The sequence below is a fragment of the Dromiciops gliroides genome, chromosome 1, assembly GCF_019393635.1.
Source record: "Dromiciops gliroides isolate mDroGli1 chromosome 1, mDroGli1.pri, whole genome shotgun sequence".
Classification (NCBI taxonomy): domain Eukaryota; kingdom Metazoa; phylum Chordata; class Mammalia; order Microbiotheria; family Microbiotheriidae; genus Dromiciops; species Dromiciops gliroides.
The window spans coordinates 173857203-174145560 of NC_057861.1; the positions used below are offsets into that span (position 1 = coordinate 173857203).

A 288358-nucleotide genomic window follows, 5' to 3' on the forward strand; every position below is an offset into this window, starting at 1 on the left:
GTTCTAACACTAATTGTTGCTCTAATTTTGCATGCCTGGAGGCAATGACCCACCCTCTAGAAGCTTTTAATCCCCTAGCACCTGGAGGCAAAGTGGGGGAAGAGGAATCCAGGCCTGAGTTCAAAATCAAGTCTGATTCAAATTGCGCTGGTCCCTCCCCTCCTCTCCAGACCCCACCCTCTACTCCTCCCATGGCCAAGCCCATTGCTTCCCCAGCCCGGGAAGTCCAAAGATCTAATGCTCATGCGCAACTTTCTCTAACTACATTTGCAGCTTCAGGCTCAGCCCTTCCCCAGCCTGGCTGTGCTTTTGAGACAATCTTAGAAAACTCTTTAAATTCCAGATATGCTCGTTTTGTTCATAATTTTGCTAACCTGCTTTTGTCTTTAATTAGTAATCTTATAAAGCGTTTGTATGGTGAAAAGCCCGACAGACAATATAGAGGGGTTAAAGAAGAAAAACTTAAGCTGAATAAGAATGACAATCATCACCATAGTTCAAGACTCCGCTTCTTTTGCCATGGAAGGGTACATATTTTACAGAAATGTAGAAGTAAGCAGCAAGGTATTGATATGAGTATTGGGGATTTTAGATATCGGAATCAAAAGTGTTCTGAATTCACTCAGATTATTAATGTCAGTTCAGAGGTTACATAGGATTTCTATGCTATTACATCTACATTTTGAAATTAATGGTATGGGTTTATTTTCATAGAGATTTTCATGCTTTTGAGATTGTGTTTTATACTTAGTTTTTAAAACAAGGAGAATATTTGTAAAAGCTTTTTATAGTCATGTGATCAAGTTTATATTTTATAATACTCTTATTGATATTAAGTTCATATTCATTTAGACTTCCTTAGTTTGAATTTCATTGTCTTTTATTGTTCCATGTGTATTTTCTTCTATTCATTTGTCTATCTAATTTTGAAACATTGCAAGATGGTTTTGATTTTATTATACAATGTTAATTCTGGGAGTATTGTGCTCCCATATTCTGAGTTGTTTGTTTTTGTTATTTTTTCTCAACTGATTATTTGATCAAACTCTTTAAAGCATTTCCGTGGCAAATTGGTTGCCATGGCAAGTGTAAATTGATTCTAGAAGTATTATTTTTGATAAGCATATTCCCAAAAAAAAAAAAAAAGAGGGGAACATTTGTAAAAGTTTTCTATTTTCAAAAAAAAAAAGTTCTTTGAGATTCTGTTGTGCTTTAACTTATATTTAAATATGTTCAGATTTTTCACAAAAGTAATTGTATACTAAGTAAAAAAGGGTATTATTTGAAATTGTTGCATAATTATATATTGTGTTCTGAGTCAAGATGTATTCACATTTTTTGCAATCATTTATTATCCTCAATTTTTAAATCCATATGAGACTTGGATTATGGGAACTTATCATTTAAGACACTAATTACCTTTATTCTGAGTTATCAGATGCCAGTTGGCCAAGGTGCCATCCAATCACAAGAGGAATACATGCAAGAGCAGACACTGAACTGTCACATGAGGGGAGACATGCATGAAGTCAAGGTATGGCCGAGGGAACGGCTTTTGACAAATGTTGAGGTTGGATTCTCTTGGTTTAATATTTTATTTTATTTTTCCCCACAATATTGTACAGATGGCTGGAAGTATTCATCCCACCCATCTCACTTCTACACCTGGCTTCCATGCTCCCTCCTATATGCCTGATGCCATGGACATCTCAGTCCCATGCATCTGATTAAGTCTGACTCAGTTTCTTCCAATATGTTCGGTGGCATGGACATATATTCCATCCACCTATTTTAAGCCTGGCATACTGTATGGGCAGTACATATTGCTCAAGTGTGGGAATGCTCATATCCCATCATTTCTCTGTTCTTTTATGGTAACCCCCATAATTATCTCAGGTGTCATGATAAATACAGTGTTGAATTTGGCCTTGACACCTGTTACCAATTATATTAGATTTTTTAATTTCTCATAATGGCATGAGGATAATTAGGCAGATGATGCAAAAAGTGATGAAACAAAGATAAAAATTATTTTTAAAAATTAATATCGCAGCAATTGTCTTCTCAAATACCCTCCATAAGGGGGGACTATAGTAATATTATAATTTTAAAGAATGTTTCAATTTTTGTTTTATTATATGTTTCATGTGTAACAACTAAGATTCTGTATTCCCTTAGACATGTTTTTGAGAACTTTCATTGTTTGATTTGATTATTGACAAAGCTATTTTAAAGTTGTGTTAAGCTCAATTTTGTAGGAAGTTTTCCTGGCTGATTACCAGCATCCACACATCAACCCCTGAAAAGACTTCCATTCCACGACTACACCTAGAGGACATCTGAGAAAAGACTTTCAGAGACTTTAAATGAACAGTTTTGATTTGTTGTTTTTGTTGTGTTTTTTTTTCTCTTTCTGTTATAATATACACCATCTGTAACATGTATTCTCTGCAGAGGCCCTCCCTTTGCAAGACCAATGTCAAAGCGTCGGTTCATGAGGACAAAAAAAAAAATCACCCCTCTGGACAAAACTTTCCTCTCTTCCTTTTCTATATTGTTGTTCACATATTATTAGTTAGCAATAGTTATTATATTCTTTTTACTGTTCCGTCAAGGAAACATTTTCTTGAGGAACAACAGGGGGGACTGTAACGATTGGAATAACGCCACCTGCTGGATACTTACTGTAGAAGAGTTCTGCCCATGAAGCGAAGGTCTTTGAGGGCAAGACCAGGAGTCTTTTCTTTGGCGGGGAGGAAGTGACGCAGACTAGTGGGAGGAGGAAGGAAGAGACTGGCGCTGAGTCTCGGGCTCTTTCCTTTGGACTCTGGTGGAGAGCGGAGCTAGAAATGTGCTCTCCCTTTAATAGCTAGGAATTTAGGCCTTTTTCTCTCTCTTTACCAAATTCTTATTCTCCTTAATAAATGCTTAAAAGTCTAACTCTTGCTAAAGCTTATAATTTATTGGCGACCACTCATTAGATATTTTAGACAGTTTAGCTAGAATTTTAGCCCTTAACAAAGAAGTGAACCCAGATGAATAAGCAGACAAACAAATATGCTTTTGTTTTCTGTCCTCTTCAAGAGTCTGTCTCAAGTTCTTGCTGTCTGGTTTTGTTTTCTTCATTCATTCCTTCATTCGTTCCTTCCTTCCTACCTTCCTTCCTTTCTACCACTCTCTTCCTCCTTTCTCCCTCCCTACCTCTCCCTCTTCTTCCCTCCCTCTCTCTCTTCACTCCTCCCTCCCTCCATTCCTTCTCTCCTTCCTCTTTCCCTCCTTTCATTCTGTCAAAGGGGGGTTTGTGGTGGTCCTTAGGTATTCCCCAATAATTATACTCTTGTACACAGTCCAGTTAGAATTTTTTTTTAATTTTTTTATTTTTTAGGTGAGGCAATTGGGGTTAAGCAGTTAGAATTTAAGTGATCTTTTATTTGGTTCTAGGAAAGTGACTGAGTGGGAAGTCAAAGACTTCACCCCTCAGTGAGGAAGGCTTAGAAACATTCTCCTCCTCAAACAGAGGGAAGGCAAAAGCTTTTATAGAGGATAGATGGGGTGTCCAATTGAAAACTAGAAAGTTCCCTTTTGGGGTGGGATGGGAAAAGATTGGATGCTTTTGATATTCCTGAGAGTCCAGGGGGATTTTTTTGAAATGATGGTCGTGACCTTTGGGGTTATGTCTGTCTCCTGGCTCCAGTCTGGTAATAGCCATACCTAATTGACTTTCCTGCTATAGAATTTTATCTCCCCTTACTTCTTACATCTGTTCTGATATCTAGTTGGTCAATCTAAGGTCTAATAGTCCCTTGATTCCTAGATATGTCTCTCTTGTTATCTGGTCATCTTTGGTTTTGCTTCTCACAGGAGAAACTTTTGATTTATCCTAAGCCCCAGGTCAATCCCTTCCTTTTTTCTTTCTTTTTTTCTTCCTTTCCCCCTCTTTACTTCCTTTCTTCTTTTTTTCTCTTCCCTATTATAATCAATGTACATGCAGATGTGGTTCTATTAATCTCACATTGCATAATTTCATATAGTGTTTTTTTAAAAGATGTTTCATTGATTAGTTTTTACATCACTAGCATTTCATTCAAATTAGTATATTGGCCAAGTCTGGCCATAGATACATCATTCTGAAGCTATAAGAAATAACAGTACACTACCTCTTTTCAAAGAGGACAAAGACATATTTCAATATCAGTCCTCTGGAATCAAGATTGGACATAAATAAATATTCATATGTCTTTCTATGTTTTTTTAATGTTATCATGGCCATTACATAAATTATTCTCTTGGTTTTTACTTTACTTGCTTTGCTCTACATCTGTTCAGACAAGTCTTCCCAAGTTTCCCCAAACTCTTCATGTTTCTCATTTCTTACAGTGTAATGAAGTTCCATTATTTATTGACCATACTTTATTTAGCCATTTACTAATTGATGGGTACCTACTTGTTTTCAGTTATTTGCTACAGCAAAAAAAAAGTGTTATTATACATATTTTCATATATAATGGACCTTTCTTTGTCTTTGATCTCTTTGGGGGGAAATAGCAGTAGTGATACTGCTGGGCCAAAGGTATGAGTAGTTTAGTGGCTTTCCTAGTATTTTAGTTCCAAATTATTTGACAGAACCATAAGACCAATTCACAGTTCCATCAGTGTTGCATTAGTATACTTACCCATTGATTCTCCAACAATTATCCTTCTCATCTTTTGTCATCTTTGGCAATCTAATGAAAGTAAGCTGCAATCTTGCATGTTGTTTTTCTATTTTGAAAATGTCCCTTTAGCAACTTTGGGAAAATTGTTTGATGTTAATATGTTTCAGTTACTGGATCTATTACCTAAGGATATCTTGAGAATTATTATGTGGATTAATACAGATTTTTTTAAATAGAAGAAAGGTATAACAACAACGATAATGATTTAGATGATACATAAAACTTGATACTTTAAAGCATTTTCAAGTACATTATTTCATTTGGTCCTATCTGTGAGTGGGAAAACCATTACCATCTCTAATTTAGAAATGAAGGAACTATAAATGAGAGGTTGTGACATATATAAAATCACACAGTTGTCTACATGTTGTAAAGATTTGCTATGCTATTTCAAGCATAGAGAATCTAGTTTGGTAGGTAGAGGAGAGATAGTTAATATATTTAAATGATAAAAACAAGTTTAACTTTAAGAACAAGGGCTGGGGGCAGCTACGTAGCACAGTGGATGAAGCACTGGTCCTGGATTCAGGAGGACCTGAGTTCAAATCTGTCCTGAGACACTTGACACTTACTAGCTGTGTGACCCTGGGCAAGTCACTTAACCCTCATTGCTCCACCAGAGAGACAGAGAGAACAAGTGCTGAATGAACCCAGAGGGCTAGAAGATTACACCAGTTTCCTTTCTACTAACCATACTCCTCCTGTCTGAATCTAGGCCTTAGGGTCCTTCTATGAATCCTCGATAGTTAGGTTGGACAGATCATACAGTTGTTTCAAACCCCTCACAAGTGATACCTCAGGGAGGAACAGGTGAAAGAATTGGGGCATGTGATTAAACCATTTTAAAATCTGTTTTAAAGGGAGAATAGTATTTGGAATGTAACTAGCAGGACTTAGAAGAAAACATTACCTGTTCCAGGGCAGGAGGCAAAGACAAATGATCAAATACATTTGCAAGTAGGAAGGAAGTTCTTTTAGACAAAATTGCAGAAACTCATCCAATCACAGCAAGTAGTTGTTTCAACAGTGGATTAGACCATCTGCTTTACTATGTCCTTGCATAGTTTGTTATATTTTATTTCTTTTTCAATAGGGATTGGGGAACTTTCCAATATTAGGCCACCAGGTGGTTGGGGATTATTCCACCAAGATGTTGCAAAATAACTGTGGTTCCTATTTCCCCAAAAAATTATGTTCCAGGAGGCTGATATTTAAAACCTCATGAGAAAAGAAAGTCTTTTTCTGGACTACAGATAACGTATTTTACATTTTACCTTGGCTCTGCATAGCCTCTTTCTCTCTCTCTCTCTCTCTCTCTCTCTCTCTCTCTCTCTCTCTTTCTTTCTTTCTTTCTTTCTTTCCTTTTTTTTGGTGAGGCAGTTGGGGTTAAGTGACTTGCCCAGGGTCATACAGCTAGTAAGCGTCAAGTGTCTGAGGTTGGATTTGAACTCAGGTCCTCCTGACTCCAGGGCTGGTGTTCTATCCACTGTGCCACCTAGCTGCCCCAAACTTTTTCTTTTCTTTTTTTTGTAGGGCAATGAGGGTTAAGTGGATTGCCCAGGGTCACACAGCTAGTAAGTGTCAAGTGTCTCAGGACAGATTTGAACTCAGGTCCTCCTGAGTCCAGGGCCAGTGCTTTATCCACTGCACCACCTAGCTGCCCACATAGCCTCTATCAAAGCAGGTTTCCCCTAGTAAGCCATGCCAACATCTAAGATCATCCTCTTGTTGGTGGTTGACTTCTCCAAGAGCAATGGAGGAATTACCGAGCCCTCCTCGTTAGGTTTCCAGTCATCTCTGACAATTGGACCGAGAACATCCAGAACTCTCAAACTCACAAGGTTGCTTCCAAGCCTGGATATATCCATTTAGGGGTATATATTTATTCAACTAGAGATCAGGAAAGAACAAGCAAAAAAGAGATAGACAGACTTGAGCACCATGTTTGTCTGAATATAAGGTAATAGAGATAGAAAAAAAAAGGTTGAAAAAAAATTTAACACATCACCTTATATTCATAGTCATGGGACATAGAGAATAAAGTCTTAAAGACCTATGAGTCCTTCTTGGCTAGGATGGACAGACTCTTGCCAGTTGTTTCAAACCCCTTACAAATTATATCTCACGGAAAGACAGGTACAAGAACTGGGATGTGTGATTGAACTATTTTTAAATCTGATATACATGCATACACACACATATATATATATATATATATATATATATAAATACACATATGCATACAAATATATCTTCACTAAATAGATATATGTGTGTATATATACACAAACACACACACGCTTGAGATATATAATTGTGAGAAAAATTCTTGCATCAATCTACAGCTCTGACATGATTTCTGTTCAGTATAACCTACAGTCTTAGTTGAGAGATGACCCAGGCACAGTGGATAAAGGACTGGTCCTAGAGTCAACAGGACCTGAGTTCAAATTTTACCTCAGACACTTACTAGTTGTGTGACCCTGGTCAAGTCACTTAACCCCAATTGCCTTAAACATCCGGGCCCATCTACAGTCCTCCTGCCACTGGACCCAGATGGCTCTGGAAGAAAGAGTGAGGTTGGTGGACCTTGCACAACTCTCCCTCACTTAAATCCAATTAAAGTGCAAGTCATGACTATCATCCCAATGTCATGGTCCTCTTTGGGAGCATATATAGATGGGAATCAAGGAATATTACAATCTGAAAAGAATAAACATTTCAAGTGATTCAAAAGGTGTGATATGTTAAATAAGTTGTATTCTAACATCAACAATTACTTGCATGTGAAGAGTCAGAAAAGACCTCATCAAGGGGGTATCTGTCCAGAAAAGGAGGTGGGCCAATTATGAAGGAAGAGTGGGAGAAAATAAACCAAAGTAAACAAACAAGGTAACCTAAGACCTACATTGCTATTTACAAAATGCAAAAAGACCTAGAGGTTGGCTCCCAATGGAGTCTATGGAATATTTATGGAAAGACATAAATAAGAATCATACAATATGAGAAGGCATTGATGGGTTATCACCTGTGTACCAGGGAGAAAGCTACCCTCCTGGGTGAGATCCCTGATACAATGAAATACTGAAGCATAATTAGATATTTTTATCTTTAATATCTTTTCTGCCAGTTTTTAAATTGGATGCCAATTTTTTGAAATAAGTGATAGAGCATGGAGCTTTTTGCCCCTGTATGATTTACCTTAATCATCACATACTTACTTTAGTATTTCAGAAGATTCATGGCATCATTATTCCCTCCACTGGAATAATCTAATCTATGCCTTCTCATCCTTTATGATTTTTGTCCATATTCTTTAAAAAATAAACACTCATACAAAGCAATGGAAAGCATTGATGGGGTGAAAAGTCTGCAGAAAGCTTTGTTCCAGTTTCCAGGAACATTTAAAGATGTAAGTGGAAGGAGAACCACATATATAAGTGAAATGGAATAATCTGTCAATTTTTCCATAATGATCTATTATTATCAGTTACAGTGAAAACATCACATTTGTGCTGTTACCACGTCAGTAACAAGCCATAGGATCATAGCATTAGAGCTAAAGGAGATCTTAGAGTTAGACTCCTCATCTTTCAGGTGAGGAAACTGAGGCTCAAAGAGAAGAAGGAACTTGACTCAGGTCACAGAGACAGTAAGTATCAGAGGTAAGATTTGAATCCGGGTCCCTTGACTCCAAATCCAGCACACCAAAAGCACTATATGAAGAAGAAGGAAGATCACTCAAAAAATGAGTTGGAGAAAGCATTCAAAGGAAACTTGCACTGGAAACACACTCACCAAGTAGGCTCACCTGCTTAGATATATGAAGGCCTGTCTTAAGATACATAAAAGCATTTGTGTCAATTTTCAAAATATCTAAAGGAAAAAAAATTCTAAAGAAGGGAAAAAAGCCACAGATGGTATTAATATTAAACAAGTTTATGAAGAAGTTATCATGCTTACTGATTCATGTTTACTTTCTCATCTCTACATAGATCTTTATGAGAATATTATATGTTATATCATAATATAATATATTATATGAATATGAATAGATATTTTTATCTAGGGCATCTTTATTGAAAACATGTGAAGAAAGCAGGTAAGACTGTAGACAATAGACCTTGTTGTCACATTGATAAAATTGACGATGAAGTGCAGAAAATGCAAGATTTTAAGTGTTTATTATTTGTTAATTACCAAAGCGGGGGGAACGGATAAAAGCATCTCAGGAGAATAATATATAGCCTTCAAGGCTCTCCTCTCCCACAAAGTCTCTCCTGTGACTATGCTGTGATCATAAATATGCCTTGATAGGTATGATCACAGAAATAATTTTGATCAATGATCTTCTGATTATAAATACACTGGACATAAGAAAAGAAGATGAATACTTGCCAAAAGTATATGATCCTGTCATAAAGGATACCCCTATGGAAGGCTTCCTTATATGTGGTGGTCTTTAATATGCTTATATGTGTGGATGACATTATACTGATTGCATCAGGTCTCAGAACAACATATAGCCTGAAGTGAATAAATATTTCTTTATGCTTACTTCAAGTTTTAGATTTGCATTTCATTGATTTATTGGTTAACTCTTTTATCTAGAAAATTAGAAGACAGAAAGCTAAAAAGTTTACATTTAAAAAATTTCAATAGTACTTTTTTGTCTGTGTATCATAAAAGTTTACTGTCAGTCATCAATTAAACATTCATTTCTCTAAGAAAAATAAAAGGTAAGAAGGGATTATTTTGCCTACTATTCAAATGAAGTATGAAAAATGCATAAAGACACAATACATTGTTTTGGTTTTTTGTTTTTCGTTTTACCAAAATGAGAAATTTAGTCATTTATATGAAATGACAGTCACAACCAACGAGGACAGCATCCTTAGGACCATGTGAAATGTGAGATTTGGGGATCCTGAAACTAGAAATTCATGATGATGAAAAATGGAGAGGTCAGCTCCTATGCTTCAGAGCATACACAGGTATTCTGTGTCTATTTCCTGTCAGCTTACTGCTATGGTGGTGAAAAAAATGTTTTCATTGGTTGCTGATCCAGAACTGAGTGTACACAGAAAAGATTCTACTGCAGGAATTCTATGACCCTCTCTCAGGAAGCTTTTGAGTGGGAAAGTAGAAATAATGGCCTTGTACACATGGAGATTTTCTTTCTTCTGTCTTTTTTTAGTTTCTATTTCCCTGATCCTAGGTGAATGGGTATCAGAGCTACCTTGTGAGTTTGCAAGATAGGAAATGAAAGCAGAGGTCTACTAAGACTGCCTAGCAGAGTATGCAATAACTATAGCATCTGAGCCCAGTGAAGTGGCAGAGACCTAAGGAAAAAGCTGCTTGACCCAGCCCAGCAGTGGTCTGCCCTTTTCACTGAGATGTAGTATACTACAAGTACAGGAATAACTCATCCATCAGCTGTGCTGCACCCAGAAGTAAACTGACTGTAAAAAATGCTTTCTCGCTGCCATTTTAAGCTTGAATCCACTCCTCCCAGGGACCAATCAAGATGGTAGAGGAGAGCGCTTCACATTTAAGGGGGAATGTTTTATAGCATCTACTTTGAGTTTACTCTTCCAGGGATCCTGGTACACTCTGGGTGAGGGAAGAGCACTCTGTATTTCAGTTCTTACTCTAATTTTTCATTAAATATACTTTAATAAGAGCTAATTATTACTAATTGGATATCAGGGAGACTATCAGCTAATCAAAATGATACTGGGATGCCAATCATAAGTCAGAAATATACCCTAACCCCTCAGGGATACTCCAGAACCAGGACGGGAAATGTAGCATTGCTCTAGGAACCCAATCTGTCAGTGAGAGTGGGAGTTAAGAAAGTAAATTCAGAATGTATGAGTATGTATATATACTCACACATGAATATATATGTGTGTGTACACATATATACATTCATATATATGTAGGCATATTCTGTATATTTTTCAATAGACAATTTACAGAAATACAATTGTACTATATATAACATGTTATATGTAGTATGTGATAACATATAATAATATAATATAAAATAAATATAATTGTACTATAAACATACAATCAAATGAGAGAATATTTATAAAGTGCTTGGCTCATGGTAGGTACTTGATAAATGTTTGTTCACTTCTCTTTCCTCTCCTCTTTTCATCAGTAATAAAGAAATCATGCTAGGATTCAAAGAACCTAGCATATAAATATTTACACTTAATAGTTGGGAATATTTACAGATTTTCTCAAACCTATAATTCTGATTACCAAACCTTAAGAAATAACAAAGCAAGGAAAGTTTCAGAGAAAGACAATTATAATAATCAAGGAAACAAAGGAGCTTCTATGTTAGAGTATGCTTTTAAAAATGTCTACGAAGTCTAAGGTAAAGAAAGATTATCTCAATGTATAAAATCATGAAGTATTGTGAGGAAAAAGATTGTTGTTGATTTGGAGGATGAAATATTTATCAAAACAAATTTTCCTTTTTTTCTGGATGTTGGGAAAAACTGAAATAATATCTATTGTAAAGTATCTTTCTTCTCCTCTTCTTTGGTCAGAAGATTACTTAGTGATTAAGCAGTAATATACAGTTAGAGAAAGTAAGCCTGCCATTAACCAGAAGGCTTTCTGATTAGTTGAAATTGTAGAACACATTCTGTCTGTAACACACAGCTAGACCAATCCCAAATCATTGAGCAGTGTTCTGGGAAAAGACCGTCCCTTCTCATTTCTGGTCAAGTGCAAAAAGAATGCACCAAGCCTTACAACACTATAACATCATAAGGACCAGAGATTTGGCTAGGAATTTATAGGTTAGTTCAGATTATAGTAAGGTTGATTCTATGCTGGATAGGTTCTTTTCACATGGACTTTTGATTGCCTTTAACTCATGTTGGTCAGCAAGCTTTTATTACATACCCCCTATATGCCAAGTACTATGATAAGAGCTAAGAGATATAAAGAAAAGAGGAAGATAGTCCCTGATCTCAAGGAACCCCCAATCTAATGCATAGACTTCTGAATGGATACATTCTCTTTTCCTTTGAAAGAAATTCATAGAAAAATAGGCACTGAATATTGATGATATATTGGTTGAGAGGAAGAAGGGAAAAATGATAGGCTAATGGTACACTTGTGCCCAGGTTCAGTGGCAGAAAAGGGTGACTAAGTGAAACAGATTTCTAAACTCAAGAAGTTTAGAGACCGCATGGACCAAGAATTTCAGGGACTTAGTACCATGAACTAAGAGTTAGAAACCAGAAAGTTTTAGATTAAAATAAGATAACTCACTAGGCCAACAACAACTCCCTGGGTCAGTTCCTCAAAGACCTAAATCCTCAGGAAACTAAAATTGAGGTTTGTCAACTTTAGGCAATTTTGCATGAAAGAATGGAAAGAGATATCAATGATGTCACCAAATCTTGAAACAGAATCCATGAATCTTAGAATCTTGAATGAGGAGGTAACCTAAAAGGAAAAAATACTTTAAACATGGAGTCATAAACTTATTTCAGAATTCCTCCCCCCCCAAAATGAATATTTAGATGTATGGGTCTATAATAGATTATTAGTCATTCATCAGCTCTGTATTCAGCAATGTGGATTACAAAGACAAAAAGGAAAATAAGCCATAGTCATGTTTTTAAGCACCTTTAGTATCCAATTAGGGAGACAATAATAATATTTAACATTTATATTGTACTATAAAGCTTGCTTTGATAAATTCCTAATCTAATGTTGTATTGTGACATGGTGGTGACTCCAGTAGAGTCTCCAAAATTATATCAGAAGAGTACAAGCTCTGGAAATTTCTCCCATCTTGGAACAGACTCTATTGACTTTCTTTTTTCTCTTCAAATTAATTTTTTTAAAAAGGCTTCTTAATGCTTCTTTAAAGATATATCTATGACATAATTAAGCCCACTAAACCATTACCTCTGACCCCACTAGAAGAAGCCATCCTTTGTAACAAATATGTTATAAAGGAAAAGAAAGTGAAGTCATAGCTAAGTGGCTCAAAGGGGTTTCCCCAAAGATGCAGAGGATTTGGTACAATTAGTTTTAGCTTGAATTAAAGACAATAAGAAATATCTTTTCATGGTACATTTTTTCCATTTCATATTGTAGCATAAACCAAAGGTTTAGTTGACAAGACTACCATGAAAATAATGATAGTTTATGTACCAGCATCTGGTCTAAAGGATGAAAAGATAGAGGAATTATAGGAAAAAATCATTAAGACCCTCAAATTACATTAAAATATACTTTAATATTCAGTGATTTCAATGCACAAGTAAGCTTAGAGAGGATGGTAAAAAATGTTGAAAAATATGGTTCAGGAATAAGAAATGATAGAGTAAAAAGGCTTATAGATTATGCAAAAGTCTTATGGCTATATATTATGAATATTTTCTTCCATAAAAGAAACAGGAGGTACTGAACATGACAAAGAACAAATAGTATACAAAAAAAAGAAATTGATTATATTTGAACCGACAGAAAATGACTCATTATTAATGTGGGAGTCATGCCAGAATTAGCTCTCTATGCGGTCAGACCACAGACTTATTAGGGCAAAGATCAAAGTTAATACAAAACTAAAAGAAAGAATATATATGAAAAATATATATTCCATAGACATGTGATATCATTAATTTGGAATTTCCTTCCAATTATGCAGATTTCAATTCATCCATACCTGTTCATTTTGTGAGACAATTGTCTATGTCCTCCCATAAATTTGTCATAGGAGGTCCAACTAATGTTGGGGAGACCTTCCTTGCTTCCATCAAACATTGCAAGGGTCCCATTGTAGCACTTTGGCTGCACACATGTCAACATTACCTTGGAACTCTTCTTAGCATACAATTCCTTGATAACATCTTCCACTCTTCTTTTGTGTTCAGAATTGGTAATATGTTGCAAACTGAATACATCTGCCTTCCATTACCCCCGTTTGATATTTGTAATTGTTCAGAGAATATTTTGTTTCATGCCTGGATGTCATAAAGAAAGAGCAACAAAATCTTGATATTAAAAAGATGGACCTTTGTTTTTTATGAGTAAAATAATTCAGCAATTACCTGAAGGCAATCCATCTCATTCTGCCTCCTCCTCAACTTAAGGCCTAACTATCCATCTGCATTGCATATATACATATTGATGGGCAAGCTATATAGGGTGCCCATACAAATGCATTTTGTTAATTCAGACAAGAGACATTCTTTATCCATCTGGCCTTTCTGTGTAAACAAGATAAAGATAAACTCCATTAAGAAACTACAGATCGGGGGCAGCTAGATGGTACAGTGGTTAAAGCACCGGCCCTGGATTCAGGAGTACCTGAGTTCAAATCCGGCCTCAGACACTTGACACTTACTAGCTGTGTGACCCTGGGCAAGTCACTTAACCCTAATTGCCACACCAAAAAAAAAAAAAGAAGAAGAAGAAGAAAAGAAACTACAGATCTCTTCCAGGAGGCTCTACAATGTTCTTAGGTTTAATGCAATAAACACAATGTAATCTACAAACAGCAACATATAGAGGATTTCATCATCCATAGGAACTCCCACTTCAACTTGGACTTTGTGCTAGATGTCCTCCCTCACCGTGATAAGCATCTTGTTTTATGTTTCTTCTAATATTCATGATTATAGATTCATTGAAGAGCTTGATTTCTGCTGTTATATTTTTCAAGGAATCTTGAATAGCTGTGACATATAGATAGATGGGTGACAATAAATCGTAAAAGTGTATGTAACACAGCATTTTATTAAACAAAATGAGTGCAATCTTATATTTTCTAAACCTTTTAGTTAATTGTGAAACGGTAAAGATTGTTAAATATCACTTGTGAAAGCCTGCTTGTTTCCTATTAATACCCTCATTAAGGATATTCTCAACACACACACGTGTGTGCATGTATAACATATACACATAAATTACACATATGTATACCTGTATATATATGTATGTACATATCCTAAAGGTTTTATATAAATGGGAGAGTAGGTATACAGGTTAATAATTATGGATGTTTGTGGGCAGCTAGGTGGTGCAGTGGATAAAGCACTGCCCTTGGATTCAGGAGGACCTGAGTTCAAATCCAGTCTCAGACACTTGACACTTAACTAGCTGTGTGACCCTGGGCAAGTCGCTTAACCCTCATTGCCCTGCAAAAACAAAAACAAAACAAAAAAAAATAATTATGGATGTTCTCTTGGTACCTTTATTATCTTCCCTTGCTTAAGATATGTTGTATTTTGGGGGCAGCTAGGTGGCGCAGTGGATAGAGCACTGGCCCTGGAGTCAGGAGTACCTGAGTTCAAATCCGGCCTCAGACACTTAACACACACTTACTAGCTGTGTGACCCTGGGCAAGTCACTTAACCCCCATTGCCTCACTAAAAAAAAAAAATTAAAAATTAAAAGATATGTTGTATTTTGGTAGCTCAATGCCCTCATAATTTCATTACCTCCACAATGACCTCCTCTACATATACAGTCCTTAGCTGTATATTAGTTTACTATACACACACACACACACACACACACACAAACAAACTGACTGCTTTGACTGCTTTTCCATCTTTGCTCTTTTTAGTGCCATTTCTCTCTCTTTTATAAGCACATTGGAAACTATGATGTTAGGGTCTAAGTGTTGTGGTTCCACTCTTCTAGATGGAGAAAGCAGTTTGTTTCTATGATTTTGACAAATCTTCCATTTTTTTTTGTCCTCTTAGTTTTCCTTTTGTTTTAATCCTTAATGTCCTGGGTATGACTTTTCTTATTTGGGTATCTTTCTATACTTTCTTTAAAATGGTTTTAGCCTCTACTAGATCTCTTTGCTTTATGAGATGATACTCTTCATAATCATTTGTCATCCTATTCATAAAATTTTATAAATGAGTTTATAGTCTACCTCAGTATGGCCTTTGACAGCTATTTCCATTTGGCATGTTAAGTCAGATAGTTCCTGCCCAATGCACTTTCTGGTATAATTTTTTTCTTTTGTGAAAAAGATATGGCTTTTTTAGTCTTAAAAAAACACATATTAGCATTCAAATGTGTTCCAGTCTTACCTTCCCTCTCTCTCTTCCTTTTTACCTTGTAGCTGTCAGAAAGACAGGTGGGGTGTTTTGATTTTATTGTTTCATTTGTCCTCGGTTTCAGCTGCAATTTAAATATAATGTGACCAGTTTCACCTGGTGATACTCACCAACCAAGAATCAAGACATGGCAACTTTGGAACCAGGATGTTCCAGTTAGTCTTTCTAACAGGGAAGCCCTGGTAAGGCAGAGTACATGAGACTTGAGCCCAAGAGGGTTTTGGACTTGGAACTGGGACTGACCTATATAGGAACTGAGCTAAGCTATAACCCAATTCTCTTCCACTCCCCAGAGACTACAAATGATGTAGTATGGAACAGGGATTAAGCCAACTACACTGTAGTAGATATCCATATATTCATTATTATATCTCTGATGTAAATAATCTTGTGTAAAAGCTAATATGATTGTTATTAATGAAATGTGAATGGGGTGCAGGAGATCCAATCCCTCTACTTAAGGGAACACTATGCCAGGGAATAGAGCCAATGGCAGAATCTATATACCCCCAAACCTCCCCTAAGATTACCAGAAAATAACTGAGGGAGAGGTGATACATAACATACCCAGAGTTCATATTACATACATAGATATAGATATATAGATGAGATAGAGTATATATACATATATACACACCTATGTAACAGTTGCATATACATATAAGTACAATAGTTATCATTGCCCAGAACTAATCAATGATATGGACAATAAATGTTGGGAGTTCAGAGGAAGCAGAGATTACTTAAAGATTGGGTGATCAGAGAAGAAAGGTTTCATAGAGATGGAATTTTATCTGGCTTTTGAAAGATAGGTAGAACTTGAATAAGAGAAGAAAATAATGGAGAAATTCAAGATGGAGATTGTGATGATACTAAAAATGTTGAGGTAGGAAAGTGCAAGGTTGTGTTAGACACAACTATACTAGTTTAATTGGGGTGGGAGGTGTGTGTTTGAGATGGGGGAGATAAGGTTATGAAAAGGTTAGGTTGAGAATGGATTGTAAAGGGCCTTTTAAATGACAGTCTAAGGAGTTGAGACTTTATCCTGTAGGCAGTGGGAAGTCACTGTTGATGTTTGCATCAGGGAGTGACCTGATCAAAGTGGTATTTAAGGAAGATTAATTTGGTGGTAGTGTGCCAGATCAAGAGAAGATAGGAATATTTGTGTTATAATACCTTTTGAAGTTGATGCTACAGAAGATAGTCATACTCTCCTATATGTCCCTTGTTATTACTGTCAGAAAGAGAATATTTGGGCTCCAAACATCCTTAATCTGACCCAGAATAGCATAATATAGGGGCAGTATATTGTGAAATGGGTTTCCATTTTCAGGAAGCTTTTAAATACAAAGAAAAGTGACTCACTAATCCATAACATTTAGGGCCAGGGTTGTTAATCTTTTTTTGTCATGGACCCCTTGGACTGTCTGGTGATTCCTATAGCCTCCTCAGAATAATGTTTTCTTTTTTTTTTTAAATGCATACAATAAGATAATAAGCTTACAAAGAAAACCAGTCATTTTGAAAAAAATCAATTATCATTTTATTTTATTTCATGGATTCCAGATTAAGAATCCCTTAATTTAGGGCTTTTGAATCTTAAGGAACTAAAAACTCAAATGTTGCAAGTGAGACAAAGTAATGAGAAAAGAAACTTTAAAGAGATATTTAGGTGGACTTGATATCATAAATATGCGTTGGGTTACTGATATCTTTGGAGATGACAAATATAAATTGAATCTGCCAGAAAAGAAACAATACCAATGTTAAATGAGCAAAGTGGCACAGACAGAACAGACTAGGGGAAAGATGTTTGGTGCTTTCCATCCAAAGAATTCAAAGCTCTTGTAAATATTAATAGTAGCAGGCAATTTTAATGGAATTCAAGGGGCAAATATCCAAATTGCATAGCTTCAGAGAAAGTAGGAGAAAATAGTCCTGGGAGTAAGAATTGCCATTAACAAGAAGTTTAAAGGCAAAGGAGGAAAAGAAAGTAGGGCAGAAGAAAAGCAAGTAGGTACAAGCCAAGAGTTTTCAAGATGAAGGAAATGAATGCTCATTTAAAATGGAATCTAATTACTGTATAAGTGAAGAAAGAAATGAGGGTACCAGTAAAGAAGCATGTGAGACTAGAGTAAAGGAGACTGGTTATGGATAATGGAAGGAAGGAAGGAGAAAAGGATTGGTATTTAGTCCTTTTATAGCAACTGTTATTTGTAGACAGCTTAATAAATATTAATTAGTTATTTCTTAAAACATCCCTTTGAGGTACATTAGTAGTATGATTCCTTATTTTATAGATGAAGAAACTTAAATGCTTGGCTCTTTGCTCTACACAATTGCTTATGTTCTCTATCCCTACTTAAGAACACTAAAACTACAATTTGAGAGCTTATAATAAATTTGTAATTTTAACACAGGAAAATTTAAACTATATTCTTATTTCCTATGAACTTGTTCTCTAATATAATTTGACATAAAGGTTTCACAAATGTATGAATTAGAGGACTTTTTACTGGTTCATCTTCCCTTTCTAATGTCACCAGATAGTTTCAGCCTTGCTTACATCTATATAATGTTCCTACTCCATGTCTACAACTGTTACTGGAAAATTGTAATTAAAGCCCACAGAGGAACCCTATAATAGTGAAAATGCAGGGCTAGGATAAAGAGGACTGGCTTTAGCTGTCAGTTGGAAGAGGTTAGTTCTCAAAGGCCAAGTTTCTTAAAAGTGAAATCTAAGGCTATCTTGGCAAAGCTCCACAGAGATTATTCAAGCCTTCTACCCCAACTCCTGTTGCTTGGTATAACACTGCACAAGTTTGAGTGTATACATGTCTCATAAACACAAAGTGAACATTTTATTTCCTACTTAAAATTTTAAAATAAAATGACAGCTTGTTAGGATAATATGTAATCACAGACAATTGTCATGAAATAATTTACTTATGGAACTGCTTCATATAAGAATGTTTTAGGTATAAGAATTTTAAGAGAAATAAGAAAAGAATCAAGCTCAAAGAGCAAAGAGGTACACAGAAAAATAAATTTAAACTAGAAATTTAAATAGTAAAAAAATCCATCATTTAAAAGATACCCTTAAGCAAGAGAGAATCATCAGGGACTGAGTTTGCAGCTATCTAAAAGGCCTGATTACAGACTTCACAAAATGTTTTTAAAAGAAAGTGAAAAAGTCAAAACCTTAGTAAGGAATTTAGACAATTAGAAAATACCATATTTTTGTAATGAAGAAAAGAGACTAACACTTTTGCTTATCAGAAGTTTTCATCTTTTTTTTAACCTTCAGGAAATATTTTATTTTGTGTAAAGGAGCAGACTATGGAACTTTTTGAGGGAACATAGTTATGAAACAGTTTTGTGATCAGACCTCAGGAGGGAGGGACTGTTTTGACTCTCTTGTTACTAAGGATGGAATTTTGCAAGCAGAAGTTCCATAACAGTTGGGAATGACAGTTGTGTGAGTAGCTAACAGAAGACAAATGTGTGTCCTGTTACTCCTGTCTCTAAGTACTACATATCATGATTAGGCTTTCCTATTTCTATCAGTAATTTAAAAACAAAACAAAACAAATAAACCTTACATTTGTAACTCGACAGAATTTGCATACAGAAATAGCTGAAAGTCTTATAAATGATGGTTATGTACTTTTAAGATAGAAAGCCATCTGGATATCTCATACATGCATGTATCCCCTAGCTTAGATGCCTCATAACTTTTATTTCGGCTCTAAAATTTTCTAGTATAAGCCAAGTTCAATGTCCCGTTGCTGACATTAGATTTCTTCAGTGTGATTCCATCTTTATTATTGTTTTTCTCTGTAATGGTTTCCCTTTCTCACCCTTGCTCATCTGTTCTTACCCACCTATTAATGTTATTTTTCCTTTTCCCACTACTTGTGTTACTTCATTCTCCTTGTTTCTTTCCCCAGTTTTTTCCAGGTGGTAGTCATCAGTTCATCAGTTTTTTTCCTTAGTATTTCATCTCTCATGACTTTTATTATTCCTATTATTTTGTTTTGTGGGGCAATGAGGGTTAAGTGACTTGCCCTGGGTCACACAAGTAGTAAGTGTCAAGTTCCTGAGGCCAGATTTGAACTCAGGTACTCCTGAATCCAGGGCCAGTGCTTTATCCACTGCACCATCTAGCTGCTCCCTCTCATGACTTATATACTTGTCACTTTTTAGTTCTGAGGTCCCACTGTTTCAATAGTACATAATACAATACATGCATACACACACTATGCAAAAATACATACATACATATGTGTGTATACACACATATAATGGGCAGCAGCTGTATCCAGATGTCTTTTACTTTTCAGGGTCTTCCAAAATAAAATCAAAGCTATGAATTTATCCAGGGACGTCACGAAACAGAAAATCCAGGGACAGTATAGAGGAAAGAAAGCTCCTGGAACCAGGAAGCAATGGCATATCAAGATGATTTGTAAAACTTGCCACAGTGAGCAAGCACCTGGACCGTCTTAGAAGCCAACAGAATTACAAAGGCAGAGCCTGGTAAGTTTTGGACATGGTAAGGGATAGGGTAGACATAAGTTGTGGATGTGTTTCTTTAAGGGATTCCTTATAGAAATAGGTATTGGAAATGGGTTTATAGAAGTGATATTTTATTTTTAGAGACAAATAGGGGAAGGTGGTAGGATTTTAGGATCAGAGATCTGGCATTAGAAATATTTTGTTGATGTCCCACATCTTGATTTTAAGTGACAGGAAAGATCCTCTTGGCCTCTAATATGCTTCCCATTTGTTTATGATTCCTGAAATTCTACAATTAGAAATGTTACTTTAGCCTCTTTTAAAATATAAATAGGTAGCTCAGGGAGATGATATCATAGTATAACTTTTCATATATAGGTTAATATGAATAAATTAATGAAGTCCTTTCTAGGTAGTAAGTGTAATTTGGGATATGATAGTAGGGCATAACTAAAGTTGCAAAGGACTCCCCAAAGAGGAGGTGGGGACTGTAAAATAAAATCTTTCTATTTAATACTTTTGCTTAGATTTCATTCTGCCTCTATTAGATGAGGACTGCCCTTAAGCACTAGAGTTCAGTAGAGGCCAATTTGATCTCCTTGAGCTCCTCAGGCTGTGGATTTTGACTCTGTTAAAGTATATAATTCAAGATCAGCAATATACTTGAAAAAATCATTTTTGGTTTCTTCAAACCTAAGCCAACTGGGCACAGAATTAACATAGTTGAGTACCCACTAGTTAAATCAATAAGCATTTATTAAGTGATTATCCTGTCTTACACCATGCCAGGATCATAGGACTTAGAGCTGCAAGGAACCTTAGATATCATTTGGTTACAGGCTCATAGATCCAAAGACCACTGACTCCAATCCTTCATGCGTTCTGGATAAGAAACTGAAGGATGACCAAGTAGGTTGAAGCAACATTTGAAACCATGTCCCCCATAAGTCTCCTTTCTTTTCCACTACTACACAGCCTTCTCATTTTTTTGGATGAGGAACCCGAGGGCAGGAGAAATCTTTGCCCAAGGTATAAGAGGTAGAAAGTGGCAGAACTGGAATTTGAACCCATTTATAATTATTATTAAAGAATTCTCATCTACAGTAATTTGCTGCAAATAAAACCTTCTTCCCTGTCCTCATCAACTTCGGCCAGGCCACAATTTTTGGGGGGGTGGGGCGGGGGGGTTGTTCCAAATATACATTCACAAACTCTGAGGGATCTAGGCCTATGAAAGGAAAATTAACTGATATAGGAGGATAGAAGAAATCCTGGCATCTGGGATAACCCAGGGTGAAGAACAAGCAAAAGGCAAATGAGAAGCAGGTGGGAAAATGATAAAAGAGAGGTGGCTGGCTATGTAAATGGAGGAAAGGGTATTTGATAGCTTGGAGAAGGGATTTGATAGAGTTGAGGGAGGGAAGATGCCAGGCACAGGGAGAAACCAAGCAAAGGGCCACTGTCACATGGGAAGAATAGCATGTAGGCCAGTAGGGTTGATTCAGAATGTGATGAGAGAGGAGTAGAATGTAAGAAAATTGGAATGGTAGGAAGATCCCAGGCTGTGAAGAGGTATAAATGGCAAACAAAGGAATTTATATTTGATCCTAGAGGTTCCAGTCCTAGAAATCGTAAAGATCGAGTCCTAGAGATTCTAGAGATCCAGTCAGTCAACAAGAATTTATATAAAGGACTTACTACTGGACATACAAAGAAAGGCAAAAACACAGAACTTGCCCTGAAGGGGTCACATTCTTATGGGATAAACAATATATAAATAAGTCTGCACAAGATGTATACAGAATTGATGGAAAGTAATCTGAGAGAGAAGGACCTAGAAAAACATTTTACAGAAGGTGAGAGTTGAGCTGAGACTTGAACAAAACCAGGAAAAACAGGACAGAGAATTCGAGAAGCCAGAACATTGCAGAAATGGAGGACAGCCTGTGTAAATTCATAAAGTTGAGATGTTGTGTTTGAGGAATTGCAAGTAAAAAGCCTGGGTAGCTGGATGGCAGAGCACTTGGATGGAAATAAGAGTGTAGGGATCATGTACAGATGATTACAGAGGTAGGAAGGATTCATGTTGTGAAGAGCCTTAAATAAAAAACAAAGGAACCAATGCAAACAAGATTAGAAGGAAAGCAGAAAGATGGGAAACAATTTTTACAGAAAGTATTTCTGATAAAGGCCTCATATCTCAAATATATAGAGAAATGAATCAAATATAAAAGAATACAAGTCATTCCCCAATTGAGAAATGGTCGAAGGATATGAACAGGCAGTTTTCAGATGATGAAATTAAAGTTATATACAGCCATATGGGAAAAATGTTCTTAATCACTACTGACTAGAGAAATGCAAATTAAAACTCAGAGGTACCACCTCACACCCATCCAAATGGCTAATATGACAAAAAAAGGAAATGATAGATGTTGGAGAAGATGTGGGAAAATTGGAACACTAATGCACAGCTGGTGGAGCTGTGAACTGATTCAACCATTCTGGAGAGCAGTTTGGAACTTTGCCCAAAAGGCTAAAAATCTGTGCATACCCTTTGACCCAGCAATACCACTACTAGGTCTATATCCTAAGGAGATAATAAAAAAGGGAAAAGGACCCACATGTACAAAAATATTTATAGCTTCTCTTTCTGTGGTAATAAAGAATTGGAAATTGAGGGAATGCCCATCAATTGGTTAATGGATAAACAAATTGTAGTATATGAATGTAATGGAATACTATTGTGCTGTAAGAAACAATAAACAAATGGATTTCAGAAAAACCTGGACTTACATGAATTGATGCTGAGTGAAATGAGCAGAAATGAGCAGAACCAACAGAATATCATACACAGTATCAACAACATTGTGTGATGATCAACTGTGATAGACTTAACCCTTCAAGAACAGCAATGCAATGATCCAAGACAATGCCAAAAGACTTATGGTGGAAAATGTTCTTCACATTCAGAAAAAGAACTATGGAGTCTGAATACAGATTGAAGCATACTATTTTCACTTTTGTTGTTACTCTTTTGTTATTGTTCTTGTTTATTCTTTCTTGCAGATTCTTTTTTCTTTTGTTCTGATTCTTCTCTTACAACATGACTAATGTGGAAATATGTTTAACATGATTGCAATGTATAACCTATATCAAATTGCTTGCTGTCCTCAGGAGGGGGTAAGGAAGAGAGGATGGGAGAAAAATCTAGAACTCAAAATCATATCTTTACATGTAATTGGAAAAATAATTAAAATAAATAAATTTTATACACACACACACACACACACACACACACACAGGGCTGTAGTTTTGATCCTGGAGGTAACAGAGAACTACTGGTTTTTATTGACTCTTAGGTATAAGAGTTCCTAGTTACCACTGTAGATAAATCTCTGAATAAAGCAGGATCAAGGAGTATCTTGGCACTATTTAGAGGTGAATTGTAGTTGCTTATTCTGTTCATGGTCAGACTGAAAACACATCAAATACTATAGCCTGTTAAGCAAAAATTGTTTATGTAAATGGAACCAGTGAGATGTCATCATAGGATTTAGAGTTGGAAGGGACCTTGGAAATCATCTTAGTCCATCACTTAGTGACTCTGGTTTCCTGGGTGTTTCAGAAACAAGACCCTCTACCTCTTTTCTCTAAATATTTTTTTTTGGCTGTTCCCCATGGCTGAAATGCTTTCCCTCATTTCTACCTACTGGCTCCCCCAAAGACTCAACTAAAATCCTATATCCCACAGGAAAGCCTTTCCCAACCTCTCTTAATTCTAGTGCCTTCCCTCTTTTATTTCCTATTTGTTCTGCATACAGTTTGCTTAATACATGTTTGTTCGTTCATTTTCTTCCTTATTAGATTGTGAGCTCTTTGAGGGCAGGGACTCTCTTTTGTCCCTTTTTGTAGCCCCATTGGGTGTTTAGTTATTATTAAATGCGTATTGATTATATATGGATAAGGAAACTGTGTTCCAATTATACAGATAGTAAGTAGCAGCATCAAGACTTATACCTTGGACTTTTGGTGACAAGTCCAATGCTTTTCTAGTTGTGAGATGGGAATACTCTATATGTAAAGATCTCTTTTTTGGCACATTTCAAATTTTAAAAGTAGGTAGCTATCTGTCTGGAGTGTCTTAGATGGAATTCTGCCTGAAAACAAATGGATGGACTAGAACAAAGTTCCTCTCAGTCCCATGATTTAATGATATGATTATAAAATTAAGGGTGACAAGGCAAAGATGAAAATTCAGGATTAGAAAAGCTAATTCAGACTCATTCAGACCTATGAAATTTGGAATTATGTCAGACCTCCATCAGTATTGGTGAAAAGCAAGTTAAGAAACAAATCCTTTGCAAGTATCTGACATGCCCTACTCCAGTATCTTTAGATCAGGGTGCCATCTTGTATCTCAAAAGTACTATTAATGTTTGGGATTTGTGCACTTGATTTCCAAACTGTTGATTTTCAATGATAGCATTATAGTGGACTAGCTGTTTGAAATTCTTCCCTTTTTTTCTGGCGTGTTACTTCTGGGTATTGCTGGTGAGGAATAGTTGGGCTGCCATGTAGGTTATCACATGTAGTCTTTCTCTTAATTACCCATTAGTACATGTTAAATATTTATTTGTACATGGCACCAAAATGATAGGCTCATAACATTTAGAGACAGAAAGGACCTTAGTCCAAACTCCCCTCATTACAGATGAGGAAAGAGAGGTCCAAAGAGGTGAAATATCTTGAAGGCAGGCCCTCAACTCCAAATCCAGTGTACTCAGAAAGGTACTAGGGAAGGAAAGATACACAATGGAGTGAATGATTTTCTTTATGCATCAGTTTGATCATATCATTCCCTGGACCAGATTAGAAACCCAGAGTAACTTTCAGTAGCTCCTCCTAATCAAGTTATCAAGTTTTTTTTGTTTTTGTTTTTGTTTTTGCCTATTGAGGAGGTACGTAGTAGAAATGAAAGCCTTCCTCTTACCTTACTGGCTTTATAATCCATTACACACTGGCTTGGATGTTCTGCTCTTGCCAGGAAAACCTACACATAATTCACTTGCTCCCACCTTCCAAACTTACTTAGTCCAGGCCATTTCTCTTGTCTGAAATGCCATACCTACCTTTCTGCTAAATCAAAAACTTTCTGTCCTTCAAAACCTTGAAGAGGTTTTGCCTTGAAGAGTTTTCCCAGAGCACTTAGGTGACTACAACCATATAAGAAATCTTGCAACACTCAAACTATGTAGTGTATAATTTGACATATTCATCTGTGTATTTTAATGTATTTTTCTATGCATTTTCATATTTCCCTCATTAAATTGTAAGCTCCCTAAAAGCAGGGACTGTGTTATGTTGTCTTTTCATCCTTCCTAGTGCTTTGCATGGTGTCTGGCGCATGGGGGGATGCTCAGTGTTAACTGTAGGCCTTGAGATACTGTTAAGAAAAACATAAGTTATTGCTGTTGACAGTACTTACTGAAAGCAATCTGTCTAAAAAACACATCCAGGTTTTGCCGACCCTGAGATTTAGCAAGGACTAATCTTAAAAAAAAAAAGTAGGAACTCCATATAAGATTGGTGCCACAGGTCAAAGACCACATTAGGACACAGAATGAGAGGATAGGAGATTTCAAGTGGGGAGGAAGCTTAGAGGCTATCCAGGCCAATCCCCTAATTTTAAAGATGAGCAGCTGAGGCCTGGATGATTTGACCTTCGATGTAACTGAGTCAATAATAAATATTTAAAACATTTTACAATGAGGTTTTATTGTATTCAAAAGAACACTCTTAAAGTTACATCTTTTAGACTGCAAAATTGCCTCTAAGGAGAAATGATAGATATCTTCCTGTTTGAGATGTGAAAAACCAAACAAAACTTTGGAGAATATGTGTTAGGGTGTTCAGATCTGGGGACGGAGATGGAACATATTTATGATTTAATATGTCTTTCCTGTGTCTAAATTTTAAAAAATCTTGATCTAACTATCCTATACTATAAAGGGGGGGGATTTAAATTCATTTCTCTCTACCTAGACAACAAAGACAGAATGTTAACGCTTCTCTCTCTGCTGCTTCTGGATTCCTTTACCACTACCCACCTGCTTCTTTCAGTATGAAAGCACATAAATTAATAAATATATGTGCAGCATTCAGAGACACAGAGCTGAAGTTATACAATGTAGGCGGTGCGATAGATAGCATCAAAGTCCCAGGCTTGAGCCAGAAAAGGGGAGCTCTGGCAGCAGAAGGAAAAAAGCACCTCCCCTTTGCATTTCCTCTCACGCCCACTTTCAACCTACTAGGCTTTTGGTTTCTGCATTTGTTGTTTTTAAAATTAAAAGTTAAATCCAGGAAGCTTTGGCAATGACTTTTGAATTGCACTTTGGGTAAGTTTTTTCTTTATTCTTTTTCTGACATTTTGCTTTGAAAAAGCTGTAATATAGGGAAGAGTTAGCATGTGTATTGAAGGTTTGGTCAGTGAGTGGCGGAGAGGAGGAGGGGATTAGGCTGATGAACGGGAAAACCCAGAGCCGGGGGAAGGAGGAGGGGACACGGCGTGTGTGACCCGCCAGCGGCTTCGAGCAGGAACCTCCGGGATCTCCGTGTCAGCAGCCCTACATGCCCTAGCTTCGCACTGTGGGCTGAGAGCATCTGAGCTGGAGGGGCCGCTGCAGGGGAAATGCGAGTCTCCTTTTTTTAAGTTAAATTCCGAGATCCCTAGTTAGGGTGGCGAGTAGGGGGAGGGTTTAGGAGGACGCAGTTTAAAGAGAAAGATGGGGTCATCTCTAGGACTGGGGGTTGCAGACTATTCTGTTTCACTTTTCTTGCGGAAAGTAAATTACACAGGTTATAACTTCATTTATAACCTCATGCCTCCCTCTTCTCCGCTCCTCACCCCCCCCCCTCCCCTGGGGCTTTTGATTACTTTGCTTTTAGGAATGGTGGTGAATTAGCTAACTTGTTCCTTAAGGCGGGGGCTGGGGGGAAGGGAGGGGTATGAACTGTAAGAACATTCTCCCCCTTCCCAGCCTTCCAACATTGTATCTGGTTCTGATGGTGAAATGTCGTCGTTAAGGAGGCCAACCGAACCTTCCCTTCCAGTCCCTTAATGAAAAATTAAGAAAATTTCCATGTTTGGTCGGTATGGTGTAAAGTTTGAGGAAAATGTTTGGCTCATTTTATGGCCAAAAAAAAGGGGGGTGGTGTTAATGCTTATTTAACTGGATTTTCTTGCTCAGATTACTGGAAAATTAAACATGAAATTGACTTTTTTTTTCCACACGAAAGTATACCTGAGAAAGTAAACTCAAATCATATTTTAAATAGATATTAAATCTATGAGCCACTAACTAGAACAATAAATTGTGCAGTACCTTAAAAAATGCGTGCTGCTCTAAGAGAATTGTAGTTATTGTAAGCAGTCGAAGACTTGAATGTTAATTTTTAGTGCAATTTAAAATTGCAAGTTTGAATCTTTGAATGACTGAAAATTTTCATAGGAATTCGAAATGACCCACTGAGTAGTCCTACTGAATGTATATATTTAATGTCTCTGATGGATATCGTTATTTTAAACTTACGTGTTTAAAATGTGATGACACAAAGCAGAATCAATTGTTAACATGAGAATTTAAAATTTTTTCTGATTTGGTTTTCGTAAATTGTATCCATAATTTAAAAGTATGCTTTTTGGAACTTTCAGATTATTAATTTTTGGTAGGTATGTGCCTTTGTTACTGTATCTTGCTCAACTCCATTTTGTTTCATTAAAAAAGATGGATTCACACATATGTGTGAATGAGATATATAGCTTCCAGAGACAAATACAATTACAAAGAAACTCCTCACTAGTTTGTATCACTTAAAATGTATATAATTGTTGAAATGAGCTTTGGTTTTTACCTACTTCTAAATTCTTGTTTAAAAATAGGTGTTTTCCCCTCCCCTTATGCATTGTTATTTATGCCTACACACTTACTTTTCTAGTTTATGTAATCTTTTGGTTTCTTGTGCTTTTTGGTCTCTGCAGCATTTTTAGGTTAGGGAGTCCACCTTTGGCAGGAAAAAAAAAAGTCTGACCTGTGAAAGCTGCAGGGTACAAAATAATCTAGGCAAGTGTCCATGGATGGCATGCTTTAGAATTAAGTAATGGATGTCCTAACCCTTTTCATTTGGTTAATCTTGGATTTACTTTTTAAGAGCAAATAAGACTCATCCAGCTCTTTGGTACCTCAGGCTGCTCATTTTTCTCTTGTTAAGTTTGTGGTGGCGGTATCTCTAAATCCCAAACCTTTCATCCATACTTCGCTACTATCCCTGCCTCCTTGTATAATCGTGAAACATACTGAGAAATCTTTGAAAATGATCCTTTAGATCTCCCTCGATTGCCCATTTTAGTTTTATAAATACTGCTCAGTGTTTTCCTGTCTACAATCTTGCACTACCTGTTTTTTTCCCTTTGTTTTTACTACTTTTCTTACAGAACTGGGTTCAAACTATGACTTGTTATTCTCTTCCGCCTTCCTTGCCTCGTACCCAAGATTGGATTTATTGCCCAGTCTAGCTTTGGTCCTTAGAGGGTAGTTGTGACAGAGAAGCAGGCAGGTAGGAGTTAATCCCTCTTGAAGCTTTAGCCCTTGGGAACCACCAGCCAGCGCTTGGAGCGGGTCTCTGGAATAACCTTGGCTTTCCTCCCTTTTAATAGGAACATCCGCCACCACCAAAACTGTGGTTTCATGGTTAATAATAATTCCCCTACGTCCCTTTCACCCTCCTCTCCAGGTTTTTTTTTTAAGTTGTTTTTCAAAGTTAATGAGTTTCAAGTTTCACAATGACTTTTCCCTTCCCTCTCCACGTTGCTGAGGAAACCCCCTTGGGGTACCCCCTACTCCCTCCCTCCCCACCCCACCCCACGCTGCTCCGCTCTACTCTTATGCTCCTGCCCTTCACCATCCCCCACTCTCTACCCCTCCCTCATTCAACCCGGGAAAGGGGCGGGGCCGGGAGACCCCGTGACGTCACCGGCCCGGCCCACATCCTGCAATAGAAAGTAAAAAGACCTGGCAGCCCATACTGTCCCCGCCCCTTTTCCCTGAACCAACCGCCCTCAAACCCGCGCGACCCTCTCGCCCTTCCCCCGTAGCTGCCGTCGCCGCGTGACTTCACTCTGCTCCACCCCTTACCCCTCCCCCCGGTCCCACGGGATAGCCGGGGTCGCCCGGCGACCTCCCTTTCCCTTTCCCCCTTCCCCCAACTCCCGCTTCCGCGGCGTCCCTCGCCTCTCCCCTTCTCTTCCCCCCCCCCCCGCTGAACTACGTGTTTCGTAGCCAGCGAGGGGAGTCACTGTCTCCTTCCGCCTCCCCCCCCCTCCGGCCCCAGAGCGGAGAGGGGGCGGCGCTACTTCCTGATTCCCTCTGGAAGGAGTGGGGGAGAGACCCTGTCCTCAAAGTCCCCCTAGCCCCTTGACTGGGATGGGGCGCGGCTGGCTAGCTTCAGCTTCCTCCGTTTTCCCCAATACCATGCTTTCTGTGTATAGAGCTGACACATAAAGATCCTCTTTCCTCGCGGGGCTCACAGCCCCTTCAGTCGGGACCCTCCCGGAGGGAGACTCCACTTCCCCCCTCCCCTCCCCCTCCTGGCCCCACCCCCGGGCAAGTGTTAGCCAATCACCGCATCCTTTCTTGCCCCTGGGGGAACCCCTGCCCGGGCGCCCCGCCCCACCCCGCCCCGCCGCGGGAAAGCCTCCGGACCTTCCCCGCCCCCGCCCCCGCCGGGCCGGCCCCGGGAGCCGGCTCTCCTCCTTTGGCCCCTGAGGACATTGAGTGTGTCCTCCCTCCCTGCCTCCGTGGAGAGAGGAGGTAACCTCTTCCCTTGGAGAGTTCGCCCGCCCCGCCCCCATTCTCTTCACCACTACCCCCCGCCCCACCTTCCTTCTTGGGGTGGGGGAAAATCTACCCCCAGCCCCTTCAAGGCTTCCCTTGGGGGAAAGCGAGTGGCACTCTCTCTGCGCTGTCCTCCCCTTCACCCTGAGCCGTGTCCGTCGGTCAGTCCGTCCCTGGATCACTTCCTGTGCAGCCAGTCCCTCCAGGATGGACAGCACCCTCTCCCCTCCCCCCAGCGCTTTGGTCCATCCTCTCGTCTGCTATCTCGCCCCCACCCTCGTCCCCCCCAGCCTGATCCCCGCTACGATCCTGTTTAGTGTTGAGAAAAGAGAGGAGAAAAATGTTACGCGCAGGCCCCCTCTGCGGTCCTGCCCTCCTCCAGTCCCCTCCCCTCTCCTCCCCTCCACACTGAGCCGGCTCCCCCCGTTTAATATTTCAGTGCGGGGTTGTTTTAGTGTCAGTCGCCAGCGTTGAGAGTGCTTGCTGCTGGGGCGGCGGCGGCGGCGGTGCTGGAGGAGGGGGAGAGCAAAGGAGAGAGGAAGGGGGAGGGACAGGGGGAGGGGGAGGTCATGTTTGTGTTTGAGGTTGTCAAGTGAAGGAGGGATCCCAGGCGCCGCTGCCGCCGCCGCCGCCGCCGCGCAGGGGTCGCGGTGGTTCCGAGCTGCTGCTGCTGCTTCTGCTGCCGCCGGAGCTGCTGCTGTGGCTGCGGCTGCTGCTGCTGCTGCCTTCCCCAGCGGCGGCGGCGGCCGCCGCCGCCATCAGCAGCTCCAAAGCGGGGGCCGGGGCCGGCTTCGGCGGCGGCGGCGGCGGCGGCTCCGCAGCTGCCGGTTTGAAGTGGGCTCCGCAGCGGCAGTAACGCCGCAGCCAGCCCGAGGAGGAGGCGGAGCGAGGGGCGAGGCGAGGGAGGACCCGCGGATAACGCGATCCCCGGGCTGGGGGTGCGGGCAGGGAGGAGGGAGTGTGGGTCCCCTGCGACCTGCCGGGAGAGGAGCCGAGCGGAGCGAGCGGGGAGGGGAGGGGATGGCGGGGTGGGGGGAGACACTTCCTACTAGTGCGCGCCTCAGCCCTGCTGCAACCGCCGGAGCTCCGGTCTCGTAGCCTGACCAGGTAAAAAAGAAATCTCACCTCCCCGCAAACCTTGTTAGAGCCGCAGACGCATTTTGGGGGATGGGGGGCTGGATTCCAGGAGGAAAGAAAAGGGGGGGGGGTCGTGAGGAAGACCAGGCCTCAGCTTTCCCACCCCACGGCTTTGTGGGTTTCTCTTTCTCCCCTTTTCTTCTCCTCCCCCCTCCTTCTTTAAAGTCCCTGTTTACTCTCGTCTTTCCCCTCTGGATTGTAGATAAGCGCATGCAGTAGTTGTGATTGGAAAGATGGGCTTGTAGTTGTGTTGGTTAGGGGCTTGCATCTCGGTGGTGCTTGCTAATGAGTTATTGGCTGTGAAAGGGAGAGTGAAGAGAGGCGTGTGTGTGTGTGTGTGTGTGTGTGTGTGTGTGTGTGTGTGTGTCTGAGAGAGAGAGAGAGAGAGAGAGAGAGAGAGAGAGAGAGAGAGAGAGAGAGCGCGAGCGAGCGAGCGCGAGCTCGAGGTGGGGAGGCTTGGATGCCGCCGCTGCTCTCCTCTCCTCCTCCTCCCGGCTCCATCGCTTTCTCTTTTTCCTCCTCTTCCTCCTCCTCCACATCCACTCTCGGGTCTGTCCTGGGTTTGCAGTTCCATCCCCCCTCGTCCTGGCATGTGAAGCGCTTTGTTCAGTGCAGCGTTGCAGAGGGGTTTTCCCAGGCTCCGCCCTCCACATTCATTCATGTTTTTCCCTTTGCAACTGTCTTTACGCTTTTGATCATGTCATGTTTTTGCTGTATGTAGTAATTTTTTTTTCCATAAAGGAATGATCGTACTAAGCTAGTGTAAGGCTGCAGGCTTAAAAATGTCCATCTTCTCCCATAAAGGTTTTAATATGGAATGGTGAGCTAGGAAGGGTGGGTAGGCAGTGTAGGGGTAGAAGGAAGAGATATTGATAGACCGAAATTTTACACATTTGAAATTTTATAGTCCAAATCGTTTTGAATTATATAATTGTTTTAGATTAAAATTGAAGTTCACACTTTTCGAAGTCTTAGGTATTATGACTATTTTCGGCACCGTGTGTATAAAAAGAAATGTAGTTCAAGGATCTGATGATTATTTAGCACTAATTATACTTAATTCTGTATTGGATAAATGAGCAAACAAGGTTCCCCGGTTGTGGCTTATTAGCTATTACAATACAGAGAGCCTGACCATATCCTATGCCTGACAAATCACTTAGAATACATCATGCCATGCACTTTATTATCATCCATTATTATGTTTTACATTCTTCCAAATATTCTTTTTCCAAGAGATTTATAAATATTTTAGGATGGCCATTAATGACTGAGCCAGAGGAAGGGAAAAGACATTTAATAACAATAGGTAGCTTTTGCCTTCTTTCTCTTTCAGAGATTTCCAAGCACCAATCCATGGCATTTCTAAAAGCTTGTGTTACTGTATCAGTGTTCCAAGACTTGTCTCTTTTCCTACAAATGCCAACTGACTTTCACTATTAGAATTATTTCTTAGCTACATGGTACTTGACTGTTTCAAATAATGAATTCCTAGTGACTAGCTCACTAGGAATTAAAAACATTTTAATTCCCCTGTTTCTGGCTTTGGGGCCTTTGTATAGTGATCATGCTGTCCTATTAGAAACAGAGAAAATAATAGTACTTGGTGTTTGTTTACCAACTGTCTTTCAAAGGAGCTTAATGAAAAAAGAAAAACCTGCTTTTTAACTGTGGTGTTTATTACAAGCTCCATCTGAGTGATTGGGAGAAGTGATGGATTTTTGTAGTTAATTTGGGGAGGGAGAGTTGACATTTTTTTTTCCTAATGCTTCCTGGTCGTATGAAAGTGACTGGGTTCTCCATGGATATCTTAAGGAGTTCCTGGTAGCTCCCATCCCTGGAAAGTCATATTAGAGGCCAGAGATGGACTGACTCTATGTCTCTTCTGAGGAGCATCCTAAAAAAAAAGAAAAAAAGAAAAGCCTCATCATTTAATAGTTGGCCATTAGAGGATTTTATGTGTGTGTATATGACATACACACACACATTCATGAAATCCTTAGCTAAGGCATAGATGGAAAGAGTACAAATACTCATGAAATCACAGATCTTTAAAGTATTCTTGGAGGTGAAGATTACTGTATATAATAAATACATTTTATTGTTCTATTCAATAGTTGATATTTATAGTAATACATACTTTAAGGATCCAGGATTTCATTAGTGTGGATGTACCTCCCAACTGATGCAGATTGCAACTGTTGAATTCCCTAGTTGACCATAGTGGTGAGTTGCTGTGGTTGTAATAATTCTCTATTGATGAATGTCTATTAACTTACCTAATTGGATTCTTCTTTGGGCTAGAAGCCCAAAGTTTTAATGCATTTCATCAAGAGAGGACCTGTTAGGGGGCAGCTAGGTGGCATAGTAGGTAAAGCACCAGTCCTGCATTCAGGAGGATATGAGTTCAAATTCGGCCTCAGACACTTGACACTAGCTGTGTGACTGTGGACAAGTCACTTAACCCTTTTATTGCCCTTCACCCCCCAAAAATGATAGGACCTATTAGAACTTGTGCTCTTACTGGTGGAGTCTTAGAGAACCCTCCATGGCAAGATGAAGCATTGGAGGACTTAATTGAAGTGTAGTAGTGTTTTTATGATTAGTAGAAATCATTGAAAACTGAGGTGGGGCTGTTTTCCAGTTTTACTGTTAAGGAATCTCAGATGTAAAAAACTGGACTTAATCATTGCATTCAAATCCTGCTCCTGACATGTTACTAGCTGTGTGACTGTGGGCAAGTTACTCAGCCTCTCTGAATTTCTGACCTTCAAGTCAGGAAGACCTGGCTTCAAGGCCTACCACTGATATAATGTCTTTGTAACCTTTGGAAAAATCACTTAACACCTCAGTATGCTAGACAGCTCTCTAAGGTATAAATTGCACAACAAATGTCAATTTGTAGCAAATTGGTAGAGGGAGCTTCCTCAAGAGCAGTGACTTAGACCTCTGAAATCATGGGTCCTGACTAATGCCTTCACCTGCCCCACCAGACCACCTCCAGAGGACGAAATAAAATAGTGAATGCAAAGTCCCTTTTAAACTTCAGATCTTGAGACAAACATGTCTAGTCTTACTGCTGCCATCCTTACTAAAGGCCAAGCCTGGATGGCAGATCAGTGAGCCTTGAAGAGAGAGCTTTCCTTCTTTGATGCCTGTTTTTGAATTTTGACTCCTATGCTGACACAGGAGTCTCAGTATTTGTACCAATTTATCATTGAGTAGTTTTGCTTTCATTTCCACAGTACATGGACTAGCTGACACATTTTGTGGGTTTATGGAGCTACCCTTCCTTGACCTGGTTATACCACCATTTCTAAGAGGAAAGAGTTGCCTGTGACTAAGAGAAGATGCCTCGAACTAAACAAATTCATCCCAGAAATCTGAGAGGTAAGAGGCTATGCGTTTTTTTCCTTCTAAAAAAGAATATCATGTTTGGAGTATGAAACTTGCCATAAATCTTGCAAGGAGATATCTTGAGTAATGAGAATCAGCAAGATTTGTGGAATATAAAATCGAGGATCAAACAGTTTTGAGTGGCACAATGACTATGCTGCCATTGATAGACTGGTTAAAGGTCTAAATAGAAGCATCTCTCAGCAGTCAGTGGGATTGCTTTTCCTTTGAGCGATCTATCTCCAAAAAAAGGGCTTTAGTCAAAAGTTTTTTTTTTTCCCTAATCTAGGAGTTCCATCAGTTTCTGTTGTTTCTCAGGAAATGCTTAATGAATAATTTATTTGCATTGATATTTGTCTCCATTATTAGTTTACAAGTCAGAATACCTGGTTTAGAGGTAAAGAACAACTAGTACAGGTTTTTTGTTGTTGTTGTTGTTTTTTGCGGGGCAGTGGGGGTTAAGTGACTTGCCCAGGGTCACACAGCTAGTAAGTGTCAAGTGTATGAGGCCGGATTTGAACTCAGGTACTCCTGAATCCAGGGCTGGTGCTTTATCCACTGTGCCACCTAGCTGCCCCACTAGTACCAGTTTTTAAGAATTAATTTTGACATCTATTGGATCTATTACTTGCAGAACTTGAAAGCAGGAAATTTGACCTGTTTTCCATCAGGAAATAGAAGGTCAGCCAGTAGTGGATGGTATATAATTCACATAAAGAATGGAAGTGTGTTTTTTTTCTCTTGTAGGAGAAGCATTATTTTAATACCAGTTAAGTAAGTTCTTCCAGCCCTTATGATTTCTTTTTCTTTTCTTTTCTTTTTTTTTTTGGTGAGGCAATGGGGGTTAAGTGACTTGCCCAGGGTCACACAGCTAGTAAGTGTCAAGTGTCTGAGGCTGGATTTGAACTCAGGTCCTCCTGACTCCAGGGCTGGTGCTTTATCCACTGCGCCACCTAGCTGCCCCCCAGGAAAACTGTTTCATTAGCCCAAGCAAAAGTGATATACCAATTCATGCATGAGGTTTGTTGTTGTTGTTGTTGTTTTTAAAGAGTGAGTATCTGAGTATGAGATTTAACAGACTTATGAAATTCATTTTCAAAAGGAATCAGATAATACTGTAAATTATATTTGCTCAATCTGCATTTCAAAAAAGTTTTGAAATTGGTAGAAATTTTGGTAAATTATTTTACTTAAAAAGATTTATGATACTCAGGTGCTAGTTGCTTTTTTTTTGGTGGTTATTTGTTGTTTTTTTGTGGGGGGGGGGGTATTGGGGGTTAAGTGACTTGCCCAGGGTCACACAGCTTGTGTCAAGTGTCTGAGGTCAGATTTGAACTCAGGTCCTCCTGAATCTAAGGCAGGTGCTTTATCCACTGCTCCACCTAGCTGCCAGCCAGGTGCTAATTATTTAAGACTAACCTGGAGAGTACAGGTCATAGGTTTTTTTTTTTTTTGTTGTTGTTGTTTGTTTGTTTTTATATCAAACGTACTTTACAATTCAGAGTTTAAAAAGGAAAAAAAAATGCAGTGCAGAAATTATCAATAGTTTTGAAGCTAAAGAAGGTGGAAAATGAAATTGTCATCCTACCAGTGAGAAGCTACCCTATTCCTTAACTTGAATGGTTAATTGTATTCACTGTTTGAGGCACAGGAGAGCAATTTACAGTAAATTAATGTATTGAATAATATTGATGGCCTTCAGTAGGTTAATGACCTGCCCAAAGCTAAAGTTCCTATTCATGAATAGGATCTGATTCAATAACTCAGTTCCTTCCTGATAAATACATAATAACAACATCAGAAATGCTATTGGAAAAGTAACATTTTATATTAATGAAATTTTAAAAATCATCTCTCTACTGGCTGAATTTCTATAAGCTACTGTGGTCTGCAATACAAAGAAAATGAAAACTCTCTGCTCTTCTGGACCTTATATTTCTAGTGGGAATATACAATGTATACATAGATACATAATAATTTTCTTACTTTCCTCAAATTCCTAGAAACAAGAAGGGAAACATTATGAATATTTTGTGACACCTTGATAAAATCTCTCATCATAATTTTATGGACAAAATGGAGAGATGTGGACCAGATGTTAGTACAGTTAGATGAGGTCCTAACTACTTGAAAGCCTGGGCCCCAATGAATGGTGATAAATAGATAAATGTCAATCTGGAGGGACCTCTTGAGTGGTATACCAAAAGACTCTGTTCTTAATGCTGTTCTGTTTAATGTTATGACATGGATGACATCCTTAACAAATTTCTTTAATGCTTTGAAGCTCAAGGCAGCTGATATCTTAGATAATAGAAATGGATCCGAAAAGATTATAGTGGAATGAAATAGTGTTTTGAGATGATTAAGATGAAACTATATACCAATAGGAAATTTTAAAAAGCTAGAAATGCAGGCTCAGGCTGACAGTAAGCATATTTCTTCATAGGTCTAAGTAACAATATTTATAGCTATTAAATTGTGTTTTAGGAACTGAAGGATTTCTAGTTTCTAAAGCTGTTCTTCTGCTTATATATTAATAAATGGAAGTTACAACAATTATTATTTTGGTTTAGTGATAATAACTTATATGTTTAGACTAAAAAGTATGTGTTGAGACAAACAATCCTTGGGGTATGATTTTGCATCATTAGTATTTAATGTGGTGGCTGGTTTGGACCAAATGACTCAGAATTCATACTTGAGTTCTATTATTGAATCCACAAGAAATCACTCACCTTCATTGCCAAATGTAGAGATTATTTCACACCAAACTAACTAAAAAAGTTGAATAAGTATCTCAGTGAACCACTTTGAATACAGAAGAAAGTCACTGTAAAATTTTTGGCTCCCAATGCAAAAAGAGAATCCGAATTAAATTCACAGAAAGCCTGCTGAGAGTCATTAAGGAGTCTCAGAAAAATAAATATAGAATTGGGCATGGATCTTTTCTTGGGAAATTAAAGGAACATTTCCGTAGTTAAATTGTAGCTGAAGTAAATATGGTGATGGTGGGTATCCCTTCCTACCAGGAGTATTGAAGTAATGATTCATCAGAGGGGTCAGAGTGAGCAGATGTCCCAGTGGTATGCTTAAAGCTTAATCAACTATTTTGATTATGAATTGCATCATTTAAAAAGTTATATTGTCTTAGTTTTCTTTTAGGCCGTCTAGCCTTGTTACTATAGAATTTATGATCACCCCAAGAAATGACTGAAAGGTATTAATATTTTATAAAAATAGTATACTTAAACAATTAAGTTTAGCCAGCTTTTTTTTTTAATAGTTGGTCATATGTGGCTTTTTAAAAATTTGCGACTAAATTTTCATACTGGGATATCTCTGTTTTCCTTTGTGTTATTTTTGGGGGCACTCAAGAGCTATGATTTAATCTAGTATAGAAACTTTTATTCTTTCAGTACCTCTCCAGCTATGCAGATCATCAACCTCCCTGTAACTTAAAGTCTTAGAGTGTTGCCTGAGGCTCTGAGAAGTTAGTGAGTTGCTGAGAAACCTGGAAAGTTTTCTAAAAGAAATTAGGTTTAGGCATAGTATCTTGAAAGTTCCCAATGGATATAGTGGACTATACCAAAAAGGTCATATCATAAGCATATTAGTATAAATGATCTGGAACTGCCTTTCAGTCACTCAAAAATGAAAAAAGCAATCCATATTTTCAAGGAGCTCACAGTCTAATAGGGAAAACAACATGTACAAATGGGACAAAGACAGGATAAGTTGGAGATACTCAACAGACAGAAGTGGGATCAGGAGAGGTTTCTCATAGAGGGTGATTACTTGTGATTTAAAGAAATCCAATAGATAGACATGAGGAGGGAGATAATTTCAAGTATGGAGGACTGTTAATGAAAATGCTGGCAATCTGGAGATGGAGTGCATTGAGTAACAGAAAGGAAGCCAGTGTCACTAGATCGAAGAGAATGTAGGGAAAAATGGTAGTAAGGTATAAGAAGACTGGAAATGTAGGAGGAGGCCTGGTTGTAAAGTGCTTAAAATGTCAAAAAAGAGGATTTTATATTTAGTCCCAAAGGTAATTTTCACAACTTTGGATAAGGAAAGAGTTCTTTGACTAAACAAAGAATAGATATTATTATCAAAGATGAAATGGACACTTTTGATGACATAAAGTTGAAAAACTCTCCCACAAACTCAGTATAGATTGAAATAGAAGGAAAATGATTAACTGGGGGAAAAAATCTTTGCAGAAATTTCTCTGATAGTTGTCTGATACCCAGGTTATACAGGGTATCCCAAAAGTCAATTAACAGGTTACAGCTGCAACAAGACTCTTGGGATAGCTTATATAAGGACTTGGTGCAAATCTATAAGAACAACACTCCATCTTCAAATGATCAAAAGGTTTAAACATGCAGTTTTCAAAAGGAGAAATGCAAGTTATCAACAACCCCATGAAAATATTTTAAATTACTTAATAAGATGAATGAAAATCAAAACAGCTCCAAGTTTCCACCTCACACCCATTAGGATGGCAAAAGGTTGTTTTTTGTTTTTGTTTTTTTCAAAAGCAAAATGGCAGTTGTTGGAGGGGCTCTAGGAGGATAGGCACATTGATGCATTGGTGGTAGAGCTTTGTTGCAGTCAAAGCATTCTGTAAAGTAATTTGGAACTATACATTGAGGGTCTCCCATCTATTTGAACCAGTGACACTACAACAAAGTACAAATCCAAAGGAGAATTCAAAGAAAGAGTTCTTATCTGAGTTTTGTACATATGCATGGTTATAGGTACAAAAATATTTATAGCAGCACTTTCTGTTGTAACAAAGAATTGGGAACAAAGTAGATGCTCATCACTTGGAAAGTGGCTGAACAAATTATGGTGTATGAATATTATTGTACTGTATGAAATGACAATAAGGACAGGTTCAGAGAAAGCTAGGAAGACTTGTACAAGATATAGAATGTATCGGGGACAGCTAGGTGGCTCAGTGGATAAAGTACCAGCCCTGGATTCAGGAGGACATGAGTTCAAATCCGACCTCAGAGACTTGACACTACCTGTGTGACTATGGGCAAGTCACTTAACCCTCATTGCCCTGCCCCCCCCAAAACATATAGAATGTATCTTCTACTTGATATAAATTTGAGCAGAACCCAGAGAACAACTTCTATAATGCCTACAACAATGTAAAGGAAAACCACTGAAAGATTTAAAACTCCGATACAACAAGCAGTAATATCTTCAGAAAACTGATGATAAGGAAACATTTTTTAAAAAGACAGGTGATAGAAAATGAGATATGTTTTCCAGACCGAACTATTGTGTAGATTTGTTTTTCTTGTAATTATTTCAAGGGAAAGCTTCTGTTTGGGAAGGAAGAGTTGTTGGAGGATGATTAATGGGTAGTGATCATGTGGTGTGTTTTTTTGCGTGTGTGTGTGTGTGTGTGTGTGTGTGTGTATGTGTGTGTGTGTGTGGTTTTTTTTAAAGAAGGCTTCATTGAAGAATTTAGGATTATGCAGAAGTGAGCAGAAGGAAGTTCAGAAGGGACACAAATAAGGATGGTTTTGTTGTTATCATGTTAAATTTAATATATACATAAAACCCTAAACTGCACATAGTGAAAGTTAATAGTTTTCTGTTCTTTTGCATGTTGAAATATTACTGTTTAAGTTCATTATTGAAGATCATTTTCTTTTTTGAAATTTTATAAAAGTACTTTATTATTTTCCAGTTACATGTAAGGATAGTTTTCAACATTTGTTTTCATAGGATTTTTAGTTCCAAATTTTTCTCCCGTCCTCCCTTCCCTCCCCCCTCCCCAAGAAGGAAAGCAATCTGATATAGGTTATATATGCATAATCACATTAAACATATTTCTGCATTAGTCATATTGTGAAAGAAGAATCAGAGCACAAGGGAAAAACCTCAAAAAAGAAGGAGGAAAAAAACCAGCCCCAAAGTAGAAACAGTATGGTTCAATTTGCATTCAGAATCCACAGTTCTTTTTTCTGGATGTGGAGAACATTTTCTGTCCCGAGTTCTTTGAAATTGTTTTGGATTATTGCACTTCTGAGAAGAGCCAAGTCTATCACAGTTGATAATCACACAATGTTTCTGTTACGGTGTACAGTGTTCTCCTGGTTCTGCTCCTCTCAGCATCAGTTCATGTAAGTCCTTTAAGGTTTCTTTGAAATCTGCCTGTTCTTCCTTTTTTTTTTTTTTGGTGGGACAGTGAGGGTTAAGTGACTTGCCCAGGGTCACACAGCTAGTAAGTGTTAAGTGTCTGAGGTCAGATTTGAACTCAGGTCCTCCTGAATCCAGGGCTGGTGCTTTATCCACTGTACCACCTAGCTGCCCCCCCTTCATAATTTCTTACAGCACAGTAGTATTCTATTACATTCATATACCACAACTTGTTCTGACATTCCCAATCGATGGGCGTTCCCTTGATTTCCAATTCTTTGCCATCACAAAGAGAGCTTTTATAAATATTTTTGTAAGTGTGGGTCCTTTTCCCTCTTGAAGAAGATCATTTTCACAAAAAAATGAAAAAAAGTTAAATGCCTTGTTTATATTTAGCACACAGCTTGCATGGGTTAGAGGAAAGACTTGAACCCACAGTTTATGGACTCTGACTAATCCTCTAGCCATGACTTTATGCTGCTTTTTGGACTCCGTTTTAGTAAAATTTAAAAAATAGATTTGGCAGAGGTGTTCATATTGTAACATAAATTTGGATCTGGAAGGGATGTTACTGATTATCTGGTGCAGTCCCCTCATTTTACTGATGCAGCAGTTGAGGTCTAGAGTTGAATTTACTTGCCTAGTGGTGATACAGATGTCTAAGTAGCAACTCTGGGGTTGGAATATATAGAGGTCCTGTGACTTGAAATCTACAATAATGAGCATCATATTCTTCCTTAATTTTTTTCTAATACTGTTTAGTTTTCAATAGACTGCACTTCAATAAACTTTTATTGAATACCTGTTGTATACATGGAATTATAGTTGAGATTAGCAACACAGATTAAAATAAAAATCCCTGCCCTCAAAGAATTATAACCTGATATCAGAGGCGGAGGTAGGATCATGCATATACACAGATAAGGAAAAATCTGATAGGGACAGAGGAAAAAATCAAAACAAAGTTCTCTTAAGAAATTTATGGAAGGAAAGATCACTTTCATGGGTGAATGCTGGGAAGATTAGAGAGGGCATCATGGAAGAGTTGGTACTTGAGCTGGTCCTGAAAGCAAGACAGATTTTCAACTGACAGGGTTGGGGGGGAAGAGTGATGTGGTCCATTAAAAAAAAATGAGGGAAATGGTCTATATTAATGAAAGGAAGTAGGAAAAGGCAGGATGAGAATGGAGAACTGACTTTTACTCCTGGCCTTTGACAACTTTCCCCACTTGTTAGTGGGCTCTTGCTTTTCAAATTACTTAATCTGTGTACATGTTGTAAACTATGAGTACTTTGAGACAGGGACTATCTCTCTTTCTCTCCCCCCCTCTTCTTGCATTGTCTCTCCATTGCCTAGCTAATAGTAACAATTTAATGGTTGTTGAATTTAACAACCAGTATTATAGTTGGCTGGGACTCAAGAAAAAGAAGAGGGGAGTAGAGTGAAATAAATTCTGAAAGATAGGTTGGAGCCAGATTTTTACAAGCCTTAAACACAAGGATACTGAGTTAGTATTTTATCCTAAAGGCAGTAGGGAACCATTGAAAGTTTTTTGAGTAGGGATGTGACCTGGGCACGCTGCACATTAGTAAGGTGATTTTGGAAGCTGGGTGAAGAATGGATTGGGGTGGAGATGCTGGAGGGAGGGAGATTAGGTAGGACATTGATTGCAACAGTTTAGAATAGAGATAATGAGGGTCTGGATGAGAGTGTTTGCTGCCTGATTTGAGAGAGGGGACAGATGCAAGAAATACTGGAGACATAAAATCTACAGGATTCCCTGCCCTCACCTGTTAGTGCTCGTTATACTTCATTATTTGTACAAGTATTATATTCATAAAGTAGAATGTAAGCTTCTTGAGAGCAAACTTTTTTTTTGTCTTTCTGTCTATCTCCAGTGCTTAGCATGATGCCTTGTACATAGTGTTTTTAAATGTATATTGAGGTTTGGGTAAACCAGGAAAGCTATATGTGTGTGTGTGTGTGTTTATCTGTCTATATAGAGACACATATATGCATATATACACATACATACATACATACATACATACATACATACGGACAAACAAATGGGAAGCACAACAACAAAACTAAATTAAATGTTGCATATAAAAATTAGATCTTTTCAATGTGTTTTGATTTTTTTCTGAATTTTTGTTTTCTTTTTTTCTTAAAAAAAATCTTTGTTATAAGGGATGGCTGTCAGAGGGTAAGAGGAGTGATGCGAGAGGGAAATCTGGGCAATGTAAAAAACAATGAGTAAAAATCTATAAAAAGATTAATATAGAGTCTCAACAGTCTTATGTGATACAAATCAAATTTCCTTGTTTAATCAACATTCCCATTATAACAACATAGCCTTAAAGTTTGTGATGTTTCATAGAAATCTTTATTAAGAACCTTTTTCCCCTTTTAAGTCATCTTTCACAATTTAAAAATAATTTTGTTTCATATTTTGTGTTATAATATTTTAAAATATACATGGACAGCTTTTTAGTTAACAGGGAAAAATGGAAAAGTGGTTGTTGCTGGTGTTAGTATCAGTTTCATTATAATCATTAAAAGTTATTGTGCACAATAGCTTGTTTTCATAAATCTAATTGAATCAAAGCATTAAAAAGCTTTAGATTTATAACTATCTGATTTTCATATGTTTTATTTTTTAGCTTTTATCTTGAAAGCTTTTAATATCTATTATTTGAATACTTAGCTACTTTAATGCTTTTCTTTTTGAAAGCAAACACAGAACACTGTAATAAAGCAATGATATAAGAAATAAACAGACTAGTAATTTCACTTCAGAGCTAAGTACATACTTAAAAGCTTTAGTTTTCTCTTTCCACATAGCAAAATAGATATAGCATGTAATATATGAAAAATAGTAGCACAGTAATCTAGGTTTGTGGTTGATAGAACCATAACTCATTAATTTATAATTCTTGGTAATTCAGACAGCACTAGGGAAAACTTACCATCATAATGCCTGTGGGGAAGCGGATGTTAAGTACTAAAATTGTGTTAATTTTCATAAGAGATGAATTTGATTTTAAGTACATTAGCAACACCATTTGCATACTGACAGTGGGACGATTAGAATTGATTTTTAGGTATTCAGTTAAACCAGTCTGATAAGACTTAGTAGCATTTTATCAGTTTTGAAAGAAAGCTTTTTGGGGGGTGTGTGCAGTAAGGAGGGTTAAGGGGTTAAGTGACTTGCCCAGGGTCACACAGCTAGTGTCAAATGTCTGAGACTGGATTTAAACACAGGTCTTCCTGAATCCAGGGCCGGTGCTTTATCCACTGTGTTACCTAGCTGCTCCATATATATGTGTGTGTGTGTGTGTGTGTGTGTGTGTGTGTGTGTGTGTGTGTGTGTGTGTGTGTGTGTGTGTGTGTGTGTGTGTATATATATATATATATATATATATATATATATATATATATATATTTTTTTTTTTAAGAAAAATAGAACTGCTTTCCAGATCCAAAGTCATAGTCTTATGCTAAGATGCCCAATTGCCTTATACTTAGTGCATTATAACATTTTATACTTTACTGATCTCTTAGAATTTTCAAACAAAAGAGTTTTCTTTGAAAAGCAAAGACTTTGTAAGAGAATTTTCTACATGGGAGGTGTTAAGGTTGGTCTATAATGCAGATAATAAACTGTCCAACAGGAATCATTGCGGTCAAGTTACTAAATGGAGCCTTCTTGGTCTTTCAAGTGTCAACCAGCATCTATTCAATAAACATCTTTTGAGTTTTCATATATGCAAGAAACTCTGTTAGTTGTGGTAGAGTATATAAAAATGAATGTCAGGGTCCTTGTCTTGAAGGACTTTTATCTTTAAAGACTCTGTCATTATCATACTTAATATTGTTTAGCACATTGTATTTTTAAGTACTCCTATAGTTACTATGTTCTTCTTTGGGAGTTTGGATGGACCTGTGATATTAATGATGCAGGTGTATCCTTCAACTATGTAGAAGTGAATCTATCCACACTTTCTCATTCTATGCAACTCTTACTCTTGTCCTCCTTTGCATTATTCATGTGGGGTCCTTCTTGACATTGGATGGGTACAAATGAACCACACAGGTAGATCATTGGTTGTTCCTTGCTCATATTCTATGACCAGCCCATCTTTTTTTCCAGTCATACATCATTCAGTATTTTTTCATCACTTCTCTGTATCCTACTCATGTTCATCATCTATCTCTCTGTTGTCCTTCCAGTAATCTTCAACATCAGTTCTTTGGGAATTGTGGCATTCTCTGCTTTGTTGCCATATGTAATAGCAATATTAATAATAAGAGTGATGATATGATAACATATATCTATATGGATATGGATATGGATATGGATATGGATATGGATATGGATATAGATATAGATATAGATATAGATATAGATATAGATATAGATATAGAGATAGAGATAGAGATAGAGATAGAGATAGAGATAGAGATAGAGATAGAGATAGAGCCTACTACATGCCAGACTCTATACTAAGCACTTTATAAAATATTTTCTCATTTTATTCTCCCAATAACTCTGGGAGGTGTTTTCCTTATCCTCATTTTACAGATGAGGAAACCAAGGTAAAACAGAGGTCAAGTGACCAGGGTCACACAACTAATAAGGGTCTAAAAGGGTCACACAACTAATAAGGGTCTAAAAGGGTCACACAACTAATAAGGGTCTGAGGTCAAATTTGAACTCAGGTCTTCTCAACTTCAGGACCTGTACTCGAACTACTGAGCCATCCAACTGAAGACTAGTATTTTAAAGAATGGGATTTTGTTCCAGGGAATAGCTTGAGGTCATTAAAAGCACTGTATAGTTTTCTAGAGGCAGTTCTCTGGGAATTAAGCTACTCTCTTTTCCCTCAGGCTGGATTCATTTCATTGTTTGCAGTGTTTGTCCAAGATGTGTGTGCTCATGGACCTGCTCTACTGGCTGTCTATCTAATTGCATATCAGAGTCTAGATGAGAGACATTCTTCATCCATTTGGTTTTTATTCTGTGGTTAGCTTTTGGGTGATTAAAAATCTTTTTTAGGAGATTGCATACCAGTACTTAATTTATCCAGATCAATGCCATCCACGCTAGAACTCATGAGAGCAGCAAATACCTTTATGGAGTTTCTATCTTCTTGTCTAATGTTGTTTTTGACATTTATACTCAGTGTCTTCAAACAAAGTTCTATCTGTTATTTCTTTTAAGGAATTTAAAATAATTTCTGTGTGTATATGTGTTAGAGAGAACTTGTGGAGCAGAGTTATTATGATGACATTTATATTATCTGTGTATTTGTAGGTTAAATATGTAGGTAAGGCATCTTTTGTTGTTTTAAGGAATATTAAATTCATCCCATCCTTTATAGTGGTTTTGATACCGATTTGGCTGGGACCTTTGGTGCTTTTTATCACTGGCAGTATACTAGGTGATTCTGTCTTAATGCAGTTACTTGTTTTTCTAGTTAAACACACTGTGCTAGGAAAGGGGTGGTGGTTTAGGCTATACATTTTTCATAATGAGTACATAGAAAAGTCTACTTGGAACGGTAAGAGTTGGAGGTGTCTTTTTAGTCATTCAAGAAGTGTATTTTGCTAAACCACAGAACAAACAGCTCTTGTTATTTAGGCCAGAATATACAGGATTGATTGCACCTTCTCATTCTCTTCTCCTCCCACCCCCATTTTTAAGCTATCAAAAAGATCGCTTAACATTTTTCATGTTCTAAATTTGCAATACTTTAATTAAACAATAAACACAAATCCCAAGTTCTTAAGGAAAAGTTTTGCTTTCAAAGATTCTTTACATGGTTTCCTTCATCAAATGTAGTTGAAAGAGGGACAAAGGATTCAGTGTTGTTCAGTCATTTCAGTTGAGTCCAATTCTCTGTGATCCCATTTGGGGTTTTCTTGGAGTAGCTTGCCATTTCCTTCTCCAGACTATTTTACAGATGAGGAAGCTTGAGGCAAACAAGGGTAAGTGACTTGCACAGGATCATATAGCTAGTTAGTGTCTGAGTCCAGATTTTAACTCAGGAAGATAGTCTTCCTGACTCCAGGCCTGGCATTCTATCTGCTGGGCCACCCAGCTGCCCAAGTATTAAGAAGGGGAATATGTTTTCAATGTCAGCATTAAATTTTGGACATAAAGGCTTAGAAAACATTTAGCAGTCTTTTGGGCAAACTTTCATTTAAAATGTAAAGGTCTAGAGTAAAAAGTTCTCTTTTTCTTTTTCCCAGCACAGTATAGTATATTTTCCAGTATAACAGAGTATCGAATGTGTGCATTTCATGAAAAATGAACTTGTATTCTGGCTATATATTGGAATGGTTCAGTGAACTGTTATAAATAAAGAAGGAATGGAATCTCTTAAGAGATATAGTTGTATTTCAAGTAATAACATTTTAGTTCAGAGCATTTAATTAACTGCTCCTGTAGGATCCGTAGAAGTAAGACTTTCTGTTCCTTTCAAAAGTTTTCATTTCAATTGGGAATACTCATTATATTTATGGAAAATATTTAAGGACATTAAAAAATGAACCAAGAAAACCAGTGGATGAAGACTGTTTATCCAGTCTTCGATATGCAGTTGGATAGGCAACTTTTAGAGCTCATCCATTTTTGTTGTGCACGTGCATCTGTGTGTGTGTGTGTATGTATGTGTTACATACACATATAGGGCACATTACAAATCAGCAGTGACCTATTACCAGAACTATAACGGAAGAAAAGGGAGGATCAGATTGCCTTTGGAAAATTGTGAAGTTTTTAAAAGTTACTCTAAGTTTCTCCTGGAAACAAACAAAAAAAACTCTTAAACATCAGTAGGCTTCCAGTGATGCTGTTTGTGAATCATGGAACACAACTGTCTCCCATGAAATGAAGTTGAGAGTCATCTAAAGCACAGTGGAGAGGCCCAGGGATGGTGGGTATGAAAAGGCTACAACATATGGTAAAGAAGGAATGATGATAGAAAAGTAGCATAAGGGATGTCATCAAATATGTGTGAATAGAAAAAAGGTGGCAAGAAGGAGGGAAAACTGATAGATAATTGTTCTGTTGGTGTTCCTGGGGCTGTCAAAGAAAACTTAAAGCAGGCAGTGAGCTTATTGTGTGAGGGACTCCTTGTGGTGAGCTGGGGGAGGTCATGGGGGAGGATTGTACAGGGTGACCAGGCACACCTGGGCTGTCATCTTCAATCCTGGAGGGAGTCCTCACCTATATGAGATCAGATCTGTGAAGCACTAGAGTACAAAATCATTAGTCAAAATTTAATTTCTTAGTAAGCTGATTTCATTGTTCCTGCCAGGGGAGAATAGCAACATACATTTATATAGCACTTTAATGTCGACAAAGTGCTCTTAACACAATCCTGTCAGGTAGGCAATGCAAATGTTATTGTCCCCATTTTGCAGTAGAGGAAAATGAAACTAGAGATGAAGTGACTTGTCCAAAATTATACACCTAGTAAATGTTCCTGGATCTGAGAGTTGCCTGGGAAATAGGAAGATTAAATGTCTTGCCTATAGTCCTCCTGAATGTATCAGAATTGGGACTGAAACCTAGGTTTTCCTGCCTTGCCAGACTGGGTTGCCACTCTGCTATGTTGCCTCTCTGGTATTCTTTTTTAATTTTGACTATATCATTTTTAGTTTTGATACATACTTTTCAGTTGACTAAAGAAGAATTTTCATAAATAATGCTCTGGGATTAAAACAAATTAATTTTTGTAATCCACTGTGTACACTTTAGTTGGTGTTATCCTGAACTGTTGGCTTCAGACAGTGAAAAAGAGCATATTGGGTAACAAGGTAAACGAATTAGATTGTTTTTCCATATAGTGAACTCTGTAATTTGGGTAAATTTACTGGGTGAAGTTTGGAAGTTTCAAGAAATATAGAGACAGATAAGATGTTATGGTCATTTTTATTGGCTCCTTTACCACTTTGGAAAAATGGTTGAGCTTTTCTTTCCTGTTGTAAAGAATTAAGATTTCCTTATTATTGTTGGAGAAATGATGCTTTCAGATATCACTAAGTAAGCCTAAAGCATGTTGACTGCAGACTACCTTTTTCTCTTGTGGTGCTATTCCCCACTGCTGCCCCTCTCCCCTGTTTTTTAAACATTAGCTAAAGTAGGGAGTCGGAGTTATATTTCTGTCAGAAAACCAAGAATTGTTCTAGCCTCTTTGAGGAAGAAGTGACAGGTTCCTACCCCGCCCCCTTCTATGTGTGTGTATCTGTCCATCTGTCTATCTCTCTCATTTATCTTCTTTCCACCCATATAACATTACTCTTCTTGTTTGGCCCCTTATTATCTCTCACCTGATGGATTATAATAGCCTTTAAGTGGTCTCCCTGCCTCAAATCTCTCTACTCTCCATGAACAATGATCAATCATTTTTGCTATTGTTCACTTGTTCTACTCCTAGGTGGCCCTACTCACCATCCTAAAGTGCCCTCTCTGATCACCACTCTCCTAGATGTGTTATTTTCTCCAATAGAATGTAAGCTCCTTGAGGGTAGGGGCTGTCTTTGTTTTTGTTCTTCTCAAGCATAGATCTAACCCCGTCATTCTATTACTCAGTAAACTCTAGTGGTTCTCTATTACCATAGGGGTTCTTAACCTCTTTTGTGTCTTGTACCTCTTTGGAAGTCTACTGAGGCCTATGTATCTCTTCTTAGAATAATGTTTTTAAATGTATAATATAGAATACATAGGATTACGAAGGAAACCAATTATATTGAAATCGTTATCCTAACTGCAACAATTTAAGGAAAAAACCCAGCCGAACAGACAGAGCTTCAGGGACATTAAATTAAGAAGCCTTGCCCTAGGATCAAAGGTACATTTTTTTTTTTTTTGGCCATTTAAAGCCCTTTGTAGCCTATCTCCAGTCTACCTTTCCAGACTTATCACATATAACTCCTTTTCATGCACATTCTGGATCAGCCAAACTGACCCTTTTGCTGTTCATCACACTGAGAATTGCATCTCTTAATTCTATACCTTCACAGAAGCTGTCCCCAATACCTATAATGGACTTCCCCCTCACTGCCACTTCTTCGAATCCTTAGTTTGCTTCAGAGGTCAGCTCATCTGCACCCTCCTACATTCCCAATCCAGTGATAGCTTCTGTACCTGTGCCCATTCCAACCCCCAAATATCCTTGTATTTATTTTGTATATCTATGAGAGGTTTGTGGAATAGTGGCTACAGAGCTGGCTGTAGAATCAGGAAGATTTGGGGTCAAGTCTCATCTCTGAACCCTATGGGGTCATTTGAATTACTTATTTTTCAGTGCTCTAGGCAAATCTCTTAGGACTCTTAAGTAGCAGAGAAGGAACCAACCTGCATAGGTAGTGTGAGAAATACCACTCCAATAACTTCTAGAACTCAGTGATAGTGATGTGTCAAAAGTTCATTTATTGTCATTCTCTCAGAATGGGCCACCCCCTAGTGGAGTGAACAATGATGCAGGATCCAGGCCTGTTGTTGTTGTTGTTGTTGTTGTTTTTTCGTGTGTGTGTGTGTGTGTGTGTGTGTGTGTGTGTGTGAGAATTGGGGTCAAGTGACTTGCCCAGGGTCACACAGCTAGTAAGTGTTAAGTGTCTGAGGTCGGATTTGAACTGAGGTCCTCCTGAATCCAGCTGCTCTATCCACTGTGCCACCTCTCCAGGCCTGTTTTTATCTCTTCCTATCTCTAATGGCTATTGGCCCTCCCTCTAGGGTTACAATCTACAGGAACTGGCTAATCAATCTAAGCTGTTCTTCTCTATTTGAATTAACCCCTTTTGTGGATATTAGCATTTAAGTATCTGCTTCTATTCTCAGAATCTGAATCCACTTTCCCTGACCTAATCTCTCAATCTGAATACCCACTAATGGCCTGTGGGTGTATTCTGAAACGAATCTTCACTGCCTGTGGATAGTGAGAGAAGTCCACTTCTCCCCCATTTTCTTACAAGGAGAGAGAATTTCCTCATGTGGGAGTTCCCTATGTCAGTGAAATCACATATTTAGTTTCTTTACTATTCTCTCCTGCCCTATGTTTTGTATATACTTCTATGTGCCATTTGAAGCCCTTCACAATCTGGCCCCAGCCTATCTTTGTACTCTGCAGTCCAGCCAAACTGGCTTTCACTCTGCTCCTCACTTACCACTTAATGTTCCAAATGTTCCAATTCTCACTCTGAGCCTTAAAGTGGGCTACATCTGATGAAGCCTGGAATTTACTCACCTTTTAACGTGAAGCCTTTTCTGATTTCCCCAACTGCTTAAGTGCTTCTTCCTTAGGTACCATGTATTCACACACACACACACACGTATACATTCATATACATGTATATGTATGTATGTACATATGTATATAAAATATGTACACATACGCCTATTATATGTTCATCTTCCCAATAGAATGTAAGCTCCTTGAGAGCAAGTAATGTAATTTTTTTGTCTTTGTATCTCCAGTGCCTGGCACATAGTAGGTAATTGAATACTTGTTGATTGTTTAAATACCATTAAAAGAATGTTAACTTTCTTGCTTACATCAGGAGAAAAGATTACTAGTTATGTTTATATGTGCTGAGGTCAACACTCATCTCAAGGATAGTATTAAAATCAATATGTATTAATATGTTAACTCAAGAAAAACTCTACTATTTATTGAATCCATTTATTGCGGAAAATGAGATTCATTCCAATCTAGTTCTAGCCCAATCTTTCAGAAGCATTTATTAATGACTAAAAAGGCTTAGTATTACTAGACGCCATACAATGTGAAATACACAGCTATGGATATTGACCTCTTGGAAGTTTTAAATTTAAGATAATACTTACTTGGATTGAAATAAAGGCCATAAATAGCTGAACAAACATTTGATAAGTCAAAAAATGACCAAATACTGTATTAACATGTACAAACAATAGGGAGAGTAAATAGCAAGGGAGATGTGTGGTAAAGATTTATGTGTGTTGGTAGTTGATCTGCGTATTGATGGCATATAGGCCATGTTGGTGATGAATTAATACGTATTCTACAATAACATCTTAGACTAGAGTCAAGTTTTTAGTTAGCAAGTTTGTATTTGGCTGAAATGTTCTTTCATGGAAAGATTCCATAGGTCATTCCTTTAGGCAATTGTTTGACCTTTAAGATCTTTCTGACAATAGTAGATTTCTTTCAAGAACTTGTTTTGATTTCTAACCTTGAAGACTGGCTTAGATTGGATGGAAAAGTCATTCTATTTGTATTTTGGAATGACATACCAGGCACTAATAGTTAAAGCTGAATTAATAAACATGTTTACTCCAGAGATTTGAGTATCAGCTACCGATATTGTTTTAAATCTTTTTTTTTTATAACAGGTTTGCATCTTTTAAAAATTCTTGACCAGTGTCAAGAGTTGTGTTTCTGTTTACAAATAGAGATTTGGGGGAGTCTGCTTGTAGAACAATTTTGCTTCCTTAAAAAATACATGTTTTCATTGTAAAATATATTTTGGTTGATTGTTATTTCTGAAGATATAGAAATACTTAAATAAATTTGGATTGAATATTATTTTGAAAGATATAGGAATATTTCACAGTAGCTTTTTGAATGTTCAGTTTGAACTTCTCAAAGGTTTTGCATGCAAATACATCTGTTTGAATGGCTATATTGGGTTGGGCAAAAAGGACTTTAGCAGAAATTATCAGAGATTATACTTTTATAGATATTCTTTGGCTCCCACTGGCATAAGTCTTGTCTAGCTAACCCCAAGATTTGTGTTTGCTTTTTATTTTTCAGCTCCCCCAGTTTTGAGAGTTGTCTCTCCCTGCCAGCTTTATGAAACATTTGCTACTGTATGAATTCAAGGATAAAACTTTTGTTATCCAGCTTGTACTTTATGTCATTTATATGTTTTAGGCTACAGGACTTCACCTATGATACGTCTGAATCCACATAATAATGAGTTGTGTTTTAATGGGATTCTATGGTTGAGGTATAATAAAAATTAATAACCCATTCTTTCCACTGTACTTTTTATTAACTCTGATAGGATACCCTTGTACCAGAATATTTTGCAGTGATTTTTATTGAATATTCAAATGGTGTTTCTTTGCTGGAAGCATTTAATGTTTTTGCTGGATAAATTGTGTACATCATGATGATAAACCTTTAAAATGAAATATTCTGAAGCTGATAAATACTAATAAGCTTTCAATAGTTTATCATAGAATTAATTTAAAAGATTCCTTATTATAGGGTGGAACATAAGTATATTAAAGTTTTATAGTCAGGAACAATGGAATTTAGATTTTCAGAAATGATTAGGGTTCACTAGAGTAGAATCTTGTTTTACTTGTTATGTATCCCAACACAATATTAGTGCGTGGTATTTCTATACTTTCTTTAAACTTTGTAGTAAAACAAAAGATTTTGCAAAGACCAAATTGTCTTTAGCAATTATGGTAATTCATAGTATCATAGATATATAGATGGAAGATAACTTCAAGACCTTTGAATCTAAACCCCTTCGTTTCACAGATTAAAAAACAAACTGATGCACAAAAGTTAAGTAATTTTTTCAATTACAGAACTTGTAAAGTGCTGAGGCAAGGTTCAAACTCAGATCTTCCTAACTTCAAGTCCAGCACTGTACTATGTAGCTACCTCAGTAGATGAGATAGTTTGCAAGGATTAAGGTAAGCACAGAGTTCTATACATGCGGATACATGTCAGTCTGAATCTTGTACTTAGGAAACCACAGTTAAAATGAAGATTACCAATGTTTTGATTTATGTTTTTCACTTTGTTTATGAGTTAAAAATTTTTTTGAATCCATTGGTATAATCATGCGGATTACTGCTCTCCCTTGCATTATTTTAAAGGATGAGGGAAACAATAGCAGTAAAAATTCAGAGGCAAAATACTGGAGGAACTGAGGAAAAATGCCTTTGAGATACCAGGCATTGTGTGATAGATCTTTACATTGGGCTATTCCTGCATCTTCTCTGTCTCTCCCTCCTTCCAGCTCCGTTTTTGATTCCACAATAGCTCAGAGAGGTGGTTTTCAGAAGGTTAGCTAGAGGATGTTGCTTGGGAAGCTTTTGATTTCTTTGTAGCTTAGGTCTGCCCATCATCTGGCACAGACTGTGAAATTCCACTGAGGAAAAAAAAAGCAGTAGATAGATGACTCTTTAAGAAATATAGTAAACTTTGGGGCTGGAATCATGACTTTTTAGATTCAATGAAAACATTACTTAACAATAATGCCTTCAATATTAAATGAAGAACTACTGACACCTCATGGACATATATTATATTTTTAGCTAAAATGCACTTTTTGCATATATTATGTGTACTATGTATATATGTATATGTATGTACACACATATACATGAAAGTAGTAGCTATATGTATACATTTTACCATCTATGTTATCAAGTATAGTTTTTTGGTTAAAAGTATGAATTTTAAAATGTGCTTTTGTATAGGTTATGTAAGTGAAAGATATTAAGCATAAATATATTTATTTGTTTTTATTTAATTCTTTAGCAAATGGGGCAGGGTCCAGATCTGGGAATCAGTAGGGTAATCTGGTGTGGCAATTCTCTCCATTAATACTAACTGGAAACTCTTTTGTGACTTTTAAATTTAGAAAGTTGACTGGGACACTGGGTTAAGTGTCTTATAAGTTGTACAACTAATATTTGTCTGAAACAGGGTTTAAACCTAGGACTTTCAGACTCCTAAGTCTTCATCTACTAGACTACACTCTTCGTTTGAATTGAGTTGTAGTGTGAATCTTCACAATTCAGTCCCAGCTTAGTTCAGTTATTTTCAGAGCAAATTTTGTCTAATTCTGTCTGCTTTGTGACTAAGTTGCACTATATTAATGTCACAGTCACTGCAGAATTCAGCTATTGTATGGAGTGACTTGAAGGGCAAGAAAAAGTGATGTTTTAAACACTGACATTAAATAAATGTAGGATGTATGGTATAGTGGAAGCATATCAGACTGGGAATCAGAGGGTCCAGGTTCTAATTTTTTGTCAAATCTGAGTAAGTCATTTTACTTTTCTGGCTTTAATTTCCTTATCACTTAAGAGGATTTGACCCTAGACCTCTAGATCTCTTCAGCTCAAAAACTGTGAGTATGATTATTGGTTTTTTCAAATTGATTTGTATTATTTGCTGTAAAGAAAGGCTAGTAAAATTGTTTCAGTAGAAATAATAAATAAAACTTATAGATGGACATAAGGCAGTATGTTTTAAAAATAAAAATATTAAAGGTTGAAACTGGTGCATTTAATATTTTAGTAATCCCAATTATCTTTAAAGCATATCTTTGTAAAGTGAATCTTAATTTTTCATTGTGTTCCATAATATTCCAAAAGAGGTGTTCCTATAGACAAAAGTGCCTCGTTAGAGTGTGTTTAAAATTTTAAATTATGAAAAGGGTATGTTAGAAACTCATCTCAAAGAATCCAAGCAGGCAGCAGAGTGTGGTTGAAGGCATCTTTATCCATCTTCGAAGATGGGCACTCTTCTGAATGTGCCAGAGAGTGCACTGAAGTGAGATCCCTCACCTCTATTTATACCCTTCAAGGGGTCCCTCCCGACCAATCACATTAAAGTTTTTTACTATCTCCCTATTTACATTTCAGTTTTTACAGTTATTACAGTTGCTATTTATACAGAATATCAGTAACAGCCTAAGAACCCATCAGGTGATACCAGTTGACCAATCAGATTGCGGCACTAGGCCTTAACCTTATTCTGGGCAAGAATAAGTGCTAGAACAGTGCTGTGTGAACACACATAACCATATATAACTTGGCGAGAACCAAAACTTAAGTCAGGGTTTGAACATTGGGGTCATGTGCGGATCACCTTGGGTACCTTAAAGTGAATTCCCAGCCTAGCCCAACTCCCATAAAACCTAGGCCCCACTCCAGGCCCTGCTTGGGGCCAAAGGCCCAGGAGCCTCACTCAGCTCCCTAGGGCCCCATGTGCCGGGTTGCCCCCTACTGGGAGGTTTGGGCAACAAAGCTGTAGGGCCTGAAACCAGACTCACTCTGCCTTTAGGGCTCTGAGAAGAGTCCAAATATAGTCTTTTTTCTCAGGTATTTTGTTTTTAAGACATTTAAGAACTTTTCAGCTCTTTCTCGGGGCCTACTCAGATCTCTTCTTTGCTATTTTTCCAATGTAATAAGACTCTCCTATGACCGGGGATATCTTTATTCTCAATTTAACAGCTTCTGGATCTTATCTCTTTTTTTTGAATTTGTATTTATATTGATTAACAGAAACATAGGCTCATAGAATTAAAACCAGAAGAGACTTTAGAAATTATACCTTTAATGTTGGGAAATCTGTTAACCTCGACAGATCTCAATTTCCTCATGTGCAAAATGAGGGGATTGGACTAGATTATTAATAAGGCTTGAAGTTTCTATGAGCACTTGCCTTTTGCAGTAGAGGAAGCAGATATCCGGAGAGATTATTTGTATTAAAGCCACACATTTCTCTATTAGTAGACTTGAAATTGAAGCATCGATGTTAACTTACCTAACTTGTCCAGTGCTTCATCCACTACCTTGCAGTAGCACATTTTACCAGTAGATGCTGCTGTGTAACACATGATGCATTCTGTCCTACAAATTACCTAAATTAGAGGCTTTGTTTCTTTCACAAACGTATACTGTTTTTCATCAGTTCTGTCATCTACAATTTTTTAAGCTGAATTTATGGGAAATGTGATATCAGATACTTAAAATTTTAATTATAAAACAATTTTGAATCAAAAATTATTTTATTTTTAATTCATTTAACAATTTTTTATCCTATAAAAGTAGTACTTATTTAAAAGTCAAAGAATGTAGTTTGTTTAAAATTGCAGTAAAATTCTGTTGCTGTGCAAACTAGATCTTATAGGAGGAGGCTGTGACTCACACTTTGTCCAGAGGAGATTTGGGGTTCACACCCTGTGCCTCTATCTCTGGTCCTCTGAGGAAAGAGTTACCATCACATGGATCTATATTGTCTCCTTGTTTTTTTGAGTTACTCTTTTCTTTGAAGCTTAGCAGAAATAAGCGTACCTCTGTAGGCACTTTTTACAAAATGAGCTTTATTATCAGTATGCAGAAGACCCATTGCCAGTTTTTTTCCTCTGGCCTCTTTTTCCCCATTCCCCACATTCCCCCCTTCCATTTTACAGGTGCATTTATGTATTTCCATCTCCTGCCACCCAGTCAGTATCTACTTAGGAAATTGAGACAAATTTTAATATTTAATATTTAGGAAAGCACAGTAATGTAGTTGACAGACGGAGTCAGGAACTATTTATTCAGCTTCTAGCTGTCACAAACTTGAGACCTTGGTAACATCACTTAATGTTGGTTGTTGAATGGAAAGTGCTTCAGGATTGTGAAAGGAAAAAATGGAAAGAATACTTTTCAAAGTCCTTTTGTAAAGTGTAAGGCACTATTAAAAGTTACAATCAATATTAAAATTAAATTAGAATAATAGCTTAATCAGAAGTCATTAGAGATAATTCTAGTTGAAAAAAAAAAATCAAACAAAATGGACATCTGACACTCATTGCAAAGCCACAGAGCCTTCTTGGGCTGTTTCTTTGTGTCTTTACTGCTCTCTTTGTTCTGGACAGTTGAGAGCAGTGTGGAAAGTCAGTGACATATATGTTATAAGTACCATGTGTGCAAAAGACTCAAGGAATGGAAATCACTTAAATTTGAAGCAGAATAGCTTCAGTTTGGACAGAATTTGGACATAATTTCTTGCCTGTAGTGAGAAAACATTGAAGTAGTAGAAATTTGGAGTGAGATATACCTGGGTTTGATTGCTGGTTTTGCTACTTACTTTTCTGTGTGATTTTCTGCATGAGAAACTCTTTTTTTTTTGTTTTTTTGGTGAGGCAACTGGGGCCAAGTGACTTGCCCAAGGTCACACAGCCAGCACGTGTCAAGTGTCTGAGGCCGGACCTGAACCCAGGTACCCTTGAATCCAGGGCCAGCGCTCCATCCACTGTGCCACCTAGCTGCCCCCATGAGAAACTTTTATGTTTGTTAGACCACTTGACCTGTCTGGGTCTTAGTTTTCTAAATTCTAAAATTATGGTCTTGGCCTAGTTGGTTCCTGATATTCCTTCTATGCTGAATCTATAACCTTAAGCAGAGAAAATTTTGGCCAAATCAGATTTTTTTGGGGAAATGATTTAAAATATATCTAAAGTTATTCATTACTGAGATAATTTAGTGTAAAGGGCTCAGAATTTGGAGTCAGATGACCTGGGTTTGAACACTGGAAAAATAAGCATAGTGGGATCTTATTTTTTATATGCCATTTTGACTGTAAAGAATGCTCTGGGGGCAGCTAGATGGCGCAGTGGATAGAGCACCGGCCCTGGAGTCAGGAGTACCTGAGTTCAAATCTGGCCTCAGATACTTAACACTTACTGGCTGTGTGACCATGGGCAAGTCACTTAACCCCAATTGCCTCACCAAAAAAAAAATGCTCTGCTATGTATTGCCTATGTGGTGGAGCAGTGGTATCAGACCCAAGAAGAAATGGGGGCCACTGATTCATATATAATGATCCCTGTGGGCTGTTTTATTGCATTTTAATTTATTTTTCTTAAATATTTCCCAGTTACATTTTAATCTAACTTGGTTGTATATGGGAGGGTTGTGGGCCTGCTTGTAGCCTAAGGATAGTGTGTGACCTCTCAGTGGTAGAGTACTGGACTTTGTCAGGAAGACCTTGGTTCCGATCCTACCTCAGCTTCATGGTGCTTGCAAGTTACTAACCTCCCTTTATCTCTGTTGTTTTTTTTTCATCTATTAAAGAAACATTCAGGTTTGGACTGAATGGCTTGTAAGGCTGCTTCCTACTCTAAATCTTTGCTCCTATGATTATGAGTCACTTCAATTCTGGCCCTTAATTTCCTCATCTGTACAATGACAAGGTTGGACTGCATGGTTTTATAAGATTCCTTTATGCTCTCTCTCTATGATCCTAGGATCTTAAGCGAATGGATAAGTTTCAGTATGTTTGCACCCACATCAGTAAAATTAGATTCATAGTAGCATCAAAATACTGTCTTGGGGAGTTGGAGATCTTAGACGTGAATATACAGTTGCCTTTGTATATTATTTGCCTATTCAAGGCAGTAAAAGAAGTCTTGGGGTCTCAGTCATCTCTGTTATTGTACAAATAGTAACATTTGTTTGCAGAGGTTATGGCCCATTGGCTTTTTGCAGGAGTACGGAGAGATCCTGATTGAGGACAGTCTCTACAATTTTAGTTAGTAGCAAAGTGCTGTCTTATTCCAGTACATCTATAGCAGGGCTTCTTAAACTTTTTCCACTTGCAAACTCTTTTTGCCCTTGAAATTTTTACATGACCTTGGGTATATAGTATATAAAATAGGTATACATAACCTTTTACCGTTGCCAGATTTTTTGTGACCCCCACATTCAGTCATGACCCCATATGAGGTCATGACCCACAGTTTAAGAAGCTTTGCTCTATAGCCAGAAAACTCAGACTTATCTCTTTAGTCCTATCCCAGCCTCTCTCAAGAGTTGTAAAGGCTCTTTTGGCTGTCTGGCTATGCAATAAACAGAAATGAACAAAGAGAATAAAAACAAGGGGCAGCTAGGTGGCGCAGTGGATAAAGCACCGGCCCTGGAGTCAGGAGGACCTGAGTTCAAATTTGGCCTCAGACACTTGACACTTACTAGCTGTGAGACCCTGGACAAGTCACTTAACCCTCATTGCCCCCCCCCCCCCAAAGAGAATAAAAACAAATCTGTTTCTGTTCAGCAGAAGGGCAAATACTATCTGTGTGTGTGTGTGTGTGTGTGTGTGTGTGTGTGTGCGTGCATGCATTTGCTATGATGCTTAGCAAGTTGGAGTCCCTTGAATTTTAATATGATTTTATTGAGTCTATATGATGAGTCATTGGTAACACTTGTTTCTGACTCCTAATCCACAAGACTTTATTGCTATTCACAGTTTACTTCTGGGCTGCAGTTTGCTGCTGAACATAAACATAGTTGTCGGTAATATACTTTTATGTGGTTAGGAAATTTTATTACTTATTTTAAGGAGTAGAATGTTTCTTATATGAAATAAACTATACTAATGTCTTATATTTTGTATTATTAAAAATGCAAAAGTTTAACAGAGAGTCACAAAGAGGAAGTGGGTGAGACACCCCCCCCCTTTATTTTTTAAAGCATTGTGGCTTATAAAAATCTGGGAACAATTTGAATCCTTGTTTGTTATAAAGATTCTCTATATTTTAATGACTTGTTAAAGTAGATTTATTGTATTGTCAATGTAGTAGGATTCTATCTTTTGCTAGAATTCATCCATGCTTCCTGTCCAGTGTGATATTTTTCCACAGAGCCTCCACAATGGATCCATGGAATATACTGGAGCCTTTCCTTTACATTTTTGACATTTTGTGGAATGCATGAACTCTCTACCAGTTAAATATCCATCTTGCTACGTGACCAGCTTTCCACTTTTCCCGAGCATGTTTTCTCAGTGATTACTACTTCTTATATATAGGTCATCTTTTCAAATGAGCCAATCATGCCATTTTTCCATTGTGTGTGTGTGTATATATATATATAATGTGTATATATGTATATATATATAATGTATATATATGTGTGTATATATATATATATATATATATAATGTGTATATATGTATATATATGTATACACACACACACAACCTCAGTGGACTCGCTATCTTACTACATGTCACAGTTTGTACAATAGGATTTTTCATCCATTTAGTTTCTCTACATAAATTATTATTAGACCAAACTCTTTTGAGTAATGATCAGTCTCATTGATTTGACCTTACAATGATTTCACGTTGGATACAGTTAATACATCTATAAGCAAGAATACCTAAAAGACTTTAGTAATTTCTTTTCTATTTGGAACATGTTCAAGACAACCTTCACGATGGTACATTTCCCTTGCTTGAAGTTAATAATTATAGTAATTGAGTAAATAGCTATCTACGTGATTTTATTTATCAAGTACTCTTTTATGATCTTAACATATACACGAGACATTCTCTTGGAAGAGAGCCTTTAAAATTATGTTTACTGTATATTTACTGTACTGAATCAGATTCTTTTTTGTGGTCAAGAAAAAAAATAAAAATAGTAGAATCTTATTATTTCTATGCCATTTTGAGTGTAAAAAATGCTCCACCATAGAGAATCACTTGTGAAAGCCTGCTTTTTTTTATAGGACCATAGGATTATAGATTTGAATGGAAAGAAAACCTAGATATTATCTAGACCAACTCTTGATTCCACAAATCCTGACTGAATTCCTTCAAATCTGATTGGAATTTCCCCCAAATCTGAAATCATATTAACTTAACTGAATCCTCCTAGCCTCTCTGAAATGCTTCTCTTCCTATCCTGATTGAATCTCCTCAGCAGCTACCCTTCTAACCTCACTTCCCCATCATGACTGAACTACCCATTTCCCATATTGACTTTCTCCAAATTATGATTGTACTTTTCTTATTCAAGCTGACATATTACTCCACTGATTTTACCAAAAAAGGATGAAATATTCTCAACTTGCTTCTAAAATCCCTCCATTATGGTAAACTAATATTTACTCTCTACCTCCCAATCATGAGAACTTCCAAACTTTTAAAATTTTCACCAGGGATACCCTTCAATACACATTTAGAACATCCTCATAAAGATAACATGAAGATACACACATAAATGTATGCCCTTATTAATTGATGGTTGCTTGATTACCTTTTCTGGGTATTAATATTGTTTTATGTTATTTTCCCATTCTTTTGGCATCTTCTCCTGAGGTAATTTGCAAAAATATTATACAAATGTTTTCAAAATTTTGTCACTTCCAACATAGATTTCTCACTGTTGGTCTGGTTTAGTCCTCTTTCAGATTTCATTTTCTAATGTTCCTTCTTCATATAGCTTATGTAATATCTTGTAATAAATTGAAGATGTAGCTGTTCCTCTGTCACTAATGGTGAAAACTGATTGTTATGGAAATGACTATTTTTTCCCCATTTTATATTTATTTTTGTCCTGCCAGTTTCAACTCTATTTTTTTGTGATGATGATGATGGGTCTTAGTTGGATTTTAAGACAAACCGACCTGTTTGTATTTTCATTGATTTTGTTATTTTATTAGTCAATACTGTATGTTGTATTTTGTCATACTCCTCTTCTGATTAATTTGTAGAGTTGCTCTTGCTTACCATGTTTCTCTGCTTGGTAAGAAGATGATTCTGCATGCTGTTGGTTTCCCTTTTCTTTTGAATGTTTTGCGTTGGCTAAACTATTTTGTAGGAAATGGTGATAATCAAGGTAAATATCTTTGCCAGTTTCCTATTCCCATTTTTAATTTTGGCAATAATGGTTTGGTTAAACTAAAGCTGTGAAAGTTGTTTGTATAGTTATCTTCTCATCTTTAACCTTTTTTCTAGATTGATGTTGCTTTGCTTGAACTAGTTTATGGATTGACAGCACACTGACAGCTGATTCTCATGTTGCCCTAATATCAATAAAAAGCAATTTTATGCTTTTCCCTTTCATTTTTATTATGTTCTTGTATTTTATAGTCATTGCCATGTCTTGTGCCTTCTGACTTTCTTTTGGAATGAAGTAGACATCTTAAAAGATGTTTCAAACTGAACTCATTAATCTTCCCCCTCCCCAAACCTTACCCTCTTTCAAATTTCCCTATTACTTTTAAGGACACCACCATCCTCCTATTCCCCCAGGCTTGGAATCTAGATGTTATCCTTGACTGCTCATTCTTCCTTACTTCTCTATCCAATCTTTTGCCAATGCCTGCCAGTTTTATCTTCATAATGTCTCTCTAATATGTCCTCTTCTTTCTTTCCACCACACTGATATGGTTCTTTATCATCTCAAACCTGGACTATTGTAATAGCATGCTGGTTGGCTTCTCTGATACAAGTCACATTGGGGTGTTCAGGCAAGACTAGCACCTCTAGCATCAGGGATGCCAGGACCTTTTCAAAAGGACTGCTCATATACCTTTGGTGTCTACCTGCCACCCAGCTCTCACTTGTGGCTCCAAGAAGCTGTAGCTTGCACAGTGGCCACACCCCAGTAAAACTGTCTTGACAAACAGGCTAAACCAGGTTGAGGATAACCAACAGGCCTCAAACCCCCATCAGTGAGTTAGGGGGTATCTCCCCCAAGCATGTGAAGGCTTGCCAGGTAAAATAGGCAGATGTGAACATTTTGTTTCAATTAGCCATGAAGGTGGGGGAAGCAGGTGCTATGGAATGCTTAGAAGACCAGAGATGCCAAGGTCATCCACTGCACCCAGAGCCATGGCCAGTCATCTTGACTTTTGTCTTGCCACTCACTAGACTCTGATGATTCTGGATGAGAGAGTGAGGCTGACGAGTGTAACTCTGCCTCACTTTAATCTATGTGCGAGTCAAAAATCATGATCCATACCTATTGCATTCTTTTTTCATTTTATTATTCAGTACTTTTACAGTGTTATCATTTTATTATTTTACTATTCAACTATTTTATTATTTATTATTTTACTGTTACCAATTTACTATCTTAGTATTTTACCCACTTTGAAGTCCTGTGGTGATGGGCTAGCCATGAGCAGCAGGTGTGGATGCACTGCAGCCTTTAGTCACAATCCTGCACACAGGCCACCCAGCAGGATTGTCTTCACATTGGACTGAAGCAGGAGGGTTATGAGGCAGACTCCTGGGTGTCTGAGGAGCCTTCTTAAGCACTACACTGCTCATCTCCTGGCATGAGGAAGGAGCTAGAAAAGGTCCCTTAAATTTTTCTCCTTCACTTAACCCTAGTCTGCTTACTGTGGCAGGCAGGGATCCCACTCTGCAGTCAAAACACAAAAAAAGGTACAAAAACTTCTGTGAAGAAGATTCCACTCACCATTGGTACGTGAAATGTGGTCACACTTATGGACAGCAAGAAGTCGGGTAGACCTGAAAGACAAACAACTCTTGTCGTGAGAGAACTCAGCAGGTATCCCATTCAGATAGCCTCCCTGTGTGAAACAAGGCTGGCAAATAAGGCCAGCTTTCTGAAGTGGGAGCTGGAGCACGTTCTTCTGGAGTCACTGCAAGTGATGGGGGGAGCTCCATGAAGCTGTTGCAGGTTTCACAGTCAAAACTAATTTAGTCAACAAGCTTGTATGCCTCCCCAAAGGAGTGAAAGACAGACTTATGACACTGTGATTGCCACTTGCAATAAAGTGCCACACCACCATCGTCAGTGCCTATGCTCCCACCATGACAAACCCTGATGAGCCCAAAGAAAAGTTTTATGAAGACCTGGAGACCCTCATGATCAATGTGCCAAAAGAGGACAAGCTTGTCATTCTGGGTGACTTTAATGCCAGAGTAGGCAGACTATCAGACATGACAGGGAGTCCTTGGGAGGAATGGAATCAGAAACAGCAACAGTCACTTACTGTTGAAGACTTGTGCATCTCGTCACCTCATCACCAACATGGTCTTCTGTTTACCTAGATGCAACAAAACTTCATGAATGTACCCTCACAGCAAACATTGGCTTTTAATAGACCATCATCATGCACTGCAAAAGCCATTTACTATTTATCTCAGCTTGAAGTCAGTCCCTCTGTAGCTGAACTTCCAACTGAAGAAGAGGTTTTAAATGCCATTAGACTCCTCTCCTGTGGTGAAACAAGCTTCTGGTGCTGATTCCAGCAGAAATCTACAAGGCAGGGGGTCCACTGCTCATACAAAAGGTGATGAAAATCTTCCAGGTTATATGGCAAAAGGAGGGTTTATCCTCTAGGAGATCAAGGATGCCTCTGTTGTCCATCTACATAAGGGAAAAGAAGATAGGTTGTCCTGTGACAAGCACGGGGATGTTCTTTCTCTTAGTCATTGCCAGCAACATTCTTGCCAGAGTCCCCCTTAATCAGCTGGTCCTTCACCTGGAAGATGGTCATTTACCTGAAAGCCAGAGTGGCTTCAGAAAGGGCTGCGGAATGGTTGACATGGTGTTTACTGCCTGACAATTCCAGGAGAAATACCAGGAATAGAACAGAGGTCTGTACACAATGTTCATTGATCTAACTAAGACCTTTGATACTGTCAGTCATGAGGGCCTTGTGGAAGATCATGGCAAAATTTGGTTGCCCAAAGAAGTTCATTAATATCTTACATCAGTTTCATGATGGTATGCTTTCCTGGGCTTTGGGTAATGGACAATGCTCTGGTACTTTCCCAGTCACCAATAGAGCAAAGCAGAGCTATGTGCTTGCTCTCATGCTTTTTAATATGATGTTTTTAGTGATGTTGGACACCTTTAAGGAGGATAAAAAAAGGCATCAAGGTCAGTTACTACACTGACAGTAAATTATTTAATTTGAAAAAGCTACAAGCCAAGATTAAAGCAGAGAAAGTGTTGGTGCATGGCTTTTTGTTTGCAGATGATTGTGCACCTAACCTCTGCGGATGAGGTGCAAGAAAAAATGGATTGATTCTCTGTTGCTTGTGCTAATTTTGGTCTAAATTAACACCACCAGCCAGTACCACACCATCCATATATGGAACCATCAGTTACAGGAAATGGAGAAATTTTGAATCCTGTGGATAATAAGTTCACTTACCTTGGCATTATACTTTCCAGGGATGTCCACATGATTGATGAGGTTGATGCACACATTGCTAGAGCCAGCTCAGCGTTTAGGAGGCTGTGAAGTAAAGTATGGGAGAGAAGAGGTTTTAGTCTGCCTAACAAACTGGAGGTCTACAGAACCATTGTGCTGAGCTCGTTGTATGCCTGTGAAACCTGGACAGTTCGGTGCCACAAAATTGAACTGCTTCCATTTGAATTGGGAAAGCTTCTTGTAGGAGGTAGAATTTAAGCTGAGCCTTGAAGAGTGGTTGGGGTTCCCAGAGGTGAAAGTAAAGGGGGAGATCTTTCCAGGCATTTAACACAAAGGTACAATATCCTATACCAAAACAGCAGGTACTTGAACTGAGAGGTTGTGATGGAAGTAATGTATAATTAGCATAGAAAAAAAAAAGAGGTTGGAGCCTGATTGCGAAGGGCTTTAAGTGAAAACAGAGAAGCTTATATTTGGCTCCAGAGGAAAGAGGGGATTTGCTGAAGCTTCTGGTCAGAGGAGTTACTGATCAAACCTGTACTTTTGGAATACCAACTGAGCAATTGTGTAGAGGAAGGGTTGGCCAAGGAAGGAGTGGCTGGATGAAAAGAGGAAACCAATTAAGAGTTGGCTGCATTAATTCCTGTAAGAGCTGATGAAAGTCTGAATTAGGGTGCTGGTAATATGAGTAATCACTTACAGTGTTTTATTTGTTAATGAAATAAAGATGGGCAGCGTGTATTTTGGACATGGCTTTGTTAATACCTCAAAAAGTGTATTAACTTGATCTTAATGTTTGTTAAAAGATCGGGGGAGAACAATAGATCATTTATAGTGATGGGAACATTATTTCAGATCTACTTGCTTATGGTAGCATGTTATTCCCAATATATAAATATTTTACCCAGAGTTCATGTTTTAAATAATTTCCATTGCTAATTATTTGAAATACTAATTGATCTAATAAACGCCATAGGACAATTTAGAGCCGGAAGGAATCTCATTGGCTCTCTATTAGAGTTCAACTCTGTCATTTTACAAATGAGGGAACAGTCCCAAGGAAGTTGTGAATTTCCCAGGTTCCCATGGTGGTGGTTATCAGCGGTGGAATCTGAACACAAAGCTTTTTGCTCTAAACTTAGGGTGGGTAAGTAGTGGTGAAAACATTTTGTTTCCTTTTGTATTTCTCCAACTTTTTTCTTTTTCTATTTTGGGTGAGAGGGATGGAGTTCTGACAGGGGCTTAAGTTGGCTATTATTAGCCTTCAAGTCATATAATGCCAAGAATCGACAGTTATAGGTAAAAACCATTTTAGATAACTAACCATCAAATGCTTAATTTTCGGTGATGCTAGAGTTACTTTGAGAGAGAGCGTGAGAGTGAACTGTTTTCTCGACTGAGGAACTTTGACTTTCAATTTCTTAGTGAAGACCTGAATTCTATTATTAACCTTACCACCAATCAATTAGTTAATATATCAGCAACCTTTTATTAGGTGCCTACTTTTTGCCAGGCAAGGTGTTAATCCTTCAGCATACAAAGTCAAAAATGAATCTGTCTGTGGTAATTGAAGTTAGATTTTATTGGGAGAAACAACATATACGTATAAAAAGAAATACATGTACATTAAAATTAAATACAAGGTGATGGGGGAAATCAGGAAAGGTCTCATAGGAATTTGAACTGAACTTTGAAGGATGCTAGAAATTCTAAGAAGTAAAGGTGCGGAGGAGTTTATAACATACCCAGGGGATAGATTTTGTGCAAAGACACAGAGATGGAAGATGGAGTGCTGTGTTCAGGGAACAAGTAAGCCAATTTGGGTGGACTGCAGAATACATGAAAAATGTAGATACGTAATCTGGAATGATTTGGGTTTTTAAATTTTTATTTAAACATTATAATCAATCAGGAAGAATTTATTAAGCACCTACTATCTGGATGAAGTCAGATTATGAAGGGCTTTAAATATCAGACAAGTTTATATTTGATCCTAGTGCTAATAGAAAATGGCTGGTGCTTTTGGATCAAGGGACTGATATAGTCAGACCTTTGCATTGGAAATATTTTGGCAGCCTTAGGGAGGTGAATTAGAGAGGTAAGAAATTTGGGGCAGAGAACCCCAGTTAGAATGCTATTCTAGCAGTGTTGATAAGAGGTTATAAAGGCCTAAATGATGGTGGAGGTGTTAGTGGAAATAAAGGGATACATATGAGGAGATAGAACTGACAAGATTTGGTAACTGTTTGTATATGTGAGATGAAGGTAGAATGAAGAGTCAGGTCTGATTTCATTTCGTTTCATTTCTTTCTTCTTTTTTTTTGGAAGGGCAATGAGGGATAAGTGATTTGCCCAGGGTCACACAGCTAATAAGTGTCAAGTGTCTGAGGCTGGATTTGAACTCAGGTCCTCCTGCATCCAGGGCCGGTGCTTTATCTACTGCGCCACTGAGCTATCCCATGATTTCTTTTCAAAATTGGCACTATCAGATTCACACTATAAGACTTTGCACACTCTCCAAAGCCAGGGCTACTGGTGGTACTCCTGATCATTTCAAACTAAACAACACTCCACTCACTGATTATATAATTTTTGGTTCTTATAATACATGCCTTGATTCAGAGAACTTTATGGTTGCTGTTTTATAGTAGGCATATTAAGTCAGACATTAACTTTTATTCACGTGTATTTTGCCAGTCACCTTTCTTGAAAACATTTGATGTATACCAAAGCAAATGATTACTTGAAAAAAATTATGGGTCTTTCATTAGTTTTTTTTTCCCTTTTAGTGAGGCAATTGGGGTTAAGTGACTTGCCCAGGGTCACACAGCTAGTAAGTGTTAAGTGTCTGTGGCCAGATTTGAACTCAGGTACTCCTGACTCCAGGGCTGGTGCTCTATCCACTGCGCCACCTAGCTGCCCCCTTTCATTTGTTTTTGAACTATTAACTACTTAAACTACTTTTTAAAGGATGGTTTTAGAGTGGTCTTATTGCAGTGGCAACACTAGAAAGCATATTTTTATATTTTGTTATCAGAAATGGGTATAGTTGACCCTTCCCCAAAGACTCTTAAACATTTATTTAATTTCAAGTTAGAACTCATTTAACAGTTGGATTTTCTCCCCTAGAGGTTGGTATTAAAATAATTTAGTTGTTAGAGTCCTTTCTTTCCACTAGGTGGTGCAAAATTTTTTATGATACTACAACTTAGTTTTGTTTTTTTTTTAAAGAAAAAACCCAAAATTTAATTCTTCTTTCAACTATTAAATAGCACTTTTCCTCATATGCTAGCAAAATTTGACTCAGTAGTTTCTAATGGATATATATATTCAATATATGTATTGAATAGCTATCTATATCACATTATATCATATCTATCTATCTATCTAAATATCTAGATAGTTATACATCTATCCAACTGATTAATGTTCTTTCCCAGCATAAGAAGAAATAAATATGTAAATTAGAATCACAGAGTCTCAGATTTGGAAAAGATTTCAGTTGCATCTAATCCAACCTGTACCTGAAAAAGATTTGTCTGTATGCATCCCTGACAGGTGCTTATGCAGTGAACCCAGTATGTTTCAGATAATTTCTTTCCCTTAAAAAGCTTACAACTGCATTGGGGAAACAAAACAGGCCCAGAGAAAGTTATTGCTGCCAGGCAATAATTCGTATGTTTAGTCAGTCAAGTCAGTAAGCATTTATTCAGTGTCTTCTATGAGCCAGGCACTGTGTTAAGAGCTAGGGATACAAAGAAAAGCAAAAATAGCCCCTGCCCTTGAGGAGCTCATAGTCTAATGGGGGGACAACAAACAAAGTATCATATACAAACAAGCTGTATTTGGAATAAATAGGAAATAGTCAACAGAAGGAAGACGCTAGAATTAAGAGGTATTAAGAAAGGTATCATGTAGAAGGTGGGGTTTTCATTAGGGCTCAAAGGAAGCCAGGGAAGCTAGCAGGTGAAGATGAGGAGGAAGAGCATTCCAGGCAAAGAAAATGCCCATAGCCAAGATAGGGAATATCTTGTTTGAGGAATAGGAAGGAGGCCAATGGTACTGTATAGAGGAACATGGGGAGGGTGTCTGTGTGTGTGTGTGTGTGTGTGTGTGTGTGTGTGTGTGTGTGTGTGTGTGTGTGTGTGTGATGAAGAGCTTTGAATCCCAAAGATAACCTTTTATATTTGATCTTGGGGATGATAGGGAGTGACTAGAGAATACAGAGTAGGGGTGATGGTGATGACATAGTTGTACGTACACGTTAGGGAAATCACTTGGCTGGATTTGGTGCTTCCTCTTGGAGTAGGGAGACACTTGCGACAGGCTGACCCGTCAGCAGCAATGGTCCAGGTATGAGGGCCTGTGCCGGGATGATAGTAGCATTAGAGGAGAAGGAAGAGATGTTGCAGAGATTAAATTTACAGGCACTGGCAACAGACTGGATATGAAGGTGTGAGAGCAGTGAGGAATTGAGGATGTTGCCCAGGTTGTGAGCCTGGGGGATGGGAGGACGGCAGACCAGCTAGGTGGCATGGTGGGTAAAATGTTGAATCTGGAGTCAGGCCAACCTGGGTTAAATCCAGCTTTAGACACTTACTAGCTGTGTAAATCTGGTGAGTAAGTTATTTGTCTGGCTGCCTCAATATCCATTTTATATTCCCAATATAAAATGGAGATAATAATAAGAGTACTTATCTCCCAGGATTGTGGTGAGGATCAGCTGACATATTTGTAAAGCACTTAGCACAGTGTCTGGTACATAGTAGTAATTGCTTAATAAATGCTTGTTCCTTTGACGTTAATAGGGAAGTTTGGGAGGAGGAAGATTTTTTTGGGGGGGATAATAATGAATTCAATTCATTATTTATTATGAATTATTATTATTATGAGGTTTTTTATTTTAAATTTATTTTTAGCATTAATTTGTAGAAAAATGTATTTTGAATTCTCTCCCTTCTACCACTCCCCCACCTATTGAAAAGGCAAGAAATATGATATCAATTATGCATTTGAAAAAACATTTCTGTATAAGCCATGTTGCAAAAAAAAAGGCAAGAAAAATAAAAATAAAAATAAAGTGAAAAAAATTATGCTTCAGTCTGTGCTCAGACTCCAGTTCTTTCTCTGGAGGTATATAGTATTTTTCATCATGTCTTTTAGAATTGTCTTGCATCATTGTATTGATCAGAATACTTAAATCATTCACAGTTGGTCATTGTGCAATATTGCTCTTACTATGTATGATATTCTGCTTTTGCTCATTTCATTTTACATGAGTTCATGTGTCTTTTTTTGTGGGGCAATTAGGGTTAAGTGACTTGCCTAGGGTCACACAGCTAGTAAGTGTTAAGTGTCTGAGGCCGGATTTGAACTCAGGTCCTCCTGAATCCAAGGCCAGTGCTCTATCCACTGTGCTCTATCCACTAGCTGCCCCTCATATGTCTTTGTTTTTTTGTTTTTTTGTTTTTATTTTTGCAGGGCAATGAGGGTTAAGTTACTTGCCCAGGGTCACACAGCTAGTTAGGTGTCAAGTGTCTGAGGCTGGATTTGAACTTGGGTACTCTGGGTACTCCTGAATCCAAGGCCAGTGCTTTATCCATTATGCCACCTAGCTGCCCCCTCATATGTCTTTTTATGGAGGGAACACTGTCCCAAGCTTAAGATTTTTGTGTTGCTGTTTTCAGAGCTAGTTCTGGAAGTCTGTAAGTTTTCAGTGTTTCCAAGGTGGTATGATCCAAGCATAGGTGTGGTCACTGCTCTCCTGACCTGTGTTCTGGTCTTTACCCAGGAAACAACCTTGCTCCTCCACAGGAACAAGTGCTAGCACTCCTCTTGTCTCTGAAACTGTGACCAGGCCCCCTGGTCTCCTGTAGTCCCAAGTGCCAATGCTCCATTTTGCATTGGAACTGAGGTGAGGGCCCCTGCACCCTTGTGAGCAACCACAAGTAGTTTTCTCTACCCTGGAACTGCGACCAGGGCCCCTTTTCCCTGGGGCTACAAGTACTAGTGTTCCTCTTCACTCTGGAAATATCTCCTGGAACTACATATGGGCAATGCATCTCAGGGTCCTGCACTCAGTGCTAGCAAGGGGTTCTGTAGGGGCCAAATTTTAATTGGGGAGTATTAGTTAGGCGGCTTGCTGCAATATTCAGGCAAGGAAGGAGACCAACAGCTTCCCTCAAAAACAGAACAGGGTTTATTAACAAGAACAAACTTAAAAACACAAGCAAGATTAGTAGAATTAAGGAAAAGGAAAAAAAAGAATGGGGGAAGAGAAACAATACAACCTGAATCATACCACTGCCCGGGGCTCAGCCGAACACATGTCCTATCTCTTTTTGGCTTCAAGGCCAGAATGGTGAAACTCCTCCCTTCTCCTTCCCAGCAGACCCCAGGCTGTCCACACACAGCACCAAGCTAATTTGTAGGCAGCCCTGACTGAAAGTCACATGACTGCCCTTACTGGGCTTCCAGTCATTATAATTTTGCCAGGCCCATGTAGGTGTTGGTGAGTGGTGATGATGTGAGCTTCCAGTGCTTTGGTGAAGGCAACAACCTGTGGGCCGAGCATCCTGTTGTTGTGGAGGCAGCCCCAGGCCAGTGTGCATGCCCGGGTTTTTTAAATTCTAGCCAAAAAATGAGGTCATAAAAACCTCAAATCATAATTAATTCTTTATAGTTCTCTGCAATCTTCCTGACCAATTCTTTGACCCCTTCCAATGCCACAGACCTCTCTTGCTGACCCCCTAATTTGTCTTGGGCTGAAAAAATCTCTCACCTGCACCTTCTCTTGGCTCTGCCACTATAAAATTTCATTTGGGGTGTTATTGGAAAGTTTTTTGGAGGGAAATATTAGGAGAGTTCAGCTGAGTTGCTGTTGGTTCTCTACTATCTTGGACACAATGTTTTAAGATATATGATAGGATCATCCAGTTCAAGATGTCCTATAAACAGTTGGAGATGTGAGACTGGATGGCTGGGAGTGAGGTTAGGACTGGATAAAGTAGATTTGAGAATTATCATCATAGAGATGAGGAGGAAGAGCATTCCAGGCAAAGAGAACTCCTAGAACGAGAAGATACGGTCTGCTTATCTATGTGAGATTTAAAATTGGATATTAGATCATAAATCTCCCCTACTTAACCCTTCCCTTAATTTATCTCCCAGACTAGTAAATGGAAGAAGCTTCTGGTTTTCTAGATAGAGCCTTTATTGTATATAAGGTGTTGTTGATTAGAAGGATAGGAAAATAGAAATACAGTACAAATCGTCTTAAATCTAGGCTTAGTCTATATTCCTTATAAAAACTCACCAAACCGAAAAAGGCCACCTTTGGAGTGAGGGAGACCGTCTGTGCCGCGCCGCCAGGAGTCCCGCCAACCAGGCAAAAAGGCCTACTCTCCTTCTCTCCACCCCGGAAGTCAAAAAACCCGGCAGGCAGTCTGACATGCGCAGCAGGCGGACTGTTCATCTCCTCCCCAAAAGGGTGGTCCTTGAAAAACTGGCGTCTTTCAGTTATCCTAACCGACTGTTAAAAACTTTCATATTTTACCACATTTCCCCCCTTTGCTTCCTCAAGAAATGGAATGTTTCCTTGATGGAACAGTAAAAAGAATATAATAACTTTTGCTGACTAATAATATGCGAACAACAATACAGAAAAGGAAGAGAGGAAAGTTTTGTCCAGAGGGGTGATTTTTTTTCTTTCCTCATGAACCGACGCTTTGACATTTGTCTTGCAAAGGGAGAGCCTCTGCAGAGAGTACATGTTACAGATAGTATATAACAGAAAGGAGATAGTAAAAGCTAATAAAGCAAAACAGTTCATATAAAGTCTCTGAGTTCTCTTGTCTTCTTGAAGTGGTAAGATGTCATCAGGAGGAAACTGGATTCTGGTCTGGAAAACTGGATTCTGGACTCTGGTCTGGATTCTGGACTCTGGACTCTGGTCTGGAAAGCTGGATTTCTTCTTTAACTGTTTGAATTGCTGTATTTTTTTTTTTTTTTACTAAACCTTGGCATAGCATTTTGCAATCAGTAACACTTTTTACCACCATGTGTCTGGATCAAAGTCAAATTTAGTATGTGTTCATGACACCTGAAAATGTTATGGAAAGGTTATCATACCATATCTCATGGTTCCGAGACAGCCAGTGATTGTGCTAGGCCACAGGTGAATTCAACTGAGTGAGATAAAAAGATAAGTAAGTTCAGTTAAATTAGGTTAAATTAGGAGGGAGAGAGGATGAATACTGGACTGTGCCTAGTAATTGTGCTCTACATAGTCACCATCATAAGCAAACCATGGACTTATGTATACCTGTCTCTCCTTTTGTTGCACATATATTCTCTCCAGGGCCTGCATCAGAGTTCACAGCAAGTTAGTCTCTGAAATGATAAGTTTCCATATTTCTGAAATCTCATTAATTTCACCAAAGACAATATGATGGTAAAAATGTGTGCTATGCTGCATAACTGAGAATATATTAGTGATATATACAATAATTCCAAACCATACCCAGAGTATAATGACATATAAATAATAAACGAATGTAAATAGCTGATTATATTAGACATTGTTACATAATCTTCTTTTAGACATTATTACATAATCTTCTTTTAGCAAGTAGACCACATCATCTTATACATGAATTCTCTAGTATAACAGTAGCAGATACTTAAAGTGGTGATTAATTCATCAAAAAGAAATAAGACTTCAATTAGCAAGATTCAATATTCAATAGCATATACTTAAAATGCCTTTGAAAAGTCACTTAGTTTACAAAATCGGGTTTTTAAAGAAAAGCAAAAGAAACAAAAGTAAAAAAAAAAAACAAAGCAAAACCAAAAACCAAAAATAAAAGGCAAAAGATTCGCTAAGCACCCTTTTGTGCTCTTAAAGAATTTAAAGGTGTGGTGAATTCCAGGTCTTTTCAGTGCCTTTCAAAAGTCAAAACAAAACAAAAAACAAAAAGGATTAAAAAAAAATAGGTATAGGGTAGGGAAAAGGGTGGGAGAAATCTAGGCCATGTGCTTCAGTGCTTTTGCCTGTGGAAGGAAATGCTTGTTAAATTCTAAGGTATTTAAGCTGCTAGAGTTTGGGGTATGCCACATTGTTTTAACTGGTTCCCCAATTCTCTGCATGCCAAAGTGGCAGGGGTTTCTGAATTGTCATTGATCTTTCTAATGCTGTCATAATGTTCTTTATGGTAGAAAATGTGGAGTTCTCTAGCATCAGTTTTGTCTGTGCCACTGATTTTCAATAAAGGCTGATTTAATTGATGAACCACAACATTCAGCTGATGCTGCTTAGCAAATGCTACAATTGTATCATTTCCTCCCCACTTTCCAAATTTCTTTAATTCATCAACATATTCTTCAAAAGGGGAGTCATTTACTATAAAAGACTCAAACTCTTGTCTATGGTTAATCATATAAGAAGCAGCTTCTTGTCTGTGTCTGAGATGATTTCTACAGTGACCTTCTAGCTGGTCTGCTAAAGCCCTAAAAAGGCAATTTCCATCTCCTGATACTTTACGAAGACTGAGTCCCAAAGCATTTAACTGATCAGTGGGATTATTAAATGGGAACTGCCTTTTTTGTATTCCTCCAAAAAGATCTATTTCTATTTTGATTTCGCCTGTAATTAGAATTAGAATTTCTTCTCCAAGTCCTACATTCTCTCAATTCATGCCCCTCCTTACGACAGTAACAACACACCTTAGTGTCCTTGCTCCGGTGTTCACATGGCTGACTAGGAATCGCTGGTGCCAGAATGCTCTGTTTAGGGTGATCTGGATCTTCCTCACGTGAGTCAAAGACATAATTTGCAAGTTCCTTAATTCTATCTACTGTGAGATTTCTCCAGTCTGGACATTGTTTCAGAAAGTATCTGCGTATTTCTGGCAGTGAATTATAAACAAATGTGTTGAGAACGATATAGGAATCTCTTAAATCTACTGGATCCAATCTGGTGTACTGTCTAGCGGCCTCACAAAGTCTATCATAAAATCTGTTTGGTCTTTCATTAGCCTCCTGAGGTAGGCTTAAAAATTTCTGCCAGTTTTCCGGTTTTCTAGAGCAAGATTCCATTCCCTTCAGAAGTGTTTCTCTAGCATCTTTTAATCTTTGGAAATCCCTATCATCATTATAATTCCACTCTGGATCCTTTAGAGGCCATTCCACATCGGCCTTACCTTTCGCAACAAGGGCATTTCCTGCTGAGATAATATCTGTAATCTCAGTTGGGGACAGTAAAGTTTCCAAAAGGCAAGTAACATCAGCCCAACTGGGTTGATATGCATTAAATATAGTCCTTAACTGTGAAATTACAGTGTTTGGATTTTTCTCAAAACTAGGGATGATTGATTTCCATGCGCTCAAGTCACTTGGTCTAAAGGGGCTATATTTTCTGACTTGAGTGGTATTAAAAGGTATTTCAATTGCAGGCATAAAATTTCTACTTATATTAAACGTATTTTCCCAAAGATTCTCACGTATACTATTATACAAAAAACTTTTTGCTGCCTGAATGAGGAAAAAACCAATAATGTTATGAAGGACCATTGAGTAAACTATTCCTCTAAGTCGGGATGTTATGCTGTCCCAATACATTCCGATGAGAAAAATCAAAGGGATAGTAGAATATTCGAGCATCTTGCCCTTTAAACTGGGCTGGCTTTTCTGTTTAAAGCAACACTTTTAGAGGCTTAAAGTCTTTAAGGGAGATTAGACAAAGGGAAAGTCGGGGGGGGGGTATTTGGAAAATCCACCGAATTAGCCGGCTTATGGCCAAACTAGGGAGGGTGGGAGGGTCCTTAAGGTCCCTTCGGGGTCGCCAAACTGTGAGATTTAAAATTGGATATTAGATCATAAATCTCCCCTACTTAACCCTTCCCTTAATTTATCTCCCAGACTAGTAAATGGAAGAAGCTTCTGGTTTTCTAGATAGAGCCTTTATTGTATATAAGGTGTTGTTGATTAGAAGGATAGGAAAATAGAAATACAGTACAAATCGTCTTAAATCTAGGCTTAGTCTATATTCCTTATAAAAACTCACCAAACCGAAAAAGGCCACCTTTGGAGTGAGGGAGACCGTCTGTGCCGTGCCGCCAGGAGTCCCGCCAACCAGGCAAAAAGGCCTACTCTCCTTCTCTCCACCCCGGAAGTCAAAAAACCCGGCAGGCAGTCTGACATGCACAGCAGGCGGACTGTACCCAGCAGGCAGTCTGACATGCGCAGCAGGCGGACTGTACCCGGCAGGCAGTCTGACATGCGCAGCAGGCGGACTGTACCCGGCAGGCAGTCTGACATGCGCAGCAGGCGGACTGTTCATCTCCTCCCCAAAAGGGTGGTCCTTGAAAAACTGGCGTCTTTCAGTTATCCTAACCGACTGTTAAAAACTTTCATATTTTACCACATCTACAAGGGTCCAGGCTGCACAAGCAGTTTCTCAGCCCAGGCCAGACTGACTGGCACCTGTCTTGACTCCCAAGGACACACAGGGAGTCCAGTTTGGGATGCAAACAACAAATTATGTCATTTTTGGGCTGGGGTGGGGGGTTGCCCTTGACACATTTAGGGCCTCCTGCATATTCTGGGTCCAGTGTTCCTGGAAAATATGGTAACTCAAAAAGACAAGTTCAGGGGACCTCAACATTTCTTTTTCTTTTCAATTATAAAAGTATTGTATTATTTTCCAGTTACATGTAGAGATAGTTTTAAACATTTGTTTTTGTAAGATTCCTAGCTTCAAATGTTTTTCCCTCCCTCCCCCTTCCCCAAGACAGCAAGTAATCTGATATAGCTTATATATGTACAATAACATTAAACATATTTCTGCATCAGTCATGTTATAAGAGAAGAATCAGAGCAAAAAGGAAAAACCTCAAAAAAGAAAAACAACAGCACCAAAACCAAAAGAAATAGTATGGTTCAATCTGCATCCAAATTCCACAGTTCTTTTTTTTTATGGATTTGGAGAACCTTTTCCTTCTTGAGTCCTTTGGAACTGTCTTGTACCGTTGTATTGCTGAGAAGAATCAAGTCTATCACAGTTGATCAACACATAATGTTGATGATACTGTGTACAACGTTCTCTTGGTTCTGTTCATCTCACTCATCATCAGTTCATGCACGTCTTTCCAGGTTTCTTTGAAATCTGCCTTCTCATCATTTCTCACAGCACAATAGAATTCCATTACATTCATATGCCACAACTTGTTTAGCCATTCCCCAATTGATGGACAGTCCCTCAATTTCCAATTCCTTGCCACCACAAAAAGAGCAGCTATAAATATTTTTGTACATGTGGGTCCTTTTCCCTTTTTTTAAATGAACTCTTACCTCAACATTTCTTAACACAGACGCAACACTCAGAAGATCAGAGAGAGGGAGAGACAGACAGGCTTGTGTGCTCGCTCACATAACACAAAGACATAAACATCGATGCCAGAGAAATAACTAGGTGTTTCTGTGGTTCTGACAAGAGGGCTAAATGATTTCTGAGCTGTGCTCAGGATAATTACCTGTCCTATTAAGTTATGCTAATGCCTCCCTTTCTTCCAAGTACCTGGCAATTACCAGAGTTTCTGGTAATTTTAGTAGAATCCTAGGATCATCAAATGTTTCCTGATTCCCTGAATTGTTAATCTCCTTTACCCTCCCCCCTCACTGTGTATTTATTTTGTACATATTCTTTATTTGCTTGTGTTAGAACATGTTATATCCTCTTAAAGTCAGAGATTGTCTCACTTTTGTATTTGTAGAAGCAACACTCTGCACTGTATCTCACAAACGATTGGTCCTTAATAAATTCCTGTTTATTGATTAGGCCAATTAGAGTTTGAAAAGTAGATAAAGCATTTATGTGCTAAGCACTGAAGATACAAATAACATCAAGCAAGACAGCTCTTTTTTTTTTTTTTTTGCAGGGCATTGGGGGTTAAGTAACTTGCCCAGGGTCACACAGCTAGTAAGTGTCAAGTGTCTGAGGCCGGATTTGAACTCAGGTATTCCTGAATCCAGGGCCTGTGCTTTATCCACTGTGCCACCTAGCTGCCCTGCAAGACAGTTCTTGTACTCAAGGAGCTTACATTCTAATGGAAAGACAATACATAAAAGGGGAGCTGTCAAGGAAATGCTACGTATGTGAGTGGGAGCAGTGATGTAATAATAAAGGCAAAGTCCCTTTAGATCACTTTTAGGTAAACATAATGAAGCTTAACACTAGAGGAAAGAAATTGAGAGTTCAATAAGTGATAGCTTGCCTAGGATAAAAGGAATTTTCTTATCAAAACAGGCTTTTATTTGTTTTTGACTGTACATATAACTTACTGAAGTCCAAAATACCATTTTTCTTCTTTTCAAGTCAGATGGTCACAGTAATTCTTTGCAGACAACACAGATTAATTTGATGACTCCTAATGACTCCTCAGGCTCTCTCTAACTCCATAAGGCCACTTGCGTGTGGCTGAGCCTTTGGTCACACAATGGTTAGCCACCTTCTAATGATGTTAAGTTTGAGGAACTTCTCACCTCCTAAAGGAGTAAAGAAGTATAAATACTTTTTTATATTTCCTTTACACTGGCTATTAAAAGCTGAAAAGAGGCATTCATATCCTTTCTGGTTTTCTAAAAAGACTCACACTCAAGGATTCATACCCTTTTCAAACGAGTATACCACTCAAAACCTATAATCTGTGAATGCATCATATAGGTTGGGCAGAACTCAGATGATCAGAGATGCCCTGATTAACTCCACCCTCCTACCTTATGGCTAAACATATACAAAGTAAGGGTGGAAGGAGCAATAATGACTGGGGAAACCAAGAAAAACCTCTTTAAGGAGATAGCATTGGAGTTGAACCTTGAGGGAGCCCGGAATTTCAGACGGTAGGGGTGAGGATGAGATAAGGTGCATCAACTTTAATTAGAAAAACACAGAGAGTATTGATAGACCCCTCATGATTATTCCAGAAGTTTGTGTGATAGTGGTTTGCAAGTTATAGAAATTCTAGATATTATAGATAACTTTCATACTAATACATCTATATTTCTGTATATATACATATATATGAAAAAATCTGTTTAGTGAGTATATGCAGAACATTTGCTTATATTATAACAATTCATTTCTATTATACTTTTTTCCTCCAGTACAAAGAATAGTGTCAGGTGTCAAATTGATGCTTTATGATGGTGATGAATGTTTAAATAGTCTAGAAATCCAATATTTATGTCATATATATTTTATGATTCTGGTTGCATTTGACTTTCCACCAAAAGAAGTTAATCAAATATCAATTCATTAACTTGAGTTTTATAAGCTTTGTAATTTGTCTCTTTAGAAAGGAATGTGATTTTAAATCCAATGTTGTACATCTTTCAAAAAACTGTTAAGTGAAAAGAGCAAGTAATTGTACTATAAATTCTACTGAATTCATTATAGAAACCTTTCTATTGAATTGTGAGTGGTTTCAATGAAGTAGAGGCAAGTGAAATTTCACTTCCTTTTAATGTTTGTCATCTAATTGTATAAGAGCCCCATTAATAGGGTTTATAGGCTACAATTTTGCGTTAAACATGTTTTTTAATTATCTGAAAAGATATTGCCATCTTGAATGGATACAATGCTAGTCTAATTACTTGGGAAAGTCGTAGTTTTGTATCAAATACATACATAAATACTTGTGTATATAATTAGATATTCAAGTGGATCTGTTGATATCATTATGTAGATATTACCTACAACAATGCAAATTGTAGCCCATCCATAGCTGCTCACAAGTCTTTAAATTTGCCACAAGTATTCCCCCCAGTGTGCTGGGAGTTTTCCTCACTCAGTCCTAGATATTGATCAGCCTTGTCTTTCTATGTGAACAGCCCATCATCTTTTTTATTCATATATAATGATTCTTTTATTCCGTTCATAAGTATCAGTGGAGGCAAAAGACAGAGAAACATTGGTCTTCCCAAAGGTGTTTCCCACTGCAATGGAGAACACCTAGCACAGTCTAATTTGAAGAAGTATTTACTACAGATAATGAGGACCTAAAGATACTACTGTTTACATGACATTATTTTGGTTGTGTCAGTTATAACAATGGAAGGCCTCCTGAAAGACCATCTACAAGCACACAAAGTTTGGTTGACCTTGTTCACAGTAAAACCTTTATCTATTAACATAGATAGACTTCTAGTTGTATGATACCTGTGACAGAGGTTGTCTGTTAGTATAGGTATTAGATAAATAGTACACATGGTCAGTGATTTTAGTACAGAATTAAACAGGAGATGGAGAGAGCCATAGGAAATTGCAAAGCTCTTTGAATGATACCCAAGTTCTCCAGAAACAAAGTTCTGTGTTTTTAATACTAACTTTCTACTGATATATCTCTCTGGCTGCAAGACATAGTATATCATGGTAGTCTCAGAAGAATTGACTGTCCTTCTTGAGAGAAATATAGAGGCATCTAAATCTTTGTGTATTACAGCTTATAGCATTAATCAATCAGACACTTTTTGAAAAGCTTATTATGTGTTAGTCATTTTTCTGTCAGGCTTCTCAAATAGTGGTAAGTATTAGGGGCAAATATTAATCTGAAATAATGTAACAGTACCTATAAAATGTACACAGCTTTCAAAAATACGATTTTGAAGTTATACTAATATGGCTTTTGGATCTATTTCTAAAGTGTAAAGCATATTTGAGGGGTGTGTGTGTGCGTGTGTGTGTATGTGTGTGTACACTGTAAGCAGCTAGTTAGTGCAGTGGATAGAGTTCTGGACCTGGAGTCAGGAATATTTGAGTACATATGTGGTCTGAGACACTTAGTAGCTGTGTGACCCTGGGCAAGTCACTTCACCCTGTTTGCCTCAGTTTCCTCATCTGTTAAATGAGCTGGAGAAGGAAATGGAAAACTAGTATGTGTTTGCCAAGAAAATTCCAAATGAGGTGTCACAAAGAGTCTGATACAACTGAACAACAACAAAATCTGTTTTCATACAATGTGCAAACTTATGTGATTAAGTAATTACAATGATAGGCATCAGTTGGGTATAAATTTGGACAACTTTGGCATTTATTTTTTTTAACTTTTAAAGAAGAGGGACAACTAGTACAAGGAATAATTTTGGTCTGACCTATGCAGACTGCATTGTTGTATTATGAATATTGACTTTTCTCAGTTTGCTGTAATGTAGAGCAATCTCAAAGTATCATTTTATTCTGGGTTATTCTTTAAAGCCTTTTTGTGTTTAAATATACATTATGCATCTCCACTTGTGTACTTTAAAGCAAGCAGTTTCACTGGTAGGATCTAAATATTTTCGCTATTATATTTTGTGATTAGTATTTCTATTTTATAAGTGATAAAATATAGTAATGGAAGGGGTTCAGTTATCTCAGAGAGCTAATAATACACATAGAAATAATATAAGAATCTTCCCTCCCAGTGCCCGACACATCTTAGTACAGAATCAGCAACCTTTTGCTTTTTCTTTGTTTGGTATCTTTTACAGTTTTCTTATAGTTTTAAAGTTTCTCTCCCTACTTTAGTCCACAGCTACCAAAGCAATTTTCCTAAAGTGTAGGTGTGCCAATATCATAAGAATCAAATATAAAGTCCTCTTAGTGGCCTTTAAAGCACTTCTTAACTTGGCCCCTTACTTGCTTTCCAGTGTTCTTTTACTTTCTTACCATTGATGTCTGAACAAGCTTGTTTCAGTGCCTTTATGGTCATCAGAACAAAATGTTCTCATCTGCCCATTCTGCCAGGGGAAGTCTTTACTCACTTGGGGTAGAAATCCCCCTAACTCATCAATGGGTTTGACACTTATCCACTGTGGAGTGCTTAGAACTTTTTCAGGTATTGAAGACACCAAGGTGATCCTTTGCATTCTGGGCCGTCATGAGTCATACTGACTTTTGTTTTGTAATTGGACTGATGATTCTGGAAGAGAGAGTGAGGCAGATGACTTTGTGCAACTGCCTCACTTAAATCCATTTCATGCTCAAGGCAAAACATTGCCTGTGATGCTATCGGTCCTCTTCATAAATGAAGGATGAACAGCTCAGCTCACCTTTACTCACCTCTATTCATTATATATCCAGCTAAATTGACCTACTTGCTGTTTCCCACACACAAGATTCCATGCCTTTGCATTGACTATCACACAACTCTGGAATGGCCACAACTCTACCTCTCGGTGGAGTTGGCTTCCTTCAGGACTCAACTCAAATCCTACTTTCTGCTGGAGTACTTCATCAGTCCCTCTAGCTACTTGTACCTTCCCCTTTTGAATAACTTTCTATCTACTCTTTATCTTGTACGCACCTCAGTATTTATGGTTGTCTCCTCTATTAAAACACGAGCTTCTTGAGGTGCAGGAAAGGTTTTGCTTTTCTTCATATCCCCAGTGTCTTCCACAGTTCTTGGTACCTAAGCACTTAGTAAATGCTTATTGACTGACTGGCTGGAAGATGTAATATTACATGCACATGTAACGTTTTAGATAATTCACTATTTTCCTTTATAGAGTATGGGTATATATGTATATGTGTATGTATGTAATATATATGTATATATATACATACATACATATATATATATAAAATACATTTGTATATAATATACCTGATATAACGGTTAAGTGAAAATGCTTAGTTATGCCACTTGATCTCGCTTTTCTTAGCTATTGTAATATGTAACATCTTCATTTTTATCAGGGTCCTCTTATCACCTGTTGTAGCCATTCTGGGCAGAGTTGAGAAATTTGGTATCCTCCCCTTAATTATTTATGCTAGCTACTTGGTTACCAATAGTCATAGCATCTGGTCCATTACATAGCATCAAATTGGTTGAGTGTGGTAAGAGGCATTAACATTGGTATTAAAGGAACATGGAGTCATAGAGTAGTTTATTTTTGCACCTTTGAAAAAGAGAATTAAAATTTTACTTGAAAAAAGCCTTCTTTTGAGGGGGTAGGAAGAGAAGACGACAGGGAAAGATGAGAGCCTTGGTGGAAAAAGACCACTTAAAGTGGATCCATTAAAACTGGTGACAAATACGTCATAGAAAAAAATAGTTTTAAAAATTATTAGAATTTTATCTTGAAAAATGAAATGAAGATTTCCTGAAAATAAATATTTTATTATATAATTAACAAAATATATTTTATAATTACAAAATATGAATTTATTTTTTAATAACAAAAATGGTTTTGATGTTAAAGTAGGACATACTTCCCTTTGAATTTTAGGAGATCATTGTTGCAGAAATATTTGAAAGTTTTCATCAGTTTCCCCTCAAATCTTCTGTCAGTCCTTTCATATTTAAATCATTGTCTGTTGAACCCTACTTGACTGGAAAAGATTTTGAAGACAATGGGTAGAACCGAGAACCTGGACTCAAATAAAATCTGTTGCTTACTACATTTGTGACCTTGGTCAGATTAATCTCTGAACCACAGTTTCCTCATCTGTATAGATGTATGTATGTGAGGGGTAGGGGTTGAAATGGAAGATTTCTAAGAATTTTTTCAGCTTTAAAGCTATGTCCTTGTGAAAATGTTTTTCCTATTGAGTTCTAGATCTTTTTTATGAATAGAAAAAGAATATATATATATACATTTTTATTCTCTATATATCTGTATAAATATATAGAGTACAGTTTTACTAGGTATTCCTCAAAGAAAAAATATATGTGGATACATATGTATATATGTATTTTTTTTTGAGAGAGTGAGCAAGAACGAGAAAGAGCTAGCGCTGTCTATATGCATGCATTCTTTGAGGAATATCTAGTTAAACTAGACTTTTTATATTTATACATGTGCTTGCTTACCTTTGTCAATTTTCTCCCATATACCTTTCCAGTTATTTGTTTTCCTTTGTTTATGTACAGAGTGTCATAAAGTTTATATTTATATGTCTTAAGTAGGTCTTGGTAGACTGATTTCCAGATATTTTGTGCATCTGGAAGTTCAATGGGATTTCCATTTCTTTCTTGTTATATGAAACTATTAATGGGTTTTATGTATTGTTTTATATTCTGCTTTTCTGAAGCTAGTAATTGTTTAAATTCCCCTTGATGATTCCTTGCAATTTTCTAATTAAAGCATTATATAATCTACAAATAGGTATAAATTTGTTTCTTCCCTGTCAATATTTATGGCTTTAACTTATGTCTCTTGCATTTATTGCTGTTAGTAGCATTTGTTGTCATGTACCATATAATGGTGGATAAAGGGGACATTCTTGTTTTATCCCTGTATTTATTGAAAAGTCTTTTAATGTTTCTACATAACAAAAATTACTAGTTTTTAGAAGTATTCTCTTTATAATGTTACAATATCTCTTCTTTGCCTGTGCTTTTGTTGTTGCTGTTTGTTGATGTTAGCATGAATGAGTGTCAAACTTTGTTATAAGTTTTTATCTGTACTTGTTGATATAAGGGTGTGGTTTGATTTGTTTTGATTTTTGATATAATTAATTGTGCTAATTGTTTTATTGATGTTCATCCATACTTATGTCCATGTAATAAATTTAACTTGGTCATAGTGGGACTTGGGGGATATATTGATGTAGTCCTTTGCTAAAATTATATTGATATTCTTGCATCATTACTCATTGGTGAGATTGGCTTATAGACAGTTCCCTTCTCAGCTCCATGATTTAAGTATTAGGGATCTTTTGGCATGACAGTTTATTTCTCAGTTATTGAAACTACTTTGTGTAACACGGCTATTATTTAAATGTTTGATAGCCTTTTCCTATATTTCCATCTGGAGTAGGATTCTTTCTTCTTCCTCCCACCCCTTCCCCTTTGCTAGATCCTACATGCCTTATAAATTTGGATTAAGGTCTCCTTTTCATGTTATTACTTTTATTATAATTTTGTAAATAATCATAATTTCAGGAGTTTTTCTTATTCTCCATTTTACTTTTTTTCTAATTTTGAAGATTTCTTCTTTAGTGCTTCTTTTGGATTAATTTTTTTATTTAAATATAATAATAAAAAATCAGGAAGAATTTATTAAACACCTACGATGTCCCTGGCACTGTGCCTGGCACTGGAAATAGAAAGACAAAAATGAAACAGTCAAGGGTATGATCTTTCCTTTGAAAGTTTAGCTATATCTTAGACATCTTGATATGATATTCCATCACTTGATTTTTTTTTTTTTTTTGGTGAGGCAATTGGCGTTAGGTAACTTGCCCAGGGTCACACAGCTAATAAGTGTGTAAAGTGTCTGAGGCTGGATTTGAACTCAGATACTCCTGAATCCAGGGCTGGTGCTCCATCCACTGTGCCACCTAGCTGCCCCCAATATTCCATCACTTGTTAGTAATTATTTTTATGTTTTGTTCTTTGACCAACTCATTATTCAGATATAGTTAAGTCTACAGTTAGGTCTATAATTTTGCTATCACTTGTTATTAATCACTTTTTTATTAAGCTATGGTCTTGACATTTAAAAAATATCGCTGACTTTTTAATATTATATATAATTTCTTTGTGCCCCAGGTCAGGGTACCAGTGCCTTAATCTGAGTTCTCTTGTCTTTTTTTTTTTTTTTTTTTGGGTGGGGCAGTGAGGGTTAAGTGACTTGCCCAGGGTCACAATGATCGTTAGTGTCACATGTCTGAGGTTAGATTTGAACTCAGGTCCTTCTGAATCCAGGGCCAGTGCTTTATCCACTGCACCACCCAGCTGCTCCCCAGGGTATATATTTGTAAAGGTGCTGGGTGGTGCTGAGAAATATGTATGATTTTTAAGGATCCTATTCAAAACATGTCCCAAATCTTTAAGATATAACTTCTTCAATAGTTTGTTCAAATGTAACTTCCCCAAAAGTGTGTTCTGTTTTATATTTTCTCATTTATTTTTCTGGATAAATAAAAAAAAGATTTATTAGTGTTAATTTATCAACAATAATATTGTTTTTCATTTTATGTAGCTGATTTTCTATAGTTTTCTAATCAAAGCATTATGTAATTTAGCATTAATAGTAATATTAATAAACAATAATTTATTAGTTATTTATTAATGTTCCTCTTTCAGGGCTGGATAAATCTTTTAGATTTAAGTTTAAGATTGGCTTAAGTTCCTATTACATGTGACAAAACATTATATATGACTTAAACCACTTCATAAAGTGATATAAAAGCAGGTCACCATAAACACTGATTTCATACATCTATGATTATTTTTTCTTTGCTTTACATTCCCAGGTGGCTTCTTGAAGAGAAACTTAGCTTATTTTCTAAAGTGATTTTAATGTATCTTCAAAAATAGAGTCTTGATTTAACATAGAAAAAAACTATGAGAAAGAATTCACATGAAGTTTCATTCTGAGGGTTGTTCGATCTATAAAACTGATTTAAGTTGGAATGATGAACAACAATTCCTAGCCGGATAGTTATATGTGCAGGCTCCCCCAAGGCTGGGTATCCTCAACCTCCTTGAATTGAGGGGTATAGGGACCTGGACTGGATTACTGCCTAGAATAGACTCCCAGAAGAAGAGTGACCTCAACTAGTTTCTCTTTCCCTTTGACTGACCCTGCACTACTATTTTCTACCTCTTGTGAGATAGAGGAAGGGAAGGTTAAAGGAATTAAAAAAGGATTACTACTATAGGAGAATGCAGATTCCTTTATGGTTAGACACTGGAACAGAAGCCTGTGATGTTGCTTGTTCTGGCTTTGCCCATGGACTTAAGTAATAAAGTTCCTCCTGTATTATTTTATGAAGTACTTTATTTGGTAAACTATTTCTGTCTTAATTGTGGCCACATTGCACCTTTTATGATTTCTCCAAATCTTGATTCGGTTATATAATTAGGACGACAGGGGTATATACAAGCATTTCCCCCACCGTGTCTCTCTATATTGTATAATTTTGTTAGCATTTTCTTTTATTTCTTGACCTATATTCTAGTTTTTTGTTTGTTTTGTTTGTTTTTTATTTTTTTGCAGGGCAACTGGGATTAAGTGACTTGCCCAGGGTCACATAGCTAGTAAGTATTATGTGTCTGATGCCGATTTGAACTCAGATTCTCCTAAATCCAGGGCTGGTGCTCAATCCACTGTGCCACCTATTTGCCCTTTGACCTATATTGTAAATTCCATAATTGTACACCAGAGAAGAAAAATTCAGAAAGGTGAAGTGAAGGTTGATCATTAGACATCTTTTAGGGGGCCGGTGGTGGGACCATGGGATAACAGAATTTGACCAGTCAGGGGCCTTAGAGGCCATCTGATGATAGTTTCTCCATTTTATTGATGAGAACTGAGGCCAGGAGAGGTTAAGTAATCTTCCTAAGGCTACACAACTAGTCAGTATCACCCAAGTCCTCTTATTCAAAATCCAGCATAGTTTTTGCCTCTATTTGAATGTTGTTGCCTCTGTCTGGAACAAAATGTTGTATTTTTATGTGATAACTCTAGAATTGTTGGCCCTCTTAATCTAATTATGATCTTTTTATACTTTGAGTTCAGTATTGCATTCTACCTGATAAGGTTATTGAGGATGTAAAACCCTCTTGTATTATGTTTTTTAAAAACATGACAAGGTAACAAATTCTGTAGAATTAGTGAAGAATAGCTTGAGGATGAAGCTAAGAGGAAAATATTTTTTATTCCTGTAGATATTACACTAATCAGAGTACTATATTTAGTTATTTTAGTGGTAGGCACCATACACTATAAATTAACTCATGGCTTTCTTTGTTTTTCCTCTTTTTTTTGTTATTTCAAATATTTTAATAAAAGTTCTCTGCCATACATTTAAAACACCAGTTTGTGAGGATAGACTCCACTGGAGAGAGAGAATACAGAATGCAGGTAGCCATGGAGATGAGTAATCTTCTTGATTTGGGGCAGGGTCTGAGAGTTCACTGCTTTCTGGTCAGCCTTACGCTGTTCTGTAATCTCATATTTCTCTTTTTCTGTGTAAAAAAAATCTCTTCTTCTTGGTGTCTAGGCTTGCAGAGCCTCTTCTTCTTGAAGTAAGCATCAGTAAGATGATTTGGAATTTTACCACCTGAAAGGTTAACCCTGGTAGAGGTGGCAGTGACAAATTTCTGATGGGTTCTTCGCAGAGGAACACCGTTGATGGTCAGAGGTCCAGTCACCAGTAGCAAGCCACTAGCCAGCTGCTTCAGGAAAACTACTCACTTGCCCTCTGTGGCGGCTGTGAGCATGATCAGAACCATGCCCAGGGTGATGCTAGATCGGAGTCTCCTCACATGCTGGCTGAAAGGGCTTTTTGCTGCAACTTGGCAGCTTTCTGGGCACATCCTCAGTAGGGTAATACCTAGGCATTTTGCCAATCTTCATCACTCAGTTTCCTCCATTCTTAACCCCACCAACTGGCTTTGAGATGGTAGCAGGGACCTTCTTTTCTTTTTCCTTTCAATCCGCTATTGGGTGCAGTTTACTTGCGCTTGTACATGGCTGCCAGGAATACATGGCAGACCTGGAGTATCTGCCAATCCCTCTGGCCAGGACCGGGTTGCAGCTGCAATGCTTTTTCACCACCTCAGCCGCATTTTCTTTTTTGGCCTTCTTTTCCTTCTTTTCCTTTTTTTCTTTTTTGACCTTTTTTCCCTTTAGTTCCTTTTGGAGGTTTTTGTCCGCCATCTTTAGAGAAGGGAAAGAGCAACTCATGGCTTTCTAAAGTAAATGAGTAGTTACTCTGAGGCACGGTAATTCTTGTCAGTACTTAACAGTTTAAATGGGGTTATTCTACAGTCAGATTTTACCTTAATAAAGTTTTGACCTAACTGATGAACTTTGAGTGCAAATTGAAGTTTAATCTCATTTCATTTTCCTTGGGGTGCTTTTTTGTGTGCGATGTGGCTAATGTGGAAATTTTGCATGATTTCCCATATTGAATTGATATCATATTGTTTGCTTTCTTACTGGGTGGGAGAGAAAACATTTGGAACTCAGTTTTAAAAAAAGCTAAAAAGAAATATATAATAAATAAACAAAAATAAAAGAATCTGGAATTTAGTAAAGATACAGAAAACGTCTACCAAACAAAGTACAAAGTTCTGTTCTGTGTGCCACTTTTCCTTTCCCAAATTCATTTATATAAAAATATGAGGAAGGTTTTGGGAGTATATTTTTGTTTTTTTGATAACCAACCCTTTTCTATAAACTAGCCCCCGCAGTTATAGGCAGAGCTGGTTTTGCCTGGTTTCAAAATAAGTTCAAATATGGTATTTAGTAAGCACTCTCCAAATGATTACAACATGCCGTCCCGTGTGGCTTGCCAATACTAATTTAACAGTATATAACACTTGTTGTTACCATGTGAAACATATCTTTTTATTAAAAGAAAGTATTTGGAAATCCTATTTTTTATATGTGTAAAAACAGAGCTATTTAACAGACAAATTATTGTAACCATAGCAAAATAATAGTATAACTTCATAGATCAAAGGTTTATTTTTTTTCTCTTCTCTATTCTGGATTATATATGTTTTCCTCAGCAAGGGAGACACATTAAAATAATGTGGGTTTTTCTGGAAACAACAAAAGCAAGCAGATTGAGGTTTTAAGAGCTAACTAGGGAAAGTGTTGTGTTTCAGTGATTTAATTATGGAGGCTCTTGCCCTACCACGTGATAATATATTCTTAAACCATAACATCATTTTTGTCTGCTATTCAAATAAATGCCCCAGATGTGTTGTCTACAATCTGTAAAATAGTTTACTATTATATGACCTAATATGTTAAGTGTAATTGGTTACTTTCTTTAGTATGCAAATTATTTTCAGCTCATTCCCTAAAGAATGGTTGAGGGCTCTACATTTCATGTTAAATGACTATACATGCAGAGATTGAATTTTTGAACTTAATAGTAAATGTTCATGTAGTTTGAAGTTATGTACTAAACATTAAAGGAATTTTCTTTAAAACTTGTAATATACAGAGAGTAAGTAATTTACTTGAAGTAAAATGCCACTACTGGTTTTAAAATAATTTATTTCTTAGTATTGGAAAAGTTATATTTTTTATGGATGAAATGCTTAAAAAACTCTGCAGGTCTTCTTTTGCCCCAATAACTTAAACACTGTTTTATTTAGTTGCTTTTATTTTTAGCAATTCATTTGGGGCCATGTTAAATGTGTTCTCCACTACATTGTCTCTCTTAGTCGGAAGAATCATATTTTCTTTTTGATGTGGAATAAAGGGTGGCAAAAAACAAGGTATAAAGTGAGTTTTACTTTTGTCTAGTGAGTTCTTTTCTATTTTGTAATTTCACAAATTTTTTGGTTTTGTTTTTTAGTTCCTAGAGATCTAAAAGATCACTTTGGCTGATGCCATCATTTCGCACGGGTTAAAGTTGAGTGAGGGCAAATGACTTGTCCAAAGTACCACAAGAATTTAATGTCAAGTACTTAGGTCTCCCACCCAGTTCTGGCTTCTTTTCACTTATCATACTGAATATACTGTCAGTCCCTTTGAAATTCAGTTTGCAGATTGTTGGTAGATAGATCATTGTAACTCCATCAAAGTGTAAAGGCTAAATATTCTAGCTATACTGTCTAAAATATCTAATGAGTAGTCACCAGTAAATTGTAAGCTTTAGCAAGAGATAGACTTTTAAGCATTTATTAAGGAGAATAAGAATTTGGTAAAGAGAGAGAGAAAGGCCTACATTCATCTGTCTATTAAAGGGAGAGCGCATTTCTAGCTCCCTTCTCCACTGGAGTCCTCAGGAAAGAGAGCGAGTCAGAGAGCCAGGCTCCCCCTTCTTCCTCCCACAAGCAAACGTCACTTCCTGATGCCAAAGAAAAGATGCATGTTCTTGCCCTCAGAGACCTTCACCTCATGGCGGAGTTTTTCTACAGTAAGTCTCCAGCAGGTGGCATCATTCCAATTGTTACAAAAGTTAGCAAATCTTTTACTGTTGATTATCTTTTCAGTATTGCTGTTTTTGTGTACATTTTTCACTTGGCTTTGCTCACTTCCCTTTGCTTTAGTTCATATAAGTTTCCCAGCTTTTTCTAACACCATTCCTTTCATTATTTCTTATTTCTTATTATACGGCACAGTTGTATTCTATCACATTCATATTCCATAACTTGTTTAGCCATTCCTCTGGCTGAAGGGCATCCTCTCAGTTTCCATTTTTTTGCCACCACAAAAGAACTGCTATAAATATTTTTGTGAATAAGAATCCTTTTCCTTTTTCTTTGATCTTGGGATTACAGACCTTTTATCAGGAATCCTGGGTCAAAGTGTATGCATAGTTTTTATAGCCCTCAGGACATAGTTCCAAATTGTTGTCCAGAGTGATTGGACTAGTTCATATCTCTACGAGCGGTACATAATAGTCTACCTGTTTTGCCACATACTTTCTAGCATTTGCCATTTTCCTTTTTTGTCATCTTAGTCCACCAGATGGGTATGAGATATTATCTGAGAGTTGTTTTACTTTGAGTTATTCTAGTTATAAGCAATTTAGAGTATTTTTCATATGGTTATTGAAATAAATCTCTTCTGGTCATGATGTATGATCTTTATGATAAAGTGCTATAGTCTCCTGGCTTGTGTTTTATTAAAAAACTATTTTTGTATCAGTGTTTATCAGGGAGGTTGGACTATAGTTTTCTTTTTCGGTTTTTACTCTCCCTGGTTTAGGTATCAAAACCATATTTGTGCCATAGAAGGAATTTTGTAGGACTTTACCTATTTTTCCAGCAGTTTATGTAATATCAGAATTAATTGTTCTCTAACATTTTGTTGAATTCATTTATAAACCATCTGCTTCTGTTTTTTTTTTAAAGGAAGCTCATTTATAGCTTCTTTAATTTCTCTTTCTAAATTGGGTTATTTCAGTATTCTATTTGCTCTTCTTTCAGTCTGGGCAGTTTATATATTTGTAAATATTCATCCATTTCATTTCAATTGTCAGTTTTATTGTCATGTATTTGAGCAAAATAGCTCATAATAATTGCTTTAATTTCATCTTCATTGATTGTACATTCACCCTTTTCATTTTTAAGACTGGTAATTTAGTTTTCTTATTTTTAAAAACCAAATTGGCCAGTGGTTTATCTATTTTATTGTTTTTCCCTATAAAACCAACCTCTGGTTTTATTTATTAGTTTAGTGGGGTTTTTTTATCTTTGAATTTTAATAATCTGCCCTTTCAGGTTTTCTTTTTGGTGTTTAATTAGGGATTATCGATTTTTTCCTAGTTTTTTTTTTTTTTAGTTGCATGCCCAATTCATTGAGCTTTTCTTTCTTTCTTCTATTGATGAAAGTGGTTCAAAACATACATTTTACCCATAGCACTGCTTTGGCTACATCCTACAAATTTTATATGTCTTCCCATTATTGTCATCCTTTTAAGGAAATTATTGATTGTTTCTGTGATTTGGTTTTTGACCCACTTATTCTTTAGGATTAGGTTATTTAGATTCTAACTTTTAAAAATTGTTGCTTTCAAGGCCCTTTATTGAATGCAATTTTCATTGCATTATGTGTCATTGCATTAAATATTTCAGCTTTTCTGTATTTGTGAGGTTTTTATGCCCTAATACATGATCAGTTTTTATGAAGGTGTCATGCACTGCTGAGATATAGGTATACTCTTTTTTATTTCTATTCAGTATTTTTCAAAGGTCTGTCATATCTAAATTGTCTAAATTTCTTTTCATCTCTTTAACTTCTTGTTTTATTTATGTATAGTTTTATGTATAGATATATTATTTATGTATAGGTTTATCTAGGTCTGAGCCTTACAGTGCTTATAAACAAAGCATAGTTCCGATTTCCAGGAGTTTAGATCTTTAAATAGTACAAATATAGTTTAGCATAAGTAAATAATATATAGGCATCAGAGAGGTATCATTATAGAACATAAAACACTGTTAAACCTATGTTTTATAACATAAAAACTTTTTGGTGTTTTATATGCATCTCCTGATGTTGAATTTGAAATGTAAATTGATATTGTCTTCTATTCATAGAATAACATGAATTTTTATGCCAGTTATGCATTATGAGGCAGTAAAAATGTGTTGTTTGGGATGGCAAGCTGGTTTGTCGAGGGCTTATTAATAAGTCATTAGTGGGTCAGCTAGATGGAGTAGTGGATAAAGCACCAGTCCTGGATTCAGGAGTACCTGAGTTCAAATCTGACCTCAGACACTTGTCACTTAATAGCTGTGTGACCCTGGGCAAGTCACTTAACCCCCATTGCCCTGCAAAAAACAAAAACAAACAAACGAAAAACCCCCAAATAAGTCATCAGTTGGCTTGCTCTTATCTGTCATGTGACATTCCAGTTTATGTATGTATGGCTGAGAGATGGTCATGTGTTGAGTCATGAAATGACCATTCATATGTAGCTGACTGTACTTTTCTATAAACATTATTTCTACTCTTAATTTTCTCAAGTGTTTTGTAGTTTGCAGTTGGTATGCATTAAATTTTAGTAAATCTTTGTCTATCTTCTGAATAATTTTTGTTACATGTGTGGTGAATTAACCATTTAGATTTCAGAGAAGAAACTTTATTCTTTTTACAAAGAAAGTATGTGAACTCTATTTTTGGGTATAACAGTGATCAGGATAAGGCTTGGGTCCCTCCCTTTTATTGTGTTACTTTTATCACATTTCTTGGCGAGATAATATAGTTTTCATCATACATTGTGATTCATATAGTTTGTATACAATAAAGAAAAACTAATATCCATTTTTGCTTAACAAATATATTAGGAATTACCTCCAAGCCTGGATAGAATATACAGTATCCAGATTTACTGTTAGTCAAGACTTTTTTTCTAAAATAATGTTTGATAATAAGGCCCTGAATATATTTTATTTAGAGTTTAAAAAAAATGTCCCAAATGTCTATACACAAGAGTAAGTCACTTAAGAAAAATGAATTTAGTTTTAAGATAAACTAAAGAAGGTATTACCGTCTTAAGATATTAGAATTACTGTGAAAGAACAAGCATTTATTGTGATTATATACAAACTTTTCTATAGATACATTGAATATCTGAATACATTTTAGCTCTAATTTTCTCAGATTGTTTTTCTTCTCTATTAACAGGTTAATAAAACTTGAAATGTACCAAAATGAGAATATGGCTGTTGCTTTAAGACTAGAATTAAATGGGAAATAAAAAGAGGGGATGTTTTGACTGCTGACATTTGTGGCCTCCTGGCTGTGTTTCATATTCTTTTCACTTGCTAGAGGTGGACTAGCTTTACTGTAGCTACTGTTGCCATGGAGAGATAGTGGGGGAGGATTCCTAGGATCTTTTAGCTTCTGAGAGATTATGTCTTAGAATTGTATCCTGAATATAACGTGATGTGGCAGGGTAATTCAGGTGTGCCGTGGCACAGATAATGGGGAATGACCTGTCAGCTGGCTGGTAATGTGACTGTTAAAATACCCCTTAGTTATTATACAAGCAGATTTTAGAGGTGCATGTGAACTACCCACATGGATAAAAGGATTATAATTGTTTTATGTATGTAACATCTTGTATTTAAATTTTTGCACTCTCTTGATTGGATAAAGAGAATTTTAACATTGATCCAAATTTTTCATTGATGAGAAATTGACTACTAGGTGAGGATTTGCTCTAAATTTAATCTGAAGATTTGCATATAGATATAAGAGATGTACATAACATAAAGGGAACAATATCATGTGTTTGCAGTGCAAACAGATGTAGTCCCTGAGAAAAAATGTAATTCTGTAGATTGTCACTGTTGTGTCACCAGAAATGATTATGTTGCTGTCTATGTTAGTAAACATTATCTCCCTGCTACATGCATATTATTGAGCCAGCAGAGCTAGTACAAAAGAAAAACAATTCAGCTGAAGAAATTTTCAGTGTAAAGGGTAGAAGAAATCAGTGGCATGTGCTTTTGCAGGTGAATGTGTTTCTTTTGTATAATGTATAAAAATTTATTTTGATACTCTTTGACAGTTGTTATTTCATGGTTTATTAGTAGTTTCATATGAAATAAGTAATTTATTTATAATTATACAAGTATCTTTGTTGTGGTTCTTTAGGGGTTTTTTTTTTCCTAAAAGCAGTTGATAAATTGAGTTTTATATTCTTCTTTTGTTACTTCTTTGTAAAATTTTTTTAATATATATTTAAATATATTATTATTATTGTTATTTATTATCAAAGCTTCTAAATGTAGATTGGCTTTTCCAACTTCAATTCCAGATTACTATTAGGTAAAATATTTCCAAGAAGTATTACTATTTTTAGAATTGAAAACGTCAGTGTATTTTTTCAAATTTACTAGTATTACATAAAGATATTTGTTAGGCTTTTGTGTTTTTCTAAATGAAAACTGAACTATAATATTACTTTATATTAGATGGGAAATGGGTTAGGTGAAATAAAATATCATATTCATGGAATACTATTACATATATTTGCTGCATACGACCATTGTTTTATAAACTTGAAATTAATTGCTAATTAATTTCATGAAAGAATTTGTAGTTTAAGCAGATTTTCTGAAAGATATTTAAATCTAGGTAGCATTTATTCTGATTTCTTAGCAAATTCTTCAAGTACAGAGTTAATCTTTTTTTTTTCTCCCAGAGTTAATCTCTTAAAAGAGTTGAATTCTTGTCATGGATAAGTGACAGTTAATCTGTTATTGCAAAAACACTTCAACAACTACATAAGCACCTAGTGTGTACAAGGCAGTTACCAGTATTAAGTTTTTCTGTAAAATTCTATTTCCATTATACTTAAAGTATTGAATAGAAACCTTTACAATGGCATTTCATAAAGGTAACAAAGGGGACAAATCATTCTTAGATTATATATATTACTGATAAAATTATGTATAATTTAAATTTTGCTTGTTTTTGTTCTTGCCTTTGTTTGCCTTATTTTCTAAAATATGGAAATATTCTTACACCATTTTAGTATCTGCATAATTCCTAATAGAAAGGCTTTAACATAGTGATTGATTTTCATTGCTTTTGCTTTTTTTTAGTAGAAGTTTACAAATTAAGAAAAACCATATACAAAATGCTGTCATTTTATTCTATACTTATTTCCAACTAATTTCCAAAGAAACTTTGATGTTAAAGGTTTTTGTTGTCTTATATCTTCTTGTTAAGTCTATATAGGAAAGTATGATTATGCATATACTATAAAATAGTTCCTAGTAATAAGGACAGCTTGATGACCTGGAATGGAGTATAAACTGTAGCAAAAAATTGTTTTGTTGTGATTTCTTAGTGATGAATAGTAATAGACCTATGTAAAAATTTTAGTATCTTTCTCTTTTTTTCCTGAACATGTCTGCTTTTTGATTTGCTTTTATGTACATCTTTGAACAAATCATTAGAAATTGAGCAGTTTTGTGGTTATGGGTGAGGGGACTTCTGGAGGAATGCAAAGTTCTGGAGGAAGATGCTATTTAATGTTGTACTGAAACCTAATCCTAATCCCTAATGTTCGAAGTATACTTTGCTTTATGAATTAGATATATTCTTGAAAGGTCCTAATGCATAAAATTAACTGCTGCTAAATAGAATCATATTTTAAAGGTACAAGGAAAGTTTAGTATTTAAAAGATTTCTGGGAGTCAGCTAGATGGTGCAGTAGATAAAGCACCAGCCCCGGTGCCTTATCACGAGGACCTGAGTTCAAATGCGGCCTCAAATACTTGACACTTGCTAGCTCTGTGACCCTGGGCAAGTCACTTAACCCTCATTGCCCAGCTAAAAAAAAGATTCCTTCCCTGAATCAATTTTAAGACAGTCCTTTGAGAATATAAATAGTAATCATCTGTTCTGAAAGTAAATTTTCCCAGTGTCAGCCTTCTTGAAGTAGTAGAGGTACTAATATCGCCCCACTTGTTCACATAATATTTTAAGGTCTGTAAAATGTTCTCTCAATAATCCTATGAGGTAAATGGTACAAGTGTTTGTGCTCCCATTTTATGGATGAGGAAACTAAGGCTAAGAGAGGTTCAGTGCCTTACTCAGCTGTGAATTTAGTTCTTTCTTAACTCTAAGTTTAATGCATTTTCCAGTTTATCATGCTGCCTGTCATAAAATTGGAGAGCACTAATATTGGATACTAATAATTTTCACATATCATTTGGTAGGCAAATGGCAAGAGAATTGTGGACTCTTTTTATAGCAAGCATCAGAGAAACCAAGTAGAACTTCTTTTTACAAAGAATCTGTTTCCTGAGACTAGTTCACTGAAAAGTCATCACTAGCAGAACTTAATGATCTTTTAATAACAGCAGTGGGTAAAATCACCAAGAGAGTAATTACAACTTATATGGTAGTAATACAAGGTTCTGATGCCAATTACCTCAGCAGTGGTGCTGAAAACTTTACTATGCAAAATTATATTTGTAAAATGTTGGTTTTATTTATACTTAGCACATTGCACTAAAAATTCATTTCCTGTACTACACATAAGCTTTCAATATGTTTTAGACTCTAATGGAAGGGAGAAAAAAAGAATATTTTTGTCTTCCTCATACTTCTCCGCAAAGTCTTCCCTACCTCCATTAATCCAAAACCATTAACTTTGCAATAGGAGGTGCTTAATAAATGTTTTTAAAATTTCATTTATTGGAAAATCTTCTCTCATCACACTTTTATCATATCCATAGGAATCTGTCTCTCCTATTCTCATGGTGGGCTTTTCAGCCATTCTGCTCTGACTTCTCAGCACAGTGAAACCCTGTGAAGTAATATAGCCATTTCTAGCCTGTTTATTCACTTACACTGTTATTAATTCTGTTCATTTGAACTAGGTAAAGGCAGTGGGAGATACAAAAGAAATATATGACAAATTCTCTGTTCTTCAGGAGCTTTCAGACTTGGGAAAATGGGATTTATATAATGACATGCACCAATTAGAGAATAATTTAGTATGACATATAATAAAGTACCAAATCAAATACAATTGAGTCTTGTACCTGACAGTGTTCAGTGGGTAGACATGGAGGAAGTTACTGAAGGTTTGCATGCGTGTAAGAGACATATAAGAGAGAGGGGGAGAGAGGTGAGGTGGGGAAGAGTACCTTAAGAGCCTTAGTGGCAACCACAAGCCTTGTGCAGCTCTCTGAAATGGGACTTACTGGATTGGTAAGATTATGGAGATCCAAAGGAAGGGAATGGGCATTTTTAGGCAAGGGGAAAATGAGTAAAAGAATGACACTTAGAATAATGTCCTCTGTGTGGGAATGCTATAAGGAGCAAGTGGAAAGTATGTATCAATTCCATGGGATGAAGTTCTATTTATCATATATCCCAGTATGCCTAAGAAGGAATTAAATCTTTACAGACTCAGTCCAAAAGAGGAATTTAACCTATTTTCATTATAATTTACTTCTTTTATACTTTGTAATGGAATTTAGCTAGTACCTAAAGTAAAGTAAAGTATCTGGCAATGGTTAACAAATTACTACAAACCTTTCTTTGACTAAACTAGACCAAATCCATGCGTATAGAATTAGAAGCATAACTACTAGGTTTTTTTGCTATCAAGGCTGAAAGTTTTAGAATAGAGCAATATATTTTTTGGGGTGGCAGGGCAATGGGGGTTAAGTGACTTACCCAGGGTCACACAGCTTGTAAGTGTCAAGTGTCTGAGTCCAGATTTGAGCTCAGGTCCTCCTGAATCTAGGGCCCATGCTTTATCCACTGCACCACCTAGCTGCCCCCAAGCAATTATTTTTTATAAAGATAGTGACACATGACTCTTTTAAAATTATTTGACATATGCCTCTTAAAGCTTTTGAAAACAGTTTGGATTATTAAGATTTATCTTTGAGAATTTATATACCAGAAGATTTAATTATGATTAATATTCACTTTAATTAAATAAGCATTTATTGATCTCCCAACTATGTTCCAGATACTGTGGTGAGCTTCGAAGATACAAAGACAAACATAGCTAAGGTCTCTGCCCTCAAAGAGCTTTCATTTTCCTGAAAAGTATCAGTCCATGCAGAGATAATAAGTAAATATAAAATAAATACAAAATTTATTCTGGCGGGGGGGGGGGGCAAGGGTCCCTAACATTGTAGGATTGAGAGAGGTCTCTGGGAAGAGGTAAGTCTTGAACTGCACCTCTAATGGAGAGAGGGATTCCAGAAGACTAAGGTGAAAAAGCATGTAGTTGAAGGATGGAAAGTTATTACTGGAAACAGAAATTAGACCAAAATATAGCCTTGTAAAGGAGTGCTTTGTTGAATAGCACCACTAAATAAATTTAGAGACTGAAAGTTTTTTAATAATCAATCTTCCATTTGGAGTGTTTATTAAAAAATAATAGCATAGGAGTCACACGTAGAAAAAGTTAAATATGTGTATGTTTTTACACACACACAGACACAACACATATAAATATATAGTTCGATGGTGGGGATATTTAAAACAAGCCAAAAATTGTTGGGGGCATTTTTTGCTATTCAATATAACATGCATACATTTTCATATTTATAAAATATTGATTTGCTTGGCCAAGTTCATGAAAGGGAGCATTAACATATATAATCCAAAACAGTGGATGATTACTCCTAAAGTAATTTGTTTATTTTAAATTTATATTTTTCAACAGACATATTTTTTCCCTTAAACTTTAGTAATAAGAAAATCAGTAAATAGCTTTGAAGTATGTGTTTGTCAGAGGCAAAGGGTGACATAGCTAACAGAACTAACTGCATTTTGAGGTCTGCATTTCTTTCCTACTCACAGTCACACAGAATCACACATTTAGAGCTGGAAGTGAACCTTAGATGCTGTCTGGTTCAAGCCCCTCATTTTACAGATGAGGAAACTGAGGTCCAGAGATGTCAGATGACTTGTCCAAGGTCACTCAGATCTTTGGGAAAGACAGGAGTTGAAGTTAGGTCCTTTCTCTGGCTCCAAATCCAGGACACTTTGTACATGCTATGTTAGCTTTTTCATCACTGCAAATATTCATATTTTAAAATAAATTTAAAGCAATTCAGTAGATATTTATTAAGCATTTATTATATGCAAAATTCACTGGCACAGCTTGTCTTCATAATATTATCTCTAAAAGATTATGAAATAATAATAAACATTATTTCCTGAATTTAAAGTTTTTCAGTTACACAAAAGTACTGTAAATTGTGCTATGAAAATGGTTATCATTAATTTTTTTAAAAGTTATAATCTATAGTATTTTTTTATTCAGACTATCTCATGAGAATTGTCCAAATGATTTAAAATTTTGAACTTAATGTTTCTTTTACTTTTTAGTGGGGCAGTGGAGGTTAAGTGACTTGCCCAGGGTCACACAGTTAGTAAAGAGGAATTTGCGGTCAGTGTTTTTTGCATATTTTTTTTTTGTTTTGGGGGCAGGGCAATGAGGGTTAAGTGACTTGCCCAGGGTAGCATGGCTAGTAAGTGTCTGAGGCTGGATTTGAACTCAGGTCCTCTTGAATCCAGGGCCTATGCTTTATCCACTGTGCCACCTAGCTGCCCCTGATCTTATTTTTTTAATGTGAACTTTTTAATTTACCTGTTACTTAGATTTTATCCCTGCCTTGCATTTGAATAACATTGATAAGTATGGGATGTTCTGTCTCATTCAGTCATTTGTTTAAACTAGAATTCTAAGAAATGCTCTGAAGTGATATTCAGATCAACATAGAAAATTCTTGAAAACATTAATTAGGAAAAAAATACACAGACATTTATATTATAGTACATATTTAAATATAAGCTATTTGTCAGGACTCTGTGTGTGTGTGTGTGTGTGTGTGTGTGTGTTTACTGGTTGAGGTGGAGTATCATGAGGTTTGGAATAACCTCTTGCTTTCATTCTGAGTGCTGAAATATTTGTTGGCAATGAATTGAGTGAGCAAAGTCTAGAAAAGTATAGAGGCAAAGAGCATCATTTGTCTTTTGTCTACAGGTAACATTGCAAAGCACTAAATGTTAAATTGTAGGAAAATATATTAAATAAAATTTTGAAAGAAATAGTCTAATCAATGAGAAACATGGAAAATATATAGAGTTCAAGTTGAAATATTGAAGAAATGATTTTGAGAGAATTAACATTTTATTTTAGCAGAGTAAATGAGCAGTGAATGGTTTTCAATTAGATATGTTATAGAGGGAATTTTTGTTTGAGATTCTGGCTGTACCAAATATGGGGGAAGAAGAAGCAAACATGAAAAGATATCAAGTTAACTTTTCCTTGCAATATCAGAAATGGGTAAAGACATTCATTCAGGAAAGTCTTGTTAGACATTTTATAGGTTTTGAATAATGTACTTTATCCTTTGTATGCAAAGATTATAACATTGACCCATTCTTGATGAACTTGGAATTCTTCTTTATCCTGGTGATGGGACATTTTGAGCTAGCTAACCTTCTTTATCCTGTTTCTCTAGTGATAAATGATGTGAGCTCTGGCAAAAAGATAGTAAATTGTGAAATAGATTTTGTTTTTTTTTTCTGTGCAAAGTTAATTAGTCTTATTCCGAGTTCTAACTTAATAACACTGCCCCTATTAGTGCCATGTTTTATTCTATAAATACTTCCAGAGTAGTAGAATGAACTGAATTTACCTCTCATTTATCTGGTTTAGTAGAGAAGCAGAGCCACAGTTGGTACAAAAGTCATTTTTATTTGCTCTGTGTCTTTCTCATGGCATGCATCTTCTTTTGCATAATGCTTTATGCACTTTTCTTGTCCTTTCTTCATTCCCATTCCCAAACCACTGATTGTGAGTATACCTAAGAGAGTTGAGGGTCAGTAGCAGTGGTCATTTCCAGTTTGTTGTCCAAAGCTCTCTCTCTCTCTCTCTTACACTCTGCTTTTGTTTCCCTACACATTTTAGGCACAAAAATTCTTCTTCCATCATTGCCTCATATGCAGTACAAGGAGCACTGACTCTGGAGTCAGAGACGTGGATTCACCTCCCTTCTCTCCTAATTACTGCATATTAGACCTTGGGCATGTCAAGTCATCAAGTATTTATTAACCACTTAAGATGTACCAGGCACTGTGTGAGGTGTTGGGAATACAAATCCAAGCAAAAAGAAAGACAGTCTTTGTCCTCAAGGAGCTTATATTTGATGGGTTTTTTTTGGGGGGGGTATAGGGAGAGACAAAATATAGAAGGAAGCTGACAAGCTGGTAATGGGGGGTGGGTAAAGGAGGGAGGAGAAAAGCCAATAGAGTACAGTAAAAGCAGGAACCTGGCCTACCTGAGCACTCTGGGCTTCAGTTTCATCATCTGTAAAGTGTGTGGGGGGTATTGGCTCCATAATAAGCTCTTATCTCTATTTTAGAGAAGGAAAAACTGAAGCTCAGAGAGGTTAAATGCCTCACCCCAGGTCACTGGGGCAGTGTGTGGCCAAATTGGGATTCAAAATGACTCTCCATGCTCCCAGTTTATTGCCCTGTTACAGTCTGGCTAGCAAAAGAGTGAGTGGCTTTGAGCCAGAGTTCCAGGACCACCTCTGGAGAAGGTAGGACTTGTAGTATTGGCATGAGAAAAAGCTAGGTGGCAAGTTAACCCATGTCCTTTCTCATTGGAAGTCTGTAAGAGGATAGATAGCCAAGGAACTCAATTTGCCAGGGGACAGCGTAATTGCTTAATAAATACTTCTCATTGTTTTCATATTCCTTTCCCTTCCCAAAATATCCTTCTGTCTCCCTTCCCCTGTTCCAACTATCCCCTATAACAAAAAGGAAAAAGGGAGAAAAGCTCAATAAAATTAACTAGCATATTATGTCTGACATTATCTGCAAGATTCTTCATCCGTCCCCCACCTCTACAGATAAAGAAGGGAAGTGCATTTTCCTATGTCTTCTAAAATGATTTTTTATAACAGATTGTTTGTACATATAGGACAGTGAAAGTACTAAACTTGAACTCCAACATCACAGTCCTGGTTGTGCTTATAGGGCAGGAAAAAATGGCACTGAAGAAAACATAGACAAAAAAAGTTGCTGTATTGGAGCCACGTGTGTATTTATGAAGAAGTGACACATTTGTGAGAGGATGTTGTTGAAGGATCCTGATGTTCAGGAACCAATACCAGATACAGATACAGAAACCATAGATGTGGAAGAACTTAGGAAACGTTATCAATAATGGAAAATAAGTGAGCAAGAAATTGATAGTTATGAACTTTTTGTCTGCTTTCTCTATAAAACCTTTTAGACTCATCTACACACTAATCAAGAGCTTTCTTTTTCTTTTTCTTTATTTCTTTTTTTTTTTTTTTAGCAGAGCAATGAGGGTTAAGTGACTTGCCCAGGGTTACACAGCTAGTAAGTGTCAAGTGTCTGAGGTTGGATTTGAACTCAGGTCTTCCTGAATCCAGGGCCAGTGCTTTATCTACTGCACCACCTAGCTGACCCCAAGAGCTTTCTTAATTAGGGAATTAGGTCAAAGGCAAGCTTTTGAAAGTGATGTTCTACAATGTAGCACATCTTTCCCATCTCTCAGTTATGTAAGAGATGTAGAGAATACAAAATTTGTATAAATAAGAAAGGTGAAGTAGATCAGGTTTGTCCTATAGCTTTTGCCCAGATTATGATATGCAATTAATTGGATGATCTATAGAGCTTGGCCATCAGTACAGAAGATATGAATGGATGATTTGGGCCTAAAAGCAATGAAGAGAGTGGCCTGGATTTCCTTTAGAAAATTATAAGACCAGGGGTAGCTAGGTGGCACAATGGATAAAGCACCAGCCCTGGATTCAAGAGGACCTTATTTCAAATCCGGCCTGATACTTGACACTTACTAGCTGTGTGACCCCGGGCAAATCACTTAGCCCTCATTGCCCCCAACCCCCCCAAAACAAAACAAACAAACAAACAAACAAACAAACAAAATATTTGCTGTGAGCCTGCCAATTCTTTAAAAAAAGAATTCTTCAGAGACTCCAAGCCTCTCCCATGAATAATAACCCTACTTTTGGGGGCAGCTAGGTGGCGAAGTGGATAGAGCACCGGCCCTGGATTCAGGAGGACCTGAGTTCAAATTCGGCCTCAGACACTTTACACACTTACTAGCTGTGTGACCCTGGGCAAGTCACTTAACCCCAATTGCCTCACCAAAATAAAAAAACAAACAAAAAAAACCCTTACTTTTTAAAACAAAATTGCTATTTTAATATTAACTACATATTTATTCCCCTCTCAGAGAGCTAAATAAACAATATGTTGAAAAATTATGAATTTGTATGCATAATTCCATACACATAGGCTTCCACCTCTGCAAAGAAATAGAACATGGTGATAGTACCTTCTCATATCTCTTCCTTGGGACCGACCTTGGTCATTATAATTCTATAGCATCCAGATTCAATTTTTATTTGTTATCTCCCTTGACACTGACATTGTGTATTTTGTTTTCTTGATTCTGCTCACATAATTTTTTTTATCATTTATTGTAAATTTTTCTCTTTTTTCATCATAGTCATTTTCTCCTACAGCATCATAATATTCAATTACATTAATGTACTACAATTTGTTTAGTCATTTTCCATGAATGGAATGTTTTTAACACCAATACATTCTACTGTTGTTGCTCCATGGCTGAGACATGGAACATATGTCTCTGAAGAACTAAAAATGATTATCACTTAGAAAGTAATGGATTAGGTGCATTATGGATGTGAGCAGGTTGTAATATATAATGAGGAACTTTGGAGAGCAGGAATAAAAGATGTTATCAGCTAAATGTATGATAAGAAGAGAGCAGTTGTTCTGCTAATAGGATGAAGGTGAGGGATGACAGCTAAGTGCTCTGTGAGTATCTTCAGGATGTCAGAAGAAACAGGAGAGCCTCCAGGATATCAGATGGACCTCTGGTGAAGTTATGGAAGGACAGGGGTAGGAGTCACACAGTGTGGGAAGATATGAGGAGGGAACAGTCACATCAGTGAGATAAAAGATAAAGGTGATGATTTGAATATGTAATATTTGGTCAAGCTCTGATTTTCATTTCTTTTCTATCTTGGCTCTTTAGTTATTCGGTACCATTGAAGTATCTTCCACCATTCAATCCTTTTTTTTTTTTTTTTTTTTGGTGGGGCATTGAGGGTTAAATGACTTGCCCAGGGTCAAATAGCTAGTAAGTATCAAGTGTCAGAGTCCAGATTTGAATTCAGGTATTCCTGAATCCAGGGCCGGTGCTTTATCTACTGCACCACCTAGCTGCCCCACATTGAATCCTTTTTGACCCTATTGTCTTTAACATCCCACCATTTCTCAATATTGGCTCATGTCTATTGTCCCATTTTTCTGTTACTACTCTTTTTTTTTTTTTTTTTGGTGAGGCAATTGGGGTTACGTGACTTGCCCAGGGTCACACAGCTAGTAAGTGTTAAGTGTCTGAGGTCGGATTTGAACTCAGGTACTCCTGAATCCAGGGCCGGTGCTTTATCCATTTGCTATCTAGCTGCCCCCTCTGTTACTACTCTTGAGCTGCTGAATGATGATGAAGGAATTCACGAAACAAATCCCTTGCCACTAGGTATCCCTACTGATTCACAAAAATGCATTCCTTCTTTCCTGATTGACTCTTTTGTGTCCTTATCACATTAGCTTTTCCAAATCTTCTTTCTTCAAGTCCTCAAAACCTTCCTCTTTCTCTCTCCTAGCTCTGCCCTCTAGCAATTTTACTGAGAAAATTAAAGCCACTTGACCTGATGATCTTACTAATCTCTCTTAACCTATACCTCACAATATATCTTACATTTTCTTCTGTCTTTTCATTCCTTTCAACAAGCTTCAAGGAAGAGATTGTCTTCCTTGCCAAGGTCAACAACTCTACCCTTGGTCATATACTTTCCATCTTGTCTAGCAATTTGCTCCCTTGAATATGCTTTCCCTTCTGTTTCATCTTTAGTCTCTGTTGGCTACTTTCTTGCTTCCTACAAACATACTTATAATTCCTCATCCTTATAAAACCTTCATATGATTATGTCATTCCTTACTCACCCTACATGCATCACACTTACTTTGCTAAACTCCTAGGAAGAGTTGTTGGCTCTCATTGGTTCAACTTCTTCATCATTCACTCTATTCTCAATTCTTTAAAATTAGACTTCTGAACACATCACACTTTACTCAAATTGCTCTAAGGTTACCATCAGTTTGTAATTGTCAAGTCCAATGGCCTTTTGTTCAGTTTTTAAACTCTTTTATGTCTGTAGGTTTTGATACTATTTATCCCCCCTTCCAACTTCATTACTCTTTTTTGATTTCCATGGCCCTGTACCCTCCTGACTTTCAGACTAACCTGAACAGTCTCTCTTATTATCCTTTGATGGGTCATTGTTCATTTCCCTCCCCACCTAATCATGGGTATTCCCCTTGGCTTTTTCTGGGGCTCACTTCTCTTCTGTCTCCATACTCCCCCTTCATCAATTCCTTAGGATTTAATGATCATTTCTATGTAGGTGGCTCCCAAATCTGTATATTTACCCCTAGTCTTTCTTCTGAACTCTGATGCTTAGTTACCAGTTACCTTCTAGACATCTTCAGCTGATAATTTTCATTTAAGTCAAGGCCTTTCTCCCTAGATCACTCTGAATCTTCCATAGCCATTAACTAATTTTTTTCCACTACCATTTCTCCTCTCTCTTAATTTTCTTTAGCCCTCTATAGTCAGATGGTATCTTTTCCTCCTTATCCTTACTCACCTATTCAGTATGACTTCTTTTCTACTCTTAGTATATATAGTTTGGTATAGTGAATATTCGACTGTGAGTTAATGTCCGACATTAAATCATAGAAACTTCCTCTATTATTCACTTATATATATATATATCTTGTTTATTTTTCAGTGCAACAACCATTTACTTTTATTTTTTCCGGTTACATGTAAGGGTAGTTTTCTACATTCATTTTCATAAGATTTAGAGTTCCAAATTATTCTCCCTCCCTTCTTTTCCTCCCTGCTCCATATGACAGCACCCAATATGATATAGGTTTTATATATATATATATACAGTACAGGAGTACCTGTATATATATATATATATATATATATATGTATATACACAAACCAGAAATGCTCTTTTTTTCAGTTCTTTCTATGGGGGTGGATAGTATGCTTCCTCATTAGTTTCTTGGGATTGTCTTGGATCGTTTTATTGCCGAGAGTAGTTAAGTCATTCTCAATTGCTCTTCTAACAATACTGCTTTCACTGTGCATAATGTTTTCCTAGTTCTGCTCACTTCACTATATATCAGTTAATATAAGTCTTTCCAGGTTTTTCTGGTATCATCCTGTTTGTCATTTTCTATAGAACAATACCATTCCACTACAATTATATACCACAGCTTCTTCAGTCATTTCTCAATTAATGGACATTCCCTTGATTCCCAATTCTTAGCTATCACAGAGAGTTGCTATAAATATTTTTTTGTACAATTTTTCCCCCTTTTTTCTTTTTCACGATTATTATTGTTAACTATTTCTCTCCATCCTATTCCCTTCCCCATGATATTTACTCTATTATCTATCTTCTTTCCCCCATCCCTCTTCAAAAGGGATTTGCTTCTGTCTGTCCCCTTCCCCAATCTGCCCTCCCTTCTTTTGCACCTCTCTCTTTGTCCCCTTCCCCTCCTGTTTTCCTGCAGGTTTAGATAGATTACTCTACCTGAGTGTGTATGTTATTCCCTCCTTGAGCCAATTCTTTTGAGTGTTAGGCTCATTTACTACCCAGATTAAATAGATTACTTCAACCAGGTGTGTGTGTGTGTGTGTGTGTGTGTGTGTGTGTGTGTGTGTGTGTGTGTGTTAAGCCCTCCATGAGGCAACTCTGATGAGATTAAGGTCTTTGAGCCTATTCTGATGAATGTAAAGTTCATTTACTGCCTTGTTCCTCCCCCATCTCTCCCCCAACTCCATAATCCCTTTCCTGTTTCTTTCATGTGGGATTTCACCCCATGCTACCTCTGCCCTTCCCCCCTACCACAGTGCATTCCCCTCACCCCTCCTTTTTACCTTAAATATGTCATCATAGGGCAGCTAGGTGATACAGTGGACAAAGCATCCACCCTGGACCCAGGGGGATCCCAGCCAAAACCTGTCCTCAGACACAAGACAGTCACCCACAGCATGACCCCAGGTATGTCAACCAACTACAATTTTTAATGGTTATTTGAAAGTTAAATTTGCCATTCAGCTCAGGTCTTTTCATCATGAATACCAGGAAGTCCTCTTTTTCATTGAAGTCTCATTCAGTTTTGCTGGATACATGATTCTTGGTTGTAATCCCAATTCCTTTGCCCTCTGGAATATCATATTCCATGCCCTCCAGTCCTTTAATGTAGAAGCTGCTAGATCTTGTGCTATCCTGACTGGGGCTCCACAGTACTTGAATTATTTCTTTTTGGCAGTTTGCAATATTTTATCCTTGACCTGAGAGCTCTAGAATTTGGCTATAATATTCCTGGGAGTTTGCCTTTTGGGATCTCTTTCAGAAGGTGATCAATGCATTCTTTCAGTTTCTATTTTACCTTCTGCTTCTAGAATATCAGGGCAATTTTTCCCTGACAATTTCTTGGAAGATGAAGTCTAATCTCTTTCCTAGATCATGGTTTTCAGGTAGACCAATAATTTTCAAATTATCTCTCCTGGACCTATTTTCCAGGTCAGTAGTTTTTCCAAGAAGATATTTCACATTGCCCTCTATTTTTTTATTCATTTGGATTTGCTTTATTGTGTCTTGGTTTCTCATAATGTCACTAGCTTCCATTTGTTCAATCCTAATTCTTAGGCAATTATTTTTGTCAGAGAGCTTTTGAACCTCCTTTTCCATTTGGCCAATTTATCTTTTCATGCTTTTGACTTTTTTCTCATGTCTTTCCTGCATCACCCTCATTCCTCTTTACATTTTTCTCTACCTCTCTAACTTTATCTTCAAAGTCCTTTTTGAGCTCCTCTATGGCCTGAGACCAATTCATATTTTTCTTGGAAGATTTTGATATAGAGGCCCTGATGTTGACATCTTCCTCTGAGGGTGCACCTCAATCTTCCTTGTCACTGAAGAAACTTTCTATGGTCCTCACCTTTCTCTTTCTGCTCATCTTGCCTTTCTTTTACTTGACTTTTAGCTCCTTAAAGTGGGGCACTGTTTCCAGACTACAGTATCCCAAGCCTCTGAAGTCCCAGGTAGTATGATTTAAGGAGGATCAGGTTCTTCACTCAACTGACCTGTTCCCTGGTTTGTAGATGATCCCAGACCAACTTGCTAATAAACCAGCTTTGTGTGTTGTGGTTGTTGACTCCGATGAGCCTGTGCCCCTCCCCTACCTGGGCCACTACTACTCAGACCTACCACCTGCTTCCCAGCAGGGTTGAAAAAACCAAGTTCTGCCTCAGCATCAGCATAGACCCCTGTAATCTCCCCCCTGCCAAGGGCTTAGCCCTTTCACCAGACAGTGAACTTAGTTCCAGACAACACTGGTGCTTCAGCTAATTCAGAGGCTCTGGAGGGGTCTCTTTCTCAGGCGAGGCCTTCCTGGGACTAGATCTGTGTTAGGGTGACTGTGGGGTTGGGCTCCATTCCTGTCTCAGAATAACAGCTCCCTCCTTCCAACCTTCCAAGCCATCCTTGTTTGGAAGATGATTTCAGCACATTCTTCTATGGATTTTGCTGCTCCAGGAATTGTCCTATGGCTTTATTTGGATGTTTTTTGGAGTGATTGTGTCATGAGTTTGAGAGCTCACTGCCTTTCCTCCACCATATTGGCTCTGCCCTGGAAGTCTATTATTCACTTTCAACCATAAAATGTGCTTTTATAATATCATCTTTCTTCATTTTTTTGTTTGTTTTTTTGCAGGGCTATGGGGGTTAAGTGACTTGCCCAGGGTCACACAGCTAGTAAGTGTCAAGTGTTTGAGGCCGGATTTGAACTCAGATCCTCCTGAATCCAGGGCCGGTGCTTTATCCACTGCACCACCAGCTGCCCCCTATAATATTATCTTTCTTAATTGAGCTATAGGTGAAATATAACTCAAGGGAGACCAGTAAAAGAGGGTGAAGGTTCTCCTTCCCTCCTTTTCTGTATTTTAGTTGCAGTTACCATTGGGGACTGACTATATGCTAATTAATTATGCCAGTATTTCATCCCCTTCTCCCTGACAATAATCCAGCAAACCACAGTATCTCCTTCAATTTAAAGCAGAAGAATGAATGTAGTACCCTATTTTTGCTGTATAACAAAATAGCAACTTCTCTTCAGCTAGCTGACAATTCAGTTCAACAATTATAACAAAGCAAGCATTTATAAAATGCCTACTGCGTATAGGGCACTATGTTACACATTGGGGAGGAAAGACAGATGAAACATTGTGCTATCCCTACTCAAGATTAGGCTAGAGAATATAAGACCAGATAAAAATAGCTATAATAATACCAATGATGATATAGATTTCCAGATGTAATAGTAGGAGAAATTCAAGGGAAAAAAAAGGATCAATTTTGCCTGGAGATATCACAGAATGTCTCATGGAAGAGATAAGATGTCTGAGATGAGACGTGAGGGAAAGGAACGATTTCATAGAGTAGAAAAGAAAATTCTTGGCATGTGGAATGGTAGGTTCCAAGATAAAAAGCAGGAGAGTCAGAATAAGATCTAAAATGATTAATGAATGACCTCAAATGTATGTTATATAATATTGGGGAGCAATTTACCATAATGCTTAACAGGTTGGAACCACACTATAATCCAAGGCCTTGTCATGGGTTCATAGAATTGGAGATGGAAGTGACCTTAGATTTAGTTCTACTCTCTGATTTTATAGGCTATAAAACTAAGGGCCTGAGAGATAAATTAACTTGTCCCAAATCATCTAGATCACCAGGACCCAGCTCCTCTGACACTAGGACCAGTGCTCTTTGCATTGTATGATGCTGATCTTTCCTTCCCCTGCCTTCTCTGTATTCCACCAAGTCCCACTTGTGTTTGTTCTTTTCCTCCAGGCCTAATAGCTGATAAAACCCTCATTGCCCTCCCTTGCCTGTCCCCCAGGATTTGGGATGACTTAGATTTCTATTGATTGGACTTTTGTTAATTATAGGGTGTGGCCCTGTGTGTTGGGCATGAAGGCACTGTGGGAGTCAGGTGGAACCTAGAATCCTTGAGCTTTCCTGAAGACCATTAGCGTCTTGACTTATCAAAATAGGGGGAAGGAGGGGAAAAGAGGAACTGTGACAGTGGTCAGTAGCTTTAAGGAATGAGGAGAGATTGGGGGGGGGGGCTGGATACTGTAAAAGCACAGAAATAAGTAGCTCCCTTTATCTCTATTCCTTTTGAGCTCTCACCCATCTGAAGGAAAGTGTACCTCTCTATGTTGGGTTAAAAAGTTTATATTTTATTCTATAAATAATGAGGAGCTACTGAAAATTCTTGAGCAGGGTTATGATTCCTCATTATTGGGAAAACTCATCATCCTGCAAGTTGGAATCATACCTCATCACTACCTTCTTGCTCTGTGATTGGAGGGTGTAGTGATGGACTCCAAAACCTCTATCTAAGGACCTAGCACAGCCATCTCCTTATTTCCCTCCTGGCTACACTTCTTTTGGACTTCTCTGAATTTGCCACCATTCTTCACTTGGGTACCTTCCCCAGGTTCCTTCCACCTTGTCTGTTGTCTTCCCCCTTTAGATTGTAAGGTCCTTGAGGACAAGCACTATCATTTTTGCTTGTATTTGTATTCCCGGTGCTTAGCACAACACTTGGCACATAGTATGTGCATAATAAATGTTTTTTGACTGACCGGATTAGGAAGGATATATACACTATGTGAAGGACAAATTTGAAAAAAAAAGAAAAGACTGGTTGGAGGGGGGGGTTAGAAGGCTATTAAAACAAGCAAAAGGTAATTAATAATTAAGGCCTAAGGGCCTGCACAAGGATGTTGATGGTAGAAAGGAGAGGTGGTGAGGAAAGGTATTGAAAAGATGTAATTGACAGCATTTATCTGCTGATTGGATATGGGGGCAAAGGAAGAAGAAAAAGTCAAAGGTAATCCAGAATTTAGGTATACAGTTCTTGTTCAGTCATATCCAACTAGATACCAGAGTGCTTTTCCAAACAAAAACATAAATCTTATAACTTTACTATCTTCTTTCTACTGATTCAACTGCCCCCTCTATAAACGACATTTATTTTTAAATTAGTTTTATTTCCTTCTCCAGTGTGGCCCCACTTTACAGATGAGGTTCTAAGGCAAATGGGTTTAAGTGACTTGCCCAGAATGAGACACTTATTAAGTGTCTGAAGCTGGATTTGAACTCAGATCTTCCTAACTCCAGACCCAATGCTCTAACCACTGTACCACCTAGCTGCCCCCTAATTATATGATACACAGTAGTAAAATGATCATAATAATCTAATGTTTGATAAACCTAAAGATCCAAGCTTTGGGGATAAGAACTCAACACTGGTTAAAAATTGCTGGGAAAATTGAAAAGCAGTTTGGCAAAAACTAGACTCAGACTAACATCTCACACTGTATACCAAGATAAACTCAAAATTGATAAATGATCTAGATATAAAGGGTGATATAAGTAAATTGGGGGAGCATGGAAAAATGTATATGTCAGATCTATGGATAAGGGAAGATTTTCTGTCTAAACAAAAGGGGATTATAGGAAGTAAATATTTTTGATTACATGAAATTTAAAAGCTTTTGCACAAAAAAAATCAATGCAGTCAAAATTAGAAGGAAAACAGGAAACTGGGGGAAAATATTTGTAGCAAGTTTCTCTGAAAAAGGACTCATTTCTGAAACATATAAAGAATTGAGTCACATATACATATAAGAGCCATTCTTCATTTGGCAAATGGTGAGAACATATGAACAAAGAGTTTTCCAAAGAAGAAATCAGTTATCAATAGTCATATGAAAAAAATGCTCTAAATCACTAGGAGAAATGTAAACTAAAATAACTCTGAGATACTACTTTATACCTTGACAAACATGATAGAAAAGGAAAATGACAAATACTGGAGGGAATGTGGAAAAATTGGGACAGCAATGAACTGCTGGTGGAGTTGTGAGCTAGTCCACCCATTCTGAAGAATAATTTAGAACTCCACCCTAAGAGCTATAAGACTGCACACACTTTGATCCAGCAATATCACTGGTAGGTCTCTATCCCAGAGAGATCAAAGAAAAGGGAAAAGGACCTTTTTGTACAAAAAGATTTATAGCAGCTTTTTTTTGTGGTGGCAAAGAACTGTAAATTGAGGGGATACCCGTCATCAATTGGGGAATGGCTGAACAAATTGTATATGATTGTGATGGGATACTGTTGTACTATAAGAAATGATGAATAGGATAGTTTCAGAAAAACCTGGGAAGACTTCAGTAAACTAATGCGATGTGAAGTGAGCAGAACCAAGAGAACATTGTACTCAGTAACAGCAACACGTGGATGATCCATGTGAAAGACTCAGCTCTTCTGATAAAAAGAATTTAAAGGACACATGATGAAAAATGTTGTCCATATCCAGAGAAAGAACTGATGAAGTCTGAATGCAGGTTGAACTATGCTTTTTAAAACTTACTTTATTTTTTTCTTTTGTTTTGCAACATGGCTAATATGTAAATATGTTTTACATTACCTCATGTGTATAATCAAAATCAAATTGCTTGCTTTCTCAAGGATGGGAGGGTGGAAGAGAATTTGGAAATTTAAATTTAAATTTAAAATTAAAAAAATGGTTGTTAAAATTTTTTGACATGTAATTGGGAAAAATGTAATGAAAGAAATAAAACTAATTTAAAAATAAATATCATTTATAGAGGGGGCAGTTGAATCAGTAGAAGGAAGACAGTAAAGTTATAAGATTTATGTTTTTGTTTGTTTGTTTGTTTGGATTTTTGTGGGGTAGTGACGGTTTAGTGACTTGCCCAGGGTCACACAGCTAGTAAGTGTCAAGTGTCTGAGGCTGGATTTGAACTCGGGTCCTCCTGAATCCAAGACTGGTGCTTTATCCCCCGTGCCACCTAGCTGCCCCCTGAAAGTTATAAGATTTAGAGAGAAAAATATTTCAGTGGTTTCATAGTTACTATTGTTTAATATACTTTTAAACCTTAGCCTGATTAATTTTTATATTTGGGGATTAAGATTCCTGCAAAATCTCAAACTAAGGGCTTTTGGGCTCAAGCTCTATCAAGCTGAATTAATTTGTTTATTAGGTGTATATTTACAAAACAGTGAAATTATAGAAAGTGACCTTTGAAAGTCCATGAAGTGTCCTTATTTCATCTTGTGTTACGTTCTTTTTATTCTGGATATGCACAACTTTCAGACTGATGTAAATCTGTCTTCATAGTACCCTCTAGTGGCAAGAAAGTATACTTAACATAACTTGGGTTTAGCCTTGCTATATTGCCTCTAGTACTATAACTAGCTCTACAATGTGACCCAGTGCAATACTTATATATAAATCCATTTAGCAGTTGTAATGATGTAGCTTATTTGTAATTTTGGTGCTATAATATTATTTCGGGAGTTTGTAGGATTAGAATTATGGGCAGCATAATGTAAGAGAAAGAAGATTGGACTAGGAATCAAGAAACTTAGGGTTCTTATCCTGGATCTACTGTTTGTTTTATGACTGTTAGAAAATATATTTATTTTTCTGAGTCTTAGTTTTTGCAGCTATAAAATATGTAACATACTGTCTCTTGTCTCTTTCAATTCTGTTGGTTCTATGATTATATCACTGCATATGAAAAAATCGCATCGAGATCATAAGTAACAATTTTAAAAAAATTACAATGTAATTGAAACTTTGTTCTTTATTAAGAACTATTTCATGTTTTTCTTGGTGCAACAAATATGATATACTTTACACAAATTAAAACAAAGCACAATATGATTTTATAATAAAGGCTTTATTGTACTATTTTACATTTTAAATTATACAGTTTATAAACCTTTAATTGATGAGGAAAAAACTAAGCAAAGATACTAATATTTTGTTTTAGGAAATGTACTAGTGTATCTTATGAACCAGGTAACTTTCTCATTTGCTATTTTATCTTACTAATTTTATTAACTTGATTTTCTGTTCTCTTTTTAATGATATTAGCTAAGTATTTTTCAGTTTTATTTGTCTTTCCAAAGAACCAGATTTAAGTTTTATTTATCAATTTTGTTTTTTTTTTAAATTCTGACCTATTTCCCCTCTTTTGTCCTCATTTTAGATCTATTTGTTGGTTTTTAACTTTTAAATATTAATTTTATATTCAGTTCTTTAATTTCCCCTTTTTCTATTTTGTTAGTATTTGCTTGTGACTTCTTCATCCCAGAAGTTTTATATAGTTTCTTCATTATTATTTTCTTTTATGTATTTTTAAATTGTTTCTATTATTTGCTCTTTGACCTCCTTATTTAAGATTTCATTTTTAAGTCTCCAATTGAGTTTGCTTATTTTGTTTATGGTCCCTGAACTAATTTCTGTTTTTATCGTATATGCTGTATATAGATCATATATAAAGATAGATTTGCCTTTTTTCATTTATTTTCAGTATCTCCCTTAGTACATGGTTAAATTTTTATAAAAATTCCATGTGGTGCAGAGAAATATATTCTTTTGCTGTCCCATTTAGAAGATGCCATGTCTTTTAACTATTTTTTCCAGCCTTTTTTCAGTTCCATAGTTTCCCTTTTGTTTGTCTTTCTGTTAGATTTATCTAAAACTAAGAGGGATATTGAAGCCTCCTGTCACTATTGTATTACTGCCCATGTCTTCTCAAAGCTCAACTAATGTTACCTTTATGAATTTGGTTAAGGAATTTGGAGTGTATAAGTTTATTACTGGTACTGTTTTTTTGTTTGTGGTTCCTTTCAGCCTAATCTAGTTTTCTTATTTATCTCTTTTTTGTTTTTTGGATGTTTGTTTTTGCTTTGTCAGAAAGCATGATTAAAATTCCTGCTTTTTAAAATTCACTTGATATTCAGTACTTGATACTTTTGTCTATCCTGTCAATTGTATTTAATGTTTGACTTTGTTTTTTAAATATTTGTTGTAAGCAATAGATTGCATGGGTTTTTTTTCTTACCTGGTGTATCACTTTCTTTTTATTGTGTTGTTTAATCCATTCACATTTAAAGTTATGAGAGGTTTATATCTTCCTCTATTTGTTTTTAACATTTTTCCCTTCTTTTTCTGTAAAGACAGTATTTTATTCCTTTCATTACTTTAATATTTCTAGGTGGCCATGTTCCTACTTGCTTTTTCCCCCTCACCCTATGCTTGTTAATAATTTCCCTTTGGGATTTTTGTTTATTCTTTTTTCCCCTCCTGCTTGTATCTAGTTACATTCTTTCCCTCTGCCTTTTTTTCCTCTTCAGTCAAATAGATTTCCCCTTCCTTTCCTGTCCTCTCCTCTCCTCTCTTCTCCTTCAGCTAGTCATGTTCATTTTTTGCAACCCTTTCCAAAAAGTTTCTCACACTATCTTCATTAATCCCCCTCTCTGCCTACACTAGAACTTCATTCTCTTTCATGACCCCCATAGTTCATCTGGTCTTTCTACTTTTTTATATTTCTCATTTAATCAAAGCTTCCAAGGTATCTATTCTAAGCTCTCCTCTCTAGATACTGTCTTCCACTATTTTGTAGGATTGGATTTCCCCCTTTTCTATTGTGTCTTACTCCCAGAACAATGCTGGTTATTGCAGGTGTCTGAGATAATACTGTCCCATGGTAGGGACTTCCCCTGTCATGTCCCTGATTATGGAGCTTTTACTTAGATTTATACTCATGCCAAGTTAGCCCGCCTGCCCCCCCCCCCATTTTTCTTTCCTGTGTCCATGCTCTCCCATTCCCCCAGGTACCAATTACATTTAAGTATTCTAACCCCACCCCACTCCCACACACTCCATTTAGGCTCAGTAGACTTTTCAAGCACCAAATCCCCCCAGGCCCAACATGCGATGTAGGGTCTTCATCCTGTCTTTTCACCTATAGGAGCATTCAGCAGTAGAACCCTCTCCAACCACCAAAGTAAGGTCTCCTTACTTTCTTCTTCTTTTCAGTCTCCCCTCCCCCTCTTTTCTTCACCTGCTTTCCTGTAAGCTCTTTTCCTTCCCTGACCACAGAGGTCACTTCCTCATTGGTAGCCCTTGATTTTATGCCAAGCATATCACATACTTCTTTCTATCCCCCTATTTCCCTCCTCCTAACATAGCTCCACAAAACAAACAAACCGATTCACCTTTAGGCAGGTGTCACCATGTTCTGCCTCAAATGCTGTTTCCCTCTTCTCTCTAACTTCTGCTAGATTTCACTGACACATGTGTCGCCTGGTGTATATATAGAAAGAAGTATCTTACTGGTTTCTTTGTTGTCACTGTGCTGCCATTGTGGTCCTTTGTTGATGCATTTATTCACTACTCCTGCACTTCTCATGTCTGGAGGATTTGAGAACCAAATAATATCTTCAGTTCTCATTTTCTTTCTAGAGCTCTTCTCTGTTCTTCAATGTCCACTCTTTTTTATGTATGGTTAAACTCAGATTTGGATGATATATCATCCTGGGCTTCATCTTGAGCTCCATCCCTTTTTGGAACACATTTTTCCATTTCCTCCTACAGTTTCTAGTGGGTACAGAATTGTCTTGCGTTTTTCAAATTTCCTTTCCTTTGAAGTTGAAGGTCTTTCTCCAGATGACTTACAAAATTTGTTTCTGAATTGAATTAGAGTTTGCAGCCTTAGTTTTTGGTTTTTGGTTTTGTTTTGTTTTTCTGGAGGTTATCTGAATTCTTTCCTTTGGAATTTAGTTTTATGTGTTCAGAAGTTCTGGGCGGTTCTCTTCTATTATTTCCTTCATTAAAGTGTTAAGCCCTTTGTTATATGTTTCTGGGAAACCTATGATGCTTAGATTGTTTCTATACATCCTATATCAAGATCAGTGTGCTTTGCATAGTGAGCATATTTTCTTTTAATATTACTGGTTTTTGCTTCTCTTCTAGATTGCCCTCTCTTGTGACTTGTGCTTTCTCTTTCATTTCTTTGGTGAGGTTTGCCATTGCAGATTTAGGTTTTTCTGTTTCATTCAATGCTGGCTCATTTTCTTTTATTTTATAATATTTATTTGTAGGTACCTAAATTCTTTTTCTAGGTCTGAAGGCCATATTTCTTTCTGTTGTTACTGTTTTTCCTACTGATTTATCTGTTTTTTATTCAAGATCTGAATTTTTCTTCCTGAAATCTTCAATTATTTCAGATGATTTTTTTTTTTTGCAGGGCAGTGGGGGTTAAGTGACTTACCCAGGGTCACACAGCTAGTAAGTGTCAAGTGTCTGAGGCCGGATTTGAACTCAGGTACTCCTGAATCCAGGGCTGGTGCTTAATCCACTGCGCCACCTAGCTGCCCCCAATCTTCAATTATTTCAATCTTTATTTCCCTTAATTTTCCTTTTTGCTTAATTTCTGACTGTCCTTTTTGATTGTTCTTTCCTTGGGCAGTGGATCTGAAAATAGAATTTTCAATGATTTGGTGTAGTGCTAAACAAATCCCCCCCCCCCCCCCCATCATACACAGTGTGTTGTCTTGGTATTCTGTCCTGTTCCTGAGTTTTGTAGTAATGGTACTATAGAATTAATTGTCTGTCCCAGCAGTTGGAATTCAGAGCTTTGCAGTGCTGGTATTTCAGGGGATCATTTGCCATTGAAGGGCATTGCTCACCTGACTACATTTTGTGGCCAGGACAGGTTTCGGCAGCCTGAAGTCAGGATATCAGTGGCACCGGAAAAAGGGAGGGAGGACTGGATTGTAAAGGGTGGGTTTTGCCCTAAGCTTTGTTTGACTAGTTCAGTCTTGCTGCCAGTGGCTTGGGAGGTGGAGAGAGGTATTAATTGAACTCAGGGTCAGTGAGTCTCAGTTTTGGGGTTCTTTTTTAATCTTCTGTTGTATTCTGGGTGAACTAGACTATAGAAATGGCTGAAGTTACTTCTGAGAGGTTGTGGAAAAACATCTAGTGTGTGGCCTGTAAGTCCCTCTTGCATATGTCTTATTTTTATTCAGTTGTTGCTCCATTGACACCCCCATTAGACTGTGGGTTCTTTGAGAGCAGAGATTACTTTTTTACTTTTCTTTGTATCCTGAGCACTTAGCGCATGGCCTGGCAGAAAGTACCTTTTTAATAAATGCTTATTGACTTGATTGGACTTTCTGCTTGTGTACCCTCTGGCAAGTCACTTGACATCTCTGAACCTCAGCTTGACTCTAAGTCTGTGATGCTGTGATCATTAGGTTAAATGAGTTTGTGAAGGCCTTTATGCTGCCTGCACAAATGTAGAAGCAAACTAATTTTGCTTTCAGGAGACTTCTCTTGTTTTCTGGGAGGAAGGAAATGCCATATTCATTTACATATAAGGAAATTTAGGTGGTATATAAATACACAATGATTTGGTATCACCAAAAATTAGTGCAAGCAAGAAAGGTCTCTTGAAGGAGGTGGCCCTTGAACTGAACCTTAAAGCAGAGATAGATTCTAGGAAGTGGATGGAATGAGGGAGAGCATTTTAGCCATGCCAGCCCAAAGGCATGGAGTTGGGGCATGAAATGGTGTGTACCGGGAATGGCAAGTCAGCTGGTTAGGCTGCAGTGTAGTGTAACATCTAATCACTCTGTATAAAACAGTTGGATTGTGAAAGGCTCTGAGTGCTAAAAGGAAGAGTTTCTATTTTATCCTAGAGGTATGGAAGCCACTGAAGTTTCTTGAGCATGGGAGTAACAGGATTAGACCTTCATTTAGGAATGTTAGCTTTGTGCTTACTAGAGGCCAGATTGGAAGGAGTTGAGATTAGTGCATGAGGGTATGATTTTCATTATTGTGGATATAGATGTGTGTAACATCTTCTTTCCCTCAACTGTCTTAAAGTATGTAACTTGTACACAAAGATGCTTCTTATCCGATTTTAAATCAAGATTTAAATTAGTCTTTGAGTCTAAACTTTTAACCTTTCATTGAAAAGATCTATTTGTAACACAAGTAAATGGTTATGTGGATTTAAGCTTTTAAAAATTTTTTGGCATTATGTCATTGTCATACATTTGGTTTTATTGATGATTAAAATAGCTACTAGCAGCTAACATTAAGCTAGAAGGCTCTTGTTCAGATGTATAATGAGTGAAAGTAGGAGTAATGCTTTATTCAGTGGTATAAATAGTACAGTCACATATGGTAACTTGAAAATTCAGATGGTGATTCAATAAACACGAGGCTCCTTTTACAGTTCATTTTAAAAGTAGTTAATAAAAATTTTATTATTGATTTTACATCTTTGTCACTTAAATATTTTTAAGGAAGGAATGAATATGGAAGTACATGAGGTAAAGAACAAGGGAGGTCTTCAGTAATATAGTACAAAAGAATGATGAGGTTATAGATTTCAATTAAGAAATATACAAATGGCATTTCTTTTTGTAAATCACATTTGCTGTAATTCCTTATTTATGTTTTTGTACTTTATTGCCAAATATTTTAATTGCTTCTAATTATAATTTTTAATGAAACATCATAAGATTTATATTTGGAAGGCATCTTAGACATCTATTAGTCATAGAATCTTTTATTTAGATGAGGGAGAAAGCAAGGAATAAGCATTTATATAGCACCAGGTGACTGTTACAAATGTCATTTCATTCAGTCTTCAGAATAACGCTGCAAGGCAGGTGCTTTCTGAGTATCTGTGGCCAGATTTGAACTTGAGTCTTATTGACTGTAGACCCATAACGGTACCTTAGTAGTCATCTAATCTAAACCTCTTATTGAAATATGAGGGAATTGAGACCCAGAGAGCTTATGATTTTCTCCTGGGTCACATAGATATTAAATAAAATAGGTAGGATTCAAACAGACTTTCTGAGGCCAAATTCAATCTTTTCATTATACTACAAGATGTTTGTTTCTAAATAAAATCATGAAACATCATTTTTAACTTATTTCAAGTCATTTGTATGTCTTCATATTATTTTCCCCTATGCAAACCTTTTATTATTATACTCTATTACTTAAAAGATTAGAACATTAGTTTCTCCCTTTGAGAAACAAGTATATTACAAAATCTAATAAATACAGAATATTCAAGTTTGGCAGTAGGCTGAAGTTTAGTTTTGTGATCATTAGGTTAAATGAGTTTGTGAAGAAATTTTTAACATAAACATAATTATAAGTGGTATACATAACATACTACAGTTAGCAAACTATTTTCTGTATAATTTTTGAATGAACTATTGCTGTTTTAATTACCAATAGAGCACTGGACCTGGAGTCAGGAAGATATGAGTTCGAACTTTGCCTCAGACACTCAGTATCTTTGTGCCCCTGGTCAAGGCACTTAACCTCTTTCTGCCTCAGTTTTCTCAACTGTAAAATGCAATGTAAAATAGACCCTACCTACATTTATGTTAATGCTAATTATTATTATTATTATCTACTAAATATTAATGTACATCATTGCCATCATTACGAGTTACTGTATCTATTTAAAGATAAAACTTGATTTTAAAAATATTCTATAACTTATGAGGCTGTGAATGAAACTGTTCTCTCCAACGACATCAGTAATCTCTTTATTCCTAAATCTAATTGCCTTTTATGACCATTCTGTAGCATTTGACATCTTTTTTCTAGATAGGGCCTTCTTGGATTTTTGTTTTTTCTTTTCTTCTTATGTAGCAGGCCCAATTCTTTTTGGTCTCCTTTTCATAATCATTATCCATGTCCTGTACTAATGTATAAGTATACTCGGTGATTTAGACCTGGCCTTCTCTTTCCATACTCTCTCTTCGATCTCCTTATTTCCCATGAATTCAACTATCATCTCCTTAACAAATGATTTCTAAATCTACATGTCCAACCCTTATTACTCTCTTGAGCTCCAGTACTACCTCTCCAACTATCCTGCTGATTATCTCTACCTAAATTTCATAAGTTTAGCATGTCTAATGAGCTTTTGCCTGTTTCTTTTTTTAAGTGATTCAATGGCAGTTTATTCCCTTTAATATGAGATACTTAAACAGAAAATCACAAAAAGTTCTTCCTTTGACAGATGCAGGGAGGCAATGTGGATATATGACTTCTATGGTCCTTACTACTAGTTAAGTGTGTGTGATATTGGGCAAGTCATTTGCCCATTTGTTGAAGTGTTTGACAATGACCTCCAAAGCTCCCTTCCTGCTCTAGATATTCTAATTAACAAGCTTCCATTTCCTTATTCCTCTAGCGTCCTTTCAACTAATTAATTCACTATTCAAGACCTCACTTTATGTTTTTTTCTATTTGACCCATGAACAGAAATCTTTTCTCTAAAGTGTACTTTAGTCCTAACACAACTTAAGAATTAGAACCAAATAAAGCATGGCTTTGTGTGTCAGATTAGTCCAGAACAATGACTCCATTGAACTCCCTATACTAGGCTAATTTTTAAAGAAGAAACTTTGTTAGTTTAATTGAAAGAGTGACTTGATCCAGGAAGATGGGGGACTCCAACCAGAATCTTGGGCTGTTATTCTGGAACTCCACCTAGTGAAGTTGAGAAGACCCTCCATGACCAAAAGCATGGCAATAGTCTGTCCCGAAAATTGTCTCTATATTTCTCACCTTTCTTTCTTTTTTCTATTGAGGCAGTCATTACTGTTGTTCCAAGTTTGAACCCTAGGAGTTGATTCTTTGCTCTTACTTCCTTCACCCCATTTAGCAAATCAATTGTGTCAGGTATTTGTTGTCCCATAGTCCTTATTGTTGATTTATGATAAAAGGCTGGCTTTGTTAGTTTTTTGCTGCCTTAACGGCTCTTTTTCAACAAAATATCTTCCATTCACCGTAAAAAATAATTTAAGATTCATTGAAAATATAACTGACATATCCTTATTTCAAGGAAGCACTGATTAAAAAAAAAACAACCCACAACATCTGGCAAGGCATAAAATAGGAAACTGAATGTTCACCAGAGATGATTACTATTGTGATGCAAAATGATCCAGCCCAGAGTCCAAAATGAAGAGTGAATTCTCTATGAATATTTAGGTTTTTCTGCTGTTACTATTTATGGATCATATTGTGACTGATAGCAATCCTGGGACATGGCAGAAATTCCCGGAAGACATTGTTCATTCACAAATACTTAGCCTGAGCATCAACAAAGGAAAGACCCAAGTGGGATCAGAATGTATTTTGTTAAAGTTATGACAGACATTTGGGTAGAAAATCTACAGAACTTTTTCTCTCAGTATGTCTATCTGAGATATACAGTATAGATGAACAGACATTTGGGTTAGGAGTTGAATAGGAAGGAGAGAGCAAGATTGCCTTCAGGATATTGCAAGGTTCCTTCCACAGTTCCCAAGGAAAGAAAGTCCCATCTTTAATACTGCCATTCTCTTTATATTGCTGTTTAGTAGTCAGACATGGAATATAATAATCCCTGAAGAAATAAAAACATATCACACAGAGGTCATTGAAGAAGCACATGGTGGGGTGTGAGCAGACTGAAATATATAACCATTGCAGATCTTCAAAGAACAGGAGTGAAGGTCTCAAAGACATGTATGATAAGAAGAAAAAGAGCTAGCAGTGGCTAACAGACTGATATTCAATTGCTCCACTGGCACTGTAACAGTGAAAAATAAAAACTGAGGAATACCTTTTCTATATTGATGAAGACCTGGGCAAGCCCTGTTAAGAACTGATTATTGGAGAGAAATTCCAAGTTGATAAAATTGAATATCCCCTCTGCCTAGCATAGTGCTAGGCATGTGGTAGGCATGTAATGCTTGTTGATTGATGGTTAATTTAACATAACTTCTCTTGAATCTTTTCCCTTCTCATACTACAACCATCCTAAACTAGGGGACTATTGTGGTAGTTGCCTAATTAGTCAGTCTCTCCCTCTCTAGCTGGTCTTCAAAAAAGGGTCAAATTGATATTCCTCAAATGCAAGTCTGACCTTGCCACTTCCTTGTTTGAGAAATTTCAGTGGCTCCCCATTGCCTCTTGGGTTAAGATACAAATTCCTCTGTTGGCACTTAAAGACCTTCATTACCTGACCCAATCTCCTTTTCCAGGCTGATTATTCATCTTTCCCTCCCCCAACTTCATAGACTTGTATAATATGAACATAGAACCTTAAATTTTAATTTCTAAACCCTAATTATGTTTATATTACTAATTTTAAAGTATACTAGACATTTCATTCTTTTTTTCCATTAGATTAGGATAATGTACTCTAGCATTTATTATATAATCAGTGTTTAAAGCACTATGCTTGGGTTTTTAACCTGGGGTACATGAACTTGGTATTTTTTTTAATGATAACTGTATTTCGGTATAACTGATTTCCGTTGCAATTCTGTGTATTTTATTTTAATATATTTTAAAACATTCTGAGAAAGTTCCATAGACTTAATCAGCTTTCTAGAGGTCTATGACCTGCAAAAATTTTTTTTAAATGGTTTAAAACTCTTGATACAAGCTAATCTCAGCTTTTGTTTGCTTATTCACCTCTGGTTCTGTTTTATGTAAATATAATGGAGAAAAATGATACCATATCTTTATAATTTATCATTGAACAGATGAAGAAAACTACTCATAAAAATTTATCACAAGAAGTCAAATTCCTAAATTATAAGAGATATGCTATACATTGTAGTTACAAGGAATAGCTCTTCCCCCAACTGAACTAAGAACAAAATGACTTACAGGAAAAGGGATCTTATGGTCCCCTCCCACCCTGCCTCTCCCCCCACCCCCCAGCTCTTAGTATTAGTTAGTGGGAAGACTTTATACTTCTGAAAAGTGCTACAAATTTTGTTATTTAAATAAATTATATAGTGAAAGTCATTCTTACCACACTATTTGATAAAGGCATACCCTTCATGCTTAGTTCTCATTTGATGAAAGAATGTAGGGATTGTAATGCTACCTTTTTTTTTTTTTTATCAAAATGCTTTGCTCTTGGCCTTTGTGTATTATTTCCTTACATAGTCAGCATTTTACAAAAGGGGAAAGGTGAATGGTGTTGTCTCTCCCCAGGGTCACAAATTGGATTAATAGCAGAACAAGGAATATAACTTTAATAACTTAACTCTATTTTTTCCACTAGGTAGTTATGATTCTTAAATAAGATCATACTATAATACATATACTACTGAACTGAGTCCTTCTCAGATAATTGCTACAGACTGAGTACTCTCTATTAAAAATTGATATTGTCCAAAATGGGTAATAAGACCTCACAGATAATTCTCATGAAATGGCTGAGTCTTTTAGTTCCATTGAAATTTAAAATCCCCCAAATTCCTCAGATCCTTTTAATTCCTTGATGTGTTCCTTTGTTATTGTTTGGTATAAATCAATCATTCTCTTCCTTGCCTTTTTTCATGAAAAAAATAATAACCTGTGAATATGAGACAATTGATTCCAGGATTTTGTCTTTTCTTGATAATTGTACTTATTTATCTTTCTTGTTCTTTTATCGGGTATTTGCAAGTCAAATATTCTGCTTTCCTCTCTTTCATTTGTTTATTTGTTTATTTGTTTTTGAAATTACTCAAATACCTTTCTTTTGTTGAATATTCATCTTTGTTCATTGATTATTAGGCTGTTTTGTAAGGTGTTTGATTTGGAGTTGCCCCTTGAGATCTATTGACTTTTGGATTATATTATTCAATCCTGTCTCTGATTTCCTTTAACTACAGCATAATCCTATGTTATTTGATTTGCTCATCTTTCATATTCAAAGGTTTTCGTTTTGATTGCTTACAAAATTTTTTGTTAGTGAAATTGTTCAATTTAACTTCTAACTCTCTCTTTCTCCACATACACACACACACACACACACACACACACACACTCTTTTTCTCTCTCATTTGCACACACACATATACATCTTAGAATTTTTTTATGAAAGGATTTCATTTTTTGATAGTGATCTGTGAATTCTCTCAATTAGTGCCTTGTTATCTGTATTCAGAAATTTTGGAAAGTTTTCTGTTATTGTTTCTTTCCTGTGTTTATAGTGATTAAAGAATGATTTTAAAATATGAAAATGTTTATTTAACAAGCAAATGCTTTTTCCTAACAATTAGGGCATAGAATCATAGCTTTTATTTTTAATTACCAGTGCTTCTCTACTTATGGATGTTGTATTGATTAATATATCTTTTATGCTTTTCTTAGACAAAATTGAAGAAGCACAGAAAGAACTTAACGAGGCAGAAGATTCCCAAAAAGGTGAGTCTAATTCAGGTGAGCGCAGAAGAAAAGATGGATGGATTTCACTGCATGGCTCCTTTAGGCAACTGTTTCATAGTTTGTCATACTGAAAATGGACCTACCTTAAAATCACTTAATGATAACCAAAATTCAGGCTTATGCTTCTGTGTTTTTGGAGGTAGCACAGATTTGAAAATATTCCTATTTAATTTGAAAAATAAGTTTTAGTGATCATCTCCTGTTTGATGGTATCAACAATTTGGAAAACCCTCCCAATGAGAACTGATGCTGATCCTTGAGGGAAGGAGCTGGCTCTCCTTTCACTTGTATATGTATCCCTAGTGCTTGCACTTAGGAAACACTAGATAAATGCTTGTTAGTGGCATAATATTGGGAGAAACATCTGTTATATTCGTTTTCATAATTTGACTACACGACAATCCAATTGTTTTGTTTGGGTTGTTTTTTTTTTTTTTTGGTCATTACATTTCTCTGATGATAGCATTTATCCCACTTTTCTTGCATAATAACTATAGTACAGGGGCAGCTAGGTGGCTCAGTGGATAGAACACCGGCCCTGGAGTCAGGAGTACCTGAGTTCAAATCCGGCCTCAGACACTTGACAGTTACTAGCTATGTGACCCTGGGCAAGTCACTTAACCCCAACTGCCTCACTAAAATAAATAAATAAATAAATAACTATAGTACAGTCTGCTTATGCCTACCCTTACTCTCCCTTCTATTGCCCTTTGGGTGTTCTTTGGAGTAGTCTCTGATGTGTAGCTGTAACATTACCAGAAGAATATTGGTGATAAATAGGTGATTTGTTTCAAGAGAAATTTGAGGCTATTAAAAAGTATGGATTTTTTTCAGAGCTTAGACTGTTCTCTTGTTCCATTCTGAGCCTCATTCATTGTCCACGTATAATGTTTGTACTTATAAATGTATTAATGGGTAGACTCTACACGTTTCCACCCAAGTTCTATCATAATTTGGATAACCAGTATTCTTCAACTTTTTGTTTTTCCCTGCATAAATAATTAGGCCAAATTATTAAAATTATTTTAGATCTCATTTTGGAAGTTCTACATTGTTTCTAGCCTTGATACAATCAGTGTGATGTACTCTGAAGCCAAGGCACATGGAGGACTTTTTCACATTAGGGAATGTTCTTGCATTTGGACACTGTTATGTATTTTCCATTATGGTGGCAAAAATCTTTTGTTTCATGTTTCAGTTGATATTAATAACTAGAGGACTAATAAACAAGCTTATATTTCTTTTTTAATCTATCCAATAATCTTATACTTTTTTTAGTACATGTATGAGACACATTTTGTTGGAGAAGAGCCTTTAAGATTGCATCTTACTCTATTGAAACAAATAATTTTTAATAGACAACAGATACAATGGGATTTGTATTTTGAACTGTCAGTCATTTGTATGACTGTAAATGGTTTCCTATTGAGTATTGTTTGCCCATTCCATTTTCATGTTTCCATCAAGGATTCTTGTATGTTTATCATTCTCATAAAGATTTTGCAGAGATAAGAAAGATTGCCAAAATACATTAGCATCTTAATCAAGCACATATTATATTATACCACTTCTAAATTATCCCTTTCTTTTCTTATTTCTTTTTGTCAAGTCTCCTTAAAAATAGTCACAGAATTGACATAATACTGGGCAAGTTATATTGATTGTAGAATTTATTTTATGATTTATGTGTTCTTTCCATAGAGATCTCAATTTTCTTTTTCTTTTGAAATATTTTTTAACTTTGCACTTAACAAACACCAAATAAAGAACATTTTCAGATATAAAGTAGAACAAAGGTATGATTGTATATAAAACAAAATACTTCTGTTTATAAATATTTTTATAAATATTTGAGAAACAGAAATGCTCAATATTTGTTAAATTATAAATTAAACTTGTTTACAAAGCCGTCTTTACCTCTACTTCCTTTTCAACTTCCTTCTTTTCTTTGCATTTTCCTTTCAATACTTTAATAACCTTTTCTTTTGTTTTGGCAACACTATCTATACCCTTACTCTCTAAATTACACCCTCTCCCTTGAGAAAAAGAAAAACAAAACTTTTGCAATAAATAAGTATGGTCAAGCCAAACATTAGCCATGTTTGAAAATATAGCATTGAGTTTATCACCTTTCCATTAGGAAGGGGATAGCTTGCTGTATCAGTGGTCTTCTGGTCATTGATCATAGTTCTGAAGTCTCTCAAAATTGTCTTGCTCTACAATGTTGTTGTTATTGTATAAATTATTCTCCTGGTTCTGTTCACTTCACGCTGGATCAGATCATATGAATCTTCTCAAGGTTTTCTGAAACTGTTCCTTCTATCATTTCTTGCAATTCATAGACCATAATTTGTTCAGCCATTTCCCAATTGAGAGACAGTTCCTTAGTTTCTAGTTCTTTGCTATAAGAAAAAAGAGCTGCTATAATGTTGTACATTTGGGTTGTTCTTTTTCTTTGATCTCTTAGTGGTTAGAAATTTAATGGTGTGGGGCAGCTAGGTGGCGCAGTGGATAGAGCACCAGCTCTGGAGTCAGGAGTACCTGAGTTCAAATCCAGCCTCAGACACTTAACACTTACTAGCTGTGTGACCCTGGGCAAGTCACTTAACCCCAATTGCCTCACTAAAAAAAAAAAAAAAAAAGAAGAAGAAAAAAAAAGAAATTTAATGGTGATAATACTGGGTCAAGAAAGTATATACAATTTTTTTACCTTTGAGGTATAATTCCAAATTGCTTTCCCCAATATCAGCTCAGCTTTCTTTCTGTCTTTTCTATTGACCTTTGCTTTTTTAAAAGGGTGTGAAATTAGTTCTTTTGTCATGAAACCTATTCTTAAAATTAGTAATAGCAATCTTTTTGCTTTCATTGTTAAGATGAGTCAGATACTAGAAGTTATTTTTCACTTTTGTCTGGATTTCTTTGGTGGGAGAAGACACATAATCAGGATTAAAGTTATCATTAATATAAAGGAAGCAAAATGAGAGAAATCTAGGTCTAGGGAAAAACCAGAGAAGCTCTGGTTCCAGAACCACAGGCCATGGGCCACAGGGCTCATGTTTGTCTAGATCAGTAGGTGAAGGAGGCAATATAAACAGTAATGACATGTGTGCATGCATGTGCATGTGTATCAATTTATATGTATACACATATATACATAAAAATATGCATATATATACATGTGTAGAGATATATATGGTGTGTTTATATATACATGCATGTGTGTACCTACACATACATACATACATACATACACATGCATATATACACACAACCAAAATTTTGGTAGAATTTTGTTTGTGGTGGAGTAGCTAGGTCTGCAGCATTGAAATATACAAAAGGTGAGTGAAGGAAGCAGAAGCACAGTAAGTACAGAAGTACATAAAACTTGGAAGGCCAGAGAGAGAAGGATCTTTCTCATCTAGGAGGCTAGGAAGGGGGGGCATCTGATAGTCCTTGATCAATAAGTCTGAATCAAAAGATACACAGGGCTGAAGATCATGAACAGAGAGTGAGCTGTTGGAACTATAAAAGAAGGCATTGCCCCAGGACCCCAGGTTTGTTATACTTAGGCCTAAATTTGGGGAAACAAATTCTGGAAGGCTGGACACATCAACAGTTTTCCCAAACAAAATCAACGAAAGAGAGCAAATGGGAACTGAAGCAGGATCTGTGGACAAGACATAGTAGAAGGCAGCAGTCAGGAAAGGAGAGCCAAGTTAGATTAAGGCCTAATTAAAAAAAAAAAGATTAAGGCCTAATTCCTTTAAAATGGTAGTTAGTAGGGGCAGCTAGGTGGCACAGTGGATAGAGCACCGGCCCTGGAGTCAGGAGTACCTGAGTTCAAATCTGGCCTCAGACATTTAACACTTACTAGCTGTGTGACTGACCCTGGGCAAGTCACTTAACCCCAATTGCCTCACTAAAATTAATTAATTAATTAATTAATTAATTAATAAAATAAAATGGCAGTTTGTGCCAGCAGTAATGGTTGATCTTATAAACTCTGTTTTTGTTTTTCCTCCACATCATTGTTTAGTTCTCTGTAGTATGTAGTTCAGCATTTATAGTTAACCATAATGTTATCTTGTTTTATAATATTTTATAGCACATTGATGTATATTGTAGGGAAATTATTTCTAGATATCAAAAGCCAAATTTAACCAAAAGCACATATCAGGAATAAAGCAATAGAATATTTCAAGAAGAAAATGGGATTATATCTAGATTAATAAATGATCGGGTCTTTTGTAAATTCCAGGTCTTTCCTTAAGAATCTCTAATTGTAATATTTATTTTGCAAAACCACTTAATTTTCCAAAGTTCTTTTTAAATTATTACTAATACCATAGCATTTTGGTATAAATACCAATATTTATCTTTTATAAAAATCTCCATGTCTTAAGGAAGAAAGAATAACACCACCAGTCCAGGACATTCTCAGCAAGCAGGCTTAGCACAGCACCCTCTGCCAAAAAAAAGACAGGACTCCATCAGGAACTTTGATCCAACACCCCTGCCTTACCTTTTCCCAAGCCACCCTAGAAGACCAGCAGGATCAGTAGACCAGAATTTTCCCACACACAAGGTCCTCTGCCAGGGGAGTAGATTCTAGCTGTAGCACCCCTCCCCTCCTTCCTTTAAGGTAGAATGACTAAGTCCAACATACTTGACTCTCACCCAGCAAAAATACCTCTTGGAGACTGTGTACTTTATTTTTCATCTGTCCTCACTACTATTATATCTAATAATTCCTCTTCACTCATGATAGAATGTATTAGCATCTTTATGTGTGATTTATGTGGAATGGAGGTCATAGGATTTAAGGAAGCAGAGGAAGTGAGAGGTTAGGGAATTTGAGAGAATGTCAACATTGGATGTTGAATTCCCCGGATATAAGGGCAGGGTTTGTGGAGGGGAGGAAAACTTATCTTTCTACAGCCTCTCTCAGAGCCATCACCAGCTCCTAAAGGTTTAATTATTATCTCTATGCTAGTGACTCCCAATTCTATATATCTTGCCCTGTTATCTCTCCTGAGTTTCAATCTAACATCATCAGTTGCCTTTTGGCCATTTCAAATGGGGTATTCTGGAGACATCTCAAACCCAGGCTTGTTTTTTCTTTCCAGACCTATCCTTTTTTTCCCAACCTTCCTATTTCTGTTGAAGGTGCCATCCTTCTTTGAGACTCCTAGGTTGATAAATCACAGTGTTATTCTGAACTCTTCACTTTCTTTCCCTCTACAGATCCAGTTATTTGTACAGTCTTGCTATTTCCAACCCCACACTTCCCTTGAGTTTATCCTTCTGAGTTTTCTGATAGTGGTGTTACCAGTCTTCCATATTAATAATTTTACAGTCATCTTTGATTCTTTTCTCTCTTTAGTCTTACATACCTAATCTATTATTAGGTCCTATCAATTATTCTTGCAATGTCTATCTATCTATATATACATATTCTCTTTTGCCTTTCATTCTCATTTCTTCTTCCCATGACCATTTTAATGACCTCCTAAATGGTTTTTCTTCCTAATTGGTGTTAAAAAATTAATTATTAATAGCTATAACTAACCTGGAAAAATATAATAACTGGACTTATGAAAAATTATGATTATATGAAAAATTATAGGTTTAGAAAAATTATAAGTGGGCCGTAAGTCCCTTCGTGGTCGTCATTAAAACGTTACATTGTAGTGATAGTTTTCAATATTTGTTTTTATAAGATTTCTAGTTTCAAATTTTTCTTCCTCCCTCCCTGCTCCCCAAGACAGCAAGCAATCTGATTTCAGTTTTATATATATGTGTGTATACACACACACACACACACACACACACACACACACACACACAATCACATTAAACATATTTCTGCATTAGTCCTGCTGTGAAAGAAGAATCAGAACAAAAGGGAAAAATCTCAAAAAAGAAAAACAAAAAAAAATGTAGAAATAGTATGGTTCAATCTGCATCTAGATCCCACAGTTCTTTTTTTCTGGATTTGGAGAGCATTTTCCCAATGTCTGCTTCTAGCCTACATTTCCAAATTTATCTCAGACAGATCTTCACGTAGTTCATTTTCCAGTGAAACTGAATCATTCTTTGTCACACACCTTCATGATATCCTCTGACATCTCTGCCATTTGAAGTACCTTCTTCCAAAGCCCAATTTAGTTTCAACATTTCACTCGAGCTTTTCCTTTATCCCTTTGCCCAGTTAAAAATAATTTTTCCCTCCTAAAATTTTCCAGAACATTTTAGAATACTCCTTAATACTTGACTTTCATTCTTAAATCGTATTTGGGTACATGTCTTGTTCATTCTAATTTCAACTGATAGAATCAGAAATAAGTTTTATTTTATTTGTAGGCTGACAGCAGTATCTCTAACAAATTATCCTGGAGATAAAGTGGAATTGGGAGAGGACTCAGATGTGTCATTTCTTTTAGGAAATAAGAACTTGAATTTTTCCTTAAATGTTTCTAGGTCATTGTTTAAATGGCTATTTTTCAGGAAGTACTAAAATTAAGGTATGTCTAATAATAAATAGTACTGCATATTTATAATCTGGGGGAATGGTAAAGAGGCAATTTATTGTTACTTAAGTACCCAATGTGAGTTTAAAAGGTATGCTGTCAAGCTAGGAAATTTTTGTAAGCTTAGAAATATCAGAGGTCCAAAGATCATTGTTTCTTCTTGGGGGAAGTTTCCTTAATTATAATCTGTACCCACATAATAATAACAACAACAGTAATAATAGTTGACATTTATATTGTGCTTTACAATTCACAAAGCATTCGCATACATCATTTCTTATAGTCCTTACAACAACTCTGTGAAGCAGTATTTTACAGATGAGGAAGTAATAGCTGATTTAAATAATTCTTAACTGTAGATTTATCTTTAGAAAATATTATTTGTGGGGCAGCCAGGTGGTGCAGTGGATAAAGCACCAGTCCTGGATTCTGGAGGACCTGAGTTCAAATCCAGTCTCAGACACTTGACACTTACTAGCTGTGTGACCCTGGGCAAGCCACTTAACCCTCATTGCCCCGCAATAAAAGAAAAAGAAAAAGAAAAAATATTATTTGTACAGATGAATGAATCTTTAGCTATTCCATGATCAATTTTTTCAATTTAAATATTTAACTTTATTTCTTTTATTTTTCCTTACCTATTCATATATATCTCTTTTTTAGGTCCCCGTTGCTTCCTCATTCAAGATAATTATTTTTGAACTGAACTTAATTGATGGTGGTGGTCTTAGACTGGAGGAGAAATAGAAATGCTCAATATTTGTTAAATTTTAATGAGTTATTGTGGAACTAAAATGGATTATATAGGATGAGATAGCAAAAAGCAGTTGTTTTTTATGTTATTATTTTTATATTATCCTATTCATGTCCCCAGGTTTATTAAAAAAAGAGAAAGTAGGTGTTGTAATATCTGAGATGGGTAGCTCTAACAATTATTAAAAACAGAGCTAGGAACTTTATTTTGTCAGTTTTCTATTATATTCAAGGATGAATGATAAGAAAGAAAATCAAATAAATTAATTTAATCTCTATTTTTTAAAAGAAATTCACATCAGTGTTATGTATCACTCAGTGATATGACTTAATGGATGAGGAAAGTCCATTGTTTGGGATTTATACTTTCTTTGCTGCTCAGTTCAGTGTTAGCAGTAAAATAAAACCGATCTAACTGGATGTCTATCAAGATGTCTAAAAATTTGGTGCCCCTTCCCCTGATCATTCATAGACCAGAGAAGTCAGTAGATGGATAGAGTAAAAGATGATAAAGCTGAACTAGGGAGGAAATAAGAATGTGCATTTTTAAGTTCCCTTGAAGGTAAAACAACTGGAGTCTAAAAAGGAAGAAGTGAAAGAATAAGGAAGGAAAGAAAAAATTAAGACAGTGACTTTAAACAAGAATCAAGTCTGATATCAACAGATTTTGATACTTGTCATTTCTGCTTCCCAAGTGCATTTTGGTGAGATTTGCATCATAAACAATAACATATCAGGTTTTGAATACTCCCCCAAAAGACCAGTTGTGAGACTATCAGTAACTACTAACTCATTTGCCTATCTTTGTGAGAATGATCCATGTAAATATTAAGGTCATCCTTGTGGAAAATACAGGTGAACTTTTACAAGAAATTTTTTCTGTGGAAAATTTGCCATGAAATTTTCAAAGTGAAGTAAAGAATGCGCAGAGAAATAATCTCTAGAGTAAAGAAGTATGCAAATGTCTTTTCTTCAAAATTCAGTGAATAAAAGAACAAAGCAATTTCCCTGCAGGTAGCTTTCCTAAAAATTCTTTTAAATAAATGTTTTCCTCTTTCTGTTATATCTTTATGGTGCCTTGATGTTTCTTTAGTACTCAGAGTTTTATCAGTTATTTCTGTTTTACTAATTCCAAGTAGGACCATAGCAACATCCATGTCAGTTTTAACCAGTTCTTCTATGTTATTTATATTAAGTTTGAGTATTTCAAGAATTTGTACTACTGAGTTTTGGGACAGAACACTCTTGAGCCTCCAAATTCTTCACCATTAATAAGATACTTATAAACATAATGTTAGGAAATTTTTTCCTCTTAGTGTTCCTTAATGATTGATTTCAACAAATTCCAAGCACTGCCTTCAAAGCTAAATTTCTAATGTTTTATAACAAGATTAGAAATCATGTACAATGAATGCCCTTATGATGTATGATTTCTTATGTGAAAATGTTTAATATTATGAATTACAACCTGATTTATAAATTGAAACTTTGAGGTAATACTTATATATAAGAAGATAATAAAATCCAGATATTTGAATCCCACTTTCTTTGGGTAAACCTGATGTTTTAAGTTAAGCAGTAGAATGATTTTACCATTCTTAATTAAGTCAGTGGATTTTAATGTTTATTTTGCAGAAAGTGAAAGTAGTTACAATGTATGTTCCTTAAGAGCAGGAACTAAGGCTTTTTTGTTTTTTTACTTTGCACTTAGCACAGTGCCTGGCACATTGGAAGCTATGATATAATAAATGGTAGTTGACTAAGTTGATGACTAGAAAGTTTTTTAAAAATTGATGGAACATTCAAGAGAATTTCAAGTGAATCATATGTACCCTTTTAAGCAACATGATTAAACCTAATCATGAATTTACTATATCTGTAATAAATGCAAATAACACTTTTTACATATCCACATATATAAAGGATCACCCTGTCTGCTTAAACCTCAGTATGCTTGCTTACTGGTAGATTTGAGGGCATAACTTGGCAAGAATGCCAGGTTCAATTTCATCAGCTTATACTGGTTCAACAGTGATAACACAAAAATAAAACTGACAGGCATTTATTAAGCATTTAAATATGGAAGGAACTAGTAACTGGGGACAGTGGGAAAGACTTCCTTCAGAAGTTGTGATTTCAGGTGAGTCTTAAAGAAGGAGATTCTAGGATTTGCAAGTAAGGAGAGAACATTAATTCGGGTATTTGGAGACAGACAGTAAAAAGGCTGGAGTGTTGAGCATATATTTTTCATGTATTTTGTTCATTTTATTTGTTCATATATTTTGACCACTTATAAATTGGGGAATGACTCATGTTCTTATAAATTTGACAAAGTTCTTTATATATTTGATAAATTAAATCAGCAAAAGGGATGTACAATTTAGTGAGTTTAGGGGTCTAGTTAGAAATTGCTTTTCAGAATGGTTATACTAATTCACACCTCCACTAGTAGAGTATTAATGTGCCTGTTTTCTCAACAGCTACTCCAGTATTTCATTTTCATTTTTATTGACTTTGCCGGTTGTATGGATCTGAGGTAAAACTGCAGAGTTGCTTTAATTTGCATTTCTCTAATGTGAACACTTATGAAGTGAAGTAAAGTAAGTGGAACAAAAAAACAAAAACAAAAAACAACCCCAAAACAATCTGCAATATACAAAATAACTACCACAATGTAAATAGAGAAAAAAGGGAAGCTGAACATTGTAATGCTCATTTTGTAATGTTAATATTAATGACCAAGAAGTTTGATTCCACAGAAGATTTGAGAAAATGCATCTTCCTCCCTTCATTTCAGTTATGAGGGGAATGACTATGGAATATTGGAAATCCTTTCAGATATGATGTGTTTGTTGGTTTTGCTACACCACTTTTGTTTTCCTTCTTAATCTCTGCTATAAGACATGACTTGCTAGATAGGTGAGGGAAAAAGGATATATTTAGAAATGAATATAAAGCAAAAGATCAATAAAATATTTTTAAAAATGAGACTTAGCAAAGTACTATAGAAAAAAAATCTGAAGAAGGAAAGAGCACTTTGGCATGTCAGAATCAATAAAGAATTCATTTGAATTGGACCTTGAAAGATAAATAGATTGTTAAGTAAATGAGAATAGGGGCTTAATGAGAGAGGAAAATTGAGGGTACAAGAAAAAGATGGGATAATTATTGTTTGGTGGTTCCTGGTCAAGCCAGGAAGGTATAGAATTAAATCTGAGGGAAAGGACTGAACTTTCAAACTGAGGTGGATTATTAGCCTTGGGAAGCAAGAAGGGGATATTTTCTCTGAGATAAGTGAAGGAGGAAAAAGTTGTGATCAGATAGAGATAGAAAAGGAATCTGGGGGAACTCGTGTAAGATGGTTATTGAATTTGTGGAAAAATCGGGACACTTATGTGCTGTTGGTGGAGCTGTGAATTGAGCCAACCATTTTGGAGAGCAATTTGGAACCATGCCCAATAAGCTATAAAACTGTGCATACCCTTTGACCTAATACCACTACTAGGTCTATATCCCAAAGAGATCATAAAAAAGAGAAAAGGACCCACATGTACAAAAATTGAGGGGATGCCCATCAATTGGGGAATGGCTAAACAAGTTGTGGTATATCAGTGTAATGGAATACTATTGTGCTATAAAAAATGATAAGCAGATGGATTTCAGAAAAACCTGGAAAGCCTTACATGAATTGATGCTGAGTGAAATGAGCAGAACCAAGGAGAACATTATACACAATATCAACAGCATTGTGTGATGATCAACTGTGATAGGCTCAACTCTTCTCAACAATATAATGATCCGAGACAATGCCAAAAGACTCATGGTGGAAAATGCTCTTCACATTCAGAAAAAGAACTATAGATTCTGAATGCAGATTGAAGCATACTATTTTCACTCTTAGTTCCTTTTTGTTGTTTTTTATTCTTTCTTGCATTTTTTAATTTTGTTCTGACACTTCTCTTACAACATGACTAATGTGGAAATGTGTTTAACATGATTATACTGTATAAGCTATATCAGATTGCTTGCTGGCTTCAGGAGGGGAGAGGGAAAGGGAAAGGGGGGTGAGAAAAAAGTTGGAACTCAAAAAATATCTTTATGTGTAATTAAATTTTTCTTAACAAAATAAAAGAAAAATACAAAAGAAAAAAGAAAAAAAAAGATGGTATCAAACTTTCAGTGAAATAAGTGAAGTCACCTAATAGGCATGATAGTGTCTCGGATATAGTTGGGAATTTGAGGAGAGTGGGAAAAGATTTTGGAGCTATTGCCTTGGGTAATACAATAAGGAGTTGAACAAAAAGATGGCCAGCAATAAAGATGAATAACAATTTGTTTTTCAATCTTTTTTTTTTTTAAGTGAGGCAGTTGGGGGTTAAGTGACTTGCCCAGGGTCACACAGCTAGTAAGTGTCTGAGGCCAGATTTGAACTCAGGTACTCCTGACTCCAGGGCCGGTGCTCTATCCACTGTGCCACCTAGCTGCCCCTTTCAATCTTAATAGTATTTTTTTCCAGTTACATGTAAAGATATTTTTCAACATTTGCTTTTATAATATTTTGAGTTCTAAATTTTTCTCCTTCTCTCCCTCCTCTGCAAGAAAGCAAGCAGTCTGGTGTAGGTTATATATGTACAATTACATTAAATATATTTCTGCATTAGTCATGATGAATAACCTCAGATTTTAGCAGATCTAGTTAAACATGAATGGATCACTCTGGTGATGATTGATAGTTCTGTGGAGTGAATGGAGAAAACATATGAGCACTTCCGAGGAATGGAAATTTGCAAGATGGTCATAATAACAAATTAAGGGAGCAAGGTTGTGTATTGTGAGCAAAAATATTGTTGAAATGGCTATTACTATGCTGTCTATTTAGATCTGGAGCCAGGTGAAGCTAGACTTCGAGTGATGGAGTAGGAGAATAGGGAAGAGCCAGAGAACTAGAAGTTATAATAAAGGCCATATGATTGAAGGATTGGGACAGGGACATAATTTAGGATTGTGGAGGTAGAAAGCTGTTACTATTTATAGTTCAGGGTCTTAGAGGCAGAGAAATTTGGAGGGATAATTAAGTATGGTCTTGTTGGGTGGTGGTTAGGGAGAAGACTAAGAGATAAGGTCCTTGGAATTGAGAAGCCTCTCTGTGAGGCTAGAGTTTCTTTAGGACATTGAAATCATTGAGTCTATTGCTAAAGAGTTGGGATGGAGTAGAAGACTGTATTCCAGGTGCTGACATTGGGAACAGTGAGACTGTATCAACAGGAGCTCCAAAGATTCAAAAAAGAAGGAAGGAGGGAAGAGTGGTATAAGTGTATGATTTCTCCCTTCCCAAATAATAACAAGCTTCAGGGCTAGGATTCATTTAACCACTTAAATTTATTCCAGGATATCTGGCACATAGATGTTTAATAAATGATTGTTGACTTAATGATTGAACTATATACACCGATAGGAATGATTGAAATCTGCAGATAACTGAAATATTGGATAGATTTCTGAACTTGGAGTCAGGAAGATGAATTCAAATTCTGCTTCTGATACTATCTGGGGCAAGTCACTTGACCTTTTTGGTTGTTTTCTCATCTGTAAAATGGGGATAATAATAGCACCAACCTCCATCTACTATACCCTTGCCTTTACACTGACTTTCCTCTATGCCTGGAATGTTTTTCTATCTCACCTTATTTCTTAATTTCCCTGACTTCAGTAATTTGCCCAAATTTCACTTCAGGTCTCTAATTACTAATACCTTCCTTCTCACATTGCCTTCTACCTACTCTGTATATATCTTATATTATTTCTTCTGAAGTAACCAGTTCCTTCTTGTTGGTCCAGAATTAACAATTCCATCTTCTGCTTCTTCTACCTCTTGAAGGATAATGCTGTCACCAAGGTATGCCACAAATTTAACTGCATTGCTTTTGATACGAAAAAAAAGATTCTCTAGAAGATATTCAGATAATTAGCATCTTCCTTTACTACAGTATCTACTTCCTTTACTACAATATCATATTTTCATGCCAGGTTAATGGCATGAATGAACAAATTAGTTCCTTTTCTCCAAATGACAGTGTGTCCTTAGTTTCTTCCTCTGCTGATCCTCATTTTCTTCTCTACCGTATTTCTTTATAGTTCCCTAGGATTTCAATTCATGTGAATATACCTTGTTTATATGTAGTGATATTTCACATTACTTCTATCTAGTCTCTCCCTTTTTCATTTCTTAACTGGCTACACTGCTTTAGGACTTACCTGACTTACCCACTATGCAGCAAGAAAGCCCTGAAAGATCCTATCAACCTTGGTACTCTACCTTATCACCATTTTTTATCCCTCTAATTGGAGAGTGGAGCCATGAACTCTAGAATCTTCTTTTAAGGAGGGAGGGCTCAGCTGCCCTCATTTTCACCTGACTGTACTACTTTGAGATTTCTCTGACTTTTCTACTATGCCACTGTATTGTGTCTCTCCTCTATGCCCCGCCCCTTCTCAGCTGCCTCTTTGTGTCATCTTCACCCATTAGACTGTAAGTTAAGGGACAGTCTTTGAATTTGTGTCCCTAGCACTTAGCACAGTATCTGGCACATGATTTTTTAAAATAAATACACTCATCCAGAGCCAGGTTCTAGTCATGACTGCTATACTACCAAGTTTTAGTGATACCTGTGAGACCAGATTTTCCTCCTTTCATTGCCAATTCTGTTCATTCCATTTATTTTCCAAACATTTAAAAAATTATATGGCTACGAAATTGGGTTTTATTGCTCTTTCTTCTTGGATAGTATCTTATGTGAATTATTGGTCCCCTTTTCTTATTATGTTTTTGCTATTCTCTGTGGTGCCAAGTTTGGCATTTATATGGAAAATTCTTCCCTTTCCCTTCCATTTCCAGTTTAAGCCCTCTTGATCAGATTCATAAGACACCAGGAAAATAAGTGCCTATCAGCTTTTTTTTAGATGAATTTCTCCTCTGATCAAGAACTCATCATTTCTAGATTTTAAGCAGTACTGTAGAAATCTAAAACATATCAGATGCTATCATATTTACCAGTATGTCACTTCCCAAATCTCCTTCTGACTTCCTACCTTTAAGCAGCAGTAGTGATGAAATCTCTACAGAAGTCTTCAGTTTTTGCTTAAGACCACATATACTTGGCATTATTTTCTGTGTTCTTCAAGGGGCATCATTTATCCCCAAATGAATCATCAAAAATTAGTAGTGATTATCAGGTCTGACTCATTTTAGGAGGGTCTCCACCAAATCCTCATGAAGATATCAGAAGAGACATAAATTTGTTTGCTTGTTTTGTTTTTATCATAAAAGTATTTTTATTGTTTTCCAGTAGTACATGTAAAGATTTGTTTTCAAGAGATTTTAGTTCCAGATTCTGCTCCCTCCCTCCCTTCCCTCGCCCCCTCCCCAAAATAGAAAGCAATCTGATATAGGTTATATATGTACCATCACATTAAACATATTTCTGCATTAGTCATGTTGTGAAAGAAGAACCAGAACAAAAGCGTTTAATCTGCATTGAGAATCCAGAGTTTCTTTTTTTTCTGGATGTGAAAACATTTTCCATCATGAGTCCTTTGGAGTTGGAAGACATGAATTTGTATCCCACCTCTAGTACTTGTTAGATTTGTGTCGATGGGTAAGTCACTTAACCTTTCTGATCCTCAGTCATCTGCTTTGTAAAATGGGCATAATAATGGGGATAGGAACCTCACAAGGCAGTTGTAAGACCTAAATAAGATAATGCATAAACATTTTATCCCCCAACAAAGACAAGAAGTCTTATATTATGGGAACTACACTAGCATTTTTAAAATTACTAACTTAGCAAAAAATGGACTTACCCTGAGTTTAGTAGCTATTCTGACTCAATTGATTAAATAAGCTTTAGAAGGAATTCAAAATCCATTGCTGAATGTAAAAAAAACCCAAACACGTTTTCACATCATTCTCTTGAGATAAGTACTAGATAAGTACATGTTAATTTTTTTTTCCTTTGTAAGTGAATAAAGTCAAGTGTAGAGAGAAAGTTGTCTATACCTTGGAATCCCAGAATCCCTTCCTCCAATGCCCAGGGAAGTTAATTCACTTAACTCTGGAACACAAACTTGAGAGCTCAATCCAGGTGCTACCTAGTACATAATAGCCCATTTAGTAGATACCAGATAATGCTCTACCTTCACATCCCATCTAGCCATCCACCCAAACCACTATACCTTTTTCTAGCCTCTATGGACTCTTGCTCCTTTACCACACCCTTTCTCCTCCTCTGAACTTTCTTATTACTCTTTAAGGCACCTCCAGCCTTCCAGTCATCTAAACTTGTAGCTTCAGTGTCATGTCCAACATTTCACTCTCTCTCACCCTACATCCCTGATGCCAGTCATTTGCCAAATATTACTATTTCTCTCTCCACAAAAATATTTTGCATCTGTCTTTTTCTCTACTTGCACAGCTACCACCTTGCATTATTATATTAGTTTTCTAATTGGTCTCCCTACCGCACATCTCTCTCCATTTCTAATCCATCCTCTATAAAGCTACCAAAATGATATCTAAAGTATAGATCTGATCATTTCACTCCCTCCTTACACAGTAAAATCCTTGGGCTCTCCAGGATCAAATATTTGTCTTTATCCTTTTAAAATTTCAGTTTTTGTGATCATTTTATAACATATAGGATTGTTAGTCTGATGGTAAATGCAAATATATTCATATTAAGGATATGTGTTTAATTTTTTAACTGATAAGTGAGTCCAAAAAGAATATGGTGATCACCACTTCTGTAGCACAGTAGTTCTATTCACAGAGATCATAAGAGAACTGTGAGTGTTAAGAACTGTTAAGAATATTAAGAACTAGTATAATTTGCATTAGACATGAATTTTGTCTTATTTTTCTGCAACTATTATGTTCTTCATTTTTCATTGTTATTATAGGAGGTATTTTAAAGTCATTCCAATTTAATTTTTTTTCCATTTCCCCCCCCACAGAAATTTTAGAGACTGGTGTTAAAGGAACAACAGACACAGTTAAAGGTGTGAAACGGAAAAAGATTGTAACTGAAAACCATCTGAAAAAAATACCAAAATCACCCCTGAGAAATCCTCTTCAAACAAAGCTTAAGGAAAACACAGGAGAACCATCTTTTAATGTGCTTCATAGGACTTTGGAATACCAAAAGGAAGAGAATCACTTTCCAGTAGAAAATGGGAAACCATTTACCAAACAAAATGGGGAAACACCTGTAGTACCAACCAAAGCTTCAAAAGCTGAAACATCCGTGCCCCCAAAGAAGTTGTCTTTATCACAGCATTCCTTGGAATTACGCAAGTGGAGATCAGAAGGCTCTGATTCAGGAGATTTCAGTTTGCCCAATGAACAGTGTATCTCTAGTCATATGTCAAGTATGACTAAAACTGACAACAGTGAATGTATGACTTTTCCTTGTAGTACTTCATCTTCATACACAAGCACTGCATTCGATGTCTTGTTGAAAGCCATGGAGCCAGAACTGAGCACCTTATCCCAAAAGGGCCCTTCTTGTGCTAGAACAGTAGAAAAACTGAGACCAAATCAAGTGGCCCAACCTCCTTCTAAGCTGAAAAGCAGTCAGAGTGCTCCAAATCACTCTTTGTCACCCGAAGAATCTGTTCCTTGTACCTCACAAAATATACACGTCTCTGCTGCTGGCAAGGATGAACAAGCACCACTTCAGTCAGTTTCTCCTTTACATGCTATACATGAACAATTCGTTTCTAAATCTAGCCAACATAATCAGCAGCTTTCAGTATGTCCAGGTTTTACTAGAACGCTTACACATCAGCAAAGTAAAGATAACCCCCAAATCCCACATGGATACAATATAGCGGTAACTTCTATAAATCATACCCCACCTTCTAATGTATCTCAGGTTATTCCTCAAAACCAGCCAGTGAATTCTTCATCACCAATGTCAGTAAGTCCAACCAATTCCACACAGTTACCCATAGCCCCAGTGTATAATTCAGCTCAAGTTGCTTCCATTGTTAATCACAGTGTTGAACAAATGTATAATCTAATTTTGAAAGATCAGAAGCCCAAAAAGCAAGGAAAATACATTTGTGAATATTGCAGTAGAGCTTGTGCAAAACCTAGTGTGCTTCTAAAGCATATCCGCTCCCATACAGGAGAAAGGCCCTATCCTTGTGTGACTTGTGGATTTTCATTTAAGACTAAAAGCAATTTATATAAGCACAAAAAATCTCATGCACATGCTATCAAACTGGGACTTGTTTTACAGCCAGATTCAAGTGGTTTATTCCTATCACATGAATCAGCTAAAGCACTTAATATTCATTCAGATGTTGAAGAAAGTGGTGAAAGTGAGGATGAAGGTACTGCAGATGAAAGACAAGATGACCAAGGTTCCATAGAACTGGAGTCTACACAAATAATGAAGATTATATCAAATTCTGAAACTTTACAGAAATCAAGTTCTATTCCAAGCAATCCAGATCATGTACTAGGTGACTTTTCACTACAGGAAAAATCTTCAGAATCACAAGAAAGAACAGCACTACCTAAAGTAGTAGTTTACCCAGTGAACATTTCCCCTTTAAGAGCCGATAGTCCAAAAGTTATAGATTCCACTCCTGAACTTCCTAATAGACAAAAACCGAGGGACATTCAAGTTACAAACACAAAGCCAAATTTAGATAACATGTCTTCTTTAGAGACTGATGATAAGCCCCACCAGAAAGGGGATGTCACACAGTCAGAAGAAAGGCAAGAATCTCATGTAGGACCAATACATGCACAACTACAAAGGCAACAGGCTACTGATTGTCCCCAAGAGCAACAAGGGAAATATTTGCTGAGCCCTCGAAGTTTAGGAAGCACGGATTCAGGTTACTTTTCACGTTCTGAAAGTACTGATCAGACAATGAGTCCACCTCCTCCCTTTGTAAGAGTATTACCTACCACTGAAAAAGATTCAAATAAAAATAATGCACCCTATACAGTTCCTATCAGTACAGCACCACCTTCTGCTGCACAAACAGCTTCTGGTGAAAAAGCATTGATTTTTTCTGGTCAAATGCGTCCACCACTGGCAACAAAAACACTGGAAGAACGCATATCAAAGTTAATATCAGATAATGAAGCCTTGGTAGATGATAAACAGCTAGATAGTGTGAAACCAAGAAGAACCTCTCTCTCTCGACGAGGTAGTATAGATTCACCAAAATCATATATATTTAAAGATTCTTTCCAGTTTGACCTAAAACCTATAGGAAGGAGAACTAGCTCAAGTTCTGATATACCAAAGTCCCCTTTCACACCTACTGAGAAATCTAAACAAGTTTTTCTTTTGTCTGTACCTTCCCTTGACTGTTTACCTATAACCAGAAGTAATTCTATGCCTACTACAGGTTATTCAGCTGTACCTGCAAATATAATACCACCTCCTCATCCACTAAGAGGAAGTCAATCATTTGATGACAAAATCGGCTCTTTTTATGATGATGTCTTTGTATCAGGACCTAATTCTTCAGTACAACAAAGTGGACATCCTCGTACTCTGGTCAGACAGACAGCTATAGAAGATTCTTCTTCAAATGAAAATCATGTTCTTGGAACAACACAATCTTCAGATGAAGGCTATCTTGGATGTAATGTTTCTAATGAAACTTTATTGCCAAGAAGTAAGTCATTTGCACAAGGTTCAAATTTGGAAAAAAAGAAATCCCATCAAGGCCGAGGAACAATGTTTGAGTGTGAAACCTGTAGAAACAGATATAGGAAATTGGAAAATTTTGAAAATCACAAAAAATTTTACTGTTCAGAATTACATGGACCAAAAACAAAAGTAGCTATACGAGAAGCTGAACACAGTGCAGTGTCTGGTAGTACACAACCTCCAATCCTGCATTATAGAATGGCTGGTTCATCTGGAGTCTGGGAACAGACACCCCAGATAAGAAAAAGAAGGAAAATGAAAAGTGTTGGAGATGATGATGAGCTTCAGCAAAGTGAAAGTGGAATTGCTTCAAAAAGTTTAGAAGGTATTCAGTGTCCGAATATTTCAAGAAGTACTAGTTTGTCTAAACATAATGTTGATACAAGTGGAAAACAGTCCGGATGTATAACATTGCAAAACTCTCAAATTCAGCTTGTTGCTAGGAACATAGAACAGACTACTGAACCCAAACTCTCTCCCATTGTGGAAAAGCAAATAAATTCAGTAACCCAGGAAAAGATAGAGCTGAAAAGACAAGGGACTGGAATTTCAGTAATACAGCATACCAATTCACTAAGCAGACTTACTTCCTTTGAAAAATCTGAAACTTTTGAAAGAAGTTCCCCAATTTCTTTTCAAGAAGGTAATAGATCAGTGAAGCATGGGCCTTTGAAAACAATTAGAATTATTCAAGAGGATGGATGTACTCCTGGGAATGCTGTTTACTGTCCCCAACTTGTGTTTTCAGATTCACCTAGAGTAGAATTTCATGAAAGTACTAGAGTGGTTTCAAATGAAAGAAATCTGCCGATACAGTCAAGACTAGTTCGTCAACATAATATACAAGTCCCTGAAATATTGGTCACAGAAGAACCAGATCGTGACCATGAAACCCAATGTAATGATCAAGAAAAACCAGAAAAATTTAATTGGCCTCAACGGAGTGAAACTTTAGCAAAATTGCCAACAGAGAAATTGCCACCCAAAAAGAAAAGGATCCGTCTAGCTGAGATGGAACACTCTTCTGCTGAATCAAGCTTTGATTCTACCCTTTCTAGGAGCCTAAGTAGGGAGAGCAGTTTATCACATACTTCAAGTTTCTCAGCTTCTTTAGATATAGAGGAAGTTTCTAAAATTGAGAATACCTCCAAAATTGAAAGTATAAATAAATCAGAGCTCCTTATGATTCCTGCTGGTTCACAAACACTGAGCGTGCCAGGAACTCCTTATAGGGAAATGAGACGAGCTGCTTCAGAACAGATTAATTGCACACAACCATCTATGGAGGTCTCTGACTTTAGAAGTAAATCTTTTGATTGTGGAAATGCATCTCCATCCAAATCTATTCCACTTGTGGAGGTACAGACTCTGAAGTCTCCTGTTGGCATCGGAATTACAGGACATGTGCCTCTTTTAGAAAGAAGGAGGGGACCTCTTGTACGTCAAATATCTCTAAACATAGCTCCAGATAGTCATCTGCCTCCTGTAATACCATCATCTTTCCCAAATACTCTTGTATCAGATGTAACCACAGTGACATTTCCTAGATCTCAGATCTCTAATACATCTTTAAATGAGTTTCCCTCAAACTGTTTGCTTTCCCAGATTCAAATTAAGGACTTGGAACCAGTAATCTCAAATTCTGTTTCTACAACCACCCAGCAGCTTTTAGGCATCAATTTAATAAATCCAATTTATCTTACCCCTGAACACCAAAATGTACAACTTTCTTTTGAAGTGACAACACAAGATAAAAAATCAGACACTGTCTCCGCCACATGTTTGTCTTCTGAAAGTGAGGATTGCTTTGCTCCAAAGTACCAACTTCACTTTAAAACTCTGCATTCGAGTCAGTCATGTTCAAATTCCATAAATGCCTTGTCAAATCAAGTTCATCAAAATCTAGTTAGTATGGACCAAAGTGTGACTTCATTAAAAATACCTAGTACATCTAATTCTTGCCCTTTGCCACCTCTAAAACCTGGACATCTGTGCAGTCAAATACAGAAGAGACCACCTTTTGTAGTTCCTGTTCATAGTCACAGTAATGTACCACCTTATAGTCTTGCTACTATCACATCCCTTCCACAAATTTTAGTAACCCAGGATCAATCAAATCAGCCAGCTTGCAAGACAAATATGGTTACAGTGCCAACATCAGAAAGTGCAATTCAGATGCCAAAATCTCACAAGGATCCACAGAATGCTTTGCCAAACTCACAAAAGCAACTTGTTAATGAAAATGTGTTTTCTGAGATAGGCCAAAATTTGTCACTATCAGAATCCTTGACCAAAAGTCCCATCAGTGGTCTTTTTCCTCACCCAGAAGCATCAGCTTCAAGTAAAAGAATGCTTTCCCCAGCCAATAGTTTAGATATTGCCATGGAGAAACAACAGAAGCGAGCGAAAGATGAAAATGGTGCTGTTTGTATAACAGACATTAGATCATTACAACTGTTGAACATGAAAAGTAGTGATTCTAATAAACACAAAAAACCTGTTTTGGTGAGACAAGTTTGTACTACAGAGCCCCTTGAAAGTGTTTTATTGGATCAGGAAATTATTGCACAACCTAGAAGTAGCAGTGACCCTGGCAGCTTGACAGATGGTTTACCAGTCAATACCTCTTCAGGAAATTTGAAATCTGAAATTGCAGAACATATAAAAGAATTGCCAGAATTAGAAACCATTAAATCTTCCATGTGTCTAAATGTTGCAGCTAGAAAACCACCTGCATCTTCTCCAGAAAGGTCTTCAAATTTTCTCCTTTGAAGAGTGGCAAACAGTAATGAAGAAAGAGGTAATTCTCCGGTGGTTAAGAATAAGTGTAACAAAATGAGTATCTGGGAGCTAACCTCTTCATCATTTCATTCAGGAGATCTACAGCAAGCTATCCTTTCCAAGCATAAAGACTACAACAAGTTTTACATGTGTGTTACCTTGTAAAACGGAATCCAATTACATTTGCCTCAAAATGACCAAAAAAAACTTCAGCATATTCGATGTGGAATACTGGTTCTAGTAATCCAAATCCACTTGGTTTGCCTACAAAAGTTGCACTTTCTCTCCTTAATTCAAAACAGAAGTTTGGAAAATCCCTATATAGTCAAGCAATAACTTCTCATTCCAAATCAGATGTACTGGTCTATTCAAGCAAATGGAAAAACAACTTAAGCAAGGTACTTCACATGTAATTCTTTTCTAAAAACTGTTCATATCATTAATTTTTTAAGTTTCTTTGTACTTTTAAAATGTTTAATTGGAAAATGATGTAGTTTTAATTTAAATTACTGAAATCTGTCCTGATTATGCAGGTAATTATTTAAGCAAAAGGATAACATTTGTCATAATACACTATACTAAGTAATTATGGCCCTTTCAATATGTCCATCTTGTTCCATTTTTTAACACTCATAATTAGAAGACGCTATTATCTTAGTCCAATGAGTGACACTAAAAACTTGAACTAGGTCAGTGGCAGTAGAATAGCACAAGTAAGAGATGTTGTGGAGGTAAAATCAGTAGTTTGGTAACTGGATATTTGCGTGTGAAGTTAAGGATGAAGTAAAAGTTGATTCAGGTTTCAGGCCTACTTAAATGATTGATACTATTATTATTAATAGAGTAGCCAAGGGGAGGAATTGATTGGACATAAAGGAGATGGATACCAAGTGACAAATGAGTTCAGGTTTAAATATGTAGAGTTTGGGTGCTGGTTGGTCTTTCAAGTAGAACCTTCCAGCAGGACTTTTTGTAAGTGTGAGTGTGGTTGCTTGGGAAAAGGAAGTCTAGCCTACAGCTAAAGATGTGGGAATTTATCCACATAAAGGATATAGTGTGATCTACGAGAAGGAAAGAAGACAGTCAAGATAAAGAGTGTATAAAGAAAAGAGGACCCAAAGAAAGACAGAACCTTAAGAATGCCTACACTGAACAGGCATAATGAGGAAGAGAAGACATGAAAGATAACTTTCTAGTAGGAGAAGTTTATGAAAATCTTGAATATCAGAGATGTCATAGAATATACTTTAAAAGGACAAGGTGTAAGGGCTCCTCCCTTTAGAAGCAGGTCATTTCCCTTTAGAATTATCCCTTATTTAAGCAGAGTACTTTAAGGATATTCCCTATCAAAGTAAGGCATATTCAAGTTTGTGTTTATGTAGAGTTTTTGTTGTTGCATATTGGACTTTAATCTTGATCTATTGTTGAATAGCTTAGTAAAATTGTGAGGCAATTCAGAAACTGTAGGATGAATACTTTGAAAGAATTTGCACACCTTTTATTCTATGCCTATCTATGAAAATTAAATGAGACACTTTATAAAGCATTTCTCTTGAACTCTGTGTTTTGAGTTGGTATAGTCAGTAGCTGCAAGATTTTAAAAATATATATCTACAGAACTGAATTCTGTCTACACAGAACCTCTTTGATTTTTTTATGTTGGCTTTGTATTTTTAGGGTATTTACTTTATAATCTTTTGTTTTCCAAAACCATAGTGAATTTATCAGATTTGCTTTGTAGGAAAGGGAGTTGTGATAGCATCTAGAAAATTGCTCATCATGAATATACTGCCTTTTTTCTCTTTTTAATACTCCCCCTGTGGAGAGGAGACTGTAGTTGTTTCCTGACTGTCACTCATGCTTAAAGAACAATAGTTTCAACTTTGAAGATATCAGAAATTGAAAGACACTCTATAATAGCCCTGTTTCTTAGACATTTTCAGGTTAAAGGTGTTTATATACCTCTCCTCTTGATATTCAACAATGTAATTCAGTGGGCAGAACTATAGACTAAAGATTAAGAAACTACATTTTCTTTAATTTGAACAAAGAAGATTATGAAGCCCTCATTTAGCTAATTGTTTTTCTTTCAAAAAATTAATTATTTTTCAAAAAAAGAGACAGTGGATAGAGGTGGCTTTGGAGTCTTCCTGGGTTCACACCCTACCTATTAGAATATATCAGTGGTGTGACCCCCTAGGCAAATCACTCTCTCAGTATGCCCCTTCCTTCCCCCCCCCCAATTCTTTGTAGACCTTGAGTTCCAGAGAAATTGATGATCTGCTTGGTACCTCCTTCCCCAACATTCTAATAGATTTTAGTAATTAATATCAGTTGCTTGCTGCAGAATTACTGGTACCAAAGATTAAAACACACACTCTCAAACACTCACAAACACAAGACAAGCAGAGTAGTACATTGGAAAGAACAATGGATTTGTTGTTAGAGGACCTCAGTTCAGATCCCATCTCTAGTCATTTGCTGTGTATGTGATCTTAACTAAATCACGAAATATTTCTGGGCTTCAATTTACTCATCTGGAAAATGAAGAAGGGAAAGTCTGGAGCTTGGTTGAATGGAATGGCCTCTGTGGTATTTCTAAATTGATGATCCTATTATCGGTTGATCATATGTGTACAAATTAACTCTACTATAGTTTGAACAGTTAAAATAAATGTCAAATTTTACCCCATTTTTTTCTTTTTTCTTTTGTGCAAGGAATGGAATGTGTAAACAGTTCATATAATAGACTTGTCCACACTCCCTGGATGTTTTTTTAATGACTCCCCTTCAAATGACATTTCATATTGTGAAACTATTTTCCTAAAATCATCATCCTGCCTTTAAAGGGAATAAGCATTTATTAAGTACCAACTATGTGCCAGACACTAGAGTACTTTATACATATTCTCTCATGTAATCCTCATAATAACTCTGCAATGTAATTGCTATTATGATCCCCACTTTGTAGTTCAGAAAAGTGAGTCAGGCAACAGTTAAGTGACTTGCAAAGGGTCACAACAGCCAAGAAGTATCTGAGGCTGGATTTGACCTCAGGTCTTCCTGACTCCAGGCCCAGTATGCTATCCTATATGCTACCTAGCTGTCTTAACTTTTTTTAAAAAAGAAACTGTTGGGGAGCGGCTAGGTGGCGCAGTGGATAAAGCACCGCCCCTGGATTCAGGAGTTCCTGAGTTCGAATCCAGCCTCAGACACTTGATACCTACTGGCTGTGTGACCCTGGGCAAGTCATTTAACCCCCATTGCCCCACAAAAAAAAAGAAACTGTTGAAATTTATTATTATATTCAAGAAGATAATTCATTATTCAGATTTACGATTATCTGCAGAAGAATTGGTAGCAGAAGTAGTTTCTGGAGAGGGTTTCTTGGGAGGAAGTATTTGGTTGGACTGTTTTCCTAATAAAAGACCTCTTTTCCATTTTTCTTACTGAAGCTCTTTTCCTTATCTACATTACAAAGTCCTTTGATATCATTCCCTATTTTCTTTTTCACTTCAGTCTTTAAGAGGTGTGTGACCGTGGGCAAGTCACTTAACCCCAGTTGCCTCAAACATTCAGGGCCATCTCCTATTGTCCTGATATATATCTTGTCACTGGACCCAGATGGCTCTGGAGGAAAGAATGAAGTTGGTGACCTTGCACAACCCTCCCTCACTTAAATCCAATGCAGTACAAGTCATGACATCACCCCAATGTCACGGTTCTCTTCAATAACAAAGGACAAACAACAACGATGGTAAATGTCTATGCTGAGGCCAACCCTGCTCTTCTCTAGATTACTTCCCATGATATCTTGTCCCTTTCTGGGGAATCTCCTTCTGTCTGTCCCTCTACTTCAGAAACTGTCTTTTCTCATTGCCTTCACTTCCTATCTACTCATTCCTCATACCTTTGAAGTCTAGCTTCTGACATCACTTACTATTCTTTACAGTTAGCAATGATCTCTTAATTGCCAAATCTAAGAGCTTTTGCTCACTCCTCATCTTTTTTGATCTCTCTCTAGTATTTGAAACTCTACCACCTTCTCTTCTTGGATACTGATCCCACTCAGTTTTCTACCTGATAACCACTCATTCTGAGTCTCTTTTGTTGGATCATCAACCATATACCACCCCCTAACTGTGGGTGTACATCATGGCTATGTCCTGGGTTGTTTTATTTTTGTATGTTCTCTCTTTCTTTGGGTGATTTCATCAACTCAGGTAGATTCAGTTATCATTTGTGTGCAGATGATTGCAAGAGCTATACATCCACCCTAGGTTTGTCCCTTGAGTTCCATTTGAATGTTCCATGGGTATCTACAACCAAGCATTCCAGAACTGAATGAATTAAACATCTTTCCCCACAAAGTCAGCCCTCTTCCTAACTTTTCTTTTTCTCTCAAGGCTACTACCATCCTTCTAGTCTCCAAGGCTTCCATCAGTGGAGTCCTTTTTGGATCCCCTTCTTAACTACACATGTTCGCTCAGATGCCAAATCTTGTTGATTCTGTTTCTACAATATTTCAGACTTTGGATTAATTCTCGCCTCTCACTTAGCTACTATCCTAGTTCAGGACCTCATCACTTCTCACCTGTACTATTTAAGTAATATCCTAATTAATCTTCCTTCCAGTCCATCTTCCATGGAGCTGTCAGAGTGATTTTCCTAAAACGCCATTCAGTATCACCTCTAAGATTAAATATGAATTCCTCTGTTTGACATTTAAATAGATATATTATACATTAAACCCCTTCTTATGCACTATTTTCTAGACAAACTGACCTTGTTATTCTTTATACATGACATTCTCTCATCTGACTCTGCGTTTGGACTAGCTGTCCTCTATTCCTGTAATACATTTTCTCCTTATATCTGTGTCTTAGATTTCCTGGTTTTCCTCAAGGTTTAGCTCAGCTACCACCCCAATTCACCCAGCTGCTTGTGCCTTTCCACCAGAGAGAGAGAAAGAGAAGAAGAGGAGAAGGAGAGAGGAAAGAAGAGGATGTATATACACACTCCCCTAACTGGACTATAAACTCCTCAAGGGTAGAGGCAGTTTCACTTTAATCTTTGTATTTCCAGTGTTAGCACAGGGCTTGCCACATAGGCTCTTAAAATGTTTTCCCTTCAAAGATTATTATTTATTTTTAATATTCTTTTTTAATTGAGTTCAAAATTTTCTCACCTTCTAATCCCTCCCCCAGACTTTGAGAAAGCAAGCAATAACATAGCAGTTATACGTGTGAAATCATGTAAAACATATCAATATTAGCCATGTCACACAAAAATACTCAAAAAAATTAAAAGGAAGAATTATATTTTAATTTTCTCTTGGGATTCATCAGCTCTCTCTCTGGAAGTGGATAGCATTTTTCACCATGAGTCCTCCAGAATTGTCTTGGATCATTATATTGATCAGAGTAGCTGTCTTTCATAGTTAATCATTGTTATAATTTTGCTGTTACCGTATATGATGACTTCCTGATTCTGCTCACTTCACTTTGCATGAGTTCATATCAGTCTTTCCAGATTATTCTGAAACCATCCTGCTCGTTACTTCTTATAGCACAATTGTATTCCATCCCAATCATTTACCACAACTTGTTTAGCCATTCTTCAGTTGATGGAAATCCCCTCTATTTCCAATTTTTTGCCACCACAAAAGTAGTTGCTGTGAATATTTTTGTACACATAGGTGCTTTTCCTTTTCCTTTGATCTCTTTTGGATACAGACCTAGTAGTGGTATTGCTGGATCAAAGGGTATGCACAGTTTTATAGCCCTTTGGGCATAGTCCCAAATTGTTCTCTAGAATGGTTGGACTAGTTCACAACTCCACCAGCAGTTCATTAGTGTCCCAGTTTTTCCACATTCCCTTTTGTTATTTCCCTTTTATGTCATGTTAACCAATCTAATAGGTGTGAGACGGTACCTCAGAGTTGGCTGAATTTGCATTTCCTTAATTAGTAGTCATTTAGCACATTTTTTTTATATGACTATAGATAGCTTTGATTTCTTCTTCTGAAAACTGCCTGTTCATATCCTTTGACCATTTATCAATTGAGCAATGGCTTTCTTTTTAAAACAATTAATTTGGCTCAGTTCCCTATATATTTGAGAAAATGAGGCCTTTATCATTTAAACTTGTAAAACATTTTTAATATTACTTTATTGTCTATGGTACCTCTTAGCAAAATATATTTTCTCTGCTTATCTCTTTTTTTTTTTGGTGAGGCAATTGGGGTTAAGTGACTTGCCCAGGGTCACACAGCTAGTAAGTCTCTGAGGCCGGATTTGAACTCAGGTCCTCTTGACTCCAGGGCTGGTGCTCTATCCACTGTGCCACCTAGCTGCCCCTATCTCTTTTAATTGTTTCTTTGTTTTCACTTTAGTTGAGATCATGATTGTTACACCATTTTTTTAACCTCAGTTGAAGCGCAATAGAGTCTGCTTCCCCCAATTTTTAACTCTGTGTATGCCTTTCTGTTTCAAGTGTGTTTTTTGTAAACAGCATATTGTTGGATTTTGGTTTCTAATTCACTCTGCTATCTGCTTCTGTTTTGTGGATGAGTTTATTCCATTCATATTCACAGTGTTTTTTTCTAACTATGTATTTCCCTTCATCCTTTTTCCTTCTGAATATCCTTCTCTCTCTCTCTTTTTACTCTACCCCTCCTCAAAAGTCTGTTTTGTTTCTATTGCCTCACTTAATCTGCCATCCCTTTTATCATTCCTCACCACCTTCTCTTAAGCCCTTTCCTTCCTACCTCTCTGTTGGGTAAGGTAGATTTCTGTACCCAATTCAGTGAGTATACATATGCATAGGATTTATATACATATATGTATATACATATACCCATACATGTATGTATATGTATATATAAGGAATACTATGTATGTATATGCATATATGAGAAACACACATATTTATTCCCTCTTTCTTAAGAACCAGTTATGATGAGAGTCATATTCAAGCATTGCCCACAACCCCCCTCCCATTTTCAGCTTTACTGTAAAAGTTCTTCCTTGTGTGCCTTTTTTGTGAGATATTTTCCCCATTCTTCCTGTCCTTTCCCATTTCTCCCAATGCATCACTCCTTCTTATGCCTTAATTTTTTAGATCATCTTAGCATAATTGATTCACACCTGTGCCCTCTGTCTATGTAGACTCTAACTGTCCTAATGATAAAAGTTCATCTCATCTTTCCACATGAGAATGTAAACAATTTAACTGTATTAAGTCCCTTGTGATTTCTTTCATGTTTACATTATGTTTCGAGTCTTAGTTTTAATGTCAGATTTTTTTCTATTCAGCTCTAGTTTTTCATCAGGAATGCTTGAAAATCCTCTATTTCATTAAATATTCATTTTTTACTCTAAAGTATTATACTCAGTTTTGCTAGGGACATTATTCTTGCTTTTAACTTTAGCACTTTTGTACTCTGCTTCTTTAACATGGAAGCTACTCAATCTTTTGTGATCCTGAATGTGGCTCCATGATATTTTAATTGTTTCTTTCTGGCTGCTTGCAGTATTTTCTCTTTGACCTAGGAGTGCTGTGATTTGGTTCTAATAGTCCTAGAAGTTTTCATTTTGAGATCTCTTTCAGGTAGCGATTGGTGGATTTTTTTCAGTTTTGATTTTATTCTGGCTCTAGGATATCAAGGGATTTTTCCTAGATAATTTCTTGAGATATGAAATCTAGGCTTCTTTTTTTGATAATGGCTTTTATTTAGTCTAATGATTCTCAAGTTATCTCTCTTCAATCTATTTTCCATGTCATTTGTTTTTTCTAATGAGATAATCCACATTTTCTTATCATTCTTTTGACTTTGTTTCTTGGCATTTCATGGCATGAATAACTTCTACTTGCCTGATTCTAATTTTTAAAGAATCATTTTCTTCAGTGAGCTTTCATACCTATTTTTCTATTTGGTGAATTCTACTTTTCAAGGAGTTCTTTTGTTCAATGAATTTTGTAACTCTTTTTACCATATGGCAAATTCTGTTTTATAAAGTGGTATATTCTTCAGTATTTTTGTGCCTCTTTTACCAAGCTGTTAATTGTTTTTTCATAATTTTCTTGCATTACTCTATTTTTTTCTCCAATTTTTACCTCTACTACTCTTATGGCTTTCTTTAACTCTTCCAGGAATTCTTGTTGGGCTTGTGTCTAATTTGCATTTTTTCTGTGATACTTTGCTTGTAGCTGTTTTCCCTTTTTAGTTTTCTTTAAATTTGTATCTTGATCTTCCCTGAAACCATAGTAGCTTTTTATTATGTTCAGGTACTTTTTTGTTGTTGTTTTGCTTATTTGTCCAGCCTGTTTTTGTTGAATTTGGACTCTGCACATCTGATGGTGGGAGGTACTGTCCCAAACTTTGGGCTCGGTCTGTATTCTGGAATGGCCCATACTCTCTTAAAGCTGCAAACACCAGTGCTCCTCTCAGCCCTGCAGTTATAATCAGGGCCCCTGCTCCCTTGTGACTAACTATAACATACCATATTGATTATATATGCAAAAAGGGGAAAAGAGGTGCAGTTTTTCATCTCTTTATGATCAAATTCAGCAATATAATCATAAAACATTTAGGGTTTTTTCTTTCTATTTACATTGTAGTAATTGTATATGTTGTTTTCTTGATTCTGCTTACTTCACTTTGAGACAGTTCATACAAATCTTCCTATATTTTGCTATTTTCATATTCATTGATTATTATAAAAAATAATATCCCTCCACATTCATATACCATGATTTGTTTAGCAGTTCAAGAATTCTGGGCATCTTACTTTGTTTTCAGTTCTTTTTATTCTTATGAAAAATACTGCTATAAATAATTTGGTACATTTTAGAATTTACTATCTTTGCTTTCCTTAGGAATATATGCCTAGTGGTAGGATCTGTGGGCCAAAGCACATAGGCATTTTCGTTAGTTTAATTCAAAATTGTTTTCCAGAATGGTTGGTCCAGTACACCCTGAGTATTACTTGTCCACAACTCTTCTAATATTGATTATTGTCCTCTATTAAAATATTTTCTAGTTTGTTATAAAGTAAAACTTGAGAATTATTTTGATTTACATTTCACTCTTTATCATTGGCAATTTGGATCAAGCTTTCATATGATTGTTCATATTTTGCAGTTCTTTGGAAACTGTTCATTCCTATCATTTGCCCACTTATTGATGATTAGGAAATAGCTTTTGGTCATATATGCCTGCATTAGTTCCCTATATTCCTGTGCATCTTCAATATTAGAACTGTGTATCAATTTTTTTGATCCAGTTTTTCACCAGTCCACAGCTTCCCTTCTAATATTAGGTACATTGATTTTTATAACTATATCATATTCCTACCAAAAAACCATTTCAATTTCAAGTTTATCATCAGAGTTTCCTATCAAAGGTATCTGTTTTATCTTTTGTGATCACTTCTATCCCTTTATAAGAATATAGGATGATGGGGGCAGCTAGGTGATACAGTGGATAGAGCACCAGCCCTGAACTCAGGAGTACCTGAGTTCAAATCCGGCCTCAGACACTTAACACTTACTAGCTATGTGACCCTGGGCAAGTCACTTAACTCCAATTGCCTCACCAAAAAAAAAAAAAAAAAAAAAAGAAAAAAAAGAAAGAATATAGGGTCATGGAATTTGTTGGAAGGGAATTTAGAGGTCATAGAGTTCAACTCCCTCATTTTTCACATTTAAAAACTGAGACCCAGAGGAATTAATTAAGTGACTTACTAGGTTATTATAGCAACAAGTGCAGGAGGCAAAATTCAAACCATGGTCTTCTTGATTCCAGGTTCAACACTTCTATCTTTGGATAAAAACTTCCTAACTGTAGCAGTGAAAAGTGATATGTTTCATTATTTTTTATTTTTTTAAAACAGTGTGACTTTTAATATTAAGGTTTAGCATCCTTTTTAACTGCTTATTGTATGTGACATAAGATGTTATTCTAAACCTAAGTTCCATTAAACTGTTTTCTAATTTTCTTGGCACTTCCAATCAAATAAAAGTTCTTTCCCAAATAATTTATGTTCTTAATTTTTATCACACACTAGGTGTTTGGCTGACTTGTTTCTGATTCTTCTTTTTCTTATCTGTTCTACATTAAAAAAATTAACAGTATCAAATAGTTTTGATTATTTCTTCTTTATAGTTGGTATAGTCTTAGGTCTAGACATGCTATTTCCCCTTCCTTTTTTTCCCCCTTGAGTCTAGATTTTTTTTTCCCCAAACAAGAGACATATTTTATTTTGCTCTATAAAGTAACCCTTGAATAGTTTGATATATCAATAACAACAATAACAACAAAACAACAACAGGGTAACAAGTTGATTTGATTCTATTGGTATATTGCCATTACTAAAAATTTGTAAATATTTTTATTAAATACTATTTTGTGATTTTATCTATGGAAGTCCTGGATATACCTTGGTAGATTGATTCCTTTTTATTTTTTTTACAATTAGTAGTTATTTTCTTGGGATTTCCCTTTATATTATTTTCTCTCAGGTTCCAGTGGCAAGATATACATCAGGACAACTGGAAATGTCCCTGGATGTTTTAAAGCAATTGGGGTTAAGTGACTTGCTGAGTATCACACAACTAGTAAGTGTCTAATGTGAGATTTAAACTCAGGTCCTCTTGACTCCAGGACCAGTGCTTTATCCACTGCACCCCCTAGCTGCCCCCTATTCTTCCCATTTATGAAAGTTCCCACTCTTCTATTCCCTCTCACAGAAGACTCTGATTCGAGGGATCTCAAAAGATTTAATTCATGTTCAACACTTCTACCATAACTTCTCCTGATTCCTTAATTTCCTCTTCAGTCTTTAGCCCCTTGAGTCTTCTATCCTTTGATGGTCCTTTTTTGTTCTTTCTATTACCCCATAGTTCATACTTTCTCTTTTAAAAAAACAACAACCTATAAACGAGAGAATTCTTTAGACTTTTCTTGATGGTAGTGTTTATTTTCCTTTCTTGTGCTTCTGTTGTTTTGGGATATTTATAAGTGAAATGTTATACTCAACTCTTGGAGTATTTTTATCCCCAAGAATCTCTTCTGCCACTTTTTTCCCCTTGAGGTAGGGGAGTTGAATAACCATCTTTTCACTGATTACTATAATGGCTCAGTTTTCAACATGTCATTTTGTACTGTAGCTTGAGCTCCTTGGCTTTTTGGAATATACTGTTGCAGTCTTTCCTCAGATTTCTCTTGAATATGAAATAATCATATGTTATTTGAATTGCCTTTCCTTCAAATTTGAAGTTCTTTCTTGCTATTTAAGAATGTAGTTATGTGTCATTGAAATTCTTGTTTTGGGGCAGCTAGGTGGCGCAGTGGATAGAGCACCGGCCTTGGAGTCAGGAGTACCTGAGTTCAAATCCGGCCTCAGACACTTAACACTTACTAGCTGTGTGACCCTGGGCAAGTCACTTAACCCCAATTGCCTCACTAAAAAAAAAAAAAAAAACAAAAAAAAAACAAAAACAAAAAAAGAAATTCTTGTGTTACCACTACATGTCTCAAAGTTTGATGTACTTGATATTTTTTTTTTTGTGGTGGTGGTGGTCTCTGTATTCTCTCATTTTATTCTTGGTTGTCTGTATCTTAAAGTTCTAGACAGTTTTCCTTCATTATTTCTTTCATTGTGGTATTTAGAATTACTGATTTGTCATGTCCTTCTAGGAAACCTGTGATACTTATTTTTTTCTGTATACCTTTGTCTTCAAAGTCAATCTCTTTGACTTGTTTAAAATTCATTTATTTTTAAGCTGTCTTTTGCTTATCTTCTGTCAAATTTCCTTATGTTACTGCAAATATGTCTTTTGAATATTATTGTCTCTCACATGGCTTCTATTTTGAATAGATTCCTCTGTCATGTATTCAATTATTCCTACTGTGCTAATTTTGTTCTTAAATTTTGCATTTAGAGCTCCAATAATTGACCTTAAATATTCCCATATTTCTTCTTCTTCTTTTTGGGAGGCAATTGGGGTTAGTTGACCTGCCCATGGTCACACAGCTAGTAAGTGTCAAGTGTCTGAGGCTGGATTTGAACTCGGGTCCTCCTGAATCCAGGGCCGGTGCGTTATCCACTGCGTCACCTAGCTGCCCCGAATTTCTTCTTTTGTAACATTGATTTCTCTTTTGAACCATTTTGGAATTTCTTTTTGTTCCATAATTCCTGGAGAGTCCACGGGATTCTGCTTTTTATCAGGCAATATTGTTTCTGCTTTCTTCTTATATTATAATTTGTTTAAAGTATTTTGGTTTTACTTCTAATTTTTCCTTTTGGTTTTAGGAAACTCTCTGCTAGTTTATCTGTCGGTGAGCTATGTACTTCTTTTTTTTTTTAGTGAGGCAATTGGGGTTAAGTGACTTGCCCAGGGTCACACAGCTACTAAGTGTTAAGTGTCTGAGGCCGGATTTGAACTCAAGTCCTCCTGAATCCAGGGCCGGTGCTCTATACACAGCACCACCTAGCTGTCCCTTATCCTGCTCATGTCTTTTAAAGAAACTAGTCACTGTTCATGTCTTCCTTTTGTTTTCTGGGGTCTATAACTTTAATCAGTAGCAGGGGTGAAAGGAAAAAAACTATCCAAAAAACTGCACAGGACTTTAAAAATCTCCTTTTTCAGGCCCTTTCTGGATCACTCTTGGTGGTATCATTTACTCCTGTATAAATCCCTAGAAGTATATATTCATCATTAGATTTGACAAATCTTTGTCAGCATCATCATTGTTCCACCAAAGAGAGATAGCTACTCCATCTTCAGAAGTTCTAGCCTTATTCTTTATGGATTAGATTCGAATCTTTACAAACACTACATTAGGAAGTCTGTGCTCTTTCCTTCTTAATAACAGTAGGTGGTTTTAGGGGCAGCTAGGTGGTGCAATGGATAAAGCACCAGCCCTGGATTCAGGAGGACCTGAGTTCAAATCCGGCCTCAGGCACTTGACACTTAACAGCTGTGTGACCCTGGGCAAGTAACCATCATTGCCCTGCAAAAAACAAAACAAAAAAACAATAGGTGGTTTTTATATGGGGTTTTAAGACTTACAAAGTACTTTTGCCTTATTTATCCTCACAACAACCCTGTGAGTTTGGTGTAATTGGTATTATCATTCTCATCTTATAGAGATTCATAGAGTTGTTGATAGTCACACAGCTGGGAATTCTTGGATTTGAACTTAAATTTTGTCTCTTGGCTCCATGTCTAAAATTCTTAGTTCTATGCCATACTATCTCTCCCAGAATCTTAGAGATGGAGGTACTACCCAGCCTCTTATTAAAATCTAGGGAGTTTAATATCCATCAAGATGGCCCAGTCAGCCTTTAAGAAAATAAGGGATTTTATTATAACAGAACCTTAAATACAATTCCCTCATGTTATTGGGTTCACTATGTACACAGTCAGATTTTTCTGTTGAATTATTTTAATGGGAGATGACTCATTTTCATTTGACCTTTGTGCCAAATAATTCATTTAAAAGCAGCAGTGAGCCCAACTCCAAACACAGCTTGATCAGTAAGTGGAATTTTTAAACCCTCCCATTTAGATTATATGAATCTTAACCATCCATCCATTCATTCATTCATTCAATGAACATTCATGTAGTATACATAACAATTCAGTGCCAAAATTAATGTTAGGTAATGCCATTGATCCACTATAAGCTGGAGAAGTCTGGAAAAGATTTAAGGAGGGAATAAGACTTAAGCTGGTCTCATGACTTAGAGAGGAGAAAGGATGGAATTTTGTACCAGAACGATAACATAATCAAAAGCAAAGAGGTAGAAATATTCATGGCTTATTAGGGTAATAATGGTTCAGCCTTGTTAATAGATTGTTTTGAAGAAATGGGAATTAGGTAAATAAATGCATATTTTGGCTAACTTTGATTACTGTGCTAAGAAATTTTAATATCCACTAGGATATTTTTCTGACTAGGCTTTTTAAGAAAAGTGAGATGATCTAAGCAGATGTTTTATGAAGATTTAGCCTTGTGCATGTTGGCAATAGTTATAGAGCCTTAAAGATTTTTGAACTTATCCCTCTAATACACATATACACATAAACTGTTGTATGTTTTTATACATACATACATACATACACACATATATTCTCTTATGTTCATGCACTGATTCTTCCCGGGAAAACCTCTGACTTCTAAGCTTTTCAACCCTAGTATAGTGCACATTTTTGATGAAGAAGAATTGAGGGACCATTCAGAGTTAGGACACTCATATTTTAAGAGGCATCTAGGTGGAACAGTGTCTAGAGCACTGGACCTGGAGTGTAAAGGCCTGATAAAATCCCTTCTTTTTCCTTCCCTTCCTTTCCCTTCCATCCCCTACCTTGCCCTTGCCCTTCCCTTTCCATAGAACTGTAAAATAATAAAACAAAACAAAAATGGATGGATCGGTCCTTTGAGGAGAAATGTAAAGAGAGTGGAACCAAGTCACAGTATTACAGTGAGAACCTTACAGTATAGATGCTAGATTCTACAGGTAAGATAAAGAGGCCAGGAAAACATGGTCAGCAAAGATAGGAGAATTAGAATAATGTATGGTTCTGAATTTGCCTTCAGGCACATTCCATAAATAATGAGCAGTAGTCATAAAATCATATATCGGAGACAAAAATAGTATTGGAATGATAGACAAAGTAGAGTTAAAGTAGTAGGGGTGGTGTTAGAGAAGAGCTGATGATAGGTCCCTGATAATTAATACTTGGCAAAAATAGACACACAAAACAACTAAAATTCCTGGTCAGCGTGAAGAAGCTTGTACAGTAAGTTCAGATTAATTAGGAGTGAAGATGGTAGGAAGGCTGCAGCCAGATAGAAGAAGCCCTAAATTTGAAGTCATAGAAGGAAATGAATATCATGTAATTTCAATGTATACTCATCTTGGTATGTTATTGATGTGGATTAGAGATTAACATCAGTTGAGTCATCAAGGGGAAAGAACTGTGATGGAGTCAAGTGATCCATTACTTTGAGGACTATCAACCCTAAAGAAATGGGAATTGCAAGTAAAACTATAAACCAGATACTAATATATATAAAAATTGAAATATGCTTAATAATAGTGGTAGCTTTTATATAACACTTTATAGTTTACAAATTACTTTACAGATAGCAATTTATCTTCACAACAACCCTGAGAAATAGACATTGTTATTCTCTCTGTTTTATAGACGAGGTACCTGAGGCAGATGAAGGTTATGTGACTTGCATATAGTCTCAATACTAGTAAGGATCTAAGGCCAAATTTGAGTTCAGATTTTCTTAATTCCAGGTTCAGCACCCTGAGATTACGTATGCCACTGAGAAGGACCTCCCCTTTTGGGGGAGGAGAGATTGAACGCTCCCTGAAGGGAGCTAGGGGCCTTCCGGAAGGTGAGGGGGCTTCCAGTAGGTGGGGCATCGTCCAAGGCTCTCTCTTTTTTCGGCCTGGCGCCCCTTGTGTCAGTGTTGTGTTAGCTGTCTGGGAATTGCTGTCTCAGCATGGCACTGGAAACTGCATACTGACCCTGGGGTTGGTGAGTTTAATTACAGAAAACCCTAAATTCCTTTGAACTAGCTTAATTGGAAACTGTCTGGGAGTGAATAGGTTAAGTTTAGAATATTTCTCTGTATTTCTATTTTCCTATTTCCTTATCTTTGATTTTTATTAGTTTCCCTTTTGTTGTTTAATTAATTCCCTAGTAATAAAATCTAATCATTTTGTGAACTAAAGCTTAGAGGCTCCTTTCTTATTGGCCTGGGAGAAATATCTAAAGGGAATAATTCAGAGGGGAGATTAAACCTTAAAAAAGGGTCCCTCATATGTCCAGGACCCCAATATCAAGGTGAGTCACCCAAATAACTCTCAGTATATCCAGTTTTGGCCCTCACAAAACATTTATATATTATTTATTACATGTATTTGCTATTCTTGATGCTGTGCTACTTGTCTCCCTTTTCTTTGTTTCTTCAACCTTTAAGATATCTGTCATTTAAATTTTATTCTTCTACCAATTGGTATAAAGAACTATGTATGAAGTCTCCTCTCATTTAGTTAAATGTTTGATATAAACTTTAGTGTGAAACTCCCAGTAACTCCTCTTTTAGCCTATTGCTAAAACTCTATCAAGCACAATACTCTGATCTAAAGTCTTTTAAACTCATGTAAAATTGCTTTATTTATGTTTTTAATTAAATTAATTTGAACAAAAATCTCATTTCCTACACATTATTTAAAAAAGAAAAACAGAACCCTTGTAAAAAATATTATAGTAAAACAAAACAAATTCCTGATTTTTCCATGACCAAAAAAGGTTTTATTCTGTATACTTAGTTCATCTCCTCTATGTTCAGGATGTAGGTAATGAGCTTCTTCATCAGTTCTCTTGAGTTGTGGTGATCATTGTTATCGTCACTTCTGGAATATCATAATCCAAGTTTTCTCCTTCTTTGTAATAGCAGCTGCTAATTTTTGTGTGATCCTGATTGCAGCTCCTCAGTATTTGGATTTTATTTTTCCTTCTGGATGCTTACAGTATTTTTGTTCAACCTTGAAGCTCTGGATTTTGGAAGATGTATTTGGGACCTTTCATTTTGGGGTTTCTCTCAGGGAGCTGGACTCTTTCCATTTCCACATTACCCTCAGTTTTCTTTTATGATTTATTGAGATATGTTGGTCGTTTTTTCTGGTCATGAATTTCAGATAATCCAACAATTATTAAATTATTTCTCTTTTATTTGTTTTCCATGTCAGTTGTCTTTGATGTGAGATAATTTATATTTTCCATTCTTTTGACTTTAATATTTCTTTTTTCACATGGAATAATTAACTCCTTTTTGATCAATTGCCATTTTCAGAGAGTATTTTGCTTTGGTAAAGTTTGGTATGCTTCTTGTGCTGAGCTGCTAATTTTACTCCTAATTATTTCTTCCAAAGCTCTCATTTTTTTTCATTTTTTTCATCTGGTGTTCTCATTTCATTTACAAATAAATTTTTAGCTCTTTTCCTTTTTTTTTTTTTGTTTTACTTTTGCTTCATCTCTTTCAGGAATTTTGGTTCAGCTTGTGCCTAAGCTGTGTTTTAATTTCAGGCTTTTCTTATAGTTGTTTTGAAGTCATTCTCTTCTTAGTTTTTGTCTTGAACATTCTTATTACCATATTATCTTTTTATGGTAGTATTCTTTTTTTAAAAAATTCATCCTTTTAATTCACTTCCTGACTTTATACTTGATGTTAGGGCTGGGCTCTACACACTTCTAGAAAACATGTCCAAGCTGAGCTTGTGTGGCTCTTAGATCCTACTGCTTCTTTCTTGGGGATTGTGTTATTCCCAAATCTCAGTGACAGCTTAGACTGGGAACCTGCATGCTTTAAGGGCTCCCAGACTGGTCTGATCAAGAGGCAAAATCTTATTGCTACAGTCCTGTTCTGAACTTTGCATACTTGTGGGCTTACCCCTGTTAAGAGTTCCAGTGAAATGCTACTGTCAGTCAAATGGAAAGTTCTGGTTCAGAGTGACAGAACTGCGTATTTCCCTTTATTCTTGGTTTTTAGCCCTGGTTATTCTGCTTCAGGCTTCAGACTGGGCTGGATGCTGGAACTGCGACCCCACTCAGCTCCTGCCATCTCAAATTGCTCCCAAATCATTATACAACATATTGCCTGGAACCATCCTTCACCCTAGAATACCATCCATAGAGTCAGATCCTTCTCACTCTCACACCTGATCTGTCACCAGGAACTAGGTAGTGAGCTACAGAACTGCCAGTTGGCACCTGTTTCTGTATCTTGCACAAGATCGAGCCTGTCTGTGGGTCCTCTAGAGCCTCTTCTTGCCCTGGTGCCCTCTTTCAGTCCCTGTGTTAGAATGGTCCAGAATATTCCTGGCTAGATCTAGTCCTCAATGTCCACAGATCTTTTTTTCACCTTCTTTTGCCAACCTGGGCTGGAAAAACCCCAACTCATTGTGACTTTTCCTTGGATTTACCAGTTAGGACTTGGTCTGATATATTTTTTAGATGTTTGTGGGGGAATTTTGTGTTTGAGAGATTGGCTACACTTATTTCTACTATTCCACCATCTTGGCTCTTCTTCCTGTTCTATTTTTGTTTATAAATAATTCCTTACTAGTTCTCTCTCTTCCTCTCTCTCATTTTCACATTTTCAGTTGATCTCTCAGAATATAAAATCATTTTGATTGCATTCTTTTTCCTTTTAAATGCATGAGAGCTGAATTTTTACTTTGAACACAGAAGAATTTAAATTAGAACATTGATATATAGTTGGAAAGGACCTTATAGGCCATACAAATTAACTTCTTCATTTTACATATGATAACACTGAGACCCCAGAAAATTAGGTAATTTGACCAAGGTCACATGGGTTATAACCCTTCAGAGGAAGGATTTTAACCCAGGTCCTCTGACTCTAGGACAACATTTTTCAACTCTATCAGTAACATTGTTTATGATCCCAAGGACCAGTTTATAATCCTAGCTCAACTCTTTTTTATTAACTATATGACCTTAGGCAAGTCCCTTGAGCCTCAGCTTTTTGACCCACAAAATGATATTGATAATTTCTCTCACTTGCCTACCTCGTAGGATTTAGGGTAAGATAAAGTGAAGTACATGGGAATGGTTTGAAAACTGTGAAGTGCTGTATCCATTCAACTTTGGGGATATTGTTATTTTAGCTTCCTAACATCTGGGAGCCTTTTTTTCTAACAAGGGCTATTGTAACCAAGGTCACTGATCCACAGGAAGAGAATCCGTTGGTTATATAAGAGGAGCTTGTTTTTGTTTATTGTTCTTTTTGCTTGTTAAAGAAAGAAATGTGAAATTGTCACCCATTTTTAATTAAAATCAGGCAGTGAACATAAAATCTATTGTAAATAAATCCTGGGTTATACATAACAGCCCATAAAACAGAACTTAATATTAATTATCTAGGCATTTATGTTCATGAAACATTTTTTGAAAAATCCAAGAGAGCATGCCATAATGGATAAGCAAGCTGGCTCAGAGCTTAGGACACTTAGGCTCCAGTCCTGCCTCTGACACATACTAGGTCTGTGGCCCAGAGCAAGTCACTTGATCTCTCAGAATTCTAAGCAGTTCTCCAACAGTGCAGGTTTTGGGGAAAAAAAATAGGTGCTGACTTAACTTTGGTGGAAGGAGTTTCCTCATCTAGGACTTCCTTTTAATCAGTAAAGACACAAGTCCGGTATCCATTGTTATCCCTTTTTGAAAAAATTATACTGAAAACATAAAGACCACAATCACGAAAACTAGGGGAGGCGTATTGAATTTATATGAAAAACTATGATCACCTAATTGAGATTAAGATTCTTATGAAAATATGTGTACAATCCACATTCTTCACTGCATAGGGGTGTGGGGCCCAGACAAGAATGCAGATTGAAAAATTGAAACGTCATAAAAGTTTCCTAAACATATTTCTCCTTTTGCTCTCTAGTATCCTGGCAGCTTTGGTCTGGGCGGAAGTTGGACTCCCCTCAGTTAGAGCATGTGTTCTTTGGCCATAATAAAATATAATAAACAAATAAACAAAAGATTCCCCGGAGAACCAGCTATCAAAAGTGTGCTATACCCAGCTACAGAAATGTAAGGATTGAATTTATAACTGTCATAGGCTGTCAGCATTTTTGATGAGTCATAGTTAATACCATAAGAAGGTACCAGTCTCTCTGACTGTATCTTCTCTCTGAGTATACCATCTGACATGCAGCCTATGTTTTGTAAACATACAGCATTTTGCATGTTATAGAGAATAATTAAAAGTGACCATAAGAATTTTTTCAGCCTAATCCCTTTTACTTTTCCCAAGCTGAAACAGGTCTTTACAAGGGAAAGTTAGGAGGACAGAGTGGGAAAAGGGGACCAGTAGGAAAGAAAGGTGTATAGAATGAGAGGCAGAGATACAAGCACAGACATGAGCAGCAACAAGCACACAGGCAGAGAGATGAAATTTCATTCAGCAAACATTTGTTACATACCCAGTATCCAGGAATATGGTTTTTTCCAAGTATGGTTGTACTAAGCACTAGGGATACAGAAATGGAAGTCACACAGTACCTGTTCTTGAAGATTTTACAGTCAAATAGAGATTATAATATCAGTTATTGTGATGTAGAAGAAAATGAGATATGGACAAAGTAGGAATTTAAACTACTTTTTATAAGCATGTATGGTGAAATGGGTGTTAGGACAGGTTTAATGGAGAAGTTAGTTTTTGAACTAATTATTCCACAGGCATAGATAGGAATGGAAATGCATTCTGGTTCTTGGTGGTAATCTATGAAAGCATAGGAAAAAGCGGAATAAAATAAAGGAATAGCTTACATTAATTTGCCTGGAATTGTGGAGGACATAAAGATGATTAAAGTGTCATGACACTGGAAATCCAGGCTGAAGCTAGATTGTAGAGGTCCTTCCAAATAAAGCTAAGAAGGTCTATTTTTTCTCATAAACATTGGGGGAACCAGTTAGTTCTGCACATTACAAATTGTGCATACTAGATTTGATACTGGAAACAGTGGAGGCAAGGGAACTCATTTAGAAATGCCTATAAGAGCCTGTCACTGAGGAAGTAGGACCTCAGCCATGGTGGTGCTTGTCAGTGTGAGTGAATGAAAAGAATATATGAAGGAACTTATGAAGGCTGCCTCAATAGATCTCAGCAACTGATTAAGTACAGGAGTTAGTTGACTGAAAATGACTGAAGAATGAACCTGGGCACTGTAAAAAATGGTGGTATATATAGAATTAGAGAATTTGCAAAGAAAGGTAGGTTTTAAGAAGAAGATGATTAGTTCACTTTTAAATGTATTGACAGGAGATCCAAATAGAGAGGTCCTGCAGGTTGTTGGTAATGTGGGACTGGAGATCTGGAGAAAATGGGGAGTTAGGTTTAAAATTCATTTGCATCACATAGTAGCTCTTTGAATACTTGGAAACAGACATCTTGCTCCCTGTCCTGATGCTTCTCTTTTCCAGGCCAAACATCTCCACCTCCTTTAACTGATCCTCATGGCCTGAAGTCAAGGCCCCTCAAGCCTAGATTTCCCTATGTCAATGTCCTTCCTAAAGTAAGGTACCCGGAACTGAAAAAAAATATGTTACATATGATCTCAGTTTTTTTCTAGTTCTCATTTCTTCCTTGGCCAAAATACTACATCTTTTTTTAACACAGCCCAAGCTCATTATAGACTATTGTATCACAGCATTGATTCATAACAATATTGTAGGCCATTAAATCTCCAAGGTCTTTTATTTTCCAAACATACTACTTTCAGGCCACATCTTCCCATATTGTACTTTTGAAGTTGATATTTTGAAATCAGGTTTAAGATTCTTTTGCTTACTTCCCATTTTCTCCTTTCCAAAGTCTCAAATCTCAATTGGATGAGGTAATAAAACCTCACTTCTTTTCCAAAATCCTTCAGTTTCCTGCCTAAGGCTTGCTTAGTCAATAAACATTTACTAAACTTAGCCTACTGTGCTCTAGGCACTGTGATGAGGACTGGGGATAAGAAATTTGGGGGTTGGACTTCAAATTTAATACAGACAACAGTGTGGTATGTCAGTTAACGAAGCTTATTTGATTTAGACTTCATTAAAAGAGGCATAATGTTTGTTCAGAATGTTTGGAGTGATAATCCTATTGTATTATTCTGTCCTGGTCAGACTAAATCTGGAGTGTTGTACTCAGTTCTGGGTTGCACATTGTAGGAATGACATTTATAAGCTAGAGAAGTCAACAAGATAGCGAATGGTCTTGGGATCATGCCATATGAGAATCAATTCAAATTGGAAATGGTTAGGCTTGAGAAGAGAACATTTAGCAAAAAATAAAATAGCAGTGTTAGTGTGTTTGAAGGACTAGCATTAACACAGTGCCTGGCATGTAGTAGGTGCTTTATAAATGTTTATTGATTGATTTATTGCATGTGGAAAAGGACAGAACTAAGATTAATAGGTGGGATTTGTAGAAGGGCATATTTAAGCCACTTGGAAGGCCAGATTTCCCGAAAGCTAGAATCTCTGCCCTCCTCCCCAAATGTCACGTTCTTTGGGCATCCTTGGTCCTTGTGGCCTGGGGAACTTAAGGATCTTCAAGCACAAGCTCAGTGCTCACTTGTTAGAGAGATGTTGCAAGATAGATTTGTATTCAAGTGTAGGGTAGACTGTGTGACCTGAGGTATCTTGGAATGGAGATTCTAACTGAAGTCACCAAAAGATCTCCTTGGCAAAGCTTCTGAGTCATCTCTTCTGGAATCATCTCACCAATTACCTGCTCAACAATTTTTAATTGGCACCGGTTCTCCTAATCCACTAGCTGAAAACATTATTCAAATTAGAATGATTTAATCTCTCAATTATACTTATAGCAGGAGACACACAGATTGCTTTGTCTGTCAGTTCACTTTCTGACATGCTTCAGTACATATGACCCCATGTATTGCTCTGAACCTCAGATAGCCTCTCTGCAGCACCCCTCAGAGTTCACTGTCTCCTAACCTCACTAAAGGCCCTTCCCCAAATTTCATGTATTTCCACTTGCAGTCATGTTCATTTACCCAGAGATGCTTGTAGTTTTCTTAAGAGATAAATTCATATTATATAATTTAGATTGGGGTGGGGGTGGTGGTCAAGGAGGGAACTGAGAGTTCACCTGAACCCACTCATTTTCATTTTATTGATCATGTCATGTCACCCAGAGACAAGTCGTGTCTCTGACTTATCCAAGGTCACACGGCTACTAAGTAGTAGAGCTCAGAACTCATTTCTACTGCACCACATTATGTCTATAAATTTAATAAAAGTGTATATCATGGTTATTATATTGTCTTCTTTCTTTAAAGTATATACTTTATACTACTTTATACTGTCTAGTGTATAGATATTCATTTTGTGGTTAATGTGGTACTTGTGGCCATTTCCCTGGTAATTGTGGTAACTGGCTTTTGGTCAGGGATGTAACTCTTGTTATAGGTATTTCCATGAAGAAGTTAGAGTTGACTTATGTTGTTCCTCTACATTTATTTTCAGCCCTTTTTTTTTTCAGAAATGTAACTCATCACAAATATGAAGACTCCCTACATTGGTTTTACAACTCAAACTATATGTCAGACTTGGAAAGGGTTCCCTTCATGATTTAAAGTGCTGGAAAATAGAACCTATGGTGAAACTTTAAACCTGCTGAAATTATTTAGCTGGGGTATTGGGAGGGAGGGTGGGAATAATCATGGAAAAAGTTTAATTGTATGAAAGATTTTACCTTTACTCAAGCTACAAGTTAAAATTTAGTTCGATAATCTTTATTTTAGGAGCAAGGAATTACTATAGATAGCTTTAAAACATTACCAATCTTTATTATGGGTGGGTTAGGTATTTATTTTCCTCACTGAAAAGATGGGTTACGTGATGATATGAACTGAAGTTTATTTACAATCATGCGCCTTTTTACATTAACTACTTATAGTCTCCATTGAACATTAAAGGGTATTGTTTTCAATTCCTTTAAGGTTGAATTTCTCTATTTTTTTCAGAGAGCATTAGGTAGTCAAAAATCCAAAGTAGTTGAATTCAGCAATAAAGACACCTCCGAAATTAGCAATGAACAAGATAAAGAAAATTCCATATTGAAAAATGAACCAAGAAGAGTTAAGATATTTGATGGAGGGCAAGTACCAATTTTATTTTTTAAACTAGCATTTAAAAAACTAATATTCCTTGTTTTTGATATTTTAGGGGATGATCATTATTTTCTAATTTTATGTTATTAGCATACATTAATTCATTGATTTAATTCAAAATTTATATGAAGCACAGCCCTTTCTGCACAATTATCATAGAAAAATATATTCAGTTTGCTAATTCTGTTTAGGGAGGGATCAAAATTATATTTGTTGATATTTGCAGGAGAAAAGAATAATGCTAATTATTAAAAAATAGGCACTTGTGAGCTAAGTCTCTTTGAGGTTCTGGGTTTCACATGTAATTGTATAGCAATAGAATACTTTTCAGTTTCTTGAAAATTCTAATTATTAAACTTGCCTAGTTTGAGAAATACATATTATATATATATATTTATAAATATATATACACACACACACACACACACACACACACATAGATATATAATATGTTGCTTTATGAACTATGGTTTAATAGTGGTTTGGACCTGCCCTCATAATCACAGACCTTGTTTCAGGTCCATCCTCTGCCATTTTGCTAGCTGTATGACCCTAGATAGTTTGATTGTCAGTGCCACAGGTAATAACCTTCTAAGAAAATCATTTTACAGAGAAGGGTTGCTCTAAATCGCTAGAGGGATTTTTCTCACTAGGAATTCCCTGTTCCAGTGGAATCCTAGACATGGACAAATACACATATACATACACACGCATATATATACACACGTATGCATTTTTGTGCATATATATGTATATGTATGTGTATGTATATATAAACTAAAACCATCTTGAACTTTAATTTGTAATAAAGTACAAAATGAGAGGAACATACAGTAAAAAACCAGCTAACCTTGAAGGGAGGGTTTGAATACTACTCAGTCATCTTCTGATGTGACCTTGGGCAAATTACCTCTCAGAGCCTCAGTTTTTTATCTGTAAAATGGGGATAATAGTAATTGCATCAATTGTTTTTGGGTTTTTTTTGTGTTTTTGTTTTTGTTTTTGTTTTTTTGGCGGGGCAATGGGGGTTAAGTGACTTGCCCAAGGTCACACAGCTAGTAAGTGTCAAGTGTCTGAGGCTGGCTTTGAACTCGGATCCTCCTGAATCCAGGGCCAGTGCTTTATCCACTGCACCACCTAGCTGCCCCCGCATCAATTGTTTTGAGAATTATTGTGAGGAAAGTACTATGAAAACTTAAGGCACAATATAAATGTAAGCTATTATTATTATATAATATTGTTTGTGTGTGTCTGTGTGTGTTAAGAAACAACACTGAAATCAGTACTGAAGAAGAAAGAGATATCTTATTTAATAGAATAGTTAGAGAAGATTTCAACTTGAATTAGAATTAGCTCCTAGGATATTAGATGTTTCTTAATGTAAAAGCAGAATGCTTACAAATGCACAAAAGCCTTAGGTTTTGAATACTCTTTGGGAATTGTGTTTGATTTACTTTCCTAATGATATTTTCTTCTTTAAATTAGATATAAGTCAAATGAAGACTATGTGTATGTTCGGGGCAGAGGAAGAGGAAAGTACATTTGTGAGGAATGTGGAATACGCTGTAAGAAACCTAGTATGCTGAAGAAACATATTCGCACTCATACAGATGTCCGTCCTTACCACTGCAACTACTGTAATTTCTCCTTCAAGACTAAAGGTAGAAGAACATAATATTTTTTTTATTTGCCTTCTCTTTATATGTAATTAAAGTTATTATGCATTATACTTTGAATATCCTTAAACAAATATAGGTATGTACATACACAAACATGCTTACATACACACATATCCTTAATAAGTATAAATTGACTTAGAGATTATATCTATTTGCTCTCTTGCCAATAGCCTGTCTGCCTCCTCCCCCCTAGGTATTTATGTCTCTAGATCCTGTGGGGTAGGGGGGTGGGCACAGACTAGACAATCTTTTAAAAATATTATAAATGTAATTATTAAATTAAAGCAATAGCTTCCCCACACACATAAAAAGTAAGATAATTCTGTGGCTAACATTTTTAGAAGTAGTCATTTTGATACTGAGGAGATAAATGAGAATTTTGTGTTATAAGTAATTTTATTAGAAACCTGTAAAAGATTAAGAAAAGTTTTAAAATGAAAACAACAGTAAGCTTTTAAGAATTCATGAAACTGGGGCAGTTAGGTGGCACAGTGGATAAAGCAGTGGCCCTGGAGTCAGGAGGACCTGAGTTCAAATCCAGCCTCAGACACTTGACACTTACTAGCTGTGTGACCCTGGACAAGTCACTTAACCCTCATTGCCCCACCAAAAAGAAAGAAAGAAAGAAACAATGATGTTAGCTAATTTTTTTGACCTCCAACTCATTTCTCTTTCTTCCCTAACATCCATATATATGAATGCTGTCAAAGAGCATCCTGCTTTCTAATTATTCCTCTATATATAGTGTGTTCATAAATATACCTCAGAAGAAGTCAGTGAAATTACACCTATTATCCCCTTATATGCTATATGTATAATTTTATTCCAATCCTAAGCATTCACAGCACTGTTAAGATTATGTTATAATGTTTGGTAAATTGTTACTTTGTGTTAATACTCCATAAGTTTGCTGTCATAGTTAAATGCTATTACCAATACATAGATAAACAATTTCTTATCCAGTAGTGTTTTGTCAAGAAGAATAATAAGGGGCAGCTAGGTGGTGCAGTGGATAGAGCACTGGCCTTGGATTCAGGAGCACCTGAGTTCAAATCCGGCCTCAAGACACTTAACACTTACTAGCTGTGTGACCCTGGGCAAGTCACTTAACCCCAATTGCCTCACCAAAAAAAAAAAAGAAGAAGAAGAAGAAGAAGACTGGAGACTTTACAAATAATTTCTTCGAGTACTTTTTTTAATTAAACATTTATATTGTATACAGTCATCATATTAGAAAATCATTTTCATAAAAAAAATAATATGGACCATAAGATATACAGGGATATTACATGATTAAGGAAGTATTTGTTATTAGTTTCTCCTTTTATAATACTCTTTTTATCTTTTCAGAATTATTATTACCTATTCTTAAAATAAAACATTTGCTTCTGTAGAAGTTTCACTTTTTCAAAGATATTTCGTGTTTCATAATTTAGACTTTCATTATATCAGTGGTATTTGCTTTAATTATAATTGGCTGTGGGGATCCATGAATGAACCATGAAATGGACCTCAAAGCTTATTTGGGTTCTCTTATGGTTCCCACGTGACAGTGATGGAGTGGCAGAAAGTGGACTAAGAATTACCCAGACTATCAACAAATACTACAGAATTTCAGCTTATATTTGAAAAACCCAGAAGAGGGGCTCACTGACGCTGTAGATAGCCAGTTCCACATTTGGAGCACTCCAGTAGTTAGGAAAGCTTTCTTTAAACGATATCTGAATCTACTTGTCAACTTCTTCCCTCTTAATTCTGTCCTCTGAGGCTCAGCAAAAGAAATGTTATCTCTCACACATGACAGCCCTTAACACTTGATGATAGATAGTAGCATAACTCTCCTAGGTCTTCTCTTTTCCATGCTAAATATCTTTAGATCCTTTATTTGATGCTCATCTGTCATAAACTTCAGGTACTTCTCCATCTTGGTTGTCCACTAGATGATCTTGTTAATCAATGTCTTCCTTCAAGGTTGTGCCCCAAGCTGCACACAATACTCAAAAAATAATCTGACCTGGGTCTGGTTAGTACAGTAAGACCATCCTTAGTCCATTTGGGCACTATGTACTTTTTGACCTATTGTTTCTCCCCTAAGTCTTCTATCCTCACTAAAGACCCTTACCTTCATAAAAATATTATCATATGATATGTTATTGAGCCTCCCTTGATCTAGATGAATTCTGCCTGGTCAGTGTCTCAGTCTGCAGTGTGACGTAGAATTTTCCACAGTACTTCAGATGGCAAACTGACTGTATAGTTATAATTGATGGTACCTGATACCATACTTCTGTTAATGTAAGGGTTTCCACATCACACTACAGAATTATATTTAATTTAAAATCTACTTAAATCCCCAGGTATTTTTCACATGGACTCCTTTCTAGCCACATCTCCTTTGTATTTTACTTATACAGTTGTTTAAAAAACAAAACACTACAATTACATGTGGTTTATTAGAAAGAATGTTGGGTAGGGAGTCAGGGCACCTGGTTCTGCCACTAACTCTCCTTATAACCTTGAGCCAAGTCACTTCTTTGCACCTCAGTTTTCCTATCTCTAAATGGAAGGAGTTGGCCAAGATATCCAAGTACTATTCTTTTTCCAAATCCATTTATTCATACTTCTCTTTCTGCCTTGCTTATTTCTCATAGGAAAAAAATATTTTCCTGTTTTCCCATGATTATAACCTTGTGGTTACTTTTGTCTTTCCCTTCTTTTTCACCTTTCATATGCATTCACTTATTAAGCCTGATTGGTAGCAATTTTGCGACATCACTCCCTCCTCTTTCTCTCTTCCCACTGATATCTTTCATGTTTTACACTCTCAAAAGCACCCACCTAGACCACTTCAGAAGCCTCTTAATTATTCCTCTTGCCACACTGTGTACCAGTTTATCCTTTATACAGCAATATATCAAAAATAATCAAAAACTTAAAGTGCTTTTATATGTACCGACTTCAAACTTTAGCCTGATAATTGAGGTTCACTGTAATTAAGTTATTCTTTACACTCTTATCTCATGTTCCACCTTCAAAATACCCTTATTGTTGTGGTCAAACTAGACTACTCTTGTCCTGACAAACACTCCCTACATTCTCCCATTGCTTCTTGCCACACAGTTGCATATTCCTGGAATGTCTTCTCCCTTCTTATTTAATTCTGACACATCTTTATAGCCCAACTCAAAGGTCACCTCTTCTAGAAAGCTTTCCTTTATTCTCCTCTACCCAGTAGTCACATCATTCCCACATATCCTTTGCATTTTGTTTTGTATCTCTAAAGCATTTAACACAATTGATTGTTCAACATAGTTACCAATATCCATGTCATTCTCCCCTACCCCACACCCCTTTAGCTTATAGAGAAGCAATGTGGCATGGTGTAAAGAGAACTGGCCTTGCAGTTTGAAAGATCTCGTTCAAGTCCCCACTCTGACACATACTGGCTGTGCAATACTAGACGTGTCACTTACCTCATCAGTACTGTTACAAAACTCTATAAGACCATAAATTGCAAGGGAGTTGCTGATCTGCATTGGTATAGAAGTTTCCTCATTGGAATTTTCCTAAACCAACAAAATCACAAGTCTGGTTAAAAAACAAACAAGACAAGCAAACTCCTTTCTAGCTTATAAGCTCTGAAGAGAGTTAGGAACCACATCTTATCTGAATTGTTTTATCCCACACAGTACCTACCACAATGTGCCTGCACACAGTTGGCACTTCAATATTCTTGATGATTTTATCCCAATTTTATCTTATTGGATTTTAACCGTCTAACAAAGTCCTCTTCCACTACCTTATGATGGCATGCATGTGCTACTGGATTTCCAAAGGCTATGTCATTGGCAGAAGTTATTGCAGGTTTTACTAATACTATAAGGGCTGTTCCAGGAGCAGTTTATTATGCAAGGGATCACCATTAGATATTTGGTCAGTAGGTCGTGAATTCTTTATCTCTGGCAACCAATGGAACAAATGAAAGATGAAATGTCTCCAAATCCTAGGCAGCTTACTTCTGTTTCTGTAGTGCTGAGTGAAGATCATTGGAAAAGGAGGAAGAAAATGCTAAGCATTACACAGTATTTACACTAGTCACAAGTTGATTATACTCCTGGGAACACTGAACCAAATGAATAGTGACATTCTTGACTCTAAATGACATTGAAAGACATAATGGAGTTGCCACTAAATAGAAGGTTGACTCAGGTTCTTCTTGGAAAGGAAAATAAATGAGTTTGCAGAGTTGGTTATAGAGTGCACTCAAAGGCAATGAAAAAAATAATTTCATGGGATTCTTGATCATCTAACCTTGAAGTACCTGTGGTACATATACAAAAAAGATCACAATGAGGGCAGCTAAGTGGATCAGTGGATAAAGCACCAGCCCTGGATACAGGAGGACCTGAGTTCACATCTGGCCTCAGACACTTGACACTTACTAGCTGTGTGACCCTGGGCAAGTCACTTAACCTTCATTGCCCTGCCCCCCCAAATGCTTTGTAGCCCTCTATTTCAATAAAATCCATTAAAAAGATCATAATGAGATAATTACAGCTTACATGCCAACATCTAATTGAAGAGATTGATAAAGTCTATGTAAAACTCTGAAGCATTCTTCAGACCACATCAAAGTATACAGTGATACTCGGTGACCTCAGTGTGAATCTAGGCAAAAGGAAAGACCTTAAAAATATCTTGGAAGAGAAGATTTATGACTTAGGGGGAGGGGAAAAGCTTGTAGACTACTTAGGAGTCTCATGTCTTTATATCTTGGATGTTTTGACAAATAGTGGAAAGCACTGAGATTAGTGAATATTGAACAATATAAAAATGACATTGGGGGGCAACTAGATGACGCAGTGGATGGAGCACTGGCCCTGGAGTCAGGAGTGCCTGAGTTCAAATCCGGCCTCAGACACTTAACACTTGCTAGCTGTGTGACCCTGGGCAGGTCACTTGGCCCCAATTGCCTCACTAAAAAAACAAACAAACAAACAAACAAAACAAACAAAAAATGACATTGGGTATATTTTAATAGACAAAAATAACTGATTATACCCAGGAAGTCATTCAGTAAGCATTTAGAAAGGACTTACTGTTTCTGAATCAACTCTTTGTACAGTTAGACCATCTACTTGCTGCCATATACTTTTTAGAGCAAAAGTTAGAATCAACACAAAATCAGGAAAATGAAAATGAAAAGATGGCATGTAAGTAATTATGTCCAACCTAATTTAATTAAACAAATTATTAATGGCTAACTTGGGAAATGGATAAATGAACTGAAATAAGTATGTACTATCATCCTTTCCTCTGAACATTTAACTAATATTAATTCATAAGGAGACTAAAAGAGCCCCAAGAGCACCTCACCTAGGAAATACTTCATCTCCATGTTAAATATGAGCATATGATAATTAAGGACAATGCCTATGTAGAATTTAAAAAATGTGTATAATCATGTGTAAGGAAATGTTGGGAGATTTTGCAAAATATTACCTTATAAAATAGTGAAGAATAGAAGAAAGGATAATGAGTCTGCAAAAATCTTTGCATGGGACCAGTCTGAGTTAATTTATTATAAAGGAAATTATAGGTGAAGCTGGAAGGAAGACAACAAATAGAAAAAATAATTGAAACCTCTTCTCCAGTGTTTGCTTAATGATCTGTTTTCATTGCTAATAACAATGGATTCAGTGCATTTGGATTCAGCACCTCAGTCCTAGATGTATAATATTGGCATGTGTAAATGGTATGCAAGAAGATTCAATGAAGGATAGCTGCTAGACCAAAGCATGTACAAAAGAAAAAATTTAAAAAGAGCCCTGCAGAAGTCTATACAAATTTCAAAGCATGCAAGGAGTCATTTTTTAAGATATCTGAAACATGAAAAGATAACAGACAGTAGGGCTGAGGTTGGGAGAGAGGAAGATATGTCCAGTATTATTGTCAGAAAAAAGTAGATGGAAGATATCAGTAACTACTGAACAATTTGCCTGTCTTCTCATCACTGTAAAATCCTTGAAAATGGTCTTTATGCTTATTAAGATTACCCTCATCAAGGATATGAAAAGGGGACCCGAAAGGCTTTTGTAAATTATTTTCTATGGCAAACCCATGTTTAAAAATCAATATATTGGATAATAAAGAAGACATTATTCTGTAGTGTTTGTTGCTTTTAAAAATAGCTTGACTCACCCTTCAGTAAAATGCATCTTTAAAGGCTCTCCTCCAACAAGATGTCTCCTTTTCATATGTTAATGTCAAATACAGTGCCTTTATAGATATAATCACTGAGATAACTTTATGAGTCCTCTCAACATTAACCCTTTCAGGAAACAGAATAAAACAAGACCATATCCTGTGTAGAGTCCAAGTGGAAGAGGATTTTCCCATAAATGGAGAGGACCTCTAAACGTTCCCTTTTACAGATATCATTTTGCTGATTATATCATGTCTCAGCATATTATATTGCAGGGCTATCTCAACGGGTTCCATTGAGATTGGTTGATACACAGATAGAAACACTATTCTAATGGACTGTCTATTGTCCAGACTATATAATATGTAGTTTGATAGACAGCTAATTAAGCTGGCGCATATGTGTCTGGGGGTATATGTGTGTCTTGGGGACACATGGAAATGGAAAATGAACTGGGTTCAGAATTGAAAAAGAAAGTAGACTAGATTATATTTTGTAAATAATGTAGAACTTTCAGTAACCTCAATCCTTTTCCTGCAACAAAAACTCATTTAAAAATCAATATTTTACCAATGAACTTATATGGCTGCGAGTCATGGAATGCCAAGTTCTACAAAGACTTAAATTGTGGTCATCCAAAGGGAAATGGAGAAACATGTAGTGTTATGTAAGTGAGTTATATAGCACATTACCAGTGGTGATTCATGCAGAAAAAATGCTATTAAAAAAACAGGAAATATGGTCAGAAAAGGTGAGCCTGTAATATTAAAAACAAGGAATCCCACACAAGTGCTACAATGGAATCCATAGTATGTTCAGAGATTCCAAGCAAATCCTTCATCACATTAGGTAGCTCTTCTGTGATCTACACTGTTGAAATAAGTATCTCTGTTGATAACCAACTCATGGAGACTTTTTTTGGATCCTAATTTTTTTAATCTATTGCCTTAGCTATCCCTGTCAGCTTTCTATCATCTGTACATTTAATAAGCATTTCATCTATGCTTTTTCCAAAATCTTTGTATCTTGCATGTTCTTTCATACCCCACTTCATATTAATATCTAATTGTGTACATCTCTCTATTTCCCTCTCATTACATAAGTTCCTTGAGAGGAGGAAATGGATCTTAATCAATTCAATTCAGCATTTTGTAAGCACTTGTTATGTGCAAACATAATTTATTTTATTTTATTTGTTTTCTGCCTCACTTGAGATGTTCACCACTGTCATAGAAGAGATCCAGCAGAGTTCAAGTTGAAGAAGGATTCCTTATAGATGGTGAGGTCCTTCAGATGATCCTGTTTGTGGATGCTATTGTGTTGATTTCATCAAGCTCCAATATATTACAGAGCCTCCTAGAGGAGATTCATAATTACTCAAAAAAATTTGGCCTAACCAATCAATAAGCATTTATTAAGTGCCTACTTTATATTCTGGCACGGGGGAAACTGGATGGTACTGGCTGGGAAAACAAAGACAAAAACAAAACAGTCCCTGCCTTCAAGGAGCTTACATTTGATTAGGAGAAATAATATGATCATCAATAAATATATACAAAGTAATTTCCAGGAGGGAAGACACTACCAACTGGGGGAAAATCATCCTAGACCTTGTGTAGGAGGTGGCACTTAAGCTGGACCACACAAGAAAAACTAAGAGGTTGAAGAAGGCCTGTTGTTTAGGATACAGAGTTGGATGGGCACCTTGTAGAATATAGAACTCATCCATAAATTCAGTAATTAAAAAGTGGTCTTGGTTGCCTTTAGGAAATTACAAATTTCTTTTAAGGACCTCAGCTTTTCACTGAAACAAAAGTCCATTTTTTACCAATATGCTTCCAGTAATGCTGTGTGGCTGGATATCTTGGAACACTATAGTTGCAGATGAAGTGAAATTGAAGAATCAAAGAATATGGAAAGGTGCATGGTGAGCATGAACAAGAGACGAGAAATTGCTCACAAGAAGGTATGAAAGAGAAGCAGAGAAAAGGATTTTTTCTGAAGCTGTGATTTCATTGGTTTAGGGAGCTCCTGTGAAGAAACTGTCTCAATCAATATGGATCAGCAGCTGTTCTCCTCTTAGAGAATAATTTAGAGAGTTGTTTGAAGGCCCTAAGAGGTTAAGTGACTTCCCCGAGGTCATACGGCCAGTAGATATCAGAGATGGAACTTGGACCCAGGTCATCCTAAAAATAAGCCTCTAAACACTCACCCATGATGCTTCGCAGTGTAAAGGATTTTATCAAAGAAATGTATGATTGAAAAAGTAAATTTACTGGTTATGTGGCAAAAATGACTGACATGACAACTTCAAGTTGGTCCCTGTGATGAATATATGAGGACTTGGACAGCCATGAACGGGTTGAAATCTACATCTTTGGAGAGAATAATCACATCAAGGGGAGCACAAATTGTTTGGAATTCAGCTTACAAGCAGCTGTACTTGCTGCTTTGTGTCCTTTTCAGGCCTTAGCACAGTGCTTTGCATAGAGTAGGCACTCAATAAATGTTTGATTTGAATTGGCAGGGTTTACCTGATCACTTCTATATAATCATTGACTCAATAAGTATTGTAGTATTACTAAACATTGAAGCTTAAGCTTTCTTTTTCACCTGCAGTCTGAAAGTGAAAGTTCTTCTACAGCTTCTGTTGAGCACAGGGGCATTTTTAGTAACTAGATTTATGTATATAATGGAAACTCCTATTTACTTTAAAATTATATTTGTTGCTATTAGATTTTTTTCATAATCTTACCATCACAAAGGTTCTTTAAATCTCCATTAGAGGGGTAGATAAAAGACCAGAAGAATATAATTCCATTTTGGTAGCCACAATTTATATTTCTATTTGAAAATAGCTACTTTTTATAATAAATATTTCACCATAATGCAAGTTTAACATATTTTTCCCCTTTAAGGAAATTTGACAAAACACATGAAGTCTAAGGCACATAGCAAGAAATGTGTGGATTTAGGAGTGTCTGTAGGTGTTATAGATGATCAAGACCCTGAAGAAGCAGGTAAGATTTTTGTGTATCTCATGTTTTATTCCCATATGTGATTTTAATGCCATTGTTCATTTTTCCAAATACTTGTGGGTTTTTTTTTAAATAAAATTCAATTGAATTGAATTCTACCATCTGGGTGGCAAAAAGCTAGTCAAGGAAAAAACCATCAGTAATGCTGTCTGATTTCACTGGGAATATTAAACAAGTGTTTATTAGTGGCAAACCAAAGGCTATCAATTAACTTTTTTCTTTTTACTCGTGTTTGATCCTAAAACAAAAATGAGGCTTTCCGATTGTTATTGAGTTATTCTTATTTCTTTTTCAAAATTCTCCGGATAAAAACTTTACCTTACTATATTGAATGTACTTGAGTTTGTTATAATATGTAAACAATTTGCAAGAAGAAAATGGTAAAGATGTTATTTTAAATGGGGGAAAGCATTTTTTTTTACTTCCATTTGACAACCAATAATAGATTAAGTAATTAACGAATTTAATTCTAAGTATACTAGAGTCATGATTTTTAGGAATTACAATTGATAAGATTCATTATTTTATGCTGAAGAAAAGTCTGACTTTAGTCTGTACTTAAAAAAAGAATAATCTGTTTTCCTCAAATGTGAAAGAAAAAGTAGCCATTGCAGTCAATAACTAAATCTAAGACAATAAGTAGCAATTTCATGGTGGATGTTTGGGAGATTTTTTTTTTTATTCTATACAGGGCTGGGATTAGAAAGGTATTCTATATATCAGTTGCTGTAGATACTTTATTGTGTAGCAGGACCTTTGGGTATTTATGGCCCAAATTTTAGAGACACCAGGTCCAGGCAGGCTCCAGATGATCATTATCTAATAATCATAATGATACAGATACCTTATATTTGCATAGCTCTATACAGTTTACCAAGAACTTCCATGTACATTTTCAGATTTAATTTTCTCAGCTGCCCATAAGATAGCTATCCAAAAATTAGATCAAATTTCCAACAAATGTCTTTATATTCACTGAAACCTGTTAGTTTCTGCAAGACAGGACCTTTTTTATTCTGTTGTTTGGCATCCTTCCATGGATATAGACCATTTTGTAACTCTTATCATAGGAATTATTATACTAAAGTTAGTAGAATTATTGAATTCTTCCTTATAAATGCTTTAATGACTAAAATAAATCTAAGATCAAAACCTTTGCTTAAAGACATTCAGAGATTTTTATAAAATTTGAATATAATTTTGTATCTAAATAGTTAAAAAGTTTGATGAATTATAATTAATCATTTTATGTGAGAAGGAAGTTTATTTTGAATAGAATTTTATTTAAAAGGAAGTTATTTTTAATATTTTAGGAAATTACTCAAAAGTGATATATTAAGGAAAATGTGTAACAGATTGAGCAAGAAATGTCATTGATTTTAATAACCTGTCATGTAGAAAGGTACATAGTAATAGTAATTATATTAATATTAATCTATTATACATTATTACATTTCTTCAAGTTAAGAATATTTCAGATGTTATAACTGATACTAATATTGATATAGCGCTCTCAAGTTTGTGATGCATTTTATAAACATTTTTGTATGTTATCCTCACAACAGAACTCCACCTAACTGTGATTTGGGAAGTTGGCTGCACTTAATAGTTCAATTCTAGGCGTAGGAGAATTGGGACACAGAGAGGAATAATTGATTTTTTTCCACATTAATGAAGGAATTAGCAAAACTACCTGACCAGTTTCCTATTGTGCCTCAACTAAACTTGAAGTTTTCGTTACTGCCTTTCCCTAAGTTTCAATTTCATCTTAGTATAAGAGGTCAAGATTATGTCATGTCCACAGTGTAGAGTTGTGAAGAATAAAATATATGTAAGTTTTTAACAAGTCTGACAAAAATGAGAATCTTAGAAATATTCATTTTTCTAATAAAGACATGTCTTTTTCTCTATTTTTGACTTCCAAAATCATTTCTTTTGTATGATAGTTGTATTTATATTCTTTCCTATTACTATTCTTCAAGATGTTTTTCATTATTAGGCAGCTAGGTGATGCAGCTGGGCCTAGAGTTAGGAATACCTGAATTTAAATCCAATTTTAGACACTAATTAGCTGTGTGACTCTAGGCAAGTAACTTAAATTGTGTTCATTTCTATTTGTTTAAACCTTTGTTGTTGAAGATGATGAAGATGAAGATATTAGGTAAATCCTTAGCCTTTATATAAATATTCTTTAAATCTTCATCAGGTGGGTAGAAAAAGCCAAGAAGAACTCAATCAATTTCTGTGCATATATGTAAGTACACTGTGCTTTTACTTCAGAAAAGGCAAACAGAATCATTTAGTCAACTCACATTTATTAAGTATCTCCTATATGCCAGGCCCATGGCAGATGCTGGGAAATAAAAAAGGGGGGCAAAGACATGGTCCCTGCTCTCAAAGAGTTCATTCATGTTGTAATGGGGAATGCAATATGCGAAAAATTGTCAAGTCAAGTCAAAAGAACCTACTTTGTGCCAGGCAGTGTGCCAAATGCTAGGGATGAAAAGAAAGGCAGAAAATATTTCCTGCTCTCAAGGAACTCAGTTTAAAGGGATAGACAACATGTAACTACTAGGTACAAACAAGATAAAGGATAAATTGGAGAAAATCTCTAGCATTAAGGAGTATCAGAAAAGCTTCCTATAAGAGGTGAGATTTTTATCTGGGACTTGAAGGAAGCCAAGGAAGTAAAAATAGAGATGAGGAAGGAGACCATTCCAGACATGGTTCCCAAACAGCCAAAATGCCTGGAGTCAGGAGATGGAGAGTCTCGTTTGTGAAACAATTAAGAGGCCAGTGAACTGCAGAATACTGGGGGAGAGGGTTGGGCAGTAGAAGGAGACTGGAAAGGTAGAAAAGAGCCAGATTATAAAGGAATCTAAAAGCCAAGCTGGATTTTATATTTGATTCTGGATTAGGGGCCAAGGGTATGTTGGGGGGATGGGAGAGTTCCATTATCAAACTTGTGCCTTTGGAAGATCAGTTTGATAATCGAGTGGAGGATGGACTAGAATGGGGAAAGACCTAAGGAAGGTCACACCAGCTGACTTATTACAACAATCCAGGTGTAAGTGGTAAAGACAGGGTCTTTCTGAGGGTAGTGGCAGATCCAGAGGAGAAAAGTAGAAATATTTTTAAAATGTTATACAGGTAGAAATCAACAGGGTTTGACAATAAATTGAATGGGAGGAAGGGGTGTTTCAAGAGTGAGCAGTAAGGAGGATACCAAGATTGCAAGCCTGGGTAGAGGACAGTGGTATCCTTTATGGTAATAGGAACTTAAGAAGAGAGAAGGTTTTGAGGAAAAAATAATGAGTTTTGTTTTGGACATGTTGAATTTAAAATACCTCCAAGACATCTAGTTTGAGATGTCCAATAGACAGTTGGAGTTGTGAGACCAGAGGTTAGGAGAAAGGGCTGGCTAAGTTGATCTGAGAATCATCATCCTAGGGATGATAATTGAATCAGTGGAAACTGATAAGATTATTAAGCAAAACAATATAGAAGAAGAAAAGAGAGCCTAGGAAAAAGATGAATTTGTTTAGGCTTTCCTTTTGCCAGTATAGGAATTAATTCTAAGTGATCACTCAAGAATATATGGTCAAGAATTGGTCAGTCTTTGATTTTATTCTAAGGGGACAGGGGAGGGAGTGTGAAGTGCTTTGCCAACTTTAAAGTGCTATATAAACTCACCTGTTTATATGATTCCTCACCTGATTGGAATGTTAGTCTAATGCCCTACACTGAAGTACTTACTGGTTACCCTTACTTCCTCTCATGGACCAGGGTTTTTAGCAGAATGACCACCACAGATTCATGTTTTCACACACTTGAACTTTTGCTCCTTTGTACTCAGTCCTTGGAATCCTCTTAATGTATTTCCCTTCTCCTTGGTCCCTAGAAATGGAAAGATTTAATAAATTTGTAAACTTTGTGCTATTTAGAAGTATCCTGCTAACTTTACATCTGTCCATTTTTCATATGAAAGAGTATGCAGTGGTATCAAATGCTTTGTTCATTAACATAACAAATAACAAAGAGGGCTAACTATTATTTTTGGCACTTTTCTTAACTTGAATATGAGAGCATAAATGCTATTTTGTTTCATTGCATAAAACTCCAAGGTGATTATAGAAATATGTGTACAGTGAAGAGTCAGAACTACAGGACCTTTCCAGCAATAAAAACAAAGACATGCTCAATCATTGAGAATAGGCACTAGTGGCTCCACTCCTAGAGAAGGTGGCAACTATGCAATTTGTTGGTATTTCATCTGCATTCTATTTGTTGAAGGAAAGTCTATGCTTAAATGTCTGAAAATTATCAAGGACATAAAGCAGGTAGCACCAGAAAAACTTCACACATAAAGGCTTGTGTACAAAAGGAATACAAAATTAAAAGTTGTCACTGAAATTGTAAATGATTCCCTGGTAAAAAGGTGGAAAACTGAATCTAGGAGGTCAGAAGTCCCACCATGACACAAAACACCACTTTGCACAGGTCTGTTCCCCAAGCCTGGAATGCACTCCCTTCTCATTTCCACCTCTTAGACTCCCCTGCTTATTCCAAAGCCTTCCATGATTGCTCCCCTCTCACTCCCTCCTCACTGTTGGTCTCTTCCTCCTCCCTGATAGAGTACAGGGAATATTTTATGTTTATCTTTGTATGCCACATTCCTCAGACTGTGCCTGGCACATAATAGATGATTAACAAATGGTTATTGATTGATTCTTAATTTATCTTACTATCAAATGAGAGTTTTAAAAAATCACACATGATAGCAAATGTGTCTTGGGATACATCCAAGAAAAATAATTCAGTATCATATCACTTCACTGGACTACCTCTATGTGAAACACAGATAATGAGGAAATAACTAAACAAATGTTATTTACACATAAACCTTTGTCCTTTCCTGCAGAACTAGAATTCTGTAGGAATGGAATGAAATCAGAAATGGGATGGTCCTTAATTTGGACATTGAAAGAAATAATGTCACCAACAGTGTTGTATGAAGAATAGTGGCAATTGCAAGCCCAAGAGCCACCTGGTGTGGAAAGGATAGTTATTTATGATCTTGTCATTTCTTCATTATATAAGTGGACAATGATAAACCTATTATCTTTTAATATTAAAGACAACTATGGGACTCCAAGTGCCAAGATGGTGGAGTGAGGAGGGAAACCTCTGAAGCTCTCCCAGATTTCCCCTCCAAACCATTATAAAACTGCCTCTGAATCATTCCAGAAGCAGGGAAGCAGATTACCAGCCTAGTAGGAAATTTCTTTCTTACCTGGGTGGGAGGGAAGTATGGTCCAGGAGTAGCAGCAGCAGTAGTTTCTGGGCTCACAGCAAGGGGCCTGAAGCAGGGCTCTGAGCCAGGGGCAAATCACTAGTGAGGCTCTGCCCTCCTGCAAACCTGCAGTTCCCTAGGCAAATGAGCAATATGGGTAGCATAGTGGGGACCCTCACCAAGCACTCCATAGCTAGCACAGACCACTAGGGAGGCTTTGACCCCACTGTTGACCAGTAATGAAGCCTCACCCAAGATTGGTCAGTAGCAAGTTCCCATCCCAGTTACCTGCCAGCCAAGAGACTGTTTACAGGGCAAACCAGCAGCAAGGGGCTCTAGCCCTCAGCCAGATCTACAACAAAATTGCCCTTCCAGGACCTGCTGGCAGAGGAACTTGATTACTATAGCAACCCAGCAGTAGGACCCCCACACCTGAGCAGATTGTAAACAAAATTACTTCTCCAGGGCCTGCTAACAGAAAGGCCCTGATAACAAAGAAACCCAGCAACCACCCCTGAGGCAGACGAACAATAAGATCAGTCCCCCAGGGCCAGTCACCAGAAATACTGTGCTAACTTTAGCAGCCCAACACCAGGACACCACCCATGGAAAATGTCAGCCTACACCCAGGGGAGGCCAAAAGGAAGGACTAACCCCCAAATACCAATCAGAAGGGAAGCTTACCCTACAGAAAAAGCAAGCAGCTAAAACCTGAAGTCCAGTGAAAGGTACCAGTTAAGACCAGAGTCTTAACATAGAAACTTGGGACAGTGCAGGAATAGAGCCCAACTCTCATAAAAAAAAAAAATCAAGGCACAAAAATGAGCAAAAAACCCCAACAACAAAAAAAGCTTGACTATTGATAGTTACTACAGTGATAGGGAAAATTGAGGAATAAATACAGAGGATAACAGTAACTAAATGGCTATAGGTAAAGCTTCAAAGAAAAATTTAAATTGATCTCAAGCCCAAAAAGAATTCCTGGAAGAACTTTAAAAAATTAGAGAAGCAGAAGAAAAATTAGAGAAAGAAATAAAAGCAATGAAATATAAATATAAAAATTTACTAAGGAAAATAACTCCCTAAAAAAAATGTAGCCAAATAGAAAAGGAAGTACAAAAGGTCACTGCAGAAAATAATTCTTTAAAAACTAGAGTTGAACAGAAATAAACTAATGGCTCTATGAGACATCAAGATACAATAAAACAAAATCAAAAAAGTAAAAAAAAGAAGATAACCTGAAATTTCTCTTCAGAAAAACAACTGACTTAGAAAATAGATCCAGGAGAGATAATAAAAGAATTATTTGACTACCATGATCAAAAAACAAGCCTGGACAATATCTTTCAAGAAATTATCAAAGAAAACTGCCCTGATATATTAGAACCAGAGGGCAAAATAAAAATCGAAAGATTTCAACAATCACTACCTGAAAGAGATCCCAAAATGAAAACTCCCTGAACATCATAGCCAAATTTCAGAGCTCCCAGAGCAAGGAAAAAGTCCTGCTAGCAGCCAAAAAGAAACAATTCAAATACTATGGAGCTACAGTCAGAATTACACATGTGATGTTTAAAATCTAAATTGTGGTCGCCTTAAATCAGAAGCTTCAGGTCCAGTCTAGCCTAGAGTTCCGGCCTGGTTGGGTTCTTCCTGAAGTCTTCCTCCACGAGCCTGCTTTAATCAGGAACACACTAGCAAGCTGTTTGTGGAAGCTTTTTATAGATCTGGAACAGAGGCGGTCCTTACACACTGCTTCAAGATGATTGGTTGGCTTCATCCAAATCCATTGGCTTTGAAGGTGTTCTCAAGGTGAGTTCACAGTCTAGTTTCTGAGTACAATACCTTCTTAAAGGATAGCCAGGTGTGATTACAATCCAATTAACTTGAAGTAGGCTTAATCAGTAGTCAATCACTCTCACTTGATTCAATCAGTATAGATTAATCTCCAGGCGGGTCTTTGAGTATCTGCTAAATCCCATTATTTCATCATACACATGATTTGGCAGCTTCCATATTAAATAATATAATATACTGGAAGGCAAAGGAGTTAGGTTTACAACCAAGAATCACCTACCCAACAAAACTGAATATACTCGGGGGGCAGCTAGGTGGCGCAGTGGATAGGGCACAGGCCCTGGATTCAGGAGGACCTGAGTTCAAATCCGACCCCAGACCTTTGACACTTACTAGCTGTGTGACCCTGGGCAAGTCACTTAACCCCAATTGCCTCACCAAAAAAAATACATATATATATATATATATATATATATTTGAATATACTCTTTTAGGGGGGAAAATGGATACTTAATGAAATAGAGGACTTCCAAACATTTCTGATTAAAAGGCCAGAGATGAATAAAAAAAATTCACCTCCAAATACAAGACTCAAGGGAAACAAAAAGTCAAAAAACAAAGCAGAAAGAAAAAACATTAAGAAGTTCAGTAAGGTAAAACAATTTTCTTATAAGAGCAATTAGAAAGTATATGGAGAGAGAGGATGTGGTCATAAGTTGATACTGAAGGGACAATAATATTTGTAAGTCTTAACTTTATTATAAGAATAATTGGGGGCAGCTAGGTGGCACAGTGGATAAATCTGGCCTCAGATACTTGATACATACCAGCTGTGTGACCCAGGGCAAGTCACTTAATCCTCATTGCTCTGCAAAAAAAAATAAAATAAAATAATTAAGAGTATACGTAGACAGAGAGTGGGGTTATAAGGTAACATTGATGGGACAACAACTCAAAAAACAAAATAAAGGGGTAAGAAAAAATTGCATGGAAGAAGGAGGGGGGAATTGAATGGTGTAAATTGCCCCCCACACACACACACACACAAAAAGAAGTCATAAAAGAACTATCATAATGGAGGGGAAAACGGGAGGGGGGGGGGTGATGAGCAAAGATTATACCTTACTCTCATCAAAGTTGGCTGAAAGAGGGAATAACAAACACAGTCACTTGGATATAGAAATCTATCTTACCTTATAAGGAAATTTTAAAAAGGGATCAGGATAATAGAAGGGGGATACAAGGGAGGGAATAGTGGGGAAGGTAGTGATCATAAGTAAAACACTTGTGAGTAGGGAAAGGGTAGGGGGGTTAGAGTGGTGGGGATAAAGAGGTGAAAATAGCATGGAGAGAAATAAACATTCATCATAAGCATAAATGTGAATGGGATGAACTTGCCCATTAAACAGAAGCAGATAGCAGAATAGATTAAAAACCAAAATACTACAATATGTTGTTTATAAGAAAAACATTTAAAACAGAGAGATATACACAGGGTAAACATAAGAGGCTAGAACAGAATCTATGCTTCAGCTGAAGCAATGAAAGCAGGGGTAGCAATCATGATTTCAAACAAAGCAAAAGCAAAAATAGATCTAGTTAAAAGAGATAAAGAAGGAAACTATATCTTGCAGAAAGGTATCATAGACAATGAAGTCATATCAATACTTAACATATATGCACCAAATAGTATAGCATCTAAATTTTTGAAGGAGAAACTGAATGAGTTACAGGACAAAATAGATAATAAAACCTTAACCTTCCCCTCTCAGAACTGGACAAATCTAAATACAAAAATAAACAAGAAAGAAGTGAAGGAAATGAATAAAATTCTTGAAAAGTTAAATATGATAGATCTCTGGAGAAAATTGAATGTACATGGGACCTACACAAAAATTGACCATGTATTAGGCCATAAAAACCTTACAACCAGATTCAGAAAAGCAGAAATCATAATGCAATAAAACTTACATTCAACAATGGACAATTGAAAGAGATTAAAAAATCAATTGGAAATTAAATAATCTGATCCTAAAAAAACAAATGGGTCAAAGAACAAATCATAGAAACAATCAATGATTTATTTTTTTAAATGACAATAATGAGACAACACATCAAAATTTAGGGGATGCAGCCAAAGTGATACTTAGAGAAAAAGCAGACCGATGAATTGAGTAAGCAAATAAAAAAAAAAACCTAGAAAATGAACAAATTAAAAATCCCCAACTAAACACCAAATTAGAAATCCTGAAAATCAAAGGACAGATTAATACAATTGAAAGTAACAAAACTATTGAATTAATAAATAAAACGAAATTGGTTTTATGAAAAATAAACCAATAAAACAGATAAAACATTGGTTAATTTGATCAAAAAGAGGAAAGAAGAAAAGCAAATTACTAGTATCATAAATGAATAGGTGAACTCATCACCAATAAAGAGGAAATTAAGACAATTATTAGGAACTATTTTGCCCAATTATATGCCAATACATTTGACAGTCTAAATGAAATGAATGAATATCTACAAAAATATAAATTACCCAGATTAGCAGAAGAAGAAATAAAATATTTAAATAACCCAATTTTAGAAAAATAAATTGAATAAGCCATTAATGAATTTCCTAAGAAAAAATCCCCAGGACCAGATATTCACAAGTGAATTCTACCAAATATTTAAAGAACAATTAATCCCAATAATATATAAATTATTTGAGAAAATAAGTGGAATCCTACCAAGTTCCTTTTATGAGACAAATATGGGGTTCATACCCAAACCAGAAAGAGCCAAGACAGAGAAAGAAAACTATAGGCCAATCTTGCTAGTGAATATCGATGCAAACATTTTAAATAAAATACTAGCAAAAAGATTACAGCAATACATCACAAAGAATGATCAAGTGGGATTTATTCTAGGAATGCAGGGCTGGTTCAATATTAGGAAAACTATCAGCATGATTGATCATATCAATAACAAAACCAACGGAAATCATACAATTATCTCAATCAAAGGCTTTGGACAAAATACAGGACCCATTCCTATTAAGAACACTAGAGAGCGTAGGAATAAAAGGAGCTTACCTTAAAATGATAAGGACTATTTACGTAAAACCATCAGCAAGCATTATCTGTAACAGGGATAACCTAAAAGCCTTCCCAATACAATCAGGGGTGAAGTAAGGATGCCCATCATCACCTCAATTATTTAATATTGTACTAGAAATATTAGCTATAGCAATAAGAGAAGAAATAGAAATTAAAGGCATTAGAATAGGTAATAAGGAAGCAAAATTATCACTTTGCAAATGATATGTTATACTTAGGAAATCCTAGAGAATCAACTAAAAAGCTACTTGAAATTATTAACAAAGTTGCAGGATACAAAATAAACTCACATAAATCATCAGCATTTGTGTGTGTGTGTGTGTGTGTGTGTGTGTGTGTGTGTGTGTGTGTGTATAGCCAACAAAGTCCAGCAACAACAGATAGAAAGAGAAATTCCATTTAAAATAACTGTGGCCGGGGCAGCTAGGGGGCACAGTGAATAAAGCACTGGCCCTGGATTCAGGAGGTCCTGAGTTCAAATCTGGCCTCAGACATTTGACACTTAATAGCTGTGTGACCCTGGGCAAGTCACTTAACCCTCATTGCTCAGCAATAATAATAATAATAATAATAATAATAATAATAATAATAACTGTGGCCAGTATAAAATATTTGGGAATCTACCTGCCAAGACAAACCCAGGAGCTATGTGACTGAAACTATAAAATACGTTTGAAACGAAGTCAAATCTAAATCGTTGGAAAATATTATTTTCTCATGGGTAGGCCAAGCCAATATAATAAAAATGACAATCCTACCTAAATAATTTATTTAGTACTATACAATCAAACTAACAAAAATATTTTATAGATCTAGAAAAAATAACAAAATTCATCTGGAAAAACAAAAGCTCAAGGATATCATGGGAATCAATGAAAAAATACAAAAGAAGGTGGTCTAGCAGTACAAGATCTCAAACTGTATTATAAAGCAGTAATTATCAAAACAATCTGATACTGGCTAAGAGATGGAGAAGTGGATCTTTAGAACAGAATAGGTACAAATTACATTATAGTAAATGACAATAGTAATCTAATATATGATGAATCCAAAGATCCAAGCTTTTGGAACAAAAAATCATCATTTGACAAAAACTGCTAGGAAAAACGGAAAAGAGTATGGCACAAACTAGATATAAACCAACATCTCATACCGTATACTATAAAATAAGGTCAAAATGGGTACATGATTAACACAGAGATCATGGAATCATTTATCTCTCAGATGTATGGGCAGAGGAAATATTTAGGACCAAAGAAGATATAGAATAAAACAAAATGTAAAATAGATCATTTTGATTATGTAACATTAAAAAGTTTTTTGCACAAACAAAACTAATGTAACCAAGATTACAAGGGAAGCAGAAAATTGGGACAATTTTTAAACAAATATCTCTGATAAAGGCCTCATTTCTCAGTTATATAGAGAACTGAGTCAGATTTATAAAAATATAAGTTATTCCCCAATTGATAAATGGTCAAAAGATAGGAACAGGCAGTTTTCAAAGAAATCAAAGCTATCTATAATCATCTGATAAAAATTCTCTAGATCACTATTGATCAGAGAAATGCAAATTAAAACAACTCTGAGGTATCACCTCACACCTGAGTGACAAATATATCAAAAACGGAAAATATTGGATGTTGGAGGGGATGTGGGAAAGTTGGGATGCTAATACACTGTTGGTGGAGTTGTGAAATGATCCAACCATTCTTGAGAGCAATTTGGAACTATGCCCAAAGGGCTATAGAACTGTGCATGCCTTTTGTTCCAGCAATATCACTGCTAGGTTTATATCCCAGAGATATCCCCCAAAAGAGAAAAAAGACCTATTTGTACAAAACTATTTATAGCAGCTCTTTTTGTGGTAGCTAGGAATTAGAAATCAAAGGAGTGCCCATCAATTGGGGAATGGCTAAACAAGCTGTGGTATATAATGGTGATGGAATGTTATTGTGCTATAAGAACTGACAAGGAGGATGATTTCAGAAAGGCCTGGAAAAACTTGTATGAACTGGTATATAGTGAAGTGAGCAGAACCAGAACATTGTGTACAGAGACAGCAATACTGCTTGATGAAGAACTGTGAAAGACTTAACTATTCTTAACAATACAATAACCCAAGACAATTCCAAAGGACTATTGATGAAACATACTATCCATCTACCTCCAAAGAAAGGGTTGATATTGATGGAACACAGACTGAAGCATGCTATTTTTCACTCTTTCATTTTTTATTTTATTCAAGTTGTCTTGTACAAAATGACTAATATGGTAATGTTTTACCTAATTGCACATGTATAACCCATATCTGATTGTTTACTGCCTCAGGGAAGGGTGAGGGGAGGGAAGGATAAAAATTGGAACTCAAAACTATAAATTAAAATGTTTATTAATAAAAACAACAACTATGTAAATCTGGATATTTACCTTTTGAACAACAGTGATCTCTTGGATACCTTGTGGGTTTCTATGACACCTAAATCCTTTAAATCCATTGTTTTCTGTTTAGTTATTTCCAATTCTATCTAAAAGTTTGTATTTTTCCATACATATACACATGCATATATGTTAAAATCTTCATTTGCCTCTAATGGAATTTGTTTTGTGTTTCTGGTCATTTCACTAGGGTGTATTTTAAAATTCTACTACACTGGATACCTTAGCCAACTGAAACCTCACCCTACCCATATTCACCAACTTTAATAAGTATATTCTCAATGATCACCATTAAAATAGTCCTTACTAAAGGGTCAAGTGAAAATGATGAATCAACAATCCTTAATTCTTTGTAATCCCTTATTATTATCTGTTTGCTGCATGCTAGGCTCTTGTACTCTTAGAATTCTCTCTTGAGCTAATTCTTTAAGGGAATTAATAAATGTAGGTGTTTAGAATTTAGTTATTTTGTCCTACTCTGAGAGATTTTCCATGTATTTGTCACTTTAACTGTGTAAAATTTGTTCCTTTAAACGTGTACAATTTATTTCTTAGAATTTGTCAGTGTATAGCATCAACCATGATATAATCAACATTGTCCCTTTAGATCAGTAGCAGTTAGAATCCCAATTTTTTTTCTTCTTCCAGGAATGAAGTACATTCTTCCTATGTAAGGTTATATGTTTTAGGGCTTTTTATCACTCTTCTCTTTGTTATTTGGGTTTGTCATCATTGGGTATTAGTAAATACTTTTTAGTTTTTATCTTTTGTGTCAAAAATCACCCCTCTAGCTATTTGCTTTTCATGTCCTGATCCAAGGAATGTTTTTGTCACCAAAATGCTACTTACAATGTAAGGAATGTTAATATGTTCTTAAACTGCCAGACCTGTTGAAGCATTTAGCATGACAAAATGCAACTGGAAACATTGTTTTTAGCCATGTAGTTCTTACTGTGAAGACAACTCAAGAGCACAGAATCTTAAGCTCTTTTTTTATCACTTTAAGCTTTTTAAATAATTAAAACTAGTTACATATAATAATCACAATGAGTTGATTATATAGAGCCACATTCCTAAACCCAACAAAATATGTCCTTTTAAGAACATTTTATCAACAACGTTCTCGTATTGTTTTTTTTAACTTTCAGAAAAAAATAATTTTAAAGATGTTTTTGTTTTCTACTTATAAAAGGAGATTTTTTTTAAAAAATTTAATAAAATCTAGTATTAATATATCTGAGTAATTAGATACCAGCAGGATAAGTTTGATAGCCTTTATGTTTAATTCACAGAGTAAGCAAATATTAAGCTCTAATCTTTTAAACATTTTTCACTAAATTCTCAAATAAACATATAGGTACTTATATATAGTTGGGTAGTTTTGTTATTTGGATAGCTTTTAAAATCCTTTGTACATATGATTTTTAATGTATCTCATAAAGTCTCTGAATTCTTCTTAAAGAGTAATTATGTGTGTTTAAAGAAAAGGTTATATTAATATTGGGTATATTGCAAAAGAATATCAAATACCAGTGGAGCAACATCTTTGCATTTAGTTGAGCTCTTCCCAGTAGGTGTCACTGTTAAGCAGTGATGATAACACTGGTTTGAAGTACAATGAAAATTGTTCTTGAAGATAACCTGTGGACTTCAAAAAATCACAGTATATTATTCTATTAAAGCATACTTTCTGTCTTTGTAAAACTATGTTGTTTAAATATGCACAATTCTGTTTCCTTCATTAAAATCCAAAGCAGCTTGCTTGCTAGAGTCATTTAAATGAGCTATAGTTCTATAAATATGCAAAATTGGATTGAATATTCTTGGAAAACTTTAATATGAAATTAACAGATGAAGTGTTAAATATGCCAATTCATCTGAGCTTGGGAGACTGGCTTTTTTCTTTAAGAATGCAGCAAGTATTGAACATCTATTATGTGTTGTACTAGGCAGTAGCTGGTTAGGGGAAACAAGTTAAAAAATAGTCAAAACCAAAAACACAGCAATAATAAAGAGATGTGACATGAGAGATGATGTATTAAATAAGAGGCATAGAAACTAAGTACTATGAGTTTGGGTTTTTGATTTTTTGGGTTTTTTGCAGGGCAATGAGGGTCAAGTGACTTGCCCAGGGTCACACAGCTATTTAAGTGTCAAGTGTCTGAGCCCGGATTTGAACCCAGGCCCTCCTGAATCCAAGGCCAGTGCTTTATCCACTGTGCCACCTAGCTACCACCGGTTTTTTTTATTTTAATTTTAATTTTGTTTAGTACTATGAGTTTAAGGAGGGAGAGATAAATGTTCAAGGAAGGCTTTGTGGACTCAACATTGAGCTGGGCCTTGAAGGATGAGAAATTACATGGTGTAGGAGAAAGAGCCCTGTTTGTGTTCTAGTCCTCATTTCACAATTTCCTAGCTTTGTTACCTTAGACAAGTCATATAACTCCTAGGACTCTTAGAAGCCTCATTTTCAAAATGATCATAATAGAGAAGCAACATGGTATAGTATAGAAAGACTTCTATATTTAAAGCCAGGTTGCCTTGGGTTCAAAATCCATCTCTGACTCTTACTAACTTTGTGGCTTTGAGAAAGTTTCTCTGACTGAGCCTCAGTTATCTTAACTGAAAAGGGGGGATAATAATACTTGGTACTAACTACCTCATGAAATTGTTGTAAGAAAAATAAAGTGTTAATTTTTAGCACCATATTAATGTAAGTTATTATTCTTTATCTGCCTGATGAGAGATATTTTGCTCGCATTATCTTTGAGATCCTTTCTACCTTTACAATGTATTATTTCAGAGAGATGGATGAAGGAAGAGCATTCCATGTCTAGAGGTGGAAATGAGTAGAGGTGGTATGCGATTTATCGGCTAATCTAGCTGAATTAGAAGGTTTCCTTAAGAGTGTAGAAGATAATGTTGAAAAGAAAATTTGGGGCCAGAATAAGGAGAGCCTAAGGAGTTTGTTACCTGTAGTTACCCTGTGGTTAGCAGAAATAGAGCCTTTTTCCCTAGTTCAGACCTGACTGCCTAATTATGGAGTATGGGGGTAGGAGAGGATGCCAGTCACAAGGTATGAGAAATGAAGAGCGGGGTTTGGACATGGTTTCATTGTTGTCCTGTCTTTTATTTAATTATATATTGTTTCTATGATTTGCTTTTTGAACTACCAGTTCTTCAGAATGAAATAATTGAGTTTCCCATTAAGGTCGAAGCCTTTCTTCAAATACCACTTATTGATTATGGTTTTTATCATGTGGTAGTCAGTTAAGAAAATAGTTTATATTTTTGCTTTCCTGGATTTGTTACACATCTGTCAGGTTGTGTTGCTCTTGTAGCTTATATATGTACACATGAGTTTTCTAAATGTATCTCATGGGAGGCATGTATAGGCTCCTCACCTCCAGGATCAAATACAGAATCCTCTATTTGACATTCAGATCTCTTCTTGACCTCCCCACTACTACCTTTCCAGTCTTCTATAACCTTACCCTCTGCCACAGACTCTTCAGTCTCCTGACACTGGCCTCCCATCAGCTCTTCAAGGCATTTACTCTGACTTTCCCCCATGCTTGGAATGTGCTTCCTTCTCATCTCTGTCAACTGACTTCAGGTCCCAATTAAAATAAGATTTTCTACAGGAAGCCTTTCCAACCTCTTTTAATTCTAGTACCTTCTGGCTATTAATCATTTCCTACTTTTACTGTATCTAGTTTGTATTGTACATATTTGTTTACTTGTTTTCTCCACTATTGGATTGTGAGTTCCCTAAGGGCAGGAGCTATATTCCTCCCCAACCCCCTTCTCCCTGCCTCTTTCTTTGGTCTCATCTTCAGTGCTTAGCAACAGTACCTGGCACATAGTAAACATTTAGTAACTAAATAGTTTGTGTCTTTTTAATTAAATTTTCTTTTTTTAATTAATAAGCATTACTTGTACAAGAAAAACACTCATCATAAATATGCATATACAAGCAAAGCAAATCTTCACAGGTCCATGTCCAAAAATGTGTGTCTCATTCTGAATGTTTAGACCTTCACATGGTCACAGGTAGCATACTTTATCACCAATTCTCTGGAATCATTGATAATTACCCAGGGTCAGAGAGAATAGAATTATAAAATATTTCAAAATAGTTTTTTTCTATATGTTACATTATTCTCCCAGTTTTGCTCACTTCTCTCTGCATCAGTCTATAAAGATTTTCCCCATATCCTCTGAAACCATCCCTTTTATCATTTCTCACAGCACAGTAGAATTCCATTACATTGATGTATCATAATTTCCTCAGCTGTTCCCTGACTGATAGCATCCCCTTATTTCAGTTCTTTGCTTCTACAAAAAAGAGCTGCTATAAATATTTTGTATATATAGGACTTTAGCTTACAATTATGTGAGCTAACATATTCCTCCACCCTTCCCTTTTCTTCCCTTGTATATCATTTCTTCCTTTCTTGTTTTACTATAATCAGAACAGAACCATTCCATGGCCTTCTGTCTTACTTATCTGACCTATGACCCCTGTCCACATTAGGCTTTTGTGGAGACAATGTTATTACCATTTACCTCCATTCAAATGTAAATACATTGTCTTTATATAGTCTCTTCTGACTGTTCACTTGTCCTTTTAATGTTTCTCTTATTTCCTGTATTTATATTTCAAAATGTACACAGTATTCTAACCTTCCTTTTTGGATTGAGACATTGTATTAGGGCCAAGCTCATATTTCTTGTGGGACTTTATCATGACCTTGTATGGTACTAGTCTATCATCTTGGATCCTGATGCTGTGTGTTCTTTCAAGGATCACAAGAGTGGCTCTGGACTCGGAGTTGCAAACTTGTGGTCTGATCTTGGAAGTGGTCTGATTGATGCCCTCCTGATCTGAGCTTTGCAAGTTCCTTACCCCTGTATGGGTCTAGGCAACAATTCTACAGACTTGCCCCTGGGTATAGCTTCAGTAGACAGTTGTCTCCAACCTATCAACTAGCTAGAAGTCTCATCAACTTCAGAATGACATATCTAATGACATACACCCAGTCTGAGCCTTAGAGACTGACTTCATGATGCCACTGGGCTCAGAGGGTCAATATATAGTACATTGAGCCCAGAGTCAGAAAGGCAGGAGTTCAATCCCAGTCTCAGACACTTACCAGCTCTCTGACCCTTGGCAAATCATTTGACCTCTATTGGCCTCAGTTTCCTCAGCTGCAAAATTAGGATAATAATAGCGCTTATCTCCGAGTGTTGTTCGTGAGGAAAAAATGATATAATATTTATAAAGCATTTAGCACAGTACCTGGAACATAGTAGGCACTATTTAAGGATCAGGAGTTCCTACTAGTAAAGATGGCTTTTAAAATGGGTTGCTGGGAGAATGATATATCTAATTGACTGCCATAGGGGTATCAGGAGGAATTACCATTGTTTGATAAAGGCATCTGGTTGACATTTCACAAAAGGATGCCCTGGCATATTACAAAGGTTGTGGTGACACGTCATGTACTGGCATGTTTATCATGCAAAATTAGATTGAATGAACATCATCAAATTCTGCTTAGTTATTTGCTGTCATGGCAAAAAAAAAAAAACCAGTCTTTAATTTAAAATTTGTCACAATCAAAAGCATGTGGTAGTGGTGAAAAATACCTGTTTCCAAGAATCAAATGCCAATATAGAAAGAATTGAATAAAGTCTAATACTGAATTGCTCAATGACTGGTAAACCAGTTTGTTCATTATACATGCCCCATATTTTGTCATAACCCTGCTCTTTCCCTTTGACTGTTTTTTTTTTAATTATTGGAGTTTATAGTAGTAGACCAATGGAAGAGAAAGGTAGTTATACTGTACAGTGGATAAAATACTAGGTGTAGAGTCAGGAAACCTGAGTTCAAATCCAGTCTCACACACTTAATACTCTGGGGAAGTCACTTAACTTTTGTCTGCCTCAGCTTCCTCAACTGTAAAATGGGGATAATGATAACTACCTCCCAAAATAGTTGTGACAATCAAATGGGATAATAATTGTAAGCACTTTACAAACCTCAAAGTGCTACAAACATACCAGATATTACTATTGTTATTATTAAATGGAATATTTAAAAGTTAATTTTGTTTTTTATTGTAATAATCTATCCAACATTTTGTTACGTAAAAGACATTTAAATTAACGTGTAAAATGATGGTATTTGTGAATTAGTCATTTCCAAAGAATCCATCAGTGTTTAACAAATTATTGACCATAAGAGAAATGACTGTTAAAGGGGAAAAGAAGGCCCCACCAAAGGGAACAGGCATCCCTAGGGACCCTTTGAGGAGGAAGTAGAATGAAAAAAGTTTGTTCCTCTTAACAATTAGCATTAAAAACCAAAATATTTCTTGAGACTGTAAGTTTGTGGTTATCATAAGGTAAATTTTTTAGGGGTGGGGTAATGAGGGTTAATTGACTTGCCCAGGGTTATGAGTGTATGCCCTCTGAAGGTTATGATCACATAAAGTATATTGCATTTTTTCAATGATATGATGAAGTACTACATTTTATGCCCCATTATATCATAGAGGGGTCTCATATTCCAGAGAGCACAAACTTTATTAGGTTCTGCCAACATGGAAAGCCTTTAAGTGCCTCATACTCATAACATTTCCTGTAGGTCATTTGAGCCTTAACCTTATTCCTTTAATTTGAAATTTTGACAAAGGCATCCTTAGAAAGAAAAATTCAATTTGGTTATCATAAAGCAAGTAGCACAAGATTTGACCTATTATAGAACAGTTTAAAACTTTAGCAGTGCCTCATCATCCTGTACTTCAAACACCAAGAATAAGTTGAGTAATGATCTGTAATGTAGTTGCCAGGAATACAAAATGTGGTAATCAAAGGAAAGAAATGATTCTATAGTGATTCCTCTCTACTTTGAAATCTTTTCCAGTTACAAATTGTATTAAACTATACACATTTGTATTTGTTGATCCATAGCAATGCAGCACATTATTTCATAGGCTAATGCATGACTAATGCATTAGGTGATGATTTTTTTTGGCCACAACAACTCATGTCTCCTTTGGCATGTAAGGCTTACCTTCTGAATGTGTGGCTGGAGCACCATGCTTATGAAATCACAGATCTTTGGCGTTCTTTTTCAAGAAATGAATAAGTTGTTTTGAAGGGCACACACTAAGAAAATAGGAATCTGAACTTCTGGCAAAACACCATAAGTAAAGTCCAAACTTGCTATGTTTCAGATAAGAGGTCATTCTTCTAACTTTATTTTGTTCGTTATCAAAAAGCATCTACTTATGAAATATTGCTTTGCATGTGCAATTATAAAAACTAGGCACCAAATAGAGCAAACTAAATATTACCTTTTTTGACAAGGAGCTTATAGGATCATAAAGAAACAGAATTATTAGGAAAACATACAGATGGCTTCTGGAATAAGGACTAACTATATGATAAAACTGGGAAGAAATTAGATTTAGACCTACCTTATGCTTTTTACCATAATAAGTGCCAAGTAGATACATGCTGTAGACCTAAAAGGTCACATCATAAAGGAATTAGAGAAACATGGGAAAAAATTACCTGTCAGATCTGTGGATAGGAGAAAAGTTTGTTATTTAACAAGGGTTAGAGAGGGAGGCTCACAAAAAAGACAATGGATAATCTTGATGGAATAAAATTTAAAAATTTTTCTAGAAACATCTAATAAAGCCAAGATTAAAAGGGAAACAATTAACTGGGGGGAAAGTCTTTGCAGCAAGTTTCTCTGATAATCATTCCTAAAATATATAAGGAATTGGTTCAGATTTATAAGAATAAAAGCCATTCCCCAAATGATAGAACAAGGATATGAACAGGTGGTTCGCCAGGGAAAAAATCCAAGCTATCTATAGCCATATGAAAAAAATGCTTCAAATCACTAGTAATTAGAGATATGCAAATTAAAGCAATTCTGAGATTCTACTTCACACCAAACAGATTGGCAAAAATGATAGGAAATGGAAATGATAATTGTCAGAAAGGCTGTGGAAAAACAGGCAAATTGATATACTGCTGGTGGGCCTGTGAATGGGTACAACCTTTTTGGAAAGAAATTTTCAATTAAACACAAAAAGTTACTAAACAATGTGTGCCTTTTGATCCAGCTATACCACTGTATGGCCTAAGCCCAAAAGAGATCAAAGGAATAGAAAAAGTTCCAATACAACCAAAAATATTCCTCTTTTTGTGGTGAACAAAACAAAACTAAACTAAAGGGATACCCTTCAGATGACAAGTGACTGAATCAGTTATGGTTATATGAATGTGATGGAACATCATTGTATTATAAAAAATGAGGAAGTAGATGATTTCTTAGAGATGTAGCAAGATTTTTATGAACTGGTGTAGAATGAAGCAAGTGGAGCCAGAAGAACAGTTCATCCTATAATGATAATAGGAGAGTGGACAATTTTGGAGACTTTTATAAACTGATGAAGAATGGGATGAGCAGAACCTGGAAAAGAATATCAACATTGTAAGGAAAAACAGCTTTGAAAGCTCTTAAGAACTGTGATCCCCACAATGTCTACCAGTGATTCCAGAGGACGATGGATGAAACATGCTATCAACCTCCTAACAGAGCAGAATGAGACATGTGTTTGTATATATAACCAATGAAGAAATTTGTTTTGCTTTACTATGCATATTTGTGTCTCTTTTTTCTTTTTCTTCCTTCCTTCCTTCCTTCCTTCCCTCCTTTCTTTCTTTCTTTTTTTTGTGAGGCAGTTGGGGTTAAGTGACTTGCCCAGAGTCACACAGCTAGTAAGTGTCAAGTGTCTGAGGCTGGATTTGAACTCAGGTACTCCTGAATCCAGGGCCAGTGCTCTATCCACCGTGCCACCTAGCTTCCCGTGTATCTTTTTTTCAATGGAGTTGAGGTCAGAAGGAGAGAAAATAGATTTCTGTTCATTAAAAGAATAGAAAAGTGCTACAAATTTGGAATGTTGTTTGTACCTTCAGATGAGGTCACTCTCTCCTTAGTTTTACTTTCTGGAAAGGTTTGTAATCTAGAAACAAAATATACCAATAACACTTTTTCAAAATGTAGTAACTGCGAGGAGGCATAAGTGACAAGAAGTGTGGGGATTGGAATAAGAAGGGTCCTGAATAGGTTTTCATATATGTGACAGAGATAAGAAGAGAATGGAGTGAGATGCAATCATCTTGGATGCCTTGGTGATGAGTGTTGAAGTAGAGCAAGAGAGATCTGTGCCAACATAAACATGGCTTCAAGGTTTTTATTTTCCTGGCTCCTATCGTTGTAACTTCTGTCTTCTTTCTTCCCCCTCCCCCAAGGCTTCCAATACTGCCATGTTACGTCTTTGAAAGGATCTACTAAAACTCATTCACACTATAAACAGGTTTCAATGGTTGGTTCTCTTCCCTTGATATTTACATTTTTTACTAAAGGTGAAAGGAAAAACTAGAGTAATAAAATCTCTTGTAGAATTTCTTGCATTATCTCGTGGGTGGAAGAGGTGATGAGAGCAGGGGGAAAAGGGACTACTAAGCAGGGACCTTTCCTTTGACCCTGAAATTGTCACCTAAGTAGTCACATTTTTGTAATGCCCATCCTAAATCATAAAATGAGAATTATCATTGACTTTGACATTCTTAGTCAATCTTGTAATTTTACTGTAGCTCTTCTATGGAGGGTTTATTGAAAGATGTTCAAGAATGGCACAATATGAGTGATAGTAATTCCTTCAATATTTCTGAAGCTGAATTTCTATTAATTTACTTTCTCAGTTGCTTTCATCTGATAATCAGGTGGTTTTTTTTTTTCTATGAGTGCTACATCTGGGTTCAAAGCAGGCCTTCAGCAAATATTTGATTGATTACTGTAGCATAGGCGTTAGTTACAACACATTTTTTAAAAAGGATTGTAAAAACGCAAATGATAATGTTGAATCCAGTGCTTTATAATGTATAAAGGATATATCCAACAAAATTGTAACAATTTTCAGGCAATTTAGGCATCCAAGTAAAAATACTTTTTGCTTTTTTCTTAAATGATTTATTTTTACTTCCCTCCCTGTCTTTTTAAAAATACACATTCCATAACATGTCACTGTTAAAGACTGAAACAAACTGACTTGTTTGCCTGTATTCTGATATTTTAGTGTCAAAGGAATTGGTATACTTATACTTACTGGGGGTAAAAAGTTGTACTGTTTTAGATACTCTTTTTTATTATGGACCTTAAAGCCAAATTAGTTCCTCAAATGTTTATTCAGCACCTGCTCTCTCTGTGTGAGAGAGTTTGTGTTCGGCCTTGGAGATGCCACATAAAAAATGAATGCAGTCTTTGCCTTCAAGAAGCTTTTAAGACTTCATTCAACCTTTTCAGGTTCTTCTCTGCAGGAAAATTGGATGTGAGTTTATATAAATGCTGTGCTTGAGGCAACTAATCTTGTAGTTATCCTTGGATATGTTAGCCTATACTGATCTCTCATTCGTCTGAATTCTGATTGTACATACAATTATTCTCTAATTGTTTCATGCATGTGTCCTCAAGTATGTTGCACTGGGAGCTACTTTTCCCTTTTCCCTTTTCCACAGAGAGGAAACATATAACATACTCAAATGTTGATTGATTATTAACATTCTATTCTCAAAGCTCTTTTACAACATTCAACTTTGGGTTCTTTTAAACAGGTGAAAAACAAAGGTTTGGTTATGAGCAGTCGGGATACGAGATTGAAGATTCTGATGGCCCTGACGATGATGAGAATGAGAATGAAGATGATGATGAAGACAGCCAGAGTGAATCAGTTTTATCAGCAGCACCTTCAGTTACAGCTAGCCCTCAGCACCATCCGTCTAGAAGTAGTCTTCAGGAGTCTCTAAGTGCTGATGAGGAAAGTAGAATGACAGAGGGTTTTTCTGGGGTAGACTCAGATCCTATGGATGCTCTGCCTAAAGCCCTGCTCACAAAGATGACTGTACTTAGCTCAGCACAATCAGATGGTAGGAGCTCAAGGTCTCCAGTGACAACGAGGCAGCATGATACAAAAGATGATACTACACAAGAAAAAGTGACTAGTGGAGTTGTTCCTCAGTCTCCTGAAGCTGCTCCCAGATCACCATGCCATCAAATGTCTATAGACTATCCTGATGCAGAAATAGCTGGAAGTGCTACAACAGTAAAACCTACCAATATAACACAGGTAAGTAGATTCGTTTTGTTTTAGATAGATAGATAGATAGATAGATAGATAGATAGATAGATAGATAGATAGATAGATAGATAGATACACACAAACATATATGTCGAGTGTTTTTTTTAAAAATATCTTAAGGGGCAGTTAGGTGGCACAGTGGATAAAACACTGGCCTTGTATTCAGGAGGACCTGAGTTCAAATCCAGCCTCAGACACTTGATACTTACTGGCTGTGTGACCTTGGGCAAGTCACTTAACCCTCTTTGCCCCACCAAAAAAAAATCTTAAGCAGAGAGAAGCAAGGGCCTTAAAATAATTAATATGCTATCCAGTTTAATTAATGATGGTAATATTGGATCAGTTGTGTAACTTCAGTGGAAGCATTTATTATAGATAGATGCAGGTTATTGATTTTCTTTGTTCCCTCATTTTTCTCCTCTCTTTTAATCATGTTTCAAATCCTTTATTTTCTTTATAGTTGTGTCTAAACATATACCTGAAAATTCTTCAGAAATTATATTAGTTTTCTATCATTTTATTTTATTTTATATATAACTCACATTTTACCAAAACAAGAATCAAACCAACCCCAAACAAGATTTCATGTTAAAAAAAAAAAACCCAGCTCCTGCTCTGCTTTGAGCCAGCTTTTTTTTTTTTACTTTTGGCGTATTACTTACATAACCTCTGTGAAACTTTTTCCTTATTTGTAGATCAGAGGTATTATTACTTGCACTACTTACATATTGTTTTGAAAAAAAATCCTAAAGCACTAATGTGAGTGATGATAATGACTTAAATGAACTTACAGGCTTGTCAAGCCCTTCCCATTCCCTAAGTTTAGCCTCTAGAATTCCAATTGTGTCTTAGTTTTATTTATATTCTCTCCCTTGTAGATTTCTTTTACTCCTATAGCATCCTTTTTCACCTCTGGGCAGATGATTCTCTAATCTCTGGCTCCCTAGAGCTCTGGTCCTATATTTCCAAATGCTTGCTAATAACAAAACACTAGCAACAACAATAATAACAATAAAAATAACTAGCATTTATGTTGAGCTGTAAGGTTTACAAAGGTTTGTCATGCCGGGGTGGGAGTGGGGATAAGCTCCCACTCTCTATAAAATACTCCAATAGCGTGCGTCTCAAATAGCCTCTGACAACCGAAGCCCAACTCCTGGCCTTCTCCTGGCGGAACTGTTTCCACTAACAGGAGAAGGGGTGAAAGCAAGTCACTGGCACCTTAAAAACCAGTCGCTTCAGGCAGGTGGGGCTTGTTAGCCTTGGCAGGCAAGCCGCCTAGGGGAAGGAAACCCTGATTTTAAACCTCTGCTGCCTTGCAGCTATACCCATATATGGGAAAGGCTTCGGGAGTTAACCCCAAGGAAAAATCAGGAGTCGGAGTCGCTTAGGCAGTCGGATGTTGGACATCACATCCCTCTGGCAACTCCTGCAGTGGCACTGGTGCCAAACTGTATTGGCTCTGCCTCTCCTTTGGATCCACCAATGTCGCAGAGAGGGAAAACCTGCTGCATGGGCAACAGCTTGTTTTCCATATTGATCTGCCCAGGCCAGCGCCCTGGAGAGGACTCTCCAGCTACTCTTCATAGGGTAGATACAACACAGGATTCGGCAGTTACCGGTTATAAGTCACTCAGGAGCTGTGGCTCCCTTATCGGACTGTACAGCCACAATGTGGCCTGTGGCTCTTCAAGGTGCTGATCCATGGTCGTCTGAAACTGGTGGAAGCCTACTAAGGTTTACAAAATGGTTTAGAAATAATTTGTTCTCACAACTGAGATAGGGGCCATTATTATCCCCCTTTTACAGATGAAGGAATTGAGACACATTACAGGTGGGTACAGCTAGTAAGTGTCTGTGGGGGTGAACTAAGGTCTTCCTGACTTCACATTCAGTACACTTTGCTACCTCCTAGATTTTATCTCTTCAGTATCACTTGCATCCATCCCCTCCTCTGTCCCTGCCCGCAGTCGTTCTCATTCAGGCCTTCATCTTTGATTACTTAGGCTCTTGTAATAACCTCTTACCTAGTTTTCCTGCCTTGCCTTCCTCTTCAGCCCATTCTCATACTTCTTCTGTCTGAATAATCTTAGTAACACACTGCTGCTTTTTGTCACTCTTTTAGCAGAAAAACAAATGCTCCATAGTTCCTCATTGTCCATCAGATAGTATAAAAACTACTGCTTGGCATTGCCAGTCTTAGCTAATATCAATTAGCTAATAGCTAAGTCTTTCACAGTTGTTCATCAGGCAGTATTGCTGTCTCTGTATACAATCTCACACCCTTTGATTCATGAATTCCATTCTGACTTGTACCCTTCTGTAGCCTCCATTCTCAACCTGATCTCCTTCCCATATGTTACTCACCTCAATTAACAAGCATTTATTAGATTCTACTAAGTAAGGAACTCTGACCAGTGCTAGGGATACAAATACAGAGAATAAGCCAATCCCTGCCCACAAGGTGTTTTACATGTCAAAGTAAAAGAAAACAAGGACTTAGATTTGTATTTACAGAATAAAGATAAATGAATGCAGAAGATGTGATGGGAAGGGTTGTGCATAAATGTAATTTGGACTGAGATCAGTTGAGTTCTGAAATTCTGTGAGTCTAGGTGACATGAAGTTTTACAATTTGTGATTAGCCTGCTTTAATAGTATTGTATAGTGATTATCCCTCCAAAATATCTGAGATAAATGGACCCTGGTTATCTTTGAAATATATAAGTGCCACAGTGGGATTCATTGAGAATTTTAACTAGAAGCATATTTTAATTTATATTAGGTTAACACTGAATGAAAGGAATTGTTCTATCAGAATTTTATTCTCCAGAGATCTTTTAACCAAACTAGTATATCCTTAAGGTCTACTCTTGAGAGTCTTGATGTCCAAAACACTGTTGAAATAGTTAGGGAACCTGAATTCATATCTTGACTTTGCTACATTGTATCTGTTTGACTTTGTGCAAGTCACCCCAACTATTTGAGCCTCAATTTACTCACCTGTAAAATTGAGGAGGTAAATTTAAATTACCTGTAAGATTGCTTGTAGCTCTAAATCTATGAATAGTTCTATAATCTTCTGTGGGACTAGATTGCCCCCACTGTGAGACTCTTTTCATGATTTTTATGATCCATTTCCAGAGTTTCTTGAAGTAACTCCCATGCCTGTAGTTAGTTTCTTGTTACAATAAATCCATTGAATTTTTTGATGAAAGATTTCATTGCAATTTGACAATTAATTCACCAAATTAACTCTTTGCCTTATGAAAATAATAGAATCCATATGATTGATGTGGGCTGAAATTTGGGGCCCAATTGATCGTGAGTCGTCCCAAAAGAATTACAAGACTCAGTGACTCAGTTTCCCAAGTTTTATTGCAATACTGTGGGTGACCACAGGGAGAGAACCAGAATATTGGAAAGGTATCTCTCAAATAAGGAAAGGAAAGACAGTTATATTTATAGTGTGGATAAATTGATTATCAGTCTCATTATAATAATCTCCACTTTAGGGAGGTATAGGGGAGGGCCTGTCCTACAGATTATAATATTTTCCACCTAGGGGTGTTACAAGGGAAGGCTTATCCTAATTTGGAGTTCCTGGGGGTCCTAAGCCAACCCCCGAGGTGGGTACCTTTTTCAGTGGAGGTGTGTTTTGGGGGTTTACACCTTATAAGGTGAATCTGGGGACAAAATTGGCCTTTTCTGCACATGTCTCTTTCTGATTCCCATGGCTAGTTTCAAAATATAATCATTTTTCATGAGAATTTCTATAGGTTGTCTTTTTCCTTTATTGTTATATTGACCTGACCCGTTCTGGTCTGTTATGGATGATGATCACTAGGTATGAGAACCTAACATAAGTTATCCATTAACTGGGATCTAACTCCCTTTTGGAGCTAATATCTGAATTAGAGCTTGGGTCTTGGGTTAGTCTATTAACCCTTTTTTCACCTCCTACATCATGATCATTTTGCATTGAGTTCATTGCCAAACAAAACAGTACAAAAAGGTGAAGTTTTATTATTCCATTTCTTTTTTTTTATTCCTTAGGATATGCCTTCTCTGCAACTTCCTTCTCCAGCAGTCAATCATGGCACCCAAACAACACTGGCGGTCCCTTCAGTGGCTTCACCTTATCCTAAGATCCAAGAACAGAAACAGCAAATACCTCTGCAGCATATTACAGAATTGATGCCTCCTCAAACTCATTTGTTTAGTCATCTTCCTTTGCATTCACAACAACAAACCAGGACACCCTTTAGTATGATTCCAGTCGGGGGAATCCATGTGGTTCCTGCTGGCCTAACTGCCTACTCCACGTTTGTACCAATTCAAGCTGGGCCCATGCAACTTACTTTTCCAGCTGTCAGTGTGATTCACAGAACTACAGGTCCTCCTGGGGATCCAGCCACAGAAGTTTCTGGCACTACAAATCCTACTAGGGTTGCTGAATTAAACAGTGTCATGCCATGTATTCCCATTGGCCAAATTGGTGTCCCAGGCCTTCAAAATCTAAGTGCACCAAGCTTGCAAAATCTTCCACCATTAAGCATGGAAACTGTAAATATTTTAGGCCTAGCCAACACAAATATCACCCCTCAAGTACATCCTTCAGGACTAGCATTAAATGCTGTAGGACTTCAAGTTCTGACTGCAAACCCTTCTGCCCAAAGCAATCCTAGCCCTCAGACACACATTCCAGGCCTACAAATATTGAACATAGCACTGCCTACCTTAATTCCTTCAGTTAGTCCAGTAACTGTAGATGGACAGGGAGTTCCTGAAACACCAGCTTCCCAAAACAAAGCTTGTGAAACTCAACCAGAACAGACTCTTGCAGCGGATCTCAATCAGATCATCACTGCAGTTTCTCCTCAGGGGTCACCTAAAGCCCATCGGTACAACGTAAAAGACTCATCAGAGCCCACTCTTGCAAGAGAACATGGAAGGCCTGATGGCACAGGTCAAACTGACACTGAAAAAACGGACTTGGTGAATCATGTGACACCAAAGCACGAAACCACTTCTGACAAGGGCAGACAGGGCTCCACCTCAGATCCCCTCCTGAGAGTGTGGTCTGAAGGTGGAACAACATCACCAGGCCATCCTGCATGCTCTCCAGAGAGGCAGGTGCACAGGCCCCCAGGCCTGTCCCGGAGGCAGAATACAGTGCAGTTCAGTGATGTCAGTAGTGATGATGATGAGGACAGGCTTGTAATAGCAACCTAGATTTTTTATAACACTTAGAGGTTTGTTTGCAAACCTATCTTTCCTTAAAGCACATTTTTTCTGACACAAATTCATTATTAATCTTTGTGCAATCATGAAATTTTGACCAATAATTGTTGTTTCTTGTCAGCTCCAACCATTTTTGTATATGTTGTATAGACAATTGTGCCTTTTTGGAGTTTTATGTTTAGAAAATTGTACAGATTGTTGAAATATATATATATATAAAATACATATTATATATGTATATGAAAACCAGGTAGCTGCTTGTGTTTAGTAAGTAAAACATTTTATGTCAAATCAAATGATTAAATTATATGTTGCACTGTTAAATGTAAATTTTTATGGTTGTAGGGGAAAGTTTCCATGTACAGATTGGTATGTAAAACTCCATATTTATTGTATCCATATTAGTCTTGGAAATGGGTCTCTCCATCTTCTTGTGTAAGACAGTAGCTTTACACTTCAGACAGAATTTCTCTGTGTTATGAAATGTTCCAGTAAAATTTTGTTTACTGACTTTACCATTGTTCACGTTGTGCCTTCTTTATGCCATCCAGGGATTGGGGAGCAGCATTCTTACCTCATGTTTAGGTCTAGTATGCTGCCAACCCTCTTTTTTTTTGAGTAGCAAAGTGGGGAGGGGATGTAATAGAATTATTGTTTTTGCCATTTAGAACTAAAGTTAATACCATTAAGAGAATTTTTTTAAAATCATGGGCAGTATTATATTATGCTTAGTTATTTTTACAAAAGCTTTTCTAAAGACATTTTTGCACTAAGTTAAAAACGCAAATGGGATTTAGTTTAAAATGGGCATTTCAGTTGTAATTTCAAAATGTGAACATAAAGATGTTTTATAAAAATAATAAAAATTAGTACAAAAAATCTTGTATCTTGAGAGCATGGTTTGGATGCAACCAATGAAGAGTAGTTTACTGGCTATAATGTATACGTAGGATTTATTATTTAGCAAATTCCTCATTGTCCTGAAAAATCTTTTTACCACCTCTAATGCACCTTTATAAGCTTTCTGCTAAATTAAGAAGGCAAACCAGGCTTTAAGAATACCTAAATACTACTTCCCAATAGTCACTTTTAACAACTGTGTTTCAGGAAATGTTAACTTCTAGCTTTAAGAAATTGAATTTCACCATATTCTTTCAGGAAAATAAAATAATGATTTGTGTTCACTCATACCTTTGAACAAAGAAAGTGCAGGAACTTGTCACAATGCCTCTGTGAGATAAGTAATCTTTGACGAAAAGAATTTTAAATAATATAATTGAAAGAGGTTGGATACATGGATAGGGAGGGCTTAATTGAATTCTCTAGAGAAACCTAAAATACTTCTTGAAGGTTATTGGCAGTTTGAAGTTGATGTGATGTTCAATGGGCAAATTTAATTTTTTTCAGGATTTAATGTAATGTAGCATGAATTATAGTCAACATTTTAAAATCAGTTAAACTTCAGCGAATTAAGGATCAAAATTATCACAATAATAAAAACTGGCTTTCTACAATTCTGTGTTATGTTTATTGCATGCTATAATCAGTGATTGAAATATTTTTAAATAATCCTGGAAATATAATGGGAACTACATTGCCTCAAAAATGTATTCTTTACATAATCCTAATTTTTAAAAAAGCCACATTTAACTATATATTGCCTGTATATTAACCTTTTATACTTTAATTATCTGGATTTTCAAAACAGTTAACAATAGCATAAATGTGCCCAGTCATGGGTACACATTCTTGTAACTCTAGCTTTTGGAGATGCTGAGGCTGATGGATCTTTTTTTTTTTTTTTTATAGTGAGGAAATTTGGGTTAAGTGACTTGCCTACCGTCACACAGCTAGTAAGTGTCAAGTGTCTGATCCGGATTTGAACTCAGGTCCTCCTGAATCCAGGGCCAGTGCTTTATCCACTGCGCCACCTAGCTGCCCCGGCTGATGAATCTTAAGCTCTGGAATTCTGAGCTGCAGTGAGCCATGCGGATCAGGTTTCTGCACTAAATTCAGAACCAATATCATATGCCCCAAGAAGCAGCAGGGGTCACCTGGTCACCTGAGGAGTGAACTGGCCCAGGCCTGAAACTGATCAATGATGAAATCAAGCCTGTGAGTATGTTCTGCACTTCCAGCCTGGGTGAAATGGGGAGACCCATGCTTTAAAAGAGAAGAGAGACAGAGAGACACAGATAGAGAGATTTTATATATATATATAACATATGCCTATGGGGGTATCTATACTTTTCTGTGTATATGTGCATATATATATATATATGCATATATATCATAAATGTCTGAAAAAATAAAATTTCTCCAAATTTGAAGGTTCACGCTGAATGTAGCTCACAAGATGATGCCTAATAATTCAGACATGAATCTTTATGTTCATTTTATTGAACTTTCTTAATGTGACATATTCATGATGTTTATATATTCCTTTGTGTAGGCTGTTTTAGAATACAACGGGGGCCAGTTAGTATGAATAATGACAATGAATTGGTCACATTATTTGAATTTGCACTATCTGAAGTTATAATTATATATAAACTATTTTAAGGGGCTAAAATTCTAGCTAGGTCGTCTAAAATATCTAATGAGTGGTCACTAATAAATTATAAGCTTTAGCAAGAGTTTAAACTTTTAAGCATTTATTAAGGAGAATAAGAATTTGGTGAAGAGAGAAAAAGAGGCCTAGAGGCTTACATCTATCTATCTCAGGGAACCTGCATTTTTGCTCCACTCTCCATGAGAGTCCTTACAAAAGAGCAAACCACCCCTTCTTCATCCCACAAGCCTCCTGTGAAACTGGGAATGTCCCATCCACATGCACACACAGCTCCAAGCTAAATGGCTGGTAGCTTTGATAGACAGTACCCACGAGCAAATGTCATTTCCTGACACCAAGGAACTGACTGCATGGCTTGCCCTCAGATGCCTCCTCTTTGTGGTGGAGCTTTCCTACAGTAACTCTCCAGCAGGTGGCGTCACTCCAATCATTACAATATGGTCATTGGTTTCAACACAATGGAAATATACAATTTTAAAATAACATTGTTATAACACATATGAAATGTGTTTAATTCAGATTTATTACTAAGTAATAACTTACTTATTGAAAGCAAAATTTTTAAATGTTAAAGTTACTTAATATAATGCCTAAAAATAAGGCTGCATTGTTATGAAAAAATGTCATTATTGATGTCTAAAATATTTCAGCAGTGTACATTGAACTATTTTCTCTTTAAATCTTAATACATATGCCGGCAGGTGCAGAGAACTTTATGCACATCTTGGTGAAATTTGCCTTCAATCAAAACGATCAGCTTCCATAATTTTTGTCTTCATGACTTCTACAGCTCAAAAAATATCTTCAAAGTGATTCTTACAATATTTTTCAAAAGCTGGGTTAAAATAAGTTGAAAACCAGTCTTCAGAAACAATTTTAAACACCCAGGCATTTTTATTTGATCGCCAAAGAATTATAAACAATCACAATGGTTGTAGCATCTCAGAGCAAGAGGATTCCAGGGCTGATAAACAAGCATTGGTTTTCATTAAAAATCCCCTTCTGGATTACTTCCCAATAAAAGTGTCAGGTCATCCTTAGATGTAAATCCAAGTTGAGTTATTTTCTCTCTTAGAAATGTATGTTTTAGAAGGCATCCTTTTCCAGAATAAGTCCATTTTATCAACATTATCAGTATCCAACTTTGATTAATTTCTTCCAAATATCAGAATATGTAACTGCCACACCCTCATCTACACTGGTCACCTCTCCAGTAATTTTAAGAGTAGGTAATTGAACTCAAATATATATATATATATATATATATATATATATATATATATACATATATATATATATATATAATTTTTTTTTGCGGGGCAATGGGGGTTAAGTGACTTGCCCAGGGTCACACAGCTAGTAAGTGTCAAGTGTCTGAGGCCGGATTTGAACTCAGGTCCTCCTGAATCCAGGGCCGGTGCTTAATCCACTGGGCCACCTAGCCGCCCCCCAATTGAACTCAATTTTTAAAGTGATTTACCATCCAGCATTTACAATAAGAGTCACTTTACTGTCCCTTCCATTTCCATTTTCTTTCACTGCCTTAAATAATGGTGGTTTATGCTGAGAGGAATGTGTTTTTTGACTGCAATCTTCATGCAGCTAAAAGACATTTTGATCGCTGTAACACTTCTATTCCTTTTAATTGTCTGCAAATCAGAAAAAAAAGATAATGCAACTTTGCCTTTATTATTTCTCCTGGATGTTTCATAATATTTTGTGCCATAGATTTAGGCATTCCAGCATCTTGTCCTTTTTTAGTTACTATGACAATGTTTGTGCTGTTCAGTAACATCAAATTTTTGTTCTGATGTTACAAGCTGCTTCTCATTTTTGCACTGACAATGTTTCTATCTGAAGTATTCCCCTTGCTATCCATTTTTAAGAGTTATTTTTTAAAAACGAATATAACTGTTGGCAATAGATATATAACAGTATGTCATATCCACAGGAGACATTAGGCAAGTGCAGAGTGATGATCACTGGTGTGTTAAAACCTTGAGTAGTTCGTGTGTGGTATAGTCATTCATTTTTGGCTCATGTTAAATACAAATTGATATTATTTTATAATTCAGATAATCTCATTTTGCATTTTTTCAAACTTGATCTAACTACTTCTCTTAAGGGTTCTTGGATTTGGTGGGATTGATTTTAATGTTTGTATCCCTAAACATTATCACGTGAATAAACCTTAACTTTTGAATAGTTTCTATTGCTTTAGAAATATTAATGATAAGCTGTTAATTTTTTTAGTTGTTGGTATTGCAATGAGAAAATGTTAATTATGTATGATAGTACCTATTAGAAATGTAAGTAATATAGACATTTGAGCCATCACTTTTGAAATGAAAAAATCATTTGCAAAGTGGGTGTTAGAATTACAACAATTAATTTTGAAGTACTGCTTTAGAGGTTGATTTTTCTTTAGGAAGCACTGCTTTTCCTTGATCTTTCATTCACAATATGAGCCACTCAGAAATAATGAAATACAGAGAACTCCAAGTGAAACAGAAATACTTTGTTCCAGGTGTCTTCAAATGTCACAGTCAATAGATAAAGTAGTATATCACAGAGAAGTACAATGCAAATTTATTAAGTGCCAGTTATGTGACAGTGCTGGAAATAGAAGGGCAAAAACCAGTCCTTGTTCTCAAGAAGCTCGATGTCCAATGGGGAGATAACATGAAACAACCAGGTACAAACAAGTGATAGAAGATAGATTGATAACAGTCAACAGAGGGAGGACATTTGAATTAAGGGAGCTCAGGGAAAGGCTTCCTGGTAGAAGGTAGGATTTTGACTGGAACTTGACCAGAAGTCAAGAGGCAGAGATGAGAAAGTATTCAGGCACAGGGGAAAGTCAGTGAATTCGTGCTGCTGAGAGATGGAACGTCATGTGGAAGCAGTCATAAGAAAGGCTACATCACTGAACTGTTGAGTATATGAATGGGAACAAGGTAACAAGATTGGAAAGGTGACTGGCAATGAGGTTGGGCAGATTACAAAGGGTTTGAATGTTAAAAAGGAGATTTTAAAATCTGATCCACTGGAGTTTATTGAATAGGGAGGATGATATTGTCAGGCCTGCACTTTAGGGAATCTCACTTTGATAGCTGAGTGGAAAGTGAACTGTGGTGGGGAGAGCTGGGACACAGAGACCAACCAGCACATGCTGGTTAATAGTTCAGGTGTGAGATGATGAGGGTCGGTGTCAGGGTGGTGGCAGTGACATGTCCCCCACTTGTTAAGTCCGTTGGAAAGAATGGAGGTAGAAGGTGGAAGCTAGGTGGCGCAGTGGATAAAGCACTGGCCCTGGATTCAGGAAGACCTGAGTTCACATCCTGCCTCAGACACTTGACACTTACAAACTGTGTAACCCTGGACAAGTCACTTAACCCTCAATGCCCTGCAAAAAAAAAAAAAAAAAAAAGAACAGAGGTAGAAAAACAAGCATTACCAGATTCAATAATTAGACAAGCAGTGGGGTAATAGCCATTTATAGTTTCTTGTTCTAAGTATATATTGCAGTGTCACAAGAATGCATTAATTTAATTATTAACTGTACAAGGAGAAAAATATGATCATCACTTTAATGCTGGAAGTCCCTCAGGCCATACAGTTCAAGTCCTCATTTTACAGTTGATGAAATGAAGCTCAAGTCAGCTAAATACCCTGCTAGAGGACACTGTAGTAGTGGAATTTGAGTCCAAGTCCTTTGACAACAACAGCTCATGTAGTCTGCCCATTATACTCCACTGCCTCAAGGTTCCTTTTGAGAATTTTCAGAAACTAGTTCATCAATTATTGTAAGTCAAGGAAACTAAATTCATTTCTTTTTCAATAAAAGAGACTAGAGAGCATAGTTGTATAAATGACAATATTTAACATGAGGGATTTAATTATCTTTTAATTATTTTCCTAATACTGTCCTGATTTACTCTTCATAGAAATTATAATATAATAGTTTTCTCATTAGTTGTTACTCCAACCTGAACTTCTCCAAAAAATATATGTTGTCAGAAGAGTTAATAATTGCCTCCAAGATGTGTGCATAGGCCAAAGATGTTTAGATTCCTTGTGGTACTTTGCTTTTGAACTTTTCATTTCGATGTGAGAAATCTTTTTTTTGCAACCACTTATATATAACCTTAAACTACATTTAAAATATGGCTTTTCCATAAAGGAATTTGAACTAAAAACTAAGTTCTTGGCTCAATGATCAACATCTCTAAAAATTGCTCTAGCAAGGATGTTCCATATAAGGCAATGAAGAACTAGCTTCCTGATCCCCAGTGATGTGTACACATGTCAGTGTATGGATGTATGCTTGTGGTTATATACATTGTGATACACCCACAACTCTATGGATGTGCGGAATGAGGAGGGTGGTATGAGTGAATATGTAAGGATCATGTGCTGGCAGTTGTGTTTTACAATTCCCACAGACACATTAAAGTCCAAAAAGCACTTTAAAAACATTCACAGATTTTTTTATAAGTTATTTGCTTTCCTGAGAATCACAAGGCTTTGTCCATCATCGCTCCGACCAAATCAACACATTAAGTATAACAGTGTTAAACACTATTGTCATAGTCATTGTCCCTATTCTTTATTAGATGGTTGGATGAAACCTACTATTATGTATACTGCATTCCCCTTGACTACTGGTCTAGTAACACTGTCCAAAAGGAAATGAGATTGTGATATGACCTAATCTTGATGAATCAATGGTGTCTCTTAGTGATTACTGCTTCCTTTTCTGTATGTTCACATATCATCCCATTAACATATTTTTTTATGATCCCACCATGAAACGAAATCAAGCTTGCAGTTTTCAGAATCTACTCTTCCCTTTTTTTGAAAATTTTGAAAACATTTGCCCTCATTTCATTCTGGAGCACTGCTCCTCTCAGCAATCATAGCTTTCTTTCAAGAACCAAGAATATAGTTCAAGCAGCTAGGTGGAGTAGTGGATAGAGCAGTGGACTTGGAGTCTGGAAGACTTATCTTGATGAGTTGAAATCTAGCCTCAGACACTTACTAGCTCTGTGACCCTGGGCAAGTCACTTAACCCTATTTGCCTGTTTCCTCATCTGTAAAATGAGCTGGAGAAGGAAAAGGCAAATCACTCCAGTATCTTTGCCAAGAAAACCCCAAATGGGGTCACAAAGAGTCAGACATGACTGGAAAAAAAAAGACACAACAAAGAATATAGTTCATCTGGACCTAGTGCCTCTTTTATTATCTCCCCTCTTGAATACTTGAAAATCACTTTTGTTCTGGCCTCCCCAGACAGAAAGCTATATCATCATCATTGTCACTGGCATCATTTTTGTGGTTGTTGTCATCATTGTTATAGTTGCTGTTACTTTTGTTTTGTTTTGTTGTTACACAGTGACATAGCCCTTATTAAGGAATAATATTTTAAAGATGGATTCATCTTCAGAGGTGTTTTGCAGTAGATGGCCTCTGAGGTCCCTTTTAATTCTAAGATACTCTAACATTATTACATACACACACACACACACACACACACACACACACCCTTTTTATTTTTATATCATGAGAGAAGAGGAGATGTACAAATACTAAATATCTGAATAGTATTATGAAATTAATTTTCACTGTAAATATTCATGAATATAAAGATAACTTTCCTTTTCTGAAAGTTAGATAAATTATTTTAACTATAATTCCTACTGGGTTTTCATTTTTAGATTATGTATAATTAGTATGATAATAAGAAATAATTAGTTTGTAATACAATACGTGTATTTTAGAGAAGTTTTTATTTGCATTCACAAAACATTTGTTTCCTTCTGAAATAAGGATGGGTAGTTCTGATAGCATGCATATTTGGATATAGAATGTGTTGATAATGATACATGCATTTCTAAATGATCTTCCTGAGAATTGAAATGAAAACATGTTCAGTGGGTAATATTGTAAGAATAAATATGTAGATAAAATGGAAATGCCCGAACTATCATTTAATTGGTTATAATTGCTATTTGTTATCTATATTAATTAAGTAAACTTCCACAATTTATTTTGACAAAATCCTTATGTTCCATTTTTGGGTGGGGTGGGTTTTTTTTATTTGTTTTGTTTTTTGGTGAAGATAGCTAGATTACTGGAAAAAGAGTAGAGTGATGTTAGATTCTTATCATTCTTGGAACAATCCCAATTCAACATAATGAAATAAAAGTCCCTAAATTTCTATCTTAGGAAATTATTTCCTAAATGAATGCACTCAGCTTTTACAAAGAAGGCAATTATTTAAAGAGTCTTCCCATAAAAGAGAAAAATATTAGGATTTTCTGTTTTCCATACATTTGTAGAAATAAATAGAATTTAGAAAAAGCAATGTTATGAATTTAGGAGGAAAATGAAACATTTATGTATTCTACTTTACACAAGAAGGTGTTGGGTTACACACAAAAAAAGTAGCCTAATTGTAAGATTTTCCATGTTTCAGAAACAACTTTCAAAAAATGGTACTCACCTTAATAATTTTTCCCATATTTTTCCTTTCTGTTCATTCCCGAATAACTGAGGTAGAAAATTAGATATCACTGGACATGTAAATATCTCAAAAGACATTTGATTATGACTAATGCAAGGTGTCTTTTATTCATTCATTTTAAGTTATTCGAAAGGGAGTATTTTCAGTTAACTAATCTTGCTAGAGTCTTGTTAAATAAGATGTGAGGAACCTGTGTTAGGTGCCAAATTAAAAAGGCTGTACATTCCTAGTGTTCAGTCATGGAAAGAAACTTTCTTGAGATTAATCAATTAGCCAAGCACACGATTAGCTTTCTTTGACAATAGCAAGTGTATTTTACCCAGCGAGGTCAAATGTTAAGACTGATTTGGATTCAGAAGTTGCTTCCTGTGAAATGTTTGAATTCAGTTCTTTTGGGATACCTTTCATCATGGTACATTTAGGCTTTTCTTCTAGAAGCACATCATTATTACTCAAGTCTTGGACTATATTCATAAATTACAACCAGGCCTTTGGACATCCTCATTATCAGACCTTGAATTTCCATTAGTTACTTATAAATATAGTTTAAAACTTATTTATATAATTTAATATATTTAAAATATAATGACGTATTTATAGATAAACAGTCTTGGGCAGTAGTAAAGACAAAGCAACAAGCCTTTAGCATTTACTAAATGCCAGGCACTGTGCTAAGCCCTAAGGATACAAATACAAGCAAAAAGAAAAATAGTCCCTGCCCTCTATATGGGAGCTTATATTTTTGTTTGTTTGTTTGTATGTATGTTTTGTTTGGCAATGAGGGTTAAGTGACTTACCCAGGGTCACACAGCTAGTAAGTGTCTGAGGTCAAATTTGAAGTCAGGTCTTCCTGAATCCAGGGCCGGTGCTTTATCCATTGCACCACCTAGCTGCCCAAGGGAGTTTACATTCTAATATAGAAAGAGAACACATGGAAGGGAGCTGAAAATCAGAGGGGAGAGGAGGATTGATGAAGGTGGCTACTCAGGGGTGTGGTTGTAAAGTCTAGAAAGTCAGGAGCAGAGCAGTACATGTAAAAATAATTGTTATTACAAAGAAAAAAAAAGTTTTGCTTTATTTTTTCATTAAATAATTCATCTTTATGTAGCAACCATCAATATATAGATGTGTATAGTTGTACTAGTCTTTGGAATTCTTATTAGTATTTGAGGTTAAAAATTATGGATAATCTATTTTTACTTTTATACTCTTTACTTTTTAAAAGGAGAAAAAGGCAGTAGCTATAGCTAACATTTATATAGCACTTAGTGGCTTGTAAAGCACAGTGCATACAGAATTCCCTTTGGTCTTTACAACAACCCTATAAAGAAAGTGATCTTTTTAACCCCTATTTTATAGATGAGGAAACTGAGATTGAGAATTTAAGTGACCTTTACCCAAGGTCACAAAGGTAATAAGTGTCTCAGATAAGATTCAAACTCACATCTTTTTGACTTCAAGTCCATTACTCTGTCCACTTGGTCCACTTTGCTGTCTCTAGTCCAACCCATGCCTCTAATTGAGGTATCAGCATATGGTCTGCCTTAAACAAGGGTGGGGGCTTATGGGCAGATCAACATAAAGGGGGAAAAGGCAGTTGCCTCAGGAACACCCAAATTCCATTTGGAGTGTCACTGGATGATAGGTTCTGCCTCCGGGCTTCCTTCCTCAGGATCTCCCTCTGTTCTTCTTGCCATCTTCAAAAGCAGGATGATAATTTACATATTTAGTGTTCCCCATATGGCCTGCAAATGAGTGTAGGAACCATGCTCCATGGAGAGGATCAAAATACTTGAGTCTAGGAAGGATAAAGACTTCTACTTTGGTAGGCAAGATAGGAGATAGGGACTGACTCTGTGGTTTCATAAATATAGGGAACTCTCATATGAGGAAATACCTTCTATCAATGCAAGTTGGTACCTTATCTGCAACTTATAATACTAAGGAGTTTCCTAAAGCACTGAGAGGCTACTTGCCCATGGTCCCCAGAATTAGCATGTGCCAAAGGCTGAACTTGAACTCAGGACTCCTTAGATTCACAGCCAGTTCATCATAACTCTATGCTGCCTTTCACCATGGGAACAGTGGGTAATTCATTATAGGAAACAGTTGATAGGTATTTTTTAGGAATGGGGTTTTAGAATGAGACTTTTTTTTTACACGACTAATATGGGGATTTTTTTTTTACTAAACATATTTTTCTTTTTCTTTTTTTGGCAGGTCAATGAGGGTTAAGTGACTTGCCTAGGGTTATACAGCTAGTAAATGTCATGTGTCTGAGGCCCGATTTGAATTCCTGAATCCACAGCCAGTGCTTTATCCACTGCCCCACCTAGCTGCCCCCTAAATATATTTCTTATAAGGGGTTTTCTTTTCTCTTTTTCCCCAGTGGTATGGAGGGAGGGTAAGAGAAAGAGAAAATCAACTTTTGTTCATTGAAAAAAAAATTGGGGGGGGGGTAGATATATTTATTTTTTTGGTAACATAAGTTAAGTGGCTCTAATTACACAGTAACACCAATTTAACTAACATGAAACCACGGAACTGTAGCTTTGCCACAGCTTCATGGGGACTTGCTGTCTCTGGCTTGGTCCCATTTTCAAACAATTGAATAATACCCCAGAGCTATACCAATAAAAGCCTTATAAGAGGTTCTGCTCTGAAATGACTCCATATTTATTCCCTAGAGGGCACTGTAGTTGAAAGCAACAGCACTTGTTAGGTATAAAAGTAGTTAAAGCCCAATTCACAACAGTTATCACTTTTTTTTTCCCCTCTTTCCAGAAAGAAGTTAAGCTTTCCTCTGAATTAGTGCCAGATGTGCTGGTTGCGAGAATGAAGGTTATTAAGAGTAATGTCACAGGGACCCTGGTGCTCACAGATGTGTTGGACACATACATACTGTCATTAAACAATCATGATTGGCTTCTAAATACTGGTAGCAAAATGATTTCTGATTTGTAAATCTCTTAAGGTAAATTATAGATAAATGAAAAAGGCCAGTCAACATACAATAAGATTAGTAAACAGCACATCAATAATTAACAGTGAGGGATTGGGCTTTCCACTGTGTTACAAGATGAGGCACCCGGATTTTTTTCTTTCCACGTCTGGCTGGCAAAGCCGCTCTTGCGGCCATTTCAAAAATTTCCCTCGCACTGTCTTTGGTCTTTGCTGAACACTCCCATATAACCAAATGCACCAATCCGACTTGCCGCATCTCTGCCTTCTTCAGGTTTCACCGGCTTGAGCTTCATCTTGGCAACATCCCGCCTCCCTTACTCATCATTTCGAAGAGCCTTTTTGTTCCCAAAGAGGATAATGGGCACGCTGGGACAGAAATGCTGCATCTCTGGAGTCCACCTCCTTGAGATGCTTTCTAAATTAATAGGTCCATTGATGGAAAAACACCTAAGTATAACATTGACATCTGGGTAGGAAACAGGTCCAAGGCGATCAAAATCTTCTTGCCCAGCTGTGTCCCACAAAGCCAACTGCACCTGTTTGCCATCCACTTCAGTATCTGCTACATAATTTTCAAACACGGTGGTCACGTAAACCTCAGGGAATTGGTCTTTGCTAAATACAATCAGCAAGCATGTCTTCCCACAACAATCACCTACTATAACCAACTTTTTTCGGATGGCGGCCATAGCTCAGGCGGTTCTCGAGTCCCTCTGCGCGAGACAAGGGGTTCCGTGAGTCACGCGTTCTAGGACTCAGGCAGTTTGTAAACAACAAACCGAAGGGCAGACGAGAGGGCAGCAACGGCGACTGCGGTGGCGGCTGGAGGGCGAGTTGCAAAGTATGTTCCCCCCAAAAAAATGTATTTAAAAAGAGAAAGAGCCTCAAGTCCTTTTTAACAAGCAAAGACTAAGTTTAATACCAGACTTTCAAGAAACATCCTTCAAGCGCATCCAGGCCGGACTAAAAATCAACCTCAGTTCTCTCATCTGTAAAATGAATGGAGACGTAAATGACAAACCATCCCAGTACTTTTGCCAAGAAAACCCCAAATGGGATTATGAAGAGTTGGACATGTCTAAAATTCATGACTAAAAAAAAAAAAGTACAGCCACGAGTCCTGGGAATTAGTTGAAGAGTATTTCTTAAATTCCTTTGCAAATCTCCCCAAAGATGAACAGAAGACTTTTATAGGGAAGACCATTACCAAGGAAGCCTACGGACAAGTAGGGGGTGGAGACCCTAATTCTCACTCCTCATGTGCTGACGTTTTTTGCCAACCAAGCTTCTCAACGAATCTGGCCCTCTGCCTAGCTCTCTCCTCTATCTTGAATATTTGAGCCCGTCCCATCTGTGGGGAATGACCCAATGACTGATCAGTTAACCACATTCATTTCCCTCTCTCTCATGACTAATTTTCATCCTGTTTTCATCACCTAGCCTCACTAATCCCACTCCTAGTAGTCAGAGAGGCTAATTATCCTTTGTATCTGACAGATTTCTTATGAAGCACTTCCCTTTACTTCCAGGTCATTTTTTTTTTTGAAGCCCTTCCCTTTTTCAGATTGACTGGACTATGAAATCCCTGAATTTCCCCCACTTCCCACCCTGTTTTCTTCCTCCACCCTCCACTAGAAGGAACTGGACAGTTTTACTTCATAACTTCCTTCATTGATTAGACCTGCCCACTTTTGGTGATGTCATTAATAGAGTTAACAGTGAAATTGCACAACTCTGGCCTCCAAATGATGAGAACTTGCAAAGAAGAGAAAAGACTTTAGAGCATAGGCTTGGGGCATGTCCAGAGTTAGGGGCATGACATCCAACATACCCAGATCCATTTTTTTTTTCTTTCAACACGACCAAGAAAAAAAAAATAGAACTTATTATCTTTCTTCCACATATTTGGGGTTAAGTGATTTGCCCAGGGTCACATAGTTCAAATCCAACTTTAGATACTTACTAGCTGAGTTCCTCCTAACTGCTGGGCTGGTGCTCTACTCACTGCACCCCCTAGATGCCCCCAACTCTTCTTTCTACCCAAATCTATCCCTCTTCTGAACACCTCTATTTCTGTCAAGTGTACCACCATTCTTCCAGTCCCTCAGACTCACTACTTTAGAGTCATACTCAATTCCTCACTCTCACTTACCTTCTCATACCCAATCAGTTGCCAAAATTTGTCATTTCTATCTTTACATCTCTTGTATATGTGTCCTTCTCTTCACTTATAGCACCACCTAATTAAGGCCCCCACCCCCTTTTAGGTAGACAATTGCAATTGCCTCCCAACCTTCCCCCTTCCCTCAAGTATTTCCTCTATAGAGCCACCAGTGATTTTCCAAAAACACATCACCTGGCTGACACAATAATCTCTAGCAACTTTGTATTACCTCTAGGATCAAATATGAATTTCTCTGTTTGAAAAGTAAAGTTCTTCGTAGCCTGACCTTATTCTATATTTCTTGCCTAATACCACCTTATTCTTGACTCCACATTCTATGGTCTAACTGAATTAGTCTTTTTGCTGTTCTTTATGAGACATTCCATCTCCAATCTCCATTCCTTTCCAATCCTTTCCCTATACCTAGAATGCTGTCTTTCCTCAGCTTTTGGAATCCCTGGTTCCTAGTCCTATCTACCTTTTAGTGCTTTCCCCTACAAAATCTCCCTGTTGCTGCTTCATATGTATTACATGTACCTATATATTTAGGTTGTCTCTCCCATTGGAATCTAAACTCCTTGAGGGCAAGGACTGTTTAAGGTTTCTTTATTTCCTTTTGTATTCTGAGCACCTAGCATAGTGCCTAACACAAAATAAGCACTTAATAAATGTTTTTCAATTGATTGTCTGTGTAATATCAATATAAAAGGGTAGAACTGAGGTAGGAAAATTCCCTAGACAAGTGGGGTGAGAGAAAACTATAGAAATTTTCATTTTTCAATAACAGTGAACTGTAGTTTATTCCATACCCTATGTTCCTTTCAGAACCCAGCCCTTAGTGACCTCTTTGGAAGCAGGAGATGGAAAGGTGTGGGCTGCCTGCCTATGTGCTTAGAAAGAACCTTTTATTTATGTGCCAATAGAAACTATTGTACTAGAGTAGCACAACCATCTCAAAGGCAAAATCTCAAAGGGCAAAGCCCTTTCTGGTTCATGGTAAAGTGACACCTTTGTCTGTAGTCTGTCTGTCTGTCTGTCGACTTACTGAAGAGAGGACACAAATGAGTGCCTGCTGCTACTGCTATGGCAGTACCTCAGTTGTCTGTCACCTGGAGTACCCCCCAGGTGCACACACAACTTGCACCTGTGTCTGAAAGGATAGTTATTTCTTCTGTTATTCTGGATGTGTTTTTGTTTTGTTTTGCTTTGGGGCAGGGCAATGGGGGTTAAGTGACTTGCCCAGGGTCACACAGCTAGTAAGTGTCAAGTGTCTGAGGCTGGTTTTGAACTCAGGTACTCCTGAATCCAGGGCTGGTGCTTTATCCACTGTGCCACCTAGCTGCCCCTGGATGTGTGGTTTTTTTTTAAGTGAATAGCCATTAGTTTCTAACTTATTTCCAGAAAAGAGAGACCAACAAATCCATTAGATGAGCTTTCTTGAAAATAAAATGAGACTATTTCTCTAAAATATATTTTTGTGATTTCCCAGCATAATTTTCGATGACAATATTCACTCGAGAAATTTAATGGTATTTTTCAAGCTTATAAGGCCATCACTTGGTTAGGTGGCAGACATGCATTTTCAATTTACATAAACCAAATTATTGCATCTTTTCATAAACATTTTCAGCAATTCAATGTTGCGTATAATCATCAACAGAGGAAAATAATCTCCATCTTTATGAAAACCTAGTAAACAATAATGATCACCATCTACTATATTTTAGTGGAAATAAATATCTATTTACATAAGGCACTTAATGATTAGTCACTGGTTCCCTGAAATCATTAGTCTCTGAAAAATTGCCACAGCTTTCCACATTTCTTAGGTGATAATTATAAATTTTCAATGACATATAAACACATCTAAAATGTAATAGGCACCATCAAATTTTCAATTCACCAGAAAGGTCTTCAAATAGGGAAATAATTCTATAATGTACTTTGTACATGCTGTTGAAAGAAAACATCCTTTGGGATAGTCACATGTGTTTTGTACCACCTCAGCTTTACTCTGCAGTGAAGGGAATTTAGCAAAATGAGAAATATGAAGATACATAAACTCAATTTTGATTTTCAATTCCAGCAAAAGAAATGTTCATTATAGGCATTATATAATGCTAAATAGATTTGAAGTAACATAGCAGGAAGAGCATTAGTATCATTTGGCATCATAAGAATATATGTAACATACTTAATGTTAAAGCAGAACTGAAATTTTTTTATGCTTTTGGAGCTTCTAAGAGCCAGCAAAGATATAGATGAGTTCATAATAATTGACATTTATATAGCAATTTAAAATTGGCAAGGAACTTCCTATACATTATCTTTTAGTAGTTTCATAATATCCCTGTGAGGTAGATACTACAGATGTTATTATTCTCAGTTTGCCATTGAAATTAAGACTCATAGTGGTTAATTTACCTGACCCTGGTCACACAGCAGTTAAATGTCATATGTCATATTTGAATCACAGACTTGTGGGGGAAATGGTTTGTATAAGTTGTTGCTACCATGCCACCTTGGTCTTCTTGATTACATGTCCAGCACTCCAGTCACCACACCAAGATGAAGGGAGGTGGAATCCTTCTTTCAATTTTGCTAGGTACTTCACATTTGACTTCAGTGTAACTCAGAAAGATATATTGGATACTCTTGTATAAAGTGCTTGATGAGATGTGCATCTGATATACCAAAGAAATATGCCTGAACACTGATATACCAAGCTCCAGCATTGGAATTAAGATACTTAAAATCCTAATGTCTATCACCCAAGGCACCACTGTGATGAAGTACATCTTGGAAGGTTGAGGCAAATATGTCACTAGACCAAAGCAAAAATGCCCCCCCCCAATTGATGGCTATTACTGGAAAAGTTAAACCTTTTTGATGCAAGAGAAAAAAAAAAAGTATTTTGGTGCTTGAATGATAGAAGTTGCACTGAAATCTGAGATATACTGAGATGTGACAACATGCAATGGTTTCCAAAACAATTCCCTAGATAGAAAATAATTCTATCGTGCCATGGAATATTCTCAGCTGTCTGAAAGGGAATTAGGAGATGAGTCTGACATGAGGGCAACAAGTTTTATATTATTCCTAGATTTGAAACGTGGGGTGATTAGGCTTAGACCAACATTTACTCCATATTCCATAATGCATTCAAAATAGTTACATGACCTGAATATTAAAAATAATACCATAAAATTTCAGAAGAGCAGACTTTCTTTTTCTTTCTCTTTCTTTCTCTGTCTCTCTTCCTTCCTTCCTTCCTTCCCCTCCTCCTCCCTTCTCTCTTTCTTTCTTTCTGAATTCAGGTTCAAATTTATTTTTTATTTGAACTCAGGTCCTCCTGACTCCAGCACTGGTGCTCCACTGCACCACCTAGCAGCCCCAGATCATTTGCCTTTCATAGCTAAAGATAGGAGATGTACTCTTAAACATATATGGGATGCAAAAGAAAACATAATTTTTATTAAATGAAATTGGAAAGCTTCCACAAAACAAAATTAATGCATTTAGAATAAGAAAGAAGAGAGATTATCACACGGGAAAAAATATTTGCAATTCTTTTTTCAAACATAAGGTTTCAATATACACCATATATGAACAATTAATAGAAATATATCAGACCAAAAGCTATTCCTCCAAAAATAAGTACTCAAAGACTATGAACTAATAGTTCTCGAGAATGATTTCAAACTCAACAACCATATGATAGAATGTTCCAAATCACTAAGAATAAGGTAAATGCAATTCAAAACAACCCTGGGGTTTTACCTCACACCCAGCAAATTGTCAAAGATGACAAAATATGGGAGTAGTCAGTATTGAAGAGGCTGTGGAAAGACAGTGTGATAAATAGGTGCAGACTACCTTCTCAAATTTCTTTCAGAGGCAGCTTTGGTATGACAAAAGCCTTTATTGCATTTTCATGAGAATGGGCACCCACAGTAAAACCAATTAGTGAGTGAGAATGCTGAGAGGGCTAAGCTAGGACTCCAGTAAGTTCCTCCCCTGAGGTTGCTAGGCTTAGGTTCACAATCTTCCTGTTAGAGTTCTAACTAAATCCTCCTTGATATGTTACTCCTCCCATACACATACACCTTCATGCAACCCATGATGGAAAACGGTGTGGAGATTTTAGACAGGGGAGGAGAAATTAATATTCATAAGTCTATTAAGCAAGCACAGTAGTGACTAGGGTTGAACTTTTACCTAATTTTATTAGTGCACTGGTGAGAGTCAGCTCAAACTAGTTCCTAGCGCTAGCCCTGAAAAACTTACTTTTCTCTTTCTTGAGTTGATGTCATTCACTAGAAAATATTTCCCTGCTGTTCCTTATATGGACATGCTTTTCCCTGAGAAGATTCCACTATTGTATCAAATTATTACTGTTTCCCACAACAGGCAAATTGGGCAAATGTGAAGGGAACTGTGAATAAGTATAAAACATTTTGGAAAGCAATTTGGAGTTAGGCAAATTGTGTGTGTTTTTTTTTAATTATTTGGGCTAAACTGTACTTTTAAAAGTTATTACTACTACTTATATATTAATGACTATATAATAATGGCTATTGCACCCGTTTTGGCAGTAAACATTTATTGTTAATATTATATATTAGTAAAATATTGACTGTCAGTTAATACAGTAGGAAAGCCTCAGTGTCTTGTTGTCACTCAGAGTAAATGGCCTCAAGGAGAGTTCAGAAGCCCTTTAGCATACTTAGACTGTCCTAAGAGGAGAGGGCTCACCAACCCACTGCATTTTGAGCCAAGAGCTAAAGCCAAGATGGTGACAACCTCAAGCCTCTAGTGGTCAAGGCTTTTATCCTCTTTTGATAGAGGCAGGTCACTATACATTGATCAAAGCTAATTGGCTAGTATTCAATTCCATTGGTTGACATGACTTGAGGATGGTCCAAATTAAAATGAGTTGTACAGATGACACAATAGCCTAATGGGAGAGACCCCTTGAGGGACAAAGGCCAAGTCCAGGTAGGTGTGGTATAATCCCATCAGTTCACTGAGCTAGACAAAAGAGTCTATCCCTATTCCTTTTGTTCCCTTAGGTTCCCCCTAAACAGGATTAAAACTTCCTCAAGAATTGAACTTTCTGAAGTGGGGGGGGGGGTGTGTGTGTGTGAAAAGGGATCTGTGGGTCCCCCAGAAATTCATGATTAATCATTATTTTCTCACAAAAAAAATTACTAAAATGTCCATCCCCTTTAATTAAGAGATTCCACTACCAGGCATTAACCCTAAGGGAAGTCACAGATAAGAAAAGAAAAAGAAAAAAGAAAAAAAATCCTCCCATGCTCATTAGATTTCAGGAGGCTGAGGAAATGTGTGATTACACTATTCAATTGCTGTCATCAGTTGTCATGATACATGGATATTGAAGTTTCCAGGAAGAAGGGAAGAAGATAGGGAAGAAGATCAGGAAGATAGACCTTGAGTTAGGTGTCAAAGTCATTGACAAAGTTTTGATAGTGTCTAAAAGAGTGGAATAAGATGGTAGGTAAGAGGAAAGAGGAAAAATTAAGCCTGGAGATAGAAGAATGATATTAAATGGCAAATAGGAGCTAGGAATTTGCCAAATCCTCCTCCTGACTGAACAGGAAGAAGTGCAAAAAGGAATGGTTTGAGTTTTCAAGGGAATATGGAATCCTTAGGTTGTAGTAAATTAATTAGGAAATATTTAACAAAAGAAATACCAATAAAATCTAGATAATGCTAATATGTGGTTTTCAAAGTAAAAAGGAACAAAGAATGATGATTATGTACTGTAAAAAAAGAATTATTTGCTAGCTAATCTAATCTTGAAAAATTTATATAATTGGACTTAGGAAAAATTATGATTATATGAAAAATTATAAGTTTAGGAAAATTAGAATTGGGCTGTAAGGTCCTGCTGCGGTCGCCATTGAAATGTAAAAATATTTTAAATCGACTGGGCCTAATTTAGGGGCTAATCTGACTGGAGGACTAATTCTGGGACCTTTGACTACCTGGCTATCTGACTGCTATTAATTTAACATGGGCCATTTATAAAGTTCCACCACACTGCTCCACTCCCAAAATTGATAAGCAAAATATTAAGAAGCCTCTTAACTAAATAATCAAAGCAGAGTTTATTTATGAGATACTATTTAAAATTAAGAATACAGGAAAATAAAATGTACACCCTGACTGCATTCCCGTTTCCTTTCCCGGTGCTTCCACCTGCTGCCCCTGGAACTTTTTTTAATGCAATAAGGTTGCCTCCTGTTCTGTCTGTCTGTCTGTCTGCCCTCTGCTGCCTTTGCCGCCCCTCTAATCTTTTCAGCTGGCCTCCAGTCCTCTTGTCAGCCCCATCTTTTTTCCTAATCTTGTCAGTCTCCCTCCTGTTCTAACTCCCAGGTCGGTCTGTCTGTCTGTCTGTCTGTCTGTGTCTGTCTCTGTCTCTGTCTCTGTCTCTGTCTCTGTCTCTGTCTCTGTCTCTGTCTCTGTCTCTCTGTCTCTCTGTCTCTCTGTCTCTCTCTCTCTCTCTCTCTCTCTCTCTCTCTCTCTATATATATATATATATATGTATATATATATATATATATATATATATATATATATATATATATATATATATAATATATATCTTCCTCTTCCCCACTCAAATCTCAGGGCTTTTTTTTCCGCCCCCACAGACCAAGCTAATCGGCCACCCAGAGCTGCGGCTGGGGCTGGGGGGACGCTCAGGAATCATGTGCCTCAGCACAGGCTACGCCAGAGCCCGGCCTGGACAAGCCTGGGATCTCTGGGATAGCTCTGCTCAGGGTGGAAGGAGCTAGCGCTCCCTCCCCCCAGCTGTCTGACCTGGCGTCTTGTACAGCCCACCAGGCTTTTTGGCTCAGCTGAAGCAGAGGGGGAGGGGTACCAGCACTTCCCACACAGAAGAGACCCTGAGGGCCTAAGGCTTTCTAATCTCAGCCCAAAGGTAGGGTCTCCAAATCAAAATAAATTTCCACAGTACAATTTAATGGGTGACACCATTGCAGTACAACATTCTTTCCCCCATACTCCTACCCTATAAAAAAAGCACACAAACTTATAATTTTTGTATTTGGGAAATTTTCAGCTATTTCTTAGAATTGCAAAGAAATAGTCAAGTAATTTCCAGTTGGGGTGCTTTGTGGAGGATGTGGTATTGGTTTCTTTGCTGTGATTGGAAACTTTAAACTGAGTACCTTTCATATAAGACCTTAATCTCTAATCTCTTTTCTCAACTCATTAAAAATGCTGTGCACCAGTACTGAAATTTGGGTCATACCTTGAAACTACTTTGGTGTCTACGTTCCCATTAATGAGCATGCTTGCTTCACTTGAATAGCTTTCAACTGACTCGTCCGTGCCTTCTGACCCTGTGCAATTCTTGTCCATACACCCTATATAGAGTATCTTTTCGTGATGTGAGAGGCCTTTCTCTATTGTCACTGTTTCTTTTTCCTTTTTTATATATTTTGTGGATACCAAGCATCCCTTAGGCTTCCCATCTGCTATCTCTTGCTATCACTTACATGAATGCCCCCACCCCCCTTCTCCTTTCATGTATCTCCTTGGTGCTGTGACCTACTTACATTGATAGATACTTTCCAATGTCTTTTGGGTCTCTTGGAATTTTGATTTTGAGATTGTGCTGCTGTGTGATTTGTAGCCATAGAGTAGCAGTGGGAAATTTTTGTTGTTAAAAAGACAGTATTTTGTAGCAGGGCATCTTGGGATCTCAAAGTGAGCACTGTACAATTTCTCAAACAAGATGCAGTCTATTCTCTTGTTTGAATTGGATTCTGAGCTCAGCTCACTGAGGGCCTGGAGTGGCTGCTGAAGTTATGTCCGCTGATGGACTGACTCCCTTGGGAACTGCTTATAGAGCTCCATGCCATGATCTTGATCCACTGGATTTTTTTTTTTCTGTGTGAAAGGGTAGGTTGAGGTTTTTTTGTGTGACCATGCATCTGATTGAGGAGTGGAGTCAAGTCAAGTCAACAAGCATTTATTAAGTGCTTACTAGTTCCAGTTGTTCAGTCATTTCAGTTATGTCCAACTCTTCATGGCCCCATTTGGGGTTTTCTTGGCAAAGGTATTAGAGGGGTTGGCCATTTCCTTCTCCAGCTCACTTTAAAGATGAGGAAACTGAGGCCAAGAGTGTTAAGTGACTTGCCCAGCATCATACAATTAGTATCTGAGTCTATATTTGAATTCAGGCCTCCTGACTCCAGACCTTTATCCATTGTTTCACCTAGCTGCCCCACTATATGCCAGGCACTATTCTATGTTAGTAATACAAATATAAGCAGAAAGAAAGATGGTCCCTACTCTTAAGGAACTTACATCCCCAAGGATAGTGAGAAGAGAGGTGAAAATGCACAACTCCATGGTAGTACACTGCCATTATAGAAAGATTACTGAAGAGTCAGGAGTATAGACTAGAGAGGAATGAAGATGTGGCTCTCCTGGGCCTCCTTCTTAAAAGAGAGCTTCTAGGGAGCAACCATTCAAATAGAGGGAGAAGGGGCAGCTAGATGGCATAGTGGATAGAGCACTGGCCCTGTATTCAGGAGGACCTGAGTTCAAATTTGACCTCAGACACTTGACATTTACTGGCTGTGTGACCCTGGGCAAGTCACTTAACCCTCATTGCCCTGCAAAAAAAAAAAAATAGAGGGAGAGGCCTGGGCACTTCTAAAAGGTAAATCCCATGGGTAAAATGAGCTTCCAGGATAAAGAAGTTACAAGGGCATTGTAGAAAGAGTATAGGATATAATCTCACACCCATCAAAGTGGCAAATAGAACAAAAATGGGAAATATTGGACATTGGAATGAACGTGGGAAAGCTTGGACACTAAGCCATTGTTGGAGTTGTGAAAATATCTAACCATTCTAAAGAACAATTTGGAACTATGCCCAAAGGGCTATAGAATTGTGCATGCCCTTTGATCCAACAATACCACTGCTAGGTTTATATCCCAAAGACATCCCCAAAGAGAGGAAAAGACCTATTTGTACAAAAATATTTATAGCAGCTCTTTTTGTGGTGGTTAGGAATTGGAAATCAAAGGAATGCCTATCAATTGGGGAATGGCTAAAGAAGCTATGGTAGATGATGGTGATGGAATATTATTGTACTATAAGAAATGACAAGCAGGATGATTTCAGAAAGGCCTATAAAGACTTGCATGAACTGATGCATAGGAAGTGATTAGAACCAAGAGAATGTTGTACACAGAGACAGCAGTATTATTTGATGAAGAACTGAGTGACTTAACTATTCTCAACAATACAATGATCCAAGACAATCCCAAAGGACTAATGATGAATCTTACTATCCACCTCCAAAGAAAGAACTGATATTGATGGAACACAGACTAAAGCATGCTGTTTTTCACCTTCATTTTTTTTTATTCAAGTTTTCTTATACAAAATGACCAATATGGTAATGTTTTACAAAATCATACATGTATAACCTATATCTAACTGCTTACTCTGGGGGGGGGGAATGTGAGAAAATAATAGGGATTTGGAATGCCCAAAAGCCCCAGTTTAAGGGGATTGATTGGATTGATTGATTGGATTGACTGACTTTGCTGATTAACTCACTTAAAGTTAATTCAATTAAAACCACACCTGGGGAGGGGGGAAAGCAGCTAGGTGGCACAGTGGATAGAGCACCAGCCCTGGATTCAGGAGTACCTGAGTTCAAATCTGGCCTCAGACACTTAACACTTACTAGCTGTGTGACCCTGGGCAGGTCACTTAACCCCAATTGTCTCACTAAAAAAAAAAAAAAAGAAAGAAAGAAAGAAAGAAGGAAAGAAAGAAAGAAAGAAAGAAAACCACACCTGGGGGAAGCTAGGTGGCACAGTGGATAGAGCATTGGCCCTGGAGTCAGGAGTACCTGAGTTCAAATCCAGCTTCAGACACTTAACACTTACTAGCTGTGTGACCCTGGGCAAGTCACTTAACCCCAATTGTCTAAGAAAGAAAAGAAAAGAAAAGAAAAGAAAAGAAAAGAAAAGAAAAGAAAAGAAAAGAAAAGAAAAGAAAAGAAAAGAAAAGAAAAGAAAAGAAAAGAAAAGAAAAGAAAAGAAAAGAAAAGAAAAGAAAAGAAAAGAAAAGAAGGAAGAAAGAAAGAAAACCACACCTGGGGGAAGCTAGGTGGTACAGTGGATAGAGCATTGGCCCTGGAGTCAGGAGTACCTGAGTTCAAATCCAGCCTCAGACACTTAAAACTTACTAGCTGTGTGACCCTTGGCAAGTCACTTAACCCCAATTGTCTCACTAAAAAAAAAGAAAGAAAGAAAGAGAGAAAGAAAGAGAGAAAGAAAGAAAGAAAGAAAGAAAGAAAGAAAGAAAGAGAGAAAGAGAGAGAGAAAGAGAGAAAGAAAGAAAGAAAGAAAGAAAGAAAGAAAGAAAGAAAGAAAGAAAGAAAGAAAGAAAGAAAGAAAGAAAGAAAGAAAGAAAGAAAGAAAGAAAACCACACCTGGGGGAAGCTAGGTGGCGCAGTGGATAGAGCATTGGCCCTGGAGTCAGGAATACCTGAGTTCAAATCCAGCCTCAGACACTTAACACTTACTAGCTATGTGACCCTAGGCAAGTCACTTAACCCCAATTGCCTCACCAAAAACAAAACAAAAAAACCACACCTGCCTAGCCTTAGGGTGTGTTCTCAGAGGGTATGAACTCTGACCTCAACATGGGACCACCCTCAAGTCCATAGAACCAATGGATTTGGGTAATGCTAGCCAATTAGCATGAAGCAGTGGGTAAGGACTGCCTCTCTTCCAAACCCAGGAAAAGCTTCCATACACAGTTACTCTAAGTTAGGCTCTCTGAGGTGCTCTTGGTGGCAGAGGACTTAGAGGAAGAAGCAGGCTAGGCTGAGCTCTATTTTTCCTCTAAGCTAGAAGACCAGGCTGAGCTCTATTCTCTCCTCTAGGCTAGATAGTCCTTTTCTTAACTTTCAGAGAAATGTGCGCTCTCTTTACTAATATTTAATATACTTTAATAAATGCTTAATGCTGCCAAACTAGTGCTAAAGCTTCTAATTTATAAGTAACAACTATATTAGGAACCCCAGCTAATTTTCCCCAAACTTTGTACAGAAATAAGGTGACCACATATAGTTTTACATGCTGGGGGGGGGGAGGGGAGGTAGGGAGGGAAGGAGGGATAAAAATTGGAACCCAAAAATATAAATAAAAGTGTTTATTACTTTTAAAAAGAAAGAAAAGAAAGACAGAAAGACAGAAAGACAGACAGACAGACAGACAGACAGACAGAAAGAAAGAAAGAAAGAAAGAAAGAAAGAAAGAAAGAAAGAAAGAAAGAAAGAAAGAAAGAAAGAAAGAAAGTCCAGGAGAGTAAGGAGGTCAGCCTGGATAATTACACTTCTATAGATTCTTTTTGGCATCTGATGTGTTTCCCATCACCCCACCAGGGAGATCACATCTGAATCCCTAAACAGCTTCTTCTGAAAAAGGGCCAAATGTCACCATTCTGTCCTAGTGAATTCCATAGCAACAACCCTTGATGTCACTGATTCCTGCTAGGCTCTGGCATTTTTTCCATTAAAATTATGAAAGTTTAATAGAAATGTTATGCAACAATAGATTCAGATTCTAATGACTTTAAGGATTTTTAAGAGAAATGTCAAAATTTTCTGTCATTTTGGCACAATGACATTATCATCAGTCTAATTACATTTTTGTACAAAGTACTCCTTCAATTTCACTATTACTGTAAAGCAAAAACTCAAGTCTATTTTGAACTTTATTCCTTGTCACTTATTGAACTGACATTCATGAGTGATCCTACCTTGTAAAGCTTTATTATTTATACTTTATTTTCAAGTCTACTGATAACTTTCCCCATTTTCTTTTTTTTCTGATAAAAGTATTTTATTTTTTTTCCAGCTACATGTAAAGATAGTTCTCAACATTTGTTTATACAAGCTTTCCAATTTAAGATTTTTCTCCCTCCCTCCCCTCCCTATTCATATACCACAAATTTTTCAGCCATTCCCCAATTGATGGGCAACCCCTCAATTTCCAATTCCTTGTCACCACAAAAGGAGCAGCTATAAATATTTTTGTACATGTGGGTCCCTTTCCCTTTTATGATCTCTGGGAAAAATACCCAATAGTGGTATTGCTGCTTCAAAGGGTATGTACAGCTTTATAGCCTTTTGGGCATAATTCCAGATTGATCTCCAGAATGGTTGGATCAGTTCACAGATCCACCAACAATTGCTTTAGTGTTCCAATTTTCCCACAGCTTCTCCAACATTTGTTATTTTCCGTTTTTGTCATATTAGCCAATCTGATAGGTGTCAGGTGGTACCTCAGAGTTGTTTTAATTTGCATCTATCTAATCAATAGTGATTTAGAGCATTTTTTTTCATATGGAAATAGATAGTGTGGTAAAAAGTTTTAATAGTCAGTTAGATAATGGAGAGACACCAGTTTTTTTTTTTTTAGGACCACCCTTTTGGGGAGGAGACCAACAGCATGAGCTACGCACACCAGTCCACCTGCGACGCAAGCCAGATTGCCTGCTGAGCACTTGACTTCCGGGGTGCAAGCTTAAAAGGCAAGGAGAGAATGGAAGTGGGGCCTTCTTTTTCCTGCTTCGCTGGTCTCCTGGCTGCGCTGCACAGACAGACGCTGACTGGAGTTTGACTCGGCCCGGGTCTCAGTTAACAGCACCTGCTTGACTCGGTCTCTCTCCCCAAATGTGGCCTTGGGTTTTGGTGAGTTTTATACGGAATATAGACTAAGCCTAGACTTAAGACGATTTGTAATGTATTTCTACTTTCCTGTCCTTCTAATCAACATCACCTTGTGACTACCATACAATAAAAGGTCTAACTAGAAAACCAGAAGCTTCTTCCATTTACTAGTCTGGGAGACAAATTAAGGGAAAGGTTAAGTAGGGGAGATTTATGATCTAATATCCAATTTTAATCTCACAATAGCTTTGATTTCTTCATTAGAAAACTGCTTGTTCATATCCTTTGACCATTTCTCAATTGGGGAATGACTTGGATTCATATAAATTTGATTTAGTTCCCTATTTATTTTAGAAATGAGACCTTTATCAGAAGTACTGGCTATAAAAATTGTTTCCCAGGTTTCTGAATCCCTTCTAATTTCGGATGCATCGCTTCTGTTTGTACAAAATCTTTTTAATTTAATGTAATCAAAATCATCCATTTTGCATTTCATAATATTCTCCATCTCTTGTTTGGTCATAAACTGTTCTCCTTTCCAAAATTCTGAAAGGTAAATTATTCCTTCGTCTCCTAATTTACCTATGGTATTGCCTCTTATGTCTAAATCATGTATCCATTTTGACCTCATTTTAGTATAAGGTGTAAGATGTTGGTCTATGCTTAATTTCTGCCATACTATCTTCCAGTTTTCCCAGCAGTTTTTGTCAAATACTGACTTCCTATCCCAGAAGCTGGAGTCTTTGGGTTTATCAAACACTACATTACCAATGTCATTTACTACTGCATTTCCTGTGCCTAGCCTATTCCACTGATCCTCCACTCTATTTCTTAGCCAGTACCAGATAGTTTTGATGACTGCCGCTTTATAGTAAAGCTCCAGGTTTGGTACAGCTAACCCACCTTCCTGTGATTTTTTTTTCATTATTTCCCTGGATATTCTTGATTTTTTATTTTTCCAGATGAATTTTGTTATTTTTTCTAGTGCTATAAAATAATTGTTAGGTAGCCTGGTATGGCACTGAATAAGTAAATTAATTTAGTTAGAATTGTCATTTTTACTATATTAGCTCTGCCTATCCATGAGCAATTGATATCTTTCCACTTATTTAGATCTGATTTGATTTGTGTGAAAAGGGTTTGGTAATTGTGTTCATATAGTTCCTGAGTTTGTCTTGGCAAGTAGACTCCCAAGTGTTTTATATTATCTACTGTTACTTTAAATGGAATTTCTCTTTCTATCTCTTGCTGCTGGACTTTGTTGGTCATGTATAGAAATGCTGATGATTTATGTGGATTTATTTTATATCCTGCTACTCTGCTAAAGTTGTTAATTATTTCAAGTAATTTTTGAGTTGATTCTCTAGGATTCTCTACATATACCATCATATCATCTGCAAAGAGTGATAATTTTGTTTCTTCCTTGCCTATTTTAATTCCTTTTTCTTCTCTGATTGCTAATGCTAACATTTCCAGTATGATATTGAGTAATAGTGGTGATAATGGACATCCCTGTTTCGGCCATGATCTTATTAGGAAGGCCTCTAACTTATCTCTATTAGATAGAATGCTTGCTGATGATTTTAGATAGATACTGCTTATTATTTTAAGGAAAGCTCCACCTATTCCTAAGCTCTGTAGTGTTTTTATTAGGAATGGGTGCTGTATTTTGTCAAAAGCTTTCTCTGCATCTATTGAGATAATCATATGATTTTGGTTGGTTTTCTTATTGATGTGGTTAATTATGTTAATAGTTTTCCTAATGTTGAACCAGCTCTGCATTCCTGGTATAAATCCCACCTGGTCATAGTGTATTATCCTGGTGATCACTTGCTGTAATCTCCTTGCTAATATTTTATTTAAGATTTTAGCATCAATATTCATTAGGGAAATTGGTCTATAATTTTCTCTTTTTTGGCTCCGCCTGGTTTTGGTATCACCACCATATTTGTATCATAAAATGAATTTGATAGAACTTCTTCTTCACCTATTTTTCCAAATAATTTTTATAATATTGGAATTAATTGTTCTTTTATGTTTGGTAGAATTCACCTGTAAACCCATCTGGCCCTGGGGGTTTTTTCTTAGGGAGTTCATTAATGGCTTGTTCAATTTCTTTTTCTAATATGGGCTTATTTAAGGAATTTATTTCCTCTTCAGTTAACCTAGGCAGTTTTCATTTTTGTAAATATCCATTTCATTTAGATTGTCAAATTTATTGTCATACAGTTGGGCAAAATAATTCCTAATTATTGATTTAGTTTCCACTTCATTGGTGGTGACATCACCCCTTTCATTTTTGATACTGGTAATTTGGTTTTCTTCTTTCTTTTTTTTTTAAATCAAATTAACCAATATTTTATCTATTTTATTGTTTTTTTATAAAACCAGCTTAGTTTTATTAATTCTATAGTTTTCTTTCTTTCAATTTTATTAATTTCTCCTTTAATTTTCAGAATTTCTACTTTAGTATCTAATTGGAGATTTCTGATATGTTTTTTTTCTAGCTTTTTAAGTTGCATGCCCAATTCATTGATCTCTTCTTTCTTTTTTATTCATGTAAGCAGTTAGAGCTATAAATTTTCCCCTAAGCACTGCTTTGGCTGCATCCCATAGATTTTGATATGTTATTTCATTATTGTCATTCTCTTGGATAAAGTTATTGATTGTTGCTATGATTTGTTGTTTGACCCATTGATTCTTTAGAATGAAATTAGTTTCTTTTCCATGGCTCTTTCTTACATGTAATTTTTATTGCATCATGATCTGAGAAGGATGCATTTACTATTTCTGCCTTTCTACATTTGACTATGATGTTTTTGTGCCCTAGATACATGGTCAATTTTTGAAAATGTGCCATGTACTGCTGAGAAAAAAGGTATATTCCTTTCTATCTCCATTCAATTTTCTCCAGACATCTATCATGTCTAACTTTTCTAGTATTCTATTCACCTCTTTAACTTCTTTCTTATTTATTTTGTGTCTAGATTTATCTAATTCTGAGAGGGGGAGATTCAGATCCCCCACTAGTATAGTATTACTGTCAAATTCCTCTTGTAACTCATTTAACTTCTCCTCTAAGAATTTGGATGCTATACCACTTGGCGCATACATATTTAATATTGATATTACTTCATTATCTTTTAGCAAGATGTAATTTCCTTCCTTATCTCTTTTAATGAGATCTATTATTTCTTGTTCTTTGTCTGGGATAAGGATTGCTACCCCTGCTTTTTTTTTTTTTTTTTGGTGAGGCAATGGGGGTTAAGTGACTTGCCCAGGGTCACACAGCTAGTAAGTGTCAAGTGTCTGAGGCTGGATTTGAACTCAGGTACTCCTGAATCCAGGGCTGGTGCTCTATCCACTGTGTCATCTAGCTGTGCACCCCCCCCTGCTTTTTTTTTACTTTAGCTGAAGCATAATATATTCTCCAGCCTTTTACCTTTACTCTGTGTGTCTCTCTCTGCTTCTAATGTGTTTCTTGTAAACAGCATATTGTAGGATTCTGATTTTTAATACACTATGCAAATTGCTTCTGTTTTATAGCAGAGTTCATCCCATTCACATTCACAGTTATTATGACTGTCTATTCCCCTCCATTCTATTTCCCCACTTTGTACTTTCCGCCCCTTCTTTCACCCTATTCCTCCTCAGTAACATTTTGGTTCTTACCCTTGCCTCCCCCAATCTGCCCTCCCTGTTTATCACACCCCTCCCTTTTCTTTACCTTTTTCTCCCTTGCTTTTGACCTCCCTTCTATCAGTCCCCCCTTCCCCTTCCCCTTTTACTTCCCTCAAGAATAAGCTAAATTTCTTTATCCAAATGAATGTATGTTATTCCCTCTTTGAATCAAATCTAATGAGAGTAGGGTTGAAACAATGTTCAGCCCTCCCTTCTTTCCCTCTATTGTAATAATTTTTTTTCACCTCTTCATATGATGTAATTCACCCCCATTCCACCTCCCCTTTCCTCTTCTCCCTATAAACTCCTTTTTTAACCCCTTAATTTTCTTTATGTCATCACATCAAAGACAATTTATATTTATACCCTCTATATATAATCCTTCTGTCTGCCCAAATACATATACAGTTTTCAAGAGTTATAAGTATTATCTTCCCTGGTAAAGATGTAAACAGTTTAACCTAATTGAGTAACTTTTTTTGCCCCCTGTTTACTTTTTTAAACTTCTCTTGAGTCTTGTATGTTAAGATCAAATTTTCTATTCAGTTATGGTATTTTCATCAGGAAACCTTGAAAGTCCCCAGTGTCATTGAATGTCCATCTTTTCCCCTGAAAGAAAATACTCAGTTTTGCTGGGTAATAGATTCTTGGCTGCAGTCCAAGCTCTTTTGCCTTCCAGAATATCATATTCCAAGCCTTGTGATCCTTTAATGTTGAAGCTGCTAGGTCCTGAGCAATCCTGACCATGGCTCCATGATATTTAAATTACTTCTTTCTTGCTGTTTGGAGTATTTTCTCCTTCACCTGATAATTCTGGAATTTGGCTACAATATTCCTTGGAGTTTTACTTTTGGGGTCTCTTTCAGGAGGTGATCAGTGGATTCTTTCAATGACAATTTTATCCTCTGATTCTATGATATCAGGGCAGTTCTCCTTAATAATTTCCTGGAATATGGTCTCTAGACTCTTTTTCTGATCATGGTTTTCAGGCAGTTCAGTGATTCTCAAATTGTCTCTCCTGGACCTATTTTCCAGATCGGTTGTCTTTCCAATGAGGTATTTCACATTTCTTCAATTTTTTTCATTCTTTTGATTCTGTTTGACTGATTCCTGGTGTCTCATGGTTTCATTATCTTCCAACTGTCCAATTTTAATTTTTAAGGCATTGTTTTCTTTAGTGAGATTATGTACCTTTTTTTTCCATTTGGCCAGATGAAATTTTTAAGGAATTGTTTTCTTCAGTCAATCTTTGTGCTTCCTTTTCCAAGCTGCTGATTCTTTTTTCATAATTTTCTTGTTTTGCTTTCATTTCTCTCAATTGATTTTTAAAATCCTTTTTGAGCTCTTCCAAGAAGGCTTTTTCTTCTTGAGACCAATTCAATTTCCCTCTTGAAGCTTCACATGTAGGCAATTTGGGAGTATTGTCCTCATCTAAGTTTGTGTTTGCCTCTTCCCTTTTGATACAGACCCTCTCAATGGTGAGAGCTCTCTTTTGTTTCTTACTCATACTGCAGCTTATTTTTTTTAATTTTTAAGTTTTTTTAAAGTTGAGGTCTCCTCTGGGGGCACCAGAGTCCCTGTTTCAAGCTTCTTTTGCTGGGATATAGGGGTTGTCTCACTGGCTCTCTACACTGAGGCCTCTATGGCTTGTAGGTTTTTCACTGCCCTGGACTTCTTGTCAGAGCGAGCTGGGATCAGTAGACCTAGCCCTTGACTTCCTGTCAGAGGATCAGTAGGCCTTGTCGTGCCTGTCCTTTGGGTGGCCCTCCAGCTGGCAACCTGCCCTCTCGACTGGTGCAGGTGGGTTTCGCCAATGTTCTGCTGCGCCACCAGCTTGTTGTGCCAGGATCCAAGGGCCTCAGTTGCCCGGCTGTGGCCCACAGCTTCCTGCTAACTTCCTGCAACCCTCTCCCACACGCTGTGCTGCAGTGAGCTGAGCCTCCCTTTGGCCTGAGTGAGACTTACCTTTCCTGAAGTCTTCTAAATTATCTCTGGTTCGAAGACTGTTTCTCTCTGTCTCTTTGCAGGTTCTGTAGTTTTATAATCTGTCTAGAGGCTTGATTTAATGTTCATTTTGAAGGAACAGAAGGAGAGCTTGTGCGATTTGCTGGCTACTCTCTGCCATCTTGGCTCTGCCCCCCCATTTTCTTTTTATAAACTCCTTAGATATTTGAACTGTGTCCCTTCCATGTATCAATCTGCTATCAGCAGATTTTTTTCCTTCTTAAATACTATTTGCTATTGCAGTGGAGTAGTTAGAATAGCAAATCCACTGCACACTCTTAGGTTCTAAAACTCATATAAAATCAAAATGGTAAAAGAAGATATTAATATGATTAAATCTGGTCAGAAGCTTATAGATTGGACAGAAATATGCATTTGACATATTGTGATAGCATTAAAGATATGTTTTTCATAATGGACATCCTTTATCTGATGTTAAATCCAAGTAAGGCAAACCTATGAACTGTTACTGTAAATTTTCAAAATCAAGAATTGTCAGTGTCTTTAAAACATCTTAGAGGAATTAACATGCAAATAACTGTAGATGTGGTGATGGATGAGGCACTGGAGACAGTTAACTCTGAGAATATTTAGAGGGAACAATATAGTTCTCTTCCAGTATTTCAAGAACTAATTGGGATTATACTTGCTGAGAGTGCCCTTGGAGCACAGGACTATGCACATTTGGTCAGCTTTACAAGGACCCACATTTAATTTCAGCATAAGGAAAAACTTCAGAAACAATCAGAACTTTACAATGTGATAAGATGGCAGAGAATTCTCCTTCACTGGAATTCTCCAAGCTGGGACTAGATGACCACTTTGGGGGAATATTGTAAAGGGATTTGTGCAGAGTTATGGAATAGATTAGTTAACCTCTAAGATCCCTTCCAACACTGAAATCCTGTAATTCTATACAGTCTCTCATTATACATACATAACATATAAGACATGCATATCTGTATGTACACAAATATAAAATTTGAAAATATAGAATAGTAGAAAGAGAATAGTATATTCAAGTCATACTTTGATATATACTAGCTGTGTAACTCTGGGCATGCCATTCTACTTCAATGCCCCAGGTAAGTTTCTAAGACCACAAGTTTTGAGGAAGATGATGGTCTGCATTAGTAGAATTCCTCATGAGGAGGATCTTACTCCATGAAATGCAGGTCTGATCCAAGTACACACACACACACACACACACACACACACACACACACACACACACACAGAGTTATCCCTTCCATATCCCAGTTTTCCCCATTGAGGTTGCAATAGATCATGGGTCAGCAAAAAGAAATTAAAATGGGAATTTTGCAAAAGCTGTAGATAACTTGTGAAGGCTAGTAGATGACACAGAAAAAGTTTAGAAACTCAGAAATGAATAAAACATATGTATAGTCTTGTATAATATGAACACATTTTATCATTTAATACCATAATAATTCTGGCTTCTTCTCTGGGATGAAGGGAAGGCCAAAATATTTTATGTGGGTTTTCTAGATCACAGGTCCACTGCACCCTAATCCATGCAATATGGAAGGGATAACTGTACACATATGCATATTTATAGGTTATATATATATATATATACATGTACACATAGAATATGCATAATCAGCAATATATATGAGCATGTATTGTATATACATGTATAAATTATTTTGTTGTTGTTGTTCCACTTGTTTTCATTCATATGAAATTGTTCATGACCCCATTTGGGGTTTTCTTCTCAAAAATGCTGGAGTGGTTTGCTATTTTCTTCTCTAGCTCATTTTACAGGTGAGAAACTAAAGCAGACAGGGTTAAAAGTGACTTGCCTAGGGTCACATAGCTAGTTAATGTCAGAGGCCAAATTTGAACTCAGGAAGATGAGCCTTTCTGATTCCAGACCTAGCACTCCATCCAATGCATCACCTAGCTTCCCGTGTGTATGTACATATTATATAATACATAACATAAATATACATAATGTATAATATACACAAAATAACATTCACATTATATATAAAATATTGATATAAATATTTTTCATAATAAGTAGTTTTTTATCTTAAGTAATATCATCATAGAAGAGCCATTTAATCTTTGTACAAATTGTCAAGAGTGTAGGCAGGTTCCACTTTATAAAATGATGCTATTAATAAAACCCCTTTGAAAGTTAGTTGTCAGGGGCAGCTAGGTGGTGCAGGGGATAAGGCACTGGCCTTGGATTCAAGAGGACCTGGATTCATATCCAACCTCAGACACTTGAAACTTACTAGCTGTGAGACTCTGGGCAAGTTACTTAACCCTCATTGCCCCACCCTACCCCCCCCCCCCCAAAACCATGAAAGTTAGTTGTCTTCAAATGTGTTGATACCTAAATCAGGCAGAGCCAAAACAGAGAAAGAAAATTATAGACCAATTTCCCTAGTGAATATTGATGCAAAAATCTTAAATAAAATATTGGCAAGATTACAGCAAGTGATCACCAGGATAATACACTATGACCAGGTGGGATTTATACCAGGAATGCAGGGTTGGTTCAACATTAGAAAAACTATCAACATAATCAGCCACATCAATAAGAAAACCAACCAAAATCATATGATTATCTCAATAGATGCAGAGGAAGCTGTTGACAAAATACAGCACTCATTCCTATTAAAAACATAGGAATAAGTGGAGCTTTCCTTAAAATAATAAGCAGTATCTACTTAAAACCATCAGCAAACATTATATGTCATGGAGATAAGTTAGAGGAATTCCCAATAAAATGAGGGGTGAAACAGGGATGTACATTATCACCTCTGTTATTTAATATTGTACTAGAAAGGTTAGCTCTAGCAATAAGAGAAGAAAAAAGAATTAGAGGAATTAGAATAGGCAAGGAGGATACAAAACAATCACTCTTTGCAGATGATATGATGGTATAGAGAATCCTAGAGAATCAACTACAAAAAACTGCTTGAAACAACTTTAGCAAAGTTGCAGGATATAAAATAAATCCACATAAATCATCAGCATTTCTATGCATGACCAACAAAGTCTAGCAGCAAGAGATAGAAAGAGAAATTCTATTTAAAGTAACCGTAAACAATATAAAATACTTGGGCATTTATCTGCCAAGACAAACCAAGGAACTCTATGAACACAATTACAAAACACTCTTCACACAAAATCAGATAGAAATAATTGGAAAAGTATCACTTGCTAATGGATAGGCTGAACTAATATAATAAAAATGATGATTCTACCTAAATTAATTTATTCAGTGCCATACCAATCAGACTACCTAAAATTATTTTATAGAGCTAGAAGAAATAACAAAATTCATCTGGAAAAACAAAAGGTCAAGAATATCAAGGTAAGTAATGAAAAAAAAATTCACAGAAAGTTGGGCTAGCAGTACCAAATCTGAAGGTATGCCATAAAGCAGTAGTCATCAAAACTATTTGGTACTGGCTAAGAAATAGAGTGGTGGATTAATGGAATATGTTAGGCACAGAAAACACAGTAGTAGTGAATGACTATAGTAATGTACTATTTGCTAAACCCAAAGACTATAGTTTCTGGGATAGGAACTCAGTATTTGACAAAAACTGTTGGGAAAACTAGAAGATACTATGGCAGAAACTAGGCATAGACAAAATGGGTACATGATTTAGACATAAAAGATAATACCATAGGTATATTAAGAGGGGAACGAGTAGTTTACCTCTCAGATCTATGGAGAGTAGAACAATTTATGACCAAACAAGAGAGAATATTATGAAATGCAAAACATAAGGGTTTTTTGTGTTTTTTTTTTTTGTGGGACAATGAGGGTTAAGTGACTTGCCCAGGGTCACACGGCTAGTAAGTGTCAAGTATCTGAGTCTGGATTCAAACTCAAGTCCTCTGGAATTCACGGCTGGTGCTTTATCCACTGTGCCACCTAGCGACCCCCAAAATGTATGATTTTTATTACATGAAATTAAAAAGGTTTTGTACAAACAGAAGCCATACAGTCAAAATTAGGAGGGAAACAGAAAGCTAGAAAACAATTTTTACAACTAGTGTTTCTGATAAAGACCTCATTTCTAAAATATATAGGGAATTAAATCAACTTTATAAGAATGCAAATCATTCCCCAATTGAGAAATGGTCAAAGGATATAAACGGGCAGTTTTCAGATGAAGAAATCAAAGTTATCTATTCCATATGAAAAAATGTTCTAAATGACTATTGATTAGAAAAATGCAGATTAAAACAACTCTGAGGTACTACCTCACAACCTATCAGATTGGCTAATATGACAAGGAAAATGTTGAAGCTTTGGGAAAATTGGAACACTAATGCATTGTTGGTGGAGTTGTAAACTGATCCAAGCATTCTGGAAAGCAATTTGAAACTATGCCCAAATGGCTATGGGACTGTGCATACCCTTTGTTCCAGTAATAACACTATGATGTCTGTATCCTACATAGATTATAGAAAAGGGACAAGGACCCACATGTACAAAAATATTTATAGTAGTTCTCTTTGTGGTGGTGAAGAATTGGAAATTGAGGGAATGTCCATAAATTGGGGAATAGCTAAACAAATTGTGGTATATGAATGTGATGGAATACTATCATGCTATAAGAAGTAATGAGTTGGGGCAGCTAGGTGGTACAGTGGATAGAGCACTGGCCCTGGAGTCAGGAGGACCCGAGTTCAAATCCGACCTCAGACACTTGACACTTATTAGCTGTGTGACCATGGGCAAGTCACTTAACCCTCATTGCCCCACAAAACAAAAACAAAACAAAAGAAATAATGAGCAGGTAGATTTCAGAAAGACCTGGAAAGACTTAAGTGGACTGATGCTAAGTGAAGTGAGCAGAACCAGGAGAACATTGTACACAGTAACAACAGCATTGTTTGATGATCAACTGTGATAGACTTAGCTCTTCTCAGCAATGCAGTGATCCAAGACAATTCGGAAGAACCCATGATGGAAAATGTTCTCCACATCCAGAAAAAAGAAGTGTGGATTCTAAATGCAGATTGAACCATACTGTTTCTACTTTTTGGTTGTTTTTTTTTTCGTTTTTGAGGTTTTTCCCCTTGTGTTCTGATTCTTCTTTCACAGCATATGTTTAATATGATTGTACAAATATAAACTATATCAGATTGCTTTCTGTCATGGGGAAGGTGGAAGTAAGGTAGGGAAGGAGAACAATTTGAAACTAAAAAATTTATGAAAACAAATAATGAAAACTATCTTTACACGTTACTGGAAAATAATGAAATACTTTTATGATAAAAAACTGTCTATAACTTGGAATATTTTCATATAGAAACAATATTTTAAGTGGCAACTTTCCAGGATTGCCCCCCCCCCAAATCTTGTAATTTATAATATGGATAAAATACTACTCTATGGAATTAATGTATTTGTATATGCAATTCTGCATGACCTAGTTATATGATACTAAATAGAACTATAATAGAATAATATACTATAATGGAATTGTTGTATAAAACTATTGTATTATTATTGAGAATTATATAATCCAGATTAGTAATTCGTTTAATAAATATTCAGCAACTGGGTATAAGATATTTTGTTTGGTTTTTTAGAAAAATCAAAGGATAAAATAATTTCAAGGATCATCTTAGTATGGGAAATAAGTCAGGCTACTACATATTCTCAAAAGTCTAGTAATTCCCCATTGCTTTCTGAATTAAGTATAAACTCATGACTTTGGTATTCAGGATCCTCTTCCATTTGTATCCAATTGAGCTAAATAGCTCTATCTCATACCACTCCCTTTCAGTTATTAAATGACCTAACTGACTGGATCAGTCTCTATTTCCAATTTTTATCCTTCTCTCTCTCATCTCTAGTCCTCAAATGAACTATTTTGTTGCATTTCTCCATTCCACCTGTTGAAGTCCTTGTTGTTTTTGTTTGTCCTTCATTTTGAAGAGGACCAATTGTAACATGGAGTGATGTCTTGACTCGTGGTTGAATTGGATTTAAGTGAGGCAGAGTTGCATAAAGTCATCAGCATCACTCTTCCAGAGTCATGGAAGTCTAGTGGCAAGACAAAAGTCAGGGTGACTGGCAATGGCCTGGGCTGCAGTGGATGATCCTGGCATCTTTAATATCTGACCAAGTTCTAAATGCTCCACAGTGCTTACTTCAGCTGCTTTCATGGCAGTTAGAGCAAATTATTCTCATTCTCTTATTCTGCAGAGAGAAGTCTTCATGTTCTTAACCTTTACTTAACCTTTACTTGGTTTAGTCCATCTGCTGAGATGCTACAGCTTCTTGGAGCCACAGGTAAGAGTTGAGTACCAGGTGGACACCAAAGGTCGATGAGCAGCCCTGAAAAGGGGAGGTAAGCCCTCACACCAGAGGTGCTAGTCCTCCTTGAAGAACTCATGGCATAGTGGATAGAACCTGGAGTTAGGAAACTTCCTGAGTAGGAATACAGCCTCAGACATTTTAGATAATGAAGTAGTTTGCCATTTCATTCTCCAGCTCATTTTATTGTTGAAATGGAGACAAACAGGGTTAAGTGACTTGCCCAGTGTTGCACAGCTAGTAAGTATCTGAGGCTGGATTCGAACTCAGGAAGATAAGTTTTCCTGGCTCCAGGCTCAGCAGTCTACCCACTATGCAACTAACTGCCTGCTTAATAATCCATAATAAAACATAAGATTTTCCCATGAGTATGTTACATGTATGTATTTGTGTGTGTGAAACTCTTCCCTGATTTTGATATATTATGAATGGCTTACTTATTTTAAATTGTGTATTAAATTCACCATGGTAGTACCAACACTGCCTTGCTTGTCTGTGTCTCCTCCTGAACTTCCTCAGCTCTGCTCCCCTAGTTTTGTTTTTGTTTTTGTTTCTTTGGTAAATTTTAAAATTTATTTTAAACTTGAATACAAACAAAAAAATTTAAAAAATATTGCCATGTACAGAGCAGAATATAGGAGATTATTCAACATAAAACAATACATTTCCATTTCAAGAAAACCCATGTAATAAACACTATACATTGTTTTCAAAGTTGCCCAGCTTTTCTTTGCTTCCTTGTAAGTTTTCTTTTGTTCCTAGCTGTATACTTTTTACTTTATTTTCCCTCCTCCTTCCCCTCCCTTCCCCATCCTAAAGCAGGCTACAATTAAGTGTGTATAGGTGGGGCAGCTAGGTGGTGCAGTAGATAGAGCACTGGCCCTGGAGTCAGGAGTACTTGAGTTCAAATCTGGCCTCAGACACTTAACACTTACTAGCTGTGTGACCCTGGGCAAGTCACTTAACCCCCATTGCCTCACTAAAAAAACAAAAACAGAAAAAGTGTGTATAGGTGTAGGTGTGTGTATTGTGATGTTTAAAATCTAAATTGTGGTCGCCTTAAATTAGAAGCTTCAGCACCAGTCTTTGGGCATTAAACATTTATTAAAGCATAGAGGTATTTACAAGGAGTTCAGAAAGTTAAGAAAAAGAAGTCCTACCTAGCCTAGAGTTCCAGCCTGGTTGGGTTCTTCCTGAAGTCCTCCTCCACAAGCCTGCTTTAATCAGGAACTCTCTCCAGCAAACTGATTGTGGAAGCTTTTTATAGTTCTGGAACAGAGGCGGTCCTTACACACTGCTTCAAGCTGATTGGTTGGTGTCATCCAAATCCATTGGTTCCGAAGGTGTTCTCAAGGTGTGATTACAATCCAGTTAACCTGAAGTAGGCTAATCAGCAGTTAGTCACTCTCACTTGATTCAATCAGTCTAGATAAATCTCCAGGTGGGTCTTTGAGTATCTGCTAAATCTCATTATTTCATCACAGTATGTATGTATATACACACACATATACATATATACATACATACATACACACATGCATATACATATACAAACACATATATATGCACATATTTATACAAACACAAAGATATATTTATCTGTGTGTGTGTGTGTATTTTAAAAATATTGCTGTTTTTCTAAATCAACTAGCTCATAATTTCCTACACCACAGAAATATCCCAACCCAATTACATGCTATTTGAGAGATTGTCTATGAAAGTTTTTCCCCAAATTTTCTGCTCTTGGCAACATGGGTTTCATTTATATAAGAAAATTTTAATTGAAAATAATTATGATTATCCATTTTACATTTCAACAATGCTCTCACCTCATAATATAGGTTAAGTTCTGATACTACTGAATCTGCTTTCTTTATATTGTTTTTGAAACTTTGACATTCCTGACCTTTTTTCTTCCAAATGAACTTTTATTTTTTTTCTAAGTAAAATAATATTTTAGTAATTTAATTGGGATGGCTTTGAATAGATAGATTAGTTAGGTAAAATTTTCATTTAAAATTATATTACCTTTACCTACCCATGAATAATAAATATTACTTCAATTATTTATCTGACTTTATTTGTAAAAAAAGTGTTTTATGTTTATTTTCATAGAGTTCCTATATCTATTTTGACAGGTATACTCTAAGTTATCTTATACTGTCTAGTTATTCTAAATGGTCTAAAGCAATATTGAATAATATTGTTGACATAGTGTAGCTTCCCTATTTTTCTCTTTTGATTAAATCTATTTTAGCTTATACTTTGTCTGAGATCATGATTATTACCCCAGTTTGTTTTACATAATAAATTCTACTTCTGCTCTTTATCTTTGTGTGTATCTCTCATTTTTATAGTATTTCCTGAAAGCAACATACCAAATTTTAATCTGCTATCCATTTCTGTTTTGGGGTAAATTCATCCCATTCACATTCTAAGCTATATTTGTGTATTTTCCTCCTTTGTATTTTTCTTCATTATTCTTCTCATCCTATTTACCCTATCCCTCCTCACTCCTGTATGGGCCAAATTTAATAATGGGAAAAGTTAATTGGGTGGCTCACCTTAATATTGGTGTAAGAAAGGAAACAGCCTCTTTCAAAAACAAAACATTTATTAATGGGAACAAGTTTAAAACACTATCTGAATCACACAAGTGAGATTAATAGAACTAGAAACAATGTATAAATCTTTGGGGTAAAAAGGCCCCAGGCACTTGAACCTGCCTCCAGCCCAGATAGCTCCAAAGAGCTTTTCCTAAAAAACAAAACAAAGTTTTCCTAAAAAACAAAACAAAGCTGCTGAAATCTGCAGCTTTAAGGAGAATCAGCTGTGTATGTTTCTGTCTGAAGTTCAAACACCAGCAGCTCCTCTAAAATGTTTGTCTTGCTTCCCTGTTTTCCTAAGAACCCTCTCAAACTAACTGCCTTTTAACTTTTTCTCCTGTCCCCTCTAACTGAATCTCAACTGACTTTTCCACAGGATGGGGAGGGTCAATTCTTAGCCATGCTGAGCCTCCAATTGGCTCAGCACACCCACATGGGCTGTTCCCATTATAATCTAGCTAGACCCACATGGACGTGGGAAAGCTATTAGAGGAAAGCATAGTTACATAATTTCAATAAATGTTCTCTGTGGTCAGAATTCCTCTTGTTTGTTCAATTATCTCTCAAAGTACACATCCATGCTTTCTTAGGCCTTTCAAGCTTAAATTTTTCAGTCTGACCATAATAAAGCAAAGATAGGGTTATAGAAAATCCCAAATCCCGATTAATTCCTTACATCCCCCCCCCCTTTGCTTCATAAGAAACACAAGGTGTTTCCTTGATGAAGTAGTAAAAAATAACAGAATATCAAAACCTATGCTAACAAACAATATGCTAATAATAATATAGGAAAGGGAGAAAGGGAAAATTCTGTCCACTCCTCTACTTTACCTCTACCTACTATCTTGCTCTCCTATTCCTTGACCTATCCACCCTTCCAAGAGTCCTTCCCTTATCCTCTCCCTCTACTCTGACCCCTTGCCCTCTTATTTATTTCTGAATTTAGAAGACTTTTATACCTTTCTAGATGTATATCTTCTTCCCTTTTTAACCTCTGTCTAAATTTATTTCTGTCATCTGCCCTAATACTGAGAAAGTTCTTATGAGTTAGACATATCATCTTCCCATATAGGAATATAAATATGTTAACCTTTTACCATCCCTCTTAATTTCATTTCCTGTTTACCTTTTTATGCTTCTTTAGGGTCTTTTATTTGAAAGTCGAATTTTCCATTCAGTTTAGGTTTTTTCATCATGAATACTAGAAAGTCCTCTTTTTTCATTAAGTCCCATTTCCCCCCCTGAAAGATCATAATCAATTTTTCTGGATAGGTAATTTTTGTTTGGAGTCCCAGTTCCTTTGCCCTCTGGAGTATCATATTCCATGCCATTCAATCCTTTAATGTAGAAGCTACTAGTTCTTGTGCTATACTGACTGTGGCTAGAATTGTTTCTTTTTGGCAGCTTGCAATATTTTTTCCTTGACCTGGGAGCTCTGGAATTTAGCTATAATATTCCTTGGGGTTTTTATTTTTGGATCTCTTTCAGGAGGTGATTGGTGTATTCTTTCAATTTCTATTTTACCTTCTGCTTCTAGAATATCAGAGCAATTTCCCCAGACAATTTCCTGGAAGATGATGTCTAAGCTCTTTCCTTAATCATGGTTTTCAGGTAGTCCAATAATTTTCAAATTATCTCTCGTGGATCTATTTTCCAGGTCAGCTGTTTTTCCAAGGAGATACTTCATATTGCCCTCTATTTTTTTATTCATTTGGGTTTGCTTTACTGTGCCTTGGTTTCTCATAAAGTCACTAGCTTCCATTTGTTCAATCCCAATTCTTAGGCAATTATTTTCTTCAGAGAGCTTTTCTATATCCATTACCATTTGGCTTTTCAAACTGTTGACTTTTTTCTCATGACTTTCCTGCATCACTTTCATTTCTCTTTCCACTATCCCCCTATGTTTCTTACTTTGTCTTCAAAGTCCTTTTTGAGTGCTTCCATGGCCTGAGACCAATTCACATTTTTTTTTGGAAGCTTTGGATAAATGAGCCCTGAAATTTCAATCCTCTTCTGACGGTGCACCTCAATCTTCCTTGTTGCTAAAGAAACTTTCTATATTTCTCAACTTTCTCTGCTTGCTCATCTTGCCTGTGTTTTACTTGACTTTTAACTCCCTCTTACAGTGGGACTGTACTTCCAAGCTACACTGTCCCAAGCTTTAGAGGGTCCCAGGTGTTTAGGTTTAAGGAAGGGCAGGTCCTTTACTTGCCTGGCCTGTTCCCTGGTCTGTAGATAACCCCAGGCCAATTTGCTACTTAACCAGACAGCAAAACTTTGTGTTCTGAGGTCGTTAGCTCCGATGGGCCTGCACCCCTCCCCCACCTGGGCCACTGCTACTCAAGCCTACTTCCTGGTTCCCAGCAGGGGTGAAACACCCAAATTCCATCTCAGCACCAGCAGAGACCCCTGTAATCTCCCCCATGCCCAGGGCTCAGCCCTCTTACCACACTGTGAGCTTAATTCCAGACAACACTGGTGCTGCAGCTGATTCAGAGGCTCTTGAGTTCTCTTTCCCTGGCTCATCCTGCCTAGGACTGGATCTGTGTCAGCATGACTGTGGGGTTGGGAATCCAATCCTGCCTTGGCACAGTGGCCCCCTCCTTCTAACCTTCTAAGCCATTATTGGCTGGAAAATGATCTCAGACAGTTCTTTTTTGGGTTTTACTGCTCCAGGAATTGTCCTATGGCATTATTTGGAGGTTTTTTTGAGCAATCGTGTCATGAGTTCTGAGAGTTTACTATTTTTAACCCATTCCCAATGAAAGTAAGGTTCCAGCCATACCTGTCTTCCTCCCACTAACTTCTTTTATATCAATTTTTCCTTTTATGCCTCATTTGTATGAGTTAATTACTCCTTTTTTAAGCAATAATCTGTTATTACATCATTGGAGGGGCAGCTAGGTGGCACAGTGGATAGATTGGCAGGACTAGAGTTAGGAAGACAACTTCCTGACCTAAAATCCGGCCTTAGACACTTACTTGCTGTGTGATCCTGGGCAAGTCATTTAGCCCTGTTTACCTCAGTTTCCTCAGTTTTCTCATTTATAAAATGAATTGTAGAAGAACATGGCAAACCACTCCAGTATCTTTGCCAAGAAAACTCCCAATGGCATCACAAAGAGTTAGACACAACTGAAAAATGACTGAATAACAAAATTCTTTTAGATCTTATTGTGGTAAATATTTTGAGATGATGTCAAACCCATGTTCCAGCAGACTGTTTTTCAGTCATCCCAGTAGTTTTGTGAAATACTTAGTCTTTACTTGGTAGTTGGTGTCTTTGTGTTTATTAAACAGGGTGCTACTATGTCCAAATGCCTCTGGTTCTTTTGTACCAAATCTCTTATATTACCACTAGATCCCCTTATATCTTATTTCTTTCATTCCCTTCCCTATTGTTCCTCCAAATGAATTTTACTCTTGTTTTGTCTACATCTTTAAAGTAACAGTTTGGAAGTTTGATATGGAACTGAATCCATAAATTAATTTAGATACCATTATCATGTTTTATTTTATTAGCATGGCTCAAAGGTTGAATAGTTAACATGTCACAAATTATTTGGTTTTCTTTATTTTTGTAAAGAGTATTCTGTAAAGTTGCATTCATATAATTCTTATGTATGTGTCTCACTAAGTGGACTTCTGTGAGATTCAAAATTGGATATACAGAGCATTAAACTGCCCCTTTTAACTTTTCCCAGTCGGGACGTTATGCTGTCCCAATATATTCCAATGAGAAAAATCAAAGGGAAAGCAGAATATAGATTTTCTTCTCCAAGTCCTACATTCCCTCAATGTTATGAAGGACAATTGAGAAATACAGATGAATGACCTTAGATCTAAACTTAGTCTATTTTTCTTTATAAAACTCACCGAATCCCAAATTGCCCACCAGGCTGAGAACCAGCACACCCAAAGCCAAACACCAACCACGTGTTTCTCAAAAGCTCTCACCCGCGAATGAGCTGCCATAGCTAAGTTTAGCAGGCAGAGAGCGAGAACTTCCATTCCTGCCCTCACTTTTTAAGTCCCCGTACCAGAAGTTCCTTGTGTTCTCCTCCCCAAAAAAGGAGGTCCTTCAAAAGCCGCTTCAGTAGCATGCACAATCTCTCAAATGATGAAGCTAAAACTTCCAATATATATCTTTACCACAAATAATTTTTACCACATTTCCAAACAGTTTACATTCTGTAGTTATTTTGAATGAATTTGGATGGTAGATGATTTTTATATCTTGCTATTTACTGAAGGCAGGGAAAGGTAGGTGGTTCAGGGGGTGGAATGCTGAGGCTGGAGTCATGAAGACTTATTTTCTTGAGTTCAAACCTGGCCTCAGACATTTGCTAGCTGTGTTATGCTGGGAAAGACAATCCTATTTAACTTAGTTTTCTCAACTGTATAATGAGCTGGAGAAGGAAATGGCAAGGCACTCCAGTATCTTTGCCAAGAATACTCCCTATGGGGTCATAAAGAGTCAGACACAACTGAAAATGACTGTACAACAACAAAAATTTGCTAAAGCTCTTAATTGCTTTGATTAATTTAGGATCCTCTAAAGGTTTTCCAAGTAAAGCATTCTGTCATTTGGCAAACGAAATAATTTTGTTTTTTTTCTTTGTCTATGCTTATTCCATTAACTTCATCTTGTCTTATTACTACAGCTAGCATTTCTAGAATTTCTAGAATATCCAATAATAGTGGTGACAATGGGCATAATCTTATTGATTTTCATAAAATTTTTTGAGGTGGACAAAGCAAATTGTATTATACTTATTTTTCAGTCAGAAGTTGAGGCCCTCACAATGTAAAAGTAAAGGTCTCATAGCCACCGGGTAAAGGCTATTTACATTTTTTTTTTTTTAGTGAGGCAGTTGGGGTTAAGTAACTTGCCCAGGGTCACATAGCTCGTAAGTGTTAAGTGTCTGAGGCTGGATTTGAACTCAGCTCCTCCTGACTCTAGGGCTGGTGCTCTATCCACTGTACCACCTAGCTGCCCCTAAAGGCTATTTTGGAACTAGGAGTTAGATATCCCAAATCTTTTTTTTTTAATAATAAACAATTTCATTTATAGTTGTGAGTTCCAAATTTTATCCCTCCTCCCCTCCCTCACCTGACCCCCTACCTGACATGGTAAACAATCACGTATGGATTACACATGTGCAATTATGTAAAATATTACCATATGAGTCATTCTGTACAAGAAAACTTGAATAAATAAAAAAAGAAAGTGAAAAAAGCATGCTTCAGTCTGTGTTCAATCAATATCAGGACTTTGGAGGAGAATAGTATGTTTCATCATTAGTGGTTTGGGATTGTCTTAGATTATTGTATTAATGATAATAGTTAAATCATATACAGTTCTTCATCAAACAATGTTGCTGTCACTGTGTACAAAGTTCTCTTGGTTCCATGCATTTCACTAAAAATCAGTTCCTACAAGTCTTTCCAGGCCTTTCTGATATTATCCTGCTTGTCATTTTTTATCACACAATAATATTCCATCACCATCATCTACCACAGTTTGTTTAGTCATTCCCCAATTGATGGGCATTCCTTTGATTTCAATTCTTAGCCACCACAAAAAGAGTTGCTATAAATATTTTTGTACAAGTAGGTCTTTTTCTCTTTTGGGGGATGTCTTTGGGATATGAACCTAACAGTGGTGTTGGTGGATCAAAGGGTAGGCACAGTTCTATAGCCCTTTGGGCATAGTTCCAAATTCCTCTCCAGAATGGTTGGATCTTTTCACAACTCCACCAACAGTGAATTTGTGTCCCAGTCTTCCCACATGCCCTCAGATATCCCAATTCTTAATCCAGTGCTATTAAAAAAGTATGATTTTTTTAAACCTAAATGATCCCCTGGTATTTAACTTCTTGAACATACTTTCATTTTAATGAGCAAGGAAACAGAGGTCCAGAGATTTTATCCAATTTCCCTGAGGTTCACTTGCTCATCATGAACCAGAGTACTTAAAGGAGATAGACAATGAAAAAAAGGGCTGATTTACCTTAGGTTCAACTGGTTTATACTTGGGCTTAAAGCATGTAGGTCATGGAATGAGGAAAAAGAATGCTTCAGACTGGGAGGTGCAGTGCAGCTGTTGTATCATCATTATTTAGTGTTGAACCTCCTCCTCTTCTGTTATTGTGAGTTGTTTTCTTGCCTTCTTCACTTCAGAAGAAGGTGAGATCCAGGGGGATTATATAATTTCCCCAAGTTAAAGAGTAGCAGAGATGGAATGAGAATCCAGGTCTCTTGGATTCCACTCTAAATACACTTTCTGTGTCAGCACTGTGATTTTCTCAGGGTTCTTCTGAAATATACTGAGTTCTTACAAATGATTGTTCCATAGTCTATCAGTTTACAATTGGTTTTAGGGAAAGTTAATTTATTATTTTCCAGTATTGACAAAATAAAACCCAACTGGTTAAGATAGTGACGTTATGAATAATTGAAAAGAGTAGTCTGTAATGACTGCTGACACTCCCCTGTTTCTTATTCTAAAGTTATTCATAGGGGTTGATCTTGGACTATAATGACCAATTCTAAGGAAAGGAGAAAGTGAACATATTGTAAAGATGGTACAACAATTTCAGAGAGCCATTAAGCTCAGAATATAGTATAAACCCTCTCAGGCAGACTTGGTTTTAGATCTGAGGTGAAGTGCCTTCCATTTTTTATCATAGCATGACAAAAATAATTTTTTTTGAGATCTAATACACTGAAGAGAAATCATAAGTACAATCATAAAAGGAAACAGTGATGAATAGCTTTTGCACAATGAGTCCGTGGAAACATTATAACCTCAGACTTGAGCAAAGCAGATTTTTCAAAACTCAGGCAAGCATGATTCTGTGGCTTCAGACTCTTAAATGGGACATGCCATTAGGGAAAAGATTCACTGGAAAAAGGAAATTATTGCTTTACGACTACAAATAATCTCTCTAAGAGGAGGGAGTGTTAACATAATTGGAAGAATGGGACACTGGAAGGAGAAGAGAGTTCAGACAGTGGTTTGAAGACATATGGGATATTCACACGCAATGCTTTTACCTCACCTATGATGTTGCCATGACCTACCGGTGTCAGTGGAAACTTTCACTATCTCATCAACCAGGATATTTAAGGGAGATAGACAATGAGAAGGAGGCTGGTATATCTTAGGCTATACTTAGGCTGTACTGACTTACACATGGAGTGGGAATAAGAAAGAGAATGCTTTGGACTGTGAGGTGTGGTGTGGCTAGTGTATCTTCATTATTTGGTCCTGAAACTCCCCTTCTCTTATGTTATCATGATGTGTGTAGGTTGTTTCTCTTGCCTTCTTTACTGCATCATCATGCTTTGTGCTCTTTTAAAATCCACACTGTCCTTAGCTGATCTTTTTTATGCATAGATCTGGCCATGTCACTCTCCTGCTTAAAACTATTCCTGGGCTCCCAGTTGCCAACAAGATAAAATTAGAATGTTTTTTTCTGTTGTTCAAGGTCCTCCACAATCAACCATCACTCTAATTGCTAACCTTATATTACTTCATTCTATTCTTTTCACATTTCTGTAAGAATATACTACTCTCTCTGGAACCATTGCACTTTCCCGACTTTTTGCTTTGTTCATGCTCTTCAATATATCTGAAGTCTTCTTACTACCCCTGTTCATTGTGATCCATCACATGTTATCTACTCCATGAAGCCTTCCTTGATCTCTTAAATAAAAAATATAGATATAGATAAAAGTATTTTCCAAGTAGCTAAGTTATAGGAAAATCACATCCCAGGGTCTATAAGGAGTTACTTACATATCTTTGGGACACATATAGGTTTTTTCTCATTTATTTCCCACCACCACTACATCTCTACAGCAAAATCACCAAAAAGAGATTTTACACTCCATAAATATAGTCTTATATAAGTAATCATTTCTAAAACTGTAATCTTGAAATAACAGTTCCAAGGACTGAATTGAAAAGATAGTCACTGAGCACCCCAAGAGGAAAAGGGTGTCTGTTTCAGATGGCCTTAGGGAAAAAAATGAAGATCATTCATTCTCGGAAACTAGAGGGGAGGATTTTTAATGTGAAGACACTGGCAAACGTAGAAGAAAGGAATTTCTGAATCAATCATCAAACATTTATTTCTTGTTATGTGCCCATCTCTGAATTATATTCAAAAGAAATATTATGCGTGCCAGCCCTCAAGGAGATTATAATCTACTTGATGAAATAAGAAAGATACATAAAACACTTAAAAAAACAAGGGAGTACAAAATCAACTGCAGTTTAAGAGAAAAAAGATAGTATTGATAAGGAGCTAATCATGTGAAAGAAATTGATGAGAGAAGATTGCAGTACCAGAAGACGTCATCTCAGCAGATGGGTGCCTTGAGTTATACTTTGAAGTTCTCAGGAAAATGCTATCGGAATCAACAATCCTTTTTCTGTGATTTTCCACATAGACTTTGGGGAAAAAATAAATGAGAAGAAATCCATATATGTCCTATGCATATGTAAATAGCTCCTTATAGACACTGGGATATGATTTTCCTACAGCTTAAATAACTTGCAAAATACTTTGATCTCTATCTATACTTGTTAGCATTTCTTGTGAGTGAAATTACACGTGGGTTTCAACATTATGCGGCACTGTTTTTCTGTTATATAGTCACATGTACTCCATCATTCAGTATTTTGTGCATCTCGGAGATTTATGCTAAATAAAATATTTTAAATTTATTTCTTGTCCTCTTCATAGGGATTTTTTTTCTATTGGAGAAAAATTTAAACACTATCCCTTTTACCTATTATAAATATTATTTTATAAAGTATGGCCAATTTTAAGAATACATTAGTAGTATTTATACTGTGTGAGTTAGCTATATAAATATGATTACCAGGATTTAAATTTTCATGGAAAGGGAAGAAGGGGGTCTCATTATATTGAATGTCCAGTACTTTAACCACTCGGACATTATAGTTCTACATCCTGTTTACTATAGAACCTGGATGGAATCTAAAGTCCAGTGATATGACCTTCAAAAATCCAGGGTAACTCTAAATCACATTGAGACATCAGAATAGGGCTCCTGTGAAGGATCTCAACGAGTAGTTTATGTACTTTTGGCATGTTTTCACTTTGATGGACTTTCAGTCCTTTTCATCAGAAAAAAAGGATATAAACCACTGACTGCTCAAAAGCCTCATGCCTATAACATATCATGCAACCTAAGTGCCAGCATTGTATTTTGCATGTAGCAAGCACTTAATAAGTATTTCTTTATAAGAAAAGAATCATAAGTACTTCAAGATGAGAGTGATATAAATGTTGAACTTAGAAAAACATCACCAAAAACTGAAACCCTAAATCACAACTTTGCTTGTATTCATGCACAAGAGTGGTAGCTCTAAATTTTTAAGTACTACAATCGTATTTAATGAGGTTTTTACCCTTTTAAGTTATCCCGTCTTCTTTTCTTGTAAATTTGGCTTTACTTTCTTGATAGTTGTTTCATTTTTTTTCCTCTACAATTTTTTGGGCTACTAAAAGCTACTATCGTGTTCTTTTGCTAGTCCCACTTCTTTGTTGCCTTTTTCAGTAATTTATAGTTTTGATTCTTCAGATATGTAGCTGATTTTCCATGATTTTCAGTTACATAGAATCACTAGGCAAAATATTGATGTTAAAAAGAAAATGTACTTTTGTGTCTGGGAGCAACGCGGGATGATTATGGTTTCTCAGTGGCAATCAATCCAACCAACATTCCCCCTCTTATTCAATTTTGGGCTTGGATGAGTGTTCTGTTACATTTTACCAATATTTATGTACTAATGTACTCAATGGCCATGCACCTACATGCCTTTAAGATGGTAAATTGCATTCTTCATCCATTTGGTTTTCCTGGTGTGAATTGCTCAGCTCCAATCACAGTCATGAATTTCATTGAGGAGCCTCTGTTCTGGGATGCAGTGATCATAATGTATCATAATAATCTACGACCAAGAGAATTCTAAGTACCTCCCCAGAGATCTTTCAGTTGATTGTACATCTAAAGAGATCATCAAAAACTTTAGAAAATCACTCATTAATTTGTGCTTTGTCAAGGACAACTTGACAATGGAAAATACCTCTGGTAAGCATATATCTGCTTGATCTTTGCTTTGCTTAATAGAAATAGTCAAAGAATCACTAAACAAAATTAGACTTTTGGTTGATTTACTAAGAAATTTTGTATGACTTTAGCAATTGCTTGGCAGGCACCTGATTGGTGTTTTTCACTCTTTTGAGTCAAATGCGCTTTTTTGTAACAAACAAACAGTAACTATTGGAGCTTTCATTGTCTATACTTCTGATTTTGTCATGCAATTGTAAAGATATTGTCATCAGGAATCATTTGTGAAGCCTTCCTATTCCCATTTTATTTTTCATCAGAGATAGCCTCAATTCAAATGTCCATCATTCTCAAAATGATGTTATAGAGATGGAAAATCAGACACATACTTTGGTATCTTCTCAGTCAACTGATTTTTTAAATTAAAAAAAAAAACAGTATTCATGACCTTTTCATTCTTTGGAAATCTTTCGCTTTTATCCTCATACTAAGTATCTTGGAAATGGACCCCTTAGTGACACTGAAATTATGTTGTCTTCAGAGTACCTTTGTTCTGTTCACATTTGGTGAGGTTCAGACACTTTACCTCAACTCTATTTCTTCAAGAGACCATTCCTTAAGACTCTGTGATATCATTTATGTAGGCAATCCCTCCACCTACTCAGATGTGTAACGATTGGAATGACGCCACCTGCTGGATACTTACTGTAGAAGAGTTCTGCCCATGAAGCGAAGGTCTTTGAGGGCAAGACCAGGAGTCTTTTCTTTGGCGGGAGGAAGTGACGCGGACTAGTGGGAGGAGGAAGGAAGAGACTGGCGCTCAGTCTCGGGCTCTTTCCTCTGGACTCTGGTGGAGAGCGGAGCTAGAAATGTGCTCTCCCTTTAATAGATAGGAATCTAGGCCTTTCTCTCTCTTTACCAAATTCTTATTCTCCTTAATAAATGCTTAAAAGTCTAACTCTTGCTAAAGCTTATAATTTATTGGCGACCACTCATTAGATATTTTAGACAGTTTAGCTAGAATTTTAGCCTTAACAGATGGTAATTTCTCTGTGATTTGTTAGGTTGTGTAGTGGATAGAATGCTGGACTTGAAGTCAAGAAGACCTGAGTTCATATCCTGTCACAAGTACCTACTAGCTGTAGGTACTTGTCTTAACCTCGCTGGTCCCCAGCCCTCCCCCTGGCCCTTGACCCAGTCCTCATGACTGTGGGTTCTCTTCCTTTGGAGTGTCAGTTACTCTGCATTAATTTATCTAAAAGGTGTGTTTTTTAGCGACATGAGACATGTATACTTTTTTTAACATTTCCATCACAGTATTTATCATCATTCCTGGTTGTGTGTCATGTAGGTCAAAGGATCTCTGCCTTAGGTTCCTCATCTAGAAAAAGGGAATAATAGTAGCACCTACCTTCCAGGGGTTCTGGTGAGGATCAAATGAGATAATATATGTAAAGTGCTATAAAATTCTAGCTTTAGTTAATACATAATCTTTAAAAATCAATCAGTCATGGGGGCAGCAAGGTAGCATAGTGGATAAAGCACTGGCCCTGGATTCAGGAGGACCTGAGTTCAAATCTGACCTCAGACACTTGACACTTACCAGCTGTGTGACCCTGGGCAAGTCACTTAACCCCCACTGCCCTGGGAAAAAAAGCAATAAGTTTTTATTTAGCACTTACCATGTGCCAGGCATAGTGCCTAGTGATGACAGAATTACCATAATAAAACAAATGCTAATCATGAAGTCAATATTTTGATGAGCCTCCCCTTGATATTTACTCTGTCTTGTATCTTCTTTCACACTATCCCTCCTTAAAAGTGTTTTGCTTTTTACTGCCCCCTCCCCCAATCTGCCCTCCCTTCCTTCCACTCTCCCCCTACCCTTTTCCCCTTCCCCTCCCACTTTCCCTCAGGGCAAAATATATTACTATACCCACTTGAGTGTTTATGTTATTCCCTCTTTGAGCCAATTCTGATGAAAGTAAGGCTCACTCACTCCCCCACTCCTTCCTCATCTTCCCCTCCACTCCATAAGCTTTTTCTTGTTTCTTTTATGTGAGCTACTTTAGACCCTTCCACCTCTCCCTTTCCCTTTCTCCCAGTGCCTTCCACTTACCCTTTAACTTTATTTTAAAGATGTCATCATGGGGCGGAGCCAAGATGGCGGAGAGGAAGCAGCAAGCTGCCTGAGCTCTCCTTCTGTTCCCTCAAAACGAACATTAAATCAAGCCTCTGGACAGATTCTGAAACTACAGAACCTGCAATGAGACAGAGAGACACAGTCCTCCAACCAGAGATAATTTAGAAGACTTCAGGAAAAGGTCGGTCTGACTCGGGCAAAAGGGAGGCCCAGCGCAGGGCAGCAACCCAGCACCGAGGGGGTCGGGGCAAGTCAGCAGGAGCTGTGGGCCGCAGCCGAACAACTGAGGCTCCCGGAACCTGGTTCAAAAATCTGGTGGCCAAGAAGGACAGTGGAAAAACCTACCTGCACCGGCCGAGAGGGCCACGAACGGCGGGATCAGACGCCGGGGTCTGGCGCCTGGCTGGCCGAGCGCACTCAGACAGGAAGTGCAGGGCGGGGGATCTCCACACACCATAAAGGCCTCAGAGTAAAAGCCCGGTCACACAGCACCTATACACCTGCACAAGAAGCCCAAAACAGGGACCCTGGTGCCCCCAGAGCAGACCTCAACTTAAAGAATAAATAAATAAGCTGCAATAATGAGTAAGAAGCAAAAAAGAGCCCTCTCCATTGAGAGCTTCTGTATCAATAGGGAAGAAGCCAACACAAACTCAGATGAGGACAATAGCCTCAAATTGTCTACATCTGAAGCCTCACAAGGGAAGGTGAATTGGTCGCAAGAACAAAAAGCCTTCCTGGAAGAGCTCAAAAAGGATTTTAAAAATCAATTGCAAGAGGTAGAAGAAAAAATGGGGAGAGAAATGAAAGCAAAACAAAAAAACTATGAAAAAAGAATCAGCAGCTTGGAAAAGGAAGCTGAAGAAAACAAAGCCTTAAAAAATTCATTTGGCCAAATGGAAAAAAAGCTGCATAATCTCACTGAAGAAAACAATACCTTAAAAAATTCACTTAGCCAAATGGAAAAAAAGGTGCATAATCTCACTGAAGAAAACAGTACCTTAAAAAATTGACTTAGCCAAATGGAAAAAAAGGTGCATAATCTCACTGAAGAAAACAATGCCTTAAAAATTAAAGTGGGACAGTTGGAAGATAAGGAATCCATGAGACACCAAGAATCAGTCAAGCAGAATAAAAAAAATGAAAAAATAGAAGAAAATGTGAAATACCTCATTGGAAAGACAACTGATCTGGAAAACAGATCGAGGAGAGACAATTTGAGAATCATTGGACTGCCTGAAAGCCATGACCAGAAAAAGAATCTAGATACCATATTCCAGGAAATTATTAAGGAGAACTGCCCTGATATCATAGAATCAGAGGAAAAAATCATCATTGAAAGAATCCATCGATCACCTCCTGAAAGAGACCCCAAAAGGAAAACTCCAAGGAATATTGTAGCCAAATTCCAGAATTATCAGGTGAAGGAGAAAATACTCCAAGCAGCCAGAAAGAAGCAATTTAAATATCATGGAGCCACAGTCAGGATTGCTCAGGACCTGGCAGCTTCAACATTAAAGGACCGCAAGGCTTGGAATATGATATTCCGGAAGGCAAAGGAGATTGGATTGCAGCCGAGAATCTATTACCCAGCAAAAATGTGCATTTTCTTTCAGGGGAAAAGATGGACATTTAATGACATTGGGGACTTTCAATCTTTCCTGGTGAAAAGACCAGAACTGAATAGAAAATTTGATCTCAACATACAAGACTCAAGAGAAGTTTAAAAAGGTAAACAGAGGGGGAAAAAAAGTTATCCTATTAGGTTAAACTGTTTATATCCCTACACAGGAAGATAATACTCATAATTCTTAAGAACTGTAAATGTATTTGGGCAGAGAGAAGGACTTTATATAGAGGGTATAAATATAAATTGTCTTTGATGTGATGATACAAAAGAATTAAGGGGATAAAAAGGGAGTCTATGGGGGGGAGAGGAAAGGGGAGGTGGAATGGGATGAATTATATCATATGAAGAGGTGGAAAAAAACCTATTATAATAGAGGGAAAGAAAGGAGGGGGGAACATGGTTTCAACCCTATTCTCATTAGATTTGACTCAAAGAGGGAATAACATATACGTTCATTGGGATAAAGAAACTTAACTCATTCTTTAGGGAAACAAAAGGGGAAGGGAAAGGGGGGGACTGATAGAAGGGAGGACAAAAGCAAGGGAGAAAAGGGTAAAGAAAAGAGAGGGGGGTGATAAAAAGGGAGGGCAGATTGGGGGAGGCAGGGGTAAGAAGTAAAACGTCGGTGAGGAGGAATAGGGTGAAAGAAGGGGGGAAAAGTACAAAGGGGGTAAATAGAATGGAGGGGAATAGACAGTCAGTAATAATAACTGTGAATGTGAATGGGATGAACTCTGCTATAAAACAGAAGTGAATTGCAGAGTGGATTAAAAACCAGAACCCTACAATATGCTGTTTACAAGAAACACATTTGAAGCAGAGAGATACACACAGAGTAAAGGTAAAAGGCTGGAGCAGAATATATTATGCCTCAGCTAAAGTAAAAAAGGCAGGGGTAGCAATCCTTATCTCAGACAAAGTACAGGCAAAAATAGATCTCATTAAAAGAGATAAGGAAGGAAATTACATCTTACTTAAAGGTACTATAGATAATGAAGTAATATCAATATTGAATATGTATGCGCCAAGTGGTATAGCATCCAAGTTCTTAGAGGAGAAGTTAAATGAGTTACAAGAGGAATTAGACAGTAATACTATACTAGTGGGAGATCTGAATCTTCCCCTCTCAGAATTAGATAAATCTAGCCAAAAAATAAATAAGAAAGAAGTGAAAGAGGTGAATAGATTACTAGAAAAGTTAGACATGATAGATGTCTGGAGAAAATTGAATGGGGATAGAAAGGAATATACCTTTTTCTCAGCAGTACATGGCACATTTTCAAAAATTGACCATGTATTAGGGCACAAAAACATCATAGTCAAATGTAGAAAGGCAGAAATAGTAAATGCATCCTTCTCAGATCATGATGCAATAAAAATTACATGTAAGAAAGAGCCAGGGAAAAGTAGAATGAAAATCAATTGGAAACTAAATAATTTCATTCTAAAGAATGAATGGGCCAAACAAGAAATCATAGAAACAATCAATAACTTTATCCAAGAGAATGACAATAATGAGACAACATACCAAAATCTATGTGATGCAGCCAAAGCAGTGCTTAGGGGAAAATTTATAGCTCTAAATGCTTACATGAATAAGAAAGAGAAAGAGGAGATTAATGAATTGGGCATGCAACTTAAAAAGCTAGAAAAAGAACAAATTAGAAATCCCCAATTAGACACTAAATTAGAGATCCTGAAAATTAAAGGAGAAATCAATAAGATTGAAAGCAAAAAAACTATAGAATTAATCAATAAAACTAAGAGCTGGTTTTATGAAAAAACCAATAAAATAGATAAAATATTGGTTAATTTGATTAAAAAAAAGAAAGAAGAAAACCAAATTACCAGTATCAAAAATGAAAAGGGTGATGTTACCACCAATGAAGTGGAAATTAAAGCAATAATTAGGAAAATAAATAATTAGGAAATAAAAGCAATAATTAGGAAATATTTTGCCCTGTATGCCTGTATGCCAATAAATTTGACAATCTAAATGAAATGGATGAATATTTACAAAAATACAAACTGCCCAGGTTAACTGAAGAGGAAATAAAATCCTTAAATAAACCCATATTAGAAAAAGAAATTGAACAAGCTATTAATGAACTCCCTAAGAAAAAATCCCCAGGGCCAGATGGGTTTACGGGTGAATTTTACCAAACATTTAAAGAACAATTAATTCCAATATTATACAAATTATTTGGAAAAATAGGTGAAGAAGGAGTTCTACCAAATTCGTTTTATGACACAAATATGGTGGTGATACCAAAACCAGGCAAAGCAAAAACAGAGAAAGAAAATTATAGACCAATTTCCCTAATGAATATTGATGCTAAAATCTTAAATAAGATATTAGCAAGGAGATTACAGCAAGTGATCACCAGGATAATACACTATGACCAGGTGGGATTTATACCAGGAATGCAGGGCTGGTTCAACATTAGGAAAACTATTAACATAATCAACCACATCAATAAGAAAACCAACCAAAATCATATGATTATCTCAATAGATGCAGAGAAAGCTTTTGACAAAGTACAGCACCCATTCCTAATAAAAACACTAGAGAGTTTAGGAATAGGGGGAGCTTTCCTTAGAATAATAAACAGTATCTACCTAAAGCCATCAGCAAGTATTATATGCAATGGAGATAAATTAGAGGCCTTCCCAATAAGATCAGGGGTGAAACAGGGATGTCCATTATCACCGCTATTATTTAATATTGTTCTAGAAATGTTAGCTTTAGCAATCAGAGAAGAGAAAGGAATTAAAGAAATTAGAATAGGCAAGGAGGAAACAAAACTATCACTCTTTGCAGATGATATGATGGTATACTTAAGGAATCCTCGAGAATCAAGTCAAAAATTACTTGAAACAATTAACAACTTTAGCAAAGTAGCAGGATATAAAATAAATCCACATAAATCATCAGCATTTCTATACATAACCAACAAAGTCCAGCAGCAAGAGATAGAAAGAGAAATTCCATTTAAAGTAACGGTAGGTAATATAAAATACTTGGGAGTCTACTTGCCAAGACAAACCCAGGAACTCTATGAACACAACTACCAAACACTCTTCACACAAATCAAATCAGATCTAAATAATTGGAAAGATATCAATTGCTCATGGATAGGCAGAGCTAATATAGTAAAAATGACAATACTGCCTAAATTAATTTACTTATTCAGTGCCATACCAATCAGGCTACCTAAAATTATTTTATACAGCTAGAAAAAAATAATAACAAAATTCATCTGGAAAAACAAAAAATCAAGAATATCCAGGGAAATAATGAAAAAAAATTCACAGGAAGGTGGGTTAGCGGTACCAAACCTGGAGCTTTACTATAAAGCGGCAGTCATCAAAACTATCTGGTACTGGCTAAAAAATAGAGTGGTAGATCAACGGAATAGGCTAGGCTCAGGAAATGCAGTAGTAAATGACACTAGTAATGTAGTGTTTGATAAACCCAAAGACTCCAGCTTCTGGGATAGGAACTCAGTATTTGACAAAAACTGCTGGGAAAACTGGAAGATAGTATGGCAGAAATTAGGCTTAGACCAACATCTTCCACCTTATACTAAAATAAGGTCAAAATGGATACATGATTTAGACATAAGAGGTGATACCATAGGTAAATTAGGAGAGAAAGGAATAGTGTACCTATCAGATCTTTGGAAAGGAGAACAGTTTTTGACCAAACATGAGATAGAGTATATTATAAAATGCAAAGTGGATGATTTTGATTATATTAAATTAAAAAATTTTTGTACAAACAGAAGCAATGCATCCAAAATTGGAAGGGAGGCAGAAAGCTGGGAAACAATTTTTGAGGCCAGTGCTTCTGATAAAGGCCTCATCTCTAAAATATATAGGGAATTAAATCAAATTTATAAGAATCCAAGTCATTCCCCAATTGAGAAATGGTCAAAGGATATGAACAGGCAGTTTTCTGATGAAGAAACCAAAGCTATCTATTCCCATATGAAAAAATGCTCTAAATCTCTAATGATTAGAGAGATGCAAATTAAAACAACTCTGAGGTACCACCTGACACCTATCAGATTGGCTAAAATGACAAAAAAGGAAGATAATAAATGTTGGAGAGGCTGTGGGAAAATTGGAACACTAATGCATTGTTGGTGGAGCTGTGAGCTGATCCAACCATTCTGGAGAGCAATTTGGAATTATGCCCAAAGGGCGATAAAGCTGTGCATACCCTTTGACCCAGCAATCCCACTTTTAGGTCTTTTGCCCAAAGAAATCATGGAAGGGGGAAAGGGACCCACATGTACAAAAATATTTATAGCTGCTCTTTACGTGATAGCAAGGAATTGGAAGTTGAGGGGGTGCCCATCAATTGGGGAATGGCTGGACAAGTTGTGGTATATGAATACAATGGAATACTATTGTGGTGTAAGAAATGATGAGCAGGAAGAGTTCAGAGAAACCTGGAGGGTCTTCCTTGGGCTGATGATGAGTGAGATGAGCAGAACCAGAAGAACATTGTACACAGTATCATCAACATTGAGTGTTGACCTACTGTGATGGACTATATTCTTCTCACCAATGCAATGGTACAGAAGAGTTCCAGGGAACTCATGATAGAAGAGGATCTCCAAATCCAAGAAAAAAAAAGAAAGAAAGAACTGTGGAGTATAGAAGCTGATTGAACCATATTATTTCTTTTGTTTTGGGTGCTGTTGTTTTTTTTTTTTCTATTTTGAGGTTTTGCATCACTGCTCTGATTCTCTTGTAACAGGATTAATGCAGAAATAGGATTAATGTTATTATGTGTATATATATGTGTGTGTGTATATATATATATCTATATGTATATGTATAGAGATATATAGATATAACCTATATCAGATTACCTGCTGTCTAGGGGAGGGGGGAGAGAGGGGAGGGAGGGAGAAAAATCTGAAATTGTAAAGCATGTATAAACAAAAGTTGAGAACTATCTTTACATGTAACGGAAAAATAAAATATCTCATTAAAAAAAAAAAAAGATGTCATCATGGGTCAGCTATGTGACACAGTAGACAAAGAACCAGCCCTAGACCTGAGAGGCCCTGAGCCCAAATCCGGCCCCAGACATAAGCCACCCCACCCTGCCTGGCCCCACAAAAAACAAGGATAAGCAAGAAATAAATGCTTTACAGATATCATCCCTTCATATTCAATTCACACCTGTGCCCTCTGGCTAAGTATATTCCTTTTAGCTGCCCTAATACTGAGAAAGTTTTTACAAGTGGGAAGTGTTATCTTTTCATTTAAGAATCTAGACAGTTTAACCTTTTAATGTCCCTAATGATTACTTTTTTCTGTTTACCTTTTTATGCTTCTCTAGGATCTTGTATTTGAAAGATAAATTTTCTATTCCATTTGGGTCTTTTCATCACAAATGCCTGAAAGTTCTCTTTTTCATTGAAGTTCCATTTTTCCCTGAAAGATTATACTCTTAAAGGGATGATATCTGTAAAGCATTTATTTTTTGTTTATTCTTGTTCTTTGTAGGGCAAGCAGGGTGGGTGTCTTATGTCTGGGACCAGATTTGGCCTCTGGGCCACCCGGCTTCAGGGCTGGTGCTCTGTCCACTGTGCCACCTAGCTAACCCATGATGACATCTTTAAAATAGGTTTGAGGGGTAGGAGGAATGCACTGGGGGAGGGGGAAGGGGAGAGATAGCTCACATGAAAGAAACAAGAAAAAATCTTTTGGAGGGGAGGAGAAGAAGGGGAAGGAATGGGGGAGTGAATGAACCTTACTATCATCAGAATTGGCTCAAAGACAGAATAACATACAGACTCAAGTGGGTATAGTAATATATTTTTGTCCTGAGGGAAAGTGGGATGGGAAGGAGATAAGAGGGGAAGAGAGGGGAAGGAGGGAAGGGCAGACTGAGGATGGGAGCAGTAAAAAGCAAAATACTTTCGAGGAAGGTGAAGATGTTCTGCATAACTGCACTTGTATGACATATTGAATTGCTTGATTTCATAGGGAGGGTTGAGGAGGGAGGGAGGAAGAAAAATTTATTTAGAACACAGAATTAGCTCAAAGACCTTAACCTCATCAGAGTGGGCTCAAGGAGGGTATAACATACACACCCAATTGGGATGAGTAATCTATTTAACTCTACAGGAAAGTAGGAGGGGAAGAGGATAAGGAGGGAAGGGTGAAAGAAGGGAGGGCAGAGCGGAGGAGGGGGCAGTCAGAAGTAAAACACTTTTGAGGAGTAATAGGGTAAAAGAAGATAGAAAATAGAATAAATAAATGGGGAGGGAATAGGATGGAGGCAAATAGTTATGATGTTTGACTATAATGGCAAACATATGGTACCTACTCTGCTGGGATGTTGTGAAGAAAATTCTTTGTCAAGTTTAAAGTACTATATAAAAGTTATGATGCACAGGATGCTATCAGAAAAACATGGAAAGACCTACATGAACTGAAGCAGAGTGAAATGTACTGTATACAAAATAACAACAAAAGTGTAAGATGATCTCCTGGGAAGCACATGGTTATTCTCATCAAGGAAATGATCCAGTATAACTCTGAAGGACTTAAGAAAGTTGCACTCCATCTACAGAGAAACAACTGATGGTATCTGAAAGTAGTTTGAAACACTTTTTTTTTTTGGCAATTCCTTAATCTGAAGTTTTGTTTTTATCTGTTTTCTTTCATAACCTAGCTAATGTGGAGTTGTTTTCTATGACTACTCATGTATAACTTATATTGAATTGCTTGAGTTCTTGGGGTGGGGGGTGGGAAGGGAGGAAGAGAAGTTGGAACAGAAAGTTTTAAAAGAATTGATGTCAAAATTTGTTTTTACATGTAATTTGGAAAGTAAAATTCTAAAGAGAAAAAACAAAAACCAATGGATTATATGAGATTTAAATAAATTTACAAGTAGTTTGACTCCTGGAAAAACAATGTGGTTATATATTGTACTATACCATATAATAAATAAAACATATAGGGGAAAAAAAGGTTATACTCAGTTTTGCTGGATGGGTGATTTGGGGTTGTAGTCCCAGTTCCTTTGCCCTCTAGAATATCATATTCCATTCCCTCTTTTAATGTAGAATCTGCTAGATCTTGTGTTATCCTAACTGTGGCTCCATAGTACTTGAATTCCTTTTTTTATAGCTGCTTGCAATTACTTCTCCTTGACCTGGGATCTCTGGAATTTTGGTATTATATTCCTGGAAGTTTTCTTTTTGGGATCTCTTTCAGGAGGTGATTGGTGGATTCCTTCAATTTCTATTTTACCTTCTGCTTCTAGAATATCAGGGCAATTTTCCCTGACAATTTCTCAGAAGATGATGTCTAAGCCCTTTCCTTAATCATGGTTTTCAAGTAGTCCAATAATTCTCAAATTATCTTTCCTGGATCTATTTTCCAGGTCAGCTGTTTTTCCAAGGAGATATTTCATATTGCCTCCTATTTTTTTATTCATTTGGATTTGCTTTATTGTGTCTTGGTTTCTCATAAAGTCACTAGCTTCCATTTGTTCAATCCTAAATCTTAGGCAATTATTTTCTTCAGAGAGCTTTTGTATCTCCTTTTGCATTTGGCTTTTCAAGCTGTTGACTTTTTTTCTCATGACTTTCCTACATCACTCTCATTTCTCTTTCCGTTTTTTCCTCTACCTCTCTAAATTTTCCCTTTATCTCTCTTACTTTCTCTTCAAAGTCCTTTTTGAGTGCTTCCATGGCCTGAGACCAATGCACATTTATTTGGAAGCTTTGGATTGAGGAGCTTTAACTTTGTTATTATCTTCTTCTTAGGGTGTTTTCTGGTCTACCTTGCCCCCAAAGAAGTTTTCAATGGTTTTGCTGTTTTCTCTTCTTATGCATCATGACCACCTATTTCTTGGTTTTTAACTCCTTCTTAAAGTGTAGTGCTGCTTCCAGGACACACTTTTTTGAACTACAGCTTGACCCAGAAGGTGACTGGGCTTGTTCTCAGCCTGCCTGGCCTGTCAAGCCTCAGTGAATTTAGCCATGTTTTTCTCCAGACAACTATAAACTCTTAATAGCAACTTATTGTCAGCCCTGTACTCTAAGCCATTTTAGCTTGATAGAGTCAGCTGGACCTTATACTTCACTGGCATAGCCTTTGAGCATTCAGGACAACCTATATCTTTTCTATCTCAATGAGGATTGGAAGAGGATTTTAATGGACATGTATACATAGAGATATCACTTTTATAGCTCTTGAAAGTTACAAAGCACCCTACATACATTACCCCATGTGGTCCTTCAAACAACCCTGTGAGGTAGCTACTACAAACATTATTTTACCCATTTTACAGATGAAGAAATAGAGGCTCACAGAGGTTAAGCAACTAGGCTAATATACTTCAGAGGTGGCATTTGGACCTAGTTCATCTTGACTTGAGGTACCATACTCTATCTTCTATGAAACACAACTTTTATTTGTTGCACACACACATACATATATACATATATGTGTATATCATACATATATTATACACATTTGTACATTTTTCTATTTTTAATCAAACCATGTATATATACATACATGGAGAAAGACATACACAAAGAGAGACAGAAAAGGAGACAGAGAGACAGAGCTAGAAAGACAGTGAAAAAGAAAGAAGAAAGAGAAATAGAATCAGAGACAGAGACTTATACAGGATATCTCTCAAGTCTTAGTGCTGTTCTAACCTTTTATATCTTAAAATTGGACTGACTTTTGTAATACCCTGAATCAATCAATCTATCATCAATCTACCTATTATCTATGTGGATATATTCATATTTATATAGATATATTCACATTTACATATCTATATAGCTAAGAATCTATGTAAAGCTGTAGAACCAGTGTTCTTAATTTGGAATTCATGGACTCCCTGGGTCTGTGAATAGATAACAGAGGGTCTGTGAATATGGATGGGAAAAATGATGTCTTTTTTTCATTAGCCTGGAGTGAAATTTAGTATTTCCTTCAATTATATAAAAATGTTATCGTGAACACAGTTCTATATACTTTGTTGTTGTTGAGTCATTTTTCAGTTATGTCCAACTCTTTGTGATGCCATTTGGGGTTTTCTTGGCAAAGATAATGGAGAGGTATGCCATTTCCTTCCCCAGCTCATTTTACAGATGAGGAAACTGTGGCAAACAGGGTTATATGACTTGTACAGTGTCACACAGCTAGGAAGTGTCTGAAGCCAGTTTTGAACTCATGGGGATGAGTCTTCCTGACTCCATACCTGGCACTTTATCCAATTGCCAGACTACCAAAGGGACCCATGACACACAAAAACATTAGGGACTCCTGTCAAGGAGATATTTATGCAACAAATAAAGGACTTTCATATTTTCAAAAATTTCAGAAGTTTTCATCTGCTCTACACACTTCAGAGTAGATTAGCATACCCATGGGGATTGAGAAAAAAGAGATGCTGAATCACTTCTTCATCAGCATAGAGTTTTCCTTCATACCAAATATATGTTTTATCAAGTTCTTTGAAAATATAGGGATTTAGAAGATAGATTGAAAGCATCTGAATGAAAAAAAGAAAGAACTACACTGAAATGGATCTGCTACAGAAAAGAGTTGTCATTTCAGGTTCAAGAGAAAACCAGAATTCACAGAGAGGCTTCTAACTCAAGCATGTCTCCCTATTTGTTTATCTTGTTATCTTTCAGTCTCTTCCTTTCTCCCTTCCTTCCTTCCATTCTCTTCCTTCCTTCCTTCCTCCTCCTCTTCCTCCTCCTCCTCCTCCTCCTTTTTCTTTTCCTCCTCCTTCTCTTCCTCCTCCTTCTCTTCCTCCTCCTCCTCCTCCTCCTTCTTCTACTTTCTGTCTCTGCCTTCTTGTTGGCTTTCTCTATACTTTGAAGTCACTACTTTCTCTCCCTGATCATCCAGTTGAATAGGGATTACACTTATATTACTTAGTTCCAGATATCAGGACCAGCAATAATGGGTGGAAGGCACAAGGAGGAAGATTTGGGCTAAATATAAGGAATAACTTAATGATTAGAGCTATCCAAAATTCAAATGAGATGCCTAGAAAGGTATGTGTTTCTAGATGATTACAGGTCTTTGTGGATAACCTCTAAATTTGTGGATGTGATTCATACTTCACAGTGGGGTCGGACAAGAGATATTCTGAGATCTTTTTCATATTCTATGATTTAAAAAAGAGAAACCTTTAAAAATAAATTGATTTAAAAGTTTAGTCCTTTTCCCACCCCAATATCCACCACATAATCTATACCTTAATATCTTCATGAAGACTGTCTTTAAAATGCTATTTTTAAAGGTAGCAGAAAGGGGAACAAATATACTGATGCAGTATAGTGGTACAGTATGCTCACTGTACTTCATAGCATGTGTCTTGCAGTTGGTAATCTGGGATATTAATCAGGCACTTGCTGCCCCTAAACTAGTCAACATATCTGAAACTAAGCCCACCAAACATTTGGACCACTGCTACCCTATTCCCTGATCCTGACCTTGGAGAAGAGGAAAAGTGAAATATAAATCACTTATGCTGAAAGAAGAAATTTGTCTAGTGGACATAACCTTATATAGTAACACTGATTTAAGCTCCCTGCTGCTGTAAAGATTTGAGTGGAATGTGGTGACTTTTAATGCTGATAACAACAATCCCTAGGAGAATGCAAGGGTTTAGGCAAAGAAAGGCTCACTAATGCAGCAAACATTTTTTAAAATTTCAGATATATTATGAGTTTCATTCTGTTTTCTTTACAAATAATTGAAATTGTTTCCTTACAAAATGAGGTTTGGTTCTGTGACCCCATCAGAGTAGTTGTTTATTATTATTGTAACAGTTCTGGCACATAGTATCACTGGCAGGTCATTGTTTTCTTTAGACAAGAACAATTTTGAGAGAAAAAGTCATTCAGAGCATGTCTTTGTGGGACTTGTTTAGCTCACTGATAGAAGGGGTCAATATAAGACTGGGCCAGTTGCCTCTCTAGACAAAAGTGCCTTTGAGAGAAACTGTTCCATGCAAATGTTCACTGCTAATTGTTTTGGAGGAGTAGAACTGAGAGTCCTTATGAACTTTCTTCTTTCTCCTTATGAATGAAGAAGGATTAAAGCATTTGAACTTCTCACTCTGACATGCAGGCAGCCAGATGGATATGATCAGGTGAAGAGATCTGCTTCAATCACTTGATTTGAAGATAACATTACATTCCTTTAAGTTAAGGTTGGGATGGTTATCATGCGCATTTATACAGATGGGAATGTCCAATGCAGGTTGACCATTCAGTGACATACTAAAAGGGACCAGTAAGATGAAGGATGAGAAGTTTTCTACTATCCTCACAAGTTCTCAAACCTCTCTAAAATAGGAATTATATGCCAGATATAAAGCAATTTTAACTGTCTCCATGTTCTCAGACACCACAGACCCAAACAAGGCAAAAGAAATTCATTTAACTAGCAGCAGAGAAGGCTAGTAATCCCTCAACCATAACTTATGCTAACCTTATAGTTCCTACTTCATTGATCACCACATTCCTGGCTTCAGAGTTGCAAAAGCCAAACCACGTGTTTACAATCAAACTCAATTCTACACCTGAAATTGCCCCCCCTTCTTCTCCCAATACAAATTCTAAACGGCAGAAATTTGCTCCAGTTGCAATGGTAGTTTAGCAGTGCTGTGTGATGCTGGGTCAGAGAACTGAGAAGCAGAGGGAACAGGGCAGGACATGTGTATGGGTGTGAGGATGACGGAGATGTGACTCCCCACCAAGCCAGAGGGAAAGTGTTCAACATTCAACTAAGACCAGTATTGCCCCCACCCCTAATCCCAGAAGTCATTTGAGGCAGAGACCTAGTAGAATGAACTATAAATTTCCCAGTATTGGAGTAGGCTAAATCTCCTTATGATCTAACCCCCAGAGAAATGTCATTAAAAAGGGAGGGAGTCAAAAAGTGAGCAATAAAGGAAAATAAGGGGGTGAGGGTAGGGGACTTAAACTACCAAAGATCTTTGGATGAAGAAAAATCAAAGGTCTTGAGGATAAGTAGATAAATCCATAGAGAAGATAGTAGTATCAAAAGGAAATATAGTCTCCAGATTAAGTTACAGAGTTCAGGCATCTATGAAAAAGTATTGCCAAAACAAGGAAAAATGAATAAACAGATGAGGCAGAAGTCTTTGTGGATTCCAAAGAGAATATGGAATTATAACAGAATGTTCCTGAGTGGTATAAAAGAGAATGAATTATAAAAGAAGACTCTATGGCCTGTACAGCAAAAAACCAAACCAAACCAAAACAAAACATGCCCCCCCCAATAAAAAAAAAAACAACCCTTCAATTCCCAGTGGCAAATCTCATTAAAGAATAAAAGAGGAAAATTGATTAGAAGTCTTAATGTATGGAAATGAAGATCAATCTAGAAGAAAAAAAGCAAAAAGCAATAATATTGAAAGAAAGATCAGTTTCCTTCCAAGCACAATATGTTATTGTGAAGATAGGAAGCAAAGAGAAAACATAAATATTAAAGGGATTCCAGAAGAAGATAAGTCAAAAAAACTTGAACACTATAATGCAAGAAATAATACAAAACAACTTCCCAGGACTTCTGAACATGGAAAACAAAGACAAAACCTATGCTGCATACTCTGAGCCATGCTACAAGGGGATGCATCTTTTAAACAGTACTTCAAAGCTTCTATCTCACTGATATGGGTACTTTGTCCAACACTTAAGAAAGCAACCTATTCATGCTATAAAACTCCTCATCATGTTCTGTTAATTCTCCCCAAGAGAGTCCACTCAACATTCTGGGAGTCTTTTCCTGTTTCTCTTGACATTGCATGCATATCAGTAAAACACATGAGCTGTTTATGGGCTATTCATTTCTCTGGCTATGTTACCAGCCTGCTTCTTTTCTAGTCAGGCAATTCTCTGATGCCATCTATTTGCAGACACCATGTACTTACTCCCTGTTCTCTATGTCACGCACAAATTCTTCAAAGACAGATATACCAGCAATCCTTGGCATAGAGCTGCAAGCATTTTCAGCAATGAAACAAGAAGAACAAAGATATCTTATTTTCAAAGTCTGTAATATTTTAACTAGAATGTCATCTCCATAAGAAGGGGACCATACTTCAAGGCATTAGTTTGCAGATCGCTATTTAATACATGGTTGTTGAACTTGAATTTCTATTAGATCATTGGGCTTCATGTCCTTAGGAGATAGGAGGAGATGAGTTATTACTGGTAATACAAGTGACATGGTACTGTTAAATTACCTTAAATTTTTTATATCCCCAAACTATCCTTGTCACTTTCCTAGTGAATACCTATCTTTCTATCATCTTCCTGCCTAAGTATGGTTAAGCTGTACATGGCTTGGTTATTGTCAAAGTTTTTTGCTCATGAGGCAGGTGAAAAGCTGTAGCAAATCAGTTATAATTAAAGGTGATTGCAAGTATGAATGATCATGCAGGTTTCTGAAATGTGCTAATTTCCTTCTATAATTAACTTGTCAACACTTCCTGTTAATATATGTAAGGGATTGCCATCATTGATAAAATAAACATTAAGAAATTTGATCTATGAAAAATGTCACATCAAGGAATAGGAAATAGACTGGAAACCTCTTCCAATCCCAGATTTTTAAAGTACTCGATGACAAATTGTCCTTGATGAGTGCAGATTGCTGGCACCTGGGCAGTTTGGGAAATGGGCCTATTTTTTTTAAAAATATCTACTTGTGAGGTTTCATCTCAGCTAAAGAAATTAACTCTAGTAAAAGGTTTCCACATGAGGCACTTTGAAAGGAAAACATTCATACTAAAGTGAGATTTGACACATGTTCCTGTCTTTAAAAATCTTCAGGTCTATAGCCTCATGATGAGGCCTATGTTATCTTAATAACTAGACTCCATTGGATTTTTTAATTGCTATGGTTCCTAACATATGGGTTCTCCATCATTTTCACTTCTTTCTCAGAAATATTTGGTAAGTAGCCCCAGTGTTTTCTGTGAAAGTAACATAAACAGAACTTTTATATGCATTGGGAAACTACAAAATTTGTGTGGCTTGCTTTATTGTGATATTCACTTTATTGTGGTAGTCTAGAATGGAGCCAACAATATGTCTTAACTATACCTGTACCTTCTCAGAAGGTACTTCAAATATTATTATCCCCATTTTGTAGATGAGGAAACTGATGCTTAGAAGCATTGTGTTCTCCCAAAGTCAAACATCTAGCAAGTGTCAGAGGCAGGATCTGGCCCCAGGTCTCTGCTGATCCCAAGTCTACTGCTGTTCCTACTATGCCATCACAGTACTACAGGTCTGGACTTTCAGGTGATCCTAGTGTAAGTGTAGTAATCTACTGATTATCCCACCCACTTAAACGTAATTTCTTTTATTAAGTAAGAACATTTCTTGATTGAACCTATTGTTGAGAATCCCTGTAAATTGGGCTTGTATATCTTTGAATCAATCAAAGATATCTTATCAAAGACTTGGTAATACCTTCAGGCATCTCTATTAAGTAAGGAGCTCTTACAGCACCATAAGGAGAGTCTAAAAGTATAGGTTGGAGTAAGCCTGGCATTTTAGTACACTCCTAAGAAGCAAAAATAGGATTGAACTGTGGCAGAGAAGACAAGTATCAAGGAGGTTTATTGGTTTCTACAGACATCTATCTCTAAACCAAAGACTTGGGTTCCAAGGAAAACTTGGCTCTTTCCCCAACTTCCTTTCCTGGTACTTATCTATCCACAGACATTATAATATAATCTCCTGTTTCATTATCCAGTAAATTTTGCCTCACTCACAAAGAGGTCAGAGGTAGATATGTCAATAAAGTTAGAGGAGAAATGTTGTTACTATATTATTTCATTTCTCTTCATTATATTCCTGTAAGGTGGAGAAAAGGTGGTACTAGTAACTTTATTCTGTACTGAGAACCTAAACAAAAGAGCTCAAGTGACAAACCCCATAACAATTATTGAAAGATTTGGGCTGAGTACCCATTTCACAATTTTGAACACCATTCTGGGGTACTCTGTTGGTTGTTCTTTTTACCTTAAGTCTTTAAAAAAAGAGAGATGATTAACTCTAGGAAACTGTTTAATTATTTAAGCCCATATTCAGCAATTATGTGGAAAGCATTCTAGTAGAAGAAGGATACTAGTAAAAGTAAGAACCCTTGCCTTTGAAGAGAAGAAACAAAATTCTAAAATAGGTTCAACAAACAGCAAACAAAATCAATTGTAAAATCCATACCATGTCCTGACTTTTCTACCTTTTCATTTCTTAAGGGGAACAATAATAGCTTGCATTTTTATAGCAGTTTAAGGTTTGCAAAGTGCTTTACATGTTATCTAATTTCATCCTCCTAAATAACCATGTGAAGTAGGTGCTATTATTCCCATTTTACAGATGAGCAGACTCAGGATTAGAGAGGTTTAGGTCTTTCATAACATGCCTCATTCCTGCATTCCAGCTTTCTTATACATACTCCACATACTCTGTGATTCAGGGGCACTGGCCTCCTTGAAGTTCTTGAGCAAGACATTTCACCTCCCAACTCTGCATTTTCACCATCTCCTGTTTGGAATTCTCTCCCTCCTCATCTTCACCTGGGGCTTCCATGGCTACCTTCAAGGCATAGCTAAAAATCTCCTTCTATGAGAAGAATTTTCCAATCCCCTTTAATGCTAGTACATTCCTTCTGTTAAATTTTCTCTCATTTTCCTGTATATATCTTGTCTGTAAAAAATGATTGCATGGTATCTCCCCTATTACATGGAGAAGAAAATGGCAAGCAAACCCAGTTTCTTTGCCAAGAAAACCCCAAATGAGGTCATAAAGAGTCAGACATGACTGAAACAATTGAATAACATGAGTGGGAACTATTTTTTGCCTTTCTCTTGTTTCTCCAATTTAGCTCAGTGATGGATACACAATAGGTGTTTAATAAATGCTTGCTGGCTTAAAGGGCCCAGATTGTAAAGAGCTTTAAGTGTCAAACATGGGAATTAAGAATTTGATCCTCAAAGTAATAAGGAGCTACTGGGGTTAGATGAACAGACAACAGGAATCATATGACCAAACTTCTGTTTTAGGAAAATCAGTTTGGCATCAGGAGAGAGGATGGATTTGAGGAGGCAAATGCTTTGCTTAAGGAGACCAAGAAGGAGCTATTGCAGTAGTCTAGGCTAGATATGATAGTCTGAAGGAGGGTGATGGCCTTATGAGCGGAAAAGAGGGATTTATGCAGGAGATATTGTCCTGAAAGAATAAAAATTAAGCATCTGATTAGATATGTGATGTGAATAAGAGGGAGGAGTCAAGGATGATACAAAAGTTGAACATTTAGATGACTAGTATCATTTATAAGGCACTCCCTAATCAGTACTAGATGGGTGATGCTCCAGACAGTGGGGTTATATGGAATAGGAGAGTGTAGTGGGAAGAGGGAAGATAATGAGCTCTGTTTTGGAAACGCTGATTCAAGATACCTCTTGGACATCCAGCTCAAAGTGTTCAATAGACAATTGGAAATTTTAGTGACTGCAGCTCAGTAGACAGGCTAGATATATAGATCTTGGAGTCATCTGCATAGAGATAATAATTGAACCTATTTCAGCTTCTGAGATCACCAAGAGAAAGAGGGAAAAGAGAAAAGAGAAGAGGTACCAGAATAGAGCCTTGGGGTAAAGCTACAGTGGGTATGATTGGTAATTCACCAAAGAAAGGAGACTAGGGGGTGGGGGGCAGACAGGAGAAGAAACCAGAGATTAGTATCCCAAAAAATTCTCAGGAGAAAGTTTCCAGGTTAAGGGTGTGATCAATAATTTCAATGGCAGCAGAGAGGTTCAGGAGGATGAGGACTGAGTAGACATTACGTTTTGTGTTCAGTAGGGAGATCATTGGTAACTTTGGAGTGATCAGTTTTAGCAGAGTTACGAGACTGAAATAAAATTTCAGGAATGAAAAGTGTATGAGAAGAGAAGTTGAGGCACTTAGAGTCATAAGACACCTTTTCTAAGGACTTTGGTTGAGAAATGATGGAAATATATAGCATAGTAGGAGCTATGTCAGGATCTAGTGAGGATTTTCCTGAGAATATAGGACATTGGGCATGTTTGTAGGCATCAGAGATGGAGGAAGAGAAGAAGGAATTCTCAGAAAATAGCCTCCATTTTTTCCCAGTAAAGTATAAGGTGAGAGTTTCAGCTAAAAGAGGAAGTAGTGTGCATTGTTTGTAGGAAGTGGGTGTACCATTGGAAGCTTAAGAAAAGAGAAGAAATTGGGAAGTACAACTCAAAATAACTACAAAATATCTAGGATTATACATTCCATAATATATTTGAGATATATAAATGCAATTTAAAACATTTTTTAAAGAAATAAGTAATTAACGATAATTCAAAGGCTATTCATTGTTCATGCATGGATTATATTCAAAATAAAAAAAATATTAGTTAAACTAATTATCAAATTTAGTGTTTTATCAAATTACCAAAAAGTTACTTTGTAAGGGTAGACAAAAGAATAATGAAACTCATTTGGAGAAACAAAAGGTATAAAATTTCAAGGAACATATTAATGAAAAAAATAAGCATTGAGAAGTAATAGCATTTCTAGGCTTCAAATAATAATATGAAGCAATAATCATCAAGATAATTTTGTACTGGTTAAAAATAGAAAAAATAGATCAATGCAACAGAAAGAAAGGGAGGATCAGGGGGAAAAATGGAATGTTTAACCCTAATGCAAGCATAGTTGAGTTATGTTTGATATTAAATAATCATTTGATAAAATTATTAAATATTATAAAATAATAAAAATTAAATATTATTAAATAATAATTTAATAATGTTTGATAAATAAGAGAATAGAAACTACTCACAGAAAGATTCCTTATTTGATAAGAACTGCTGGGAAATCTGGAAAGAAGTTTGGCAAGAAAACGGGTATAGACGAGCACTTTAAACATATAAGGTAGGTAACTGGCACAGTGGAAGGATTGCTGGACTTGGTCAGGAAGACCGGAGTTCAAATTCAGCCTCAGACACTTACTAGACCATGGACAAGTCACTTAACCTCTATTTACCTTAATTTCCTCAATTGTAAGATGAGTATAATAATAACACCTATCTTCCAGCATTGTGAGGATCAAATGGGAAAATTTGTAAAACACTTTGCAAACTTTAAAATTCTATGTTAGTTATTATTGTTAGCTATCCATTCCAAATGGATACTTGACTTAAATATTAAAGGACACATTACCCATCCATCCCCCTCCCCCCCAAAATGGAAGAAAACAGGTGGAGGTATTTTACACAACCATAGTTAATGGGAGAGAAGTTTTCATATAATGGGGATATGATCCATGTATAGACCCCATTGGTTTGCTCAAATTGTATATTCCCATGTGGAGAAGGTTTGGGATATGGCTTCTGGAAGAACTGTCATGATATGTAAGAGAAATGCCTTAGAGAGATTGGAGTAAACATGGAAAATATAGAACTAGTTCTGGTTAGCTCTCCATGTGGGTGGGCAGAGTCCTTCAGGTGGCTGTGGCTGGCTCTATAGGTACCTTCAAAAAGACTCAAATCAGATTTAGTCATTTTATTTGCTCCATTTACACCTGAGGAAGCACAGTGGCTCCTTCAATCACAACATCCTATGAGAGACCTTTAAGAGGAAATGCCTGACAGACTTCTATCCTCCTGAGACCAGATAGCCTCAAGAAATAAGCCTGTGGGGGCATCTAGATGGCTCAGTGGATAGAGCACCAGCCCTGGATTCAGGAGGACCTGAGTTCAAATCCGGCCTCAGACACTTAACACTTACTAGCTGTGTGACCCTGGGCAAGTCACTTAACCCCAATTGCCTCGCTAAAACAAAACAAAACAAAAAGAAATAAGCTTGTGTTGCAGGCTTTTTCATTCATTCTTTTCCATTCTAAGTGTAGGGAATAGGGTCTCCAACTTTTTGGGAAGAGAAAGCACAGGGTTTTGGGAGTTGTAATCCAGACCTAGTGTTAAAGATAAGCCAACATTGATGCCACAAGGAGCAAATTTGGGAATGATCTTCAGGACTCCAGCCTAGAAGGGCTCACTAGGTGGTCATACCACATCTGGATATGGACTTGATGGGACTCATGCTAAGAAGGTACTGAGATAACTGTTGAGCTTACTCCTCCAGAGAATAAGGTGGTGTAGGGAGAATATGACCCAAAGGTATTGGGGAAATGGTTGTATATTTGATCTTGCTATACCTTTCAAGTAAAAATACCTTGGTAAAAGCTACCCAAAGTTAAGTGGTTAAATGAGACCAGGATCTCAGTCGCTGGGTGTCTTGATGCCTGATTTCTTCCAGTGTATCATTTCTCTTTGCTCACTCTCCCGAGCAGGTCAGAAACCACTACATCCTACACGTGAAATGGAAAAGAACAGACAAAAACCAAGAATGTTTTTCCAGGGGCCCTGGGACCTCGAAATGGAAATAGGCCCTAACGCCTTTCTCCTGACAGTGGTCTCTCCTTGGAAGCTGTAAAGAGAGTCATTATTTTGCCTCTGGTGTAAGGGAAAAGGACTGAAAAAGGGACAAGAACTGAAGCTGACTCAGTAAGCCAGTTGAAAAAAAGCCTCCTCTAAACCACATGGTTAGCTGACTAGAACCAGTCACAAAATGTCTATAAATGTTCCATAGTTTCTCCAAGGCACTTCTCTTAAATGTTATGATTCTCTCAGAAGTCATCTCCTCGGCATTTTCCATATAGATAGATGTCATCTGAACAAAATGATAGTCTGCACAGGCACCAGATACCCATTATTTTTCTTTTTCTTTTTTTTTTTTTTCAGGGCAATGGGGGTTAAGTGACTTGCCCAGGGTCACACAGCTAGTAAGTGTCTGAGGCTGGGTTTGAACTCAGGTCCTCCTGAATCCAAGGCTGGTGCCTTATCCACTGCGCCACCTAGCTGCCCTTTTCTTTTTCTTTTTTTTTCTTTTTTTTTTATACCCATTATTTTTAACAAACACTTAAGAAATGTTTGATTGATTGAACTTGAAAAGCTTTTTCATTGTCAAAATCAATATAGCTAAAGAAATGAGAGAATCCATCAATAGGGAAAAACATCTTTGCATCAAATACTTCTGAGTAGAGTCCTATAGCTAAAGCACATAGAAAACTAATGCAAATATATGTAAGATCAAGAACCATACCCTAATGGATAGGTGGTTAAAGGATAAGAACAGTTTTCAAAAGAACTCAAACTATCAACAACCATATGAAAGTGCTCCAAATCGCTAATGAAAAATTTAAATCAAAATGACT

The 288358-nt window shown here is 36.6% G+C and overlaps 1 protein-coding gene and 1 pseudogene across 1 annotated transcript; one reads left to right on the forward strand and one right to left on the reverse strand.

Moving 5' to 3' along the window:
• Nucleotides 1–31273: 31273 nt before the first annotated feature.
• On the forward strand, nt 31274–213047 carry HIVEP1 (HIVEP zinc finger 1). Its single transcript, XM_043976628.1, is given in 11 exon segments — nt 31274–31350; nt 34626–34770; nt 126885–126938; nt 143252–148866; nt 148868–148909; nt 148911–149156; nt 172359–172492; nt 173991–174166; nt 183308–183409; nt 206765–207276; nt 211345–213047. Coding segments are annotated over 10 exon segments (8100 nt in total). The 5' UTR covers nt 31274–31350; nt 34626–34730; the 3' UTR covers nt 212524–213047.
• Nucleotides 213048–224702: 11655 nt separating this feature from the next.
• LOC122735335 lies at nt 224703–225283 on the reverse strand (annotated as a pseudogene).
• Nucleotides 225284–288358: the final 63075 nt, after the last annotated feature.